Consider the following 288,358-nt stretch of genomic DNA (forward strand, 5'->3'; position numbering starts at 1 on the left):
AAAAAAAAAAAAAAACTAACACTGTTGATAAATTGTATAGTCAATTGTTTGAACACACTTGGATGGAGTTAAAACATTTCTATTTGTTCATCTGAATTAGAATTTTGTTATTAAGGCTAAACATCTAGTTAGCTGCAGCACTCTGAGGCCAATATCAGATCTTTGTTAACGACAGTAATAGCCTGACGGTACAGCAGAACCAAATCCTGCTCATCTGATTTGCCATGAGTAATCCCAATGATCCAAATTTATACCTGGTGTAATGCCTTTGAAATCTGGAGATAGACCAGGCATGAATATGGTCCATTGACTTCAGTGAAACAGCTCTGATGAATAAAGCAAGAGGGATTTGGCTCCAAATTTCTAAAGATAATTTACTGTTCAGTCATACAATAAAGGCTTGATCTTTCAATGTGATGAGTATTCTCTGGCCCTAACCCAGCAAAGCACTTATTGACTCCAGTGGGGGTACTCACATGCTTAAAGTTTGGGAGGTGCTTAAGTATCTAATTCTTCTGATCTATTATTTATATTACTATAGCACCTATAGGTTCAGTTGAATTGGGGCATTTGATTGTAACTTATGAAGCCACACCACTGAGGCAGGGGCTGTGGTTTCCTACCTGCTAACCTACCTGCTGTCAGTGGCCAGACAGACAGCAAGGTGGGCCTATTGCCTGCCATGCAAATTTTGCTAGTTTTACCATAAGTTAATTTTGTGTTGTGTGTTGTGGGAAAAAGTACTTCCTCTTGTTCGTATTAAACCTGATGCCTATTAATTTCATCAAGTGACCCCTGGTTTTTGTATTGTGGAAAAGGGTAAAACATTTCGCTATTCACTTTTTCCACATAATTGATAATATTGTAGGACTTTATCATATCCCCCCTTAATCGTTTCTTTTCTAAGATGAACAGCGCTATTTTTTTAATCTTTCCTTGTATGGAAGCCATTGCATAATCTTGATCATCTTTGTTGTCTGTCTCTGAACATTTTTCACTATATCTTTCTTGAGATGAGGTGACCAGAACTGGATACAATATTCAAGGTATGGGCGTATCTTTATATAGTGGCATTATGAGATTTTCTGTCTTATTTTCTCTCTTTTCTAATGGTTCCTAACATTCTGTTAGCCATTTTGACCACTGCTGCACATTGAGCTGAAGTTTTCACAGAACTAGCCACAGTGAGTCCAAGATCTTTCTTGAGTGGTAACAGTTAATTTAGACTTCACCATCTTGTATGTGTAATTGGGGTTATACTTTTCAGTATGCATTACTTTGCACTTATCAATATTGAATTTCATCTGCCATTTTGTTGCCCAGTCACATAGTTTTATGATATCCTTTTGTAACTCTTAGTGGTCAGCTTTGTAGTTTACTATCTTAAATAATTTTGTATCATCTGCAAACTTTGCCGCATCACATACTTAAAGAAAATCTATGCATGCATATGCAATAAAGCGCATTCCAAAAGATTTATGGTCTGAGTCAGCAAAACTGCTAAGCACGTGTTTAACTTTAAGCACATGAGTAATCCCATCTTTATTCCACAAAGCACTTATGCACTTCTTTACATCCTTTTGGAGTTGAATTAGATTTATGCCTGTGCTTAGTACTTTGCTGAGTCCAGGCCATATGGGTGAAAGATCCAAATGTAGATGATTTCCAGTCCTGTCAGGCTATTCTCTATTGGCTTGCTGTGCAACCTGGAACAAAATATTCATGAACAGTCAGAGGGAGTACTCAGCAGCAGCAGCAAGCATCCCTAGTAGGGAGGTTAGACTAATGTTATTCTGTATGATTAGAGCTAGATTTCAACCAGGTGTACATTATTCATAATATTTGGGAATGAGAATTTTTACTTGCCTTTTCCCAGCCTCAGGCTTGTGATAGCAATAGCATTTTAATTTATATTTATATTTAAAACTGAGCATGAGAGAGAGATGTATGAAAAACAAGTGTGTGTGGGGGGGGGGGGGGAGGGGAGAAATCCTGGCACAACAGTCCAAAAGAGAACACACATTACTCAGAAAAATGCCTCTAGACAATCACAGCAGCAAGCATATTTCATTTTAATTTTCTTAAGAGAATGAGCACACAGCCTGAAAATTGGAACAACCATGTTTGCTGGTTAGAAAGACGATCCAATTTGCAGTACTAGCTGTTTGATGGCCATAGATAAGTGATCAGAAATGTCTTCTCCTCAGCCTGGGGTAAAGGCCTACCGATGAATGCACAAAGTAAAATTCTGCCTCATTTATGCCCATTGCAATTACATTGAAATCAGTGGCACTAAGGAAATGACTAGTACCAGAAAGGTATATTTATGCAATTTGCCAGTGAAAAAAAAGTGTTGTTTGCAGTGTTGTTGTAGCCATGTTGGTCTCAGGATATGAGAGAGAAGGCGGGTGAAGTAATATCTTTTATTGGACCAACTTCGGTTGGGAATGGAGTAAAGCTTACACAGAGCAGTTCTTAAGGTCTGGGAAAGGTACTCAGAGTATCACAGTTAAATGCAAGATGGAACAGATTGTTTAGCATAAGTGGTTAACACATATGGTAAGAGACCATTCAAGGTGAAGTGTCCAGTTAACAATGCCTGAAGAAGAGCTCTGTGTAAGCTTGAAAGTTTGTCTCTTTCGCCAGCAGAAATTGGCCCAATACAAGATATTACTTCACCCACTGTGTCTCTCTAAAAAGAAAATGAGAACATTTTCCTGGAAACCATTTAATGTTATTGTTTAATAATCATTCATTATTTATATGCACTAACAGCTCCAGCCAAGGGAAGTTCCACGGTGCGCATAAGCAACGTGGAGATTTTCCTTGGCCTAGAGAGCTCATAATCTGGGTTTATGACAAGATGCACCGGCTGGAGGAAGTAGACAAATGTGGAGAGTAAGGATGTCAAAGAAAGTCAGGATGCTAGTAAAACTAGCAAAAATTGCCTGGCAGGCAATGGGCCCACCTTGCTGTCTGTCCGGCCACTGAGAGCAGGTAATTGTGATGACCAAAAGTATAACTGAGTTCAAACAAGAAGTAGGTAATGTCTTGGAGGATAGGTCCATGAACGGCTATTAATCAAGATGGTCAGGGATGCAAACCCCATGCTCAGGAAAACTCACTACCTCTACCTGCTAGAAGCCTGGAGGGGATGATAGAGGTAGATCGTTCCAAAATTGCCCCATTCTGTACACTGCTCTTGAAGCTCTGGTACTGGCCATGGCTGGAGACAGGAGAGTGGGCTAGATGCACTATTGGTCTGACCCTGTATGGCAGTAGTTATGTTCTTAATTATGAAAAACCCAGGTTCTTTTCCTAAAGAACTACAGGAGGCTGCAAACAATATAGCCAACAAGAGCAATCTATCTCAAAAGGCTGGGTGGTTAAAATGTTCTTAAACTTGCTCTTACATTTCTACTCTCTCTGATGTAGATTTGATGTTAAGTATAATTTTAGAGCTAATCATTAATATGGGATATTCTCATGTTCCTCATCACTCAAGATCTGTGTAAAATGTCTAGCAGATTTTCAAGTTGTACATTATCATAATGAGCCAATTCTTTATCATAATAACTAGGACAATTTGTTGAATGAAAGCATTAAAACCACATGAATGGTAGTTGCTGCAGACTGAGGAATCTGGCTTCCATGTGTTCGATTAAAGATTCAAGCACAGATCTGATATTTCTATTGCTTTGCTTTTAAATGGAAGCTATGGATGCTCAAGACCTCTGAAAATCCAGGCAACTCTGTTTACAGCAATAATCCAGGACTTGATTACATTTATAATGTTCAAACTGAGTAAAGTCCAGATCAATAATATATCTATACACACACACACACACACACACACACACACACACACACACACATTTGGTGCTCTAAAAGGGCCAGTTTCACAAAGCTGAAAAATAATTGAGCCAAATCATCTAGGAGGAAGAATTTAAATCAGAAACATATGAATATGTGGGAATTGTTTACTTTACTAGATGCCCCCAAAGCCACCATCCCACTATTAAGGAAGAAGGCCATATTGGTTAAAAACAAACTAGTTTAGAGGAGAAGTGAAGGCAGCTATAAAAAGAAGTATCTCGCAAATGGAAGAATGGGAAAGTGGATAGTAATGACTATAAATCAGAAGTTAGGAATTATAGAAATTTGATATAGGAAGCAAAGAAACACAAGGAGAAATTTATGGCCAGCTGAGTTAAGCATAATAAGAAGGGCTTTTTTTAAAAAAAGTATTTTAGGAACAAAACATTCTAACAATGGTATTGGTCCATTAATAGAGGGAAATGGCAGACTTAATAATAATGCAGAAAAGGCAGAAGTGTTTAATAAATATTTCTTTTTGTATTTGGGGGAAAAAAAGATGATGCAGTCATATCAGATGACGCCACTTTTTCCATTCCACTAGTATCTCAGGAGGATGGTAAGCCGCAGTTACTAAAGTCATTTTTAAATCAGCATGTTGAAATAACTTGCAACCAGAGTTTTAAAAGAGCTGTCTTAGGAACTCATCGGACCATGAATTTTAATGAGTCTTGGTATGCCAGGTAGCTTCCAGAGGATTGGAAGAAAGCTAATGTTGTACCAATAGTACAAAAAGTTAAAGGGGAAGACTTAGGTAATTATAGGCCTGTCATTCTGACATCAATCATGGGCAAGGTAATGGAGTGGCTGATATGGGACTCGATTAATAAAGAAATAGAGGAGGATAATATAATTAGTGCCAATCAACATGGCTTTATGGAAAATAGACCCTGTCATACTAACTTGATCTCTTTTTTTAATGAGAGTACAAGTTTTGTTTACAAAGGTATTATGCTGATGTAATATACTTAAGAGTTCTGTAAGGCATTTCATTTGATGCCACATGCCATTTTGATTAAAAAACTAGAAAGATATAAAATTAAGATGGCACCCATTACCTGGATTAAAAACTGACTAAGTGATAGGTCTCCACATGTAATTGCAAATGGGGAATCATCATTGAGTGGGTGGGGTCACATAGGGATGGGTTCTTGGCTCGGCGCTATTTAACATTTTTATCAATGAACTGGGAGAATGCATAAAATCATCACTGCTAAAGTCTGCAGATGACACAAAATCCAAGTCAGTGATATGGATTGCTTGGTAAGCTGGGTGCAAGCAAACAATATGTGACTTGGCAGCACTTGAACCCAGGTGTTTTACAGCCTAGGTGAGTGCACTAGCCAGCAGACTATAGAATCACTTATGCAGCGGCCCTCTCTCCTCCCCAAAGAATATTTAATTATTTATACAAAGTGGAACAGCTACAACAGGAAAGATTGAGCACTCTGCTCTCGAGTAGCCAATAGTCTGGCGGTGAGGGCACTCATCCGAGAGGCTCAAGTTCAAGGCTCTGGTGTGCTTGATTTGGAGCAGAGACTTGAAGTTGGGTCTCTTGTGTTTTTAAAGATTAAAAAAAAATTCCTGTTTCACATTGTGAACTTCAAAATGTCTTTAGTTTATCCCAATGTGAAACAGCAAATTTTTTGAAATCTCAAAAATTTTCAAGAGATGAACAAACTGTTTCATGAGCAGCTCAACTAGAACCCTTGCTATAAAGAATTAATTTATGTGGGAAGTGCTTAGATATAGTGTGATGGGCTCCATAGATAAAATAGATGTGATCATTCAAGTGATGAGAACTGCAGAGAACTTTCTCCACTTTTACCTTATCTTTTTGTGTATAAAGAAAGCAACATTTCCTTTCTTAATTAATGTGTACACCTTTGGGGATATTTTTAGTCTTCAGGAAGATTAAAATACAATTGGGATAAAATATCAGTTTTCTAAGTTATTATAAACTCTTGGATTCAGCTTACATTTCACATAGCACTAGAGAAACTAATGGATAGTAGCGACACTCCACAAAGCACTGCTGGGTTGCGGTGGATTGTCTCATTTCCAAGGGCTCAGTTTAACACTGAAATTATATTTCTGGTTTCTGCATTGTGTAAGACCGGTGGGTTATTTGTGGAATTAGGCCCTAAGTGTTCAATTCTTCTCCTGATGAAAATGTCTTAAGTCCCATTAATGCCAGCTACGATTAGTCCGAGTTATGTGTGCACATTAAGAGGAAGAATGTGCCCTTAAAGTATTTAATAATGTCTTCTTAAGATGTCTAAATCCACATCTAAGATAAAATATTTTATATTTCTGCTATACATTGTTTCATTTCTTTATTTGGGAAATCAAACCATTAATGACCATAACCAAACACATTTGCCTTTACCAAACCTCATTTTTGCTCATTTAATGCTGGCACTGATCCCTAAATGCATAGAGTGGAATTTGAGTTAACAAAACCATTCTTCTGATTTCCTCTTAAAAATACTTATTATTCTTCTGATTTTTTCCATATAGGGTTCTTTAATATTTTTCCATGTGGGGTTCTTAACCTCTGCTACTAATGATTGTGTTTTAGTAATTTACTACACGAAGGAGCCTGAGTTTCAATTACACTAAGGTGTACACTGCCCGTGTGGTGTAAAGGGCATTAGTATAAATTAGAATCAGGCCTATAAATCTTCCAGTGCTCCACTTCTATAAGGTATCTAAGCACAGGAATAGCCCCATTTTAGTTAATGAGCCTACACATATGCTTAAAGTTATGCAGCTACTTATGTACCTGCTGATTTCAGGCCTTAATGCATTATAAAACATTCTGGTTCCTATTCTGATTAAATTGTAATTGCTACAGCGCAGGGAGAAATTACAGGAAGTGGTTGTTGGTGGCATACACCTCTGCAGTGTAGATCAAAGTAATAAAATAATAGTTCACACTTCTGTTGTACCCCGTAGTTGAAGAACTCAAAGAGCCTTACATGCTAATTCATTTAGTTTTGCAAAACTCCGTTAAGGTACATGTTCCAGGACTGGGGAGTCACAAACAGCTCCTTTCCACACACCCACCCTTTAGGTATACGCCAAATTTACTGGGTGGGTGGAGTTACTTATCTGGCTTGGGGAGCCACCACCAGTCTCCTTCCAAGATTTGCATGTATGAATTTTTGAGTGAAAGGGGCTTTTTAGTCACATGCTTTGCTGTGAATAAATTTCAGCCTCCCAAAATTTTACCAGAAAGTTTACTTTCTGAAGGTGCAGGAATTAGACAGTCGTGTAAAACTACATGACAAGATACTTCACATTAGTTTTCACTCTTCAAAATAGAAGAAATCACCAGTGCCACCCACCTATCCTAGTGCCACTTGAGCATGATACTAATCATACTAAATTGTGGTACATGTTCAGGTAGCTTCATTATCTCTACCAAAGGAACAAGAGAGAGAAACAACTTTATTTTCACCTATGAGCTAAGCCACATCCGAGTACAGGTCTCAAGACACGACAACATACAGCGGCATCTCAAACAGGTACTTTTTATAAATCAAAATGACTATGTCATGTGTTGACACTGTGCAAGGCAGCAGATTCTTATGGTTAGAGCTGGGACAGGGACATAGAAACCACAGGTTTGTTCCCAGCCTTGACACTGATTTGTTATGTAACTTTGTCTAAGTCACAACACCTCTGTGCCTGAGTTTCCCCTTATCTATGGAAAAAGGATACATTTCAACATACCTGCCCTCTTGCTTTAATGTTTGCAAAGCGCTCTGAGATTCTTGGATGCAAAGTGCTCTATAAGGTCTAAGTATTATTACTGATCCATTACATTATTGCATCCAACCCCTTAAAATCTTTAAGTCTAATATAACTAATCTTATGACCATTTCCCACTAGCAGCTAGTTACCGTCTCTGTCTCCTCCTTTACTTGCACCATGAAATTCAGATTTTTAGCAATCCAAGTAATTTTGTAACCAGATGGAGAATGATTCCACCATCTGGTAAACTTTTGCAACAGGGGCATAGTTATGGGTGGGCCCTGGCTCACCCACTCTGTTGCTTCTGCTGCGGATGCTCTGCTTAAGCTACCCCGGAGCACCAGGCAGGTTTTGGCTGGTCGCTACCCAAACTTTCTGCTTCCAGTCATGTGTCCGCAAGCAGGAAGTTCAGGAAGCAACCAGCAGAGAATCGCTAAGGTGCCCGAAGCTCCAGTTGCCAAGGTCACTTCCCGAACTTCCTGTTTCCGATCACATGACCAGAAACAGAAGTCAATCACAGGCCCTGCCAGAAAATCACTTTTGGCTACACCCCTGATTTGCAAACTCTCCTTTCACTGCTGGTATTATGAGGTTCAGGTGGTTTTTCATTTCTCCCAAGGTCAACTATTGTATTTTTCTAATGCTCAGTCTTCCTCAATGAGTTTAAACAAAAACAGGGGAATGGTTGTGAGAGGAAAACATGGCTAAGGCAATTGTTGGTGAGATACTCTGCCTGCTTTTCTTTCCTGCTGGATCTAGACTGCCAACCTAGATCAGTAAGTAACCCAAAGTGTAACCAACCGATAACTTTACAGTGGATTATGAGAAATATATATATTGGATCAGTTCAGTTCCTAGCAGATGTCTATATGACACAAACCATAGCTGGTGACCAATGGACATCCTTGCTGACAATCTAGGCAGAGAGGTCAAGGATTGGATGGCAACTGAGACCTAAACACCCTCATCTCCAGGGGAGATCTTCTAGGGCAAAGTACCCAGGAATAGAAACTTGATCTGTTCTGCAAACAGAAAAGATCAGTTGTCAGGGCTGTCAATCCAGTACCTTATATAGATTCGAAATTCCACCTAACCCAATACATTTTTGGCCCTCATCACTGAAGTAAGTGAGCACTTTTAAAAACAAGTTTGCATGTCCAGAATTCTCTCACAAAGCTAACAGGCAAGCAGAAAAAATCACCAGATTTCCACCTGCCCCAGCTTTCCAGCAATTATATCAGCTTCCCTATATTTCTGAATCAAATTTAAAATTCTCCTTTGAGTTACTATGTGTGGGCTTGATGGTCCACCTCAACCTTGTGCTCTTTGACACACGTTAACCAGCGTTCTCAATATTTAAACTGAAGATATGCGTACCTGATCCAACAACGTCTTTGAAATGTGTTTCACAAGTATGAGAATTTGCTGCCCAGTTGTATCAGATCAGAAACCTCTTCACCCAGATCGAAAAGTGGGCTGACGACATTCACATTTTCTCAAGTCCTAGAGGAGATCGTAATGGGCTTTAAAAATTACTCCTATTTTTACAATGCTTGGAGATACTTTCTATGAAAGGGCATGTGATAAGTAATCCTCATGTGACAAAGCCCTTGTCAGAAAAGTGACAGACTGGTCACAGGCTATAATGCTTGGTAAGGTGAAAGAGTCTTTATATTCAGTGAAGGGGTTTTGTATTTTAATTCTGCTCAGAATTTTGCCCATAGTCAATTTAAAACTTAAAGGAAAAGCAAACTGACCCTTTTGTGGGAGATTGTTACCAAGATACAAATTCCAGGGATAGTGCATAAAGAAATAGTACTTACTGACTTCCAAATATATTTGAATAATCTCTCTAACACTATGCTATTTGGGTTTGTATACTGTGCTCATTACTGTAGTATTTGAGCAACTTCCTGTAGTGCATTAAGCAACGTGATTACACATCTGTCACACATTGTTTGTTCTCTCATCCTCTCATTAGAGGGAGAAGCAGGCCTAGTGGAGTGTCTTGTTTTGGTAGGGTTTTTATATATTGATTTATTAAATACAAATATTCATGCTATGTTTTTATGTTAGAAAAGGAAAGATCAAAGAATGCACTTTATGCTTGGAGTGGAAGGTGGTGAGGTTTGTGATAATCCTTAGTTCCAGGGGGAGTTCATTCCATGGTTGCAGACAACCCCCAGAGAAGGGTCTGTCTCCTGCACAGACAAGCTTCACTTTTATTGTCGAGAGTTCCACTGCACCAGAGGATTGAAGTTGTCAACCACAGTGTTCAGTGTGGAGCTTTAAATGGTCATATAGATATCCTGGGCCCAGGTCATGGAGTGCTTTGAAGAGAAGGACAGACTTTGAACTTGATTTGAAATTCTGTGGGAAGCCAGTGTAGAGAGCAGAAGACAGATGTGATGTCCTCACAGTAGATATGCTGCAATGGTTTGTAGTAGTTGGAATTTCTCAAGTGCCGAAGGATTCATGCTCCCCATATATTGCACTGCTGTAATTCATTTTGAGAGGTGATGAAGGTGTGAATAAATGAGGCCAGGTCTTCATTGACTAGGATGGAACAGAGTGTGGATATAGTAGAAAACATTACTCTCGGTTGTTGCAATGTGAGAGCTCAGTGTCATGGAGGAATCCTAGAATACTCCTAAGAGTACGAACTGAATTAAAGTCTACATCACAACTGTGGATGTGAACCTTCAATCAAAGGTGACTACACTATGGCTACAAACTCTTTACAAGGGGATAATTTACTAGTGGATAGGAATAGGCTTCAAAGAATTAGTCAACATGCTGATCAAATTATAAAGTTCAAAATGTCTAGCAACTTTGCACCAAGATTTTTGGATTAGAATGGATTATATTTTGGAAAATGTAACTGTCAGATTTCATAGGAACTCAAGAAAACTGGATCTAGCTACTATATTAAAAAAACAAGAAAAAATTAAAAAAAAATTAGACCCAGACTTAAACAGGCAAAAACAAAGGAATTCAGACCTTAAAAGACATTGTGAATTTAAAATTGAGATGTGAAGGTGGTTTCAGGTATGGCCACTGCCTCGAAGTGTGTGTGTCTGTGAAATTTTGTGGTTTTACAATCAGATTTCCCACATTTAAAAATATTTTTGTCTCTTCCATTGCTGTGGGAGAGACCCACAGAAACACCAGGTAAAACTGACTACACAGGGGAAATGGAGAAACCAACAGTGCACAAAGTGCTATCAAGTGCATTAACAATCTTAGGCCTGGTCTACACTGACAATGTAGGTTGATGTGGCTTACACTGACCACATAAAGTATGGGTCTCCACTGGCACGTCAGTCCCACCGACCTAAATTGCGGTAAAATTCGACTTAATAAAACCTCTTCCATTGGTAAAAATCTCCAATCAAGGATGCGAGAAAACACCAAGACCTAGAGTGGAGCACCCACAGGGACACTACTTGAAGAAGCATTTTGAATTCCCATTTCCTGTTTGGTCAGCATGGAGAGAGCATACCAGCACAACTGATCATGGCAACTGCACGTCCCAAACACGCCTGGATTCAACCTGAGGTCTTGGATCTCTTCGGTCTGTGGGGCGAAGAGACTGTTCTGGCTCAGCTCCAAGCAAAAAGAAATTTGGATATCTATGAGAAGATATCACACGGCATGTTGGAGAAGGGGCACAACAGGGACATGCAGCAGTGACACATTAAGCTCAGAACTGAGGCAGGCTTATCAGAAATCTAGGGAAGCTAACAGCCATTCTGACTCCTCACCCACCACATGCCGTTTTTACGAGGAGTTACATGTGATTCTTGGCATTTACCCCACCACTATGCCACCACACAGCATTGATACCTCGGGGAAATCCGAGGCCAGAATGAATGAGGATGAGTCTGAGGACGAGGAGGAGGAGGATGAAAACAGGGGGCAGGCGAGTGGGGTATCCCTTCTCCCTGAAAGCCAAGGGCTGTTTGCAACATAGAAGCAGCCCATCCAGATGCAGGAAACCCTGACTGACTGGGAGGCTGGGGAAGGCACAACTGGTGGGTATGTGCTGCAAATTGCATGTCTTTGGGTATATCCCCTGTCCAGAATCTTGTACCAGTGGGAAAAAGTGGTGTGTGTGGCGGTGGGGCTGTGCTTCCTCGTACTTGGTGTGCTTAAGCATTGGGTTTATCCCAGAAAAGATTATTTATATGAACAGGGATGGGCCAAGAATCCTTTATGCATATCTCCAAGAAGCTTTCATGCAGGTACTCTGCAATCCTTTGCAGAAGGTTTCTTGGGAGGGCAGCCTTATTTCTTCCACCGAGATAGGACACTTTCCCCACCATTCTGTTATTAATTGTTCAAGCATCATCGTGGAACACAGCATAGCAGCATAAGGGCCAGATGCTTGCAACAAATCCTCCCTTTCCATCTGCGTGACCCTCAGCAGGAGGATATCCTGCATGGTTACCTAGGGAAGATGGTGCACATTTACAGTACCCACCCAAGAAAGTTTTTTAAAGTGTGTGTTATTGCACAGCCAGGGATAGTTTCCTGGTTCAGCACACTGCAAGTCCCTAAGCAGATGTGGTTGCTATGGGCCTTGGGCATCTGCAAACAGGTTCCCATTTTTTTCTTTCAGAGATGGTTAACCTGTACCCACCCCTCACCCTTTCTACCACCTGTTAAAAGCCTGATCAATTGGGAGCCTGACATCCATGCTGCTCTAGGGAGCATGGACTTGTGTAGCATGGGCCTAGCGGATTTCCTTAACATAGATGCAGTCGCCCCTTACTTACCATGGGTGGAACGGCACTCTGACCCCTGCAATAGTCAGACAATGGTATATGGTTGTAGCCTTCCCCTGGGAATGTTCAGGGGACTTATTTTTACATTGTAACATTGCTTTTCATCCACGGGATGAGTTTAACAATGGGTACCTTGTCCTTTGCTTCCCTCACAGCGGACAACATGGCCTTCAACACACCACCATCTCATACTCCTGCAGAGTGCCTGTTGCAGATACGGCAGCGAAAAAAAACTCCAGGATGACATGTTTAATGAGCTAATGAACGTCTCCATGGCTGCTGACACAGAATTAAGAGCATGGAAGATTTCATTATTTGACAAACTGAACATGAACATGGACAACAGGAAGACAGCAAAGGAGTATGAGCTTTCAACACAAGAAGAGATGCTGCGTATAATACATGATCAGTCAGACATGTTGAGGCATCTGGTTGAGCTTCAGGAAGCTCAGGGGCAAGACAGACTCCCTCTGCAACCCTTACAAAATTCTGAGCTAGCACATTCTTTCCTAGCCCCCACCCCAAAGCAGTCTAGGTTGATCAGGGTGCTGTACATGATGCACTCCTTGCCACTTGAGGGGAGCAGAAAGAGGTGATGGCCCCTTCAAGGAGTGGGGATGTGTGATTCTTTTGTGTGTGCACAGCCAAAATGGGCTCTGTATCCTTGGCCCCACACAATGCATGTGGAATATTCCATTTTCTTCCATTTCTCCCCTCTGTGAAGGATCACCAATTAAGAAAGTACTACTTTACAATTCATTACTCTTTTTATTTGTTGATAAAAAGGGACTAAAGGGAGGGGGAAGTAGGGAGGGAACAGAATGCTGGGTGAGGGGAAAGGGGAAACTGGCTCATGTGGGATGGATAGGGGATATGAAGTGAAAGCACAGCACAGATAAGCACCGCACATTACTATTATGTCTCATTGCAAAAGCATTTTTTCAATGCTTCCCTGAGGCACAGTGCTCCGCGATTGACTCAGCATTGCAGTGGCATCTGGCTGCTCAAAATCTGTGGCCAGCCTATCTGCCTTCACAACCCAACCCAATGGGAACTTCTCCCCCTTTGTCTCACAGACATTATGGAGCACACGGCAGGCAGAGATAACTATTGGAATGTTTTTTTCACTGAAGTCTAACCTAGTGAGCAGACTTCACCAGCTCACCTTTAAATGTCCAAAAGCACATTCCACCACCATTCTGCACTTGCTGAGCCTATTATTAAAACACTCTTCTTGCTGTCCAAGTGCCCGGTGTAGGGCTTCATTAGTCAGGAGAGTAAGGGGTAGGCAGGATCACCCTGGATCACTATTGGCATTTCAACATGGCCAATATTTATTCTTTGGTCAGGGAAGAAAGTGCCTGCCTGCATCTTTTTGAACAGACCACCCCACGTTGATGTCAGTGAAGCGTCCTCTGTGATTCACAAGGGCCTGAAACACCATTGAGAAGTATCCCTTTTGATTTATGTACTCTATGGCAAGGTGGTCTGGGGCTAAGATAGGGATGTGCATACCATCTATGCCCCTCCCTTCCTTCCCAGTTTGGGAACCCCATTGCAGAAAAGTCTTCCACTATGTCCTCCACGTTTACCAAAGTCACTACCCTTCTTAGCACTGAAAATACTGCAGAATAAGTCCTGAGGTATTTGTGATGCTCATAATAATAGAGCAGAGCTGAGCAGACTCCATTCCTCTCAGGCAATGGCATGCACATGGCAGAGAGTGAAGGGTTTGAGAAAATGGCACAAAAAGAAGATTGTCTGTTTGTTTGGACTGGGACAAGTGGCGGAGCGAGTGGGAGTATGTTGCATCACGGGAGGACAATAGCCTTCCCAAAAGCCTCTGTGGCTAGTTGCACTATTGGATAGCTACCCACAGTGCACTGCTTTTGATTGTCAACCCAAGCACGGATTTGGCAGGGGAAAGTGATTTATTTAAAATAAACTTCACTCCACTCCTTTCCTTAGAGGGAAAAAATATTCTTCTTTAGTGTCTTTCAATTTATATTGATTTTAGGTGTTACTTGTGACAATAGGAGAAACCAAACCAAACCAAACCCGCAATTCACAGAGTAGATTCATTTAAGTAAATAGTGTGGCTTTCAAACTGTTTTAGTATTACAGTAATCTATGAATAGCATGACCATATGCACTGTACCATATGTACTAAGGTATCTAGGCACAATGGGAAATTTAAGGACAGCATGGCAACATTATTTTTGACATTCCTTGTTTTTGGGGGTTGATGTCAGACTCAATTACTACAATTGCTTCAGATTTTGACAGAATTTTGCACCTTTAGCATAGTACACAGTGACATGAATAACAGAGGGTATCCTTCCAGATGGAATAGCAAATTAATGTAGAGCAATACGTGGATAGCTGTAGTCAACACGCTGCTTCCCAGTGCAAAAAATCCCCTTAGGTAATTCACCTCATGTCTGTGAATTATATTCAACTCACATGAAGAGCTGCTCCAGTGATGCTTTAAGGATCAGTTACTACAGGGATCATTTGGAGACAGAAAGAGAAGACTCTGATCTATTTTTAAAATAGAGTATATTTTTAATGAGTGGGTTATATTGTGTTATACATTGTGTTATACATATATTGTTATACATTTTAGGGTTCTGGTGACACAAACTACTTGAGCTGCACTCTTCGACTGACAGCGTTACCAGAATCTCCTCAATGAAATTACAGTCCCTATCATTCACAGCTACCTGCTAGTCTGTCTACAGAAATTAAAGCTAGAAGCGGACAGATCCGTGAAGATTAAATCAGAGTATACACCACCACATTTAAATCACTGACATTTTGCATGCTATATGTGTAGTCTACAGTATGGAACAAAATGGACATGCAAAAGCAGGAGGAATAGGCTAGTGTGAATGTAGTTCAACAGCTTTTCAGATCAAAATTTCACTTTTTCTCAGAAAGCTACGTAAGTGGTATAATCCATATTTCCTCTGTCAAGATTAACAACTTACTTAAAACATTTTTTAAAACAAAGTTCAACTATTTAAGCTGCAAACCAAAAGCATCTGAAACTCAGAATATTCACTAAATCAAAAGTTGAAAAATTTTGCAAATAAAGAAAGCATCTGGATGGAGCGTTTGTAACCAGTTTCAAGAATTTCAGATCACTGGAGTTAAGGACAAATGACCAAGTTAGAACAGCTTTTTTGAAACACCATCTTACACATGTATACCAAGAAGATAAACTACTACCATATCAGAAACTAACATTACCCAGTAAAGTAAAGCAGTTATGGTGTTAAGGACACTCTTTCCTCCCTGTGGTTCACCCAAAATATTGCAGAAGAGATACGTTTTTTCCCCCCACCACTGTTGCAAACACCCTTAAATCTCTCTTTTCTGCTATACAAAATTCAGCTTTTCCTCTACACCTGTAAGATGCTTAGAGTCTGAGCCTGGGACTCGCTGCACACAGGTGGAGCTTTATAGCAGTCAGAGTCCTAGTAACATCAATGGAGTTTCATATGCAGACTCATGGGCCCATGTGTATAGTCAGTTGCAGGATCAGCCTCTAGTTAGGCCACCGGGCCTGTATCACAACTTTGCTATATTTCCTCCTGCCTCTTTTCCTGCTTCTTAAGTTCCTTCCTTTCTTACTTGCTACTCTATATACCTGGAATAACCATCATTCACATCGATTCCTCCCTCCTCCAACAGAAAAAACATACGACAAAGCCTCCCTCCATGATGCTCACTATCTGAAAGAGTGACCCTACTTTCTGTATTTGTTCTGATTTTTTATTACATCATCTGGGTGTTGTGCCTTACTCACTGCGTAGTGCAGCTCCTTTGAAATTAATGAAGTTATACTGGCGAAAGTGGAATGATGAATTCAATGGTTACTGAAGTTCTATAGCTGCAGCATCCCTGTAGAATGGACCATTCATCCCGGCTCAAACAAGAAATCCTCTCTCTCCTGTTGCACTTGTGGCAAACTTCAGCTTGCTATCTTTTGCACTGTCTTTTCCTAGTCCCCTTTCCTCCTTCCTTCCTCAGTAGTCAAATGATTTGTGGGAAGCATAAATAAAGGATTCCAAGTCTTCTATGCGTCTGGCTCCTGCTATGATAAAAGGATAGCAATCACCTACTGAAGAGCAGTCATCCAGAAGTCTCTTTTGTTCTTGGTTTATTTATTTATGTAGCTGCTCCATTAAATATGAGATGGTATGTGCATTTTAAAAGTCACTTAGGGCTTGTTGACACAGGGACATCCAAATTAACTGACGGTTTGAATTTGAAGTGGATTAATTAAACTGCATTAAATCCCTGTGTGGATGCTGTTATTCAGAATTAAAGTGGCCTTAATTCAGTTTATCTTAATTCACTTTGTACGTTCCCATCTGGACAAGCCTATGAGAAGCAACAGAGATTTAGGGAGATCTTTGTGCCTGGCACATTTTTAAGCCTTCAGTGTTTCTTAAGCAAATGGACCAAACTGATCCTGCTTGATTTTTTCCCAGTATTGTGTGTCCTTTTGGGGACACAACTTGTAAAATTTTGTATAGCTAAATTCCCTTTTGATAGCTATGCTTGTCTTACTCTTTACATCAGTGCACGGTGCTCTGACCACATCCAGATAGAGTCCCATAATGCTACTCCAAATAAATGGCTGCCGGGTCTCTGGGCAGAGCAACAGATTTTTGGTTTTTTGCCTCAACAAAAGTGTGTGTCGCACTCTGATTCCAAGGCTACGGTTTATTAAAATCAGCTGAAAAGATGCATTGCTGTGTTATCTTAGCCATTTGCTGTACATAACTTGGTAAGGATTGCCACAGTCTTATCGGCTGCAGACACATATCTAGAAACCTGAGCATATGTTGTACTGATTTTTATTTTCACTAAAGTGAAAATAGGCACTTAAGAACCTAAATTCTATTGAATTTCAATAAAACAAGCTCCTAAATCACTTATGAAAATTGGATTTAAGCCACCAAATTATTTAGGTACTTTAGAAAAGTCTGTACTTTCTATTCTTTTCCTCAAAACCTTCCCTACCTTTTAAGCATGCTTGCTTTTACATGTGCTTTTCCCTCTCACTAGGCATTTCCCAACATAGGATGCAATGCTCCTTGCTCTGAGGGTGCTGCACACCTTAGAGGTCCTGCTTTGACTCCTCAGTGTTAAAATCTTAACCAGAACCACGCTACCACAGAAATTTTAGTGTCCCGCAGAAATCAAGGGGAAGAGGTGGAAATGAGCTTTGCCAATTAATTGAGATTGAATCTTTTGCAAAGTAAGTAGGAACCCATGTCCTGTGTAATACCAGCATATGCCCTCTGATTGTAAGTGCCGCAGGATAGAGACTTTATATAGCACAATGCTATACATGAGCTGTAGCATACAACATTAATTAATTCTAAATAAGCAGTCATTAGAACAAATGTAAGAAAGTTATCAAGACTAAAAACATTTTTCTGTCAATGTTTGACTCCTCCCATACTGTCCTTTTACCTAATGCTCTCAGTATAAAAGATGAATCTGGATGACAGCAAAGAGGTTAAAATAACTCGCTCTGTAAAAATATAGTTTTTTCAACTTGCCAACAACCAAAAAAAAAGCTCTTTATGGCTTAAAAACTTGTGTTTTATAAACTGGTTGGCACAATAAACTAATGTTAGTCTTCTTGCCAAATTTTAGCCAAAGGAGAAATGGCAACCTTCTATGTGAAAGAGGTAGCAACAAAAATTAATCCATGAACATCTAAAGTAGATTCCAAAAGATGCCTTACAGATGGAGATAAGTTAATATATGGAGACCATCTTGAATGTATGCTGAAGAGCGGTCTCAAATTAGCTGTTTTATTTTGAGCTAAGTATGGACAAAGCATCAGAGAACTGATGATCCCTTGGGAGATTTTATCAGAAAAGCATTTCTGGCCTTAAACAAATTATAAGCAGGCAATTCATTTTAATGTGAAGCACTGAATATTATTAGGCTTGGAGGGAAGAAGTGGGGAGAAAAGGGGGGGGGGGATATCGTGAGTAAGATTAAGTTTTTGTGATGGTTATTTTTAGTAAAACTCATGGATATGTTGCAGGCAATAAACAAAAATTTGCAGGAGCCATGACCTGTCCAATATGTTTACTAAAAATAACGGGGAGAGAGGACTGGGGAAAGAAGGCAGAAGGAATGACAGCTGGATCCTGGGGGCGGGGGGGGGGGTGGTGGTGGAAAAGACTGATAGCCCCAGCCCCACTGCTTCGGAGGGCACAACCCCAGCTCCTGCCCCCTCCATAGCCATGCAGAGGGAGGGAGGAGGAGGCACACAGCAGCGGCTCCAGACCCAGTCAAAGCCACATAGATCGGGGCACAAAGCGCCAAACCCAGCAGAAGCCGTGGGTCTGGGATGCACAGCCTTGGCTCCGGCTGAAGCTGTGAGGTGGGGGTGGATGGCCTGGGATGAAACCATGGGCCCAGGGTGCAGACCCAGCTGAAGCTGCAAAGCAGGGACACACAGCTCCCACTCCGGCACTGGCCTCAGCTGCTGGGGGAAGGAGGGGCGCACACAGCCCCAAGCTCAACTCCTGCTGCTGAAACGAAGTCATGGAATCCAAGACTTCCCTGACCTCCATGACTAAATTGTATCCTTAATCATGAGAAATTGCTGATATTATGGTTTGATGTTTCTATCTATATGACATAATTTAACCATGGATTTAACCATAATCTGATTCACCATTCAAAGCACTCTCATTTTTCCAATATTAATTACGTCAAATGTGAACTTCACATTTTTAAACCTCTCTAAGAAATTAATTCTATAGACAAATACTTATGACACCAATGTTTCTCAGCAATCTCATTAACTTGGTTCAGAAAGGCAGTTTTCATTTATTTTAAAAATGTGTTTCAGAAACTAAAGAAGTGTGACCAAGGGACTGAAAATGGGAGATAGAAATTCTTGCTTCTATGTAGAAGATGGTAACTGGTCCAGGTCAGTAGTGTCTGAAAGTCATCATCATAACAGTTGTGGCCTACAATAAATTGGAGTGAGTTTCTGCTCTCAATTCAGCTCAGAGTGGAAACTGCCTGCCTTATAGAAGCTACTATCCCAATTGACTTCCATGTTGGCAGTCTCCACGGAAACGGTAAGGAATAAAACAGTCAGGGAGATGGAACACTGCCCAGTCACCCCTGCAGATGGATCTTTCAGGTCAACACTGAGACATATTGGTGGGTGGTGTGGGGAAATCATGCAGGGGTGCTATCTGCACTGTACATGTTTTGTGAACAGTGGTCTTTGGTTCTGACAAATCCAACATCTTCCATGAGCACTGAAAATCACAAATAAAATATATCTGGTATGACAGTTAAGCATTTAGGTTCCAATTCAACAAATCTATCTAAGGGCTTGTCTTCACTTACCTCGGAGATTCGGTGGCAGTCGACTGGAGTTACGCAAAATTTGCAAAAAACTTGCGTAACTCCCGTCAACTTCTCTGCTTCTGTTCTGCACGCCGTCTTCACTGCACTGCGCCGATGGGAACCGCATTCCCGTCAACGCAGCGCTACGCCACTTGAGAAGGTGGTCTTAATACGTCGATTTCTGGATCAACTGAGTGGGTCTTCACTGACCGCTCAGTCGATCCAGAGAAGTCGATCTGACGGTGGCGAATTTGCCACCATCAGTGAAGACATAGCCTTAGAATGTGCTTAACTTAAAGACTAGGCTTTGCTGGATGAAGGCCTTTGGCAGCAGAAAGTTTCTATACTTTAGAGAACAAAGATCCAAAAGCTAAGTGTGAGTAAAGAGCTTATTTTTTGAAAAAGTGTTTATTAATCAGCTAAATACTTACAATATTCAATAGCCAGACAACTTCAAATGATATATGTACAATCATAAAATGACTTGAAAATGTTCTGCCAGGAATCTCAAACATCAGAGATGGTGAAAACAAATTTACACTGAAGTGTGAGCCTTATATATTCAGATCTATTACTTTTCAAAAGGTTTACTTTAAAAATATATGCTATTAATACCTGCAATGATGTACAGGAACACGACTTTTTATTTATATTAAAACATTTACAATTCAACACATACTTTTTTACTTATGATTTGGCCGTACGTAATATGGTTTGTGATGTCATGTAACACAACCAGAAATAGAGGCTTTTATACAAATCTTATCTCAAAGGAGATCTGCTCTATAGTTTTTCTGATAAACTACGTATTACATAGGAAACAAACCCTTGTATATTTCTTATGGATGAGCGCTTCAGGAGTTAATTCCACTGAAATTATCTGGACACCCAGTTAGGTATTCAAGTCTTAAAAATAATTCACTTATCAGTATCTCTCATCAGGCCAGGGGCAAGAAAGCATTTGCTTTCAGAACTCTTGCTAATGTTGTTCCTTGATTGGCAAGCTGATGGTCCCATTCAATCAGGCTGACAGTTTCTCCTCTCCTTGAACGTGAACCATCAACTATGTACGTTAATGCACCTTCTACCCACACAATAATTGATAAAGCACATAACTTCTACATTTATGGCTAAATGACTGTATGGCCCAGAGTGTTTTTTAAGTAACACAACAAGTCTATTGATGTTTGGATGAAACAGCAAGTGAATATAATAGCTCATTCTACTAATCAACTCTTAGAACACTACAAAGTCATTTGTATTTAGTATCAAAGTACTAGTCAACTATGAGCACTATTTTAAGCACCATCTCCATGCTTCCTTTAAAAAAATGCTTGTTGCAAGTGTTGTGACTTTTTTCTTGATGACAAGAAGCATATTCCCCTAATGAGAATTTTTACATTAAATTAAAATTATTCTCTAGCAAATGAGTCTCAATTTGGGGCAAATACTTTAGAATGCAAGATAAAACCACACAATAAATGTTTTCCACTCTGATAGTAAATTAAGTCACTCACTGGCCTGAAAATGCTGTCTCTAAATTTAGTCATCCAATCCAATTATACAACAGAGAAAAGCAATCGGAGACAGTATAATCGGACGCTAAGTTTAGGCAAACCATGTGCAAGAACCTCTGAAAATACATACACAATTTAAAGGAGGACTATGTGATGGTCCCAAATATGTCATACTTTACCATTCTTATAATCTAATTAATATTAGTATTCATTTTAATATTGTAAAATTATTAAAACTATTATTAAAATATTTGAAAATCCTGGCTTTTATGGCCTGACTTTATGACTCTTTATCAGATGAGTAATTCTTACTTATGCAAATATCCCCACTGAGGTCAATGACACTACTTGCATGCATAAGGACTGCAGGAAGAGCTCCTTATGATCTATATATCAGCGAGAAATTAAAGCAAGGAAAAATCTATGGTTTTTTATGACGCTGAAATAGATTTGTACAGAATAAAGCGAAGGAATCCAAGTTAATAGAAGAGTCATGTTTCCACTGCTGTGTTCAATCACTTACTCTTTTGTATTAATTTCAGTAAATAAAGCATAACCACATTGATGGTTCTTCATACATTACAAAACATGTTTACATTTTACAATATCTTTAAATTTGACTCGGTAGGCCATAGCAGAGTTCAGTAACATTACCGATAATTTTCCATGGTGTAATAGCTTGGAATATTGGGATATTAACCCACTGTTAAAAGTCTCAAACATGCAGTGACCAATCCTGTGAAGTGCTGAGCACCTCGTCTACTACTTGACTCACAGGTTTGGGCCTAGGGCAAGTAATACATCCTTGCATATGTCCAATTAATTTAAATTCAGGAACTTGAGTTATAACCTTCATGCAAAAGCGGGATGCAGAAAAAGGCATTTGCTTTCCTGATTAATATTTCTCAGCACAGAACACAATACAGTAAACGTTATACAAAACCTTTTATGGTGTTTATAAATTAAAAACTTTTTTGTTTCGATAATGTTGATAAATTGTATGTTTCTTAAATTGCAGTACATAGCACTAGACAACATCTTCGGCAACCATTGTGTCAAAAATTTGATAGCAAACTTGCTGTTCCATTCCATTTCTGACATTATAGGACCTGATCAAGCATTCCAACCATGGCAAGTCATCTACAAATCAAAAACAAATTGACACGTTTTTAATATGTATTTCCAACTTTTATAAGAGAAGTGGAACTTTAACACAGCTTTTAAGTAGTAACACTAACACATAATTCGGCTAACTAGAAGGAAATCTGAAAACTGATTTTGAAGTTTCAACATTTGTGCCTAGGAAAGCTTTTGCAGCTATTAAAATGGACATTCATCGAAACTTTACCACTCAAAGAAAAGCTCTGCCATAACAAATATCATATTGACTAATACACTGCAATGAGAAAATCAACTCTTCATTACATGCTCCTGGGTGTTATTTATATATTTATACCACACAAACATTAGTTGTTTCTCAAGGCAAATGTTTAGTCAATCGCTAGTTGAATTCTAAATTTATTCTCCCGATGCCCTCTACCAAAGGATGTGGATTACCACAGAGAATATTTATTTTGGTGAGTAAGGAGTTGTTTAAAACAGCTTTTTGCAACCCTAACAATTCAAATATGGCTTTGGTATGAAGTGCTTTTCTACTCTGAAAAATGATTAAAACTGGCAATGCGGGGTCCATATTTATTGTCTGAATGGCAAATGGAACACCTCTGCTCCATTTATTAGCATAAACAGGATTTTTTCACCAATCTCCAATCGTGCAACCTGAAGCCTGGAACTTGAAAATCAAGGTCTGTTCTTGCAGGCAAATCCCAGCATTAAAATCAAAATTCTGCATGTGAAATTTAACTTCTGCTCTTTCTCAGGTGTGAATTAGAAAAGAATCCACTTCACTCTCCCATCACAGCTGTTTGGCTTTGGCCCTTAAAGAGAGGTTTTCTGATTTTGGAACTTTTAAAAGTCTTCAAGGAAAAAAATTACTTGTCCCATTTTTTTTTTAATAGTTCCACCTGACATATTTACTACTTCTTAAATACATCCCACTCAGGGCTTTATTGTTTTCATAAATCTTATTTTCCTGCTTGATCATACAGTGGAACTGCTATGCTGAATTTGTGACATCACATTTATTTCCAATACAACAGGATGTCACAAACAAGAAGATATGACTCTATTGGAGGTTCAACTAGGAAAGCCTCAGCTATGACCCACAAAAATATTCAAAACAGAACTCTGAAACAGCAGCACAGGTAAAACAGAAAATGATTAGCCAAATATACTGGCCTGATTTACCTCCTCAGATTTGCATGCTGAGGAGTCCTCCATGGGCAGATTTCTTTTTGTGGAAGGGGGCTCTGTCTATACAGCAACTAGACACCCATGGCTGGCCCTGTCAGCCAATTTGGGATCGCAGGGCTCAGGCTGTGGGGCTGTTTGATTACTGTGTTAACTTCTGGGCTAAGGCTGGCATCCAGACTTTAGGACCCTATGAGGTGTGCCACTGCTGTGTAGACATACCCTGGCATGGCTCATGCTCCTCAGAGTGTACTAGCAGCAGCATCCTGATTACTGACATTACTGAAGCCCAGCAAAGGCTGCACACTCAGCTGGGAGCAATTAAATACTTCCTGTTGGGGCATTACAAACATCTGGGGTGGTGACTGCTGGCCTAACAATACAATTAGCAGTAAATAAGAAGAACAGGAAGCAAGGGCCAGGAGCTCAGAGGGTGAGCTGTGTGAAAGCAAGAAGGTGTGCGGAAAACCCTTCTGCAATATGTCTGTGTTTTGTTCCATTTGCCAAAGAACTGTGAAATAAAAGGTAGATGTAGTGACCAGGAAACAGTCTGGACATGTTTATGACAGTGAGGTGATGGAAGCGGACAAGGCAGCACAACACACTGGGTAGCTGAGGGAGTACCCTGTGACATAGAGGGGTGGGGCTAGAATCAGGGTGAGTGGAGGGGAATGCACCTCATCTTCCATCTTTGCCTCAGCATCATGGAAATTAGCTAAAAAGTTAATACAGCCCTAAGCTTTATGAGCTACTCTAAGGTTCCTAGGACCCACATGGCCAAAGGAGAATCCCTGGTAGCACACGTCCAATGGAACTGCAAGGGAGAATGGTTCCAGGGATCAGAGTTACTTCAGGTTTACAAGACCGTCTGTGTGAATCGTCCTGACCTCCTGTGGATCCCAGGGAACTGCTGGTTTGGGGAATGGCTTTTCCATGATGCCACCTATCAAGGAACAAACTCTAGTCCCTCAGCTGGAGAATGGTGAATAATTACTGTGAAGGATTCCTTACAAAGATCTCTCTGTAAAAAGTCCCCTCTCAAAACTCATTACACAGGGGATGGGGACGGATGGACAACACAATCTGACACACTGTGTTTTGCATAAATTATCTGTTCAAGTCTATGTGAGTGAGAGTTTCTGATTTCATCTACAATGTCATTTTACTTTAAGCTTCCCTCCACTGCAGCTTCAACAGTGACAGCAATGGTGGGAGCCCCAGTGCAGACTTATTGCTGGCATATTTACCATTAAACCTGCTCACATCAGCCCGAGATAATATGATGGTAAAAATTCCAGAGACAAGCCTAGATGAGGGCACCCTCACATTGTTAGAATCAGGGATGCTGCACCATTGGTAGAGTAATGATGGTAGATTTTAAGAAAAATGCTAGTGCACACTCAATATCAATGGAGATTTCTGGGCCTTTAGAATAATAAAGAGCTATGGTATGGGTTTTAAGAAGTTGTTACTGAACATCTTTAACTATTTTGTCAGGTAGATTTTTAGCACTTCCTCCAAACTATGGATTAACAATTGCAGCTCCATCCTGTCAATGATTAGTATTAGTAAGGCTTTCAAAGCCACGGTTTCAGTCACAATCCTTCTGGAAATCTCACTGCATTCTGAGGAGGCTCAAAGCATTTAGTTCTGGATTGAATTGGAAGTGCTTAGAGACAAAACAGAAGGTAACAATTAAAACATGGGTTTTGCTGGCCTTTCCCCCTTTCATACTTCTTATTAAAGAGGAAATTAAAATAGGAAACCATTTAAATAACTTCAGTTTTCTGATGATGAATAAATGGCAAGGCTCTGACCAAGGAGAGAAAATTCAGAATCAAAATTTCAACTCATCCTGATGCATCATCATATTGCAGGGGTTTCAAAACACATTGTAACTAGAGCACAATATGTTGAAATAAGGACCATTGACTAAATTCTGCCCTTTGATGCACTCTGCCAGGGCTCCACTCAATTTCAGAGAAAGTTATGTTTTTGTGCGTGTGGAGGGCGGGAATCATGCCACTCTCTTATGCACAGAAAGAGTTGCTGAGTCTCCACTGAGAAACCCTTTTCCCCCATGGAGGCCTCACGCTGGTAGAGAAAGCCACCTGGGGGGAGGAGGCAGCAGAGTGGGACTTGTATCATCATTCACCTTCTGTTCTCACCAAAGGATTAAATTTGGAGAAGATAATGCAGCCTAGGGACATATTTTCTATTCCATGGAACACCCTCTGCACTGGGTGGGAGAAGGTCCCCAGGCACAAGGGTGCCTGGATGCTTTAGACTTGCACTGTGAGGAAGCAGGCTTCTGAGGGTCAGACCTATGGCAGTGACAAACAGCTCTTTGCAGACAGCCAAGCAGAATCTTCCACTATGGTCCGCCAGATGAAATGCTCAAGAGGAACTCTGTGATGGGCTCTTCATGGAGATTTCCTTACCCTGAGTCACTTTTCACAGAGGTTTCCTGCAGGAAAGGACGCTCCAACTGTGTGTATGGACTCAATGGAAGAATCTGGTCTAAAATGAGGGGCTCAGACTGAATTCTCTATCAGTTGTCACTACGCTATGGTGACATTTTAAGGTGTTTTGGTTAACTTACATGTGAATGCGAATTACATGTCTATCCCTGCCTGGACATGCATGTATACATATAAAACTGAATCTATAGCAGCGCGAGTGAACAGCTGCACACCCCTATTACACATGTCCTTATAGGGACTGAATTATTACTCTCCTCTTTCAAAAGGCCCTTCTTTTAAAAAGGATAAACCAAAACACATTACACTAAACAAAAGCAACTAACAATTTTCTTACAATTCTGTATTTTTGTAGTATTGAATTTTGTCTGTCCTTTCATCAAATATTTATAATAAATGAATGGTGCATTGGGTTTAACTTTACGTTTATAGTAGTAGATTACAAGAAGTGACAGCTGACCTAGTTTTTTTCCTGGAGGACAAAATATACTCATGATCATTTCCATCTTCTCCTGAAGAAGATTACTGGTTAGGATTTCGGAGGCAGGAATCTGGAAAAACTTTTCCTGAGAAAAGTGAAAAGGTTTGAGGAAAAAAAAAAAAGAAAAAGAAATCAAGTGTCATTAGTCACAGTTTTGAATTCTCCAGACATTTTAGTAGGCACTTGAATCTTATGAAGAGACTAAAATGACAAAAGGGAGCAATATATTCAGCTCAGTGTTTTCAAAATGATCTAGATAAATTTGCTTCCCTTCCCCTGACATTTCTTGGCCAATCTGGAATCTCTCTTTCTCTCTCTCTCTCCCCAGAGCCTAGCTGCCCTCTCATATAGCAAGAGAGATTTTCAACTCACACTTTTTCTTACAGGAACTGAAGTGGGAATACTTTCCCGCCAGTTTAATTTTTATACTAGAAGTCTAATGAAAAATGACCAAAAGGTGGAGGAAGGGTCAGAAAGGGATGGTTTAACATTACTCCTTCTTACCTCCCAAGTCCTTCCTGCCACCATCTCATAATTTTTACAGATTCTTCTCTCCAGCTCCTTTAACACAGACTATCAGGTTAAGAAAATGAACTGGGAGCATTACTATAGAAATCTGACTGGGAGCTAGTTTAAAGTTACACTTCAAAGCAGCCTGGCTTCTTCTCAAGCGCTGCTGGAGCACCTTAGTATAGGCAGAGGAAAGTGGCAGTTTCCCTTTGAGAAGTGTGGGTGACACTTCAAAAGCGAACTTTTCCTCCTGCAGCCCTGTTGTAGCACTCAGCAGCTCCCCCACATTAGTTTCTAAAGAACAGCTTTCAAAGAAGCGGAAAGGAGCAGCAGAAAGGAATGAGAAAAAAGTGAGGATTGCTGGGCTTTAGCTTCCTTTGCAGAGAAAGGCCTTCATATTCCTAAAGAAAAGCCTTTTACCTGTTATACAGAATACGTTAAAGAAATGGGAAGACATTTCCCCTACTATTATAGAAATCTATTCATCTTCATTCATTCCTACCTGAAATTATTAGCAGGTATGCAATAACCAAGAGGACAACCAAAATAAATGTCTATTGCATGCAAACAACCAAATAAATGAAACACAAGGGCTACGCTACACAAAATCTAGGAAATGCAGAGTTCTCACAACAAATTTAACTCTGCCATCAAGAATATATGAAATAGGATCTTCCATTAATTGATCACACCACAAAGTAATACATCTGTGCATATGAAAAATAATACTTTGTATTTACATAGCACTTCAGAATCATGTAGTTAATCCCTCATATTCCCACGGGCAGACCAATATAATTCCTATTTTAGAAAATTGGGAAAAGGAGACATGTTAAGTAATGTGTGTAAAGTCACCGAGAGTAAATGTATCATCTTATGGTAAATGTGGAGACCAAGTGTCTAGGTAAGGCAAACAGTAAGCTTTCTGGGGCAGGGACTGACATTTATTTGGAGGCTAGATGAATACAACCTAGAAGGCATTAGTGAGTCCATGACAAGCAAGAACCTCCATTACCCAAACGTCTGGATCAAAAAACTAGATTTAGAGGATGGATAGTTATGTGGCTTTGGCTGGAATCTACCCGGTAAAGAACCAGAATTGTCAGAGTAATCGTAAAATCCTGAAATAACCCAACAGAATAGCCATTCTCAATGACTCTGAATCATCACATCCAAAGCAATCAGATGGGATGATTTAACAGCATGACAGAGAGCAGCTCAGCCAGAGACTTTGTGGAAATACAGAGTGCTCTACACCACTAACCCAGTCCCTCTCTTCAGTACATTCTAAGACTTGAACATGCATTTTTCTCCCATTTTATCTTTATCTGGTATTGATTAAACAGCATTTTCACCAATGGATAGTGCTAATAATTTGCACATGCATTATAATACTTTGTTTTAAAACACTGCACATGACAAAGAGAATAAACAAATTCATATACACATGCATGCATCTCTGAGACCAGATTTAACAAGAACCGTCATCTATTTACTCACGTAATCAAAGAGGTATGCATCCAATGATCCTGTGCCATCATCAAGTGTAAACTTCATAACAAAGACATACTGGAGTGGCTCAATACCCAAAACTAGTGTGGGAAAAATATTTCGCTTTAAGTATTGAATATTCAAGACAAAATTATCACAACACAAGGTAACTGAAATAGACCTGCTTTTAATGATGTGACTTATTGTAAATTTATAATTTTAAGATATAATTAGATACCGTGGAAGGGTGGAGGCTATGGATTTATAATTAGAGCTGTGTGAATAACAGATTTTTTCAGTTCAAGAGCAAAGTGAAAAATAAACAACAAATCTTTTCAGGTTGACCTGAAGCAAAACATTTTCCTTTTTTTTTTTTATTTATTTATTTATTTTAGCAAACACTGGAAATGTTTCTTCAACCTAAAACTAGAACTTTTGTTTTGATTTCAAGTTTTTTATTTTATATATATATAAAATTGAGGGAAATTCCATAACAAAATGCATTTCTGAAATAAAAAGTTGTTTTTTTCCGCCTCTCCTCACCCCCAAATAAAAACAATTCACTAAGATCTACCTGAATTTGCTAATTGTTTTGGTTGAATCAAATCTGCATTTTTTTCAGTGAAAAATGTATTTTCACAAAAATATTCACATAGGTCTACTCGTAACATATGTTTCATGACAATGTTATACACTAATTAAAAACATTTGCTGTTACAGGTAAAATGAGAAAGAAAGATTTATGTACAGAGTACCACATTATTATGGAAATTCAGTTGTGCTCATGAGTTTAGAAAAATACAGAAAATGCTCCAAAGTACCTCTCTTCTCTTTAGTAAAAATGTTGAAAATATTTGCATACATCCTCACACTTGATTGTATGGTGGGATCTCTTACCACCTGATCTTACTTCCACTGAAATCAGTGGAGTTTTGCCTTTGGTTCAATGATAACAGGATAATATTCTAAACTAACATCCTGTAATATATATGGTGAAATATATCATCTATGGGAAAACAATTTATTCCATATGAGTTAGTTAAAATTCCTGGGCAAGTTCCAATCAAATAAAAAAGCTGGCTGACTGGTACTCTGAAATTAACTAAACTTACTGTGAAAATTTAATGGCTAGATACATTCTCCTACTGATATCAACAACTGTATTATTGTGCAAACAAAAAAGATCCAAAACTATGTATCTAATATATATAGTTATTGCAACTATTTACCAAACGTACTCTCTCCTGACTATCTTTAACTGAGAATCTGTGTGTGGTTTATATTTTAGATATTCTTTTGGAAAGCTAGTGGGGTTCTGCAGGGGTCTATCTAGGTCTGGTACTATTTAATATTTTCATTAATGACTTTGCTAATGGAGTGGAAAGTATGCTTATAAAATTTGTGGATGATATGAAATTGGAAGGGGTTGCTAGCACTTTTGAGGACAGGATTAGAATTAAAAATGACCCTGACAGATTGAAGAATTGGTCAGAAATCAACAAGATGAAATTTAGTACAGACAAGTGCAAAGTAATACATCTGGGAATAAAAAATAAAAAACGCAGATAGAAAATGGAATAACTGGCTAGAGAATAGCACTGCAGAAAAGGATCTGGGGGAGGGAGGTAAAATGAATCACAAGTTGAATATAAGCCAACGTGATGCAGTTGTGAAAAAGATGAATATCATTCTGGGGTGTATAAACAGAAATGTCATGTGTAATAAGACATGAGAGGTAATTATGCTGCTCTCTTAGGCCCTGGTAAGACTCAGCTACAGTACTGATTCCAGTTCTGGGTGCCACACTTTAAGAAAGATGTGGCCAAATTGGAGATAGTCCCAGAAGACAGCAACAAAACTGATAAAACGTTTAGAAAACCTCACATATGATATGAGGAAAGGTTAAAAAAAACTGGGCATGTAAATTTTGAGAAAAGAATACTGAGGAGGGACCTGGTAATAGTCTTCAAACATGTTAAGGGCTGTTACAAAAGAGGATGGTGATGAGAGGGTTACTCACCTTGTGCAGTAACCGAGGTTCTTCAAACTGAGTGCCCCTGTGGGTGCTCCACTCTAGGTGTTGGTGCGTCCTCGCGTCCTTGATTGGAGTTTTTTTCAGCGATGTCCATCCTGGTCGTGCATGCCGCATCCCTGTCTTGTGGCGCCACTGGCGCCCTTTTCAACATGCATGACCCAACCCCGTGTTCCTTTTCTACTGCACAGCCGTAACCCTTGACTCCGAAGTAGAGAGAAGGGTGAGTAGTGGAGCACCCACATCTCAAAGAACCTCAGTTATTGCACAAGGTGAGTAACCCTCTCTTCTTCGAGTAGTGTCACTGTGGGTGCTTCACTCCACATGACTCTTGAGCAGTGCCCTCAGCTGGTGGAGGGAACTTTGGAGTTGTTAGGTTGAATGGAGGAGAGTACTGAAAGTCCAACTGCTACATCATGTCCTGATGCCTGATTGATTGCATAATGTTTTATGAAAGTGTGGGACGAAGCCCAGGCAGCTGCTTTGCATATTTCAGTGATTGGTATGTTATGTAGGAAGGTTGTGGATGTAGAGATTGATCTGGTTTAATGTGTCCTGACCATTTGGGTGGTGTTACCCCTGACTATGTGTAGCATGTGTGGATGCAGCTGGAAATCCACTTTGATAGCCTTTGAGTGGATATGGTGCTGCCTTTGGAACGTTCTGTAATTGACATGAAAAGTTTAGAAGATATCATGAATGTTTTTGTTCTTTCTTGACAAAATGCAATGTCTCCTCTGACATCCAGCATATGGAGAGGGCCACATCCTGTGCGTTAGCATGGGGTTTCGGATAAAATGTAGGTAATGAATGTTTTGGTTAAGGTGGAATGCTGATGTTACTTTGGGGAGGAATTTCAGATGAGGTCATAGTTTCACCTTATCCTTATGAAATATTGTATACGGTGGGTGGGCCAGAAGTGCTCTGAGCTCACACGTAGTGCCGATGTGATTGCCACTAGAAATGATACCTTCATCGACATGTGCATCAAGGAACAAGTCGCTAAAGCTCAAATGGTGGCTTGATGATTGTCCTTAGTACTAAATTGAGGTCCCAAGGTATTGTGGACGGATGTATGTCTGGGTACACATTTTGTATACCAGTCATGAAATGTTTCACAATTGCATGTGCGAAGACTGCAGAATCATCTATGAGATTGTGGAAGGTGGTAATAACAGCAAGGTGTACTTTAAATGAGTTAATTGATAATCCTGCTTTTTTTTAATTCCAAGAGATAGTCCAATATAAGAGAGATTGGTGCTTCTATTGTGTTGATCTGCCTCTGTTGACACTAAGAAAAATCTATGTCATTTTTGAAGGTAAGTTTTCCTTGTGGCACGTTTTCTGCTATTCAGAAAAATATGCCTTATTGGTTGTGAACATTGTAATTCAGTTTGTCGGAACCAGTTAGGAGCCATGCTGAGAGATGTAATTTCTTCAGATGTGGATGGACGATGTGTCCTTTGTCTTGGGAGAGGAGATCATCGAATAATGGGAGAGAGATTGGTGTGTGAATTGACATTTGTGTCAGGTAAGTAAAGCACATTTGTCTGTGCCATGCTGGTGCTATCACTAACATCTTCACTTTGTCTTTGCGTATTTTGTGTATGGTTTTGGATATCATGGGGATGGGTGGGAATGCATAAATTATATCTGCCCAGGAGGACCTGATGGTTGGCAATCCTGAACTGCAGGCTTGCCGTGGAATAAATCTTTCCCCCAAACAAGTCCAGCTTCTTACTGTACTTGTTCTTGGGAGTTGAGCCTGGCTGACCTTGCATGTCTCTCTGATTAGCCGCCTCTACTACCAGGGTTCCCAGGGCGGGGTGAGTGAACAAGTACTCAAACCTCTCAGCCGTGACGTAATATTTCTTCTCAGCCACCTTTGATGTAGGGGCGACCGAGGAAGGGGTTTGCCACAAGGTCTTTACAATCTTAAGGACTCTTTCATGGACTGGGAGGGCCACTTGCGCTGGAGCAGCCGCCGCCAGCAAATTAAAGAGGCTATCTTCGGCCTCTTCTAACTCCTTCACCTCCAGCCCCAAGTTGGAGGCCACCTTCTTGAACAGGTCCTGGTGCACCCTGAAATCCTCCAGTGGTGCCAAGTGGTCCTGGGAGACTGCCTCGTCAGGTGAGGAAGAAGTGGACTGCAGAGGTGCAACCTGCGGGTGCACCCCGTCCTGGCGAAGGGCAGTACCCGCTGAGGTTCCCTCCAGGGGTCCGACTCCTCGTTCGAGGAGTGGTGCCTATGGGCCTTCTCTTGTGCCGGAGGCACGGACTGCACCCCTGACGACATAATGGATTGTGGCCCCAGCCCACCTGAGTACCCCATGGGGCCCAATAAGGCCATTGTTGCGTAGGGCTGACCGCGACACAGGCTGTGATGCTTTGTGGAGGCATCAGCCCGCCTGACGACTGTCCCCCTGGGAGACCCTTAGTCATCGTCATGGTCTGAGGCCCTGGACCGGCAGTGCCGTGTTCGTCCTTGGTCCCAGGCACACTTCCGTGCCGGGGACTGCCCTCTTGATGCCTCCGACCTGGAGGACGATGAGGACTGCCTCTGTTGGTGCGAGTGGTGCCGACAAGCGGGGGTGTGCTCCGAAGAGCTAGAGGTACCGGAGCATCGTCTCGGTACCAATGATTTCCATTGCCGCTTACCTTGCAGCCCTGCAGACACCTTCGGTGACTGAGGTCGGCACCGTCATGAACTCCTCGATGCCGAGCCAGACTCCGGCAACCGGGTTCTACACCACCAACCCTGCACTGCCAGGTCTTCCTCCGGCGACCGGGTTCCGCGCCGCCTCGGTGCGGGCGAACTCATCAATGCCAGGTCCTCCGATGGCGACCGGGTTCTGCGCTGTCTAGGTACAGGGTGAACTCCTCGGTGCCAGGGATCTGGAATGGGAGCTGTCTGAGTGCCACCTGGCAGACATCAACAAGTACCACCTCCTGGCGTGCGCTGCCCACGGTGCTTGGGAGTGATGTCGGCGCCGAGAGGGAGACTCCATGTCCCATGACGGGGCAGGTCGGCTCGACGCTACTGACCTGGAGCGACTACTGGGGGAGTGGCTCTGCTCTACCCTCGGAGACTGTCTGGTGGGAGATCTTCCTCCCCCTACTGGGGATCTCCACTGCCATTCAGGGGGACCAAAAGTGGGTTTCCCCCGTGACACCGGCCCCTTCTCCCTTGGCGGGAGGGGAGCGGAGGTGGCATAGGCAAGGTCAACAAGGCTCTTGCCACCTGAAAAGCCTCTGGTGTCAACGGCATCAGCAGGGGCATTCTCCCACTCCCAGGAGTCAGGGGAGGCTCCCTGATTGGAGATGCAGGCACCAGAGAAGTCTCGATGGGCCGGGTCCGGTGCATCTCCGTACTCGACCCTGTCTGTACCGTCGGCGCAGGGAAGCGTCCATGCTCCGCACACTGCTTCTTCCTTTTCGGTGCCAGCAATGTTGCGCGGTGCCGAGTCGAGGGTGGTGCTGACGGTGCGCTCTGTACTGAGGTCACACTCAGTACCGAGGTGAAGCGGGTCGACTCGGACACCGGGCGGAGCACTGCCACTATCAGCAGGGCTTTCAATCGGATTTCTCGATCTTTTTGAGTCCTTGGTTTGAAAGCCCTTCAGATCTTGCACTTCTCTTTCCTGTGGGCTTCCCCCAAGCACTTCAGGCAGCAGTCATGGGGGTCACTGAGTGGGAAGGCCTTCCCGCAGGAGGCACACTGCTTCAAGCCCAGCGACCAGGGCATTGCCTGGCTGCTCAAAGTCCTCACAAGGACTTGTCTTATGTCTAACAACTCTTAACAACACTTGAGAACTACTTAAGTGACTAAAACTAAGTTAGAATATCAAACAAGTCCAAACAAGGGGAACAGTACTTCCTGAGAGCAAGGCTAGTTTCAGCAACCATCTTGGGCGGAAATAAGGAACTGAGGGGGCGTAGGGCCGGCAGCGCCTCATATATCACAGCATGTGTGTGGGGCTCCAGGGGGCGCCGGAGCTGGCCCTATGGGATTTGTTAAGGGGAAAAAAGTTCCAGGTAACTGTGCAAGGAGGCGTGAACACACCTTTAGTGGAATGGAGATGAGCAAACACTCGAAGAAGAATTGTTCAGTTTTCTTAACCCCTGGTCTTCTTTTGGGTAAGAAAGTAATAGGAATAGAAGCCTGTGCCTCTGTGTTGGGAGAGGACATGCTCTACAGCACCTATTTGGAGTAAATGTTCGACCTCCTGTTGCAATAGGTGCTCATGAGATGGGGAAGAGGTTTGGATTGTAGGTATGGAGATAAAGGGGATAGTATACCCAGATCGGATAATTTCTAGTAACCACTTGTCTGTTGTTATGCTTGCCCCATGTTGGTAAAAGGGGTGTAGGCGATGTTTGAACACAATGGTGGAGTTATGGGCTCTGGCAGGTGGGGATGGTTGTACAGACAAAAGTAATTTTGGTACCTGGAGTTATACGGCTGGTACTTATTCTCCTTGTTAATGTGTGTATTCCTTGACCAAGTCCTCAAAATTTTTGTTTTGGAGGGGCAGCCTGAGATGTTGATGGCTGTTGGTTTGCCTTTCTTGGGAACGTGGTTGCTCATACCATATGTTTGGTGAGTAATTTTGGTACCTGGAGTTATACGGCTGGTACTTAAATATTCTCCTTGTTACATGTGTGTAGATTCTGAGCGTAGAGACTAGAAATCTCTCAAGCATCATCCTGTTGCCCACCCTCAAACAGTTCCTGGAACTGCTTAAAATCATCTGCAGTCATTGGAGGTGGAGGAACTATGGCCTCATCAGGTGAAGAGGATGAGTTGATGCAGGTGGAGTTATTTCTTGATCTGCACTCTCATCCCATTCCTCTATAGGACCAGTTGTTTTGGATCCTTTTAGAGTAGGTTTATTAGGTGACCTTTCCCTATATCTCTGGGAGGTTGATGGTCTAACTGTGCGATGTCGAATAAGTAGACCCATCCAGGGCCAGTGCATGCAATATGGGACTGGTGGAGCAAACCATGGAGGTCCAGACCATGGATATGATGGACATCTACAATGTAGATGGAGTTTAGTTGGGTGCCTCCTAGGTCATGGGTTTTTGTTTTTTTTTGGGGAGGGGGGGGGAGTGGGGGAGTAGCCTGTTCACCATCATACTCCTCATCATTGGAGAAGGAGATGGGAGAAATGGGCTCCTCCTGACTGAATTACATTGGGGACGTGTCAGTCCCATATAGTAGTTGATAGTGGGGATGATGTTAAGAATTCTTCCTCCTTCTCATGTTGCCTGCACTTTTCAGTATGCTTTCACGGAGCTGGTGTTGTTGGCTCCATCATTAATGTCGGTGCCAAAGTCTGCTCTGTAACATTTCTCAGTGTGTACATATCTGCTGGTGCAGTTGGCACTGTGAATGTTCTCGGCACCATCGGTGTCTCAGTCGTTATTGGTGCCATAGGCACTGCAGGCATAATCGGTGCCGATGTCCTCACTGAGGTCTGTGTCGGTGCCAATGTCGTGGCAGTTACTGCCATTTTGCTAACCGTTACTTTGGACGGTGCTATCTCAGATCGAGGTTGTTTTGTTTTATCTCTCAGCTCTTTAGTGGAGCGGTGAGAGTCCTTCATTGTTGTGGAGGTCAGTGTACTGGAGGAACCTAGAGTCTCATTGGTACCAAATCCTATGTCGTTCCCAGTGACCACCTTCTCTTGGTCTGCTCCACTGTCGGTGGAGTGGAATGCCTCTTTCTAGTCTTATCCTGTGAGGAGATGTTACCCTGCCCAGGGTTTGGTATTAGCTTCAGGCAGAGGTCCCTGTCATGCCTGGCTCTAGATTTCAAGTTCTTGCAGTGGATACATTTCTGGTGATATGCCCTTTGCCTAGGCATCTGATGCATTCCAAGTGCCATTCCGAAGCCGGCATAGTGTCCCTGCATGAGGCACACCGTTTGAAGCCAGGAGAGCCCGGCATGCTATTTCTATTAACTAAGCGGTAAGTCTACAGCACAATTTTTTTTGGACAGGAAAGGATTGAGGTAAACTAATCTAAACTACAGATAAACTGACTAACTTTATGGGGAAAAAATAGATTATTGAAGATTTGTCAAACAGGCTGTGAAGAGCTGCTGAGGGCTCAGTCTCAGACCGCGGATGATTGAAAAGACACTGAGGGGGTTGTGTCACGTGCGCTGAAAAGGGTGCCAATGGCACTGCGAGACGGGCACAGCGCATGCACAATCTGGATGGGCACTGCTGACAAAATCTTCAGTCAAGGATGCACCAACATCTGGAGTGGAGCACCCACAGGGACACTACTCAAAGAACAATTGTTCTCTAGGTCCACTGAAGATAGGACAAAAAGTAATGGGCTTATTCTGCAGAAAGGAGATTTAAGTTAGATATTAAAAAAAACCTGTCTAACTACAAGGATAGTTGAGCACTGGAACAAGCTTTCAAGGAAGGTTGCAGAATCCCAGTCACTGGAGGTTTTTAAGAACAGGTTAGACAAACACCTGTCAGGGCTGGTCTAGGTTTACTTGATCTTCACCACAGGGGGCTGGACTGGACAACCTCTCAAGGCTCCTTACAGCCCTATATATCTATGATTCTGATTCTATGCAAAAATAATCTATAATCAGATAAAACTAGAAATATATTCACATACTTTCAAAACAAATAAATAAATCAATAAAAATAAGTGCTTGCAGTATATGTTTGAATAGTTATATGAGAATAGACATCTCTACAGAAACATTGTTAGTTTCTTTCAAGAAAAAAGATGGATGCCCTGTTTATGCACCACGTATTTTGTATCTCCTGATGATTCCAGATTAGGTAACCTTCAGGAAATTTTGTTTAGTAAGAGCCTAGACTCCACGGAAATGAGTCCACAATTGTAAAACAGGGAAGACTTTGCACTTTGGGCTGGTAAGAGGACATAGATATTTGAATACAAACAACTGATGTTTTTTAACATACTTCTTGCCATATGGACCTTCATATTTTTCATATGAACTCAAACATTCTTATGGAAATATTAGTTATGTATTATATGCATTACTTTGTTGCCATGATCTAACCACTCAGTGACTAAAATGGCAGGGGAGCACATTCTGATAGCAAAGGGTTCAATCTAACCAAATCAAAAATACTTATTTGACCAGATGAAATTGTTTTTCATGCAGTAGCCAGAGACAGTTTGCTGAATTATGCTATTAGGAATAATAAATCTCTCAATGACTGTTTTTATTTAATTTGTGGAATGCTTTCATTTTAATTAATTTTGGGTGTTTTTTTTAGGAGTGGGAAGTAAATTTCTAATGAACACAATTTGATACTGAGAGTTATGTATTAACTTACATTTACTAATATATAATAAGTATGAAAAGATGTTTGTGAGACACATCCTGCTTCTGTAGTTTGTATTCTTTAATAAAATCAGTCAGATTCAGACACTGCTTGAGATTGCAAATCCTTAATTGGATGTGACCTGACAAAAATAATTAAATTTAGAAATAGTTCAAAGTGTTATTTTCTTTTAATTGTATTTCCCAGGGCTCTGTTTTCCTTCCAAGGGTTGAAGAAATTTTAAAAAATGGACAAGGGAATTAGGGGCTCAAACCCTATTGACTTGGGCAATTAACTCTTCCTAATTCCCTGGGTATTGTAGTAGGCTAGTGTTTGTATCCTCTAGAGGTAAGGTTCACAAAAGATACAAACCTTACTACCACTCACAGGGAAAGATTTCTGTTTTCTCAAATGGAAGACTTGTGTATGGGATGAATTTTATTCCTGATGCTACATATTTGTGTATAGCTCACAACAGACCACTTGAGTGTATGTAACACAGGTTCATTACATCACACTATCTTAATTGTTAGAAATGCCACCTATTGCAGAATAAACACTAAACAATACACTTGAATTCCTACACATAAAAAGTTTTTCAGTTCATCTTTAATATAATATTTTAAAAGGTAATTATATATTTAGCTCCAGCCCATAAAATGCAACTATATTGCATAGCTCCACATACACATGCATCCATACGACATATAAGATCTCAGAGAAACGATTTGTAGCTACCCTTAAGAATCAAGGCACAATCTATTTCAGGGCATAATGATGTCAACTAACCTTGTGCTATTTCAGTAGGCTCCCATGATGGTTGTTCTTCTGCCGCAAGGGAACTGAGACTCTGGATAGTCTTTTGATTCGAACACTGTTTGCACCTGACATTTAAAATAAGATGCTGATAGTTAATCGCCTTGATGTTTGTACTCTATTAGCTTTTTCCTTCTGCACCAAACAAGTTTATTCAAATAAAGTTACTCTGTGGGGATGCAAAGCACTGCCACTATGAAAAGATTCAGTTTACAAATCAGGTTTTTTAAGGCAGAGAAACTTCATACAACATCTAAAGTAGTAAACTATATTAATGCTCCTTATGTATCAACATCTACAAAGTAAGTTATTTTGGCCCACTAAATAACCTAATTGAATAAGGAAGGCTAACAACCGTGTATCAATACCAACTGAACCCATTCACACAGTAGCACTTTTTGTTGTTTAAAAATACATTCAAAGTGCCATTTTGTAATAGCAGTAATAAATCTGAAACTCTACTATGTATTAAAAACATGACAGGATTATAGGATTATTAGTATAGAAATTTGGCTTTACTTGTGCTAAAAATATTTTACTTATGAGCTATTAAAAGAACCTCTCCTTTTATTCCTGGAGTACTCATGTATCATCATCAAACTTTACAGGATGTAGGACAGCAACTAAAATATCATAATTGGATAAAAATATCTTAAATCGAGAGATGTCGGTAAAAAGTTGTTTTCATTTGCCCCCGGAAACAAAGTTACAGTAGCATTATTGTGCACTCAAAATAAGCTTATGTGTTAGTATTGCTACAGTTGCAACATAAAATTGACATTTATCTTTAGGATTAGTTTTAAAAGTAATTCTGCTCCCACTTACACTGGTGTGAAGCAGAGAACAATAAAGTCTTTTATTTTACAATTAAGTAAATTAAAGCACTATTTGGTGTAATATAGGCAAGTCGCAGGAAAATAATTCATTCCTTTTAAATATGTTATATAAAATATGTGGCATTCAGAGTTAGGACAAGAACATGAACAATAAGACCATACCCAAAAAGTCCACATAGATTAAATGTAAAACTGTTAACGATGAAATTGCAAAGGCTGAGATTTTAAATGCACAGACATCAGGGAATTCAACGATTGCCCCTACACCAACCATACCTTGGCGCATATTTTATATGACTGTACAAGGTCTTAATTTATTGTGCTTTGATAAGTACACACAAGTGAGACTTTGTGAGCTAATGAGCTCCCCATCCAAGGTTGGATGCCTTTGTGCCTACCATTATTCAAGGTTCTGGCTTCTCTTCAAGACAAACTCTGGGAGCTTTCACCACAGAAGGGAATCTCTAACCTTCTGAATAAGGGAAACTAACACGTAGAGGCCATGATTTGGTCTGCAGAGTAGACTCAACCATCTCTGCAAGGGACACATCCATACCCATACAAAGAGGGCAACAGAGGTACAAGCTGTCATCAGGACAAATGCAAAACTGTACTGGTTCTTCTCATTTGGACCTAACTAGGTTTACTACCTGAAGATCTCAAAACCTGTCCTGGGAAAGAAACCTAGGGCTCTTGTAAAATTTAAGATGGTCCCTAAAGAGATGAAAGATTGTGTAGGAACTAGTGCGATTTTTCAATGTTTACACAAAACCCAAACATTTAAAGAGTGAAAATATCTCCTGCAGGGCACATTTATAAGATTGGGCTCTTCTGAGACAGACATCGTCTAGGAACAAGAAACACTTGCAGGGCCATCCACGAAGCTGAGCTGCAACCACTGCCAAATAGTTAGTTATGGGGCATGCTGAAAGCCAATACTGGGTGGTACTTTATACTGGTGATGACCTCAGCCAACCAGGAACCTGAGGTACCAACAATGGCTTTGCCTCAACAGGGTGTGTAAGTAGGCATCTCTTGATGGCCGAGAGCTTCTTTTATTTTTTAAAGCAGAAAAAATTGGTAAGTTCAAATAACCACCTTCATTCATGCCATCAAGTGCTGAAGTGCATTGTTTAGAGTATGTGGAGGGGCATAGATTTGGCTCCCTGCCTGACCCTCCTCTTCCCCTCTCAAGAACTGACGCGCCCAGCAACCTGACCCTCCCAGTCCATGAGCCTCTACACCCACTGCCTCCTAAAAGCCTCAGCCCTTGAGGGAACCCTCCCTCTTACCATCCAAAGAATTATAGGAAACTTTAAAAACAAAATCATCTGTGGGCTGAGAATAAGATTTTTTCACCCTAATGGGTAATTTTATTTAAAAAACTAAGCTCCAGAAAACAGAAAGGTATAATGTAAGTTTATTTTCTTTTAGGTATAGTGGCGGTAGCATAAGTTTCATGTTCAGGCTCCAGATCTACATCTTCCTCTTCCATACCTTTCTAATTTTTGCATGGACAATTTTTTTTTTGAGAACAGCCTTTAGAAGGTAAAGTTACATCTGTTTGCAACTGACATTTGGATTTGAAGTTATTGAAAGAAATTAGTTTTCTGCATATCTATTAATTGCAAACCCTTCTAAACTATCAAGACAGTTTTTTCTTTTAAACTTACCCGTAATGCCATATCTTCCCTTGCAAAAGGAATGGAGATGAAAGGTCTAATAACTCAAGATCTTCTTGTGTGGCTCTCACAGGGATAATACATTTAAATCTTTTTGAAAGTTTCCTGATTTCTTTTAGTGTCCCTCCTAATAAAAGCAGAAAAAACTATTTTCTTAATTGTATTTAATAGTTAATTACTTGATTCATCTTTCTTGGCCTATTGGATATTCATTTCAGCATCTGTAATTCATCACTGTACAAAGGCCAGTGTTGTCGACTCTTTAATGTATTGCATGTATTAATAGTATAGGAACTATCGGACAAAACTGTTAAAAGTGTCTCATTACTGCATGCAAACACCTAAATATGTTAATACATCCACATATTCAATAAATGTGCAATCAAAATTATAATTTACCATAACATGTTTTAAATATATTTCATAATAACAATGGTAGCTAACAAGATAGCAGACCTTAAAATAACTTTACTCAGGTTACTCTTTGCTTTTCCTTTCACGTCATTTCCAGCAATTTTAGTGGCTGCTGTCTTGAGAACAATCAGAAGTAGAATGCAATGCTTTATAGCTCAAGAAACCAGCTTGATCCAGCTTTTAAGTGGTATAAAACATATTTTAGCTAACAATATGAGAGCAAGTGGCTGTTAAAACATCATCAAAACTGAAGTGAGGGAAAAAATGCAACACAGGAGTAAACATTAATAAACATGACGTGGTTTTAAGTACCACTATTATCCAAGACTAGAAATGAATGCTTTATACCACTGGAGAAGCTAGGATTTTCTGATTCTAGTGTCATAAGACATGCATTTGTATACCTTAGAGATACAGGGATGTCATTTCTTAAAATTAGCATAGGTCCCTCAATCACAGCAGGTCTTGTCTGCTGTGGTTGCTGGACTGAATCTAGAAACTCTCTGACCTCAGACCAGCGCAATATTGTTTCCTTGAAATTGCAAGAGCCGGTTGGATACACTTAACACTGTAATTATAGTTATGCACATAATAACCACTAGATTTTGGCTACATAATATTTGGACTAAAGTTCATGAATGAATAATGGGAAAGAAATATAGTACCACAGCAATGAGAGTCCTGCAGCACCTTAAAGACTAACAAATTTATTTGGGCATAAATTTTCAGGGGCAGAAACCCACTTCATCGGATGCAGTAGTAGTACGATATAGTACTAGTACAATATAGTAGTGAATTTTCTGAAATATGTAACATTCTGCAAAAACAACTTTTGTTTAAATTAGATATTATGCTTTTATAAGATCTTAAAACAGGAACTATGGCTTTGACTCTTGTATTTTTTTAATTATTATTGTTATTACAGTTTTTTATCATGTAGGAGTGACTAGAGAAGCCAACAAGATCAGGGCTCCATTGTGCTAGGCACTGTACAAATACATAGTATGTACCCAGAAGAGGTTATAATATAATCATAAAAGATTAATAGAACTTGGGAGGGTAACAGAGGCACAGAGACATGAAATGACTTGCCCAGGTTTGCACAGAGCCAAGAATAGAATCCAGTCCTGTACCATAGCAACAACCTCTTCACAACACAATGCTTGAAATGTTATGGTCAGACAAAGGATTTAAATCATGCTTTCAGCATAAAACTCAGTATATTCTTAACTACGGAAACATTGGGACGCCTCCATGATTTAAAGGTATTTGGAAAATAAAGTCTAATCTAAACAATGTTTTCAGTGTACTAACAAATCAACATCAACATATGTTTCAGATTAACAATAGTTTCCAATGAAATGAATCAGAGTGAATTTACTGGGTGAAAACTGAAATACATGAATACATATTAATCTAAATGCAATCAATATCTTAAATACCACCTTTTTTAAGGTTTGCCACAAATTAGTTCTATTTACATTAATTAAAAGTTGTTTAAATAAAGGCTGGCCTAGCAGTGGATCTTCTTCCTGGACTTAGCTCTATCCCGACTCTCAGGTTAACAGAGACAAAAACGTCCTGTGGAAGTAACATGGCTCAGCATCTGGTCTCTGGGGAAGGGAGGATCTCATATTGTACTAAAACAACCTGCTTATGCTTAACACCAGGAGTAATATCTAAATCTCATTGGCCAGAAGGATAGTTGCTGCTGTTTGTATGTGGAGAAGTTAAGGGAGGATATATTTAGGAACGCTCAAAAAAAATTCCTCTCAGAAATTGTAAATGAAAATGTAAAAAGCCTAAATTCTCTGAGCAGCAATCCTTTTAGATACATTCCATTATCAACATTCTGAAGGGGAAAATGAGCTCAAAAATGGTTAACTAAAGCTTCTTTTAGTAAATATATGAAGATTTACAATTGTCTCTTTCACTTCCACTCCACATACTCACTCTCTCAAACACTCAGCTGCTGGAGCTTTAATATCTTCCAATAATTTGCAGAACAAGATATACTGTTTGGTTATTTTAAGAAAAAAGAGAAGACATAGAACTGGGGATGTGGGGTTTTTACAAAGGAAGAAAATGGTATCAACAGATGGCAGAATTTACATTGGGAACACATCACAAAGCAGACTACTGTTGAAACTAGTTAGATAATAAGCTAAGTAGCAAATAGAAGGGGCTTTGTCGTTAACGCTCATGATCTGTCCATGAAAGAGGCCATCTGACGCACCCCTTGCCTTTCCAAATTGATCCACCTGGATACTGTCACTTGGTTTTAAATTCAGAATGTGAAGATATGCAATATTCTAACCAAACACCCTTATTTATATCTTTGCCTAAACTACTTTGTTTAAAGTTAGGTGTTTTTTTTTCTCTCCCCCTAAAAAGCAATCAGATAAAAAGAATACTGCTTCAGCTTTATTTATGTGACACAACACTGACATCCAGAGGCTGACAAAGTTAACAGTAGGATTGCATTATGAGAAGCCTTTTATTTATCAAGCCAGGTCTGAAGATCTTTTGTAAGACTGCAATCACATTCCAAATCAGAACTGAACCAATCTAAAAGGCCCACCTGGAGATAGTACATTCTTTTTATTTTTTAAACTGCACCACAAATAAGCTTCTTGGTTTGGATTTAGAAGATACAAATGTATCCGACTCCTGTCTGATTTACTGAACCCAAACCCACTATTTCTGCAAGTTTAGATTTTATCTGAAAACTTCAGATACACAGCCAGCCATCTCTAACCTTAAAATTTTAATTGAATTTACCATCTCTTAAAGATGATTCTAATACATGTGTGCTTTGTTTTTAAATATAACTCACTAACTTTTTGTTTTTAAATCAGAGATAGCTAAATCCTAAATATCTGGTGGTAATGTCCACTGTGCCATCTTAGGTGGTATAACTATAATTTAATTATCTTACCTTGTACCATAATCAAAGTATCTTCTGGCTCTTGAAGCAGCTCATCATGCTTTACAAAATGAACAGCTATTTTTCTTTGGCCCTGATTTTCTGTATCCCACACTGCAGAATCATACCACAACTTATTGTGAAGTTCTGGATTTAGAGATGTAGCTGCAGAGTCTCTTAAAATTAAGTCGAAATCATCACCATCTGGAACTTCTTGCCTAAAAACATTTTAGCAAGCAATAGGTATATAGTAGCAGTTTTTCTTTCAATAGTCTAGTAGTATGAAATGCAGTTCTTAAAATAAACAAGATATTGACATATTATTATAATAAAAGCATATACAGGAAAATTTATCTTTCCACACCGGTTTTTGACAAAAGATAATTTGCAACATCATGTTGTAGCAAATTAAGGGTTTGATGGTGCACAGCTCAGCTGTGGAGTGTTATGCATATAAACTCAAGGAAATCTGGTCCTTGCATTAATGAGCCCTGCTCTTGCATGCAAAGAAAGCTAATCCTGTCTATCAGCAGGGGTAAGACCTAGTATTTTTACCCAAGCCCACTGAAGTCAACAGAAAGACTGCCATTGACTTCACAGGCCCTAAGATAGCTGCACAGATATGTCTCCTTAACATTGAAATCCAGATTGCTCCATACTCTTTTACCATTCATTCTGCCAAAAAAGAAAACAAGAGCAAAAGCTATGTGAAACCACCTTCCACTTCAAGACAATACGTAGAACATAACCTTACTTTGCATCAAACATAACCACTGTTTGCACTTGTGCTACAGTGCAACAACTTTGCATTACTTGCTTTGAACTGTGGAATAGCTTGCAGGATCAAGGTCAATGTAGATGTGTAATCATGAACACAAAGATAGTGGATTGTTTATGGAATTTTAACAGCAAAATGTTCTGGCACACTTTCTGTTGAGGGAAAAAGCCTTGTTGGCTTTGAGTGGAATAGAATGGGGATAAGAAACATTGTTATGATGAAAAAAATATGTGTTTTTTTGTTTTGTTTTTTTTTTAAGGAAATCAGAAACTCAGAACATCTCTATTTAATAAAGCATTGACTGACACCAGTACCTGCTCCCAAATAAATCAAGGGCAAAACTCCAATCAGAGAATGCTTCAGAACTTGTGAGTATACTGCATGCATTAGCATTCAGTACTCAGTATTCAGTTTTTTTCTTGTATTGGCATTTGTACCCAATTTATTTAGTTATTTATACATTTTCTATATGATTTTTAAAACACATTTTCTTATTTGTTAAGAACAAAGTAGTAGTGACTGTACTTCTTTCTTTCTTTGTTTAATTCTTCTGGGCTAGTCAGCAACCAGAATTTCCATTGGAACAAATCAAATTTTGAACATTTCTCATAAAACAAAATTTTTCAAACTTTTTTGTTTCGGGTCAATCAAAAAATTTTGGTTTAAAATTTTTATTTAAAAATATTTTTTTTTAAATATAATGTAAATAAAATTAAATATAAAATTTTCAAAAGAAAAGTAATTTCAAAATGAAAAATCAAAATGTTTTGACTTTACTGAAATATTTTAATTCAATTTTTTTTAAAACCAATTTTTGTTTAAATTGACACGTTCACGTGGAACATTTTGATTTTGATGAATCTGCATTTTCTTGCAAAAAAAGTTGCATCAAATTTTTGACAGCTCTACTCAAATTAAAAACCCTCTATTTTTTAAATGATCAACATCTTTAATTATTAATTGTAAAATAAAGATATATTCTAATAAAGGACAGAGCCATTAAGCTATTAGAACTGAACTGTACCCTCCATTAAATAAAGCTAATTCCTTAAAGAAAGCCGTACTAATGCATTATATAAAAGAGGACAATTAAAGTTTTCCACTAAGTAAAATGTTCTGATGCTAATGGTATTCCACATTATAAGTATGTGAAGTACCTGCTTACAATATTGTAGTGTATTTTGAAGTAGCATCATTTTCAACCTCAATAGTCAATAGTGGGTAAAGTGACTTCTGTATATGAAACCAAACTCTGGTATTCTTTGAATATAGCTAAAAAATAGGTGCACAGAAAGACTGAAAAACAGTTATGGTGAACCTGCATGCTAGTACATCTAATCCCATGTGCATTTCTTCCCCCCCTTAGACCTTCATTTTTAAATTACTACTTCAAGTACAGAAGCAATTTACCTATAAGCTCATGAGTAGCTTGGAGACAGTGGCAGGATGGCTAATGGGAACAAAGATATGGAGGTAGAAATTGCACATCTGAGGTGGAAGTCAAACTCAAACAGCTTAATGGGGCCAAATCAGGGGGCCAAGAGAATCTCCATCCAAGAATATTAAAGAAATGGCACGTGAAATTTCAAGCCCAATAACCAGGATTTTTAATGAATCCATGAACTCCGGGGTCATGCCCTACGATTAGAGAATGGCAAATATGGGTCCTGTATTTAAGAAAGGGGAGGGGGATAAAAAGATGTGGGAAACTACAGGCATTTGACTTCAATAATTAATTTGACTTCAATAATATGGAAAGTCTTAGAACAAATTTTGAAAGACAGAGTAGTTAAGAATATTGAGGTAAACAGTAATTGGGATAAAATTCAACACGGTTTTACAAAATATAGATTGTGCCAGACCAACCTGACCTCTTTTTTTGAGAAGATAATCAATTTTTTAATCTAAGGAAATACAGTGGCTCTAATCTATCTGGATTTCAGTAAAGCATTCGATACAGTTCCACATGGGAAATTATTAGTTAAATTGGAAAAGATGGGGATTAATACGAGAATTGAAAGGTGGGTAAGCAACTGGTTAAAGGAGAGACTACAACACGTCATGCTGAGAGGTGAACTGTCAGGCTGTAAGGAGGTTACTAGTGGAGATCCTCAGGGATCAGTCTTGGAACAAATCTTGTTTAATATTTTCATTAATGACCATTGCACAAAAGGTGGGAGTATGCTAATAAAATTTGCAGATGACAAAAAGTTGGGAGGTATTGCCAATATGGAGGAGGACCAGAATATCATACAAGAAGATTTGGATGATCTTGACAACTGCTCTCTACCAATATATCAGAGGGATAAACACCAGGGAGGGAGAGAAGTTATTTAAGTTAAGGGCCAATACTGGATATAAACTGGGCATCAATAAGTTAAGTCTTAAAATTAGAAGGTTTCTAATCCCTGATGAGTCAAGACCTGGAACAGTCTTCTAAGGGGAGTAGTGGGGCCAAAAAACCTAACTAGTTTCGAAACTGAGCTTGATAAGTTTATGGAGGGGATGGTATGATAAGGTTGCCTACAATGACATATGGCCCATGAGCAAAGATCTGTAATGGCTGGAAAGAGGAGGGAGGGTTCGGAGTTACTACAGATAATGTTCTCCCAGGTGTCTGGCTGGTGGATCTTGCCTACATGGTCAAGGTCTAACTGATCGCCATATTTGGGATTAGGAAGGAATTTTCCCCCTGGTCAGATTGGCAGAGACCATGGGTTTTATTTTGCCTTCCACTGCAGCATGGGGTACAGGTCACTTGCTGGTTTGAACTAGAATAAATGGTGGATTCTCTGTAACTTGAAGATTTTAAATCAAGATCTGAGGCCTTCAGTAACTCAGCCAGAAGTATGGACCTACTACAGAAGTGGGTGAGTGAGGCTGAGGTCAGATTAAATAATCATTATGGCCCTTTCTGGCCTTAAAAGTCTATGAGCCTATGATAATAATACTTAGCTCTCATATAGCACTTTAATCAGTAGATCTCAAAGCAAATCACAATCTTATTTATCCTCATGCCAGCACTGTGAGGTAGGGACACTGTGAGGTAGGGACAGCTGCTATTATTCCCCATTTTACAGATGGAGAAGTGGAATATATGGGTCCCCCTGATATCACCATGGAATGCCCTTCTTCCAGCTCCTCTTACAGAGGAACTTCAGAGAAGTTGTTCTGCTGGTTTTGGGAGAGGCAGGAACAGGATGATACTTCCCACTCTGGCTGTAACGTCTCAAATGTGACAACAGATGTACTGATTAGATGAAGGCAGAATTTGGCCTAGTTTGTAAACCCTGGGCTGAAAGCTTCTGTATAAATAACACATGGAAAGAAAGTCTCACAAGAGGATCATTAAGCACCAAAAATACCGCACAGTAATGTATTCAGTGCTTTACATTTTCACCACACAGAGGGCTCAATCATGAAAGACACTGAGTGCTCTGGCCCCCAGTTCAGCAAAGCACGTCAGCACATGCTTAACTTTAAGTATTTGAGTGCTCTAAAGTTAAGCATGTGCTGAAGTGCTTTGCTGGGCAGGGGCAGAGAGCTCATCTGTTTTCAGGATCAGCCCTGAATGAACATTAGTTTATTAATCCTCACAACTCTCCTCTATGAGAAAGGCTTTACACTCCTTTTAAAGATGGGAAACCTAGAGAAGCTAAAACTCTTTCCAAGGCCACATGGTGAGCTCATGAGAGAGCTAGGATTAAAACCCAGAAGTAAGACTCCCAGACACACACACAATTAGACCATTAGACTACTCTGCTCTTCATGATACCCTAAAATATACCCTAATATTAAAATATTAAATTTTGTTAATTTTATTGAACACATTCAGTGCACTTTCTTGAAACAAAGATTTCCTGAATTTTTACTTAGTTTACAGTTTTGCCAGGACAAAATTGATATCTGACAATTTTCAAATGGTATTTTCACCCCCTTAAATAAAACTAACTGAAAATAAGGTCAAACTCTGGCTCTAGTTGTTCTGACAGTCTCCACCGTTCTAGAATTCTAAAAGTCAAAATACAGGTAGCCAAAAAAAAAATCTCAAAAAAGTGTAAGAGTAGGGTTAGGCAAATCCTGCTTTTATGTCCACCGCAAAATTGAGTGCCAAATTTGGGAACTGGAACAAGAATGAGAATTCTGGAGCCACTGAATAGAACTGAGTAAGCATATCCCATATGGTCAGTTTTCCCCCACCTAATTTCAGTAAGCTTCTAAACCTATGCTTGAAATGAAATGGATTTAAATTCAACTCATCTTTAGTATTAAAAAAAGATGGAAACATTTAACAGATGATCTAAGATTCCTAAAACATACTGAGCAATATGTAACTTTTATACAATAACATTAAAACACTTACAGTGAGTTGCATTTTGAACAATAAAGTTTAATGGACTGATAGAGCTTCTGGGGTTCAAAAGTTCTCAGTTTTGCTCTAATGCGATACTGTTGAGGAGCTGCGCTGTTCAAAATAGTATTCAGTGCTGTGTCAGCTAAATACTGATGATCTGTTAATACTGTAAAGCAATAAAAATGCAAACTATTAGGCAATGAAACAGTAGTTGGAACAATAAAAATGCACAATAGCGTGAGAGGATGGGACAATCACAGGGATGCGTTTAAGGAATTTTCATCTTTTCTTTTTTAATTTAGAATTTTCTTGAAAAAGATACTCTATTGGATCCTAAAGTCTGTAAAAGTGACTTTTGAGAAATTATTTTTGCAGAACTTGTGTGCAGCTGTAGCTAAAATTGATAAGGGTTCTAGCAACTCAGTTTATGGTTGCCATCCCAATTCCCATGGAACTGAATGTTAGATTTGCAAATCCTAGGCAAAATGAAATGATGGTCTTACAGCACTTAAACCAGTTTTGGCTATCAGATGTCCGTTTTTATGAAAAGAGTGGCAGGAACAGCTACCAACTGAGCTGACAGAACTCTTGAGAAATGTAGTTGTGGCTGCAATCGCAGCTTTACAAGAGCAGTATTTCAAATGGTTCATTTGGCCTTTAAGACACAAGATGCTCCCAAAGTCTGTAGTGATTTAACTTTGGGTGAAAAGCATTCTAGGTAGGGAACAACCCTACATATTTTAATCAGAATGATTTTTGAAATGACATTTCTTCCCATTTAAAAATGTACCAATACAATGAAATGAAAGCAATATGCTATTTCAGTAAAGGTGGTTAGAACAAGATATTTCCAACTGAGAGGATAAAAACACAAAGCTTGAACATACTAGCATCCAATGGACATAACTGCCCAATTTGTTGTATGGCTTTATCTACATTGAAATGCATCTTACTTAAAAAACAATATTCATAACAGAAATTAGACAATTACAATTACTTCAACAGTTTTGGAAGCTAACATCTCAACATCCATCCTTGTTATGTATAAATAGGCTTGGCAGAATTCGATTTTTATGTCCTTATAATTTTGATGGATAACATTAATGTTTATTTTTAAGCTTCCTCCCATTTTTATTGTTTTAAATGTTCATATATATGGGAAATTATGGGGGGGAGGGTCAGACAATAGGGAGGGGTCAGACAGTAATGATTCAAAAAGATATAGCTTTATAACCATTAAAAACAAAATGTGTTAGTATCACATGTTAAAATATACAAAGCAAATATACTTAAAGTTCTCAAGCACCATTTTTGTTACTTGGCTCATCTGTAAATTTTGATCAATGGAAATATTTTCCCCATCAGTTTGTGTGTATGGTGAAAACAACATTTATTGACATTTACAGATAAAATTCTAATCCTTCCAAGCCTTTTTATAAGAAGTCTACCACCTTGGTATAAAAAATATTTCCTACCTGTAACAGATAACTGCTGACATCTCTCTGAATATGACTGGTCTGTTATGAAATGACATATTTGGGAGGAAAAATAGTTGCGTTAATTAAGTATAGCGAACGCTACTAATAACTTCTTAACATTGTATGATTACTATTAATTCTGAGTTATAGGTAATTGCTGTGTTTCGGTTAATAGGAAAAAGTTAATGCCATCATTGATGAAAACTTGCTACTCTACATAAAACTACATTTATATTTGTTGATGTAATTTGCAGTTGAGAAATTTCTATTTTTCTAGTTCTGCGGCACTTTAAAGACTAACAGATTTAATATTTGGAGACATAAGCTTTTGAGAGGCTAGCTCTCTTCTTCAGATGCAGTAAAACAAAAATAGGTAACACAGAGGTATCATATAGGAATCCAAGTGCATTGAGAACAATGGGGGAGGTGGAGTCCGGTAATTAAGACCTAATGACGACCATTGAGTAGGAGGTGAGAATGGGTGGGCAAAGTAATTTACCTTCCATAGTGAGACAGCCATTCCAAGTCTCTGTTTAAACCCAGTTTGAATGTGTCAAGTTTGCAGATCATTTCTAATTCAGCAGTTTCTCTTTGAAGTCTGTTTTTGGAGTTTTTTTGGAGAAGTACAGCAACTTTCAGGTCAGAGACAGAATGCCCTGGGGAATTAAAGTGTTCTCCCACTGGTTTATGGATGTTATTATTTTTATGTCTGATTTGTGTCCATTTATCCTTGTGCGTACTGATAGTCCAGTTTGGCCAATGTACATGGCAGAGGGGCACTGCTGGCACATGATGGCATATATAACATTAGTTGATATGCAGGTGAATGAGCCCCTTATGGTGTGATTGATGTGGTTAGGACCAGTGATGATGTCATTAGAGACGATGTGTGGGCAGAGCTGACAATGGGGTTTGTTGCAGGGATAGGTCCCTGGGTAGGACTTTTTGTAGGGTGTATGGTTGCTGGTGAGTATTTGCTTCAGGTTGGGGGGCTGTCTGTAAGCCAGGATGGGTCTGCCGCCCACTGCCTGAGCGAGAGATGGATCATCTGCTAGGATAGGTTGTAGATCTTTTAATGATGTGCTGGAGAGATTTTAGCTGTGGGCTGTAGGTGATGGCCAGTGGGGTTCTGTTGTTTTCCTTGTTGGGTCTTTCCTGTAGTAGGTTACTTCTGGGTACCCGTCTGGCTCTGTCAATTTGTCCAGGTAGGTATTGTTTCTTTACTTCTCCAGGTGGGTATTGTAGTTTTAGGAATGTTTCATAGAGATCATGTAGGTGTTTGTCTCTGTCTAAGGGATCTGTCTGACTAAGGGATCAGAAATTATTAAAATCCTGGTGGATTTCCATCCCACTATCAACCTCAACCTGGACCAAACCACACAAGAAATCCATTTCCTGGACACTACAATAAAAATAAAGGATGGGCACATTAATACCACCCTATACCGAAAACCAACTGACCGCAATGCATATCTTCATGCCTCCAGCTTCCACCCTGAACACATTACATGATCCACTGTCTACAGCCAAGCCTTAAGATACAACCGGATTTGCTCTGATCCCTTAGACAATACCCACCTGGACAAATTGACAGAGCCAGACGGGTACCCAGAAGTAACCTACTACAGGAAAGACCCAACAAGGAAAACAACAGAACCCCACTGGCCATCACCTACAGCCCACAGCTAAAATCTCTCCAGCACATCATTAAAAGATCTACAATCTATCCTAGCAGATTATCCATCTCTCGCTCAGGCAGTGGGCGGCAGACCCATCCTGGCTTACAGACAGCCCCCCAACCTGAAGCAAATACTCACCAGCAACCATACACCCTACAAAAAGTCCTACCCAGGGACCTATCCCGGCAACAAACCCCATTGTCAGCTCTGCCCACACATCGTCTCTAATGACATCATCACTGGTCCTAACCACATCAATCACACCATAAGGGGCTCATTCACCTGCATATCAACTAATGTTATATATGCCATCATGTGCCAGCAGTGCCCCTCTGCCATGTATATTGGCCAAACTGGACTATCAGTACGCACAAGGATAAATGGACACAAATCAGACATAAAAATAATAACATCCATAAACCAGTGGGAGAACACTTTAATTCCCCAGGGCATTCTGTCTCTGACCTGAAAGTTGCTGTACTTCTCCAAAAAAACTCCAAAAACAGACTTCAAAGAGAAACTGCTGAATTAGAAATGATCTGCAAACTTGACACATTCAAACTGGGTTTAAACAGAGACTTGGAATGGCTGTCTCACTATGGAAGGTAAATTACTTTGCCCACCCATTCTCACCTCCTACTCAATGGTCGTCATTAGGTCTTAATTACCGGACTCCACCTCCCCCATTGTTCTCAATGCACTAGGATTCCTATATGATACCTCTGTGTTACCTATTTTTGTTTTACTGCATCTGAAGAAGAGAGCTAGCCTCTCAAAAGCTTATGTCTCCAAATATTAAATCTGTTAGTCTTTAAAGTGCCACAGAACTCTCGTTGTCTTTGCTGTATACAGACTAACACGGCTAACCCTCTGGAACTATTTTTCTAGTTGTGATGGATAATCTCTCCCTGTTTACATTGTTAGTGGTAATGGCATCCCCTAGTCGTTCAAAAATCCATCCATGGTTTTGCTCCCTGACTTAACACCTTGTATTTTATTTTATTTTTCATAGGTTTTTTGTTTGTCCATTAACTAGACCAAGTATGATCCAGTGACAGACAACTGAAATGTATTATCATATGAGTGTGTCACTTGAAGTGTTTTAAACCATGAAAGGTACTTTAGAATAGATTAATACCTACATCTGAAAATGCCTCTTACCATAGGAGGGTCCAGTCCATTCTTTAGGCAAGACCTGCTTTTCATTATCTCAGAGTCCTTTAGGTTTTGCTCAAATTGTACAAGAAAAGAGACTAACAGTAAAAGGCTTCATAAGGTGCAGGCACCTTTATATACATTTACATATATATAACAATATTATATATACAAATATGTAACAATATTTATCTTAGATTTCTGTTTACATGTGTAAACCTTCACACAGTGCATGTTAGTGCAACCCTCAACTTTTCGTTCGTTACTTATCGCATTTGAGCTACACTTTCATTTTCATCCAAAACTTGTTCTCTGTATTTGTTAACAAAGAACAGTATCACTGTAAACATCTTTGCAATTAGATTCCATACACTATAGGATATCTGGTGCCTTTTATGCACATCCATTTCTGTTAAGCTTAGGGACACTGAAACTTGCTTTTTTTCTGATCAACAGCTCTGGATATTAACTTCTCCTGCCTGGTATATTGAGTTCTAGGAATAAACTAGTCACTATTCTCATTGTTCCTGACCTCATCAAAAGTCTGTAACTTCATAACCTAAGAGCTAATAGGGAATTTGCTTTAAAACAAACCCAAGACCTTTTCTCTTGCTCTTGTAGCAATTCTGAGGTTCTATCTACATGGTGTTCACCACACAGGAATCTGACAGCAGTACGGTTCTCCTAAATAGTTACAGTTCTACAGGATTCAACTCTACACAAAAAGGAATTAATATAAGAGATAACTAATTAAAAGGTACATTAAGTAAGAATCCAATAGTAGCTGCAAACTTCTCCCCCAAATACTAACTTCTTTAAAAATAAAAAACTATATACTGAATTCCTTTTAAAAAAAAAAAAGAAGAAGTCCGTTACTAACCTTTGTTAACTGTTGTTCTTCGAGATGTGTTGCTCATGTCCATTCCACATTATGTATGTATGCACCATGTGCACCACTGCTAGAGATTTTTTCCTCAGTGGTACCCATCAGGCCGGCTGTAGCTCTCTTTGATACTGTGCACTCATGCGCCAGTATAAGGTGGGGCGCCGCCAGCCACGCATCCACTTTGTTCCTTTTGGTCAACTCTGATGGAGCGGTAGGAAAGTAGGTTGTGGAATGGACACGAGCAACACATCTTGAAGAACAAGTTACAAAAGGTTATTATATTAACTATTTTTTCTTCAAGTGCTTGCTCATGTCCATTCCATATTAGGTGACTCACAAGCAGTACCTCAGGAGGTGGGTTTGGAGTTCATGAACATCCTGACTGCAATACTGCTCTTCCAAATCTGGTTTTACCTCAAGCCTGTTGGGTGATGGTAGAAGTGGGATGCAAAGTGGATGGTATGCATTGATGACCAAGTTACAGCCCTGCAGATGTCCTGGATTTGGACCCGGGTAAGGAACGCTGCTGATGAGGCCTGGGCTTTTGTGGAGTGCGCGGTTAGAATGGCTGGTGGTGGGACATTTGCCTGCTCATTGCAAGCCTGAATATAGGTGGTTATCCAGGACAATATCTTTTGCGCTGACACTGGAAGCCCTTTCATCCTTTCTGCTACTGTTACACTGTTACAAAGAGTTGTGTGGATTTGCAAAAGGACTTAGTTATCTCAATATAGAAGGTTAGGACATGCCTAACATCCAAAGAGTGAAGCCTCCATTCTTCAGATTTTTTGTGAGGCTTTGGGAAGAAGATTAGCAGGAGAATAACCCAGTTGCTATCGAACCGTGAAACATCTTTGGCAGGAAGGCCAGGTGGAGGCACAGTTGGAAGTTGGCAGGCTAAGTGGACAGTCCTGAGTTCCCTGATGTTTATATGCAGAGCGAGTTCTTCCTGGGACTATAAGCCCTGAGTCCTGAGTCTCTTGAAGTGGGCTCCCCAACCGAGGTCTGATGCATCCAAGACTAGGGACACTGACAGCTGGGATGCAACAATGGGTATCTCCATCATTACCAACCTTGATTCCTTCCACTAGTTCAGAGAAGTGAGGACCACAGATGGAACAGTGAGTACTGAGTCCAAGTGGTGTCTGTTTGGGGAGTAAACTGTTAGCCACATCTGCAGGGGTCTGAGGTGCAGCCTTGCATGGTGAACCACGTAAGTGCAAGCGGCCATATGCCCCAGGAGTTTGAGGCAAACTTGGGCTGTCATAATTGGGTGGAACATGATCATAGTTATCAGGTCCGACATAGTCTGGAATTGGAACTGCAGAAGGAAGACTCTGGCTTGTGTCGATTCGAGGATTGCCCCAATAAATTCTATTCTCTGGACTGGAATAAGGGTAGACTTTTGCTTGTTTATCAACAGGCCCAGAGCTCAGAAGGTGGCTTGGACCATGTGGATGCTGCTCTGTACGTAAGCCTCTGACCAATCCTTGATCAGCCAGTCGTTGAGGTACAAGTGAAAACCCAGGAAGCTATGGACAGGCCAAAGAGAAGAGTGGTGAATTGGTAGTGGCACTGATTTACAATAAATCTGAGAAATCTTCTGTGGCCATGGAAGATAGAAATGTAAAAGTAAGCCTTCTTTAAATCAAGGGTGGCATACCAGTCCCTGAATTCAGGGATGGAATGATGGAGGCCAGGGAAACCACATGGAACCTCAGTTTCTTCAGATAGCTGTTCAGGTGATGCAGGTCCAGAATGGGCCGAAGGCTCTCTCTGGCCTTTGGGATTAGGAAACACCAGGAGTAAAACACCTTCCATCTCAAGTCTCGAGGAACCTCCTCCATGACCCCCATCCATGGGGGGACTACACATCTAGAGGAGGGACCTGTACCTCGAGCCTCAGGAGTAATGGAGCCCCAACGGAGTGTTGGGGATCGGGATGCCGGGGATCGGTGCCAGGCACCCTGGGTTCGTTGCCGCAACATTAAGGAACAGTGTCAGGATTACGGAGATTGGTGCTGGGATGATGGGGACTGGTGCCGCGGAGTACACGATCAGTGCCGCTCAGATCGGGGTGAGCGTCTCGATGTGGGAGACCGCAAGAGTGATCTCTGCGACCAGTGCTGTGAGGGTGGAGACCTCTTCCGCACCGTTGAATGTGGTTCTGGCAATGTCGAGTGGGTTGAGTGCTACGGGGGGCCCATCGTCAGTTCCCCCCTTGACACTGGAGCTTTCCCTCTCTCCGACGCTGGAGGCAGTCTCTGGGTTGGAGGCACCATAGGGCCATTAGGTCTCTGGCTTCCTGGAACACCTCTGGGGTTGACGGGATGGCCAATTGGAGGGGCCCCTTTACACTCGCAGGAGTCTAGGATGGCTCCCTTGAGGGTGTCTGTGCCTTAGACAGAGACTCGATTCAGGCAGCTGGCCTGACAAAGGTCCTGCACTGAGCGATACATTTTTTGGCTTCTTCAGTTCCGGGGACCGACCTCTCTCTATGCGCTGTTTCTTCTGCCCTTTCTTGAGGATGGAAAAGTGGAGCAGTGCCGTGAAGAGCTCGGTGCCAGTGGGGTGCTCTGCACCGAGGCTGCCGTGCTAAGTGTTGATTCATCACGGGATGGCTTGTAAGCCGATTCAAGTGCCGCCTCCTTAAAGGGCCTTCAGCTGTATCTCCCCATCTTTTTTCATTTGTAGCTTAAAGCCCTTACAAATCTTGCACTTGTCTTTCCTGTGCTTTTCCTTCAGACACTTCAGGCAGCTGTCATGGGGGTTGCTGAGCAGGAAGGGCTTGTTGCAGGATGCACAAGGTTTAAACCCTGGGGAATGGGGCATGCCCGGCTGTGGGGTGAGTCCTCAACTGGACTTACTAAGACTAACTCTGTACTAACTATATAGAAGAAAACTTAAATTAAACAACTGCTAAAGGTTAGCTAAACACTTGCGATGCAAGTGAGAGATGGGTTCCAGCAACCATCTGATGGAAAGAAGGAACTGAGAGGGCGAAGGGCCAGCGGTGCCTCATATACTGTGGCATAAGCACAGGGCTCCAGAGGGCACCAGAGACGACCCTATGGGTACTGTTAAGAGGAAAAAATTCTGGTAACTGTGCATGTGGGCAAGCACAAACCCTAGAATGGAATTGACATGAGCAAGCACTCAAAGAACGATTTTTATGTAGCAAGAAGGAATCAATTTCCAATTGCTCTTACATGATAGATTGTCAAAAGTGCTATCCAATTCCATTGAAGAAACGCTCTCCATGTTTTGACGCTCTGTGAGAGTCACAGAATCCATGAATCTATATGGAGAGAATAAAGATCTTAAAGATATGAATACATACATTTTTTGTGGTTTTCAATAGATCTTAAAGATATGAAAGATGTGAAACTTTCCTTCACACAGAGTCCAGGTACAATGTTTAGATATAATAGAAACTCTTGTACAGACAAAAAACAGAAAAAAAAAATACAAGGGATACAGGCAATGTTTATTGAAGGCTTAGTAGGGGGACTCTCCTCTCTGAATCACTGCTTGAACCAATATCCAATATAGTGCAAAGAGAGAGAACTGTGCTGCTGGAAGTGCAGACTTTCTGATGAAATATAAAATTAAGACCTTAATCACTTAGCTATTCTTTGTCTATGAGCCCCAATTCAATAATATTTCTTGATGTGCCATGCTTTTAACATGTTCTTAAACCTCACTGACTTCAATAAGACCTAAGCACATTCCTAAAGTGAAGTAAGTGCTTAAATACTTTGCTGAATTGGCACCTTCATTATTAAAAGATCGCATGACACTTTTTGAAGGAGTATTATGTTTACAACACCTGGTAGCCTAGCCACATCATAACTTGGACAATTATAATTTGTTTATCAAAACTCCTCTTATAATATAATTGGAAAATTTAATCCTCACATACCCATCCCCTCCAGAAGTGCTGGAGGCTTACAGGTAAAGTAAGTACTTACAAAGTAGTTACAAATATAAATAGCTTCATGTTCACTGGAACTAAAGTTCTAAAATTTTGCATTTAAAACTTCCAGACAAATCTCAAGGATTATTTACAGAACTTACGCTTTTAGTACTTTAACATCTGGGTTATTTTCTGGCAGGACCCTAATTCCTCGTCCGTAACAGGTGCCACCGTGAAGATGAAATTCTATAAAGGAAACATCAGGCTGGTTCTCAGCACTGGCTCGTTTTGAATGCAGACTGTAAATTCTCAGAAAGCTTCCAACCTAAACAAACAACATGATTTCATAAAACAAAATGAATAGAATTACCATGCTTTTCTTCCTAGAAAAAGCCTATGAACCCTGAGGATCGATCCCCTTGTTTACTTTTACTCCACCTCTTCCCAATGTTAAGCTGATGTACAATTGTTCAAATAGTTAAGGAAGACTGGATCTGGCTTCCTGCAAAGTTTATCAAGTCTGCTCTCTAAGCAGCCAAAGTTGCTGCTACAAAGCAAATAAGCCCAGGTACTTCCTCCTGGGAAAGACAGAATACATTTTTATAATGCAGTAAGGCTCTCCAGAGACAGCACTGTGTTGTAATTTTCATGTACACATGGTTCATTGGATAGCACTCAGTATTTGGCCTCCTGTCCACCACAACACTGAGCCCTGGTCTACATTTACCGGGTGATTCGGCGGCAGTCGACAGGAGTTACGCAAGCTACTCTGCATAGCTTGTGTAACTCCTGTCGACTACTTTGCTCCTCTTCTGCGTGGCGTCTTCACTGCACTGCACCGACGGGAACTGTGTTCCCATTGACGCAGTGCTTCACCACTTGAGGGGTGGTTTTACTGCGTCGACTTCTGGATCGACTGAGTGGGTCTTCACTGACCACTCAGTCGATCCAGATAGGTCAATCTGACAGTGGTGACTTTGCCGCCATCAGTGTAGACATACCCTGAGAGTAAATTAATAAAATAAAATTCATGCCTCACCATATTTTATTGTTCAAAGAATAGAAAATATACTTTGGGGCACCAAAGAACCAAGATTTTTCATAGCTCCCAACTTTTAACACTACTCTTAACTCTGCCAGACTTTCTCTCCATGGGTCAACAGTAGGTAGAGTATTCCCCTATCTTGTTCACAGAATCAGTTCTACAGTCTTGCCAAATTACAAAGATAATTTTAAGTCTATTTACGAAGATGACTTCAAAGACAAAGGCGGTCTCAAAGGATTACTGGTATTTCGCATATTTTCATAATGATTATTTTTATTGTAATAAAAATTATGGCAATTTTTTCATAAGGGGCAAATTTGGGGGTTTAACTATGCTGTTAGATTCCTTTTAACCTATTATAATGATTTCTGAATATAATTTACTGTTAACCAGATCCTTGTTGAAAAACATCAGCCAGGATTCAGTTGATAGGTTGATAGTTACCCAGCCTTTTTTCAAGTTGCAAACATTTAATAATCTGGATTTATATTTGGTCTAAGTACCTCTGAAACATGATTTATTTATGTAAATTACAGAAGACTCTAAATTCACACTGGATTAACTTCAATATTGCAGTGATCACACTTAAAAAATTCTGTTTTGCCTGACTGGTTTAAACACAGTTACAATCTCCTACACTAGCAGCAATTTCTTAAGTACACTCAAAGTACTTATTGGGCCAGATCCTCAGCTAGCGTAGACTGGAAAAACTCCTCTGAAGCCAATGGACATATGTCTTAACTAATAATTAACATATATTAACTAATGATTTGGCCCATTATTTTTATAGCCATATGTTTTACATGACAGTTGGTTCAGTCACAGAACATGAGACACCTTTTGTTACTTACAAACCTAGATAATTATTTTTAAAAATAAAAATGTATGATTACGTGCTTTGCATTTGTTCTCTTAGATGACAAATATTTAAGGTTTGAGGGAGCAAGAGGGAAGGGGCTGAAGATAATGCCTGCACCTCTAAAAATCAATGGGAGACTAGCCATTGTCCAAGCACAGAACCAGTCCCAAGGTGGAGAGGGGCTAACCAAAACAAATGTGTCTTGTAAGACAGATTTAAGAGGAGGAGAGTCTGCAAGGTGCAAAGCATCTTGGAGGGCATTCCTGGAATATGGAGAATATGACAGAAGGCAAGTTGTTTGTGAGGAGGACAACAAGGGAGCACGGAAATGTGGTGAATTGGCAGAACATCGGTGGAGGAAAGGAGATGTAGTTAGGAGCCATACTGTGCAGAACTTTGAAGAGGAGGTTAAAGAATTTGAGCTTGATGTAGATGAAGATCAGAAGTCAGTGCAAATTTTCAAGAGAGCAATACATATGCACACAGGGGGTGGAGCAGTGAATAAAGATGATGATTTTTCCAATAGCATGAATGGTAGACTTGATGGGTGCAATGTGAAGGCTGAAAGCAAAGCTATTCAAATCTTTAAAAATTACAAAACAAACCAACAAACATAGTGCTTATGTTATTTCCAAACCATCAACTGCCGCCTCAGGATACTGATAATTTAGAAACACCATCAAATAATTTTAATAAAAATCACACTCTTCAAATTCAATTGGCATAAACAGAGCAGACATGTCTTTTTGGAGCTTTTGATTATGAAAGCTATGATTGCTAACAGCCTCTGACTAGAACGTCTATGATCTTCTGAGTTTCCTGTGAGGCTAACCAGTTGTTTTTCCATCTTGGTCACTTGAGATTTGCAAGTCAGCTATCATTACTGCCAGGTATTATCAACACTTTACTAAGCAAATGGTAAAGGTCCAACTATCTTTAAATTCTGGGATCATTCCTTTTATTAATAAAGCAAGTGAAGAGGTTGCCTGCTTACTTTCAAACCTCCAGTTTTAGGAATGGTATTTGAAAAGTCAGTGGTTATTTAATTCCAGGTGCACTTGGATACCAATGACAATGAAGGTAGATTCCAATCTGGGTGGCTTTTCTTAGAGTTTAGACTGTTCTAAACAGGGTCTTAAATTATCTGCTAGATTTAAAACTGAACAGCTGATCACCGTGTTTTTGCTGGATCTCTTAGTAGTCTTTTTGTAGACTAGCCTGTTAACTAAGAGATATTGTTACCCTTCATTCCTGGAATGTGTCTTCAAATAAATCAATAATAATTGGCAAATCTGTTTCATTAATGAACTGGAAGTGTGGTGTCTTTCAAGGTTCTATACTATCCATTAGGATTAGACTTTCTACCATGTCTAAAGTCACCAACAGACTGCACTTTTGCTAGGGAGGTCCTATGGAGTGGAATCTGCTCCCTTCCTGAAAGCTGTCTCAGTCTCTTCCTCCTTTGAAAAAGAATGAACATCCCACACACCTAAAGCTTTTGATCCAGAGATGTTTAGAACAACATTATCTTTGTCACCATCTCTTCCAATCCTCTTCCTTTCTTTTTAAAGTTGGATCTCTCCATCTGATTTCATGTCTTTGTATTTTAAGAGGGTATTTTAGTAAATATAAACACTTACATAATAAAGCTAAATATGTTGTACAGCTCCCAAGTTCTTTGGCACGAGGACAAAAGCATTATTATTATTATTCCCTCTTTTCTCAGAATGTTAACAGTGGTAAGCTTGATCTTTAATTGTCTTTTATAGAACTGAAATGAGAACTGAGAAATTCATAATTGGTTCTAAAATTGGAGAAACGTGTTTAGAAAGATAAACACTTGTATTTGTTTCCCCCCATTTATCCAAGTATAGGTGTCGTTAGATGACTGCATGAGTCTGCAATTTATCCATATGGAGCAGTATGGTAGAAACAGAACACATGAATCCAGCCAGAGACAAGTGGGAAAATGTCACTGAGTTAAGAAAATTGGCAACCGTTCAGTTCCATTGTCTCCAGACTCAGTTTAAGAATGAATCTTTTTACAGGTTCATTCTTACCAAAGTAGGAATAAGTATGAGATGAACAGCTTTAACTTCACTGCAAAATCATCTAGTGGATAACGCTAAACCCCTAAAAATCTGGAGAAAATTTCCATCTCATACCTTTATATTTGGGCGAGATCACCCATTAATCTAGATTGTATTATTTTGATGGGTATCCTGGAATTAATAAAAATGTAATATATACCAGTGTATGTGCGTGTGTGTGTATATATATATATCAGCCTGCACACCAGGCCATTAGTACAGTGGGGTGAGAAGAAAAAAGAAAACAAAGGATCTTAGTGCACAGAACCTTATTCTCCCAAAGAAATCAGAATTCTACCTTAGGGAAAGGGAAGACCAGGTTCCCTTTCTCATAACTTCTTGTGTTTTCATTTCCCTTCTGTTCCTGAGCCCCAAATATACCAAAGCACTTAAACATGAAAGTAGGTCCATTGGAACCAATGGGACTACCCACATGCTTAAATTTGTGCACCTCCTTAGAACTTTTCCTGCTTCCAGCTAAATTTAATAAAATAGAGTTTAATATATACTTATTAATTACATTCCCCAATATTACTTTCCCCCCCCAATGCATACGCATTGCTGTAACTGCTAGTATAATGGTATCAAGAATGAAGGGAAACTGGTCCATACAATTATAAATGCGAAAGGAGCTAGTCCATGAGATAATCTCCTTATTAAGATGTAGTCCACGCAGTGAAAGCATTTGTAAGCCCCATGACCTACAAAATCATCAACCTCACAATTAACACAGAAACTAAAAACAGGATAAGCATAATCCAAGAGTAACTAGAATTAATCCTGCAGTGAGAACATAGGAAGCCTGAAAGAAGCCAATTAGAAACAGCTGAAAAGCTGTGAAATTAGGAAAGGTAGCAGGTCAAAGAAAAATGAACATGCTCTGAAAGAATACATCTTACTTGTATGGAATTCTCTGCATCAGCTTTAGAATGAAGTACGAGAAGCCTCAAAAGTTGGCGAGCATAAAAGATAAGAATGCTTTTGCATAGCCTTGTAGTTCTATATAGATATCAACTTAGAAAACAAAACCCTAAACTCAAGGAAAAAGATGGTTACTACCTGTACTGTAACTGTTGCATTTCAAAATGTGATGCACACGTACATTCCACTAGATGTGTGTACGCCCAGTGCACCAAAGCCACCGAAGGTGACCTAGCAGTACCCAGAGAGGTGGCAGTCAGACCCTTTAATTCCTTCCCAAGCTATTTAAGGCAGGCCCACGCCAACCCCTTTTAGTTCCTTCACATTGAAAGTCAAGAACCGAGACTCCGTTGCAAAGTGGACAAAAGGTGGATCATGGAATACATATCTGTACCCAAATTTCAAACAACAGATACAGTACAGGTAAGTACCTGTCTTTTCTTTGAGTGGTTGCAGACCTGTATTCTACTCAAGTGAGTCACAAGCAGTATCAGAAGTAGGTAGGGCTCTGAGTCTACTTAAAGAGCCTTCCTAACATTTACATCTGATATGGATGCAGTCGTAATAGCATAATGCTTGGTAAAAGTATATATGGAAGAACAAGTAGCAGCCCTGCAAATGTCCAATATCAAAACATCACTGAGAAACGTGATCAATGTTGCATGGGCCCTTACTGAATGGGCTCTTAGCCTCTGTGAAGGTGAACTGTGAGCTATTCCACAAGCCATTGTAATATAGGATGTTATCCACCTGGAAATCTTCTGTGCGGAGACAGCTTGACCCTTCATGCAATCCGCAAATGAAACAGAAAGATGAAGTGATGAACAAAATAGCTTAATTCTTTCCAAGCAAAATGCCAAACATCGTTTCACATCCAAGGAATGAAGATGCTATTCAACTGCATTTGAATGAGGTTTAGGAAAAAATGCACGTAAGCAAATTGTCTGATTAAGATGAAATTATGACACCACATTAGACAAAAACTTTAGATGAGCTCTCAAGGCCTCCTTGTCCTTGAAAACATGGGTATACGGAGGATCTCCCATTAGGGCCTGCAGCCAGGGTTGATAAAAATCAATGATTTAAAAAAAAAAATTAAAAAATCAGATTTTTTTTTAATTTAGATCGGATTTTTTTTTATTTTTTAAAAAATTATCAATAAAATACTATATTTCTCTCTTGTTTGAAAAATAAGAGTTACAATTAAATCTCATCACAAACACGCTAAACCTACACTTACAGTCTCATAGAAATGAATTAATGGCTCTAGTCTGTCCAGCCTAACTACCAGCTCTTATTCTTGAAAGTTCCGGGCTTTCAGTTTCTGTTTCAATTTCTGTTTCTCAGCGGAATAAAGTCACATGTGCAAAGAAAGACACAGACTGGATAGGATTGTTGTTGTTATTCTGTGCTTATGTGGTGGAGGAGCTGGGCCAAGCCAAGGCAGAGGAGTTAGTTAAGATGCTGTCAAAGGCAGAGACACGGACGGAGGCAGAGTAGAAAGGAACAGTTGAGTGGACTGAAAAGAAAAAGGGAAGACATCATTCAGTATACACACAGCTTCCTATATTCCCCCACACTTTTCCCACAGAAAAACTGTCATGGCTTCTGGGCATGAGAGAGACCCTATCTGGGAATATTTTGAAGAAATTCCTTCCCTAGGTAAAAAAGGAAAACGTGTCAAGGGTAAGTAGTGCAAGAAGGAGATGCAGGGCCTTTGCAAGAATGAAACATCAAAATTTCAGGGTTGGAGCGCAACCATTTAAACAGTACATGTTTACTGATGATGTTTTGAACAAAGTCAAAGTCACTCCCCTGAATTGGTAGAAATCATTAGCCAGGCACCTTGAAACAGAGTTCCTTCAGTTGCTAAGACAACTTATCACAGTAGTAGCTTCCTCTGTAGGCACAGAGAGAATATTTTCATCGTTTGGTATTATTCACTGAAAGCTAAGAAATCAACTGGGAGTTGAAAAAGCAGGAAAACTTGTATTTCTGTTTCAGTCCATGAATAAAAATGACACTGGGAGTGGGGAAGATGAGAACTAGTTGAAGAAGTTTTAAGGAAAGCGTACGTTTAGTGTTGTGATGACTTGTCTGTTAGAGTTAATAAAATTTGAAAATTAAAAAAAAAAAAAAAAAAGTTTAAGGACAGTTATCAGCCGGCAACTCATTTAAGATTTAATTTTAATAAAATATAAGTGCTATTTTGTGTGTGTGTGTGTGTGTGTGTGTGTGTGTGTGTGAGAGAGAGTGTGTGATTTAGTTCTTACCATTCCTATTGTACTGCTGCTGCATCTGCAGCTTGATGCAGGTAATGAGTATTATGTACTATTTCCTAAATTAATAAAAATCAATTTATCTAAAAAATTACACAAAGTATACTCTCCTAGATGTTGTAAAATGCTGTATTGAGTTATAAATTAATATGTTTTAGTGGTCAGATTTGCACCATTGTTTAAGAAATATGTGAAGAAGTATCAGTGGGAAACTTCATCTAAATCAATGATTTTTCTCTTGGTGATTTAAATCATGATTTAAATACCTTCTGACAAAGCTGACTGGAGTGAGCTCCCCTTTGCTTGTTCATATCACGGTGGTGGTGTCAGTGAGTATGTGACCTGCTGCACCCTTGATCTGTGCAAGAAATAGCTTGCGTGCATTGGAAATGGCCCAAAGCTGACATGAAAAGATGCTTTCTGCTCCAACCACAAACCTTGTACCTTCAATTTCCCCCAGATGTGCTCCCCAACTTAGTGTGTAAGCATCAGTATATATGGCCTTGTTTGGGAGGGAGGAGCTGGGAAGATGAGCAGAGGGAACACCCTGACACACATTACTCTGAAATTTATTATAGGAGTGGGTGGGTGAGGTTCTGTGGCCTGCATTGTGCAGGAGGCCAGACTAGATGATCATATTGGTCCCTTCTGACCTTAGAGTCTATGAGTCTATAAACTGTCTGTCACTGGAGAGAATGAAGAACTGCTAGAGGCACTTGGACCAACCCATTCAATGCCTGATAATTTGGGCAATAGTCTAACTTCAACCACTCTTGAAGAGTACAAAGGAGCAATCTTGCATGCTGGACTATGTAAGTGCATGTGGCCATCTGACTTATCTTCAGGCCCACTCGGATAGTATTAGAAGGGTAAGAATGGAGAGACAGATACAGGTGATGAATTGCCTGGAATCGCTTATTCGATAGAAATGCCCTCAAGTGCATAGAATCTAGTATGCCCCCAAAAACTTGATTTTTTGATTTGCTATTAATCTTAACTTCCCCTTGTTCAAGATCAGACTCAGATGATCAAAAACGAATAATGTGAACTGGACATACAAGAGGACTTGTTTTCTGACTTGTCCCTCACTGACCAATCATCCAGGCATGGGAAGACATGAATTCCTCTTTCTCTGCAGTATGCTGTCACTACCGTCATGCATTTGGTTAAAAAAAAAAAAAAAAAAAAAAGAGAGGTTGAGAACAGGCCAAAGAGAAGCACTGTGTACTGAAAATTTTGATCTGCAAAGACAAATCTCAGAAACCTCCTGTGGCTTGACAAAAATGCCACATGGAAATAATCATCCTGAAGATCCAGGGAAGCAAACCAGTCATGATTTAATGCAGGAGAAATAGTTCCTAGAGTGACCATATGGAATTTCATGGATTAAGGTTGTAGGAGTTGCATTTGAGCCTTGGTCTACACTTACCGGGCTATTTGGTGGCAGTCAACAGGAGTTACACAAGCTACGCAGAGTAGCTTGTGTAACTCTCATCAAATGCTGTGCTTCCCATCTGCGCAGAATCTTCACTGCACTGTGCCGATGGGAACTGTGTTCCCGTCGACACAGTGCTACGTTACTTGAGGGGTGGTTTTACTACGTCGACTTCTGGATTGACTGAGCGGGTCTTCACTGACTGCTCAGTCGATCCAGATAGGTCGATCTGACTGTGGCGACTTTGCCGATGTCAGTGTAGACATACCCTGAGGATCCTGAAATGAATTACAGGTTAAAATTCTCAAACAATACTAAAAGTATGAATCCATTTGTTAAGGGATGTATTATTTGCTCCTATACCGGACAAATGTCTATAACATAAAAGTGAATACCAAGTTAATCACTGTAGATATTACAACAGTAAGTGGATATTTACGCTCTACAAAGAATGTTAGTATCTATCCTGTCAACTCAGCTTCTTTAATGTTGAATTTCCTCTTTCTTGGCATACTTTAAATGTGCTTCCTCCTCAAAACATCAAAAGCCAAACTATATTAAAATAATATTTATTATAGCAAGACTTAAAAGACAAAGAAAACTAACAAGAAAACTCGGAGCTGAAGATAGAATCTGGAAAAGAGTCAGAATTTTAGTTATGATGCTATGGTTTTGTTTTGTTTTTTTAATTGAGGAGAAAGATTGCTAGGGTCACAGAGACATTTGAATTAAGGTTAGGTTATTAGCCTGGATTTTTAGCCTGAATTGTACATAAAAGAAAGACCCTTGCAAGTATAGGATTATTTTGGGAGTTGAATCTTTAATCTACAAGATAAGCTATTTTACAAAATTTGCCTGATAGCAAAAATACTTGAGCTGGATAAATTTTTAATACTTAAATGCTATATTCCTCCTCATATCAAATGATCCTAAGGAATAAATCTAACTATTTGATTAGCTCTGAGCTGCTGATTCTTAAAGACTAAAGGTGAGATTCTACGAAGATTGGAGGCAGTTAAACATGAATTTTGGATCTGATATTTTAAACTCAATTTGACTACAACTAGAGGAGCCAAATGAGTTATTTCTAAAGCTATATTTGCTCCAACTGGTTCTATGGAGCACAAAATGGTGTATCAAGGAATTGGATGTTTACCATCATTCTTTTTACCTAAACAAGAGAAGTGAAACTGCTGGATTAAAAGAAAGATAGGAGTTTACAAGCTAGGAACACTCAATGTCATTATAATATATTGAGGATGGATATCATGTTGTACTTCAAGCAAAGTCAATTGAACCACATATTGTACTGTATTAATGAATGATGAACCTCTCCAAGTTTTCTGATCACAAGGTATTGCTTTCCCTCATATTTATATTTTGATCACATCCAGACAACATGTCTTTCCATTCTTAGTGATACTATTAATTTGTTTCAGACATTTGGTAACTGCTCATAACTAAAGTGATCTAATTATAATCAGCAGTGTCATATATTAAAACAGTCGTACAGGTTATGAATATCAACACAGTATAACATTAGCTGATTATACACTATGTAAGAAAGTGTAATATACATAAATTCCTTTGGGAGGCAGTATTGCATGTTATTAGCATCACATTAAGTAAGAAGCATTGAGCATGCTAAGTAATATTACCTGCCAATTTAGAGAATGCTTGTAGAAAAAAAGCATATGACACTTCTTTATACGTTAGCTGGTGCTAAGGTGTAATCTAGTGGGGAAAAAAATATTGAAAAGAACACTGCAACTATCAGTCTATATAACTGACATCTTCAGTGACTAGAAACAAGAAATAGCTCTTCTTACTTGAACTAGAACAATCCCCTTAATGAACTACAACCTGGCACCTGTATGATTAGTATGTTTTAAAAAAATGTTAAAGACATCAAAAACTTTTCAGGAAACCAAGTTCTCCCCACTACCTTAAACCATACAGGGCAATGCCAATGTTTGTTAAAAAGAATGCACAATATTTTAAAGAACATTTACAGTGGCAGTCATTAAAAAGTCAATATTGGCCAACAATTGGTGCACATTGGTATCTGATGTGATCGGTTTCTAGTTACCTTTGGAGATCTCTATGGTACCAGTCAGCAAATATTAACTTTCTAATCTACTTCCAAAACTCAAAATGATCTCTGTTCAACATATATTGTTAACCAGTCTATCACACCCATATTCTACACAGCAATACGTAGTGGGTTAATTGAGCCTAGTTCTTCACTAGTGAGTGGATGGGTGTCAGGAACAAGCTGGACAATCACAGCCCTTGCACTCAGGGAACGAAAGAATTAAATACATTTAGAACTGCCAACCTCCTTTATCGCCCCTCCCAGAAAATGGGGTAGAAAAGGTCAGGACAGGGAAGGATCATGGCTCTGCCTGACTCTCCCCCTCTGTGGATGTAGCCGCTTGCTGCATGTGTTCAAAAGATGTCATGTTCTCTTATACTCCAAGAAATGTGCTTACTGGCACAATAAATCCAGGATCTTCTGCTGGAACAATGTACATTTACATCATTCCCAATGCACCAATGCTGAAGAGCTATATTCTGACCTGATGGGGAGATGAAGGCAGCAACTGTCTATAAAATAAAGCCTATTTATCAGTAGCAATTACTGTGTAGTCATAACTTTACTAATCTTTAGTTTTCTCAACAGAAAACACTATTCATAATCTGGCTGTCTGGAAAAAAAGATGTATATAATATACTCAGATTTTTAGTTATCTCTTGCATATACTGGAAGACAATATAATTGTTTTTACAAACTCTTGCAGGGAATAATCACAAAGATAAATTCTGACACCATGCTTCATGATTTGTTATAAATGGACTATAATGTACTACCCAATTTCTATACTCCAAGCTGTCTTGTTCCTTGCCAGAATACTCTCAAATATATATAATTTAAAATAAAACTAAATATTTTGTTTTCATACAGTCTTTGCTATTGACCTCTTGATAAGAGGTCTGGTAAAGCAGATTATTCTAAAATTAAAACATCATTTTAAGCGGCTGCTGTTATTCCAAATGGTACATGATGATACTGGAAAGTATAATCTACCATTTTAACAGTAATTTACACGAAAACACAATTCTAAAGGAATTTCAAAAGCTTAAAAAAAAATGTATCAACAAATAGCGTGGTATTTTATTGGTTCTATGTCCTGAAATTGAGAAAACACCTCCTAAATTACAATACCTATTCAGGGCATTCTTATGTTAATATCTGTTCAGGAAAGCACTTAGATTTGTACTGAAGTCTCACAGCCTTCAAAAAGATTTTAGGCATATGCTCAGAGTTAAGCACATGATTATGTGATTTCCTTATCTCTGCATAACAAAAAGTCTGTACTGCATTAAGTATTACATGTAATAATATCACCATAGATTATTTCAGTTATACACTCTTGCAAAAAAACCCTCATATTTATAGTAAGCCCTTTATTAAAGCCTCTCTCCCTTTTACAAAGAACATCCTAAATTTTAATTCAGTACATTCTGTATGACACATAAGCAAAATTGAGCGCACACAGACATTGAAGACATCAAAGATTTGTAAAATTTCAGCATGCAGTAACTGGAACCCACATTTTTACTGTAATCTCACCTAAATACAAATCATCTATTATAGCAAAAATTAAAGTCTGTAAATGAATACAAAGAAGGTGCAATACCTACATTTCTGATTTAGCCTTTAGTCAAGAAAATGTATGATAAAAATTCTAGTGAATTCCAGTGACAGATGAATGCTTACTTGACTAATCATACTGTGCCCTCAATATTTCAGCGGCAGGCACAGCTCCCTAATCTTTGTAAAGAATGCAGTCTCATCATCTTGGGGTAATTTTTCTGTCCTCCTAGTCTCAAATCCAAATTTGTGCAAAATGCTGTCACTTCTTCATCTACAACACATACAAAATGTACCCCTTCCTTTCTCTATCTTCACAGCCAAAATTCTTGCTCAAGCAAAAAATAACAAGGATGTGCAAAATGCAGTCTCCGTTTCCCAGGTCTCCTTCCTTTCTTCTCATCTTTGCCCTCCCCAATCCATCTAAGATGTAATACATTCTACCTCTGCTACCGGGTCTTCTCATTTTCTACTGCACTTCCCATTAGTGCATTTTGATTTATCATCTTTTCCCACCCCACCAATCCCTTCATCATCATCATAAATTCTCACCTCCAAACATCACCCACCCTCACAGTGACACTACCTTTGAACAGTCTCTATTCTCCCCTGGTCCAAACCATCTCAACTCAAATCCCTCCTAGAAATTCAGTTATTTTGGCTAGCCTTCTATTACAGTGGTTAGACTGGGATTTTGGAAACCAGAGTTCAATTCTCTGCTCCACCACAAACTTCCTGTGTAATCATAGGAAAGTCACCTAGTCTCTGTGCCTCAGTTCCTCATCTGTAAAATAGGGATAATAGCAATTTCCTACCTGAGGAAAAATACATCAAAGATTATAATATAAAATATAATACAGAATACAAAGTGTTCAGATACTATGGTATCATGGACCATATAAGTACCTAAGATAGATCTACTTTTGCCTGCAACAGAAATTTAAAAGATATATATTCATAAAATTGCAACCTAAACATCTACACAACAACCTGGACCTACAAAACATGTAACAAACCTAAGCATATAAAACACATTCTTCTTACATCTGTTCCTCCCCATCTCCTTTATCTGTACTTTGTAAGGTTCTTGGTGTAAGAACCTTGGCTTCTTGTATTTACTGGTAAAGGACTGTGCACAGCTATAAAAATGTAAAAATAAATAAATACTAATAATGGACACTATGAATAATGAAGTCTTCAGTTCTGCAATTTTATATTCTAACTTGAAATCTACCCATGATAGAGGGAAATAATGCACTCTCTCAGGCTGAAAAGAACTATTATTGCATGGGATCCGAAAAACCCTTTTATTGTTACTCGGTATTAGTATCTCAGGTTCAAAAAAATCATATTATGGCTCTTGCACCCTGGGCCAAAAGAATCATATTATGGCTCTTGCACCCTGGGCCAAACAAGGCAGCATAGCACAGGTACTACATTCTTTCTCTGAAAGATGTAGGACTAAGTTGTGTCCGGAAAGACCTTCCTAGGACTTATCCGCACGAGGAAATCTAATCATGCTATGTGACAGAGAGCAGACAAAACAGCTGACAGGAACATGAACATAACTTGCTGGTCAGCATAGACAAGAACAAGTCATGGTCAGCACTGTGTAAACTAGTTGTGACCCATCCGTGCCTAGGGTAGCCACCTGAAAACATCAAGGTCAGGGCAGGCTGCAAAAGGAGAGGAGAGCACATTCTCTCAGCGCTGGTGGGTGACACTGAAGTCAGACTTCCCAACCAGCCACAAACAATGCTTCTGATTCCCCACACTGGTTATCAAGAAGCTAACACAAAAATAGACACAGCCCCCTTTACTGCATTTCAGTCTCTGGCTCCCAATCAGCCACCAGGTCCAGTAAAGAGATAAAGAGATACTTAAAACTCTATACTCTTTACCAAAAAGGTTCTCCTGACCCCAAAGGGTCAACCACGTTACCAGATCAATATGAAGTTTGGATCTTGCCCAAAATACCACGCTGCCAGCCAATCCTTTAGTAACTAAAACTAAAGGTTTATTATAAAAGGAAAGAAACAAACTAAGAGAAATGTTAAATGATTAAGCAATCAGATACATACAAATGATTTGAAACTCCATATATCAGGTTTTCAGTAGAATTGTGGAGTTTGCAGGCTTGTATAGTCCCTCTGGCGTACATCCAGTACCTGGATAGGTCTCAGTCCTTTGATTCACAGCTTAGTTGTAGATGAGTTGATCCAGAGGTAGGTGAAGACTAAAGTCTGACTGAAGACAAAATGGATGTGGTGCAGCTTCACTTTATGTCCCTTGGCCTTTGCCATGCTGCTTGTGGAAATTTACAGAAATAAGATAGAGACCAGGGTCCCATAAGTAAGACTTGGTGATTCATCAGGTGTAGCCCCAACTTCTCTCCCAAGGCCTATTGTACCTGTGAGTTTCCTTAATGGGCCATTAAGCTAGTTTATTGCTGCTGCCATCCTGTCTGGGGAGTCGCCCAGAAACACAGCACAAGTTGAAATACAGATACATCAAGCATATGCATAACTTCCAATACAAATATGACACATACACAAACAATATCATCATCCTTAGCAAACTATAACCTTTTTAACGGTACTTGACATGGCCTCTCTCTCATGAATTATGGTAATTTTGGCATATTGATGTTAAATCACATTATAAATGGTCCCCCTAATCCAGCCAGTGTCACACCCCCCCACTTAACACGGATGCAGAAAGGGGTGTCCCTAGACATTGCTGAATGCATCATAGTAACTTTCCATTTTTGGTTTTGTATTATTACAATTTCTAACACTTTTCCAGGGTTTTACAAAATATCAGGCACACGGTACATTTTTACAATCTCTGGCATTAGCAACAAATTAATTACAAAAGTTAACTTGAGCATTAATATTTACATTAAATTAGTACAAATGTGTGCTTACAATCATTTTTGATATGGCATGTCTAATATAGATAGTTTGTCATTGGGGCAGTTTGTTTAATATCCTTTTGGATTTTTGAACACTTAACCAATCATTTTTATTTTACCACAGTATTCTTTGTAGTACAGGCTTTCAGTTTAATTACATCTTTGGGTTTTGATACTTCAGGGTTAACCTGTACCTTTTATTCACAGGATAAAGTTTTTCTCCCCCCATCCCCTCTCCCCGTTCCCTGGAGGTTTGAAACCTGGGCTCTTTGATTTAAGAGAATCCACTGGCTGGCTAGGTGTGTCTCCTTTGCTAACAGCTCTGGGTCTGGGCAAATTTTCCCACCCCAGTCAGTCAGGTAAACTACATTAACCCACACACTAGCTAGCTTAGTAGTTTTCAAATTTTCATTTACCGCCGATTTTAAGGCTGGACTCTGTCTCAAAGAGATACTCACGATTCTCGCTAGCATCTCAAACACGGTTCTGATGTTTTTCCATTATCAATCTCTGACTCCACATGGAATAATCAGATATACTTGAGTCCACTGAGACATTACCACACCTATGCAAAGCATCTAGAGGTGAGAGTTTACCTGCCACCCCCTGCATTCCTAAGAGATTACTGCACAGCTGTTCTGCTTTGTAAATTCAGTTACCCAGTTTCCCCTTTGAACCTGAGACACTATCTGTTCACTTGAGTCAGCATGGAGACAGTCATGTTCCAACATCGTCTCCCCAATATACTGACCAAGCACAGACACTTGTGGTTGCAGGGCTGTTTAAGCTTCCTAATAATTTCCACTCCATCTGGAACCTTTTCCAAGGTTTCCACACTGGATCTTTCTAAAACAAAGTCTGTGAATCCATCCACATTTGAAAAACTGAAACCAATTAGAAACTGAACCAAGTCTCTCAACATATAAACTGCTGTTTGCTGCTACAGGCAGTGATTCATCCTGAGCTAATTCAATCAATTCACTTTCACACCCTTCAGTTGCACACAACTGCTTGCAAAAGCTACTATGAGGTTTTATTCCTTCAGGAGCATTGTTAAGCAACAAACCATTTTTCACAGAAATTCTGCCCTTACTCTTTTCATCCAGGGCCTGCTCTGAAGAAACATCTTCCTGAGCCCTAACAGACTCTTTCTGGGTTTCAGTTAAGTCTGAGACAACTGGCACATTCTCAGTCAGCATAAGCTGAGAGGCACATTCTATCTGCTCCTCAGACTGTAGATTGGAGACAAACTCTCCCTCAGCAGATAAACTGCTATTCTTAACATTCAAACAGTTTAAAATTTCCTCTCCTTTGTCCCAGCCCAAATGGCTGTTCGCAGACAAGCTTTTAGAAATTGGGGTAGTTCCCTCCATGGGCAAGACATTATTCCAAACAGACACAGACTTAGGAACATTTCCTTCCTGGGTTTTAGTTGAATCCTGAGCCACCACTGGTACAACTGACAAATCCTCAATCAACATAAGCTGAGAGGTACTTTCTGCCTGTTCCACAGACAAAATACTGGAGACCAACTCTCCCCCAGCAGATAAACTGCTATTCTTACCAGACAAATACTTTGAAATTTCCTCCCCCTTGCCCCAGCCCTCATGGTTGTTCACAAACACTGGGAGAGTGGGATGGCTTCCTTAACAGGCAAAGTGCCACTTCCAACAGACAAGCACTTGGAGACAGTTTTTCCCTCAGCAGATAAACTTTTTTCTGAACTGACAAGCCGCTTTTTTCCATAATCCCAAGGCTAGAAACACTTTCTTCCTTGTCACAGTATACCTGGCTAGACACAGACAACTTCGAATCATGCACCCACCTTTCACAAATTTCCCTGTTGATTACAGGTAACACAGAAGATTTACATTCATACTCTTTTTGGGACTGGATACGACATTGATACTATTATTCATAACCACAATATTATTTCTAATTAAAATATCCACCAGGAGAAGCTCTCGAACTCCAACCACGTCACCTGTAAAATCTTCCCACTCTAAGTGTATCTTTGCTAAGGGCACCTTTGCCACATGCTCAGAAAGTGCCACCACGTTCACGCTTTGATTTGGCAAATAATCCTCCTCCCGGACTAATTCCTTTTTAACTAAGGTAATGTCTGAGGGTGAATCTCTGCATCCAGTACACACAATCCCATTGACTGTGGCAGGCTTTATGAACTCCTGATTGCCCCTCCATGCCTTAACCCTAACATAATTAGTGAGGCTACACGCATCCCTACCACTAGGGATTACTAAAGTAGTAGCATTAACACATGCAGAGTTCGGATCTGGAGACAGGATTGCAGGATTGAGGAAGTTGTGGTGACTCATCAGGTGTAGCCCAGCTTCTCTCCTAAGGCCTATTGTACCTGTGAGTTTCCTTTATGGGCCATTAAGCTAGTTTATTGCTGCTGCCATGTTGTCTGGGGAGTCGCCCAGAAACACGGCACAAGTTGAAATACAGATACATCAAACATATCAATAACTTCCAATACATACACAAACAATATCATCCTTAGCAAACTATAACCTTTCTAACGGTAGCTGACATGGCCTCTCTCTTATTAATTATGGTAAGTTTGACATATTGATGTTAAATCACATTATAACAGTGTCACACTAGTTAAACTAGGTCCAGCAGCATTTAACCACAACTAGTTGACACCACACTGACTAATGAGTGGTGGTCAGCATTGTATTAGTTAACATCCCAATAATGTGAGGGGGTGAAATTATATGGCCTGGGTCATGCTACTGGGTGAAATTCTATGGCCTGTATTACACAGGAGGTCAAATTAGATTATTATAATGATTTCTTCTAGCCTAAAAATCTATAAACACAATACAATTTCTTAGTAAAGACACAGATGCATGAGATACAAGAAGGAAGCAGGAAGAGATAAATGGAGGAAAAGTAGAGACATCTCATGAAACTATCCGATGTATTATGTTCGTACGTTAAGCCCTGGATTCAGGAGGGGAAACGTCTATTAATAAACATTACTGGTTGAAAAGGATTGCGGGTGGTGCTACAAACACCCAGGACTTCTGAGTAAAAGAAACAACTCATCTTTAAAAATCACAGAAAACGTGGACTTTTCCCCCTAACTCTCAGAAGGCACTGTTCAACACTGCTTTTGGAGTGAATATTTTAGCAAAAGATAAATCTGCATTTGGGGGAAAAAATCTGATACATAAAAAGAATTTTGTGACCAAACATAGTTAACACTTCTTACATAAACAAGAGACATCTTGTTATCTGCATTTTACTCATGAACATCTCTTTCTTTATGAATGTATTAGTATCGTAAATTGATTTTAAGTCTACTCATAACACTGCATTAATATTTACCACATAAAAATACATCTTTACGCCCCCACCAAATCACTTATAAAACTGATCAGAAAAACAAGAATATCTTAAATAGCATAACCACAGTAGTCATGCTGTAAAATGAAAACTACATTTTCTGCCTAATCTGTTTTGTTCAGAAGCAAGATGGCACTGTTGCTAAAGATCAAATGTTTAATTATGCTGTTTTTTCCCTATGTAAGTATAATCAACATTACTGACCCACTAAAACAAGGATATGTTGCAGATTGCAGCAGAGTTCACAGAATATACAATACTTTTTTTTTTAGACTGTAGAATTATCATGTAACTGGATTACAAATTGAACCCCATTTTATATCAATTCCAATAAATTTTGAACTATAGAATACATTTTCCATAATGAATTATGTTCACATGTTAATGCATGACATTACAATGTCTGAAAATAGCTGTTTAATTGGAAGGATAATTTTTATGGTGATTTTAAGGTAATGAGGCTGTTTCACACCTGCTGAAGATAGTATGCACTAAAACAGCTTGTATAGGAAAGATCATAAAGGATAAAAAGCACATTTGAAACTAAGTAATTACTTGTAGAAGTGAACAGCTACCTTTCATGAAGTGAATCCAAAACAACAAAAAAATCCGGTAAAACCAAAGTTAAAAATACCGAGTTTTATGTTACCTTCAGTGATTTTGCCAATTGCACATGGTTATCATAAGCTAGAATGTCTACAGTCAGATTTCTCAGGCGATGGATGAGAGCTTTATCTCCTTCAAGGTCACCTGCTTCCACAAGCACCTTCCAAGATGGGTAGGGACATTTTGTACCATCCCACACCTGCCATGAAAATAAATTATTTCGACAATCTTGTTTAATACTTTCAATGTGCAAAATAAAAAGATGTAAAAAGAGTTGAATACTTTAGATTAAAGTGTTACAAACATACATAAGGTAAGTAGTTAACATAGTAGCTATTTTGACTCAAAATATTTAATCAAGGTCCCAGTCCTTTCCTCATAAACTAAGAAAAACTCTTACTTGATTCAATGGGAATTTTTCATATTTAAGAAGTGTGGAATAACGCCCCAGTATACTGTTTTTAATGCTAAACATACTCTAATTGGTATTTACTACTTTTATTTTTTGGACAATTAGTTTAATCACCAGCAAAGTGAGCACTAGAATTTTTATCCAGCAGTTATGTACTATACCAAGCTGGACTAGTGTGGCTTACGAAACAGTCAATACATGAGGTTTGAATCCTCACTAGAAGCCTTCAGTACTTCAGCTCTGAGGTGTGCACACTAAGTACGCAGCACATATCTAGTTAAGGAGAATGCACTAGAGAAACATCGTGATTCAAATACAAATATGCTTTATGGCCAACATTTTCCAAATTGAGTGCCTAATATAGGCTCTCTAACTGTGTTTAGGCATTCATGTACCAGCAGCATGATGTTTAGAGGTGTTGAGGTTTTGGGAAGACATTATGTAGTAATGTAGAGTGTGGGCATAGTACCACGTTATACTTATGGGATATGATCATAAGTTACACACGAATCTTTTTCTTGAATCCATCTGATGAAAATTCTGTAAGAAGTGCAGCTTTGAGGATCAGCTGGGCAATGGTTTTAAGATCTGGTGCAGGGCTCATGCCAATCTTCAAAGCTGCTGCCCAGGACTGGATTTTGCATCTGGGGATAGAAGAGCCCAGGAAAATGTTCTGTGCCCCTGTTGACGGAGTCTATGTTTTCGCCTACAACTACAGTTGATGAGAAGGATGTTTCTTGTTACCCTGATATTTGAAGGACTGTCCCAATGGAAACTGGTCTAGAAACAGGGAAGAACAATCCCTTTTCCCAAAGAATGGTCAAGAGAATTTAGAACACTTAGCGGTTCTCCTTAAACCTCTCCAAAACTCTCAGTCTTTATGGTAAATAGGCCCAGTCTCTCAAAAGGTAAATCTAACATCATAGCCTGATATTTAAAACCAAGCAGTGGTGGTGGAGAGTGATGAGAAGTGCCACAGATCTGGCTGTGATATGTGACATAAAGACTGCTAGAGGGAATGCTTAGAGACAGGGGCTTGTACAAGGGGAGTGGGCAAGCAGGGGCATGAAGCCGCCCCCCAATAATCAGCAGAAGTTGACAGCGAGAGCTCCTCTGGCCCTTGGCAGGAGCTAACAGCTTCTCCTGCACAAGGTTTCTGGTGGGAAGAGCGAGCTCATTTGGTCCCAGAGGGATCTGACTGCTCCTCCAGCTCAGGGCTGTGGCAAGGGCACAGAAGGTTCCTCTCCAAATGCGGTGGAATTTAAATTCCTGTGCATGCCCCTGCATAGAGACAATTTGGCCCTCTTGTTAACATGCACTTGATTTTTAGGATGCTTATCAGGCAGTTGGATTGGAGTAGCAGAAAACCTCTCTCAAGTATAAAAATTGTACCTGGCCCTAAGAACCCATTCTTTGAAATTTATTGATGGGTTCTCTCCGTCATCTGCTAGATGAGCTGCATCCAGTGGTGTTTAACTGACCTTTCAAAGATTCCTCTATGTTAATAGAAGCTTTTGCTGCTACTGTTGTGGCCAAAGGAGGAAAAGCTGATACGTGCTAGGAACTCTCTAGGAGTTATTCTCTTCCAGGGCTGAAGGCATCCGGTGTGGTGGGTCATTATGGATATTTTATTGTCATTTGATATATACCATTCAAATCTGGAATTTTTATGTGGGTCCACCACGGGGATAATTGGAAACAGAGCAGTCAACAACCAGTCTAGAACTTTACAACAACAGGGACCTATGTTAAACACTAAATTATTAGCAGTTGTTAGCTTCTTAAAACTACAGTTTAATCTATACAACTGTGAAATAAAATGGCAAGGTTCTTAAACAAATAGTTTACCAAAGTAGACAATAATGATGGTAAATAAAGCAATGGTTCAGAAAGCTGCTGTTTACAGTGTAGGAAATAAACTAAGAGCAGGTGGGACCATAACAATTAAATGCTTGATCTACAAGGAGACACGCTCACAATCCCAATGGATGCTGTTTTCTAGACAGTTCTCAGTCCATGGTGCCACAGCATGTTTTCTCATAACTTAGGATCTGCAGAGGCAATTTTCAAAAGAAACAGAAGACTTTTCCTTTTCTGTCTGCTTCCTGTAGCTTAGATGGAAAGATATCTTCTGTTTGAAGGGCCCTCAAGAAAAGCACTTAGAAGTAATGCAAGTCATATGCAAAAAAGCTGGAGATAACTTATGACTCAGGTGCTCATCCTGAGAGAGCAAAGAAAAAGAGAAAGCCACCCACGCTGAAAGTGTCCTGTTAAGATAACAGGAGAATGGAATGTTCTCAATGCCCACTGAGTAAGGAGAGCTCATTCTGAAAGACCCAGAGTAGGAAAATGAACTTGCTGCCATGGATCCTAAGAAGTCTTACCTACCTCCAACCACTGACTGCATCAGAGCATAATTGGAATCAACTTTGGATCTGATATCTTACCTAATTTGGAAGATTGGTACCTATTACCTGAGATATTCAAATGTTGCCAGTGTTTTTATTCTTTAAAGAACCAGATTAATGCACAAATAATTTCCTTTACCGTTGGTCTTGAGTAGAGCTGGTCAATTGACAGAAAAAGCAGCATGGATTTTGATAACATTCCCCCCACATTTCTCAACTGGCTGTATTTGGAACAACTCCACAATCCTACACCCAGAAGATGGAGCTGACATACTCTGATCCAAAGATCTGATTTCCCCTGTCATCTCTAAGGACAATTATTTAATTTAATTTTTGATAAGTCTTTGGCTGGAGGAACCTGAAGGATCTGGGGACTCCTTTGAAGGACACCGCTTTTCAGAGCTGTTAACCACTAGATGTCAATGCAGCTCAAGCTTAATCACTGAGCAACTGTTATGTTGAAAATTACTAAATGGTAATATTAATCGCTGCTTTAAATCATAAGAACAAAGACTAAATCAGGAGCAACCTCCAAACCATATGAAATGGTAGTGGCATGGACATTATCTTTTAGCAATTCAGCACAGGACAGCAGAGGCCCTGCCAAAAATATAAGCTTTGCTTATAATAGCACGATTAGTGTTTTATAGAAAATCAAGTGGACTTTAGAAACTCTGCATAAAGGAGTGGATTAACAATGCCATAACAATGTTAATTCAGGATTGCTTGTCATTTTTGAATTTGTCTAACTGCTAAATTTTAATTAGTTTTATGCATGTAATGTCTTTATGTTACTCATACAAGAATGGCACTATCAAGGTTATTAGTACAAAAATTGATCTACCATGCTATGGTTTCATCAAAGATTTACTTCATAAATCAAGGCTTTATTCCTCCCTACACACAATTGTTCTCTTGATTATATAGAACTGACACAAATGCAAGACTCTATCAAACTTGAAATAAACAATGGAGAGCAAAGAAAGAATAATAATGTAAGAAATTATTTGCCTGTGTCCTTATTAAAGAATCTCCCAGCATGAATGTGTTTGAGGCAATGAATTATAAACATTTTACCTACAGTTCACAAGGTGCTTATATCATTTTATTAAGTCTTTTTTGACATTCATATTACATGGGCTTGTTTGAATTAAAATGTTTGTAACAGCTGTAGGGCATGTTGCAGGACCTAGTTTTAATAATGTTCCTTTTTATGCCATGTAAACAATGTTCTGAATGAGAATGTTCTACTTTAATGAAGGAATGATGTAATGAAGGAATAATGTACTATTTTCTACCTATCTAAAAATACCAAAATATAGCTTCAGATAACTGCTTCTTGGTGCTACTATATGTAAAAACAGAAATACTAATATGGAAAGCATCAGATGGTCTCATTTCTTAACAGTCAATTCATGGACGGGCTTCAGGATAAAGTCAGTCCACTGTAGCTGTTGCTAATTCAGGAAAATTATTAAATTTTCTCTTTTCATTTAGCTGATGTTAAGGATTGGTTCCCAGAAAGTGCTTTCAAGCAGTATAATATTTTGTATTTTGTTTCCTTCCTCAAGCACTGATCTCGTAAAGCATTTAGGCATAACTAATAAAAGCTAACTCAAATACCTCAAAAAGATAGCATAATCAATCCATCTATCCATATGCTAGACTATGCTACATACTGCAGTAAATTATATCCAGCATATGTTCTAATGAAACATAATACAGAGAAGTGTATGTACAAAAAGTCTGTTATTTAACTAGCAACAAGGTAAAAATTTAAAATGAATATCGTTTCAGCATTAAGAAATTCTGTAATTTCTAACTACAAATGCTTGTGAAATCAATATTTTTGAACAATTCTAGAGGAATAGGCCAGATGAATGTCTTTAAAGACACAAAAAAATTATTTCATTTGTATGGAAGTGAATTGGTTGAGGATCATAAATTTACTGAAATATCCCATAAATGTCTCAAAGACTCCTACCTAAAATTACTTAAATAAAAGATTAAGTGTGTTCATGAAAACCCTGAAACATAAAGCCTTGAAATGGGAATTTAATAGCCAATCTGCAACAACTGTTTAAATTATTTACATTATTTAAAAATCCACCTTGAGAAGAAAGGACGATCCATCCACTTCTGCTTTTCCTACAAGCTGGCAAGTGAGGTCAAAAAACAGCATTGGCTGGACACCAGACAATTTTGCTGTTGGCTCAGAGACGGAAAGATTACTAGCTGCCCAAATACGTAGTTCTTCTATAGTTTTCTGTTCTTCTTCTGTGAAAGTGTACAATTTAGTAGAGGTTCTAGGCACTATTGGTGCTCCTATGGTTCCATCAAATGTCAAGGATGCAAATCCAATACTGGTAATCCCTTGCATCTGTTGATTGTATTCCCTGATCTACAACACAAAAACAGGAAGAAAAAAACAGTGACCGCAGTGCACCAAAAATGTATACATATTTCAATATTTTATATGCATAAAAATGATTGTTGATGGTTATTGCGCCTTTTAAAATATATTATTCCTATAGAATAAGAACACACATGGAGGGAGGAACCAAATGAAGAGAACCTGAAACAAATGAATGAACCTAGAAAACCATTCAGACAAGCAATAGAAAATAAAACGTAACATCAACAATTTCTGTATTGGCAGGATCCAAAATGTGTATGCACATAAATTATAAAAACATGTAGCTCTTATATAGAGCATTTTCATCCACAGACCTCAAAGTGCTTTCCAAATGGAGGTAAGCATCTGCCCTAGTACACTTTACAGATGAGGAAACAGAGGCACAGTGCCAGGTGGAGGCCAAAAGTATAACTGGGTTCAAAAAAAGAATTAGATACATTCATGGTTCCATCAATAGCTACTAGCCAAGATGGTCAGGGGTACAACCCCATGCTCTGGGTCTCCAAAAACTTTTGACTGCCAGAAGCTGGGACTGAACAACAGGGGATGGATCACTCAAAAATTGCCTGGTTCTGTTCATTCTCTCTGAAGCACCTGGCACTGGCCACTGTCAGAAGACAGGAGAGTGGGCTAAATGGATCATTGGTCTGACCCAGTACAGCTGTTCTTATAACTTGCCATGGGTTACTACTCAGCAGGCCATTGGAAAAGCACCAGTATCATGAGTCCCAGTTCAGCTCACTGTATACTAGGCCACACTGCCAGCTAATAAAGTAGATTGTTGAACATTGCCCCTACAGTTCCTCAATAAAAAAATACACCACTTCTATGAACTACACTTCTATTCATATGACCACACAATGGATCAATTTTCCCTTTGATTTATGATGCAACTCATCTTAATGGGAGGTCATAGACTCCTAAATATTCTTCTTCTTACTGCTCTGCAATGGATCCTGATACTGTTGGAGAGACACCTGCTTGCCACATGACTGATCTAACTGTATACTTGTCACTATGCAATACATTCTGGAACGCTCAAAATTTGAATTGTTCCTGCATGCAATCGGCTCCTTATGTTCTCCAGTCTCTATGTGATGTCACAGGGACATCCTCAGGTACATGATGAGATCCATGAACTTGAAACCCTAGGTACTGGCCCACTTCATCAAGTGGGTAATTTAGCTCTATTTAATTTAAGAGCTAGTTATTGAAAGGTAGTAATTATTCAGAAAAAAATCTTTTAAATCATTTTGCCTTTTCTATATCATAGATCTTAGCCATGCTATAAAGTAATCAGTACAAAGTCCGCAGTGCCCTGTATTCGGGACAATTAAATACCCTGGCACTTTAGGGAACAGTGCAAGCGCAAAAGAAGTTGTACTACAAAGCTGTTCTAAACAGCAGTAGATTTGATCAAGAAGCTGCCAACATTTCCAGTGCATAATTTGTAATGTAAGTATATAAATAAATTTTTTAAAACTTTGTGAATTCATAAACAAAGCACTTAAAGAGAGCTTGATATCAGGAAGTCTTTTAATCCTTGCTACTGTGGCATAAGCCCTGTCTAAAATGATAAATGACTTAAGGATCATTTCCAGGATAAAAACCAACCTTATATGCACTTATATACTCTCTAGACCTCACAGACGAAGTAAGCAGCATTTCATGAGTAGCTTTTCCTAAAGATAATGTTGTAAATTTTAATCTTTTGACCTTTAGCTAAACACAAATAAACAAAAAGAATAAAGAACAAAAGATATTAATCTGGAATGTATACATTTTTCATAATTCTTTTGAAGTAAATCAATTCTGTCTCCTAACGCCCACCTCAATTCAAAAAACTGAGCTTCTATTATAAATAGCATGAACCCATGATAAATGGATAGCCTTTAGCACTGCTGCAGACGTCAGCAATATATTACTTTCTAGCACAAAACCATGCAGCATTGAGGGAAAAGGAAAGACTTCTTTCTTCAGTTTTATTCATTTATCTATGATCAAAAAGGTTTCAACTATATTATTGAATATTTTATGTGGCATTTCAAATAAATCTCTGACAAATGTTTTGCTTTTATTTCCCATGTATTTGTTCAATATTTATCAAGTACCCACTGACATAGTATCTTGATAATTTATAGACTGAAAACTCACCACTAGAACTAAGGGATATGAGTTTACGAAGCTCTTACCTTTCTATATAAGTAACAAAGGAAACTATATTGGCTCATGTGGGGTCCTTTGGGCTTTCATCTATCCCTTCAATTGAGACTATTTTTCCTGACCATAGCCTTGATTTCATGCCCCTAACTTTCTTATGGCTCAGTTTGCGTATACTGTGTTCTTATGGTCTCTCTGAGTAACCTTAGTTTATTACATTTGAAATCAGAGACAACACAGTTAAGTACAGTAATTAAGCAGTAAAGGAAATGAAACATATAAGAAAGACTGCAAGAGGCACCATGGACGACATTGACAAATGATCCTGAGGTGGAGAGATTTTTCTGTGAAACTCCTTAGGGTTGGGTAGTGAGGAAGCCATTCACAGGTCTCAAAGCTGTTCATAAGGTAAATAATGCATGTCAATATCAACAAACAGAAAAGTATATAAAGGAGAGGTTACAAAGAAATTACCTAGCTGAGAAATTACTGAAGGAACAGATGATGCAGAGGGAGGGGGAATGTTCTTGGCTTGCTCCTTGCAAACGATCATGACTAAATCAGTGGAGTTTAATCTGAAGAAAATTCATGGACAGAGTTCCATAAATTTGACTTGTTAAAGCACAGTGAGTATATCTCAAACTATGTAGAGATACACTATAAAATAGCTATGTATTTCTTAGCAATTAAACTAATTTTAAATTGAATTAAATGTAGATAAAGCTAACCTGTGACTTTAGTAAAAAGATGACAACTTTTCTACAAGAAATTCCTATAAGAAATGCTTTATATTATTCCTGGAAGCTTTCTGGGGGCAAGAAAGACGTACCTTGAATAAATAATTATCACTATAGCAAAACATGTATTAAAAACAAACAAGCAGATGGTGAGGACCTTGCTTGCAGTTAGTAAGCAACTACTTTCACTTATGGTTTAAGGGAACTTCTGGGTAAGTATTTTTAAACCTGAAGAACTGAGTGTGAAATCCTGGCCACACTGAAGTCAAAGGCAAACTCCCATTAACTTCAATAGGACAGGATTTCACCCTGAATATATTTTCATGAATAGACTTTGGCTTTTTAAATATATCTGGATTCAATTTTACTGGAGCTAACATTATCTACCTAGTTCAATGGATGGGAAAATGTGATAATAAGTAGAATATAAAACTGGGATAATAGCATCTGTGAGGTAATTTTCCATCACAACTGATTGTTAAATTACAAAGGAAAGAGCAATGTAAGAGACTATTACAAAACTATTGCTGTCATAGATCATGAAAATGCCTTACGAAGACAACATAAAACTAATCTATAACTGCTACAGTAAGAAGAAAGACTTCCTAAACTAAATCTAAAAATTGATTTGCAGCTTGATTAGGAATTGAAGACAGTCTCTTCAAACCTGGATGCACGTTCAAAGGCTTGATCATAATTTACATATTTCATAAAAGAATGTCTGGTACTTTCAAGACAAAGGATTTGTTTGTTTGTTAACTAGAACAATCTTTCACAGTGGATAGAGATTTCTCTAATAAATTCCTTCTTCAACTCAAGCCTTGTAAAGAATATACTGCATGGAGCAATAAGGGATTGGCAAAATAGTAAAATTATCATTTACTTAAGCATCTTTAAATTAGTATACATAATTTAGTTAACTTTTACTATTTTAAATTTACCAGGTGATTGAACCTTGACCAGCTCAATCGGATTCTCAAATTATTCCTGAGATAGATGATTGATGCCTGTGATAACTGCTTTTATGAAAACATTTTCTTTCCCAAAAGATGTCTTCTGGAACATTACCTTATGTTTTGTAAATGTTTTCCTGTAAATGTACTAATTCACAATTTAAACTGGTTTTGATAATATGGTATCCTGATTATAGTATCTCTCTTATATTTGGGTTTTAATATTTCCATTCCTTTGTCCTAGCAGATGCATAACAACTGAGGACATATAAGAAGGGAGGTGATAATGGAAAAGAAAAGTAATGTGTAGTACTTCAGTAAATACCTTGTGTTCCCAATGCAAATTAAATCTTTGTGCATATATTTAAATAGAACATTAACAAAAATAAATGACTAAAAGCAGCTATACACACCCTCATTCTTAGGAATGATTTGAAGAGAATATCCACCAGCTTCTAATACTGGATGGATTGTAAAGACGTAAGTTGAACAGGATGTTGTGCAAGCTTTTCCATTCAGTTCTGCCAATGCACTTATTCATCAAGTAGCCAATACACCTCTATTATGTAGAAATTAACAATCTGGATGCATAATTTTAAGTTTGTGATAGTGTGCATTTGTTTCAGAAGAGTACAAATACTAAACAGGATTTGCATCTAAGGCAAATGCAATACCCCACTATGGCACTTAGCCATAAAGGGGGCTATGTGCTATATATGGTAGAACCTCAGAGTTATGAATACCAGAGTTTTGAACTGACCAGTCAACCACACACCTCATTTGGAACCAGAAGAACACAATCAGGCAGCTGCAGAGAAAAAAATAAAAAAGCAAATACTGTACAAATAGTACTGTGTTAAATATAAATTACTAAAAAAATAAAGGGAAAGGAGCATTTTTGTTTTGCATAATGTTTCAAAGCTGTATTACATTTAACATTCAGTTTTAAACTTTTGAAAGAACAATTATAATGTTTTGTTCAGAGTTACAAACATTTCAGAGTTTGAACAACCTCCATTCCCGAAGTATTCGTAACTCTGAGGTTCTACTGTATGTGGTGGCCTCAGTCCAGGTTCTAGTGGACAAGTATCCATACCAAACACACAAAAGGTCACAAACAGTGCCATCATGATTGTTGGCATCCTTACTGACAGTCTCAGTAGAAGATCAAGGATGAAAAATGCACTGACACTAAATTGCTTTTTCAACTTTTGAGATGGTCCCACCAAAGCAGGGTTGACACATTTGGTAGGGTATCATGGAGAACTGCCATGCTGGATCAAACCTGTGGTCCACCTTGTCCAGTATTCTGTCTCAGTAAGTGGCCAGAGAAACATCAAGGAAACACTGCAGTAGGTGTATGTGAGAGAATCTGCCCCCACCATAAAGGTCTCATGCTAATCCCAAATAGCTAGAAATTGGTTTAAACCAGTGCTGCATTTTCCTTTGTTACAATTCCAAAATATCCAATGCCATATTCTTTTCTTTTTTTAAAAAATCAAAGATGAAAAAAGTACTGAGGATGAACTACCCTTTAATTCTTTTGCCTGATTGGTTCTTAACCACCACAACATTAACCTACATGTAATCTTTCAAGCACTATCACTAGCAGAAATACAACAAATTGCCCTTCTATTAGTAGGTGCTACTGTTGACTTTTCATCTTTTCTGAATATTAGCCTTAAAGTGTGGAACCAAATTTCTAAATATGCTGCCATCTTTGCTTTAGATCTAATGCTGAGACTAATTCAGAAGAAAAATCTTTTTAGCTTGTACTGGATTCTTATCTTAAAAATCAGGATGGAATTCAGGAGGAGGAGAAATACAACAGATGTGAGTAACAGATGGAAAAATGCTGTGTGTGTTTAAACAGTGTCAACATTTTAACATATTGTGGGATATCAGATAGAAACATCTGAATTATTTTACGGATATTCCTTCAGAACCAATAATATTCAGTAGACCACCAGAGAAATGTATTGCTATAAGTATACCCATCAATTAAAAAAAAAATTAAAAGCACTAGTTTCTGTGAATGGTACTTTGCAATACCGTAAACCTACAACTTTTAATAGACCTATCAGACTAATAGTGAATTGGACCAATAATCAAATATAGATATTATCGCAGTAATGACAAATGATGCTCCACTTATCATGTAAGCAGCCCTGTTGAAGTGAAAGGAACTACTTACATGAGTAGGACTTGGTCCAAATTCACTGTATTTCAAGATATCTGTGACTCTCCCTGTGAATGATAGATTTACTAAAATGCTTTAAAAAATGGATGACGTTTTCCCCCTTTACATTTCATTTCCTGTGTAGTGAAATATAAAACACCAAGACTGTTCTGTTCTCTTTTCAATGTATGTGTCAATTTTCATCTTTTTATTTATTTATAAATAAAATATAAATATATATATTATTTTGCCTATGTACCTAGATTAAATATTTTTCAGCTCTTCAAAGTGTAGAATAGCTTGCACATCACCCGTCGATTTCCTAAATTCTAATTAGCGCAGCATAGTGGGGACGCTGTGCCAATGGGAAATGCCCTCCTGTCAAAACAGCATTAATCTTTTTGTGGTGGTCGATTTACTGAGTCGATTTCCAGATCGATTTAGCGGGTCTCCGCTGCTGCTCAATCAATCCTGCAAAATCAATCCAGCGGAACTAACAGTGCCACCGTGAGTGAAGACATACCTTATGTCTAATTGAAGCCTCAGTCCTGAAATATTTTCTGTGGGGGCAGTTCCCTGTGCCTACATGAAGTCCAATTGATTTGGATTAGAAAAAAACCCTTAGCTTCAGCAAAACAAAGCAATGTCACGTTAGTAGTTAACTAACACAAAAAAAACCTATTTGTTCAGAAAGCGTGAACAGTAAATTATTTAGGTTTAAATATCTGAATGAAAGATATGTACTGGTTAAAAACGATACGCATTCAGATATAGTACAAAAATTGTCTTTTAATTACAGGGCAAATGGCAAATATAAGCTGAACTATTTACTTTTCCTATTCTTTCATTCTAGGTACATCACAGGACAGTTCCAGATGACCGGAGGACAATAATTCTGTTTTAGGGCAACCTGCGAAGTATCAAAATTTGTTTTTGTGAAAATGGAATTGTATCAAAGTATCTATTTTCAGATGAAAACCTGAGATTTTTCATCCAGGAAGAGAGAAAGAAAGAGTCCATGCGACAGAGTATCTGTCTACCCTGGTGGCTACAGCAGAAACCTGGGATATGGGAGACCCAGGTTCAGGTCCCTGATTTGTCTGATTCAGAGTGATCTTTGACGAAAAACTCTATTCTCAATCAGGCAGAGCAGAGACATCAACTTAGGTCTCCCACATCCCAGACCAGTGCCATAATCACCAAGTTACAGGGAGTCCCCTCTCCCCCCGCTCCCCTCTGGGCAAAAATGTTGAAATCGATGCATCTTAGTGACATATTTCAGTTTTGACAACATTTCTTTTAGTTCAAAGTGTTCCAACCAATTCTAGTTCCAGTACTTATACACTGGCAAAAAGAACAGTAAGAAGTTAGTAAGGCTGGCATGCATGGGAGCAATATAAAATGAAGGTATGACAAATACACCTAAATATAATGGGTGTAGCTGTAGGTTCCCACTCCATTATCCCTCTATATTCACTGCCCTGACAACATGATTAGCATGGACTTTTTCAGTATTAGAATAACAATTACAGAGATTCAATATCACAAAGGGAAATACAATGCATGGTAAACTTCATTTAACAATTCACATCAACACGTTAAAATATTTTTGTGGGCCCATATAAGATTCATGAATATTTCTGTACATGCTTTTCTTTTTCCCACTTAACAATCAATTTTAAAAGATAAGAAAATTGTGATATTACTGAACAGACAAGGTGGGTGAGGTCAGATCTTTTATTAGACCAACTTTTGTTGGTGAAGGAGACAAGCTTTCAAGCTACACAGAGCTCATCTTCAGTTCTGGGCCCAGACATGCAGAGCTCTTTGTAGCCTGAAAGCTTGTCTCTTTCACCAACAGAAGTTTGTTCAATAAAAGATGTGACCTCACCCACCTTGTCTCTCTCTAATATCTCGGGGCTCGCATGGCTTCAACATACTGAAAACAACATTCTATTGAAGAGACATTCCTAAAAGATAGACAGACACAGCACACATTTCTTTGATAGTACTTTAGAAAAGAAATAATTTAGTATATTTTAAAATTGTGAAATGATGTGACAAAATGAGACAAAGAGGGATTTCAGGTAACACCCTAACAGAAAACAGATGTAAAAGAAACAACAATCCCTAATTTTAGGCAGAGCTGGTCTCACTGACACAACCCACTGTGCTCTCCCCACAGTAGTAGAAAGCACAGGTATATCTGCAGTAACTGATGAAGTAGAAGGCACAAGTATATCTTTAGTAATTATTATTTAGTATATTTAGTAATCATTAAGTATTAGCTTAAGTCACAAAATTTAGATTACAAGAAATATTAATAGAAATATAGTTATACAAAACAATCTTTCAATCCTGTTATCAAGGTGCTTGCAATTTTTCATTTCCTGAAACACTGAGCAAATCAAGTAACTCTCTATCAAGACTAATCCCAGTATAACCTTTTTTCCACTAAATTATTAGCTCTGAACCACAGGATCTTGCCAATACCTGTTTTAATTATTATATTGGCACAGCAGCGCTACTATCGCCAAGGCTGTGTCATGACAAGAGCAACCTTCCAAAGCCTCTTAAATTGGCATGCTTAGTCAGATTCCTTTGAAATGTGGTGTGCCTTAAAAGGATGCAGAATTGGCTTAGTGACTCAATTTGGGGTCACTTAAGGCAGAGGTTGTGGAGATCTAACCACTGCAAAACACACACATTTTTAAAAAAGTTTCTAAGTTTTGTCTTTTTATTTATTTATAGTTCAGAGCTAGAGCTCAAAATATCTATGTAATGCAAGCCTCAGTCTGTTGAGTTTTACCCAAGGTGGTGCAAGGCACTCACTAAATCTTTAGGGGACCCAAACTGAGAACAGTATTTATAAATAGGTACATTTTTACAGTGCACATGTGCCAATACATAAGAATAGCTAAAAGGTTTCCACTGCTGCCATTTTATAGAGGACCATGGCTAGCTAGTTTACTTTACAGCAGCCTCTAGATTGATCTAATATTCTCCAGAATTGAGGTGACGTTCAGGATAACTAGCTCAAAGAATTCTAATAGTCTGAAGAGGCATGATTTTCATTTACACAAGCCATGCTGATTTATTCCTATCATATCTGTTCACATAGGAATTCTGTAGCTGTCTTCAATGAATTTATTCAACTAGTTTATCTGGTACTCAAATAAGACTCACTGTTCTGGAATTCCCAGGATTATCTTTACCTTTTTTAAGATAAATACCAATAGGGTGCCTATTATTATTATTACAAGTCTTTGAAATCAATTCATTTTTGGTTCATAAACTAGGGAACAGGACTAGGGAACTAGGGAAAACTTTATCACCTGTCAGAATGAACACATTTCACAAATGAATGAAGTTACTCCGCAATTCTGATGCCTTACCCCAAAAAAACATACCTTTATTCTATGAAATCGAACAATATCTCCAATTTTGTAGACTTTTGGAAGAGCATCTAGATTTCCATTAAAAAGTGTGCATGTCAACTTCACATTTGATTGGTCCACAATTGTTACAACTGAACAATAATCTGTAAAATATAAAAAAATGAATAACAGTGCTTAAGGACATTTTAATATTCATATTTGGATTAACACATAAATCAAGGGAGTAGAGCTAATATAAATAAGAAAATCTGGCCCATCATACACTATGTAAACAGTCAAGAATATCTTGGTTGCTTGACCAAAGGGCTCCCAAGTTCTATTCTTTGCTCTTCCATGGATCCACAGTATGGTTTTGGGAATGTCACATCTTCACAAGTCTCAATTTCCTCATTTGTAAAGTGGGGAAAATAGCTATCTAGCTCACAGAGTTGTGAGAATTAGTGTTTCCACTGTGCTTTGAAGAGGTAAAGAGCTGTGCAAGTGTTAAGTGTAAATTGAAACATTAATTACCACCCCAACAACAGACATAACAAAGAAGGCTGCAGGCACATATCAAGAGTTTGAGAATGTATTACCTTTACATTTGTTGTTTTGTTTAGGTTTTTTTTATTTTGGGGAGGGGGAGATAAAGGGGTTGTTAGAGACTCAGGAAATGGAGTTGTACTTCCACAACAACCCACAGGGTCAAACTTCAATGACCATATGACCTTTATTCTGCCACAGCAGAATTCTAACAGTGTATTATTCTCAAATGATTTACTGTGTTACAGACTTCCCTAAACAGAAATGTAAAGCAGTGTGCTCAACTGGACATCTTTAAGTGAGAAATCTCTTAAGGAAGTAATGGTGAAATTGTTGACTTGATTTAGGGAGGGAGGTGCCTAACCTGCTTGCATGCTTTTGAAAATACCACTAGGACAACAGTAATTTTTAAACAGGTAATAAGCAGAGGACTGGCATCACAGTCTCTCTCTATGTGGATGTATGTCTTAGCCAGGCATTTATATATGCAAAACTTGGGTTTTGAAAATGGCTTTAATAATGTACAACAAGAGCCTATAAAAAGCAGTTAATGCATTGCATACAATTATATAACAATACACAATGCTTCCATTTTTGAAGTACTGACTCCTGAAAAGGGGGAGCTGCATGCTGACTTTGACTGTGAAGGTTGCTGTCCCTAGGTACGCAGTGCCAGAATGTACAAAACTAGCACTCCTAAGAGTCAAGAACTGAAATTCTTACATTTAAAAATTGTAATTCTACATATCAGTACATAAAAGTGGGCCTGCAATGTTTGTCCATTAGTGATTTTTTTCAGTACTCATTTCATTAGTTACTTTGAAAACTTTAGTCGTCATTTATATTGGGTGTGCCATTTATAGTGGGGCTGAAAATGCATGTTGGAAAAGTACACTCAAACATTTTATGCCTTCAGACTTGGATGGCACCAAGAGTCTTTGGGCTAAATAGTGCTGCTAAGTATTGTTCAAACTAAGGCCATGTCTACACTTGAATTTGTTTACTGGCATAATTGTAACAGTATACTGTACCAGCAATGCACTCTTAGCTGTATGCTTTATACCAGCAAAACTGTTTTTACAGCTGTAACTTATTACACATCCCTTCCCCTGCCCTAGCATGAGACAAACTATGCCAGTAATAGAACAATTTTGCTGATATAATTATGTCTACACTAGGGGCGATTGCCAGTACAGCTATGTTGGTCACAAATTACACCTCATCACATCATTTACTGACATAGATATGCCAGCAGATGTCTGTAGTATAGTCATGATCAAAGCAAAAGGTAAAAATCAGCAGTTCTGAATTGCTTGAGATGCAGAAATCCAATCAAATTTTTACTCAAGTTTTTGCTTTTGCAAAAGCTCCCTCTCAAATCCAATAAAAATGTTATTTTATTGGTAAAGTGCTAACCTGAAAAATACAAAGTTCAGATTTGCAGGGCGAAAACAAATCTTTCCCCTTTTGCCTACCTCTCAATACCTTTGGTATGGTCTCCTTTCCGACACCACACTAAAGGGGAAGGGCTAAGTCTGACCTCTTAGAATTTTATTGTGTGTACTGGCAGCAACCAAATCTAGACTCCTGAGCTCCGAATCAGAAATTGTTGTAGTACTTAAAATGTGAAGACTTACATCATCCCCTGGATGTCCCCTACTTAGAGGTTAGGAAATACTGCTTAAGCCATCAGCAAGTTGTCTAGTTTTATATATATATTTTTTTTTTCAAATAAAACAAATATACCAAAATACAAGATTCATCATAATACCTAAAGTAAGTAAACAGGGTCAGGATAAAGGGAGGAGAAGTGATTTATCTATCTTCAGGGTCTGCATTAATCATAGACCTCTAAACAGTCAGCCATAATTGCTTTGAATTTTTCAGGTATTCCCCTTCTGTGGAATATCAGTAATTTGTAGGCTGAGAGGTCAGCGATATCACTAAGCCAGGCATCAATGTTTGGTGGGGACTGACTTTTCCATTTTGGTTTAAGCACATTGGAACCACTCCACCTTATTACCAGGTAATCCCCACACGTAGTAGGAATATAATCCAAAACAAAACTCCAGGGGGAGGGCTCCAATTTGGCATCCAATATTAGATCAGTCATTTGACCTACCTCATACCAAAAATTCTTGATACAAGGGCACTCCCAAACATATGAGCTAACATAGCATCAAAGGAGTTATATTTCCAACAGTGGTAAGTGGTCAGTTATAAGGTCCATTACCATTAGACCAGTGGTTCCCAACCTTTTTGGCTTGAGGGCCACAGATGATGTTGTTACAACCCTGAAGGGCCACCAGTCTCCACCAGCAGCCCCCACCCCCTCCCACTGCAGCAAGATGGAAGGAGTTCAGGGAAGAGGCTGCCTCCCTCCTCAATGATTTCCCATCCTCCTGGTTGTAGCAGGGAAACCACACGCGTCCTGTAGCTCCACCTGAGTCTCTAGGCAGTGCTTCCCTCCCTCTGGCTCCAGCAAGGATCCCAGCACCTATGGACCCAGGCGGAGTGCTTTGCTGTGCTCCCAGGGGGAGCCAGGGGGAGAGGAGCGCTGATCTCCTATCCCCTTGGCTGCAGCAAGGAGCCTGCACTGGTCTTGTAGCCCCACAACAACGTGCTCTAACTGGATCCTTAGGCAGCAGCTCCCTTCAGCAGCGGGAGGGGAGTGGCGGCCACTTTGAAAGCTCATGTGGGCCACTTTTGGCCCCCTGGCCATGGGTTGGAAACCACTGCATTAGACTATGTGGGGACCAGTATAGTAGAAAAAGTGTCTTTTGGTGAATAAGCCATAGACTCAAATCTTCAGTTGCTTTTTTTAACATTAGATAGAATTGTATTTCATTGGGTCAGAGAGTTGTGTATCCAAATCTCTATTTCAAGCAACTCTCAAATTATCAATCCTTGGCATAGTTTTTTGGGCCAGAAAATCATAAAAGGATCCCACTGGCTGAGTACATCAGGAAGATTCCTCCAAAATAATAAAAAGATATGGAGCTTCTAATGCATCCTGTCCAAAATTCATTTGCAAGTAAATGCTTTAATTGGAGATATTTCCAAGCCAAATTGTTGCTAAAGTTCAACAAATGGTTTAAATTCATCATTGTCAATTACCTGCAACACAGTTATAATTCCTTTCTCCATTGGTTCCTCCACATTGTTTTACCACCTAATTTAAAGATAGGATTGCTTCACAGGATCATCTCTATATGGAAGAATGGATGGAAGCAGAACTTTCTAGCCAAGTTTCACCAAACTTGCCTCACAGCTGTTATTGTGGGTGCTCCAGAGCCATCCAATCAATAATAATTGGATCCTATAATGCCTGAAAGGGGGAGAGGGTACACCAAAACTTGTGCAATCTGAACCCAAGGTGGGGTCTGAATGGTCACATCTAACAGTCACAAAGATGACTGGTATAACAAAAAGGAGATACGATAATTTTTCAAGTTGGGAAAACAAAATCCCTGCAGAGACAGAGGGAGCTGTAATATGTAATGACCCCTCCGGAGATACAAAATTCTGGGAAGGACATTCATTCTCAGTATATTAACTTTATCTTAAAAACTGAGAGTTACCAAATCCTGCATGTGGCTCACAGCTCTGGCTGCCATCCTGGGGTCGAGAAGGGGATGGGCTCCAGCTGTGAGCTCCACCTCTGGCTCAATTTCACCACAGGGAGCCTGTCAGCAGTGAAATTGACATTCTTGTCCGGTTTATGGCTGCTATTGTCTCCACCACTCAGAGCTCTGGGAGTTGTGGGGGGAGCTGGAAGCCTGGGCTCTCAGCACTGGGCAGCCGGGCTCCCATCTGTGAATTCCACAGGAAGCCCAGGCTCCCAGCCAGCAGTTCAGTGTAGGGGTCACAACCAGAGCTGTAAAATTGACAAGAATATCAATTTCACTGCTGGTAGGCTCCTGCTGTGAAACTTGGCCCTGCATGTGGCTCACAGCTCTGGCTGCCATCCTGGGGGCGAGAAGGGGATGGGCTCCAGCAGTGAGCCCCAAATCTGGCTTAATTTCACAGCAGGGAGCCTGTCAGCAGTGAAATTGACATTCTTGTCAGCTGTGAGCCTGCGCTACTGACAGAATGACAGCCAACAGCGATGTAAGGAACGCAGTGTCTACATGGACACTGCGTTACCTTAACTACCCCAAAATAAATGCTATGCCTCTCATGGAGGTGGAGTTATGATGTCGGTGTAGCAGGCCTCTTATTTTGGCAGAAGCATCATTCTAGTCTAGACACTGAGTTAATTAGGTCAATGTAAGCTGCCTTACATCAACTTAACTTTGTAGGCCCAAACCTTATCTTGACAGGAGTTCTTAGTTTCTCTGGGGAAGAGATAGAAGCACAGTCTATATCCAAGGTCTTAATTTCTTTCACAGGGGTATCAATTTCATGTTTTCTCCATTTCTTTTTAAAGGTGACGTAAGAGATGATATGGCCTCTGATGAAGACTTTAAAGATATCCCAACATGTGCCAGTGAAGAAGTAGTAGGGAGATTAATTTTAAAAAATAAATCAAGAAGAGCTAACAAATGATGTATCAAATAGCATAGAGGTATTTAATCTCCATATTTTAGTTAGGGGTGCATACTCTAGGGGCCTAAAAAGACACATGTAGAGAAGCATGGTCAGATATAGCAATAGTATCAGTAAATTCTATCACAGATTGTGGCATTAAATCTTGTGACACTAAGAATAGTTCAATCTTGAATATGCTGAAAGAGCTGCAGAAACAAAACAAAACAAAACCTATAGTCTCTGGCTGTAAGATTTCCCCTATCTCCACACATCTTGTAAGCCTAAATCAGCCACATATGTATGAAGTACTTGATGAATATTAGTGTTTCTATGCAGAGATGGAAAAGGACTGGGTCTAGAATTTCGTTCCAGGCTTCAGGTAGAACAACAGGTTGATGGCCCGTGTAATTTACACTCAGAAAATGTTATGAACAAAATTGATATATGATATGTTATGAACAAAATTGATATGAACAAAATCCCCCTGATTTAACCCATAAAGATGGACAAAGATGATAATAGAATTGCCAGTTTCAGCCTTGAGGGCAGTAAATCTGCCCTCGTTGTCAAATCTTGTGCTCAATATATTAGCATTCAATTTTTTCTGTATTAGTATAGAAAGACCCCACACTTTAGAATTAAACTAACTAAAAACAGAGAGACCTACCCAAACTCTGTTCAGTTTAGAAGCTTCAAGTTGTCAGATTCTCCTGGAGAATGTAAATGACAACACTCTCATTTAAGCACTGGGTATATATTTTTCTCTTTTAATAGGGTTATTAAAGCCCTTTATATTCTAGGAGACACATTTAATTATCAGAGCCATCACTGTTAATACATAATGGATAAAATATAAAGTCATTTTGTGAATAAGGGAGAAATTGCAAATTTTCCTGAGCAGCATACAGTTCTTGCATATCTAAGCAGCAAAAGTTATATCATCCAGGGGTAGGGTGTTATTTCCTGATACATATTCTACATAAGTGGGAAGGAAATTCCCAGCATAGAAGGATAATGGATGCAGAGCAGAAAGAGGAATTAAATACATGAAAAGAAAAAAGGGAAAAGAAAGTGGAGAGAGAAACATACAGTAGCCCCATATAATCAAAAAGACGAATCTGTTTAAACAGTCCAAGAAACCCACATTTGACACCCAAGAGGCTTGGTTGGATCAGGTGAACCTTGGAGATCCTCACAGCCCCTGTGGCCCCAAACATTATAACTACAGTAATTATCTATTACCAATAGAACCGTAATACCACAGACATCTCCTTTTGCAAAGGAGAAGATGGCAGATTTTTTAGGGGAATTGAATGATACTATCTTCTTGCCATTCTTAATATGAAGTGTTGCCAGGTATATTCCTGGGCAATTGTTTTGCTTGATTAAATGCTGCCCTTATTGCAACCATATCATGGGCATAATCTTGAAAAAGAGCAGTATTTTAATTTCTGGTTCTCGCTGGAACAGTTCCTTTCCCCACTCCCTCTAAATTTCTGCAATATAAGCTCCTCAGTGGTAAACTTAGGAACTTCACAATCAATGCTGTAGGCCAACGTCCTAGAACTGGCTGAAAGGGGGGAGAGGGGGTGTGCGGGCAAGGACCCAGTGTGCCTGCTCTAAATCAAAACAAAAATCTACAAGCAGATTGAACATCTTAGCAGTTTAGGGGAAAAATCAGATGGTTCACCTTTCTCCATTCACTCAGGGACACCCAATTCTGATGTTATATCATATAGATCAATTAGCTTGATTTACTAGTCTTGATATTAGTACAGTTTTTCATAAGCTGTAACTTGTTCTCTTTGAGATCATCTTCCACTTTAGAAATTCTGTGTTCTGTTTCACCCATCTGTCTAGAAAGAGCTTGTAATGTACTCTGAATCTCGGTCGTGGCGGTCTGTAGAATGGAGACTGCATATTTAATGTCAATAGTATCTGCAGCCACTTCTTGTAGTACAGCCATCAGCTGCAATCTATCAGGCTAAGGCACCATTTTGTTTTTCAGAGCGGGCAAGACAGAGCTACTCTGTTTTTTCAGCGCTTTTGGAGTCAGAGAGGAAGTCTCAGAGCTAGAAAACATCTTGGGATTTTCAATAGCTGAGCACAATATTTCTCAGGGTTAGATTGTAAGTTTTAGGGGACAACATTTGGTGATTTCCCATGGCCCGCGTCAGAGTTCAAGCAACCTACATCCAACTCAGTTGCAGTGTCCTCTGGTTTCCCAAGTTGTCTAGGTTCTTCAGAAAGTAGTGTATAAACAGAATGTACCAGGCATCAATTCATATTTTAAGAAGCTAAATTATGAAAGTAACGAATAACCCAATAATTTAAGAATTATTATGCTAATTACTACTAGAACAAACAGTAAGAACTGAACACACACCAGAAACATGAAAATGCTAAGCATCTGCCTTGTTTGAGTGCCAACTTGAATGTCCTCAGCTTCTGCAATAACTATGAGAAATGGCAGGAGAGTTTATAAACATAGCTCAGGGATTTAACTAATTACCATTACAGAGACCTTTTCAAGTCTGGCAAACAACATTCAAAGTTAGTGCTGGATATATGGTCATCACCTATTTTAGAGCAATGTTAGCTTCAGTCATACTTCAAATGGCAACCATGTCATATTAATCAAATTATTATAACAACAACAATAATCAGCATCACAAACCAGTCAGCAATCAAAGGCAAAGCTATCATTTTGTTTAATATCACAGCAGCACTACATTCTGTCGGGTAATATCAAAATATCGTATACTAATCCCAACAATTGAATAAAAGTTAGTGTAAACAATTATACAGCGAAAACATTTGCTATTAAGGCTGAGATCTGGGATTTTTTTTCCCCCCAACACAACAGTTTACTTTAGTAGTAACCAATTAATGATACACAAACCAAGGGAAAATGTGTGTATCAGTGTATCCTTGAGATATGCAGGAAGCATGAAAAAGCCAACTGATTCAGTTTTAATTCTTCTCTGTTCAGTTCCTTGGGTCACCTCTCAGAACTTGGTTTTAGAGCTAATCCTCAATAAACATTTTATAAAACAATAGAAGCACAAATAAGCAGTTATAAATGCATAGAGAAAGAAAAGAAACCATCAATTCACAAAGACAGCTTTGCCATATTAAAACTGTGAAGACACAGAAAGAAACAAAAAGGAAGTCAAGCCCCATAATTGGATGGAGATAGCACATGGGTCTCACAAGCATGAAGAGCATTAATCAGCCTTTTTAGATTTACTCTTCCTGATGAATATGTACATATGACCATTTTGGATCTTGTTAAAAAGATCTTTCTTTTACAAAACCCTATATGAATAAGGAGAGATGAGAGAAGTGCTGACAGGAGAGATCCCAGAGGCGATTTAAACAGCCAAAACTCCACATCTTCCCATTTTTAATACAAATATAAATAACTGGTACATTTCTATAAACAGGATAATTTATTTTTAAATATTCTGGCAGAGATTATACAATTCTCAATTCTAACATATCAGATGCCTTCATAACAGGATCTACATCATTATTAAAGATTCTTTTGCCTATTATTATCAGCAAGAATTAGTATACCATACCAGGTCACAGATCCATTCAGTCTAGTATTCTATCTATAAATGGGTCAGAGGAAGGACCATTAAACCTCACAGATTAGTGGTTGGCCTGAAATAGGAATATTTATATTCCTAAAATATTTATTTATTCTAACTAATGTACATGTGGATATTCTCATTTTACATTTTTGATTCCTTCTTGGACTTAATTATATCGTCATAATGAATTCTACACATTAACTTATTTAGCAATCTTGTATTCAAAATGACAGAACAATCCATAGCTATATCCTGCTTGTGAAGTTAACAGCAGGAAAGATTTGAAGTAATACATCATAAAAACATTTTATCAGATTATCTCATTTATAACTACATTTCACAGGGATATTTGTCTGGTGCTCTGAATATATAGGCCATTCTAGCCAGCTATATACATGCAGCCTGCTGATGGGAGGAGCAATTTAGCCAGTCACAATATTGCAGACTGCAGTCAAAGGGGGAAGGGGCTATGTGCCAAGGACAAAGGGGAATCTCCAACTTATTTAAATAGACATGGGCTTTTTGTGTTAAGATTTCTCAGTCACCTAAGCGATTGTGAATGGAGCATCTAAATCCTTTAGGCAGCTTTGAAAATCTCAGTTCTAATGTTCACGCAGAGCAGACAAGAGCCTCAGATTTCTAAGGTTTCAACTAAAATACCCATACACAATTAATTGCATGGAATTGCATTTACCTGCCACAGTTATCTAACCAAGATTTGAAATTATGGTGTGCAGAAGGATTTCTCTTGAACGCAATTCTCTCACTTATTTCAAACATAAGAATTGGACTACGGGATTCTCCCAATTTAGGGTAAGGACCCAAGTAGAAAAGTATGTCACCTTCTCTCCCTCCTCATTTTCTGTGCATCTAGCATAGTCATAATGAGATTATTTTTCTTACTGCTCAAAGTAACAAAATATAGTATTGTCCAAGCCACACAGTCATGATTTAGAGTTCACATTGTTCATTCTAGGCTCTTGTTTTAAGTGATTAATAACGTCCCGCTCCTAAATATGATCTTTGGAAGTGTCACTTCAATAATAATTCTAATGAAAAATTAAGCTCTTGAAGAACGCAGTCTGGGTTTCCATTAACTAAAAATCCTCTCTCAAATACAAAAATAGAAAGTCACCAATCCTTACCTTTTCAACTGAAATGTGGAAGCTGTTTTCTGCTGCTCATGAATAGCATTACATTTCTGTGACTGAGTTTGCTCATTTTCACAAGTATTAAAAAGAGCCAAACTAAATAGCATTGCTGGATTATATTTATTTATTTGCTGCTACTGTTACAGGAAACAATATAATAAATGTCACTGCACAAGCAATTTTGTTTTAAGCCAGCAAAGTCACTGTAGTATAAAGACGGCCAATTTTGACTATTTTTTCCAATGGGGATAAATTCAACCTGTAAAGATTACCAAACCAGAACTTAAAAAAAAAAAAAAAAAAAAAAAAATGAAGCTCTATAATTAAAGGATAATTTCCCTGTACCAGATATGACATATGTCTTTACCAGATTCATAACCATCATTAGGAAGAAAGGTCACCATTATAAAGTCAGTAGTTTTTACCTGACTGGTTAAAATAAAGTATGCAAAAATTTGGTTTAAAATATATGACTGAGCAACAGCACAGTTCACTAGGTTTGCCCACTGCAGTATAATATAAAGTTATTACATTTTTCAGTAATATTTAACCTAACTAGATATAAATCAAACTACAAGAGATTAAAAAAATTGAAAAATTAAACTCTGTTAGGCATTAAAGGCAATCTTGAGCAATTCAGCTAATTTGCTTGGTATGATTAAGTGCAAATTGCCTGGGAGTTTTATTGTAAAAGAAAAACTGCTAGTACTTGTAAGTTAAGTCTTTAATCAAAGAAGCTATGAATACATAAATTTATATAATCTGCTAAAAATACTTACACAGAATTCTTTCCTTTACTTGCACAATACACTTTCTTAAGAACAACAGTATTTAAATTATGTGTTGTTTAAAAAATAAATTCAAGTAATTATTGTCATCAGCGGCTAGTAGAATATTTTTAATCGAATTATTGGTATAGTTGCTCCCAAACCAGATGCATTAAGAAGTCAATAGTTACCAGGCAACCAAGAACAATTTTCAGTGAACACTGCAATTGTAGGATAGTTTCCTAGCTGTAGAATGCTGTATATTTGCATTTCTAATGAGGCTTAATTAGAATCCTGTAAACAGCAGGTAAGGAAGTTATCTTAAGGTACAATCCTCAGAGGAATGATACTGAGAAAATGTGTCTTAATAAGCAGGACATAGGGAGTTAGCTAATCACATCCAGAGTTCCAATAGCAGCGGCAACAACATCAAAGTACAAAAAATGTGTCATGGAGGAGGGGCAAAGAGGAGAGAAAAAAATATTACACAGGCAGCATCAAAGCCTTAGATTTCATTTTGGACAAAAACACTGTGTTCTACATGGAACAATACATACTTTCTATGAAAGAATAAGAAATTGCACAGTTGCAGTATTTACTGTATTTATGAAAGATCAAATTGAGATTTGATTTCCCTAATCTCAAATAAGCAAGCTCTAAGACTGCCTAGTTTTGAGGACTGCTGAACTGGACGACGTCTTAGTATAAACAGGCAGCACAACATGGACAATGTACAGTCTCTTTGCCAAATAGATTTCATATCACTTAAAGAGTTAAACTATTAGCTCAACAGCCTGAGGGTATGTTTACACGGCAGAGTGAAGTCGACTTAAAGTCAAATTTCACTGGCCGATTTTTAGAAGTCGCTGGAGCATGTACATACCACGCTCTTTGCGCCGGGCTCGTGCATCCACACTCGCCACGCTTGTGTCGACATTCAAAGCAATGCACTGTCAGTTGCTATCCCACAGTGCAACTAGCCGCTGTGGCTGTTGGGACGAGTGTCATCGTCCCATGATGCAACGCTCCTTCCCACTCCCTTCTTCCCCCAAACAAACAGGAAACCGATTTTTATGCTGTTTGTTTATGCCGCGCACTCGCCATTCCTGCAGAGACATGGAGCCAGCTCAACTCTGCACTATTATTGTGAGTGTCACAAATACGTCACGGCTCATCATTGAGTATTTTCAAAGTAGAGCAAGAAGCCGAAGCACAGGCAACTGTGATGCCACCAAGGCTGCCCTGGTACAAGACATCAAACGGAACAATTTCTGATTGCTGCAGGTCATAATACATCATCTGCAGTCCACGGAGTGCCACTTCTGGTCCCAGGAAACAAGCACAGACAGGTGGGACCACATCATTATGCAGCCATGGGATGGTGACCAGTGGCTGCAAAACTTTCAGATGCGAAAGGCCACTTTCCTTGAACTTTGCTCGGAGCTGGCCCTGTCGCTGAAGCGCGTGAATACTCGCTTGAAACAAGCTCTGACGGTGGAGAAGAGAAACGCCATTGCTCTGTGGAAGCTGGCAACCCCTGACTGTTACCACTCAGTTGGGAATCAGTTCAGAGTCAGTAAATCTACAGTGGGCGCTGCCGTGATTCAAGTGTGCAGGGCCATCAATAGACTTCTGCTATGAAGGCTAGTGACTTTGGGAAATGTGCAGGACATAGTGGATGGGTTTGCCATGATGGGGTTCCCAAACTGCGGGGAGGCCATTGATGGAACGCACATCCCTATATTAGCGCTTGTCCACCTAGCATCCGAGTACATAAACCGCAAGGGGTACTTTTTCATGCTCGTGCAGGAGTTTGTGGATCACAGGGATCGTTTCACTGACATCTATGTGGGGTGGTCTGGGAAGGTACATGACGCATGCGAATTTTGGAATTCGGGGCTGCTCTCTAACATGCAGGTGGGCACTTTCTTCCCTGACCAAAAAATTCACATCGGGGGTATGGAAATGCCAATAGTGATCCTGGGGGATCCTGCTTACCGCTTGCTCCCTTGGCTAATGAAGCCGTACACCAGGAATCTTGACAGCGACAAGGAGTGTTTTAATAACAGGTTAAGCACTTGCAGAATGGTTGTTGAATGTGCATTTGGGTGTTTAAAGGCCAGATGGAGGAGTCTGCTCACTAGGCTTGACATGAGTGAAAAGAACCTCCCATCAGTGATATCTGCGTGCTTCAAAATCTGTGTGAAGCGAAGGGGGAGAGGTTCCCCCAGAGATGGGCTGTGGAGGCAGAAAGACTGGCCGCCAATTATGAGCAGCCCGATGCCAGCAATACGCTGAGAGCTAACTGCGGAGCGCTTTGCATTAGGGAAGCACTGAAAACCAGGTTCTGCAATGAGATGCAGAACTGATTTCTGTTCCTGTGTTATTTGCCTTTGCTCAACATCCCCCACCCACCATCAATATCAGTACCCTCCCAATCTCTCCCAAACAAGATATGATTTAATAAAGAAATGTGTTGAAATGATGCAAACTGTTATTTATGAACATTCAAGTTATTGGGGGGGAGGGGAGAGGGAGAGTGTTTATTCACAGTCTCAAGGGGTAGCGTGGTTTCTTGCAGGCCAGCTGTCAGTGGGGCCGCCGCTGCTTTCTGCTCGCCTCTACCATGGTGGAGTGCATCGCATACTGCAGCCTGGCCATTCTCCTCTGAGACCTCTTGGGGGTGGAGGAGTGGTAGAGCAGCAAAGCCATAGGCGGAGGAGTGTTATGGAGGGGCTGCAGTGGGACTCTGCCCGGCCTCCGCTCCTCCTGAAGCTCCACAAGCCACCAGAGCACGTCTTCCTGGTCGCGCATGATTCGCAGCATCTCTTGCGTGGTACTGCGATCATGCTCCTGCATTTCTCTGTGACTCTCCCTGTCCATGTCCATATTCTGAGACAAGGTCAGCTGCCACGCTCTGAACTCTGTCTCTGCAGCTGCGGAGGCGTTCATGAGCTCACCAATCATGCCATCTCTTGATTTTTTCCCCCCTCTTTCTAATCTGCAATAGTCTTTCTGCAGCATTTCTAGAGGGTTGGGCCATGGCCGAGGTGTCTACAGAACAAAAAGAAATGCACAAGGTTGCCACTGTTTGAAAATGAAACCACTGCAACAATGTATAAAATACTCCCCATGCAGTGCTCAGGCCAAACCCAGACCCTCATTCCATTCCTAACATCCCAGAAGGGTCGGCTTGCTGTGCCATTACAGAGAAGGTAAGCCAGGGGCACTTTACTATGCTACAGAGAGGAATAACGATCTTTAAAAAAAGCTCATTTCAAATGCCCTGTGTTAGAGGGGTGCCTGGGCAACATGGTTTAATTTGGATGAACGTTCTGTCAGGAGGCGGCCACAGAGGATCTGAGGACAGTGCTGGGCGGTTAATAGTCTTTTCTGAAACCAAATCAAAATAATTAAAGTGACTTGGTAGGACACTACAATGGAGAATACAGAGGTACAGGGTATCTGCTGTACAGCTCGGGTATTTTAAACATGAGCCGTCTTCCCTAGGTGACCATGAGCGATATCAGTCTACTGAGGGTAAGGCACGAGGAAAGGGAATATTTGCTGTACGCAGTGGGGTACCAGCCTGGCCCTTATGCCACTATGCTGTGTTCCACCATGATGCAGGCTCCCTTGATTGCAGCATGGCACGGCAAAGTATCCTACCGGGGAGGAAGGAACAAGGCTGACCTCCCCCAAAATCTTGTGCAAAGGATAACAGATTACCTACATGAAAGTTTCCTTGAGATATTAACTGATGATTCTCACAGCATATCTCTGCACATAAATAACCTGTTCCATGGGTAACCCCCCAGTAAACTCTGCTAAATGCCTGAAATCCCCTTCCTGCCCCCCCCCAATAAAAGGACAGAACAGCTAAGAAGAAAAAAAAACCTCACCAGATGTGTCTTCTCTGGGATCATTATTGCTGTCCTGTGTGCTGCTGGACTGCTCTGGGGTCAGGAATGGGTCCTGACTGTCTGGGAGAATGGACAATCTACTCTCCAGTACCCTGCTCTCTCCAGCCTCCTCCTCGTCCACGGTGTCCTCATCATTGTCCATGGACTGTGATCTAGCGGAGGTATCGATGCTGAGGGGCGGTACCATAGTGGGGTCGCCGCTGAGAATTGCATGCAGCTCCTCGTAGAAGCGGCATGTTTTTGGTGAGGAGCCAGAACGGCTGTTAGCTTCCCTGGCTTTCTGATATGACTGCCACAACTCCTTGATCCTCACGCGGCACTGCTGTGCATCCCTGTTGTGTCCCTTCTCCAGCATGCCCTGGGATATCTTCCCATAAATGTCCAAATTCCTTTTGCTGGCTCTGAGCTGAGCCAGAACGGACTCCTCGCCCCACAGACCAATGAGATCTAAGATCTCTGGTCAACTCCATGCTGGAGCGCGTTTGGGCCTTACAGTAGCCATGAGGAGTCCAGCGACAAAGCTCTCTCCATGCTGGCTGCACAGGAAATGAAAACTCAAATTTTCCCAGGGCATGAGGGCCGTTTTCGGGTAGCGTGAGCACGTAACAGCAGAGCACAAATGTCCAGAGCGGTCACAACGGGGCACTGTGGGATACCTCCTGGAGGGCAATTAAGTCAATTTAAGTGAAGTTGTGTCTACACCGACGCAAAAATCGACCCAATAAAATCAATTTAGGTGCTATGCCACTTGCAGAGGTGGTTTTATTACGTTGACTTTTGCTGTGGTTTAAGTCGGCGGAACTGCCATACCAGTGTAGACGCAGGCTTTTGGAGATTGACGTAAGTGACATTGACAGTGCAGACCAGGCCTGAGACTAGTGCTATGCTACAATCTGATGTACTAGAACCTGGAGTCCAAGTCCAACAGTTGCTACAAAGTGTCTTCTACATCAAATATTCTGTATTATTATATGAAGGGATCTATGGCCACTTCCAGTCAGGCTTCACATCAGTGTAAGTCAGAGACTATGCAGGGTGGATGGTTACTTCTTAAGCAATGTACTGCATAGACAAATGGCCACGCTAAATGTGTGAGCATCGTTCAGCACTGATCATGATGTGCTGCTGAGTTAAGGTAGTTTTGATTCCTCACATCATGCAGATCCCAAATGAAAGTGGAATGGGCAGCTCCTGGCGAGCTCTCACCTACAGAGCACTACAAAACTCAATCATGTTCCCAACTTTTTTCAACATATATGTGAAGCCTCATGGGGAGGTCATGAAACACCACAGACTTCTATGCAAAGAGTACGGTGAAAATATCAAATGCAGATAGAGATATCCGAGTGCTTGGCTGAGATAAGCATATGAATGAAGAACAGCTGAAAACTAAATGAGGTAGAAGAGATGATGTTGGTATAAAGATGGAAACATTTGACTGGATAAAACTATAATATCAGCTTCAACCGAGGGCATCTGTCATCAGGAATTCTAAGTAATATGCAGTTTCAGGATTCCGTATTCTTCACTGCCTCTAGACAACCAAATATCAAATGTGGTGAGAAATGCCTTTTTCCAACTCCATCTACCTAGGAGGTTGAATCCCTTTCTATTTAATATGAACCTTTGCTATGACGATCACACGTCACCTCTAGGGTTGGTGACTAAAAGTATCATAGCTGAAATAAAACTGAAGAACACAAGAAGCTCCAGCTGTGCTAACAGCCCATCTACTCAGCAAAGCATGTTACACCGGCTCCCTGACCTAGTATCAATTGATATGGAAGGACCTGGTCTTGCTCTTGAAGATAATATAGCTGGCGCCAAGCCCCAATGGCAACCATCTGATTCTGTAACTTGCCATAACAGCTGCATTCATAGAGAGTGCTGGAGTTCACTGTCCAAGACCAACACTCAGAAGCAGGGCTTTCTTTGTGTCCAGCCCAGAGCTGTGGTATGCCCTTTCACTGGAATTTAGAATCATCATGATCTTTCAGAGTGGTATGTGCAGTCTCATCTCTTTGGAATTGCTTTTTCACAGTAACAGCTTGTCATCACTTACCTGAAGATAGCAAATAAGTACAATCTAGACACACTGTATTGGAATATGAAGAAAGTGTGGCAAATACAGGTTTTCGCAGCTTGCTACATGGAATTTTGTTGGTATATAGATAATCATATAGAGTGCATATACAAAATATATAGACCAGTGCTTCTACTAATTATCTCTTATGGATAGTTTTTTCCCACTGATATATTAGCTTGCATTTTTCAACTTTAATTTCATTTTTTTTTATTACTACTATGTCTATAAGCTCTCTAGTGTAGGTCCATTTGTATTGTCTGACTGGTCTTAATGGCATTTGCAACATCTCCAAATTAGCAAGGTTTTGGGACAGTGGCAAGAAAAGACACTTGATGTCCACTCTGGTCAGGGAATAATTGCTAACAACAATCATGTTTAAATATGGTTTTGTCTAATATGGCTCTGATCCGCATGTGGACTGGTCCTTGGAGTCACCTGACATGGAAACTTCATTACTATAACATGCTGTTAAATTTTTGCATTTCATCAATTCTACAAGAGAACATTTCTGGAAAAATAGTTTTCCATACTAGACCTTTAGGAGAGAAAGGAACTTATTAATATCATAAGGCAGTGGTGCCCAGCTTTATTACATAAGCGGGCCACATAAACCTAAGCACAACCTTATGTGGGCGAAAAAGATTCTATGTATTTTAATAAGATTAAAAGTTACTTGTACTGATTTATATTTTAAGTTCAGTTTGCTTCGTCTGTATTTAGACAGAAACAACCTATGTACAGTATTGTCTATTTACACACTTGTGTAAACTAAAATGATGTAAACAATGACAAAACGCTAATGAAGCAAGCCTCAGGCCTTATGAAATGGTCTGGTGGACCGTAGGTTGGGCACCTCTGTCTTAAGGGCTATCTTAATAATAATACTAATATCCAATCATCTGGATCAATGGATAATTACAGTAACTAAGATGAAGACACTGATTTTTAAGTTGATCTGTAAGTTTCTGGATCCTGACTCTAGATAATTTAAACAGTATTAATGACTTGCAGTTCCAGTAACAGTAATGGGAGCTACAAGGGAAAATCTTATGCACTGTACCGAAGATTCATTCTTCAGATTGTAGCTACTTTTAAAATACCCTTTGTATTTTGTTTATATTCTGAGGTATAGCACAGGCATGCCACTCGCATGCTTAAGAAAACCAACATCTCAATACGGAGCACAAAGGCATAACTTACTCTCCTAACACAGTAAGCCACAAAAAAACCTCTTACTTTCATGTGTATTTTATGGGTTTGTAGCATAGACAGGAATTGTTGCCAGTGCTTCAGCTTAGTACAGCTACACTGAATTCTAAGAAAAAACGACACGCAGTAATATTCTATGAAGTATCTAAATTTTAAAAAATTAATTTCATATGGAAGGATTTAACAGCTATGAAAAACAGAACTCTTTATTAAAAATTTCAACTTGCTAGAGTGAGTTTGTGCAGTTGATTAACATTTTAAATCGAGAAAATTTTGATTAATGAATTAGATTAAAGTCTGATCCAGGTTGGACAACTGCATATCTACTCCTTTCTAGCATTTCTTGCAGGAAGGCACTACACAGGATCAATAACCTCCTACTGCAAAGAGAGAAAAGGTTATTGGTATAAAGGTTCATTAGACCAACTGTTCTGATTCTAAACTGCACTACTGTAAAAAGAGAATTGTAGAAAACTACACTCTCCTTTAATACCTACATTTTTTTTCATTGTCAGGGTAATCAGTATGCAAATATCTTTATCCTAAAGCTAAGTTGCTGAAATGATAGGTTTACCAAATTCATATAACACATCCTAGAAAAAAATCTGAACGAACGTTTTGCAAAACTACAAAGAGAACACTCCAAAAATTTAAGATGAAGATGTTTAATACAGCTTAATTGTTATTTCTAATAAGGGAATCAACTTAAGAGATACTCACAAACATTAAAAAATTAACAGCAGCATCTGGCTTAACAGATGCTTTAATGCCAGTGTGTAAACTGTAGCTCACAATAACTCCTGGGATTTCCTTTCATTAACTATTTATTAAACTTAATTTTATTTATTTTTACTAAATATTAGAAGAAATATAGGGTACTTTTACAGAAAATATATCTTTATACAATAAAGAAACTAGGCACATGACAACACCGTCTTCTTAGAAATCAGTTTTTGCTATAATTATCTTTATAGTGGTTTTCTTGCAAGGCTGGAAAGTTTTTATACTATCTGCCAATTGGACTATAATAAATACTCTAGAGAAGTGGTTGCCAACCTTTTTGGCTCGAGGGCCACAGATATAATTTTTACAACCCTGAAGGGCCACCAGTCTCCGCCTGCAGGCCCCTACCTAGCGAAAGGAGTTCAGCAAGGAGGCAGCCTCCTCATTGTTCTCCCCTTCCCCTCGCTGCAGCAAGGAAACTGCATGGATCCTGTAGCTCCGTGCACTCCACCTGGGTTCCTAGGAAGTGACTCCCTTCTGCAACCAGAGGGACAGAAGATCACTGCTCCCCTCCCTCTGGTTCCAGCAGGGTCCCCAGCACCTACGGACCCAGGTGAAGCGCTTTGCCGTGCTCCCTGCTACAGCCAGTGGGAGGGGAGCGCTTATCTCCCATCCCATTGGCTGCAGCAAGGAGCCTGCACCAGTCTTTTAGCCCCACGGAAATGCGCTCTGCTTGGGTCCTTAGGCAGCAGCTCCCTTCTGCAGCCAGCAGGAGGGGAGCCACAGGCCACTTTGAAAGCCCACGCAGGTCACTTTTGGCCCCCGGACCACAGGTTGGGAACCACTGCCCTAGAATGAGGCATATACAGTATAAGAATTACTGTACTGATAAAACAAAGTAACTTATTTTTGTCAGTTTCCCCATCTAAAGAATGAGGATAATACAAACCCCTTAATTGGCGTGCATATGTGTGATCAGTGTTCGCACAGCATTCTGAGTATGTTTTGTGTTGTTTATTGCAGAGGGATGATTATAATTAAAATTGCCCAAGCATCATAGTTTGACAGGGCTCTTTTCAAATATATATAGCTCATAAAACTGTTGTGATAAAATTTTCCCTATTCTCAGCCCAAGATGAAACCTTTGTCGAGAATTCAAACAAAAACAATTTATGCCGTATTGTTGTACCCATGTTGGTACCAGGACCAAACATAAAAATCCTGATATTTGTAAATTAAAACAGACCCAGAATAAAAATACTTAAGAAAACACACTTTCAACCATCTTTATCAATCAAAGCATCTCAACCAAAATATATTTTGCAAGTCATCTAAAAATTAATAAAATAATGAATTCATAGCTAGCAATCAAGTTCTAGATTCCATGATTAACTTTCCAAGTGAACAAACAGGATGTGATCTCTCTAAATTATCCCAATTTTGTTTGCTACAGTCTAAGATTGGCACATTACTAATCAGAATTTTCTTGAAAAGAAACCCATTTGTACTTTATTCCAACTTGGATCCAATAACTTCCTTGAGCGCTTTTTGAAATATATTTAAAAATACTCAGGTGCAGACACATCAGACTAAACCTCAATCTGAATACAGAGCTCAAACATCCTAAATTAACATATTAACGTATTCCTACAGATTATAATATAATTTAGAACCATATCAAATACTCCTCTCTAACTCACATGAGTGGGTTGCTCATCTGTCCTTGTAAGCAGCTGCAGTGATGTTCCAGTTTACAAACAGTTAAAACCTCAGTTGGTTTAAAATGGCATAGTTCTAAGGAAGTTAGCACCCAACTTCCACTCAGGAACAAAGACCCAGTAGTGAGAATATCCTACAAGGTTTCTTCAGAGAAGCAGAATTACAGGTATGTAAGTCTCTTGTTTAGAAGAATGATTGTAGCTCCCTGTCCATCCCTCTCCATTTCTGGTGTCTGGATGAAACTTAATTGGCTTCTGCAGCCTTCCTGCGGGTGGACTAACTGAGACTTCTTAACGCTCTTTGAAAATCTTTGCCATAGACTTCAACATGTTGTAACATCCCCTGGAGTGCAATCAGGACTGTGGAACTACTGTGACTCCTTTAATTCTCCTGCCTGGGTTGTCTCCTACACTGGTATGCTAGTGAACAGCAAAGCCCTCGCCGCTCTGTTCACTTAGCCATCAGCGTGCAGAGACATACTCAGAAAAGTTACATACAGGCCCTCACAGCCACTCATTAACTTCATCTAGGGAGACCCCACAAAGTCCCCCAGCTTCAGCCTGGCACCCCTGAAATGTGCATCTTGCACTGCTCAAGATCTTCTTGATCAATGCAAGCTCATGAATTAGTTCACCACTCCATCAAAGGGTAGTGGCCATGCACCAACCTCTAATCTGAGCAGATCCCCCAAGCACTTTAGACAAACTCACTGATTTAGACTAAATATCAAAATAAGTTTATTAACTATAGAAAGATAGATTTAAATGATTAAGTGGTATTGGCATAGAAGATTAACTGGTTACAAAAGGAAATAAAATAGCAAAACCGCAACCTAATCCTAAACTTCACCAGGCTAATAATTCTAAAAGCAAGAGAATTTCTCTCATTCAAAACTTCACAGCAGTTCATGCTAACTGGAATGCCTTTCCAGTTAGGTCTTGTCCCTCCCAAAGTCCCAGTGGAGATCTCTGTTTTCCAGACAATCTTGCTTCCTTGTGTAAAGATAGGGGGAAGCGGCAGGCAAAGTGATGATGTCAGATTGCCTATTTAAATTCTTCTCCTCGCTTTCAAGAATACCTCCCACGCACCCGCCATTGAAATGCAGTCAGACCTTGTCTACACTCAAAAAATATAAGTAATTACTGCGATGGCTGACGTCCACACTACCCTCCTTGGTTCGGTGGAGTGCGTCCTCACCAGGAGCACTTCCACAGACCTAAAAGGGGCAGTGTGGGAAGCTGAGAAACTGAGCTCTCAGCTCCCTGCCGGGAAACCCACAGGCTGGCTCCTGGCGGGCTGTCCCTGCTCCCCTGTTGCTTGCCAGGAGTCAACCCTGGGCTTCTCCCATCCCTGTTCCCTGCCAGGGGCTTCCCCCCTCACCATTCTCAGGGGGAAGTAGCCTGGGGCTTCTCGCCCCTGTGGAGTGGGGTCCAGCTGTCCTGGCTTCTGGCACTGCCATCTTCCCACTGGGAGCCGGAAGGGCTAAGCCGTGAAATTGACAAGGCTGCCAGGCTTCCCACCTGGAGCAGGCAGAGAAGCCGCCTGTAGGTTCTCCTGTCCCAGCTGGCAGCTGGGATCCAGCTGTCCACGACTTCTCTCTTCCTGGCTCCCAGCCGGAAGTCGAGGTCCAGCCGTCCCGGAGCTTTTCGCCCCCAGATGGTTTTCCACTGGAGCCGTGAAATGGACAAAAATGACAGCTAACTACCAATGTAAAGGGTGACGCGGTGTCAATGTAGACACGTCTACATTGACACTGCGTCACCCTACCTATGTCAACATAAACCCCAGGCCTCTCGTCGAGGTGGTTTTATTATGTCGGCATAGCGGGGGAGTTACATCGGTGGGAGGTGCTTTTCAGTGTGCACACCTCCACTATTTTGCTGCCTTTTGTTGACAAAACTCTGTAGTGTAGACTAACCGTCAGTCTACTGTGTATGTGAGAGATGTATTCTCTCTCAGGTGAGCTGCAAATTCCTCGCTCAAACCTTTTGTCTATGTGAGGCTCGATATATAAGGCTCTGTGTTTGCAGTTTCTTTGTCCCCTCTGAGGGGCTAGTCTGTGGGCGTTTCCCAGACTCACAACATGTTTCAGAAACAAACATATAGCAAAATGTCATAACTTGTCATACGTACAGTTCAACAGGATAATGAGGTTCATCAAATCAAACTTTTCAAATGATACACCACAAGGCATACTTTGTACAAAGAATATCATATACTTCATACGGTATAATTATACTACAATCATATAACGGTGGTAAATATGTGAGTACAGGGCATAAAATATGTCACAGATGTATAAAATGGAGTGTTAACTAGGTTATTGAATACCACTGCACTATCCACTTGAACAGTGGGAATTTGTACTTGCTGTAAATGACAAATCACAGCTGAGAACTATTTAAAGTGCAGAGAGTTCAGTAATAAAACAGTAGAGTGAATCAATCACAATTATGCCAAGGAATGAAATTGCTCTTGATAATAGGAAAAGCACTTTACGAAACATTAGGTCAGTTTCTAACACAGTGTCGGTCCAAAAAATATGCTTCTGAACAAGGAAAGCAGTAGAGATTCCAATTTTTACCTGGCAATGTATATTCAACAACAGAGGCTGAAATCCAGCCCTCTGTTTGAGAATTAGTAGCTTCCCCCCCACAAAAGACGTGTATATTACTTGCTTTATAAGAAATCTCAAAGGAAACAAGAATGTATCAGAAACTAAAAATATGGAACATATGGAATATTTATTGTGTGTAGAGTAAAACTGCAGTTTTGATTAAAATATATATTTCCACTGCTGTTGCCACTTTTCTTTTTTAAAGACATAAGGACCAATACATATTGTATTAGAAAGCCAAGAAGAGGGGCAGAACCAATATAAAAACAGAAAATACAAGGTAGCACATTTATTAAAAGTGCAAGACATTTACAATGTCTTCAGCATTTGACATTTTCAGTCAAAGATCTAAAAGATAAAATTAAATATTTAGCATGCAGTTTTTACTTTCAAAGAAGTCACACCGTTAGAGTGTTGAAAGAAAATAATTGTTTGCTTGACCACAGTTACTCCATTTTGTTGTTTTTAGTGTTCTGCTTTATGTTGAAATTACCCTCCCGCTCCTCTTTAATATGTTTATGGTGCTTCTCCCTGCCAAGGTCAGAGAGAAAGATTAACAGAAGAAACGAGGAGTCAGTTATAATTTAGTTTTTGTTTTTTTGCAGTCTTGAGACATAGTCTAGACAATGTTGATAGATAAGTTGAAACCTTTTGCCCTTATTTTTATGTTATGCATATGTTTATAGTTAGAAGAAGTATAAAGTGTAATGTTAACAGTAATAACAATAATAATTTGAGTGTACCAATAAGCATTAAGAATTTATGCATATATAATTTCTTTGTTTGTGTTTGTATAAATATGCAAGAGAGCATGCCTTCGGGGTCTCACACTGACCACTTGTTGGGAAGTGTCCGACCTCTGCAGAAATAAAACTTGGAGACTGCCCAACTACCTGCGTGGATCTCTTTTCCTGGTGCAGGGCAAACGAACCTCATTTGGATATTTTTCCAACAGTGTCAAGCATACCTCTCATGGTTTGCTAGTTTATTTTTTTCTCAAAAGGATACTATAACCTGTTGAATTTTGCACATAAACATTTTAAACTCAGACTTGCCTAGCTCCTCTAAACAAATAAAGACACATACCAATCAATAATTCATACTAATGATCTATTCCCATCAGTAAGGGGGGAAAAAAATCCCTTTTTGAATTAGGGAGATTTCTTTTGAACTTTTGAAGGTAAAGCCTGATAATAAACCCTCAGTTTAGGAATGTCAGATAATCAGCAACAATTTCCACAGAACAGAAACCACAGAGAATAAACACCCTTCAGTATTATATTAGTGGAGTAGGAAAGGGGAGATACGTAAAAAGAATACACAAGGAAATAAATTCTCCTCAGTGTGATCATTATGAATAGGGAGAACAGGTTGCTCCAACCTGCAGAAATCCATTGAAGGAGGAAATCTCCACAAAGCTCCACCCATGGAGATTCCCCCACATTGTTTCAGTGGGGAAGTGAGGGACAGAGTTTGTCTGTCAATGGAACAGGCCACATGATTATGCATCAAACACATTGGATCCCTGGGGTTCCTCTGTCCTTGAGATACTGCATTAATCACTTAGACATTCCTGTCAAGCTTTCCCACTTTACCCTCCATTTCATCATCTGTGATGTATAAATAATTTAGCAATAAATCTTTGCTCCACAGACTTAGACACATGTGATGCTACATTAAAGACACGCCAGAAGTGGAACCAACATTGACAAGGTCCTTATAAGAATAAATACTTCCAGTTGTGGAAGAAAATTGGAAGCTGTCATAGGAGTCCTCTAAGAACCTTTTCTCTTGTCCATGCCTAACTCTTAAGCAAACCTATGAAAAGTTCTGAGTGCATTAGACTGCTGGTGATTTTTCTCTACAATTTCCTTCTCTTCTAGGAGATAAAGCTATGGTCAAAAACTCAAACTGTATGAAAAAGCCATAGACATGCCAGCAACTATATGAAGTGGATGGATTACAAATAAATGGAATCAATAAGGCAAGCTCATCTGTGGTATGAAACTGGAGCCCAGGCCTCAATAAGATGAATAAGATCTAAAGATTATTTTTCTTTTTCTCTTCCATAGGATGTTGACCAATAATATCCTTGAAAAATATCTAAGAATTTTATTAATTACCTCTAGGCAAGCACTTTTAAAAAAACATTAAATCATCAATAGACATACCAAACTATTCTAAAACAAATAATGTATTTGTCACAGAGTTAAAGAGATTTGGTGTTGTTTGGAGACCCATGAATAGATTAAATATTGTTCTTTGGCAATCTGTCTGCGTGTGTTCAACTTTATTCTAGTTACACAGCTGGGAAGAATTAAATATATTAGGATTTTAAGGTTGCCCAAAGAAATTCCATCAATCCAATGTAAGTCAGTGAATAAGACAACCTACTAGAGTCCCAAACCCTTAGTTAATACAGCTGGACAAACAACAAATCTTGCCTTCTTCTGATGCTTTGCCAAATGCCTTTTTGTTGTAAACATCTATAATTTTTCTGATTATCCCAGTGGTAAACCTAGAGTTTTATTCCTTTAATTGCAATCAAAATTTGGTAATGGACTAGCAAAATTGTAAGATTTAAGCTGCTCAGGCAATTGACAAATAATTTTCATCTCCTTGTCTCAATGCCATCCTGGATCATTCAACTGATTGGAACTATTCCTCACTATGGTTACTTCTCTCACAGAACAGATTACAATGATAAGTGTCACAGTTCAGGGTAACTGCACGGGTATTTCCCCCCATGATCCAGCAAGGGCACCCATCCAGGCTCCCAGTTCCTCAGCCATCATCTTTCTGAGGCGGAGACGCGCCTCTTTCTCCCTTCTAAACAGAGTATTTCCAGACTGTACAGCTCCTTGCCTACACTGTAATATCCCATCAAAAGACAGACTGCCTAAACAGACCTGTTTTGCCTTCTCTTCAGAGACTGCAAGCAGTGTAATTACCCCACAGTTAAGTAACCACACAGTAACCTTTCTAAGGAAGCACATTTATTCTTAAGGTAAAGGCATTACAGAGAAAACATATTAATATAATGAAAGAACTTGCATGCTAACAAGCTTACCGAGATCACCCCAACTCCAACAAGGGCTTTGGCAAGTGAACAGTCCTTCACACTCCACCCATGGGGTTTTATGTGATCATATGTTCATAACAGCTTTCGCTCAGAATAAACTCCCAAGTCTTAAGGGGCTTCAGTGGGCCAAAGACCTTCCACAGCCCCTCCCTAAGGATTGGGGCCTCCTGTGGACCAGATGTTCCATCCATTTGCTGGATCAGAAACAAGGCATCAAGTCAGTTTAAACTCAGCCTATTTAACCAAAAGTCCTTTCTTTGTCTGCTGGTCCCTAGAGAATACAGTATGAACCAGTATATGCGAGGTGGTGATACTTTTCTGGAGGTGTTACAACCTGAGTAAATTTGCCTGAACAATGCCCACTGCTCTCAGTTCCTATAGGAACTGTAGCTAGCTCTCCTCATGAAAATACACACAGTCCCTGGCCCGGAAGGATATGTAAACCAGTCATTTAGTGCAATGAACTCTAATGATATTAAACTTAATTCAATAAAGTTTGTCCAGGATATTGCAGGAAACTGCCATACCCGTCACAGTAACAAAGAGGACGTATACTGTGCTACACTCTCAAGGCTTGAAAAATTTACCAGTCACCTATAGGTGATACGAAAGGGTGGGAATGGGGTAAAGGGAATTGGATTCTTAGGTAATACCCTGATGAGAATCCCAATAGGCTCCTCTCTTCCCCAGCTGCACTGAAGCAGGGGAGAAGCTGAGGATGCAGGTGAAGATTTCCATCAGATTTGCTTCTCCTAGAGTCTGCTTAGGAGACTCTCAGTGTTGTTCTCAACAATGCCAACCCCCTGGGTTTGAAAGGCACAAGTCAGACCCTGAAAATCATGAGGTTAACTTAAAATCAAAGTATGAAGTTTTTTTTAATTTGTCTTCTGATTTCTGAATTTTAGGGTGCACTCTCCATGTTTTCTATTTTCCCCACAAGCATAAGGCCTAGAAGCTTTTTTGTGTTTGTACGTAATGAAAACTAAGCAGTGAGATTGTCAAGTAATCACTTGACTCCAGCAGCTGGAACATCAAGGAAAATACTAAATATGGCTAGACTCACAATAAAATCAGTTGGCATCACTATATCTTTTACTTTATTTGTGTCATAACAGCAGCAGCTAAAGCAAAAAAGAGTTCAGAATTTTATCTGATCAAATACATTTTGAGAAAATCTAGGTAAATTTACTTATGATATAAGTAACTAAAGGAGCTGTAACAAATTGAACTGAGACAATTCAAAAACTTTGTTTATAAATAGACTATTTTCATAACCAGAGAATTTCAGATTGGCAAGGACGGCTAATGACAGAAATTCAGCACATTGTGGATATGTGTCTGTGGATAATAATTTCAATAATTTTTTAATGGTGCACCCAGTAGCAACAAGTTAGTCTCCCTTAATGGAAAAGGGCACATAATGGAAATAAACATTAAAGCCCCAATCATGCAACTGAATCTAAATGGGCAGCCCCTTGCACCCATGTGCAGTCATACTAAACTCAAAAGAGGCTTCTCGTGTCTATCCAATTACAGTTCCGGGGCTTACTGTTTCCACTACCAGTTAAGGGAGGTGGTTGTGATATCTTCAGAAAACTTAATAGGTAATAGTCAAAAACCTCATGATTTTGTTAGCAATATTTAGATCTGAGGTGCTCTTTCTACAATTGATTCATTGTCTACTTGCCCTTTTTGTTGTCAGATAACATAAGTTACAAGAACCAAGGAAAGAGAAATAAAAGGATTTCTACCTTTCAAGAAGTTACATTTCAAACCTAATGTATTTCTAGAGGAAATTGCCTCCATAGTACGCCCCCGGCAATATCCTGAAGCAGGACTGAAAAATGTAATCTTTGCAATTCTATATCCATAGTGGGGGAAAATATGTTCTGATTAAAATTAATGGCTCAGAATGTTATAGTGAATTCAATTTTTCAATTTAAAAAAAATTGATAACATTTTAACAGATCCAGCATAGGCACCATGTAGCGTAAGAATCTGACAAGTTCGCTTCATGACAGAAAGACCACAACACATATTGTGTAGAATGGACTAGATAGTGTGAACCAATATTGACATAACTTATCATCCCCTTTACATAACTTGGGTCAATATTCTATTCTCTGATTCATGTGGTGGACCTCATTGTGAAATGCTGTACACCATGTACACCCTTATAGTGTGATTTGTGTATCAATCATGTTCACCCTTATAGTCGAACTATACTATAGTATAACTGTGTATTGTCTAATGCAAAGTATGTTATGTAACGTGTTTTTGGAATGCCCATGGTATACTGAACATTATTGTTATGGTAGCATGTTTTCTGCAATGTCACATATGTACAGATATGAAACACTGCTATGTAATATACCCAAAGTGTGTCTCACATCGTTTGAATAGATCCAGACAAACACCAAGCAAAGCCATGCATACAGGCACAATGAACTGGCCTGAGCACCTGATAAGACGACGCTCATTTGGCTCAAGTGGAGGAAATCATGCCCATTGCTGGACATGGCTGATCACCTGACTCGGGCGGGGGGGGGGGAGGGGGGGCATATTAAAGGCAGAGGCTTTTGTCTCTGGAGCTCTCTGTTGGAATTCATCTACAAAGCAACATCAAGGACACTGACAGACTGTCCATGGGAGGGTGCCAGGGGTGGGGAGGGGGGGCGGTGTCTGGCTGCAGGAGTGTTGAATTTAGTTTAGAATGCGATTTATTTTTTAGTTAATTGTGATCTAGCCTTGATTCATATTTTTCTGGGTTATAATCACTTAAAATCTTGCTGTAATCAATACACATATTTGTTTGTTTTATTTAAAGCAGTACACATGGATTGTGTGTGTGTGTGTGTGTGTGTGTGTGTGTGTGTGTGTGTGTGTGTGGAGACTTCACTTAGAGTGACAGAGCTGGTGCATATTAATTTCTTTGATAAACTGATGGACTAATGTAATGAGCTTGCAAGGTGCAGTGTACAGCACTGAACTCTGTAAGATGGCAGTTCCTGGGGTTGCACTTGGGACTGGGGGTATTTGCTGGGGGTCAATCCCATTAGCAGCTGGCCAGAAGTGCTCCTTCACTAGGTAAGGGACCCATTACTCACAGAAAGTTGGGAGTGGCTGACCCAGTAGTGGATGGTTTATTCAGTATAGCAGAGTAAATCAGGGCCCAGGAGTGAGGGACTGGGGTGACACAGCTACAAACCAGTCCAGATTGCAGGGGGGAACGTCACACTCATCTCTGATATTCTGCTCTCCCTTTACAACCAGGCCTTTCACTGACTTAAGTGGGAATTTGGTAGAAAGGGAATATCAGAGATGTGATTTACCATGCAAAAGAGAACTTTGTATTTAGTATTAGAGTTATTTTTCTCATCTAATTTTATAAAGAATATCAACCTCATTTTTTATTTAACATTTAATTACATTTCACAACAGATGCTGTGGAAAAGAGAGTAGGAAATGGTGGCTATTGGGACTTTGACGATGAGAATTCCAACAATTCCAATTTTACACTGTAGGAATGACTAATTTTCAAATAGAGAGACAAGGTGGACGAGGTAATTTATTTTACTGGACCAACTTCTGTTGGTGGAAAACACATATTTTCGAGCTTCACAGAACTCTGCTTCTGGACCAGAAAAGGTAACCAGAAAGTCACAACTTTTAAAACAGATTTCAACAAACTGGATTTTCATACATTTACCCACTTCCTCCCTAAGAGCAATTGGATAAAGAGACTAGATGAGTAGGTGACAGACACCAACATCACAGATGATCAAAAACAGGTTATGCAGAACACAGTGTCAGGACTAGGATGTCGTGATCTGACCTAGTGGTGAGAGCTAGAAGACAGAAGACAGGCAAGGGAGCAGGACTGGAACAGGGCAGGAGCAGACTGGAGGAGGACAGGAGCAAGGCTGGGAACAAGGCAGTCACACGAGCAATCACAGCTGCAAGTATAAGCATTGAACAGCCAGAAATCTGCTGCTGCTGTGATTAAATGCAAATGTGTTGGCTCCTTTCAATCAATCAGGTGGACTGGCCAATCAGGGCTGCCTGAAGGGTGTACTGGCTAGCCCGAGGCTCAGCTGAAGGAACCCGATCCCAAGGTTCGTGACAGTGGGAATGATGGATTTTCAGAAAAAACACAAAGAGGTGGAGGGAGGCATCAGACTGCATCAAATGATGTTTTCTGGCCCTAATATTATACATTTATATGACAACTTTTATCATTTAACTTTCGTAGGCCAAAAACAGCATCATAAATATAAAAGTTCTAGTATATCTTGATAATACAATATAAAAACAAGGTATACTCAATATAACATATAATATACATATCTGTGTGCGCGCACACATCTATTAAATATTTTATATATTTCCAACTCTATGTGCTGGAACAAATATCTATCCACCCCCAGTCTAAATAAATTAGATTCTGACTAAGAATTTTTCACCATTATTTTCTATGTACACCTAGGAATATATAGTGTATAATGTAATAGCCACAATAATATTTATAACACAGGACAGCTAGAGTTTGTTCACCTATATTAGTCTACGTTACTGTCAAAAAGCATCATTTTCAGAAAACATAATCAGTGTTGTTTGACTTTCTCTCATAGAATTCTCTACCAGCAAGTATTTACTTCTTGAAACACAAAATAACCAATAGAAGACTGTCATCTTAAATAAAGACCCCCAAAAGTTATAGTTTAGACACACTGCTCTACAGATACACTAAAATTGTATTATGAGTGTGTATCAAGGAATATGCTGACATGAAAGTAATGACATTCATTTTAATTTAGTTTCAAGAGAAAAAATAGTAAAACATATGCTATGATCGCCGTAACAGCAGATGGACCACTTTTAGCTCTTGATTCAGTTTCTAATGACTGCATCTATTTTTAAAGATCTGACATCTAAATTACAGTGTCTCATGATTTTTACTTTTTTGTTATACATCGTGTTTCATAATTGTAAAGATGAAATACTATTGCACTTCCTGATAAAATAATAGAACTCTTGTGTGCTATTGAGTTAACTACATGCATAGAGTTAAAACAGTACAACCCCTTAGTATGGACACAATTATAACATATAGATGCTTTATACCAGCATAGCTATTCCCATATGAGAAGAAAAATAATTTAGACTGGCATAAGACACCTTGATATTGACATAACTGTATACACTAAGGATTGGATAGGTATAAATATTTCAGTTTAAAAAAAAAATCACACCCCAACTGACATAATACGGATACTAAAATTGTGTGTACATCAAGCTTCTAACTTTAAAAGCAGTTACAACAGACCATTTACCTTCACTTTTACCAATGACATTGTTCAAAATAAATCCTTAAAACATACTGAAGCCTTTGAATAACCAGCACAGAATTTTGATTCACTCTGAATAAATGGAGCAGACACTTTGTCTATCTCTGTGTTTATGGAGAACTTACCACAGTGGGGCCCCGAACTTGAGCACAGCCTCTGGGCACAACATCACAAACAACAAGTGTTCCCATAATGAGAAATATGGATAATTTATGCTTTGAATTGCTGCTTTATGTGAGAGACAAAATAGTGTCACATATATAGTACAGCATAACTGCATTCATTGTTAAAATCTCAAAAAAGAATTATACACAACAGCAGAACAATCTATTCCCCCAAGGATAAGTGCTGGGTTTCTGTGCTTCAAATCTTCTTCCTTAATTTGTATAGATGATTACTACAAGAGATCCATTTTCTACTTGCTTCCTCCATCACTCTGTCTAAACTGAACCACATGAACTGTGCAAGAAGGAAAGTTTAAGAGCTCTATTTTGGGGAATAAAGCTCAGATGTCCTTCTGTTATTCTCCTTAGTTTTACCCTCTGTGGAATATCAGTAAACTGAAAATTGCTTTTGTGCTGTAAATGAGAAAGGCTTCAGAAAAACCTACTTGTTTTATTGTGATGGTGGTAGACCAGGTGCCAGCTCTTGCCAAGGCTTTAGGCCTCAGTCAAGGACTGACTAATTCATCACATGAAACCAGTCTGTTTCACCTGTGTGTTAGTATGGTTAAGATGGGTACTGAACTTATAACAATGTGTTTAGACTTTAGGAAATGCTTGTAAATTGCTACATGCATTAATCTCACTTATTATACCTTTATCACATGCTATAAGGTAATAGTTAAGTTTTTGCTTTATAAGTGCTTTTGCTTTGTTAATAGCCCCTTCACACCCATGAGGAGACTACAGGAAGAAGGGATTGTCCCATCAGCTTGAATTTTGGAAGGAGGAAATAAAGATAGTGAACAAAAAAAAAATTAATCTCTTTTGCTGTTTGATTCTCACAGGGTTGGAGGCTGTCTTTGGTGTGAAATCTTAAGTACAAATTGACCTAGAGTAAGTGACTGGTGTCTTGGGCCTGGAAGCAACCTGAATATTTTGTGATCTTTGGTGTATGGCAACTGACTACCACTAAGTCCAGCTTGCCTCAGTGGCAAGATCAGACTGGAATGCCAAAAGGGCACAGTCTGTGACTCCATGGAAAGACTGTAATACTACTTCAGGAATTCACATGTTACTGAATGGGTGAAATCTAATTGGGGTGTCCGCCCTGCTTTTTGATAGTCTGCCCTGAGGTAGATTCAAGGTCATGAACCAATCCAGGCAGTCTGAAATATATTAAGAAATTTAAAATTTTCTGTTTGATACAGTACATACCTGTTCCTTTGCTTATATATGGGGGCTTGAAGAATTTCACAGCACCATATAAATTGACAATTGTTCCACCTTTAAGATGATTCAGAGGAGTATATGTGTATTTTGGAGCAACAGGCTGGAAAGAGACCATAAAAAATGAGTACATAGGAAAACATTTTCCTAAAAATATCAATTCAAAATTTCTTTTAACCCTCCCATCCCAAATACAAAACAGTTACTAACCTTTCATAACTGTTCTTCAAGATGTGTTGCTCATGTCCATTTCATGTTAGATGTGCACACACCACGTGCACAGTTGCCGGAGATTTTTCCCCTAGTGGTATCTGTAGCACCGGCTTTAGTGCCCTCTGGAGCTGTGCGTGTATGTGCCAGTATAAGGGGCACTGCCGGCCCCATGCCCTCTCAGTTCCTTCTTGCCAGTGACTGACAGAGGGGTAGGAGGACGGGTCATGAAATTGACATGAGCAACACATCTCGAAGAACAACTATTAGGAAAGCTTAGTAACCATTTTTCTTCTTTGAGTGCTTGTGCATGTCCATTCCATGTTAGGTGACTCTCAAGCAGTATCCCTGGAGGTGGGCTCAGAGTTCAAGAACGTGCTGATTGCAACACTGGTTTCCTAAAACTGGCATTGTCATGGTCTTGTTGTGTGATAGCATAGTGGGATGAGAAGGTATGCATCAATGACCATGTCATGGTCCTGTGGATGTCCTGGATTGGTACCTGAGCAAGGAAAGCTGCTAAGAATACTTGGGCACTGGTGGAATGGGCTGTCAGAATGGATGGAGGCATGACAATCACCTGCTTTTAGCAAGCGTTGATACAGGCAGTTATCCAGGATGATATTTCTCTGGGATGACACCAGTAGCCTTTTCATCCTTTCTGCTATTGCTACAAAGAGCTGCGTGGACTTGCGGAAAGGCTTACTTCTCTCAATGTAAAAGGCAAGGGCTCTCTTAATGGCTAATGTATGGAGCCTCCGCTCTTCAGTGGACTTGTGAAGTTTTGGGGAAAAAACAGGCAGGAAGATGTCCTGACTGATATGAAACTGTGACACCATTTTTGGCAGGAAGGTTGGATGGGGATGCAATGGGACGGGGATGCAATTGGACCTTGTCCTTGAGGAAAACCATATAGATGGCTCTGATGTGAGGGCCCTAATCTCAAAGACTATTCTGGTTGATGTAATCAAGACCAGAAAGGTGATCTTCCAAGAGAGAAGAAGCAGGGAGCAAGGCTCATGGGTCAAAGGAAGGGCTCTGTAAGCCTAGACAGAACCAGATTCAAGTCCCATGGTGGAGTAGGCTCTCAAACTTGAGGGTAGAGCCTTTCCAGCCCTTTGAGGAACCTGACCGTCATCTCGTGAGAAAACACTGACCTGCCATTCACCGGAGGGTGAAAGGCTGAGATGGCTGCCAAGTGGACCTTTATAGATGAAAGAGCCAGGCCCTGCTCCCTTAGATGGAGCAGATAGTCCAAAATGATCTGCAGTGAAGAACGAGATGGAGAGAGATTCTTTTCAGAGGTCCAGCAAGTGAAATGTTTCCATTTTGCCAGGTAAGTTGCTCTGGTAGAAGGTTTTCTACTACCTAACAAGACCCGTCTAACTTGTTACAAACAGGCCTGCTCTTCAAGGTTCAGCCATGTTGTAACTGTATCATCAGGTGCATAGAGGTGAGGTTCGGGTGCAGTAACTTGCCGTGTCCCAATGCAGCTGGGGGAACCAGCAGGATAGCAGGCTTCTGGTGTTGACGGGACTGATAGGCTGTTGGTCATGCCTGGGGTTGGGAAGAGGTACTGCACCGGACTCAATGTTCCTGGTGGAGTCAATGGTGCTGATATAGGTCCCGGGATAGCAGAGTGGCCTGGCTCGATTCACACTCTGTCTGCTTGTTCTTCCTCTGTACCGGCAAGCACCCTGTCAGGGAGCTGCTTTTTCCTCAGCATCGGAGATGGTGAATGGTGCAGAGAAGAGGGTGATGCCGGTGCACACTTTGTATCGAGGCTGATGTGCTTGGTGCGTAATCAGAGTGGTTGGGCTCTGAGGCAGGTCAAAAGGTGGCTCCCATAAGGATAGCCTTGAGTCTTTTATCCTGCTCCTTCCTAGTGCCGGGTTTGAAGTCCCCACAAATCTGGCACTTATATCTCGCAGGTGACTCCCCAAGGCACTTCACGCAGTTGGCATGCAGGTCACTGACAGGCACGAGCTTCCCATAGGAAGCAAAGGGTTGAAACGCAGGAACTGGAGCATACCCAGACGCAGGAACAATAAGTCCCCCGACAACGGGGTCTTATGCTCTACCACTAAACTAACTATTTATACTATTATTAAGGTTAAGATTTTGTCAAGGTTATTTTTAGTAAAGGTCATGGACAGGTCACTGGCAATACACAAAAATTCACAAAAAGCCTCTGACCTGCCTGTGACTTCTACTAAAAATAATGGGGGGTGGGAGTGGGGCTGACCAAATGCCCGAAGGGGGAGGGAGACAGCCCTCGCCCCACTGTGCGAGACGGAGAGTCCAGCAATTGCAACAAGTGGCTCTGGACCCCCTGCTAAGTGCTGCAGCTCCCAGCTTCGGGTCACCTGTGGCGGCTTGGAGCTCCAGGGTCCATCCCTGCCTGCATCTGAAGGTCTGCGTGCTGAGGCTGGAAGGTGCAGGGTTCCACGTGGGGGCTGATGACTGTGGGATCTCCCTGCCACCCAAAAGCGGGTCAGGGCTCTTACGTCCCTGGTGGCATCTAGTAGCTGTGGGGGCCGATGGGACTTCAGGGGTTCCTCCCGCTGGACAATTGCAGGATGCCTGACACCAGCGGCAGCAGCTCGGAGCCAGGGATTCTGCTGCAGCTGACTGCAGCAGGGCCCTCACTGGCAGTGGCTCAGAACTGCAGGTCCCCCACAGCTGCTGAGAGCTGCCCCCTCCCTGAAGCCCTAGAAGCTGAAGAGGATAATTTCATGGAGGTCTCTAGAAGTCACGGAATCCATGACTTCCGTGAAAAAATCTAATCCTTAACTATTATATACAACAAATATAAAAACTGTATACACTAATGCTATCAAGCAAAATCGAATAATGACTGGATGACAGCCTTGCTGACGCAAGAGAGAAAGCGTTGCAGCAACAGGCATGGGCGATAAGAAGCAACTGAGAGGGCGTGGGGCTCCTTATTCCGGCACATATGTGAGTGGCTCCAGAAGGCACTAGAGCCGACACTACGGATACCACTGGGGAAAAATCTCCAGCAACCATGCATGTGGCACGCACATACCTAACATGGAATAGGCAGAACAAGCATACAAAGAAGAACATCCTTTTTTTTTTTTTTTAATGGCAAGAAAAGTGCTATCTAGTTTAGTCCCCCCCGGTGTTAGAGAAGGAGTCTACCTTATGCATTTTAAAAGCTCAAAATAAATACATCTGTTACCCACGGGCAGCAAGCAAGCATGAGTAGATATTTGATTTTCACTCTCCCTTTCTTTCTGTGATTGTGTTTCCCTTATTTTGAATTAACTAGTTTGTATTTATATTATTTGAACATAACTGTCTCTAAGCAAATGCAAACAGTATAAGCATGACAGAGCACACCTGAAAATATCTTTTTAATCAATTGATTTTAACTTTGTCCATCGTCCTGGCATTGGAGGACATTTTATGGATGCAGTAGTATCTTGATAAAACACTTTCATAATTCTTCTCTGTAGAGATATCATGCAGTATTACTGCTCTTTAGTCTCATACCTTCTCTAACAGTCATACAAAGACATTTCTCTAGCTCTTAAAATTTTTTTAACCTCTGGGGCACTGGAAGGCTAACTCAAGGGTTCTGTCTTACTGAACATCCCCCAGCATGAAGTCCCACCAATGTGCACACTAGTTCCTTTCAAAAACGAAAAAACAACAGTTCTCCCAAATTAATTGAAGATTATGGATACAGAGATTCTACAATTTAAAAAAAAATAAACAGCATGAGCGGGACACATAGATGCAAGACCCAAGTCACACGTCCTCAAAAAGTTGAACGTTGGGAGGAAAAGAGTGGGCGAATGAGAATCCTGTGGGATATTTTCAATGAATTACATAATTATCCCTTCTTTAAAAATATCTCATCCACAACATTTCTACTTTGTAGGTGTGGAGATGTTGCAAACAAAAATCAATCACTGCAACATGCAGTATTAGATGGACACCAGTGCTCAGCAAGCATCAAGTTTTGTTTGTTTTTAAATCAAAGGAAGGTAGAGATAACTTCAACTTGTGAAAAACATAAATATAGGCTCAACATTCCTTCAGAGAAATAAAAGCTTCCATTATGAAACTAAATCAAATAAGTGCTAACCCAAAAGAAACAAAAGTTCTAGGAGTTGGAAGAGCTTCAGTTCCCCTACTTCAGTTTCTGCCTTTCATTTCCTGCCCTAAACAGTTATAAAGCTGTGTCCCACCCCGGAAGTCATTTTGTGTTTCAGAGGTGAGCAAAATGATCCATATTCCTACTTCACAAGGGTGCTGATATACCTATATTTGGGCCCATTCCTGCAATGTTTGGTGCATGGGTGAACTCCTGAATCTGTCTGAAGCCCCACTAAAATAAGTCAACCTTTTCTTAAATGCAGGAGTTAGTCCTAGTGTAACACATTGCAAGATCAGGGTGTTAGTAAAACTTTTTGAGACCTTGGCAGGAAACACACTGGAAAAGTGTGAGCACTATTTACAAACTTTTAGAGTATTTAAGTGGCAAAATAGCCACTTAAAAATTATGTTCTAGTAAAGGAGACAAAACATTTCTACTCATACACATTCAGTGAACCTTTTAAATGTCATATGCAATTTAAAAAATGACTACTATATAAACTTACCATGGATGCTGTTTCTGAAGCAGTGACTGTACTTGTACTTGGTTTAGTATAAATCTGAGAAGAAACAACAGATTCATGGATTACAAATCTGAAACAGTACAGTACAATGGTAATAACAAATACAATTTCAAACTGCTTAAGCAAGTATTTTAAAAATTATTTATTCTCCAACAAAAAACAAGTCTGACTTCAGGTGATAAAAGATAAGCCAACACAATGTCATAGATTCATAGAGTTGGAAGGGACCTCAGGAGGTCATCTAGTCCATCCCCCTGCTCAAAGCAGGATTAACCTCAGATAAATAATCCCAGCAAGGGTTTTGTCAAGCCACATCTTAAAAACCTCTAAAGATGGAGATTCCACCACTTCTCTAGGTAACCCATTCCAGTGCTTCACCACCCTCCTAGTGAAAAACTTTTTCCTAATGTCCAACCTAGATCTCCCCCACTGCAATTTGAGACCATTGCTCCTTGTTCTGTCATCTGCCACCACTGAGAACAGCCTAGCTCCATCCTCCCTGGAACCCCCTTTCAGGTAGTTAAAGGCTGCTATCAAATCCCCTCTCTTTCTTCTCTTCTGCAGACTAACCAAGCCTATTTCCCTCAGCCTCTCCTCATAAGTCTTGTGCTCCAGCCCCTAATCATTTTTGTTGCCCTCCGCTGCGCTCTCTCCAACTTGTCCACATCCTTTTTGTAGTGGGGGGCCCAAAACTGGACACAGTACTCCAAATGCGGCTTCACCAATGCCGAATAGAGGGGAATAATCACTTTCCTTGAGCTGCTGGCAATGCTCCTCCTAATGCAGCCCAATATGCTATTAGCCTTCTTGGCAACCAGGGCACACTGCTGACTCATATCCAGCTTATTATCCACTGTAACCCCCAGGTCCCTTTCTGCAGAACTGCTGCCTAGCTCATCGGTTCCCAGTCTGTAGCTGCGTATGGGATTCTTCCATCCAAAGTGCAGGACTCTGCACTTGTCCTTGTTGAACCTCATCAGATTTCTTTTGGCCCAATCCTCCAGTTTGTTTAAGTCCTTCTGTATCCTATCCCTACCTTCCAGGGTATCTACCACTCCCCCCAGCTTAGTGCCATCTGCAAACTTGCTGAGGGTGCAATCTACCCCATCCTCTAGATCATTAATGAAGATGTTGAACAAAACTGGCCCCAGCACCGACCCCTGGGGCACTCCGCTTGTGACCGGCTGCCAGCTAGACATGGAGCCATTGATCACTACTCGTTGAGCCCTATGCTCTAGCCAGTTCTCTATCCATTTTATAGTCCATTCATCCAACCCATACTTCTTTAACTTGCTGATAAGAATACTGTGAGAGACTGTATCAAAAGCTTTGCTAAAGTCAAGGTATATCACACATCCACTGCTTTCCCCACATCCACAGAGCCAGTCACCTCTTCATAGAATGTCTTTTTATCTCTTTTCCTCCATAATTTATGAAACTACAAAGAGTAAGACTTTGCCTTACATAAAAACAGAAAGGCCAATGCTGGGTGCCTAGGACTGGGGTGAGCGAAGTTCAGGTGTCCGCCCTGGTGTGACCTTGGGCAAATCCCTTATCGCCTCTGCATAGCAGCCCCATGTGCCTCACTCCTAGCCCTGCCGTGGTTGTGTGAGGAGAAACAGCAATGAGTGTGATCCAGGAATGGGGTTAATGAGGGACTTTTGGGAGACAGATAACCCCAGCCCCATACCCTGAGCCTCCTGCTCCTCTATCCCAAGCCTCATCTCCTCAGTCCCCCATTTCCTCTACTATCACACTTTTCCTTATGCCAAAACCGTGTCAGAAGCAGTACTGAAACTGAGTAAGTTTCTCCATGAGTTTCTCCCCATGAGCTGACTCAGCTAAGGCTTGAAAGACCATACTCAAAGAGAAGTTACCAATGGTTCACTGTCAAGCTGGGATGGTGAATCTAGTGGGGTCCTGCAGGGGTATGTCATGGGTCCAGTACTTGTCAATATTTTCACTACTGACTTGGATAATGGAGTGGAATGTATGCTTATAAAAATGTGACTGACACCAAGCTGGGAGGCATTGCAAGCACTTTGGAGGACAGGATTGGAATTCAAAATGGCCTTGACAAATTGGAAAACTGGTCTGAATTCAATAAAACAAAATTAAATAAAGATAAATGCAAAGTACTTCATTTAGAAAGGAAAAATCAAATGCACGAATACAAAACAAGGATTAACTGGTAGTATTACTAATGAAAAGAATCTAAGGGTTATAATGGATCACAAACAGAATATGAGCAAGCAATGTGATGCCTTTGCAAAATAGTACACCGTAGCATAATATTTAGCCTAACAAAAGAGACAAAGGAGGTAACTGTCCCAACCTACTTGGCACTGGGGCTCAGCTAGAATACATTGTAGAATACATTGTACAATTCTGGTCGCCACACTTTATGAAAGATGTGGACAAATTGGGAAGAGTCCACAGGAGACCAACAAAATGATAAAAGGTTTAGGAAACCTGACCTATGATCATTTTAATTCTTAAGAAATGACAAAGTGGGAACCTAATAACAGTCTTCAAATATGTTAAGGGCTGATATAAAGAGGATAGTGACCAATTGTACTCCATGTCCACTGAAGATAGGACAAGAAGCAACGGGCTTAATCTGCAGCAAGGGAGATTTAGGTTAAGAATAGTTAATGACACGGATAGCTTGCAGTAGGTTTCCAAGAGAGGTTGTGGAATCCCCATCACTGGGGTTTTTATGAACAGGTTGGACAGACACCTGCCAGGCATAGTCTAGGTTTACTTGGTTCTGTCTCAGCACCGGGGGCTGGACTTTATGACCTTTCTTCCAACTATAGAACTTCTATAATTCTACATCCCACAATATTGAAATTGTCAACAAGCTTAAGCAATTTATGGAAACTTTAAAAGATTTGGAAAACTGGTTGACTAAAGAAAGAAAGATGCAGGTGAATTTAAAAGACACTGGTCTAAACAGGACTAGTCTTGTGAGTAAAGTTAAAGTGTTTGGAAGACTGGAACCAAAGACACAGAATTATACCAATATGATGTTTTTTTTTTAAAACTAGTAAGAGCAAACAGCTGTACGTTCTGTACCTTTTTGAATATTTAAAATGTTTCCATTCTCAGTCATTTTTAGTTTTATTTTAAATAAATTGGTGATAGTACACTATACAAAGTGAACCAGATTCTCTACCTGGAGTGTAAATCAAAGCAGGTTACAATAAAACATATCAGAGAGCTGTTAGTGCACATTAACAGGGTCCACATGGACATTTGTGTGGCAGGCTAATGCGGGATAGATATATAGACAGATAGCTTGCTGTGAACTAACTGTTCATCTAGACAAGCCCCAGTCTACCAATATATCTATCTGGCATGCAGTTGGTTTTATAAGCGTAGTAAAACTAATTAAGCACTATTTTATTTGTAAATAATTACAGCAAAATATTTGAAATTGGTAGAGCTCTGTGCGAATACAAAATTTGTATCTGCATCCAATCCACGTTCAGCAAAAGTGATCCATGGATTAAAGTGGATATCTGCAGATTTGCAAAGCTTTAGATACAAAATTTGGATCAGCAAAAATGGTCCACAAATGAGGATAGCTGTGGATATAAAGTGGATAGCCACGGATTTTTAGGGCTCTAGAAATTGGTTTGTGGCTAGTTGTGATTAAGAAATTATGTTACACAAAGTGGCTACCCATTGTTTCATGTATATTACTTTTAAGGGTATTTAAGCATCCTATTTGTATCTCATCACTGTCACCAACAACTAATGCAACACAATAGTTTGCACTATAACCCTTTTTCAGTAGTTCAGAACTCCAGTGTGGGCTTAAATAACCCATAGAGTTTTTTTGGAGGTGAAATTTCATTCAGTTTTTTTTAATTTACAAGTTAAAATATAATCAGTTAAAAAAAGTTCCAGCCAAACAGAAGTTTGAAGCTTGATACTTAGCACATAACTAGCTATAAATGAGGCTGTTAGGTATACGAGTCTGGGTGAGAAATTTTAAAATAAAAGTTATAAGTAATTGAAAAGGCATTTCTGATCCTGATCAGAGTAGTCATCAGCTGAAATGTTTTCAGAACAACATAATGCAGTCCTAGCTCATTTGATATCACAATAGGGCTTCTAAGGGGAAAAAAATGCACACATTCACTGTTTAGCCTGCTAGGTACCTGGAGCCGCTGCTGGGATAATTTGCATGAGGGATATTGGAAAACTCTCATTGAAATACAACGAAGATTATAAAAGTCTGGCTTATAAAAAGACAAAAGACAATAACAGGTCTGAAATAAAAATCACAGATCCTGCAAGGAACATTAATATCTTTTCAATAGAAAAGATACAGCCATTGCTACATAAACACATGTGCTGCTGATTTATTACCCCAGCCAAACAGCAGCAAAAGAAGATACTGAGATGTGGGAATGGTGATTAAGTCAGAAGTGTCCAAAGCCGACACTATTCAAGTCCTAATATTATTCAAGCTAATTTTTTTCTTAATAAACAAAAAATGAGCATATAGCTCTAGATTAACATACCCTTTAGTGCTGCTGAGGTAAAAAAATAAAACCAATAACAGCCTGGAAATTAATATAGTTAAGGTGAGATTTTACGCTGTGCCTCTAAAAAACATAGTGCTAAACACACAGCCAAGGGAGAGAAGAGTTTATGGTGATTTAAGTGACCTTTGCACCCTCTCAATTCTTGGCTAGTGCAGTGCCAGTGCAGCCCACATAGTAACTCAGACAGCTCTGGAGGGCTGTGTAAGTTGCAATAGCCCATCCTTGGCTGCCTATGGACAGAATTGCCAAAGCACTACATGCTGTGACCCCAGCCACAGCTCTTGATACATCCCTCCGCTGTCAGTCCCTCCCTCAACATGCCACCTACATCTGGGGCTTCAATGGGCAGTATAAACTCTCTTGCATAAAGTGTGCATCAGGAAATTCTCTCCTGGCCAGATCCAGCACTCTAAGAGTCCTATTACTCCGCCACAGCTTTATAAAAGGGCTGCAGCAGAGAGAGTTCACATCTCTGGACCCTGCCAATTCCCAGGTTCATACAGCAAGGATAAACCATTACCCACTGCACATCGTGTATATTTTGTGATATAAATTTTCATGACAGAATATACCCCTTTGAAAGAATGAGCTAGGAAACATCTGCAGCATGGCCAAATGAACACTGCTGGAGGGCCTTTAATATTGGTATTGACTTCTTTAAAATGGTATTTGTACTACCTTAAATTTGCATTAGGGTATGATTTTGATTTTGCATTTAATTTTTAATGTAAATTGACATACCATAAGTTGCCACTCAAACCTAAAAATGTTCAAGGTTTTGCACCACAATTGGCTATTTCTTAATAAACAATCTAGATGTTTGTCTGCATGGCCCCATTAGATTACTGGGGTGTGAAGTGAAGCACTCACCAAAGAGCTTTTCTGTAACTGTCCTGCATAGACACTTTTAAGGTGAACTGAAAGGTATCTAGTTTGTTTTAACATACTCCTCTTCAAACAGTACTAAGTAAACACGAACTAGATACCTTTTTAGTTCACACCAGCAGTATCCGCATAGGGGAGTTACAGCACTTTGGTGCAAGCTGTAGTTCTCACCCCGGAGTAAGCACTGGCACAGTAGACACAGCCTATGGTACTTACAGAAATATACTTTTTCTATCTATACTTTTTCTTTTCTGTTAAATAACAAATTAGTAATGACTGGGATATCTAAAGTGCAAAACTGAATCATGTACACCCACATACATAAATGGTTGATCCTGCATCTTCTGACACTTCCAGATGACAGCAGTGTTGGTCATCTTCATTTGCAGAAGGTGACTTAGCCACGTTAAATCCAGCTACTACCATGATGTCCTATTGAAAAAGACAAAATTAAACGAATAACTGACATTGTTCTTTATTTAACATGCTGTGCCCCTATGCCAACCTTCAAAAGAACAACATGTGTTTCAACAGCCCTATGAAATATCAGGTATCCCTAACCTGGTGAAATGGCATGCATGAAACCAGGACCACCACTTGCATTCAGTACAACCAAGTACTCTCTAAAATTGATCTGAAAGTTTCTGATCAATCTATGGGGGTGTTCAACGGGCAATAAATGTGAAATTATTCATTACAGCCCAAACAACAGTGTGACTTGAACTAAATGCTCTGGATTCAAACATTCCCAGACTTCAAAACCCTGTCACCTCTCATTATGGGCTCGTTTAAGGCATTACGGAGTGAAATTTTATGGCCTATATTAAGAAGCAGGTCAGACGAGATTTCACAATAGTCCCTTTTCTGACTTAAAAGTATATGAGGTCCCTTGAAAAATGTGTCCTTTCCTTGTTTCAGACATTGTTTGGAACCCCATCTCATACCTTTTGTTTGTAAAATGAAAGACCACCACCACTATCCTACTTCTGCTCATTTGAAAGAAAAATATGTCCATTACTAGAAGCAAACTCAGAAACGTCACCTGAGGGAAGGAAGGGGAACATCTTTTGTTCAAATATAATCCAAAGTTCAAACGCAGAAATATGCAAGCAGCATTTTTTTCCAAAATGAATTTCTAACTACTGGACAGAGTAAAAAGAAAAGTATTAAGTATTCTAGATATTAACCTAAAGAGTGGCACTAACAAGATACAAACATTCCATGTCCTTGAAATGTGCAAATCACACGTTCACAGGTTCTTTAACAATGTAAGTGATTTGCAAGTCACATAATTTAGACACAAAATTCCAGGCTGAATGATACAGAGATATGAACATTTTTCAAGGTTCTTCCTTCAATGTAAGATTTTAAATCAGGAGAAACAAACACACATACACTCTCTTTCTCTCTTCTCTTTTTCAAACAAGCTGTTTGCCCAACAGTAGATCCGCCATAAAACCAACAGGAAGTTATTTTATGGAGACCACTTTTGTAAAGATACTCCATTATGTTTTTTTTTTTTAAATAGCTTTTAAATGTCAATGATTTGAAAACTATGCTAAAACCATAATGGATTTTGTTTGCATTAAATGGTTCTATATGAGAATGAATGTTGTATCAGTGGCTTGCCAAAAAAGGAATAAAGAGAGAAAGTTCTTAGTCATAGGGCAAAAGGAGAAGAAAAAGATTAATACATTTCCTGGTTTGAGAAGTAAAATGAATAAGAAGTTACCATACTCTGCACACGTTAGCTATTTTACATTTACACAGTAACCTCATTCACATAAATTGAGGTGATGCATCCAAGCAAAGTAGCAGGTCAAAAATGTACGTGACACACATACACTTTGGTGAGAGCCTCAGTTGAGGCAGGACATTTAGCATCAAAATAAAAACTGAACAGTTTTAATTGGTTGACTAGTTTACCAATGGCAGATTATGCAATAGTGGAGTTTAGTGAAATGTGAGATCATACAATTGGAAATGAACCACAGCATCTTGAGTTAGAGAACAAAGATGTCATAGAATGTTTTCTACACAATCATCATGGTTCTAGGCGAGCCCCCATCATAATTTAGTAATACCTCCATTGTAGTGTCTAGACACCTTAAACAAGAATGGGACCTCATTGTGATAGGCATTATAGAAGCACAGTGAGAGAAAGTCCCTGTGTCAAAAAGTATACAGTCTAAATGGACAAGGTAGACAAAGAGAGAAAGGGAAATATCATCTCTGTTTCACAGTTGAAGAACTGAGGCTTGGCCTACACTTACCTCCGTGATTTGGCGGCAGTCGACGGGAGTTACGCAAATTACACAAAGAACTTGCGTAACTCCCGTCGACTGCTGTGCTTCTCTTCTATGCACCGTCTTCACTGCACTGCGCCGACGGGAACCGCGTTCCCATCAACGCAGTGCTATGTCACTTGCAGGGGTGGATTAATAACATTGACTTCTGGATCGACTGAGCGGGTCTTCACTGACCGCTCAGTCGATCCAGATAAGTTGATCTGATGACGGTGATTTTGCTGCCGACAGTGTAGACATAGCCTGAGTCACAGAGAAACTAAGCCGCAGATTTAGGTTCTTCCACTAAGTGTTGCAATGCTTAACTGACTTAGGAGTTTAAGCCTCAATGAAAGTCAATGGTACTTAGTCTCCTAAATCGCTTTTGAAAATGCTATAGGTGCTAGAACGGTGAGCAGAGCAATGCCTACATACCTTTACAAATCTGGGCCTAAATGATTTAACCAAGGTCGCACAAGGAATCTGTGGTGGAAAAATTGAAATTGACCTCAGATCTCCTCAGTCCCAGTATAGCAGCTTAAAACACCTTCCTCTCAATGGAAAAAACTCACCAGTGTGCGTCAGCAGCATTAATGGAACATCTACTCATCTCAGCGGAATCAGGACAAGCAATGTCTCAATCAGTTGTACAATCCCCAGAGGTAAGTGAGCACTTTGCAGAACATATCGACAGATATAGCTAATGCCATAAAGAACTTTCAACCTACATTCTAGATAAGGTAGCAAATGAGGACAAGAACAAAACATGGGGAAAACTGGGCATATGTTTATCCTGTTGTGACACCACTAGAAATCTGAGAGGTGGGTAAATTTTACAAACAGGCAAACTAATGAAGACAGAAATTGAGACTGCCTTTGGCCACAGCAAATCAGTGAGAGAGTCACAAATAGATGCTCAGTCTCTTGTTTTACCTGCTAGGATTTTTTATTTATTTTATTTCAAAATATAAAAATGTAAGGCCTCTCCCTTTACCTGCTCCAATCCCTAAAATCAGTAAATAATACCATTTCTTTTTAATTACTTAAATTATGAATGTAGATATGTAAAGTTAGGATGGCCAATTTAGCATCATGCTGCCCTTCTGATATATAGTCACAAATTTAAGAAAGTCTGATACATTTATGGAACATTAATGCAAAGCTGTGTTTAAAATGTGCGCTAGTTTACATATAACAAGGTAAACACAAAGAACTTTTAGAAGATGAATCTAGACTTAAGAACACACACATGGAAAAATCCATACTCTTTAAATGCTCATTTCATCTTATGGGAAAAAAACTTTCCATTCACATTTTGTTCTTAAAAGAAACAAGTAGAACATGGCCTCTGACGGTCACTATCAGTTCGTGGTTTCCATATGGACATTACTGTTAAGAGACGTCATAAAAGAAATTAATATTCTTACCTAAAGAGGGCATAACTACATCATCCTTGCAGTATATGAAATGAGCCGCATTAAAATTGTAAAATAATAAAACATTCATTGTAAGCAGAATGCTTCAGAAAGTGTTTTATTAGTCTTAAAAACTTCCTCAGCATTTAAAATTCAATGATTTCTTTAGTGAGGAAATGGCATTTTGAGATCTTAAAAAAAGGAAAAAAGTAGCTGAAAATATAGTTAAATAAATTAAGATCAAAGTCCCAATATTGGAAAGTTATTTAAACAGTTGGAGAATAAAAGTACATCTTGTACTATTCCGTATCTTCTGCATGTAATTATTTTTTCCTATTGTACTGAAAAACTTTAATCTTGATTAACGAATTGAGGAATCAGTAATGATCTCAGAGGTACAGTTAAAATACCATTGATTTTCCTCTGGGCTCTTCAGACTGCTATAGAAAGAAAATCTTGCCGCTGAATTGAAAATATGAAGTAATCTGCATTTCTCTGGTGAGTTTCACAAGAATCATTTAGCTAAAACTTGTTTGGAATTTTTACAAAGGTAACAGTATCAAATACATGTTATGTGCCAGATAAAAGTGCTTCTTCCAGATACCAATGGCCCCAGGACCTCTCATTACAAGGTGGCTGTTGGGTGGGTCTGTACACAGAGGACTCCACACAAAAAGGTGAGTCCTTCCTCTACCGCCCAGTTTGGTTCAACCAGGGCTGCTCACTTTTAAAGCACAAAAGGGGCAGATGGCCATGGTTCTCCAGAGGCTGGCTGATCTTTTCAAGAATTTTCTGTAAAAGTAAATACAAGTCAATAGGTTTTCAAGTTTTGTATGTTAAATTTGCATATAAAAGTGTCAAGTCCTAACAAGGTTTTGCTTTTTCTCCTACATGTTAATATACAGGAGATGCACACTGATCCGGCTGCCAAGTATTTTGCACTACATTCACACGTTTGGCAACCCTGAACACATTCCCAGGACTCAGCTGAGCTGTCATGTATCTGGCTGAGCGGAGGGAAGGCTACAGACATTTGGTGTCAATTGTACTTTTTGGATGCTATAACACCTGCTAAGGAGGCAGCCAGGTGCCTCTTTCTCACTGCTCCCTGGCTGGATCAGGAACAGGAACAAAGTGTTGGGAGGCAGCGGTTGTAGTAGTAGGTGAGGGGACCGATACTGGCCTCACGTTCCCTCCCTCCCTCCCTCCCTCCTGCAGCCAGCTGCACTAGGATTCCCACAGTGCAAAACTTCAGCTACATCATCAGCCCCCTGCACTTTAGGAGACTCAGCACTCTTTGACTCCCTCAGCAGTTCCCCAGCAACCTCTTATCTCCAGAAGCCCTAGCACTCCTACTCCAAGAAACCTTGACTTCCAAAGCCCTCATTAACCATAGAACCCACTGCCCTCCCAGAACCCCAGCAGCCTTGTACTCCCCAGAAGTTCCGCCCCCAGAAGTCCTAGCATTCACATCCTATCCCAGAGCCCTCTGCACCACAGCCATCCCCTCAGACCACACATCCAGTCACCCTTCAGACTCCCCTTCTTTCCATCTCCCTGATACCTTTGAGCTGTCACCACAGTCTGTGATGACGAGTTTTGCTCAACTTCATTGCCTATCCCTGTCACTGGTTGGGGAAGGGTGTGTTGACCATAAGATTATATTTTCATAGATTCCAAAGTGACTATGGCTGTGATCATCTAAGTCTGATCTTCTGCATAACATAAGCTGGAGAACTTGCCTGAATTAATTCCTGTTTGAACCAAAGTGTATCTTTAGAAAAACATGCAATCTTGATTTAAAAATTGCTAGTGATGAAGAACCCACACAACCCTTGGTAAATTATTCCAATTGTTAACTGCCCTCAGGGTTAAAAATGTATACCTTATTTACAGTCTGAATTTGTCCAGTTCCACCCATTGATCTTGTTATATCATTGTCTGCTAGATTAAAAAGACCATTATAAAATATTTGTTCCCCATGTGGGTACTTATATACTGATCGAATCACTCCTTTACAGTGTGTGTTAAAATAAAGAAACTGAACTCCTTGAGTGTCATCATGATGACATGTGTATATGTAAATTATGCATCAATATGCAAAATAGCTCATTACACAATTTGAATGGAATGTCACATATGGTACACAGCAAAACTTGGAAGCTATATATTTACCTGAAATCCTGTGAGGTATTTGGGAAAGCTAGTGTTAGGAAGCATTTCCCCCTCATCATGTTTTGGCACAACAGTCAAAAGAATAGATGTCTCGGAAAAAATCTAATGCGGACTTTAAAAAAACACCTCTCTCTCCTTGTCAAAGTATCCATTTTGAACACACCTATCACTTCAATTATCAAACAATCTATGGAACTTAAATCATGACAGTTGCGATTACTAGAATATTCTTAAAGGAATTAAATTACTTAAATGGTGTCTGCTAAAAGCAGGTCTGAAATTAGCAATGGCATAACATGCTCCTGCAGATCTATTCCGTACACCAAAGGGAGAAAAGATTTTCCATCATAAAATGGCATGCTGTAGCTTTTAAAAACAAAGGCGTTGACTGTGTATAAGTTAATTTATTGTATTAAAAACCCACAAAATTTTATTTCAACTGAAATCTAGCATTCTATTGGCATGGAAGACCTGGGATGATTGCAAGTGAACAGACACCTCTATTAATGAGTTAAGGTTAAAGTTTTAATTCAATGTGATTAAAAGAATTTCAGAGGGTATGTATCTACACTGCTATGGCGGCAAGGATCGATGCAGTAGCATCGATAGAGCGGGTCTGTGTAGACCCGCTCAGTCGATCGAAGAGTGCTCTCCAGTCGACTCAATTAGTCCACCTCCCCGAAATGATAAGGCTGCATCGATAGGAGGGTGTTTCCCATCAACGCAGCACTATGAAGACGTTGCAGTACGTCAATGTAAGTACGTCGACGGGAGAACACAAGCTATATTATATAGCTTGCATATCTCCCGTTAACTGTCTCCACCAATGTAGAGCAGCCCTAACAACAAAGTATGGTTTGATTATATAAGGTATTGAGCACTCTGATGTGATCCAACAAAGCATGTATGTCATTTGAACCATATGACTAGTACCCCTGCAGTCAAGGAGACTACTCATATGATTAAAAAGTTAAGCTTAAGTGCTTTGCTGGGTTAGATGCACAATACACAGCATCTTGCAGAATCAAGCTCGCAGGCCTCAATCCTGCAACTGGACTCATTACATGCTGTACTCGTTCAGGCCCTACCAGATCCAATTGCAAGACTGGGGCCTCAGGGGCCTTTGGGTCTCTTTAGATACTAGAAAGGATATCGCCAGCAGAGCTCATATTATTCAAGTATTAATCCACTATCAAAACAAAAAACACAAAACCTAATTTTCCTTTACTAATGGCATTTTACCATAGGCATCTATGCCTGTTTTAAGCAATAAAAGTAATGTGGATTTTGAAAAAAAAAAAAGACAATTTAACCAATACCTTATAGCTCAAATGTGAGTATTTTCATTCAATTTATCAAATGGTTGATATGCTTTTAATAAAAGTAGCTATCAGAATGTTAGCTGCTAGATATCAGAAATGTGAGCATTTTAAAAAAAAAGACTAGAACAAATAATTCAATATTTAGACTTGTTAAAACTGCTTAATGGAGTTGAAAATACAAAATTATTTGCTTATAGACCACCACCTGCATTCTGCTGCCAGGACAATAAACATTTACCCATTTTTTTTTTTATTCACTGCATGCTTCACATTTCAGTTTCAGAAATAAGCAGCAAAATAATAAATCTGACATTCCACTGTCAAATGTTCTGCCATGTTACTGATATTGTTACCAACAAGAACATCATTTACTCATGCACTGTAGGGTATTTTTTTATTTCTTTAGCATAAATCAAGAGTTATATCCTTCTACTCCATCAGCTCAAATCAGTATGTTGTATATGAAAAAAAAGAAATTATACAACTTTATGTAATACTTTAGAAAGAAAAGCTTTCCTAACATTTATAAAACATATAATTTGGAAAGCTTCAGTTCAGCCAATGCTGAGGTACTCTATTTTTGTCCTAACCAAGTTTCACACACACTTTGAGAGGTTAACAGAGACAGAAAGCATCAACACATGCTGTAGCCCAAACCCCATGCTCTTGCGAACTCCATCAGCTTTATGCATTACAAGATCGTTTGCCCACACAGCTGCAAAGTCAGAACAGCTCTGATATTTCTTACGTTAGTTCAAATGATCAAATTCTTCATTTTTGGTAACAAAACAAAGAGAGAGGATAAGTCTGTGAATCTACTTATAAAAATCCCATTATGTAACCAGAGAAAGTTGCAGAGGGAACATTTTATTTCTGAATTCCTCTTTTCCAAAAACTCAAGCCATAATGAGCTGTGCCCCCAAACATGCCAGAGCATATTTCACCCACTATTCCCATTCCAAAAGCGATCATGTAATCCAAATTTATCTTCCCATAAAATACACATTGCCAACTCTTCCATCTAAAGTATCAGTGCTCAGCATTAGATTCCATCCCTTTCCTACAAGTTTCATGCTGTCCTGAAACAACTATTTCATATTTGCCTATTTGCATATCAGGTTCTTTCACATTCCTAACCTCTTTTCCCATCAGCTTCCTTCTAAGTTTTGGACATTTTTGAGCAGGCCACCAAGGATCATTCCCCCACAAGTTGCTATTATTCTTAGAGTATGCTATCTAGATAGCTTCTTCAACAGCAGATTTTGGGAGAAGGTTTGAGTGGCAGAAGTTCGTCTTCTTGGAAGTGAGGAGAGGGACAAGGCTCTTGCTGACAGGTTTCCCAAATGCACTTTGCGTCTCTTTAGATACTGGAAAAAGATATCGCCAGCAGAGCGCATCTTATTCAGTCATGAGCCTCTTGACAGCCTAATCCAGGGGTGGCCAACCAGTCAGAGACAAAGAGCCACATTTACCTTTTCAGTTTCCCCTGGTCTCTTACCCTCAGCTGAAAAGCTTGTCAATTTCAAAGAGCCGCATGCAAAGAGCCGAGAGCTGCATTTGTATGACCAAAGAGCCACATGCGGCTCACAAGCCACAGGTTGGCCACCCCTGGCCTAATCTTTCACTCAAGTAATTTGAGGGATAGCTGTAAGAAGCCCAACAATCTCACTCGCTAACCTCTGTTAAAGATTATCAAGGCATCAGTACATTGAGAAGAGTTACATAAGTGTGAGGATTTTTTTTACCCCAAAAGGTGATTAGCTTAGACTCAAAGCAAGCGCAGAAACCCAGCATTGGCAATGCCACGATCTATGAGGCAGGGGGTTGGGACAACTTTCAGCAGCAAGTATGGCTGCTGTATATCCACTGGGGGGCACCTCACCATGTTCACCAGTGGATAGCTAAAAGAGGGTTAGTACTGTTAAACTCTCACCACTCAAGCACCAATCCCATATACATTCTAAGTAATTAAAGAGGAATGGGTGGGGCCATGCCCCATCTCCAGCCATGTAATTCCTCTACCAATTAAACCAAACACCCCTCGCCCCCCGTGCTAAGACAGGAAGGAGCCTTCTAGTGGTACAGAGCCTTTTGAACCCAGCATAAGTTAATATTTTCCCTCTGGCCACTGTTTGATGTAAAATGATGTTGGTCTCATTTAAAATTTTAGAGGGTGTCTACATCAGCAAAATCATTAGTGTGTTTAAAACTGACACTTTGGTGGCAGACTCAGAGAGGGAGGGGTGGAATGAACAGTTTATTTGTTATACCGGATAATGACAGGACCTTGACAATTTTAATTGCTGTAAAGTCACCGAGAACATAGGATGGATGCCTGCTAATGGGATAACACTTTATAAAGGGAAAGAATAAGTGAAAAGTACATTGTACATTTTATACGGCAGAAACGGTCCTTTTATCAGGATCATATACGATGCTGGAAACATTGCTTACTGATTAATAATCCATTTCTGAAGAGTCCCTAGCCTCTCTTTGCCAGAAGCTGGGAATGGATCACTTGATGATTACCTATTCTGTTCATTTCCTCTGAAGTACCTGGCATTGGCCACTGTCAGAAGACAAGATACTGAGCTAGATGGACCCTTGATCTGAGCCAGTATGGCTGTTCTTTTGACCTTCTCTCATCTGGGCCTGGAAAGAAAACATGCAAAGTACTAGAATGAAAACACATACTCTCACTGCTTGCTTGTCACAGTGTCCAAATGCTGTCTCACCCCTTTGCCATCTCAAAGGTTTCACAACTGCCCTGCTGTTTGTAGGCTGTCATAAAGTATCTACAAGAAGAGTATTTTCCATCTTTGGATGAGTTAGAGCTTCTCCTTCATCTGATTCTGGCAGACAAGAATCAGCCACATTTGACATCACACTCCAGAGCTCTCATCTGCTCTTTAGACATCAAAAGGCAGTCAAAAGGGAAAGACGGGAGATTAAAGGGTAAAAGATAACTGCCTAAATTCCCAGGACTAGGCCAAAAGATCCTGGGGGTGGAAGAAAAGATTCACAAAACAGATTTCCAACTGGCAGAAACAATAAGCAAGATACCTTGCTGAACAAAAACATAATACAGAGCAATTTGATGCTCCTTTACAATACCCTGGTTTTGGCACCAGTACTTTCCAGCAGAGCTGTCTCCAGTGTGGTCCATATCCCACAAGTACCTTCAACTGGTGGATTCCTATCAGGCTATAAACATTTTAGATTAACAGCTTTCTGCATTCTATTTGACCTTGTATCAATAGCACTTCCATAAGCTTCTACTGCATGCCTTTTGTTCATGGGTTTATTTGATTACAACAAATAAAAGAGCTTTCTGATTAAAGCTGACAGTTTTTAGCCAAATACTGCACTATGAATACTCTTTTTGCAACTTCAGCAGTCTCTCACAATGCTACTCGAAATGATTTAAGATCCCAAAAACCTTAACGTTTTCTACAGAAAAAAAAAGACTGCTAGAGTAAATGACAGGGATCTAATTTGGTTACTGAAGGATTTGCAAAAAAATTTATCTAAACACAAGTGAGACCAGACAGCTTAAAACAATAAAATTCCACGGGATGGTGAATTTTACGTACTGTCATGGAAATGAAATATGCATTTTTGCTGCTTAAAGGTATTGTACAACTCACACAAAATGTAAGACCCTCTCAAAGCTAAATAAATACATTAAAATAGGTCAAAATTATTAGATAATGTAGCATTCCTTGCTCCTTAAACTCTCTACACTGCTAACATATTAATGTTGCTTTACATTTATCAGGTGTGTATAGAAACACTAAAACAAAGCAACTGAAAGAGAACCTAACATATACAAGTGTCGCTAAACTGAGCTGTTTTGCTGATGCTAGATGTTGCGTCTTGTGCATCATTACTCTTGCTGCTGCTGGTGGTGTTCATGTTGTTCCCCCAGTACTGTAAACATCCCTAAACCAAAAAGCTATGCCCCCATATATATTATTCCTGTTTCAGCATTTTACTAGGTTACTGGTTACACGAGTGATTCTGGAACTCGCTTGCTGACTCAGGATTAGAGTTTTGTATAGCTGACTGGACTTGTCTTGAAATGGGAAGAAACTTGAGCATTGTACAGACTCAAAGTCACACAGTGGCCAATTAACAAATTGAATATTTTGGTATGAACATTAAATCACTGTTGGTTGCTATCAACCCATATTGTATGGCAGTATGAAATGCAGAACATGGCATTCAAAATACTGTGGCAATATTCTTATCAGTAACGCACAATTTAAGTGAAGAAAAGAAATCTTTCAGCCCTGTATTATAAAAGACAGCATGATTTTAGAGGATAGAAAGCAAAGGTCTTTTCTCAGCTCTCCTGGTGATTTACAGTAGGACTTTTGGGAAGTCTCAGCCTCTGTGCTTGTTTCTAGATCTGAAAAATTGGGTTAATATTTATGCAACTTAATGAGGCATTATGAAGAGTTAAGTAATGTTTGCATAGTGTTTTGAAGATGTGAACTGCTATCTAACATTAGTCTTGAAAATACAAACTACAATGCCCTTTAGATAAGAGGACTTAAAATAACCACTTTTATCATTATTGGGTGGGCAATCACATTATTTACATAAAGCATGTGGGATTTTCAGGTCATAGGAATACGCTGTGTATACTCAAAATACCAGATTCAACACACTATTTTAAAAACAGTGTAAATAGACACCTCTTCCCTAGCTAGAAAGGCAAGAAAGAGAGAAGAGAAATATCTAACCATTTCTGGAGGATTAATCAATGGCTCAGCCAACGATGTATAGCAGACATGGAGATCACTATTGTTGAGAGTCAATGAGAAGGGAGTCATCTGTTATCACCACTTCCTTCCTTATTAGCTAAAGCTGCCAAAGGAAAGCCATGTTTGAGAACTCTTACAACTGTGTTTGTAGAGTTTGCAACTCTTGATGGTAAGTAGTGCTAACGCATTCAGCCTTGTTGAACTGTGTGTGTTTCTCTAGTGGCCAGCTACTATTTTCTACTTCTTTTCAAAAGGGTTGATTAATGAAGCTTCATAGTACTGTAGTATGGCGATGAAATAAACACGAGCAAAAGTTGAATAGGAAGTTAGTGCCTGTGCCTTTAAGGAACCAAGACCTCAAAGGATATCTGACTCATATCAACCTTTGTCTCTCAGAACAGACTCTGCTGAGAGATGCCTATATATTATTGCAGATCAAAAAGTATTTCAGATGAGAATCCTGGAAAGGAACTGTTGCTATCAAAATATTTCCCTTTCTTTTGGATCGTTATTGCTTTCTGTATCTTACTGCGGGTAAGGGTGGGGGCTTGCGTATCAAAAATATTGTTTTTTTTATTAAACCCTGCTGACTCTCAGCTCCGTTCTTTCCAGAACTCAAATTCACCAGCTCAGATTAATACTGAACTTAAAAAAAAAAAAAAAAAAAACAAACCAAACACCCATTTTAGAAGTGTTGTACATATAATGCAGTATAAGGTCACAAGGGAGATTTGAAAACTGTGATGCTGGTCCACGCTGGCTATTTGGAGTTGGCTGTTCGTTGCTCACTCTGATCTTCTAATTCTTTCTTAGGACCTTGGTTTGCTGCTTTTATCTCTACCGGAAGGCAAAAACCACCAGTTCTTCAAATTTTCAGAGGGCTCAGCCATTGGTAATGCGGGGAATAGGCTCTGGAACAAGACCATCTGAACCTGGATTCATTTCTTGATATCACATGGCTTTGATAATCTTTGTATAAACTGCCATGTAGTTGCTTTGCAAATCTGCTGCAGAGATTTGAGGCTGTCAGTAAAAGTTACTCTGCCCCAAACAGCATGAGACTTGACATAGTCCTTGAGCTCCAAGCATGCCAGGCTACAGCAGTGAGAGATGCAATCTGACAAACATTTAGACAAGACTCTGAGTTGCATTAGAACCCACTGAAATGTCACTGGGTCGAAGGGTGAACTTTGTTCCATAAGTCTTTACCATCACGTCTAAAATGATCTTCCATGTACCCTCCTTGAGCTCAGATGCACCAAATGGCTCAAAAGGACCCTTCATCACAAGACATACTGGGTTTTCAAATACATCAAACTCAATCTCACAAAAAAGGGCTGCTGAAAAACTGGTTTACCTTGTAAAACATACCTTTACATGTTATAAAAGCAGCTGTCTATTTAGTTATTCAAGAGAAGGTTAAAAGGCAACTTGATCATGGTCTCCCAGCACTTAAGTGAGAACAAGATTTCTGACAATAGACAGCACTTTAATCTAATAGACAAAAGCATGAGACCCAAAGGCTGGAAGTCGAAGCTAGGAAGTTCAGACTAGAAATATGGCACAAGTTTTTAACAGTGGGGCAACTAACAGTGAGGGTAACTAATAGCTTACACCTAGAGAGACAGAGGACTCCCCATCACTTGAAGTCTTTAAATCAAGACTGGACATCTTTCTAAAAACATTATAGAGCTCAAACTGAATTGTGGTCTTGATTCTGAAATTTATTAGCTAAGCCTCTTTGACCAGTTACAGATGCAGTAAGACTAGATGATCATAATGGTCCCTTCTAAACCTTAATCTATTACTCTACATTTTATATATGTGACGGATCAATATTTCTGCCAAAAGAATATTCATGGATCTTTTCTTTAAGCCAGTATCATGAAGATGAAGAAAGTGGTTAAGCAATTTTTACTGGGAGCAACGAAAATTATTCAAGTAAGTATTTGAACATCTTACCACAAAACCTTTATACAATCTTTGGAAGGCTTCATCCAAGAAGCCACCTGCTCAGACATACTATGCCTCAGTAGCTTATCCTTCTCATAAGCCATTCTGATAGAAGAAGCGATCTTAGGTGTGAATGGAGCAAAATGTCCAGTATTTTTGTGATCACCTATGGCTAGACTCTCTGCCAACTGGGACAGGACATTGCTAGTTCACTACTTACTCCTAAGTTCTGTATCCACAGAATTTACCACAACCTTGTAAATATGAACAGAGTATAAAATGATGCAGCACTGTTCAAGAGGAAGACCAATTAAAAGAAACTAAAAGACTTTAACGCTGAATTTTTAAAAAGATGCATGTTAAAAAACAAAAAACCTATTAATTTGTGGATGAGGAATCATTTTTAAGATGGTTGCTGACAAGTACTGGAGCCTGAATCACCAGATGAAGCTTCAGAATATAAATACAGTTTAAAAAAAAATAAAATAAGCTTGTGTCAGCAAGCATTACTGGCAAGACAGATTATCCTAAAATGCCTTTCAAGAACCAATCAGGAAACGTTTCAGGATCCAGCAAAAGCTTCATTTACACTATAGTTTAAGTCAAAAGTTGAAATGTATTTTGTATCAGGAACAGAAAGTAAGATTTGTGAATTTCTATAGCTTCAAATAGAAGGATGCTTGATTCTTTTTATCTGAATCTTTTCAGGCATCTGGTACTGAGAAAGAATATTAATTCTTGAAAAACACTGCAAGTAGTAGTGATTATGACAGATTAGGGAGAAAAACAATGTGTGAAGTAGTAAGGTAATTTTTTTCAAAATGCTTTTCTTCGTCCCACCCCTCCCCATTTATGTAACTGAAGTTTATCTTATGGAGCACCTTTTCACAGACATCTTTTCAGGTGCTCAGTTTTTAAAAGCTCTTAATTTTAAGTTCTCAACTGTATCTTAAATGTATATCATTTACTTAATATGAATTATATCTGTCTCACGTTTGAGAAATTACTAACTGATTTTTCAAGGAGGCTGATAACAGGGATCAGGACCCAGAAGTTTTGGCAAAAGAGGATTTGCAGGTAACATGGTGAGCTCAGAGACTCTAAATGACCCGAAAGTATCTGATTACATCAGAGACAGAAAGAAGTGATTGGAGATACAAGGAGACACTAAGATGGAACTAGCATTCACTTTCTTATTTTAACAATTATTTCATAATGCATTTCTTTTTGGTCAGGTGGACAATAATAGATTTCTTACAAATAGAGCAGTCTCAATACCTTCCGCATTAGTCTTTCCCTTTAAGGGACTGATATACCCTATTTAAGAGGTAAGATAAGTTCTGTACACATTTGCTGTCCTTTCTAAACAGACATCTGTTATTAGGCATGATTGTGGAAGCAATAGGATAATTACTAAGCGTTAATTACTTTCCCTGAGACTCATAAATATACAAAAAGGAAGACAATACATTTTTTTTAAATGTGATATTAATTTAGTCAATTTAAGAATGTTTAAGGTGCTAGGACCCCAAGGATTTGAAAGCCTTCAGTGTAGCCCTGGAAACCAGCAGCTTCTGTCCCACTTCCTCATGGTCTGAAGAATGAATCTTTGAATTTTTTGTTAAAGCTGCTCTTGAGAAATACAAGTTGATTATTTTTCTACTGAGTGCCAAGTTTAAGTCATAACTTAGTTTGGAGTTTAAAAAAAAAAGAGCTGATTGGTCTTTAAAAGAGCAGAGCTAGCTCAGTACATATACATTTCACACACTCCACAAATACAAAGCAACTCAGGTTAAAGCTGCCTATTTCCAGACAGGCCCTAAAAGTTGGTGGGTTTTGTGTTAGTACAGAGAAAGGTATTAACAGAGTTGTGCAAAGAAGCTTGCAGAGCCCATTACCCAAGCCATTGTTATTTCCACACTAAACTCACACATTGTTTTTCAGAAACGGTGAATCGTTAACATGAGGTTATGTACTAGATTCTCTTTTTCTGGTCTTCCTTTTTTAATTTAAAAACTGATCCACAAATCAGTTTACTAAAATGTCATTATCATCTAAGCTATTCAATATTTAGCACATTAGTTTTAAATTGTTTTATTTTCCTTCTTTAGGCCCGTTACATCCAGTCTCACTAGGATCACTAGCTCTTGTGATAATCTGATTTAACGTGCATCACACTGGTGATATTAAACCAAACTTGTAACTCCGCCAGAGCATGAAGACAGCAACCAGCCAGTGAAGGAAGTGCTGTATGTGGTTTTATATACGAGAGCTAGGCATTAGTATTATATTGCATGTATCTTTTACTGCTAGATTCTTTACTCACACAGAGTAAGGCACACCAATTGTACTGCAGAAATAGTAAGAGTTGAAAATGCCTAAAATTGTGTAAAACACTTTTAGCTTGACAGCGTCATTTAAATCAACTCAGTGATGAATCTACCATCTACATCAAACTAAATCATAAATGTTACTTGTATTCATAACTGGGCAGGCTCTGAGTCACCAATATTCAGCCCTATTCATTTGCTAGGTAAACAGGACAGTATTGTGACAATATAAAATAACCAAGTTCTTAGTTTAATTTTTGGTTTAATAAGAAAATAACATAGTTAAAACTATGTTTTTCCTTTCTAGTTAATATTTCTGACAATGGCTCAGTATGCCTCTTAAACTCTATTTTAAATGACAGCTATACAAACTAGATAGAACTGTAAATTAAGCTAGATCTTTAGAAAAAGCCTCTAAGAATGAGGAAGAAATAAAAACGTTTTACCCCTTGATGTACAACTTTTCCACAATCCTCTGCTAATCTTCCAAAGAATAAAATATTGATGGCACTGGTCCTTGAACATGAATTCTCTGACTCTATAAGGAAACGCATAAACAATCCAGATTACCACCACCTTTTATTCCAAAATGGAGATGGAAAAAGCTCTACAAAAATGTTTTTCTATACAATTCAATATACATTTTTATTTAAATAATGAAAACTGATATGTATATATACACACACAAAATATTTTAAAAGGCACAGAAATGCAGCTATACAACCAGTACCGGCTATATGAAACAGAATACTTTTTATATCTGATCACAATTTAAAATGTGCACGTAAGAGCATCAATGTATACCAACCATAGACGTGACAAAGCTTCTATTTGGATGATTTATTATACAATGTTAAAGATCGAATACACTACCAATCATATTTGAGTCTTTGCATTAGCGAAGAATATATTATATCACTATTTAATATGGAGATAATCCATGATTTGAGAAAAATCCTTTCACCCACTTGGAAGTGCCAAGAAGTTTTCCCTAATGAGCTAGGAGACCTAGGTATGAATATCTGCTACAATTAAGTTTTCATTTTAAAACATATTTCAAGGTATGTTAAATAAATAACCTTCCACGTGTGAATAGATACAGTCATTTTCTTGAAGGTGTAAAGAACTCCAGTGTCTCTGCTGAGGCTCATAGATTTCCTGAGCTAGCAGAGTGAAATTAACAAACTTTGGGGAAGTTTCAAGCCTATTCAGACCTTCTTAGGCAGCAGTGAAACTGACAATGATTGCATCAATTTCAGGGGCTACTCCTATGAGCACCAGCACTACAGGTAAATTTAATCTACACTGCATACTTTTCAGGGGTGTGTAGTGTACATACCCATGTAGCCTCCTTAGCACAGGTACAAACAGCAGTGTAGATGGTGAGGCATGGCTTAAGCAAACAGAATAAAGACATGCTTGAAGGGTGCGGGTATATACTCAAGCACATACCCTACAAGGCTCTCTACTCACCCAAGCCCTACCTCCCTATCTAAACCGCTGCACTGTGGCATGTCACTACATAGACACTACTCACTGCTGAAAGTGATATGTAGTGTAAATGTAACCCTAGAGCAGAGCAGAGGCTCTCAAAGCGGGGGATGTGCCCTCTTCTAGATTGTGGGGGGACACCATGGGTAGAGTTTGCAGGAGGGGGTGGGGGATGTTGGGTGAGGTGCGCCAGGCTGAGAACAGGGCCAGGCAGCTGTGAGGATCCCAGTGCCTCATGTAGGCAGCCCTGGGCAGGTGCTAGGGGACCCTTTTGAGGGGAGCGGAGGCGGGGGGCGGCTGCTGATGGAGCGGGGGAACACTCTGCACAGCTGCCACAGCAGCCCCCAGTTGCTGCCGGGCACACTCCCCGCTCCCCCCGCCACTACCAGGCATGTTCCCCAAGCTCCTACCGCTGCTCCCCACACTGCTCCTGACAGTTGCTGCGCCACCCGCCTCCCAAAGAAGCAGCAGCCCCCACGCCGCTGCCAGGGACGTTTCCTGCTGCTGCTGCAGCTTCAGCTTCTGCCGCCCCTGCTCCTGCTCCCCACACTGCTGCTGCAGCTGCTGCCGCTCATGCTCCCCATTCCCTTGCCGCTCCTCCCTGTGCTGCTGCTCTGCAGGCTCCTGGACGTTGTTGCATCATTCAAGTCCAGACACCTACTACGTGGTGTCCTATCTACCTGCAAGCATCCACCACACTCACACATTTAACTACACGGTAGCAAACTACACTGCTACTGTGGTTTTGATCAAATGGATCGTTGGCTCATTTGAGCAAAAGAGAACAAAAAAGAACAAAAAAACACCTGAAGAGACAAAAAGGGATGGCAATGAAAGTGCTTCAACTTCTGATGAAGTTCCAGTAGGTGATAGTAAGATGCAGGCCACTAGAGTGAAGTGGAAAAGCATGGCCTTGACGCAGAAAGTTAAACAGAGAAAATATCAAGACGAATATATTGAGTATGGCTTCACCTACTTGCTTGCTGAAGGTGAGCAGTACCCACAGTGTGTCTTACATCCAGAGATGCTAGTGCAAGACAGCATGAAACCTGTAAAGCTAAAGCTAAACATGCTACAAATGCTGACAAGCCAGTTGAGCTTTTTCAGCAAAAAGAACAAGAACTGAAAGGTTTATGGGATGTAATGTGCAGACAAACAACAATACCTACAAAAGCACTTCGAGCATCCTACAGAGTTTCATACCGAATAGCTAAATCTAAAAAGCCACACACAATTGGAGAAATGCTAGTTCTTCCTGCTGCGGTATTACGCATGGAGATAAATTTGCAACTGCGTTTGAAGCTGTTCCTTTGTCCAATGACACTGTTGCAAGACGCATTGAAGATATTTCTATAAATATAAAGGTTCAGCTTATCGGATGTGTTAAACAGAGCCCCAAATTTGCCTTCCAAATTGACGTATCTACAGACATATCTGATTCAGCCCAGCTACTCGTGTTTGTAAGATATTGCTATGAGAGGAAACTACATGAGGATTTATTATTTTGCATCTCACTGCCAGGAAAGACAAAAAAATATTTTGCAATATTGAGAACTTAATGCGCAAAGAAAGCTTGAAGTGGGAATGTTGTGTCAATGTATGCATAGACGGAACTGATGCTATGATGGGGAAAAACACTGGATTAAAAGCAAAAGTTCTGGAAGTGGTACCACATGTTCTTTTCATGCATTGTGTCATACACACGGAAGCTCTGGCTTCTAAGAAACTTAACCATAACTTAATTGTATTCTGCAAACGGCAGTAAAAATTGTAAACTATGTGAAGTATTGACCCAAAAATTCAAGATTGCTTGCAATGTTATGCAAGGAAATAGGTTCCAAACATAAATCACTGCTCTTACATACAGAAGTGTGGTGGCTGTCACAAGGGAAATTCCTAATGCATTTGTTTGAACTGAGAGATGAGGTGTGTTTGTTTCTTCTTGGCGATGGGTCATCATATGCAGAACACTTCACTGATTCTAAGTTGCTATCAAACAGCATACTTGGTGGATATTTTTGAAAACAGGAATGTCTCACTTTATGGTCCCAACACCAACATTCTGTCATTAAGTGACAAGATCGATGGCTTTTTAAAGACACTTGACCGCTGGAGGGAACGGCTGGAAAGTGGCAACGTTGATATGTTTCCATTGTTAGATGAAGTTTTACAGGAAAACGAACTTGAATTTGAACTTGTGAAAACAGTAATTGGTGGTCATCTCACAAACTCAACACTCACTTTAAGAAATACTTTGAAGATTTTAACTCTTGATAGGTATGATTGGATTCATCAACCCTTTGCAACTACCGCAACCAGCAATCTGTCACCTGAGGCTGATGAAGCCCTTCTGGACTTGTCAAGAGACCGATCACTGAAGACAGTATTTGCTTCGACCCCACTAAGTGAGTTCTGGCTGTCAGTCGTTGCAGAGTACCCTGCATTATCAGAAGCTGCAATGAACATTTAATACCTTTTGCGTCAACCTACTTGTGCAAAACAGCCTTTTCTGCTCTGGTTTATATTAAGAACAAATACGATCTAATCTTCAAGTAGAAGGGGATCTTTGGATTGCTGTAACAGGAATACAGCCAAGAATGGAGATTCTCTGCTGCAAAAAACAAGCTCACCCCTTGCACTAATCAGGTAAGCAGCATGATATTTTAATTATTTTGTTAGAATGCTTATTGTTTTAAATTTTGTGAGAGATGTCAGCCGTTATTGATATATATGTAGGCCATGGGTTTTTTTCCTGAAAGTGGGGGGAGGTTCAGCGGAAGGGGGGTGCAACTGTTACAAAAAAGTCCATGGGGGGGGGGGTTGGGTTCCATTTAAAAAATTTGAGAACCACTGGAGTAGAGGACAAGAACCCAAAAATAACCCTGAAGACTGGAGAGAGAGAGTAACTGATTAACAACCCCTTCCCTGCCTTCATGCAACAAGCAGGAGACAGAGAGGGGTCAAAAAGCAGAGATCCTCCAATGGAGGACAGGATGGGGGTCTGGAGGAGTAAAGGGGGGAAGGATGAAGACAGAAATAGAGTATAGAGTAGAGTATTTCCTTCTGGGCCAGGAAAGGGATTTCAAAGCTTAGACGCTGAAGTGCCAGAGTCCAATAAAAGAGTTAGAGTCAATGAGCAGTACCTAGGAACACCATCTGCATTCTCCACAGGAACTGGGAAAGTTGGACTTCTCAGCAGTTGTTTTGGATCTCACTGGCAATCTTTCCCTCCCTTTGTTGCAGCTTCTAGCTGGGCAGTTTAGTCTTGACTAGTAAATGTCTCAATTTTTTAAAACGTAAGTCAATCAGTTAAAAAGATAGCTCTAAGCTATTCATCCTGGAATAGGACTCAATATGTTATACATTTTATCTTCCGTCAGCAAAATGGCCACAATAAATGCTTTGTTTCCCTGTATCAACCATGGTGATTACTAATGAATGAGACACATTTTGCTCTTCCGTTTTTCCAGTGATTAGAAACTGAAGAAATGCATCATTATGACAGTACAGAAAAGTAATATATTGCTGGAACAATCTATAACAAGAGATTACAAGGTTCCGTAGCAACAGGAAGTCTGTTGAAGCACTACAGTCACACTGTTTCAAATGACTCAGTGGCATATAAATTTAAAATACCATTTTCTGAAGGACTGTATAAAAAGATGTTTAAAGCACTGAACACAATAAAGCAAGTCTTTTCCAAGGTTTATTAATACTCATATAGCAAAATTTTAAAAGATGCATTATCAAGTTCAGCAAAAGTAAAGAATTCTATGTTTAAATGGAAATACCTTGAAGTACAATCTTGAAAAATTCTGTTCCATTTCCAAGTTTAGTTAAAGGGTAGGAGAGAATAACTGTTCCCTGAAATGGAAGGAGAGAAGAAAAATATCTGATTAATAAAAAACTCTAAAATAAAGCTATGAGCAACTCTGGGTCACTGCAATTGAAGCAACTTGTAGATGTTTCAAAGCACAAAGCCAACTTTAGGTCTGGAGTGTCAAACATGAATTAATGTTATCACGGCCTGATAAATTGATTGTGGGGGTGGTTTAGAGTAATTTTTTTGGTCCTCATAAAGAAAATATGAGAGCAAGCAAGTGAATTTTAACAAAAAGCTGTCAAGTCTAAGACAGTGTTAGATATTGAGCAATGTAGTCATCTAAACTAGAGCAGAGAAAAGAGGCAAGCAGCTAATAGGAGACCAAAACTAAAATAATCACTGCTTTTCATTACGTCTGGTATATTTTGCATCTTTTTCACATATGTTTTTAGACTTTCCACCCAGAGAAAAGGGCACAAAGAGTCACATATCCTATGAGAAGCTAGCTAAAGCAAGTAAAAGAGAAGGCAGGAAAATAGTAGCTACTTAGAATATAGGAAATAATATTTAGACAGGAAAAGCATAACAAAATAATTAACTGAGAGGTACAAACCAGGAGATAGAAATATGATGTAGGCACTAAAAATAAATTTGATTTCTGTGGAAGATTCAAGCTGGTAAACAGACACATAAGTAACTCCTAACAATTTCTCTCTGCCAGAGATGTTGCCAATAGTTACTACATAGATGCTAATGAATACTTCAGAAAAGTAGGCCATATACAAAAGGAATTAGCCAAAAAGGCAGATTTTTCTAGTTAAGGGCAAAAGAAGGGCTAATTCAGAGGTTAAAAAAAGTGGCTAAAGAGGTGATGCAATATAATCAGAAGATACAATGGACTGCAAATATTTTGAATGAAAGAATTAAGGTGTGTGTGAAATCAAAATTAGAGGCAAAAGACAAGTCAAAAGACAAAGTCAAGAGGCAAAAGATAAAAGAAAAGAAATTCATGTGGAAATAAATAATCCTCTGTATAAATGTATTTAAGAAGTGGAGAACTGATCAGAATAGTGGTATGAGACAACCTGGGGCTTTTAAAGTTGAATCAGTCAATAGTGTGAATGTTGCAAATACTTTTTGGCTATACAAGGAGACCTACTTACAATCAAACTCCATTTACAGTGAAGTCAAATGGAAGCCCAGAATTATATCATTGCATTCCAATTCTAATTATACTGGATATTAGCTTAGAATGAATGAATGAAAAAAATATGGGATTTCACTATAAAAGGTTAATTAAGAGAACATATAAGTCAACTGAGTGCATTCCTCCACACTAGGCAGGTATGGTGCCATGTCCATTTTAAAAATAGAACAATATGGAAACTGGTTTGGGGGAGGAAACAAATATGATAAAAGTTTGAAAAATGAATCTCTCTATCTGTAAGAGGACTGAGTATGTTCAGTCTGGAGAAAACACGGTTGAAGTAGAGAGGGAGAAAGACAACTGTCTATAAACATACAAAAGGAGCATTACTAAGATGACAGGTATGTTATTCTTACTAGCCAACCAGGTCAGAACGAGTAATAGTGGTCTTATATCACATCACGGGAAGCATAGGTTAAATATTAGAAGACTGTGTTAGGCTGTGGAAACAGCTGTCAAGGGAGACACAAGTTAAATGAGGATAGGCTACATAGCAATAGCCATCTATTACACACACACTAAGAAATAAACAACACTGGGCAACTGACCAGTAACCCAAATAGAAGTTCCTATATTAATCCAAATAATTTTACTTCCTGATTTTTTTCTAAAAAAAAAAGTTTAACAAATGTAACTACCCCTCATTTCCAAATTATTTCAAATAGAACAATGATTCAAAATATGTTGTATAGCTTTATTGCTGCCAAAGCAGCAATAGTGTTTCATTTAGAATAAAACAAAGAAAAGGTCACAATATAGGTTGCATTTTATCATGGTAGAATTGCCACTTTTCAGGAGAAAGATGGCACGTTTTATGGGGCAACATTAAATGTCATAAACGCACATTTTAATCACCAGCATCCGCTAAACAATGCTTTATAAAGGTACTGGAAATGTCTCAAAGTATCTGAAGAAACAGATTTTCCATTCACATTTTAACTTGAGGATTTATTTAAAATTGCAAGCAAAGGATAACCTGCATACAAGTTGTTCAAAAAATACATCAAATTTTAATAAAAACAAAATGAACAAATCTTCTGGAACTTTTGCTGTTATTCATTTGAGTTCATTCTGCTGAAACACTATGTACTGACTTAATTTCTCTGGTTTCATGCCCTTTCATTTAACATCTAGCATTATTATAACATGAAAAGAATGTTTCATCACTTGCACTGTGGACTGGCACTTAAAGACAACTATCAAGTCTGGAAAATAGTCTACGCCAACCTGACAAAACTAAATTAATGTCCTTTTCATTCAATCCAGTTGTGCTTTCACTGCAATACTGTCCTCAAGAGCTGGTTTACTGGAAGGAGGTCTGATTATCTAAGTAGGAAGCCTTGAGGGTAAGCACTTGCACTGCTTCAAACAGGTACACCTGGCTGATATAAACAACCATTCTCCTCCATGCACTTATGCAGAGTCCGGGCCCATCTTACCATGATGTATTTGTTTTGTTTTTTCCCCCATCCGTCCTTTTTTTTTTTTTTTTTTTATAAACATATGGAATCCACTCAGTACATTTCCACTGATGCAGATACATACTATTATTCTACACTCTTCAAATCACAGTTATTTAGTGACAAAATTACACCATATTCAGGTGCTGTACCTTTCTTTGGAAAAGGAGCTGTCCTAATCCAAATGTTCTACATAGCAAAAAGTATCGGGAATCCAAGCATTGCTCATTGCAATGACCAACAAGAGAAGAAATGCTGAGAATTTACATTGACCCTGCAAGAACTGTTTGTATATGGCTTTCCTTGGAGGAGTAACTGTGAATCTCCCTGCTTCCTTTCTTCCTCAACTACCACTAGATAACTTATGCTCCTGAAGTTCCTCATTCAAATGTTCCCCAAGATGTACAGAAGGTGTGCCGCGAAGTTACGTGTTTCATTAAGCAGTGTGTGTTTTCAGCTTTCTCCCAGCACTTACTCACTTTCACAGCATTGTCTGTCACGTATCCAAACCTTTGTGAAAGGAATGTCAAATTGTTTAGTGTTTGCAATACTGCTTTGGAAAAAGGTTTTATAATGCATAGTCTCCAGAATAACACATTCCAACAGAACAGCTTGGAGACTCATTTCAGCTGGTACCTAAACATAAACAGAACCATCAACTAAAGAAAATCAAATTTTTGTCTGAACATATTTTAAAACCTATGCCTAAATAAATAACATCTAAAATTATTGGGTCTACTTTTTCAACTTAGGACTTTGTTCTTGTCAGTTTCATTGATTCCTCTGTGTAGTCAGTTTCATACAGAAAAAGGGGAGAGGAATTTTTTAAAAAAAAATACAGGAAAATGTGATTGTAAAACTACAAAATACAGTTGGGAGCCTCAGGGCATCTATAGCAAGAGGATTTTCTTTTTTAACTGACTACATTCCAAGTTGCTTGTGTCCTTTTAACACCTTTGCTGAGTCAGGATAAATTCACTGAAGACAAAATGAATGTAGACATTGGCCAGAAAAATGAAAAATTGATTCAGCAAGTTTCCCTTTCAGCTCTGCAACATAGTAATCCCACTAGAGAATGATAGTAAGTATACAGTTCAACCACTGAGATGATCTCAGTCCATTTTAGGGTTGCTCGTAGCTAGCCATGCAAAAGTGGATTCTCCAGAGCACTTAGTGGTACATTAGGACTCAACACCACTTTCTCAACATTCAAAGGGACTAGTTTTCTAGTTACATTGTTTTGTGCGAACAACTCTTTCACAGTCACCTGTTTATTCCCAGAAGAGGCTGCAGCAGAATTAAGCTCTCTCAATGTGAGACAAAGGTCCTAGAAGATGATTGTATTCAGCTTCTTTTTTACAATCAGCTAAAATAATGCATTATCACCAGACACTCTAAATGTTCTGCTTTCTTACTGCAGACATAGGAAACGTTTCTGCCAAATTCTAAGTTAGAATCTGCTTTTGTCTGCCTCAACATTTTACTTTATGTGCAGTAATTCTGTACAGTCTGTCAGGTTTGCCTGCAAAGGTGGCTGTTCTTGTCAGGCTGAAAAGCCAGAGTCTATATACTTCAAAGAGCACAAAGATATCCACAAGTGAGAGGAGAGGAGAAACCCAGAACCTAGGAGAATGTGGATCACATCTGTTAATAATAACGGGGGGATTCCTGAAAGACTTTAGGGGGTTGGGGATGTCATGGCCCCTTTGTCTTGAATTCTCAAAATATTTCCTCTCATCCTCTTGGGGATAATTCAGTCCACCTTGAGAAACTGCAACAAGAAGACTTTCCTACAGATTAGCACATAGAGGATTGAAGACAATGCACAAAAATACAGAGAAAGGAGACCAGGACTTCTCTGGGCCACACACAAGATGATAGTACTTAGGTGAATTGAACTCCCTTTCTTTTAAGCTCCTGTGTTTCCCCCTTTTCCCCTATTACTCTCAGTGAACTGGTCTGAAGGTTCAGCCCCCACAGAAACAAGATTCAGGCCAGCTGTCTCCTGTCAAGATCTCACTAGCATTCCCACACCTTAAGGGAAATTGATCTCTGTATCACATCCACCTCATAAGCCTTTCTCTGCATGTGCACAGTATGCAAAACAATGTTCGGAAGTTTGAATTGCACCGTTTGTTTGGCTTTTTCTTTTAAACAGATTGTTTTTCCACAGTAGACATAATCCATGTTTAGGATATTGATAACCATCCCCCAACTGCTTGTGATGATAAAAAAGATTTAAAGTTACATTCACAGAAATCTTAAAGTAAACATTTTGATAAAAGAAGAACACAATACGGCCTCACATTTTAAGTAGTAGATCTGAAGGGGCCTGAAACTCTATTTCACTAACATTCTGTGCCTGAAGCTGAGAACACACTCCTAAATGTGAACTGTTCCTTACCCCCTACATTTCCCAGTCTGGAACAACTAACTACTTGGCAACCAACCCTTGCTATTATAAATGGAGCACATTTTATGGTAAGGGAAAAAAGAGAAAAAACAATCAAATCTTGATGAGGTGATGCTATTAGAATTGTCTTAATAAAACTGGGAGATTGCATCGCTTTGAACAAGAACTGTGAAACGCCTTTAAAAATCCCCAGACCAGAAAAGTGATTTTTATCCATAGTGCTGTCATTTAGGTTAGGTGGTTTTTGTTGGGGGATTTTTCCTTTGTTTGCTTGTTTATTTTATTTAATCAAGCCCCAAAAAGTCCTCCCAAAACTGCAATTTTCTGGAATATAAATGCTATAAATAAAATGGTGATGTGTTTTATACATATTTTTCATAGTTTCAAATAATCCTTCAATATTTAAATCTATCTACACAGTAAATACAAGGGGTGAAATCCCAGCCACACTGAAGTCAACAGTAAAACTCCTGACTTCAGTGGGGCCAGGATTTCATCCAAGGTGTGTAAACTACAACTTAAAAATACATGGCCCTTTACAACCACACACTCCCTTAGTCCAATTAGGAAATAGAGATGCAGGGGCCATATAAGGGGAGTCTACACTTGTCTTGCCCATTTAGCAACTATTTTTAAGATGACCAATACCCTCTTGCTAGTAAGTTACCTGAAAGTATTTGTTGGCATGATCACAACCCATTTGCAGGTATTTTAAATCCACTTTCTGCAGGTGGCTTGGTAGTAGAGTTTCAGGTGCACCATCTATGACTTGAACAGGCATAGCTGCTTTATTCTAAGATTAAAAATAAAAACATCAATTAGTAATATATTACTAGCTTGTACAATAAAGAAATACTTAAATCTAGTTGCAGTTTTGGTTGGAATGTGAAGCCTTTTTAATTGAGCCAGAGTTCAAGAGCTTCGTTTGGCATATTTATAATCTTCTATAGCAGATGACCTCAAATGCCTTACTGCTGCTAGCAGGATGAGAAGCATATCAAAGTAGCAATTGCCTGATGCTAGGTCTCAAGTCAAGCCTCTTTAGTTCACAAGCTTTTCAGTATTTTTTCCTTAAGAACTCATTTTATATTAAGCTTCTCTAACAAAATAATTCTCACACATAATACTTAAAACAGAATAAAGAACAAAGTGAGCATTGTGAGTGTAATCTGCCCATAAAATCCACATAAAATAGTAAGTATCAGACCCTGACCTAGGAAGCCAGAACAGGTATTTTTATGTCCTTCCCAGCAGTATATTGTCATACAATAAAGCTATAACAGTTTCTATTAGAGAAAAAAGCCATTTGAACTGTAGCATGAATTTGGCATAAAAACAACTTTTAAAAGATGTAAAGAATATTGTACACAAGTTCTCATGCAATTAAGTAGGCTTAAGAATAATACACATACTGATTTAACAAAAAACTACGCTCAACTCAAGATATCAGATGATAAAATAAGTTTTGGTTAATAGTGCTTTATTTCTTCATTACTTTGTCTTTTTAGAAGTTGTTCACTTTAAATAGAACTTGCAGCCCTATTAGTCTTGTCCTTCCACTGGTTTCAGGCAAACTAACCAAATTATAAAGTATTTTCTAACTTAGAAATCTCAATATAACAAAATGTGAGAGCATACTCAAATGTTACATGCTTCAACAAACATAGTTTCATCCAGTGAGGTATAGGATGTTAAAGAAATAAAAAGAAACTGATTTTCTGCATTTTCAAGTTAACATGAATCCTTTTTCATCTCACTATCTAAGAACTCTTAAAACAATTTTTACATTTTACTTTAAAAGAATTGTTTTCATTACTTCAGTCCATTCAAATTGATTTATTCCTAGCACTTCTTTCAACTGTTGGCTTGTTGAATCATCACAAACACTTATGATCCATTTGCAGTACTGATCAGAAGATTTTTTTGCATTTTCTAAAGTAAAAACAAGAAACAATAATGGATTAATCATGTTGAAGACTAAAAAGCAAACCAGTGCATACGGAGCCAGATGCCCTGCCATCTCAGTTTTCTAGCAATTCAAGACCTTCAGCAATTCACAACTCCACCTACTCCTTCCCTCTTCAGCATCCAAAGTTAGTTGATTCCATCCACTAGTCACACATCTCTACCCGGTCACCAATGATTCCATCCACTCCTGTTCTCATCTAAACTACAACTACACTGCAACCTGGGGTGTCATCTGCAGCTCATGCTGAGGTACTAGCTTTAATCTAGCTAGCTCGCTAAAAAGAGCAGTGAAGACATGGCAGTACAGGCTAGTATATATACTCAGCAGGAACAGGCAAGTTTGTGCAACCGTACTCTTGCACTGGGCTCTTGACACACCGATGAAGGGCTTGACAATTGTTCCTCAAACTGGTTACTGATACCTAGGACTCCTTCACTTGTTAGACTTGTAGTGCAGACCATCTAAAATTGGCAGTAAAATATGTTCTCTGAATTTTTAGTCCAGTTTTATACGTTAGGCCTACAAGGTTCAGTTAACTTCTAACTACCGATATCAAGTCCTTCCTACAGATAAGTTAAAAAGCAATACCAGTAAAACCAATTTCTGGCTTCATCTACTGTATCCAGACAACAAGGTCTGTATGAGATATCAAAGTACCAAGTCTATCAAATTAGCCCTCACTTGAGAATACTTACTCCTAATTTTAGGGTCTTTTTTTTTTTTTTAAACTGTAATGCAAACTTTGAAAAAATGCCTTCTATAACCAAGCAGCAGAAAGAGAGCTGGAATCTCAGCAAGTAGCAAGACCTCAGGAAGCCCTTGATACCACATTTTACCAGTTTACACAGTATCCTACTAATATACAGAATAAAATGATGAAAGCACTTCCTACGCCAATGGTGCAACTGCCTTCTTCATTACTTTCTTCCCAAAAATGGAGGCCTTCCAACGTACAAAAGACCTATCAGGCTCAACAAATCCTGCAGCAGAATACTTACAATATTTTACACTTTGAACCACAAAGAAGGTTAGACATACATTTATGGATCAAGTAAACAAGCAAACACTCCTAGACTGACAACTAGGAAAATTACATAGACTTATTTCATTTAGCTTGGGTAGACGAAGAAAGCAACTTTGAGAATACCAATATTCTATGACACTACAAGGATTTTACAGTTGAAACATCCTACGTTGGGGGACCCAAAAACACTAAGAGTGAGGAGAGGAAGGTGAATGGAATGCAATGTGTATTAGAGGTTTCCCCTACCAACTCAAGGAGGAAAAAGGTAGGAAGAGAATAAAATCTCCTTCTATTGGCTACTGATTCATCACATATCACCCTTATGCCATTGGATATGAGAAGATGGAACCTCCCCAAGCAATCTTCAAACTGACAGAAATCCCAACACCCTCCTCATTCTAGTGCTGAGGGCAGACGTTTTGAGCCTCCATCTAAGTAGTCTAGAAATCACCAATAAAGTCCCGATGCTCCTTAATATGCAGGATTGCCAAGTGTCAGGCATCTCATGTGACAGTCACACAGTCCTGTCATGCATTCTCACACATTTGGCTGAGCTGCAGGGAGGCAGGAAGAATGGGCCTGCAGTTCTGCCTTTTGATTACCTGTGGCAGGGGCCTGAACCAGATGGGAGCATGGATAGGAGTAGAAGTGTTTATAACCATAGAGAACACTGCCGTATAGAATCTGGAATTGAACCCAAGATTCTAGAGAGTCTCAATATTCCTCTTCTGTCTAGCAAATAGCTATGAAACCTACTGGCAAAGTGTGTGTCTCATCCCGTTCTAGTAGTATCCACAAAGAGGATAACAGCCTACTACTGATTGCTGTTACTCCATTAGCTCAAGTAATAGAGGTCAGTGTTGTAGATCTGAAAGTCCAAACCATGCTGATGACCCACATGGGGTTTAATATGGTTCCACATGATGGAATTTCTGTATTTTGCAGGATTGTTTTGTTTTAATTTAGGTCGTTACAGTAAAAAAATTACGTAAAAAAGAATATTATGTTTCCAACATTAAGAAAAGTTAGGAAATGCCAACGTTAAGGTTACTCAGGCAACCTTAATTTGGCCCGTTGTGCTTTATTATACAGCCTTTAATGATATGAATGCATACTCTGTTTTTCCCAGAGGGCTCTTGCCTCATTTCATGCACAAAATAGATGGTGCTCTAGGAATGAATCAGGGTTCAGTAGTTAGTGAGGCTGCTGTCTGTAAGTCCCCCTGCTTCATTTGTTGCAGAAGCTGGAAGCTGTGGAGTGAATGAAGCTGGGGATTGCAGAAAGAACAAGGAGGGTCTCATAGTTAAGGCAGTTGAATGCCATCCTAAAGAATTAGATTCTATACCTGCCTCTGCCAGAGAGTTCTTATGTGATTTTGAACAAGTCACTTACAAACATTTCACAGAAACATTTCATGTGTATTCCTTATTTTCTGGGTACCTGAGGTTAGGCCTTGAGCTCTAATTTGCAGAAGAGCTGATTACTCACAACTGCAACTGAAGTCAGTGAAAGCTATGCTTTGAACATACAGTGCTATAAAGTAGTAAATACTCCAAAAATCAGGTCTTGGGCATCTCAAATTGAGCATCCAGAATTAGTGGATACTTTTTACATTCAAGTATCTATGCCTCAATTCCACATCTATAAAATGGGGATTATATCACCTCACTGGGGGATTTTGAAGATTAATTAACATTTGTGAAGCACTCACATATTATGGTGAGAGAACCATAGAAAAGTCCATGAAGAAATTAATAATTCTGTTTTTTGTATAGGGTTTGGATGGTATGCAGTACATGAAGTCTGGGACCACAAACATTGAATGCAGATAAAAAGTGTCCATTCAGCGCACAGAACGATGCAAGGATCTGTGTGGGAAAATAAATAGTATGCATTCATGTAATTAAAGACTATCATAATGCATATATGAGAGGAAGGATGGTCTAGTGGTTAGGGGACTAGCCTAGGACATAGGAGACCTGGCTTCATGTCCCTGCTCCACTACAGACATCTTTTGTGACCTTCAGCACGGCATTTAGCCTCTCTGTACCTCAGTTCTCCAGCTGAGAAACTGGCCTAACCTTGAGATGCCTAGTAGTTTAGGTACTTACATCAGGCAAGAAACCTACCAAAGTAGGCACTACCCAACCTTTGCTTGAAAAGAGGAGATAATGATGCATATCACAAGAGGGTCAAATTAAGGTTCCAAGGGGAAAATACTATTCATTAGATAGAAAAGAAAAGACTGCCTAACTCTTGCTCATGTCAAGAGTCCAGCTGGGATAAAATCCTTCCCATTACACTACTTCTACATTATCCACGATTTGTACTAATAATTAGGAAAGCAGCCTTTTGTGAAAAGAAAAGTTACAAGGTAATTATGCATCTTTATTGCTGAATCTGACTAATGCTGTGAGTCAAGCTAAACAAATAAGTTTAACACTTAAGCTTTTTGAACAATAAAATAATGTTATTTTCAGAAGAGATGTGTGTTTAGAAAAAAGATGCAACATTTAACTATGCAACATTTAAAAGAGGTCACATCTCTACAAGGCTACATTAAAAAAAATCCAAAGGAACTGCTGGGCTAACTGTTATATTCAGTAACCAGGAGTAACTATTGAAAGTAGAAGCAAAAATGTGGTAGCAAATATTAAAGCTCAAAGCCTGAGCAGGAAAGCAGATAATCACATCAGATCAAACCAAATCAGGGCTAGGAGGTATGGGGGAGGGAGGGGTTGTAAATCACATCAGATCAAACCAAACAGATTTCCCACAGATCTATGCTCAAAGAGATTTCATTAAATACCTGTGAAGAAAGTAGACAGGTTCCTTGTTACAATTCAGACCCAATGAAATAGCCAAAGCCAAGTCAGCAACATTTTACTTGATAAGAAAGATTGCCAGTGAGCACTGATCTTTTCCTAAGGGATTCCATCCTACTATTTCACCAAGACATAATAATTCTAACAACTTTGGCATTTTATTTTAATCATCACTAATTTACTGCACTTTTCAAAATACACTTAAATACCATGATGTGTCATTGTACTGTAAATAATGAGAGTTGTCAAAGGGTTATTAAACATTGTCGGCTACAGTACTAGCAGAATCCCTGTTGCACACTAGTAGCTCCTACTGGAACTTGCATTTAATATTTTCTGCTTGGAAAATAATCTAAACAAGGGAAGAACAAGTCTTCTTGACTGAGGAGTTCTTAAGTTTATTTGAAGTTATGCTGCCATTTGCGGCTATCATTTAGTGACAGCTTTTTAGAGAGACAAGCTATGTCAACATAAGAACCTGTGCAAATTACACACATGCACAGACACAGTATCTTTAAAAGTTATCCTCTTAGGTATTTTAGTGCAGACAAGAAACAGATACATACAAGCTTCCTTATTACCTCAGGACCCACCCGTACATTATAACTAGGCTTGGAATGATTAGATTTTTGTCAGTAGACATTGATTTCACAATACACACAAAAATCAATGAAAAAATATTTCCATTGACAATAGTTAAAGTTTACAGATAGGTAAAGAAAAAAATGCTGCTTGGGAACTTAAGAGTTCAATTTACAGATATCTAGATTTTATATTGTGACCTGTAATGTTGACAATGTGTTTTAATAATTATAAAGCTAACTCTGAATCGCAATACTTTCTGTCATTAAATAATTATTGTCCATGATTTCACACAAAACTGTGAAAATTGAACTCAATAAAAATTAAAAAATGCTTAAAAACAAACAAATCTCAGCTGTCAAAATTATAAAAAAATTAATTCTGCCAAGCCTACTAGTAGGCAAGTAGTTAGTTGGCTACTAACTAAAGGAATGTAACAGAATAGGTGACTGATAAGCAGCTGCAACAACAACAACAAAAAGAAATCTGCTCCTACCAGGAGAAATTGTTTATTTCCACCCCCACGATAAAAAGAGAAGGAAAGGAAGATACTCGATATTTATAAATAGAGGCTCTTGGGGAGAGGCATTTTTAGGGACGCTATGGAGGGACATTTTTACCTTATTTTTACTGTAAGGTCTGACTAGCTACTGTTATGCATGATGTTGCCTTTATGCATTTTTATAGAATTAAAAAGACTGCCAAGAAGTTGGGATAAGTTGTGTGTTTTTTATACATCTAATAAAATAAAGTATCTCTGCTGCACCTCTCTTCCCCCGCTCAACTGAGGAACCATTCATGCATCCATTTCTTGTCTGCACTAATGTGCATTTTAATGATAGTCCAGTGTGTAAATGTAAGTAATTTGTGCAAGATCTTACATTGACACAGATTAGGTCTCTAAAAAGCTGTTGCTAAATGACAGCCACAAATGCAACTTCAGATAAATTGAAGACCTTCATCTACATATGTAAAGTTTGATGTCCTGGAATATAAGCAATGAAGTGAAATAGTGAACATTTTCTATTTAAGTAGGAAGAATTTTACCTGAATATTCAATTGTCAGTAGTTGAACAAGCACAGTAAAATTTCAAAGACAAATTTTAAGTCAAAGTTCATACAGGACAATGAAATAAGATCCTTTTTAAAGTTTGACCTTTGTGATCAATTCTTGAAATGTTAGCATTGCATAGTCTTGTTAAATGTAATACATAGCCAACTAACTGTACTGAGCTTCCTTTTGAAACAGTTGGTAAGCATCAGTTAAAGAATAAAAAATGTTTTTTGTACACAGACTGTGGGAAACCAGGAAGTCTTTTTCACTTCAATAAGAGCAATGGCAAAGATAAGTTGAAAAGCATTACAATGTGGAATGACAAAAGTTCACTGTTAACTGATCATAATTTACACAATTTTGATGCAAACTGTTTATATTCCAAATCTCCTAAACTAAGTTTAATGGAGAGCAATTTTGGTTAGACATCAAAATTAGGGAAATTAAAAAAAACACTATGTAGAGTAGATCATTCAATTCAGTGAAGGTCTAGTATTCAGGAACCTCTTTCTGGATTGCTTATTTTGCAAACCTATCCCTGCTGCATGAGAAAAAGGTTTTAAAAATATATCAAATTCATGACTGGTAGTGGAAGAATAAGTTGTGTGACTGATTGATTGAAGTTTGCAAAAGAAATTATAGAATTCCTGAAGAAAGGAACTCGAATACAGGACAGCTCAAGTTACTGTAACTCAATTATGTGGCTCAACTAAAATGTTAATTTGAAAGACTTTTAAACCCAAACCATTAGTAATATATAGCTGATGGGTTCATTGTAAGCATAAGATTTAGGATACTAATGGAAAAGTATTAAAAGTGAAAACAAGATGCAATAAAACCAGATTTGTTCACAAAAATTTAGTTCAGGGCAAGTGCGAAACAATTGATAATTCACCTAACCTCTAATAGCTACTTAAAGTTAAGAGGACTATTACAATGAAAACCCCAAAACATTCAGTACTGCCAATGAAAGATCTGCCTAAAAAGGTTCTATTACAGTAGAATTGCATGGCAATTATCATTAACTTGTCTTAAAATCTGAAGCCTTATGTATTTTGAATGGTTTTAGATTCAATGCATTGTCCTATATTCAAAGATTCCTTCCCCCAGACAAATTCATTTTAATGTATTGCTCATATCTGAAAATATGAAGAACTCAACATAACTATCAAGTAACTAAATTGAAAATGTCACCTTTTCATATTGTAAAGCCACACAGCTAAATAATTTTATAAAAGATTCAAAAGGCTCATCATGAACTCACTGGATCTGTTGTGGCACTGTACCAACAGACCCCATACTACATTCTTGGAACTGTTTTTTTTGTGTGTCACCTGCTCAGAAATGTATTGATAAAGCAATCCAAGAAATAGGAAATATCACAGTGATACACAATCAGGAGTACTAGAAGCAGAAAACAGTAAGTCTCCTTAAGAATCATTTCTCTCTTTTTTTTTTTTTTTTTTTTTTAAGTCTAGTTCATTTTAATTCTAAATGATGCAGAGTCATTTTTAAATGAGATCAGTTGTCCAAGGAGAGTAGAGGTCAATTGTACGTAATACTTATGTCATTTCTATTACATGTCTTGGAAGGCCTGAAACCTGATTATGAGGGGTGCATAGTTTATTATTATTACTACATCCTTTTCATGTCAATGTTAGCACATAGCACAGAAACGAGTCACTTCAATCCCTCTTTGTCATTAGCTGCTATCCCCATTTGCTCTGTGGTGTTGAGATGGATTGTTATGCCCTTCCTGCTAAAGATTCTTCTTACAGTATCTCTTGTGTACCCTCATTTCCTCACACCACTCGATTTCCACTTGACAGCTTTATGTGTTGACATCCCTAGTATGTGACCCAACTACATCCAATACTTCCTTCTAATTCTAGTGGAGATGAGCTGCTGGTTGGTTATTTCTCAGATCTTTTTGTTGGTGATAAAGTCTTACCATCCAATGCCCAGAACCTTTCAGAGGCACTTATTTTCAAGGCATCTAGCTTTCTATCTAATATTTTAATAGAATTCCAGCTCTTGCAGCCATGTTAGCACTCAGAGTACATCTGAGTTGAAAATTCTCAGTTTTGTTTATTACTGTATATCTTTATTTCCACACACTGAATTTAGTGAATACTGTGAATGCCTTTCCTATCCTTGATGTCACATCTTCTTTGAGGTCTCCACTGGCTAATACAGTGCTGCCCATGAAAGTGAATTTTTCTACTTTCTTAATGTTTTTGCCTTCTATTATGATCCAGTTTTCAAAGATGTTACTTTTGAAACAAGTGATTTTGACCCACGTGGCCTGCTGTTTTTCCTAAGGTGTCTGTCTTCGTTTGTAGCTTTTCAAGGCTATCACTCAAGAGCACAATATCAGCAGCAAAGTTTAGGTCTTCTAGGCATTTGCAATCTACCCACACTATGCCAGCATTTGATTTGCTAATAAACTCATTATCCAGTCATTGCTGACAACTGCTTCTCGACATGCACTTGCATGTCGGATAGATAACTTGTATTTTAAGCTGATGCATATGTGACTGATCTAGGTTTTTTTGCTTTGCTATCTGACGAATTCCATGCTTCTTTATATACATCTTTATGATAGAACAGTGTGCTTGCAAGAATTAGATCGGACACAAAGCAAAATGTGAGTCTAACCATTTTAGTTAATAATTCCCAATACATGCTTCCTTGTTGCACTTTACCTTCCTTGGTTATTACATCATACTTTAATGTTTAAGTCACCCATCACAAAGACAAAATCATTAGTATTCCATCAATCACACTCTGGAGGCAATTATAGAACTTATCTTTATCCTCGTCACTATGTTCCTCTGTCAGAGCTTAGCACTGTATGATAGATATCTTTAACAATCTGGTTTGGAGTCGGGCATCTATGACTTAGGCTCCCAGCTGATGTGATTTTTTCCACAGTATCTGTTATAATGAACGCTACTCCTTCTGAGTATAACCTGAATAGAGGAGATATTTCTTCTCTTGCTTGAACTGCTTATCATCTGTACCTGTCAGTGTGCTCTCATTGATGCCCAGGGCTTGAAATCCATAACTGGCCATCTCCCTCATGACCTGTGAGATGTCAAAAACATTGTTCTCATGTTTCAATAACTGACTCTGAACTGTTCTGGGTGTTTGGTTGGGTTTTTTTTTGTTTGTTTTGTTTTGTTTTTTGTTTTTTTGCTACTAGCATCAAATTTTTGGGTGTCTTGGCTTCCAGAGACTGGCTTTCACCAGGAACCTTCATGCAGAATGAGGGGTCAGTACTCCCTACTGAGCAGCCATTTGTACTTGAATGATAGCCTGGTTCCATTTCTAGAACCAATTAATATATTTTGGTTTTTTTTTAAAAACAAACAAACAAACAAACAGCTAGGTAGTTAGCTTTACACACAATTCTTGTCACTTTATCCAGGCTTGGGACTGGCAGCCTCATCAAAGTGCAGTAGGCAGGGAAAAATTTGGCAATGGATAAATGTATTTGACTTTTTTTTTTTTTTTTTTTTTTTTTTTTTTACAAGTTTCTCAGCTAATTTGCTGAAGAAAGGCCCACAGATTGGATAACAGGCATACTCCACTGGGTCCACAGGTCACAGAAATGGCTCCTGGAATACTGACAAGTTATTGCATGATTTAATACCACTGGGTGGCAGGTTTTCTTCTTTAAAGGTCATATGACCAATCTGTTAGGAGAGGTCCTGGATATCCACTATGAGGGTTATGGGTCTCAGTTACACACGGTGGCTTCAATTTCTTGTCTTCAAGTTTTTTGTTTTATGAATGGGCTGAAGTCTATGAAAGTGGAAGGGATAATTCTGTTCCTGAGGGTCTTTCATGCAACAGAGAAAAAACATTAAGAGCAGCAAATTGTAATTGAAAACCCACAAAAAATGTCAAAAACAATAAAGGGCAGGTATAGTACCTAAAAAAGGGGCTAGATTCCTAATTGAAAGCATTCTGTTAAGATTGTGTAAGACTAATATAAACTAACAGACCTAGTGAATACATTACTTGATTTCAACAAGAGTTCTGGGTGCCCAAGGAAGTCATGATCAGGTCTCTGATGTGCATCAAATATTTAACATAAAAAATGTTCTACTTTTACTCATGAGTTCTCATGTATACATAGCTAAATTCATAAAATAGCAACATACACAAACCACAGATGAAATTTGACCTCTAAGCTTTAGCCCAGTAAAAATTAACTATTGAAAAAATATTCAAAACTGAAAAGTTGACACAACCTTAACTATAATACCACTATCAACAGCTCTATACAAACTCTTGACAAAGCCCTGGCTGGGATGATTTAGTTGGGGTTGGTCCTGCTTTGAGCAGGAGGATTGACTAGATGACCTCCTGAAGTCTCTTCCAACCATAATATTCCATGATTCTACAATAGCAATTAGTCAGGGCTTGTAAAAATCCACTCATCTACAAAGGAAGGAAATTAATATACCTGACAGGATAGGTGGATGAGGAAGATTTCATTCCAGATATAAATCCAATGTGCAATTTTGGCATACGGTTTTTGTATTAAATTGTGTATCAAATATTCTAGGCATATACAATATACAGAGTTAAATAAATATAACATACCAATGAAATTAGGAGCATAAACTATCATTTTTTGCAAAACTCTAACCCGAACATATATAAAAATACATGGCCTAATTTTCACAGCTGCCAAGCAACCAAAGCTCCCAGGACCTTCTGGGTCATAGCAGCTATGAAAATCAGGACACATATCTATCCCTTACAATTGCAGGGGTAACCTTCCAAATGTGAATGGTCTTTCTACATCTACAGACATGTAGCTCTAGTGCTCTCCCTGGTGTTCATAGCTTTCCCAAATAGCAGCAAAGTGAAATTGACAAAGCCTGCCAAATTTCTCTGCTGATGATCAGAACTGTGGGCTGTAATAATATTGGCAAGGATCATATTAATTTCACTCTATTTTAGAAGTCTATGAGCAACAGTAGATGGAACTATTCATAGTAAAGGAAGCCTTAAAGAGGCTGCAAGAGAGGTAGGCGGAACATCATAGCATCCCTTCCATCCTCCCCCTGGTAAATGGGAACCCAGGAAAAGGTGTAAGTCAGGGGTGTCAAACTCATTTGCTATGGCGGGCCAGATTTGAATTAAATGTACTTCAAGTGGGCCATACATACCATAAATCGAAACACTAGACACTTTTGGAGCGCTGCCGCCCATGCACACAGCGCTCCACGCGCTGCTGCCAGAGTACACAGATCTCGTGGCAGCACGCAACGCCATGAGATCTCATGGTGTCATATTTTCTGGTGGCAGTGCACGATGCTGTGAGATCTCACAGCAGCACACGCTGCTGTCAGAGAGCATGACGCTGTGAGATCTTGCGGCAGCACGCGCTGCTGCCAAGGGCTGGACCAAAAAAGTCGGTGGGCCAGATGTTTTACACCCCTGGTGTAAGTAGAGTAGCATGCATCTCACACTCACATGCCCTCCCCTGCCTCCAGTAACAGTAACCACAAAAACAACTACCACCAGGATGCTCTCAATTGGCAGGGCCAGAGGAAAATAAATCTCATCCTTCCAGTAGGTGGAAGGTGCCAGAAGGATGGAGAAAGAGCGACTGATATTAATAATCTTAATAGCCAATGGTGGATATGAAAAATGAAAGCCCACACAGGGTCCAGGAACAACACTCTAAAGTGAAATCATCCCTCACCAATCTATTAGAATTCTTTAAGGGTTTCAATAAACATGTGGACAAAGGTGATACAGTTGAAACAGTGTACTTGAACTTTCAGAAACCCTTTGATAAGATCCCTCACCAAAGGCTCTTAAGCAAATTAAGCAGCCATAGGATAAGAGGAAAGGGCCTCTCATGGATAAATAACTGATTAAAGGAAAGGAAACAAAGAGTAGGAATAAATGGTCAGTTTTCACAATGGAGAGAGATAAATAGCAGAGTCTCCTAAGGATCTGTTTCTGTACTGATCAACATATTCATAAATGATCTGGAAAAGGTGGTGAATAGTGAGAAGGCAAATTTTGCAGATGATACAAAATTACTCAAAATCCAAAGGACTGCAAAGAATTATTGGGTGACTAGGTGACAAAATGGCAGATGAAGTTCAATGCTGATAAGTGCAGAGTAATGCACATTGAAAAAATAATCCCAACTATACATACAAAATGATGGGTTCTAAATTAGCTGTTACCACTCAAGAAAGATTTTAGAATCATGGACAGATCTTTGAAAACATCCACTCAATGTGCCGTGGCAGTCACAGCTAACAAAGCTAACCATGTTAGGAAAGGAATAGCAATTAAACAGAAAATATCATAATGGCACTAAATAAATCCATGGTACATCCACACCTTGAATACTGTGTGCAGTTCTGGTCACTCCATCTCAAAAAAAGATGTATTAGAATTGGAAAAAGATACAGAAAAAGGAAACAAAAATGATTAGGGATATGGAACAGCTTCCATATGAGAAGAGATTGAAAAGACTACGACTGCTCAGCTTGGAAAAGAGACAACTAAGAAGGATATGACAGATATCTATAAAATCACGAATGGTATGGAGAAAGTGAATAGGGAAGTGTTATTTACTTCTCCGCATAACACAAGAACTACAGATCATCCAATTAAATTAATAAGCAGCAGGTTTAAAACAAACATAAGGAAGTACTTCTACACATAACACTCAGTTAATCTGGAATTTGTTGCCAAGGGACGTTGTGCAGGGCAAAAGTATAATTGGGTTAAAAAAAAAAAGAACTAGATAAAAAGTTCATGGAAGATAAGTCCACCAATGGCTATTAACTAAAAGGGTCAGGGATGCAACCCCATGCTCCAGGCATCCCTAAACCTTTGACTGTCAGAAGATGGGATTGTACTACAGGGGATGGAACACTCAAAATGTTGTTGTGTTCATCCCCTCTGAAGCATCTGGCAGTGGCCAATGTCAGAAGACAGATACAGGGCTAGATGAACCATTGGTCTGACCCAATATGGCTGTTCTTATGGTCATAATATACTACATTTGTTTAAATAAAACATAAAGGCAACCTGTACACAATAAGTCTCTAGTTTTCCCATTTTTTATATTTCTTATTTTCTCATTTTGTTTGCTTCCTCCCTTCTTGAGAACAATAATAATGGCCATAAATGGCCAAAACATGCCAATAATTGATGGAAAATGTATTGGAAATAATATGGTTGATTTGAGAAGTCTTTTGTCCACTGTAACTTCATGCCCTTTATAATCATTCGTGCTTTCTGGGATACAAAATACCGGATTTTGCCTTAAAATGTAATGGATGTCAAAATGCTCTCAGACACTTTCTGTATAAAAAGACTTAGCACTTCAGTTTGCTATGTTTCTAGACTCACATTAAGCTAAAAATAGATTAAATCTTAATTTTGTATTTGTGCAAAGTATAATTTAGAAATAAAACTTTAGTTTTATTAGTTTTTATCATCCCTTCAGAGCACATCTAGAATCATTAAGACTTCTCATCTTCTTTAGCAAGCTATGGCTTAATGCTGCACGGACATAAACAATGCAATAACGTTGCCTGAAAGCAAGCACATGACTCAGATAGGAAAAAAGGAAATTTAACTGAGCCTGAAAGACAATTGTGTTAAGACAATCCATTACTATGCTTCCATGAGTCTTTCAATAGCATGAAAAAGCTGTATCCTGATTAGTGAAGTAATAGGTTATAATCTTTTTTAAAGGTTTCAGTAGAAAACCGTAGGTAACAAACTCAGTATAAGGAACAGTTCTTGAACAAGGACAATGTTGTACCACAGCTACCAGTATACAATAAGTTAAATCCCAAGTAAACATTTCAGCAATGCAAAGTGTCTGACTTATTAGCAATGACAAAGATCAATTTGACACCCAATTATAGTTGGGAATCATTCCACACAGTCTGACTACTAAAAAATTGCTGAATACATTTGTACTCTGGTGATTTTTAACTTTTCCGGGTTATTTAGTATTCAGGAAATTGTAGGTCTAATAGCAATGACTTCAACCAAATAAAGCGGAGGGTAGATGCTATACAAACTTCCCAAATTGCTCAAGAAGGGCAGTGATTGGAGTTGCAGATCTATACTGAGGTACTATATATTGGCAGAGCTAACTGTGCAGTAGCTTTGTGAGACAGTGGAAACCAAATGCATTTTTGCACATGACCTAAATCAGAATTTGGACAGAGTTTTCTGGAGATAAATCAATGGTAACTGTCATTCTCAAAGATGAACAGGAATTTTTTAAAATTAATAAATAAGTATTCAACTGAACAAATAGTTGAAGTCTATGTTCTGTGCCTACTAAAACAACAACATATACTCGAGGTATGAAGTGTTGTAGCCCCACAAGTCTCAGGATATTAGAGACACATGGTGGCTAAGGTAATGTATTTTATTGGACCAATAGCTGTTGGTGAGAGAGACAAGTTTTCAAGCTACACAGAGCTCTTCCTCAGGTCTGAGAAAGATATTCAGATTGTCACAGCTAAATGAAAGGTCAAATAACATAAGTAGGTAGTACATATTCTAAGGGACCTTTCCCAAACCTGAAGAGCTCTATGTAGCTCAAAAGCTTTTCTCTCTCACCAACAGAAGTTGGTCCAATAAAAGATATTACTTCATCCACCTTATCTCTCTAATGTTTAAGGGAGTTACAGAGGAGAGAATAAGTATTACAAACCAAAACCTTGATCCGACAAACCTTTATGCATTTTACACACTCAGTGGGCCCATCAAATTGGTCTTCTGGGTCTGGTTCTTTGTAATCCTGTATATAGTTATTATTCTCTTGGGCCCCAAAGATTGACACACCTGCTTCATTCTTAAGTAGGTGTTTAATTTTTGCAGAATTGGAGTCCCAAAAGAGATAACATAATTATAGACACTGAAGACAAACGTGATCACTTTTTAGAGCACACTGCAAAATGCAACAGAAAAAAACAACTGAAAGTTAGATGACTATACAGAATACAAACCCTACCCTGCACGTTTTCCAAATCTTTGTATTGGCTTTCCCCTACACACATTATCACTAACTAGTCAAACACAGAAACAGATTAAGAAAAAATAAGCAAAATAAAATTCTCCATAACTACAGCAAGCTTTTTCTTGCCACTTAAACAAATTCAAGAAAATATTTTTTGTTAATTTGTAGCTACGTCTACTTTATCTAGGTTTAAAGTTAGCCAGAACATGCTATGGGGAGGAAGGGGGAATCTTACATGTAGTGAAATTGTTTTTGTGAAGAAAATAGCTTCTGATTGCAAAGATCTAAAAATCCCAGACACCTTTAGCATGATTTCGTCCAATACCACTGCTAAATATTAACTACCAGTGTCCTAATAGAAAGTTGTTGCCATCCTTAACTGAATGACAGCCACCAGAGTTCCTCTCACTTTACTTCAGGCTAGGTCACCTCTACCAAATAGAAGAGTTTCTTAAAACTGTGCTCTGCAAATTTTGTAGCCTCTTTTCTGAAGCAATTTTTAACCCAATCAATTCAAAAAAAAGAGGAGAAAATAGAAAGACTGGTGAAGGGGTAGAAGAGCAGAGAAACCTCCTTATAGTAGCTGATTGGTGAGTAAGGAGTAAAGCAGGCCTCCTATAACCAGAAAAGAGAGAACAGGAGTCCATGAAGACCATTAAAGACCTTATCATTGAAATTAAATTAATTTATATAGAAAGCATATTGCCCATCATTGTAGCATCAGTCTAGATCAGGGGTGGGGAACGTCCGGCCCGCGGGCCGTATAAGGCCCGCGAAATCATTTGGTCCGGCCCGCGGGCTGTATAATAAGGCCCATGAAATCATTTGGTCTGGCGGCGGGGGGGAATTCAGTGGCGATGGCGGGGAATTCGGCGTGAATTCGGCGGCGGGAGGAGGAGTCGGCGGCGGCGCGGTTTCACGGTGGCGGGGAGGGGGGTAGTGCCCGCCGCCGAAACCCTGCCGCCATTTGCCCCTTTTCGGCAGCAGGGGGAATTCGGCAGCGGCGCGGTTTCACGGTGGCGGTGGGGAATTCGGCGGTGAGGGGGAAGTTGGCGGCGGAATCGGCAGCATGGCCCGCGAATTAAGTTATAAATATAAAAATGGCCCTTGGAAGGAAAAAGGTTCCCCACCCCTGCTCTAGATAGATCCCACACAGTCCAATAGTCAGGAGGCTCTAACAGACAGAGATGGGAGGGGACTTCACATTTATCAGACAACTAGACAAAAGCAGATACTAGTGGTTCCTGAAACCAGAGAGCAGAGACAGAACTTCTGAAAAAATGCTCAGCAAGATGATGTGAAGAATGAGGACAAAAGCAAAACCAAGTGCATCAGTATTTGGCTGCTGGAGGACTATAATTTCTGGCTATTTTGCAGCAAAATTTAGGACAAGCTTTCAGATTTAAATACCCACATGAAATATGCCACTTTACCAATATATAATTGATGTTTTTAAACTACAGTGTTCATGTAAAAATAAATAGAGCAAACACAAAACAGATTACAGTCCTGATCCTGCAAATAGTTACACAGATGTTTAACTTTATGCATGTAAGGAGTCCCATCAAGTTCAACTGGATCACTCGTAGGCATAAAGATAACTAGGTATTTGTTTTGCTTAAAATACTGGTGCCTATAACATTACGTTTTCAACTAATATCACTGTAGAATATCAGTGTGCAGTGCAATTGGCTCAAGGGCAGCATAAGGATCTCATTCTCTTATAACCACAAAGGCTTTGCATGCTGTTTCTGCAGAGCTCCAAGTCCATATCTAGCCATTGGGCTTAAGACATTCTTATTCTAATAGCAGCTGTACGCAGGCCTGTTCACCAATGCATGTCTTGCATTCTTCACAAAAATAATGACAATAAAGAGTCCCTTACATTTATCATTCACTGAATTTTTTAAAAGGGACACAGAAAAGGCCATATTTTTGCCCCATGTTATCATTTGACATGAAAAGGTCTGAATATATTTTTGCATTTGTTTAATGCCACTCATGCCAAAGAATTTCAAAATATTTTATAGTCATGCAGCACCTATGAAATGCTGGGGTGGGAGAATATTAACTCACTGGCAAACTTTACATCAGTGTGTGCATGAGCTAAGGACAGGGAGGAAAATCCCTGTTGTTACAAAAAGTTCCATGGACTCTTTTAGTGTCTGCTCAGAACAAACAAGATCGCGTTCTGTAAAATAATCATCTCTGAAAGACAGACAAACTGTGAAATTATGGATCTCAAAATGTAAGACTGTCTAGCAGATCTTTCCAGGATGTGAAGTGTACTGTTGCTGAGAACCTAGGATTGCAAACAGCCTGGATTTTTAAAACCTGGAGTTTGCCTCTCTAAATCAAGAATCACTCCGTTAGAAAATAACCATAACTGTACAACAAAGAGAAGCACGGTTTTTTACGCTCTTTGTCCGTGCAGATACCAACCAGTGATACCAGGGCACAGAGAGAAATACTTTAGGGCTGTGTTTGTCAGAGCCGTTACAACAGCCAGGGCCAGTGGTCAATTTCAGTGCCACTCACAATAGTGCCAGGCTCTCCTGTCTTTGCAGCGAGGCAGCCGGGAAGTTCAGGACAGGAGGAAGAATCGTGTTCACGCTGCAGGGCAGAGACCAGGGAAAGTTTGTCGGAGGTGCCCGCTGAAGAGTGGGGAAGGGAAGGCTCCATTTCCAGCAGCCAGAGCGCAACCCCCCTCCCGGGAGAGACAAGCAAGGCCTATGCACCTGGATCTGCCTGCCGCAGTCTCTCGCCAATCCACAGGGCGGGGCGCGGGCACCCCACAGGGCTGCACTAGCAACCCGCCCTCCAGCACGGAGCTGGGGTGGGGGGGCTTGAACCCCGCCCTCACAGCCCCTCACCCGCCCCATTATCCTCCACCCCACCCCGCAGCCAGGAGGCGGCAACCGCGGCTCCTCTCAGCGGACGGTCAGGTACCTGTCCCGAGACACGGGGCAGAGCGGGCGGCGCGCGACCTGCTGTCTCACAGACTCGACTACTCGACCCACCTGTCCCCACTCGCGTTGCTGATACTGCGCATGCCCCCGAGGCCCGCGCTCTAAGCATGCGCGGTAACAACCCTGTGGGAGCGGCCACCAGTAACTCCCGAAGGCTTTGAGCATGCGCAGGAATAATCGTGATAACCGTGGCAACAGCTGCCTTGTAACGCTCCCCGAGCGTCTTGAGCATGCGCGGTAAGTGGAGTGCGGTGCGTGGGCGAGCTTGAAGCTGCTGCCGCTGCCCAAAGGCAAGGCTCAGGCGGCTGCGCGCGCTCAGTGACGGGCTGCGCTGCTGTGGTGCCTCGCGCGGAAGGCGGGCGTGAAAAGGCAGGAGCAGGGTGGGCAACGCAAGGGGCGTAAGCGGGGGAGGGAGGTGACGGAGGGCGTGGGCTCGGCCCCCTTCTTCCACCCGCTGCCTCCAGTGTCAACCCAGAGCAAGGTGTGTGAAAAGGAAACCCGCTTCCTCAGCGCCCTCTGGCACACACCGCTCTCCCCCGGCGGAGCACGTGCGAGTCAGGAAACCAACCGCCCACAGCAGGGCCTAGGCCCTTTAATGGACTCCTGGGCTGCGGTGGGTACGTGGGTGACGAAGCTGGTGGTATAAGACCATGCACAGAACAGAGTCATAATTGGACTAACCCTCTGGCAGGTAGCTGTTTGCAGGCCTTCAGGGAGAGAACAGCTGGGTTATCCCAGCTTGTGCTGGACTGTATCTGTAAGGCTGACATGGCACTTCCAGTTTTGCTTTTTTCCCTGGCCCTCATCTTTCCCTTTCTTTAGGTGTCCAACTCATCATTGACTTACGCTGCTGGTGTGCCCTCTGTAAGGCAGACATGGGTACTTCATTGGGAATACCACTGGTATGGAGGGCCACACTGAGTTTGCTTAATCAGGGCAAACTGCAAAGAAAGGGGCAGGCAATCCCCAAAACCGGTGATTATAACTAATAATTAGATGCACAAAACCAGCAACAAAACAGCAGTGGCATACTGAGGGTCTCTGGCACCCAGGGGCCACGCCTACATTTGTGGGGGCCCCCCCCCCCCCCCCCCCCCCCCCCCCAGGTCTCATGTGCCCACTCCCAGATGGCCTTATAATTGAAGGGATAGCATGAGTGTCCCCTACCAGAAATTCCTCCAGAAGGACCTATGTTGTTCCAGGAAGGAGCAGTATAACAAGAAACATTGAAAAAAGTAGATATTTGGTTCATAGATGGATCCAGTTATGAGGAAGGAAAACCATATACTGGATATATTGCAGTAGGATATCCGATGAAATGGTGTTAAAAGAACAATGTTTGCCACAATCAGCTCAAGCAGCTAAAATTGTAGCATTAGAGGATACTCCAGTATGTGAAACTATGGCTACTTTCACAGATTCTGGATGGTTGTTATGAGCCATAGTGGATTAGATGCCTCAATGGCAAAAGAGGGGAATGAAATCAGCAGATGGTAAACCCATTGCACATGCTAAAAAGATATCATATTCATGGGACCTAGGCCAGAGACAAATGCAACCAATATTAATGGGTAAAGTAGAAGCCCATAGGAAAAACACCAAAGAAGCTCAGTGGAACAATAAGGCAGATGAGCAGGCTAAATGGGAAGCGAAGGAAGGGCTAGTATTGGCAGCCACAGCCACAATTCCAACCAGCCCCAGTAGCCAACATAGAAAAAGAAAGGACAGAGCGAATTGATTTAGCAGCACTGCAGAAACGGGATCCTGAGATAAAGAAATTAATATCAAAAGAGAAATATTAAGGATGGAAAATTTGGCAGAATGAGGCAGGACTAGTATTAAATATTAGATCAGAGAATAATATTCTGTATGGGTAGTTCCAATAAAAATCAGATCTGAAATTATAGCCTAAATTCATGATAATGGACATTTAGGAGTAGATAAAACTCTTAATCGACTTCAGATTACAGGATAGTGGCCAAGTATCAGAGCAGATGTAGAGCAGAACTGTTTACCTGTGCTGCTAATAATGCAGATACCAAAATAATAAAAGGACCATTAGGACACCAAAGAATAGAAGGTCCTTGGTCCAGATTACAAATTGATTATTTGCAAAAACTGCAAAAGGGAATCAGTATTGTTTAGTAATAATAGATCCTTACACTAAATGGGTAGAAGCAATATCTACAAGCAATAAAACCGCCTTAACTACTAGTAGGGTTTTAGTGGATCATGTAATAACAAGGTGGAGTATCCCTAAAGAAATAGATTCAGATCAGGCCCACACTTTATAGGAGAAATTATGAATGGATTGTTTCAAGCTTTTGGTATTAAGCACAGTTCACACATTGCTGGACATCCCCAAAGCTCAGGTCAAGTAGAAAGGACAAATAGAACACTGAAAACAGCTTTATGAAAAATGATAAATCAGCAGGATAGGTATTGGGATCAGATATTGCCTCTGATATTAATGGCTATTAGAGGAATAATAGCACCACATGGAGTAACTCCATTTAAAGCCATGACTGGGTGAAACATGAGGCTGCCAAAACAATGGTGGGTGATTGGAACACTTCCAAATGGGTTGCAACCTAAAGTGTTAACAGATCAGTGGATGCAACAGTAGTTAAAATCTATTGCTGGAATACATAAACATGTGGCAATCACACTGAAGGCAAATATCCAGCAAATGGATAAGAAACTGGGACCAATTTTACACCCACAAGAATGGTAGATAGGTGATGTTATGTACAGTTAAAGAAAAAGGTCTTCCCAATATGGATAGGACCAGTGAGAATAGTTAACAAAACTAGTCCTACAGTGTATCAATTGGATGTTCAATAGGAGAAAAGTGTCAAAATGGTTCCACTCACCACAAATAAAAAGATGGAGGGGGAAATCAAAAGAGTGACAATATCATCTCTTTTATAGAAAAGAATGCAGAAAGAAATATGGGCTGAAAGGGAGGGGTATAAATCTCCAGAAAAAGAGATTGAGGAGTTTCTTAGCGATTTGCCGTTACTAGAAACTCCTTCAAATCATATTGATGAATTCCTTGAAAACTTACTAATGCTAAAAATTCCTCCAAATTCAGCAGAACCAGCAATAGGAAAAGCCACCCAACTGAAAACCTACTAGGGCATCAAGGGGTGGAGCAATCATCTCAAGTTATACTCCTTTATGGCGAAACCAATATGGAAGACCAATAGTAGGAATAAGTATAGACAATAAGAAGATCTATCAGTTGTGTAATCTGCACATGGGATTTATATGTTTGTAGCGACCGGGAGGTGTGGCCTCCCTCAGAGATTGATGGCAAGGGAGGGGCAAACCCCCTCTGGGGTGAGGTCTGGAACCCGGAGGTCCACACCCACCTGACTGGAAGCAGGAGGGGGGGGGACAGGAAAGTGAAGTATAAAGGGTGGGCCTTCCAGACCAGTCTTTGGTGCTGGGACTTGAGCCAGATCAGTGCCATGAGGAGATGCTGCCAGGGCTGCCTCCCTGCTGGAGCCCTGAGGACCTGCCAGAATTGCCTGGGCTTGGTGACCTGGAGCAACTACTTGGCCCCTGTGAGCTGGAGGAGCTGCCAGAGCAACCTGCGAGCCAGAGGATCTACTGGGCCTCTGCAACCTGGAGGAGCTACCTGATGCCAGCGACAGCAAGGGCCTGCTGGGACTGCCTCTCGTGTACTACCTCAAGGAACTGGACTGCAACCTAGAACACAGGTACAGGAAGTGGCCTGGGGAAGTTGACCTGAGTCTGGCTGCATTAAAGCCTGAGCACCAGTCAGCATGTTGTGGCTGGAGCCTCACTGACCCAGTGCTGGAATGCCTCAATAGCCTATAGCCGTCTCATGGTGCCTGCCCTGCCCTACTTAACAGTCTGGGCTCTAGACTGTTTGCACGCCCTGTCTTGGGCTAGAGACTGTTCACTTTGCCTGGCCCTGTGTGGGGTCTGGACCACAGACTGCTTGCTTGCCCCACCTGAGGGTTGGGAGCCCAAAGCTTTGGGGATTGCCCAGCTAGGCCGAAGCAGCCCAGAAATTGCTAATTTCTGCCCTTTAGCAGAAGCCTCCCTGCAGCATGTAGCAGCTGGGAGGTGTGGCCTCCTGCAGAGATTGACAGAGAGGGAGGGCCCTCACCCCACGCCAGGGATCGTTTACAATATTGAACAACAGATATGTTAGCAGACTTTCTTTCATACATTTCTCCAGATATAGTGGAAATAAGAGTGGTTCAAGGCATAAAAAGTGAAATTTCACTAACAATTCCATTACATGTTAATATAGGAAATGTAGCGACAGAAAGGATGCACTTTGTAATGATGGAACTTGGAAAGAATGAACTTAGAATAGTAGGACTGGATATTGTTAATCTATTAAGGTGCTCAATAGATTTGGAGGAAAATATTCTGTGGACAAAACCATCAATATGCATATAGTAGTTTTGTTGTTTGTTATTAAATTAAGAGAAAGACAGAGAGTAAAAGAGATGGAGAGAGGAGAAACAGGAAAGATTGAGAGAGAGAAAAAGGAAGAATGAAGGAACAGTGAAAACATTGGAGAGTTAAATGAGGAATTAATGTTAGAACTGCTTAATGAGCCATTAGAAGAATTATTAGATGTAATAGAAAAGGAGGATTGAGGTAGTGGAAATGAAGAAGAGATAGAAGTGGAAGGAGAGGATCTGCCATTAATGGTGGGATGTTAATAATGGACCATACGGGGAGACGACCAGTGCCAGCAGGGGTGGGGAAGATCAATGTTTTCTGTTACTTGGATATAGGGTCTAATATTTCTTTTTAAATACACAAACAAATCCAGACTTATTGCAGTATGTATCAGAAGATGTATTCATGATCATGGGGGAATTGGGGGGGAAGCAGTCTTCATGGCTCTTACACACCAATTTCAATTAATATAGGGAGGATTGAATTAAGGGAGGTTAGGATGGGATTAATGGAAAGCAGGGAGAATGTTTGGGGTTATTGGGATAGATATTATTGGGAGGATGAATTTGGTATAAGTTTAGGAGGGAGGAACTGGTTTTTAGAAAAACAAAAATTTGTTTAAATGGGGGGGGAAGGAAAGTATAGTTAAATTTTAAAGAAGTCTTATTTTGTTACAGTAAAATTTGTTAAACTTTTTAGAGAAAGAGTTTCTCATTATTTTGTCTTTCAATAAAGCCAATTGATGAATGATGCAATCATATTTATATTGGATTTTCTGGGTGTCCATAGGTATGAGATACTACTATGGTGGTGCAGATTTGGAAACGGTGGAGATGACAGCAGCAATCCAGTGAACCAAGTCTAACCAGATGACTATCCAAAACAGTAATGTTAGCTCTGTATTTACATTACCACATTTAGAGCATAATAAGATAGTTGAAGTTACAATGGGGCCTGTGAGAGATGTAGGTTATTTCATACAGACTAGATTGGGTAGAACACCCATTATAGGAAGCTCTCACAGGTGTTTTATTGCATTTACACTGTTGAAACCTTGGGGAACTTTAAATTCTCATAATCTCTCCACACCAGGGTTAACAGGATGTAAATGAAATCATTAAACAAATGAAGGCTTTATATGGGGGAAAACGGCAACAACCAGACAATGGCAATGTGCTTTAAGGTATAATTTAGAAGTATTTGCAAGGTCTGACAGTCTGCTTATCGCTCCCGATAAGATTATTAATGCTCATGCTATTATAATACCCGCAAATAGTATATGGGTAACAAAAGAGAATATTACAATAATATGTAAATAGTCCTTAAATGCAAATAGATGGACTTTAGGCGATCATATTAGTTATCCCAATATAAAAGAAGGCCATACCCGTTGGGGAACTGCACCCAACCCATGGGATGAAACGGAAAGTATTCAGATTTCAGTAATACTAAATGAACAAAGATGTCAATGGAGCTGGATAAGCAAAGGAAAACATGGGCACATGTAATGGATATGGCATCCATGTACCAGGGTATATCAATTATAAATAATGAAGATGAACCCATGTAATGGTATAAAGGAGGAGGCATTTGCATATGGCATTATGCAGGACTAAGTAATTGCACCCAGGTTTTACTATTCATGAAAGCCTAGAGTGCTCTGAGTTTTGTAGTGTGCTAATGTGTATACAAATAAATAGGGAAGTGGGACTGAGGACAGCACCAGTGCATCAGAAGAACTTAGCAAATGCAGCTAGCTTCAAGCTGGCTATGTCAACAGGGCATTTTTGTACTTGCAAATGTTTGGGTCTCTTCTAAATCTTAATTCTGAACATCATGGGTTTCTAATGACTGCTTTTGATGACCCCAACCTTACTAATTTCCCCTCTCCCCCTTTATAAATCACTGATATGTCCTCACAAACCTAACTCCAGCTTATCCAAAGTTTTTGTCTGGTAATACTTTGTAGTTCATATGAACAATAGGTGAACATTAGGTCATGAAATAAATTACTCCAAAGATCATTTTAAGAAAACATCAAGCAGAAATTATATGTTCTCATGAAACTTTAAATATTCTTGAAACGTGCTATAATTTTTCAGTAACACAGTATTTCTGCAGAGAAGGGGCCTGAGAGGCAGAGTTCTATTCTTGACCTTGGCACTGATTTGCTGGGTGACTTTTAGTAAAATCTATAGATTAAACTTTTAATGGCTAAATTTAGGTGCATAAATTCATATTTCATATTTAGACATTCTCTGGCCCCATTGAAGTCAATGGCAAAACGTCAGTGGGACCAAGATTTCACCTTTGGTGTCTAATGTGGATGTCAGAGCCTAACTTTACATACTCAGACCAAGATTTTCAAAAATAAGAGTCTAAAGCTAGAGTATTAAAACCACATGTCATATTGAGGCCAAAGGGAATTGTTGAGTGCTCTACAACCATGAAAAACCATGCAGGAGCATAAACACGCATTTAGAAGACTAAGTTTGGGCTTCAATTTAAAAAAAAAAATCCTGGCCCCAGTTTTGGAAATATTGGATGAAATTTTCAAAAGTGCCTGAGGGAAGGTTACTTTCAATGGGATTTGGGTGCCTAACTCCCTCAAAAACTTTTGAAAATCCTACCCATCAGCCCCTGTTTTCATGCAAATACCTTGGTAATAAATATAAATATAAGAAACAGACTATACTCTATGACTGGAATTATTCCTGTACCATATCAAATGTTTTCTTTCCCATAAGACATTAATTATTCTTTAATAGTCCATTGAAATGTTGGTAAATTAAAATGCCATACATTAAAGTTTGTAAATAATGCTGTCCCCAGAAAGCATCATTCATTTCAATTGAGAGCTGTTGTAACAGAGTAAAAGGAACAAAATTATCTGGATCTGCAAGTATCTCATACAGCTAGAGCCAGCTCTTGTTGGCTGACTAGCTTGATTATTGATGGCAGCATTTAAATAAGGTTTTGTTCTAGAAATTTATGTACAGGGGCCAAATTCACTCAATTATGGGAAGGCAAAGATAAGTTTCACTAAATCTGAAATAATCTGTTGCTCATTTGACCCAATACTCTTCACAGCAGCCAAAAATACAAATTTATAAGAATGACTACAATTCTTACAGTGTGTTCAGTAATTTCTAGATGTTTTCCAAGAATGCAGTCCTACTAATTGCATCTCTGTAAGCATACTTTATCATTAATTAATAAGAAATCACATAGTTACTCTGTGCTTGTCACCATCAGGTTTAGTGTTTAATAATACTCCTGCTGTAATTGAGAGTAAAGCACATGGGCTTTTGTTACATCATTGCTGGAAAATCCAGACTGCAAAGCCTAATACCAATTACATTTCAAATAAAATTATTCTGTTCATTTGTTATTTGTATTACAGTTGGAACTAGATGTCTTGCCCAGGCTGAGATTTATTTATGCTAAGCACTATGCAAATATATAGTAAGAGACAATGCCTACTCTGAAAAGTTTATAATCTAAATGTAATATAAGATGCAATAATGGCTGTAATAAGCAAATGGGGGATGGCAGAAGCAGAATGGGATGATAGTAATAGAAATATATTTTGGCTTAGACTAGCTATGTGCACAGTTTGGAGGTACCAAAGAGTTTCTTTTGAGATAAATAAGTGTATCAGTAGCATTGGTCCCAGCTATCCACATGCTTATTCAGTATCAGGAAGCAGTATTCATCATGAATCTCAAGGAGGGATCTGATGTAGGATGGAGTCTTAGTGTTACATGTTAATTTGGGGAGGATGTTGCATGCATAAGAGACAGCATGGAAGAAAGAGCAAAGGCAGTTGGGGAGAAAAGAACAAGTAGGTGATGAAATCTTGTTAGATGCTATAAATAACAGGACCTATTAAAATAAGAATTTTCATTACTGGATAGAGAACTAAAACAATGAAGCTTTCTGAAATTAATAGTTAAGTATTGATAATTAGCTGGCAATCAGTTTTTTCAATTTTCTGAAATCTGTCCTACAGTGCAATATTCATAGATGCACCTAACAAAATGGATACTGGTATAATTGAGATCAGAATATCCACCAGTGACTATTTATTATTTCAATTCATTGTGCCAGACAAAAAGAACTCCGAGGTGAACATAAGCCATTCTGTTTCACCTAAATTCATAAGATTATTATTATATTGTAATCCTTGAACCTTGCTAATCACAATAATTGACAATTGTTTTCTGATATGGTTGCTGCTAAGAAAATGCGAATGGCCATACTGGGTCAGGCCAATGGTCCATCTAGCCTGGTATCCTGTCTTCCAGCAGTGGCCAATGCCAGGTGCATCAGAGGTAATGAACAACTGATCCATCCCTTCGCCCATTCCCAACTTCTGGCAAACAGCAATCTGCCCATCTGACTAATAGCCCTTCATGGACATATTCTCCATGAACTTATCTAGTTCTTTTTTGAACTCCCGTTATAGCCTTGCCTTCACAACATCCTCAGGCAAGGAGTTCCACAGGTTGACTGTGTGTTGTGTGAAGAAATACTTACTTTTGTTTGTTTTGAACCTGATGCCTATTAATTTCATTTGATGACCCCTACTTCTTGTCTGATGAGGAGGAGTAAATAACATTTCCTTTTTTACTTACTCCACACCAGTCATGATTTTATAGATCTCTATCATATCCCCCCTTAGTCATCTCTTTTCCAAGTGGAAAAGTCCCAGTCTTATTAATCTCTCTTTATATGGAAGCTTTTCCATACCCCTAATCATTTTTGTTGCCCTTTTCTATACCTTTACCAATTCCGATGTATACTTTTTTAAATGGGGCGACCAGATCTGCACACAGTATTCAAGATGTGGGCATACCATGGATTTATAAAGAGGCAATATGATATTTTCTATCTTATTATTTATCCCTTTCCTAATGATTCCTAACATTCTGTTAGCTTTTTTGACTGCTGCTGCACATTGAGTGGATGTTTTCAGAGAACTATCCACAATGACTCCAAGATTTCTTTCTTGAGTGGTAACAACTAATTTAGACCCCATCATTTTATGTATAATTGGGATTATGTTTTGCAATGTGCATTACTTGGCATTTATCAACACTGAGTTTCATTTACTAGTATGTTTCTAGAATGTTAGTTGGTTATAACACCATGGCTATAGAATGCTTTACAGTCCATTGTCAATATTTCAGGGTGGCAGTCTTATTCTTGGTGAAGCAAACTCATAAATATGGTTGTCTGGCCAGAAAAACTCAGGCTCCAATGGCTTATCATTAAAGTATAGGATGAAGGAAGAGTCAGCTGACCAGGAGAAACCTTTCCTGCTTTACAAGAGCAAAGGGAAGAGTGAGAGATTGAAATGGGGGACTTGTACTGTTAACTCTGTGGAAGGGCACTCTGTGAATCCATGTTGTGTTGTGTAATTATGGAGGAATCTGGTAGTGGCTCCATAGTTAGAGCTGCATTCTAAAATGGATTTAAAAATGGGCAAAAATTCTTAGTTTGTCTGTAAAGGGAGGTGACTAATGAGTGTGGAATTTCACACAGGTTTAGTATTTATGCCTTTTGAATACATATGTGACTTGTTCTGCTAAATAAAATTGATGCTAACAGAACACAGACCATTACAGAAGTCAACATATGGTTTTGGAACCTATCCAAAGCTTTTTGAAGTCAGTAAGAATCTTTCCATTGATTTCAATGGATTTTGGATTATTCCCCTTTAAAGAGATGTTTCAGGAGCAGAGGATAGGGAAGATTGAATCAAAAACTGAAAATTGTTTGCCAGAAGTACAAGGCGGCATCTACTTTTTTGTTTAAAATAAGACACTAAATTAATACACTCACTAATTATCCTCTCATTGCAATACTACAGTTGGCTAATTAGCTTAGCAGTATCATCCTGTTGTCCAATTTGCAAATGATTCAGTTAATCTTATCTTGCCTCCCAATAGCTCTCTGGAGAGGTAAACAATAACTAGGTATTTGTTTGCATTTGTCTTTTGGTATAACTGTTCTACATTCAGCCGTGTTCCCTAGCTCTGAGGACTGTACAGTGTTGCTCTTTGTACTTAAACCTAAGCTCTCTGACTAGTGGCAGTAGTCTGTGTTGTCTTCACTGACAAAGTAGTTTGTATGCTTATATTTGTTAGTGAAGCTACTGCAAAAATAAATCTCTTTTGGATCATTTCCCTTTGAGTTAATGTCTTACCATGACACATGTCCTGGGATTAGGAAAATGGAATGAAAAAAAAACCACTTTAGAAGCAATGAATCCTTTCTTTCACTACAAACCCAGGAATAAATGCAGCATGAGTACATACAAGCTAATTAAAATCAAAATGGTATCACTGAGGGTGTTTAATCTTTAAAATGCCTATATATAACAGTGGAACATTAGTATGACACATGCTCATGGAAGGTGAAATTTAGCAAGAGCATTCGGGTGGCAGAAGACAGCAGATAAAAATCTCAGGCATGTACCTTAAGGGTTATATCTTCAAAAAATACATTGAAAGAGCTTAGTCAAGTGCAATTTATGTGCACAAAATAACAGAACTATTTTCATAAGAGCTATATAATGGTCCCCAGTGAATTTATTTATTTTTTTAAAATTGTACTGTGATTTGCTTTTTATGGGATATTTTAACAGTTAGGAATATTTTCTATGGTCATCCTTTTAAATTATTTTACTATTGGTTTATTTCCTTTAGAAATATATTAGACATCAAATCTGGTCTGTCCTGGTTTTCCTGGACAACCTCTGGGAGGTCTCAGGGATGATTAGTCAAACTTTACCACTTAAATTAATATTTATTCAAAATGCTAATTAGCACACAGGTTAAATTGTTAATGAAAACAAAAAAAAAGACATTTAACAGTTTTACCAAAAATCACTTTCCCGCTTTATTGCTCAACTTTCATTCTCTTGGCATTTGTGATGTTACTCATTCACTGCTTCTCTAGACCTTATTGAATCTTCCAGCTTAGACAGGTCTTGAATTTCCAATATAAAAATCAAACTGAAACATATATCAAGAAACCCCAGACTTTCCATAGACAGCCTAAAGAAACAAAACAATGCACCAACCCTATTTATATCCTTTTGCAGCGCACCCTTAAGCTTGATCCTGCTGAGTCCTCAGCACCCTTATTTCCCACTGAAGTCAGTAGGAAGTGAGGATATTCAGAATCTGGCAGGATTGGGTTCTTAAGACATAATTCAGCAAAAGTACTTAAACGTGCATAATTTAAGCGCACAAGTGATCCAGTGATTTCAATGAGATGCCTCACACAGGTAAAATTAGGTGTGTGCTTAGTACAGATTTTCAAAGCTGTTTAGGCACCTAAAGATGCGGATAGGCATTTCTGGAGATGCCACTAAGTGGTGAAGCAGATTTGATTTCAATGGCAGTTATGTACCTAACCTGCTTAGGCACTTTTGAAAATCTCACTAGATGCCTATCTTTAGATGTCTAAATACCTTTGAAAATCTGGCTCTTCAAGCCCAATTCTTTTACCTTTACAGAGAAATATTCTAAATAAACAGCTTTTTTTCTTCATTAGAAATGAAATGCACACTTAGAAATAAGAGATTTGGGGCAAAATTTATTGTTGATTTATACTGTGTTAGTACTGTTTCAAAAAATGTTGACCGAATCATTTTCTGTAAGTAAATACAGTGCTGTCAAAAGCAATATCCTTTGCAAAATCATGTCAATTTTCCCAAAATTTAATTTTGGAGAAAAAACATGAAAAAAGTTCTAGTAATGTAGAATTTTGACATTTTTTTGTTTGGAAATTACTTTTTCTTTCAATTTTTTTCAGTTTAGTTCCAGAGGGGTAGCTTTGTTAGTCTGTATGCAGCAAAAACAACGAGAGTCCTCTAGCACTTTAAAGACTAACAAATTTAATTTCTGCAGGCATAAGCTTTTGTGGGCTATAACCCACTTCATCAGATGTAAGCAATAGAAATCACATAGGAGGCATATATATACATATCCAAGGGTAAGTAACAGCAATGGGGAAGGTGGATGAAAGCAAAGTCCAGTCAGAGTAGTTGAGGCCTATTCGCAATTGATTAGGAGGTGAGAATGTGTGAACAATGACAATTACTTCTTGTAATGAGATAACCATTCCAAGTCCCTATTCAGACCCAGTTTGATTGTGTCAAGTTTGCAGATGTTTTCAAGCTCAACAGTTTCTCTTTGAAGTCTGTTTTTGAAGTTTTTTTGAAGTATGGCAACTTTCAAGTCAGTGACAGAGTGTCCTGGGAGATTGAAGTGCTCTCCGACTGGTTTATGGATGTTGTTATTTTTTATGTCTGATTTGAGTCCATTTATTCTTTTGCATAGTGACAGTCCAGTTTGGCCAATGTACATGGCGGAGGGGCATTGCTGGCACATGATGGCATATATTACATTAGTAGATGTGCAGGTGAATGAGCTCCTGATGGTGTGACTGATGTGGTTAGGACCAGTGATGGTGTCACTAGAGTGGATGTGTGGGCAGAGCTGGCAATGGGATTTGTTGCGGGGATAGGCTCCTGGATTGACCTTCTTGTAGGGATTATGGTTGCTGGTGAGTATTTGCTTCAGGTTGGGGGGCTGTCTGTAAGCATGGATAGGTCTGCCTCCCTCAGCTTGAGCGAGTGAGGGGTCATCTGCTGGGATAGGTTGTAGATCCTTAATGATGTGTTGGGGAGATTTTAACTGGGGACTGTAGGTGTTCTGTTGTTTTCTTTGTTGGGTCTCTCCTGTAGTAGGTGACTTCTGGGTACCCGTCTGGCTCTGTCAATTTGTTTCTTCACCTCTCCAGGTGGGTATTGTAGTTTTAAGAATGTTTTATGGATATCCTGTAGGTGTTTGTCTCTGTCTGAGGGATCAGAGCAAATCCGGTTGTATCTTAAGGCTTGGCTGTAGACAATGGATCGTGTAATGTGTCCAGTGTGGAAGATGGAGGCACGAAGATATGTATTGCGGTCAGTTGGTTTTCGGTATAGGGTGGTATTAATGTGACCATCATTTATTTGTATTGTAGTGTCCAGGAAGTGGATTTCTTGTGTGGACTGGTCCAGGCTGAGGTTGATAGTGGGGTGGAAATTTTTGAAATCCCGGTGGAATTCTTCGAGGGACTCTTTCCCGTGGGTCCAGATGATGAAAATGTCATCAATGTAGCGTATGTAAAGGAGAGGTGCTTGGGGACGAGTTTTGAGGAAGGCCATAAAAATGTTGGCATACTGTGGGGCTATGCGAGTGCCCATAGCTGTGCCACTGACTTGAAGGTATAGATTGGCTCCAAATCTGAAGTAGTTGTGGGTGAGGACAAAGTCACAAAGTTCACCTATATAATATAACATTTTAAAAGACAAAATTTAAAAATGCATCTAAACAAAATGTTTTAATTGATCCAAAATACTTTTTTTAATTTTCCTTGGAAGAAGATTTTGACATTTTTGGGGTTTGTTCTGAGTCAAGATGAAGTCAAATTTAGAAATCTCACAATCCTTTACAGAATGAAATTGTACACATTTTGCTCTAACTTTAAACAAAAACAAACAAAAAAAAACCCTCTGGTTAGCTCAATCAGGGAAAAGTTCACCCCAAAACACAATTTTTTCCAGAAAATTATATACATAAGGTCCTGATTTATTGAAGTTCTTAAGTGGGTGCTTTGCTGAATATGAATGAATTTAACTACAGCTTAAAGTTAAGCATATACTTAATTGCTTTGCTGAATATGTGCCTAAATGTAAACTTAAATATATACAGTATGTGCAGCATGGTGAAGCACTCTTGCTGAGAGTAGTTTAATTTTTGCATTTCCTAAATAGCTTCTGTTTAAATGTACTATCATAATTTTATATTAATACGGATCTGTAGCAATTAAATGAAATAAAATTAAGTATTAAGGTAAGAAATTATGGCCAAAATTTTTAAAAAGTGGGTGCAATCAACATTATTCAACCACATTGCACAGCTTGTATATGTAGGGCCCTGCAGTCAGTTACAAACATTCTTATCTTTAAGCATGTGAGTAGTTCCGGTGAAATTAAGTAAAGCATGTGCGTAAGTGTTTGCACTTGTTATTCAAATAACAAATATCACAGGATCTTTTTCAGAGGATAAGGCAACAAGCCACCTTTATTGTGAATACAAAATTTGGTAAATAGTATCAATAATGCAAATACCAGGGAAACAGTATTAACACTGTAACAATATCAATATTGTACTTTACTTAGTGAAATAGTATCAATAATGTAAATACCGGGAAAATAGTGTCAACATTGTATCAATATCAATATTGTGCTTTACCTAGTGATTACAAATACAGAGATTCTTGCTAATAAAGTATACTTCATTGACATGTTTCAATTGGTACTTTCATTCACACTCATACACACAGACAGGCATACAAAGTCAGGGAGACAGACAAACATACATAGGGGTCTCACAGATGTTATAGTTACCAGGCTCTTGGTGCTCGTGGTAGTCACTGGCCAGATGACTGTAGCACGAGGGTGAGGAGCAAGGTTCTGCTGATGTGCATCCGTACTCCTGAATGGTGTGGCGATGTAGACCTGAACCTCCAACCTTCATCTTTCTGTCCCACTTTATAGGAAAAAGATTTCATGTAAGTCTATGGGTTTGTGCTCTGTCATGCTGCATCTGCATTTGGTGTGATCCTTAGTCACCCACATTGTTGCAAGCCTGATCGGATTTTGTCCTTTGAAGTGAGCTGACTCCAAAGTTATCAGGGTGGTCTCCTCTTCGGCCAGTTGAGTGGTAAAAGTTATCATCTTCGCTCCTTTCTTCCTCCCTCAAACATTTGAGATGAGGCTGGTGTTTTCTTCCCCCTGTTTTGACATCCCTTACTTAGACCAATTGTTTAATTACTCTCCCTGTCTACACCCACTTCAATTGCTCAGCCATTCACACTTCAATCACTCAGTGCCAACTGCTAGCTGAAGAACTCACAAACATTATTTCATTTTTGCAAGAGTTTTGTGCAATCAGGTAGGTATATTACATTTTACAGTGTGGCTTCTCATACTTAAGCACATATAAAATAGGATTTTTACAAATATTCTGAAAGTGGGTAGAATTAACAGATAAAATTGTCAGTGGAGTGGTTTTACAAACAATCTTAAAACAAATAGAATTATTTAAAATAAAGACAGACTTGAACTATTACTAAATAACCATGTCAATCTGGAATGTAGGACTTACAGAAGCTAGCTTAAACAAAAACCTGGGATCTCTTGTTCCAATGATATGCAGTAAATGGGAAAGACTGAAATGAACATTTCAAAGGGTAGAACAATAAGAGTTAGTTGAGGTTTTAATTTTTGATTAAAGTTACAGTGTATCAGGCTAAAGTGCCTCTTGGTAGGAGGCTGGGAGTGGGGGGTGCTTGTGTCTCTGTTCTTTCATGTATTTCATAAAAACAGGATTGGGCCAACACACTGTTGGGGCAATAAGCTGTAAAATATAAAAGCATGGATTTTACAAAGAAACAAGAATGCAGAATATTACCTATATGCAATGAGATTGAATTAATGTTGCTTTAGAAATTCTTAACTTGATTCTCCTTTGATTTACACTGATGTAACTTTACTGACTTCAGTGCGACCAGTGTGAGAACAGAATTAGACCCCCTAATTTTTATTCCCTCAATTTTGTGTAGTTGATTTCTTCCCTTTAATTTGCATTAATGTTAATTTTTGCACTTTATATCACTAATTTGTTTTAATAAGAAAAAAAATGAGAGAGAGAGATTTTCTTTTTTAGAAAGTAAGAAAAGAAAGGAGGGAAAAAATTGTGTTAGTGCCTCAGGATGGATTCTTTAGAAGCACCTCTCTGCTGTTAAATATCATTAGAGCCAACTGAGAGCTGCTAAATCACTTTAACGGTATGCCCTTATATGAGGCATTCCAGGCATTTACTAAGACATCTTCAATTCAGAGGGTCTTAACTCGAGGTCTTAATCAGTTAAGGGTGCCTCAAAGCTAAAGCGGTTCAGTGAGCACCAGAGTTCTTAACAATTTTAGCTTCGGGACTCTGAACAGAAATTGTTCCTTCATGCATGAGAGACCATTCCATTTTCAAACTTTCAGAATTTTAGAGATATGGTGCTATTTGCCTTTGTTTTTAATTTTTTTCATTCCTCAAGACAGTTTATCAATCTAGTCAAATTTGAAGTTTCTATTTTTAGCCATTATTGAGATGTACAAGCAGAAATATTAATCAGAACATAAAAAATGTGTATATTTTTCACATTTAGAAACAGCTGATACATTGATCAAAATTTAAAAAAAATTTCTTTTGGGCTGATATAACGTCTATAATGTCAACTCAAAAGGAATTTGTCGAAGCAACTGAAAAGGGGGAGCTTAGCATGGAAATAGTTTCTCCAGCATCTGACATAGCAAATGCTATGATAAGCTATGTTGATCTTTTCATTCAAACTCTGCCCTCAGCCAGATAGAATATCATTGTTGGACTTGTTCATAAGTAATTGTGATCATTTCTCCCTCTACTAGCTGCATCTAGATCTTGATTCTAAATAGTGCTCCTGCACAGTACTGAATGAGGTAACGCAGTCAGGTATTCGCCCCGACCAACATTGCGAGCACCTAAGGTTACTTAAAGTTCTTTTGATTGGAGTGTGATGGAGCAGAAATAAACTTGGTAAACTACGTAGATTCTTAACCACTTAATAGTTTTTATTTATCAACTCACTAATACAACTATTTGAATTAAATTTTTCTTTCACTGATTCACTTTTATATAATTACAGACAACAATTGATTACAATGATTGCAATTTAAGGCACAAAACTTATACCCAAGTCTTTCGAGAGTTTCAAGAACTCCTGCGGCAATTTGCCCTTTTGGGACAAATTGAAGGGTGCCTGCTATTGAGACTAACAGCCGAGTCTTTTGAAGATTTAAGCCTTCGTGGCGTGTCTTAAGACTCAAGGGGTGCCTGCTAGATGTTACCACAAATTGTCTTCTCTAATTCGTTTACAAATTCTTAACACACAAATGAAACTTAAGAAACAACTAATAATTACAAAGCAAGTGCAAAGAGCAGTTATTCCAACAGTTACAGCCACAATCACTCCTGGAATACAAGTAGAATTATTACTAGTTTTACATTTACATTCACTACTAACCACATGTAGAGATGAACTCAGTAGCAGCAAAGATAACAAATATTTCATGACCTGGTCTTTCTTATTTAGTGCTGATTTTCATCCAGGTGGAACCTCTATCGTATTCACACCCAGGTTATCATCTGTGGGACGAGTCCCAATGGGTTATCAGCTCAGTTACCTGACTATTCTAATGCAATGTTGAGGCGACAAGCTAGCGAGAGGCGCAACGGCTGATCAGACCCTCTTGCAAGCACAACTCTGGTGTACCCCTTGGGGAGGCTCGGTGGTCCTCACAACCATTGATTAGGAGATGAGAATGTGTGAATAGTGACAATTACTTCTTGTAATGAGATAACCATTCCAAGTCCCGATTCAGACCCAGTTTGATTGTGTCAAGTTTGCAGATGATTTCAAGCTCAGCGATTTCTCTTTGAAGTCTGTTTTTGAAGTTTTTTTGTAGAAGTATGGCAACTTGCAAGTCAGTGACAGAGTGTCCTGGGAGATTGAAGTGTTCTCCGAGGACACTCTGAGTCTGAATCGGGACTTGGAATGGTTATCTCATTACAAGAAGTAATTGTCACTGTTCACACATTCTCACCTCCTAATCAATGGTTGTGAATAGGCCTCAACTACTCTGACTGAATGGACTTTGCTTTTATCTACCTTCCCCATTGTTGTTATTTACCCTTGGATATGTATATATATAACTCCTATATGATTTCTGTTCCTTACATCTGACGAAGTGGGTTACAGCCCATGAAAGCTTATGCCTGCAGAAATTAAATTTGTTAGTCTTTAAAGTGCTACAGGACTCTCATTGTTTTTGCTGTATACAGACTAACACGGCTACCCCTCTGGAACTTTTCACTGGTGAATGTGTGACTCACCCCTTCTGTGCCAATCCACAGAGGGTATGAGTTGTTACGGTTCTGGGTTAGAGTGCTTTAGCTCAAGCTGTAGCAGTTAATGGAGATCCCCTGTTCAATTATTGGTGTATCATCCAAGATGACAGCCATCACACATGCTCTCTTGGCTTCCTAATATAACAGTTCTTGGGAAGCAGGGCAGCCTGAAGAAAGAATCCTAAAGAGCATTGTATGCTAAAGTTCTTGACTCTTTGCCGCTTTAAAATTTAAGCTGTTAATCTCTGTTTACTTTATATTCACTTCTTAACAAACTATTTAATTCACACAATTTAAACTATTGTCCTGAGCCATTTTAACATAGGCCTAAATCAGTCGGTAGCTAATGACAGGACCCTTTTCATATTTATGGGGACTGTGAAATAGATTTTGCATTTGATTTTTGTTATCTGTTTGAATATACACATTTGATTGGATATGGTTAATGTGATTATTAGGCATGATTTTACCTTATTTTAAATAATCTTACATGATTTTTCATGTTTATATCACTTTAATTCTTAGTTCTCTTTTATATATTGACAGTGTCAGTTGTGTGTGTGTGTGTGTGTGTGTGTGTGTGTGTTTTATTGCTTGTGATAAACTTTTTAATTAAAAAAAACTTACCACAAAAATATTTTAAATTATTTCCAAATCGAACATGTCCTTTAGTAATTTGATTAGTAGCTAATGGAAAGCAAGTATTGCACACACAGTGCTTTCCAATAAATCATAATTACACACACAATCAAATAAATTGACTAAGTTTAGTTGCTCAAGTAGGCATCTAATTATGCTGAAAAAAAGCAATTGGATGCCTAAATACCTGACCATCGATACAAGCCCCTGCCACTTGTCTCTGTGCCCTAATTCAAGAAAGCAATTGGGTATGTGAGAGTGCAGTCATGCTCCCAAGTTTGGGCCTGGTCTTGCAACCTTTATTAATGTAGGTAATCTTTACTCACGTGACAAGATAGGTTTACTTCAATGGGATTATAATTATTATTGATATTATTCATCTCTTTTGTTTAACAGTGCCCAAAGTGTGCTAGACATTTTACAGGCACCAAGGAAACAAGATCTTGTCTCCAAGGTGCTAAGGATGACTCACATGAGGATCAAACCCTACGGGACACGTTCCACCCTTATCTTCGTGAATATGGAGGCTCCCTTGCCATGTGAACCCATGTGGTTCTGTTGTGCAAATGTGATGGTAGGCAGGATTACAAGAGGCTGTACGGGGGGGTGCACTCTTGGCTGCTGTGGGGTTTAGCTCTGCAAGGAATAACTGATATGACACAGATCTTCTCATCCCACTTCCTGCTTTGTGGGGGCTGCAGCAGTAGTCATGGAGCAGCTCTGGAACCACTCCACGGCCTAGAAGGGAGGATTCCTGAGAAAAGAATCCTTGTTAAAGTCAGGGATCACAGAAGAAAGTCCCTCACAGTACAGAAGAACTTGCTTCCATTTGCAGTACTCCCGCCTCCTGAGAAACAAAGATGAACTTTGTCCCATCATGGGACTGAAACAGAACAGCTGTCCATCACGGGACTGCAAACTGAACAGCTTCCTCAGACAGTTCAAGTTCCACATGAAATTAGTTTCTATCACTCCTATCCCTCAAGACTGAGTCAGGGTTCTTAATTTAAGTGCTTTCTAATAGCTAACAGACTGGCTCACAGGACATCTATCATACATAACTGCGTGTTTACACAGGATTTCTCTATCGAGTTGACATCTGGCTCTAATGCTCGTTTTGGGAGTGCAGTTCTGAAATCCCTTTTTAAATTAGATGCGTAAGGCCACCTACTGGGGGTCTCAGAGCATGCCAGGCTATCACAAGTGGGAATATACAAAGATCACCTTAAAGAATCAAAAAGAGTTACTTATAAATGATGACCTTCAAAAATATTATCTCTACCTATCCACACTACCACCTCACCCACCTTTCCCTCTTCATAGGAATTCTAAGCTTGTAGGACTTCTTGAAGTGGAAGGAACTAAGGTGACTGGGGCAGGATGATCATTCTGTAACCACAGTTCTGAAAGTTCAATGCTAAGAAGATGTTTGTAATCCCACTGGGCAATGCCTTCCAGAAGGCTCCCAAAGCTTAGTAGTATTGTGATAGGGACGCTTCCTACAAATGTAACTATTCAAAGATGACATAGATGAAAAACTACAGGTACTGTTTTAAATCAACAAAGTTTCTTCACTGCCTTAGTCTTTCTCTGACTAGCATAATTTCTTAAGTTCAGGGTTGCTGTCTACATGATGTCCTGACAAAATAAAAATATGCTGTCATAAACATTACAGACCTACTTCCCTATACAGGAGAAATTAGACTCTTTTGGAGTTGCTTATTTTATAAGTACTAAAACAAATGCAGGCCTCTGATACAAGTGCACAACTTACACTGAAGTTGATGGGTGTTATATGGACCCATCTGAGAGTTTAATATATACTCTATGTTATCTGGCAGTTCAAAAATTAATGTTTATGGAAAGTTCTAAACAGTTCTTATTGTAGTGATTTTTTTTAACTATCTCAGTAGTTAATCATCTCATTTAGGCATATCTAATTGGAAAGTTGGATAAAATTGATGTGAAGGAATCAGAAAGAAAATGAAATAGACAATGATAAGACAAGAAAAAGGAGACTAGAAGAAACATCATAAAAGATATGTTTTTTTTTAAATTCTGTGTCAAGACGATTATAAATTACTGAGAGTGAAAAAATCCATAGTAGGCTTCTTAGAGTATAAGCTAGGATAATTAAAAACTTATAGAAAGGGGAGACTAACAATCAGGAGTAAGGAATATTGATTAATTAAGCAGAACTATCCCCAAAGTAGACTTTAATATTTTATAAGACTCACAAAAGCTAAAGGATGTTAATAATTGGTGGGCCTTGTGAGACATCAGCGCTCATCATGCTGGGCTATGAGGCTGACTAAGATAATGCTTTTCCTTTAAATCAATGCAAAAGTAATTATTTTCCTTTTAACTACAGTTGAAAATTATCCAAGATTTCCTCTACAATTTTAAAACACCATGTTCATATGGGTAATAAAGGTTTCTGTTAACATAAGGATGGCCACACTGGATCAGATCAATGGTTTATCTAGCCCTGTATCCTGTCTTCTGACAGTGGTCAGTGCCTGATGCTCCAGAGGGAATGAACAGAGCAGGGCAATTACTGAGGCTAAGTCTACACTGACGGCAGCAAATTCGCCACCATCAGATCGATTTCTCTGGATCGACTGAGCGGTCAGTTCCCGTTGGCGCAGTGCAGTGAAGACGGCGCGCAGAAGAGAAGCAGAGAAGTCGACGGGAGTTACGCGTATACCTTGTGATACCATTCCCTTCACAAAAGAAAGCACATAAACTTTAACAGTTTATTTCATGTTGTCTGTGCTAGTGATGGGTAACCTATGCATCAAATTGAGGAAAAACACTTTGTCTGAAGTTTCCTTGGGTTGACGGGAGCCTAGGCATTGAAGGCATGACAGCCCATCATGATAGCCCATGCTAAGTTCCTTTATAGAATTGAATCATATAAGAATGAACTGAAAGTAGCAATGTTGTTGCATATGAGCAGCAGCTAATTAAGGAATTCCATGTTTTGGTCTGAAAATTGAAAGTAGCAAGCAGTGATCCAGTAGTAAGGGAAAATGTCTGTCACACAGATAGATCATAGAATCATAGAAGATTAGGGTTGGAATGGACCTCAGGAGGTCATCTAGTCCAACCCCCTACTCAAAGCAGGACCAAACCCAACTAAATCAACCCAGCCAGGGCTTTGTCAAGTTGTACCTTAAAAAGCTCTAAGGATGGAGATTCCACCACCTGCCTAGGTAATTCATTCCAGTATTCCACAACTCTCCTAGTGAAAAGGTTTTTCCTAATGTCCAACCTAGACTTCCCCCACTGCAACTTGAGACCATTGGTCCTAGTTCTGTCATCTACTACCACTCTGAACAGCCTAGCTCCATCCTCCCTGGAACCCGCTTTCAGGTAGTTAAAAGGCTGCTATCAAATCCCCCCTCATTCTCTGTTCTGCAAACTAAACAAGCCTAGTTCCCTCAGCCTCTCCTCATAAGTCATGTGTTCCAGCCCCCTAATCATTTTTGTTGCCCTCCGCTGGACTCTTTCCAATTTGTCCACATCCTTTATGTGGTGGGGGGCCCAAAATTGGACACAATACTCCATATGTGGCCTCCCCAGTGCTGAATAGAGGGGGTAATAACTTCCCTTGATCTACTGGCAATGCTCCTTCTAATGCAGCCCAATATACCGTTAGCCTTCTTGGCAATAAGGGCACACTGTTGACTCACATCCAGTTTCTTGTCCAGTGTAATCCCCAGGTCCTTTCCTGCAGAACTGCTGCCTAGCCATCGGGTCCCAGGCTGTAGCAGTCCATGGGATTCTTCCATCCTAAGTGCAAGACTCTGCACTTGTCCTTGTTGAATCTCATCAGATATTTTTGGCTGAATCCTCCAATTTGTCTAGGTCACTATATATTCTATCCCTACCCTCCAGCATATCTACCACCTCCCCCAGCTTAGTGTCGTCTTCAAATTTGCTGAGGGTGAAATCCACCCCATCCCCCAGGTCATTAATGAAGATGTTGAACAAAACCAGCCCCAGCATGGACCCCTCAGGCACTTGTGACCGATGATCTAGCCAGCTTTCTATCCATTTTATAATCCATTCATCCAACCCATACTTCTTTGCTGGCAAGAATACTGTGGTAGACCATATCAAAAGCTTTGCTAAAATCAAGGTATATCACGTCCACCGCTTTCCACACATCCACAGAGCCTGTCACCTCTTTGTAAGCGGGGGAATGGGCCCGCTATTGTGGGGATCTTTCCTTGCTTGTACAATACCCCGGTAGAGTTGGTTAGCAAAAGGATCTGAGTCCCTGCTCCCACACCCTTTACCCAGAGGCCCCACTTGACCTCGAGAGCTCCCCTCCCACTCCTCTGTGTGGTGGGGTGCCCGTAACCCCGACAAGGCTGGGCCCAGGATTTCTGGGGCTCGACCCCCAATCTTGCCGTTGTCCCTTAGGGCAGGGGCTAGGGTGTCCCCACTCCGGGGTACTAACTCTGCACTGGGCACTTCCCTGACCCACTGATCATTGCATACAATACAAAGCAATACAATTTATTAAACAAATAGCAATCAAATTAGTTAAAAAAATAAGACAAGAGTAAAAAGGTTAAAGGGAAACATCCCAACACTGCCCCCTGGCCCGGGGCACCACAAACAGTGTCTCTCGGGTTCACAGTCTGTCACACGTTGCAGGCCCACTGTCCAAACCCTGGCTATGCTGCAGGAATGCGGAGTCAGCCCCCTGCTCTGCCAGTAGCCACACACTCCCAAAGTCCCTTTTGTTCTCCCCAGCTGCTCACCACACCCAGCTCCAGAGGGCTCCTGCCCCAGCTCGCTCTGCTCCATGAAGCTGTGCTTCACTTTCTGGGATGCCCCTCTGCTCTGCTGCTGTGGGTCGGGTCAGCTTGGCTCCATTCAGTTTTTCTGTGCTCCTCTTCCAGCTGCTGGCTGCTTTGTCCTTAGCTCCGGTCAGTTCTGCCCCTGCACGCCCCAGCAGGCAGCTCCAGCTCACACGGAGGGCTGGGCTCCCCCCACCCTCCTGGCTCTCTCATTAGGCTGCCCGCCCTGTCAATCAGGCTGACCTGAGTTGGCCTCTCTCCAATGGCCCTGGGGGCTGTCCGCTCCAGGGTCCTGTTTCCTCTGGAGATGGCCAATCAAAAAGACCCACTAAGTTTCAGTAAGGGGCTAATAGACCCCTTACATCTTCATAGAAGGCAATCAGGTTGGTTAGGTATGACTTGCCTTTGGTGAATCCATGCTGACTGTTCCTGATCACCTTCTTATCTTCCAAGTACCTCAAAATGGATTCCTTGAAGACATACTTCATGATTTTTCCAGAGGCTGAGGTGACTCTGACTAGTCTGTAGTTCCCTGGATCTTCCTTCTTCCCTTTTTTGAGGATGGGCACTGTATTTGCCTTTTCCAATTATCTGGGATCTCCCCCAATCACCATGAGTTTTCAGAGATAATGGCCAATGGCTCTGCAATCACATCAGCCGACTCCCTCAGCATCCTTGGATGCATTGCATCTGGCCCCATGCACTTGTGTATGTCCAGCCTTTCTAAATAATACTGAACCTGTTCTTTCAGCACTGAGGTCTGCTTACCTCCTCTCCATTCTGTGCTGCCCAGTGCAGTAGTCTGGCAGCTGATCTTGTTTGTGAAGACAGAAGCAAAAAAAGCATTGAGTACTTCAGCTTTTTCCACATCATCTGTCACTAGGTTGCCTCCTCCATTCTGTAAGGGGCCCACACTTTCCTTGACCTTCTTCTTGTTGCTAACATACTTGTAGAAACCCTTCTTGTTACCCTTCACGTCCTTTGCTAGCTACAACTCGAATTGTGCTTTGATCTTCCTGATTTCACTCTTGCATGCTGAAGCAGTATCTTTATACTTCTCCCTAGTCATCTGTCCAAGCTTCCACTTCTTGTAAGCTTCCTTTTTGTGTTTAAGCTCACCAAAGACTTATTTTGTTAAACCAAACTGGTCACCCACCATATTTGCTATTCTTTCTGCACATCGATGTGGTTTGTTCCTGTGCCCTCAATAAGGTTTCTTTAAAATACAGCCAGCTCTCTTGGACTCCTTTCACCCTCACATTAGCCTCCCAGGTGATCCTGCCCAGCAGCTTCCTGAGGGAGTCAGAGTCTGCTTTTCTGAAGGCCAGAGTCAATATCTTGGTGTTTTCCTTTCTTCCTTTTGCCAGGATCCTGAACTCTACCATCTCATGGTCACTGCTGCTCAGGTTACCACCCACTTCTACTTCCCCTACTAATTCTTCCCTGTTTGTGAGCAGCAGGTCAAGAGGAGCATGGCCCCATGTATGTTCCTTCAGCACTTGCACCAGGAAGTTGTCTGCAACACTTTCCAAAAACTTCTTGGATTGTCTGTTCTCTCCTGTATTGCTCTCCCAGCAGATGTCAGGGTGATTGAAGTCCCCCAGGAGAACCAGGTCCTGTGATCTGGAAACTTTCACTAGTTATCTGAAGAAAACCTCGTCTACCTCATCCTCCCGGTCTTGTGGTCTATAACAGATGCCCACAAAGATACCTCCCTTGTTGCTTTTACCTTTAAACTTAACCCAGAGACTCTGAACAGGCTTTTCTCCAGTTTCATACTGGAGCTCTGAGCAATCATATTGCCTCTTACATAAAGTGCAATTCCTCCATCTTTTCTCCCCTGCCTGTCCTTCCTGAACAGCTTATATCCATCCATGACAGTGCTTCAGTTGTGTGAGTTACCTTACCAAGTCTTGGTTATTCCAATCACATCATAGTTCCTTGACTGTGCCAGGAACATATGTAAAACTCAAATTCCTAAGACAATTCGGGAGCAGAGAGCTTCTTGCTCTATTTTTTGCACATAGTTCTTCTCAGCTGCAGCGCATGAAAGGAAAACAATTGGTTTCTCCATGCCATCAGGAAAATGTGGATAAGAATTGCACCAATTTCATATTATGAAGCATTACAAGCCAATTGCAATGGCAGTGAAACATCAAAGTGTGTATGATATTTGGCTGTCGTCACCAGTTTCTTTGCTTCCTTAAATGAAGGCTCACATTCTAGTCCATTTCCATTTTTTTTTTTTTTTGCTTGTAACTGCTCATGTGAAACCAGAATTGTTGCTAGATTAGGTGAAATTTTACCATAATACTTACGCTGTCGTAAGAATGAAAATAACTGTGACATTCTCTGACAGGGCACTTGAAGAACTGCCTTCTCTTTCTCTGGCAATTTCCTTAAGCCTGTGGCATTAATTACATGTCCAAGATATTCAACTGAAGCTGTTAAAAGCTCACATTTGTCTTGATGTACTCTCAGTCCATGGTTTTGCAAATGTTGGAAAACAGTTTTGAAAATTTGAAGATGATCCTTTTGATCCTTTTCTCTAACAAGGATGTTGTACAAATAGAATTGAACTCTGTTCAGTCTCTTCAGATCTCATCCATGGCTTTCTGGAACAGGGCAGGTGCTGATGTGATGCCAAAACATCAGACAACCTGTTGTAACAGCATTTTTGCATGTTGATCGTGAGAAATTTGTGAGATGCCAGATCTCCATTTGTACGTATGCACTGAGCAACTCCAATTTACTGAAACACTATCCTCCGCTAAAAGTAGCAAACAAATCTTCAATACAAGGTAGCGGATATTGCTCTGCACATAAAACTAGATTCAGTGTCACTTTGAAATCTCCACAAATTAGTACTGAGCCATCCTTTTTTATCATTGTTACAATGTGTGTAGCCTACTCACTGTGTGAAACTGGTAACAAGACTCCAGTGCTCACTAAATGATCCAAATCAGCTTTCACAAGAAACTTTAGAGCATAAGGCACAATTCTGGGTTTGTATCATTTTGGCTGGCTGTCAAACTTAACAGTGAGCTTCACTGACATGTTGCTTATTTGTCTAAGTTCTTTTAAAAAAACTTTGGAGTGTTTCTTGAAGATTTCGGGTGCTTTTATGATCATCTTGGTCGAATTCACCTTGAGTTTCTCAAGGAAGATCTGCCAAATAATGGTGGATTCTTTCCTTCAATCACATACAAGGGTAAAACAACTAATTGTCCATCTAATTGAACTTTCACCTGGAGTATCCTTTTTTGGAATTAGCCTGTGTCTGGTATAAGTCTTCAAAACAATGGAGGTTTCTTTCAAAGGAACTTGTGACAATGTCTGGTGATAGGTAGATGCAGGAATCGATTAAACAGCAGCTCCAGTATCAAGCTCCATTCTTGCAGGAACTCCTTCAATGAAGAGTGTGACCCTGATGCCATCTCTGACTCCAGTTTCTGATAATATGTGTACTTCTAGGTCTTGGCCAATGTGACTAGAGATCTTATGTTTTTCCACTTTATGAATTTCCCACATGGATCCTTTCTTGGGTTCAGTCTTCAAAGGTGTCTTCTTTGATGTATGATTTCTCTGTGTTGCTGGTTGTTGAACAGTGTGACAGGTCATGGTGCTGTGTCCTTTCTTCTAACACTTTCTGCAAATAACTGATGTGCCCAGCAGTCCTTCTCCAAGTGCATAGTTTGTGCACAATGGCCACACAGAAATTCCTTATGTTTCCATGGCCTTCTGTGTTGCTGATGCAGGAGATTAACTTCTCAGTTCACACTGAATTCCAGAAAATCCTTCTCTGTGGTCTCCATTACAACAGCCATTGCAACAGCCTTCTTGAATGTAAGAGCTGATATGGTCAATAATTTCTTCCGGACGTGGACTTCACACTTCCTGGGAGCCTTTTCCACAGGGGAGTCTTTTTTCTTTTTCTTTTTTTCCCCCAGTACTGTGCACTATCTGCATGTGATTGCCCTCTGCTGGCTGTGTGCTTGTACATTCCTTTCGATGTACTTGGACTCCCTCTACTGGCTACAGACCCTCAGTTCACGCTGAGGCTGTTTGCCTGCTTGCGCATGTGATCTGAAGAAGAGCTCTGTGTAGCTCAAAAGCATGTCTCTGGCACTAACAGAATCTGATCCAATAAAAGATATCACTTTACCCAGGTTGCTTTGCACATGGTCAGTTAATATGGCTGCTAGTTTTCCCTTCACTGCTTCTTTTTGAACAGTGCCACCAGTAATTGCAGTACTCTTATCTTGTGTTCTATCTTTATTTGCCTGCTTCCCCCTCTCTAGCTAGCTACTACACGCTGTCCCAGCACTAAAATACTGCACCAGTCTGCCTGTCACCTCCTGTGTCTCTAGGCGAACTTTGTTCCCTTTTTCACAGTGTTATTTGCTTATTTTTTCTTCTCCTTGATCAGGCAATATGAGCACTGGACACTAGGATATAAATTCCTCATCATTAAATATCTTTTTGGAGCCAGCAGAGAAGGAGACTGACATAAAGGTATGCTGAGTGTTCGTTTAAATCTGTTTATTGTTTTTTCTCTATAATGTTTTTACCTGAAGAATAAATGTGCTTGCTTATGTAATGCCAACCTTCACATGGGCATCAGCAACAGGGATCAAACCTGGGACTGCTGGAGCTAAATGCAGGAGCTTCTACCATATGAGCTAAAATACATATCTTTCTTAGCTAACACTGTAGCAGACACATCAATCTCTAGGGGGGCTAGCCACCACTAGAGGGTGACAGAGTGCCACTCTGAGCAAGCAAGGGGTTTCACTTAGAGCAGTATGGTAACTTGTAACTGCTGGCAACTGTTCCTAGCCCTCAATTCTTGCCATAAGGCAGACTGGCTTGCAATGGATATCACAGCATAAGTCAGGGAGCTGTGCAGCCTTAAAACCTCCCAGTCAGAAGGAAATGGGACAAAAATCCCTACTCAGAGACAGGTGATGGCTGGAGACCTGAGAACTAACTGGGCACTCCTAGAGTGACTATGGAGTGGGAAGGATACAGGTGCAGTTAGCCTGAAACTGTGACAATTTCAAAATGTTCAATAGTAGACAAAACTTTTATTAAAATAGCTAATGGCTACAGTCTAGAATTCCATAGTTACCCTGTTGAATTTTCTCTACATTGGTTGACTTAATCAAATCATGCAGTATTTCACGATTCTACTTCGAAATATTGAGGGGATCCGTTCTTCTAACTTGGTCTTTATTGTTTTAATCTCTTGAAAGAACTCTGGTGAGGTAGTTCAGCCTTTTCAAAAACTGGTTAGGCTTTTTTGAATAAGGATAATGGGCTTTAAAGAAAGACAAAATCAATTTCACTGCTTAATGGAACTGTTGAAACATATATAGCATTCCTTCAGAGAACAAGAAATGGCATTTCAAAGCTGGCCAAAGCAGCAGGACTCATTCAATTATTGGCAGCAATATAAGCCAGTGAGTTGTTGAACGTTCAGGCAGAGAGGTGTAATTGATATTCACAAAGTCACAAAGGTCCTTGAAGGATTTATGGCACAAGTAGGACCAGAAAAATGTAACTTGCAATCTTGGATGCAATTGCTTCTGTCTCAGAGCCTGGCACTCACCAGCATGCTTGGCTCTGTTGTAGCAGTTATGTGTCTGAGAGTCTAGTGTAATAAAAGGGTTCTTTTGCTCTTGTTGCATTTAACGTTATTTGAGCTAGTTTGACTTGTGCCACCATACCTGACATTTTCATTGTCAGCAGAGAAAGCTACCAAGTTTGACAAATTCAATCCATTCTCTCAAAACACATTTCAGAAAGTTGGAAATCAATTCAGCTGCTGTACCCAGCAAGTTTGTAAATTCCAAAAGCTTGACATCATGTCCTCAAGATGAAAAATAGTGCAAAGTGACAGGAGAATTTTTACTTCCTTCTGGTCTGAGGCATTTGCTACAACTGAAAGTGGTTTATTCACAAGGTCTTCCACAATCTTCCTCACTTTAAGACTGCATACATTCTGTTGTTTATCTGATAATAGGTGCAGCAAAAACAGACAGACACCAGTGTTTATTGTTGATGAATAATTCACAGGAGGCACAGCATTCTTCTCTCCAACTTCTCTTACCAGGAAACAGCTTCAAATATTCATCCCATATAACATTCTTCAGCTCGAGATCATGAGTGGCTCTCATGATATCTCACGAAAGTGGTGCTTGAAAGTAGTAGCTGTGCTTGGACATAGTGGAGAGGGGCAACTGCAGGCAGTCAGCGGTGGCTTCCTCATTCAGGCCTGCCTGCATCTTGCACAAGTTGGGGTCACAAAGGAGAAGCCCTAATTTATACCATTGGCATAATTAGGAACTCTACACCAATGACAAATGAGGTGTAGTGGATCTCTGCTCTGTCATACCCCTTCATTGTTCTAAAACGACCCCTTCTTCCACTTATATCAATGGTGAGTAGCTAGGACAGGTGGCATAGCAGATTTCTCTGCTGCTTTCTGCAGCTTTACACCAACAAAGAGTTCCTCTGCATGGAGTAATTCCCCACTGGCCTTCTCTAATCACTTACACAGCTCAGAGTGACCTTAGCAGAACAAAAAAATACTCCTGGAGCAATTCTGTGCCAAAAAATTAAAAATTGGGTGCACAATATTTTTAAATTCTGCAAAACTCGATATATTTTATTTGTCAAAATAACACAATATAATCACACCAGTTTCAATTATTTTGGTAATTTATTTCAAAATACCTGTCAGCAAGTATGTCTGTAACAATATAGACAACAAAAAAGATTCAGGAAATGTTTTTTTGACAAATAGATTCCTTACTAGACATATTAATTCAGGACTTTGAGTAATAATTCATTTAAACTACAATACAGAAACGTATTTGCCGCAGCTCTCAGAAGCAGTGCAAAGGCTTGGGCGAGTCAGGGGTAATGGAGGAGCTGAAGCAGAGGGAAGTAATAGTGAAACTGGAGGGTTATTGGGTGTGGGTGGGAGAAGTATGGAACTTTTTTTTTGGAGTGGTGGGATTATTAGAGAGTTTAGGAGCCTCCCCCATGCAGACCCTGACTGACCCCTAGCCTCTCCCATTCAGCCACGCCTCTTCCCCCTGTCCCCATGTGTCCCTGCACCTCCACTCAACCATCCCCCCCATTCCCATGTGGCCCTACACTCTCCCTGCATCCCCACTCCCATTCAGTCCCCAATTCAATGCTGTCACCCCACTAGCTCCTGTGCCCCCACCCTGATCCTTCTGAACCACAGTTTATGTGAACCCCCCCAGCAGCCCTGTGTGCCCCTCTCTGTCCATCCCACACATATCCCATGTCTCCTCACTTGGCCCCATGGGCAGGGTCCTGTGAGGAACACAGCCTCTCCTCCTCTCTATCCATGGCTGGCTGCTCCAGCCCATGAGCCAACTGCTCTCTATTCTGGAGCCACAGAAGACCCTGGTGGGCGAAAATGCAGCCTCTTTTCAGCAGACTATTTTCTGTAGGGAAAAAATGAATCTGCAGGGGATATGAATTCTGCACATGCGCAGTGGTGCAGAATTCACCCAGGAGTAAAAAATAACCTGTGTTATTTTATTGCAGCTGATATACAACTTTCTCTCCCCTCCCCACACTTTAACACTAGACTTTTCACATGGCACACATTCACCTAGATTTCACACTTGTCTGTGAACTGCTTTGGGATTCTTACTACCTTTCAATTCTGAAACTTTGTAGTGGTTAACACCCGTACCAGATGTAATATCATTGAATGGTGAACCTGTTGCATCATCAGAGTCAAGGGAGAGCTGGCATGCCTGGACTTTGGGAGAACTTGAAATGAAAAATAATAATAGATTAAAAGCACATATGTCCTGAGTGGGTCCCTCATTCTTTTGGGGCTTCCCAGTGTGAAGCTTTCAGCAGAGAATTCCACCTTTAATTTATTAAAAAACAACATTTGCAGGTCACCCTCAAACAGCTCTTGTGTAGTGATGAGTTACATGTATCCCAGAAGTGCTTTTAGTCCTCAAAGCATGCTGCAGACTGCTCAACAGGCTTCAAGCACAACACAAGTATCTTTCTGGAGACTTCTTTTTGTCCTTCTGCCCGATACAGTTGAAACCCCACAGGATCATTTTCCATGACTGAACTTTTACTAAACAGCAGGTACAGAAGCCAGGAGACTAAAAACATATGCAATAAATAATAGTAAATTCAGCACTGCCAACATCAAATGTTCAAGAAATCCTAAGCCAGGCTCCCCACAACATGTCATTGGCTTAAAAAAAATCAGGAGACTTTTAAAAACAGCAATTTTGGAGTTCTTTTATTTGTCTTCTGATGTTGTAATCTTTTATGGTTCAAGTTGTCAAGCTTTGCTCCACAACTGTGAAGGCTAGAAACTTACTTTAAAAAAAAAGATTTTCATATAATCATATGAATCCTGGAGACAGCGCTTTAAGAAAAGCACCAAATATCAGAAGACTCCCAATAAGCTTGGGCAAGCTGGCAATACTGTGAATACTACATACAGCAAAAACAAAACAAGTCTCCCTTCCCCCAACTATCAGATCCACATGAAATTAGCCTCAATGGTACTTAATACATGTAATAATTTATTTTACTCTATTTTTTAAACCTTTTGCAATAATTGCTATATAAACTGTACTGCAGGAGGAAACAACAGTACACCATAATGCTACAAAGATTTATGTATGTGCTTAATTTTACTCAGATGAATAAAGTTAAGCACATGCATGAGTCTTTGTACAATCAGAGCCCAGGTAGGTAAAAATCTTTCCATAGTTAGATGAAGTCAATGAGAATTTTGATGTAGGGAAGACTGACTAAGAACTGATCAGTGACTTCAGGATTTGGGCCATAGTAATCACAAAATAAAAAGAGGATAAGTGTCAGGTCCCTCTCTTAACAAAAGAAATTGCCAGTTTGACCTCTGTATTCCAGTGGGTTCTAATGTAAGAAAGGAGAGAATTGTCCCTTCAGAATTTTACCTCGGGTTTTAAATTTTTAATTTACAGATCTCTTGCCATAAAACTGTGATTCTCCTCAAAGGAAAAAGTCAGGATTTTATGAAAGGGAAGATGTGAGTTATTACAAACCTGGATTATCTGAATGTTATTTTATTTTAATATCCTATAATTCCTAAAGGGGAAATAATTGTCAGGGTTTCAGAGATGTATTGAGCCACTGCAAGACACAGAGTGACAACTGATCATTTTTAAAAAGCTTTATAATATAATACTTACACACTGAGATGGGAGTGGTAATATGGGTCTAAACTCCTTATAAGGCCAGAACCTTGGATCCAGCAAGCTGTGCTCAAAGCCAGTATTGTATACTCCCTATCCTAGGGAAAGCCAGGAGCCAGTTCAACCCCTGTGATAAATAAGAGAAGCCTTAGGGCTTCCCTAGCTTACACCACCTTCAGTGGCCCCTATGAGTCATTGCGCCTGCACTCAAGCTGATTGCCAGTGCTCAAGCTGCTTGAGTCATGACTTCTCATCCTCATCACACTCCTGACACACCTGTTTGCCAGGGACTGGGGTGGGAGATAAATAGGAAAAGGTGGTCTAAAACTGGCTAGCCTGTATTTATGTCAGCTGCAGATTTTTTCAGTATGGGAGTTTTCTGGTCCCTTTGTGTCACAGGAGTGGCACAAAGGGGGAGTACCAGGGCTCAAGGATCTGGCCCATATAATATGAAGTTGCTATGCCTGATTAGACCATTGGTCCATCCTGTTCAATAAACTGCTTTCAGAGAGTGGCCATGATCATTAATTTTTTAAGAAAGTTGAAACGCTCTATCTTCCACCCCAGTAATGAACCTGGCTAATTGTGTACCATTGCAGATGATGGAACATTCTTCCCTTCTCCCTGCACTGAACAGCTGATTTACTGAAGCATGAGATTTGATAACCCTTATCTTAGCTTACATAATTCATTATTATTTGTCATAAAATTAGCCAGCTCTTTTTAAAATCCAGATACAGCATTTGACTCTAAGCTGTGCTGTGGTGCTGATTTCCACAGGCTGATTACACATGATACAAGGAAGTTTTCCTTTTATTTTTTCTGAATTTAACTGTGTAGGCTGGTGTCACAGTCCTGCCGGGGGCATCACAACCCTTCCTTGGGCCCAGGCCCCGAGGAAGGCCACAGCGCCTTTGTCTAGCGGAATAAGCTCCCTGCTTATGAGTCTGTAGCCCCTGGCCCTCATGTAGGGCAGGGCTGGTAAGGAGTCCACAATCCCCAGCCTTCCAACAGGCGGGGCAGGCAAAGGAGTCTTTAGCCCCCGGCTCTAAAGCAGGGCTTGCAAGTACCAGTGTTCTATGGCCCCCAGCCCTCAAGCCAGGCGGGGATGGCAAGCAGTCTGTTGCCCCCGGCCCTCAAGTAGGCAGAGCAGGTACAGTCTACAGCTCCCGCCCTCAAGCCGGGCAGGGTTGGTGAGGCAATCAATAGCCCCTGGACCTCAAGCCGGTGGGGCAGGTACAGTGGTCTATAGCCCCCAACCTTACAGTCAGGCGGGGCTGGCAAAGCTCAGTGTCCTCTGGCCAGCAGTGTAGAGGATGCCAAGCACTCCCAGGGTGGTTAGGGAAGGGGGACGCAGGCCCACTCGACTGCACTGAGTCCCAGCCCAGGGCCCTATCAGTGGCAAAGCCTTTTGCCATGGAGTCAGCGGAGATCCAGCCATAACACACTGACTGGTTTGGCCACTCACTCAGCCACTCTCTAGTCAGCTGTCCCTGGGCTACTTCCTCCCACCCAATCCCTGGGTACCTGCATCCATTCGTCTCTCTCTGGGTCGCTGGGGTAGTCAGCGAGTGAGCATCCTGTGAGTCCCTCACTGTTGACCAGTGGCAAGTCTGGAAACTCCTTGGGGTCATCAGCAGAGGGCAGCTCCTCCAGATCACAGGGGTTCCTCTGGTCCACAAGGTTCAGTCCACTCCTGTGGGTCCCCGATGTTAGGCAGCTCCTCCAGGTCAGGGCCAGCCTCATGGGGTTTCTCCCATCCAGCAGGCTCGGGTAGTTGCTCCCAGCTACTAGGGTCCAGTGGCCCTCTCCAGTCACTCGGGCCCAGTGGCTCTCCGCAGTCACTCGGGCCCGGCAATCCGGACAGGCTTTGGAGGCTCTGGTCGGCGGTTGCTCCAAACAGCAGCAGGGCCTGGGTCAGGCCTAGACTGCAGTCTCTGGGAAGACACATCTGCCTCCGGCAGCAGCTTCCCCCTGACTGAGCTGCTGGGCCTGCCTTTTATACTTCCCTCCCTGGTCCTGGCTCCACCCCACTGCTTCCGTGTGGCTTGGCCTGCAGTGCCTGGTGCTGTCCAGTACGGATGTCGCGACCCTTCCTCAGGTCCAGGCTCCAAGGAAGGCCACAGCGCCTTGCTACAAACTGCCAATAACCTGGAGTGACACAAGCAGGAAGGGGGTATTGCATCAGAAGGAAAAACGTAATGTGAGGCCTGTGCATTTCATACTTTTATGGGAACTGGCTGGTTGCAATTTTTGAGTGGTTTTATTTTGCTTTTTATGATGGCTGGATCAATAAAGTGAAAGTAGTAATAAGGAGCCTCAATTCTTGTCATAAAGTCAGAAATCAATCTACCAAATAATAGAACAGGCCCCCATCTCTTCATTTGCTGGAATACCACTTATCCATGAGGGCTTGTTTAATTATTGCTCTGGTTTTATGGGAATTGAGTTTACAGACAGTCAGCTGCTTTTGTCTTCACGTTTAGGCTTACATGTACAGTGTCATAGTGGCACAGCTATACTGATGCAGCTGCGCTGCTGCAACACATCTGGTGAAAACACTCAAATAAACCACCTTTATGAATGGCAGAAGCTGTCCTGCTGACATAGCACTGTGAACACGAGTGCTTATGTTGGTGTAACATATGTCGCTCAGAGGGGTTTATTCATATAAGTTATGCTGACATAGGCTGTAGTGGAGACATAAGCTTAATCATCCAAGGTAAATCCTACCTCTTTATGGCTGCCTGGATACAACGGAACTGGGTTTGTTCCACTTTAGAAATGGGAGGACAGGTTTTGAGGACCTAATAGAGGGGATCAATTTCCCTTGTGAGCTGTGATGCCCTGCTCTGTTGGGGACTGCCTGCAGGGAATGGATTTGAGTGGATGAGGAAGAATGGGAGTAAATCCAGTGGATCTATGACTGTAGATCCACTGGCCATTCTACCATATGAAGTGGGAATGCACTGGTTGCTGGGACTATTGCATCCCTGGTGCTCTGTTGCTATCCCATGGCCATCTTCATGGATTCCAGTGAACTGTTCAGCCATGTCAGCTGTGTGCTGGGGTCAGGATTTATCGTGGAATGCATAAGAGTGCCCCATACTTGTAATCTCATTTTAAGATCCATTCAGTACCCTAGTTTTCTGCCTCATCATTCTTCTTGTTTTCAACAACAGGGCAAATTATTCAGTTTGTCAAATACTTCACTGTAGGAGCTCTATATATATATTTGGGGGGGGGGGGAGGAGTTTTCAAAAGCACTTGTCATTGGGCTAGCTCAGCTCCCACTAATGTCAACAATAAATTCCCATTGTCTGAGTTGGGCTAGTGGTGACTGCTATTAAAAATCCCAGCCTTAATGGCCATTATTAAATCTGTTATCTTAGATAATCAGCCTGTTGCTGCTTATTGCACATAGGAGGTAGGATGTTAGCCCAATATCAGCATCTATAGTGGCATAGACAGAGGGAGAGATGGTACAGGAAAGCCATACTTCCAGGCAATCTGCAAAAATGACACATTAGCTATTCCTATCAAGGGCATTCCGAACTGTTGGGTACACTGACTCAGTCACTAACCACTATGGTAAGGAGAACATTTCAGCTGATAAAGAACAAATAAGCAATATACATATGACAATAACACAAAATAATGAACACTATTCACACCCATCCTGTGCCCTGAATGATGCAGGGATCCTGTCAAAAATGGTATGTTATCAAGTCAATAAAGACTGTAGGATACTCAATACACACCATGGCCAAATTAAGAATAACTGATAGCCTAATAGGGTGCCATCCTTTGTATGGGCTAGCCCACAGAAGGGGATGAGGCATATATTTTGGCTGTGGGTTTCACAGATATTTGCTGATGGCAGAGGAATATTAGAACCCAGAAATCTTGGTGTTCCATTCCAGGTTCTAAAGGGACTGTACTCTAGTGGTTACAGACCCCACTCACAGTCTCTCCCTCTCATCCCTGTTGACTCTTCATCCCAGTCCCCCCATTGCTGCCCCAGCTCATCCTGCCTGTCCCAGTGCCCCCACCCCTCGGCTTTTCATCCCATTCTCAGTCTCCCCCATCCCCAGTTCCTCCTCCCAGTCCCAGTCTCCTCACCTCTCACACCCACTCAACTCTATGTAGCAGCCACAGCATCCCTTCCAGATTCTTGCCTGTGTCTCTCACCCCCTGTTCCTCATCCCAAATTCTTGGTTTCCCAGAATGAAAAATATCAGCCAAAATGGTTGAAGTCTAACAAAGTTATAGAAATGTGAGACATCTTAACTATAGGTGTTCCTACTTGAACTGCCTATAATAATATATAATTATATAATATAGATGCCTAAGTTTTTCTAAGACCTTGTTTCCAGTTGCTTATAACTTTGCCAGATTTTAACCATTTGAGCTGAAATTTTCCATCCCAGGTGTCTGCTTCAGGCTGAATTTCTTTGAAAATTTTTAGCAAAAATGGTTCAGATGTTTCTCCAAATGAGGTTAAGGAAAATTGCATTGTTATACTCATGTTAAATTCTTACAACCATTTCACTGAGAAGCTGTATCACCTCCAGGCTTTGGTGCTATGACATCTGTTTGTCTCTCATTATTGAGAATACACACCAATAACTAACAATACTACACATATAAGACAAAATGGCCCTGCCTAACAGCTATATTTATTAGGGTCAAAAACCTTTTAATAATGGCACCTTACTGGTATTACTAAAATCCCAATTAAAAGCCTGCAGTTTACATAAGCCATATTATTATTTTCATCACAAGATTGCCTTTCTGAGATTTATAAAACTCAAAAGGTTATAGAACAAGGCTTTTATGTCTACTGATTAATAGCTTCTTTTCATACTGCAATATTCTCCTGGTATGTAAAAAAGGGCCAGGGTCAAATTCTGTTCTCAATTACACTGCAGCAACCCCCTGGTCGCATTGATGTAACTCAGAGCAGCATTTGGTCCACAGGCTTCTCTATATAATGTAAATATGCAGAACAGATAAAGATGAAAGCTTTCCCCTTTATAAAATATCCCCTTCTTTTCCCTCTTGTTTCAGAAATGTCCTGATAACACAGTATGCCTGAATAATTAGTGATCTTCAATTCATATTAGAGCAGTCATTCCATGGTTCTACATTACTCACAGAAAAAAAAATGGAAATTGTGTTTTTTAATATGGGAGAGCCCTTCGGTTCACGTCCCTGCTTTTGTAATTTTAAATCCAAAATGAAGAGTTTCTTAATCAATAGTCTACATCAACTCTTTCTTGGAAAAGTTGTGTCTGGCTTGCCAACTAGCTGTCCTTCCAGCTAGTCTTGTCAATATCTTCTACAAACGCAGTTAACTGCCAAATGCCTCTAAAGAGCACAAAGTCATATGGGTTAATTTTTTTCTCACATTCAGTAACAACATGTACCCTTAGCATTCAAAATGACTAGAAGGCATGTGAATTGAACTGAAGCGCATGGGCTGTCAATAAAGTGCCATCACCATTGCACCGGCTACAGTGCACAAGGACCTTTTTTACATCTCTAAAAAAATGTGAATGTAGATAATTTATTTTCAGACAACTTACTACCATTTCTATCTTTTTCATTTAGTCCTCTTCAGTAACTACTGTATTTCAACATTTAGTTCAGAAATTGGGTGCCTTGGGGCTTGGAGTTATCATGCACTAATAAAATGAAGAGAAACAGACCTTTGAAAAATAATTGCCAGAATAGATTCTGTCAGCAGGCATTAGACTCAGATGTGGCACTGGCTTGAAAAGGTTATGTCGTTTAGAATACATTAAACATTTATTGGCTTCACCCCAGGTAAAGGTGCCGCTGTTTACATAGCTGCATATTTGTATAGTCATGCTTCTAAATGAATTTTAAAAACAACATGTTTATAGATTTATACCCTCCTTATTTATCATCCCCAAAATGTAAATAACTAAAATGCCCTCTCAGGATTAGATTGTCACAGCCCTTACTTGAACACTGAGGCAAGAACAGCCTATCTCCTTAGACCCCTGCTCAAATTGCACACCATTACTTACCTGATATGCTGGCATTCTCCCTTCCTCTGCAAGCAAGTGGGCTGGGCGTGGGGAGAACAGTCACAGGACGTGAGATGAGCCGTGGCTCTCCTCTTCTTGGTAAGAATGGGTGTTCAAAAACAGTGCTGAAAGAGGGTCCAGTGGGTAAGGTGCTAACATGGAACTTGTAAGAACCAGGTTTAGTTTTCCAGTCCATCACAGACTTGTGTGTGACCCTGGTGTGACGCTTCCCAGGGTGCCTAGGACTGAGAATCACCTTTTTACCTCTCTCCATCCAGCAAGAGAGATATTTATTTGTGTTTAACTAGGTATCAGCTCTCTGAGACCACTCGACTGATAGCCACCCCCAACAATCTCCTCTAAGCTATGCCAGCCCTTACTTTGCCTTGCAGGTTAACAATAGGTGTACCCTAGTGTAAATGTGCCTTCTCGCCTCTAGGATGCCCTCTCGCACCTGGATGCAACTTTGCAGAGGACGTCACCTTTTGCATTCACAAAGTGGCCAGCTCCTTGGCCTGCCATGGCCTTTCTCAGTCTGCATTTTCTCCTGACTCCACCTCTGGGGCATTCCATGGCTTGGCCCTTTGGTCAAGTTACATAAAGTTCTAAACCCCTTCCAGGATAGCAGGAACAAGTCAAATAAAGATTCTAACAAGTCTTCAAATTAATAGCCCTTCAGCTCCCCAGGCTTCACTACAGTTCCCTTGATGTATCCTGCCTGTTATACCCTAGTCCAGGCATTCTCTCCATCAGAGAGACCTGCCTTTCCGGAAGTCTCCCTCCAACTGACCTCCTTCAGTCTATTTATATGGCTGAACTTCGTCTCCTCTATCCAGGAGTCAATTAGTTACTCTTCCCACCTGATGCAGATCATGATTAACTGGGCCCTTTCCCTTTTGTTGCAGGTGATGGACATTAAGCCCCATTATGTACTCCTCCCCCACATGGTAGTACCCATCAGGGTACTCCCTGCAAGTTACTGTGCTGAGTCTTCCAGTCATTCCAGCTCTTCTTCTAAGTCATATACCTGGGTGAACAACACTTTTTGACATCGAGCTCATCTTAATAATGTTCTTTCCAGTATTCTTTGTCTTGCATGCATATTTTCAGGACCTCCTAAATGGCAGCTAACCTATCCCAGAGTTCCTAGATCTGTGTATTCGCCATCGGTAGTTTGGTCTCCTTCAGTTGCCTTTGGGATGGTGGGGCAGGGTCTGCAATCAGGGACGCTTCTCTCATCTCCTCACTCAGGATGTCTGTCTCCCACAAACTCATCCTCATCATTGTTTCTCTACTGTTAGTTTCCAGAGACACAGGGCTGGGCTACACTTGAGATGGTGGTAATGTAACATAACTTGTATATCTCCCGTCGATGTACTTACATTCACGTACCACAGCATTTTCATGGTGCTGTGTCGACAGGAGAAACCCTCCTGTCAATGCAGCTTTACTTCTTTTGGGGAGTTGGATTAATTCAGTCGACGGGAGAGTGCTCTCTGATCGACTGAGTGGGTCTACAGAGACCCGATCAATTGATGCTGCTGTATCGATGCCTGCCACTCGGCAGTGAAGACATACCCTCAGGGAGGTGGATTAATTCAGTGAACCAGAGAGTGCTCTCCGATCAACTGAGTGGGTCCCATTCAATCAATCAATGCCAATGCATCGATGCCTGCCACCATGGCAGTGAAGACATACCGTCAGGTCCTGTTGTCACATGGTTTTATGGTTCACAATGTAGCTACCACCCATTCCAGTTGCTACCAACAATTCTTCTCTGACACTATGTCTAGTCTTGTCCAAACCAATTCTTGTTTTTGTTTTGCTGCTCCTCTATTATTTTCTGTCATGAGGCTTTTATTTCCTCCAGATCCTCATTTTTCTTGTATAACTGTGTCTCCAAGGCTTGTAATTGACTTGTAATTGACTCCTGTTTGACTGTCTTGACCAGCTCCCCCTGATCCCTCAACTTCTCGCTCCTTGTCCTTGCTGTTGGACCCCTGGCCCAACACCCCACGTCCAGGTGAGAGTCAATTTACAGCAACTGGTAACTTTTCTTGTAATAGGACTGGGAAATTAGGCCAGTGTCTGTCCACAATTACAGGTCAGGGGAGGTCTCTCACCACACCAACCCTCAGCTTGCTCATCCAAGCTTATAGTTCTATTTCTACCTCTAATGTCAGTTAGATCCATGTATCCTGATGTACGCATGAAATGTGCACAAGCAAATGCTGATCTATTCTCACTGTTGGGGGACTACCCCCCTGCACCGATAGAGATTTTAGTGGTTATCTGGTAGGCCGGAGCACACCCCCTACCGTGGGAACATCCCAAGCCACAGACTTGGCTTAGTAGCAGTCCAAATAGCTGCACTCTATGAGTGGGCAGTCCTTTCTTATATGATCCAATCAGCCACACTGGAAACACACAATTAGGTTCTCCTGGCCCATTCCTAGGTGCCTGTTTTGGTTATCTGGTAATGACCGAGGTGCCACTACCTCCTCCAGTTTCTTCGGTACAGAATTCTCTAAGAATTTTTGTCTCTGTGTGTTCCCTTTGCCATTCAGATAAGGATTCGTTGTCTCCTTACTTCCTTCACAACAGTCCTCTAAACTAATTCTTCGTTTGGGTGGTTTGGCATTATCAGCTTCCATATAGGCCTCCGCCCTCACCAGGCCCTGATCAGTAGAAGCTGGCCAAAACCTTCAGACTAAACTTTGGGCTCAGGCAGGTTAGACCCTTAGGATTATTCTAGAACTATAAGGCCCACCACTTTGTCTAATGAGTTTGTGTCAGGCTGTAACAATCATGTTGCCAGATCTTATAAATCCTCAAATTCACGCCCTTGGAGAAAAGGCTGTATTCTAAACTAATGGTGGTATGTTTGTGGGGTCAATCCCAGTCTACCCAGAATGGCCTCTTGAACAATTTTTAGGGCCCCTCCTGCTCATTGGACAAAGCTTGGTAGGTTGCCTGAGCTTCTCCCAAGAGGAGTAGGACCACATGAGCTGCTCACAAGTATTTGGCCCACCATGTTGCAGTCACTACCCTCTTGAAAGTATGCAAAAATGCCTTCGGGTGTCACTTGGGCCCAGTTTAGCTTGGCCTGGTACTGGTCTGGCCAAATCTCTTTCGAAACTAGCTGGGTCCCTGGGTCCACTTTTCTAGGCACTGCAGGAAACGTTCTGGAAGAGCCTGTTGAGCCTCTTGCTGTTGTTGCAGCCCTTGTAATAGGCGCAACAAAAGAGCATGTGTCTGCTCCCTTGGGGAGGCCAGCATGTGGACTATGTTGTCCATCTTTCCCCCCCTCTGCCCAAAAAAGAGTCTTAATCTGTCTCTCACCTTCAGGATAGTTGATATCTCCCAACCTTCCTTGAAGAGATTCTCCAAATCTCATTCTGGTACCACAGTGTGAGCATGCATCTTCGCCTCTAGGATGCTCATCTGCATCTGGACACAGCATAGCAGAAGGGGACTTTGTCTCTTGCATCCCCCCGATAGTGTCCAGTTCCTTGGCCTGCAACAGTCTTTCTCAGTCTGCCTTTTCTTCTGACTCCCTCCAGTCAAGTTACATTAAGGTCCAAACCCCTTCTGGGGTAGCAGAAACAAGTCCAAATAAAGCTGCAAAAAAATCTTCAAATTAATAGCCCTTCAGCTCCCCCATACTTTACTATATTTCTCTTGTTATATCCTGCCTGTTCAGACACAGTCGAGAGCTTCTCTCCACCAGAGATATCTACCTCTGCTGCAGTCTCCCTTCAACTGAGCTCCCTCAGTCTACTTATACAGCTTAGCTACATCTCCTCTATCCAGGAGGCAATCAGTTACTCCTCTACAAGTGCAGAGCATGACTAATTGGGTCCTTTCCCTTGCCTTACAGGTGATGTGGAATAAACCCCATCACACCTAGTCCTCAAGCCCCTTTGAGATGTTCCCCTGTAGTGTCCAGCTCTTTCTCCACTGAGCACACACAGAATACCAGGTTAGCTGTCCCAAAAGGGGCAGAGTATACACCAATTTGTCTGATTCAAGTCATCATTACCACAGTATTTAGATATATTTGTAGTGAAAATAAGAATAAATTTATTATCAAAGCTCAGGATTGAAGAGAAAGTGAATAAAGATAATGGAAACAGTAGCATTATGTATAAAACAAAATCATGACACAGTTCCTAGAGACTAAATTTAACAGGCTAACCTTCTGTCTAAGTAAGTTTATCTCACCCAAATATCTTCTGCTGCGTTCCAACCAAGCATCCCATTGAGACTGAGATCCCATTTCCTTGAAAGGAAGAAATTGGGCAGTGTGACTACAAAGTGCAGGATAACAGGGTGCTTTCCTTGTTCCCCAGTTATAGTCCAGTAAACCTTTGACGTGTACCCCCCCAAATAAAGCTGATCTTCACTTCTTGTTAAATTGCACAGTCCTATATCTGCATTTAGCACAGACTATGAATGAGACAATTTTCAATTCACATTTCGAAAGATTGATGAATAAACATCTCTGGTCTGGCAGAAAACCGGTTTTTCACCTCTGCTAGAGATTAACACCTTGATACAAACCTTCAGAACATATTTCCCATATTATATACACAACTGCTAACATAGTGCATACATTTTACAATGATATTCATAACCAGTGTGACACTGGCTTTTCTTTGATGCCTTACATGACAATCTTTGATGAACCAGGATGTACATACCAGAATCAGTAATTGTTGTAACCTCTTTGTTTGTTTGCATGAATGGTTTTGTGTGTCACAATTGAGTAAGTCACTAAGTCTCTCTGTGCCTCAATTCCCCATCTGTAAAATGGGGCTCCCTCATAGAGATTCTGAGAGGATAAATACATCAATTACTATGAGGTGCTCATATACTACAATGATAAGGGCCATATAAGTATCTCTATAACAGTGGTTCTCAAAGTGGGGGGAAGGCCCCTCGGGGGGAGGGAGGGGGGGGTCTGTGAGATGGATCAAGGGGGGGCACGGAGCAGGGGACAGAGACAGTCCAGCTCCATGCTCCCCGGAGACAGAAGCAGCCACTGCCACCCACCTCCTGCAGCAGCAGCAGCCCCCTGCCACTGTCGGGCACACTCCCCGTGCTGCTGCTGCCCTTGCGCTGCTGCTGCAGCTGCTGCCCCTGCTCCCCATTGACTGCAATGCTGCCAGTGCTTGCTGCTTCCCGCTGCCGCTGCTCCCTGCATTGCTGCTGCTGCGCTCCCCACTTCCTGTGCTGTAGGCCCTGTTTTTTTTCAGAAAGGGGGGATTCAGGGGAAGGTGGGGACAATTGTTAGGGCCTACAGTGTGGGAAGTGCCTCCGTTTTTTTCTGAAAAGGCTCCCTCCTTTCAGAAGGGGAAAGGGGGTGCGATTCAGGGGAAGGGGGGCCCATTTGTTAGCAAAAGTCCATTGGTGGGCTCCATTTAAAAAGTTTGAGAACAACTGCTCTATAAGATATCGAGAGTAAGATGTCCCATGAAAGGGGATCAAGGAACATACCCTTGATTGTAACATTACAATCTAGCCTATAGTACAGTAAAGCATTTAATTTAAATATTTACATTTATGTTGGTATGGTAAGATCTTTATCTTTAAGATTTTTAATTAATATGTTAAGTGCAATAGATTCTGTAGAATACTATACAATTGTTTTCTTTGTGGGTTTTATCATTTTAATAAAAATAATATTAACAACCAGCAAACTTCACAGATTTTTTCCATTGGATTTCAGGAAATTATTTCTGGGACATATTCATCTGTTTTAATGTTAAAGCACAGAGTGAAGGTGCTTTGCAATTTCCCAAAGGGCCATAGTTTGTCATTTGTTTAGGTTGTAATAAAATGAATAGTTTTCTCAGTTGGTCACAAAGGATTGGAGCATACTTCATGCAGAACCAAACCCTGAAGTGTTCCTAGCCTCTGTTTGCCATAAGCTGGGAATAGGTGACAGGGATGGACCACTTGATTACCTGTTCTGTTCATTCTCTCTGAAGCACCTCGCATTGGCCACTGTCAGAAGACAGGAAACTGGGCTAGATGGATCGTTGGTCTGACCTAGTATGGCCATTCTTATGTTCCTATGTACAAATGTACATAATTTGACAGAATTATATCAGAATAGCTTCATCTCTTTAGATGCTCTGGACTAATAGCTAGATCATTGCAGCAAATCTACAGGGCATCAGATAAACATCAGAAATGATGGATTGTTTTACCTGCAGTACATAAATACTGCTGTGCTGGATGCTTCTACACTTCAAATTGCATTTTATATTATCTCAGTATGGGCACCTTTCCACTGGTGCAAAGAGAGAAAATGGTTTGGTTAAAATATGTGAGTTGTGGCCCAATACCCCACAAAATTGGATCCTCTTGATTTACTGCAGGCTTAAGTGAAGGCCATAATAGGCACACAAGCTATTCTGTCCCATTGATTGTGCAACAGATTCCTCAGATTTGGATTGAATAGGCAAGTGGATGGACACAAAGGTGTTTATCCATCCATATTTATTAATATATAGATATGTAAGTCCCAGTTCAAAGAGCGTTAAGAACATGAAGCCATCAGCTGGTGCAAACAGATGCAACTCTGTTCATGTCAGTGGAGTTGCATACATTTTAAAACAGCAGAGGATCTGGCCCATTATGTGAAATTGAGACAATCTCTGAAGGATTAGCTGGTTGGGACAGATACTACCAAGCATGTATTTTTAGTTACGCTAAATTGATTTGCTGCTATCACAATAAGAAAATATACTTAGAGCAATATCTATCTGTACAGGCATTTACACTGTGCTCATCACTATGGCATGGATGCAAAAAGCACATTAAGTGAACAAAAGGCTCTTTGATCCTAGAAGAGAAGTGTAGTCTCTTCCCACAATGCTGGCTGGCTTTGTGATCTGGAATCTGGAAGTGATTGGCTTCCACTGAACTAAGCTCCAGTATGCAGAGCAAAATTTACTGTGTGCAATTTTTCTTTGAAAGGAGAAAATATGTGAAATATGATACCCATCAGTTTTGCATTATACAGTAGAATCCGGGTCCCACCAGCCTCAGACAAACTAAATGGAAACTGCACTTATGTAGCTCAGAGCAGATGCAATTTCAAAAGATAAGAACCACTTCTGAGCAGAACTGAACTCAGAAGCATTGGAGAGACTTCAGCCTTCTGGGGTGAGTACAATAAGTATTTTAGTGGCTCTTGAGTGGATGCACAGGGCTAAGGGGATGCAAGATGTATCCCCTCCTCTTGCATAGCTGTGCAACAGCTTCCTACAAGAGCACCTCTTTCTTCATCCTGGAAAGCACAGGGATGGTTTACTCAGGCTCCAATGCAACGAGAAAGAGGGATTGGGAAGAAGTGGGGTCCTATTCCTCCCCTCTTACCAGCCTGTGGATCAGGCCCAGTGCACTGGAGCAAGGAATCTTCTCCATCTATCTTAATGGATACAACAGTTCCCACACCTGCATACATTTGAAGAAGTCCTAGGTGAGACTGTACCTGCCTGAGGCAGTCTTCCTAGCCTACACCTGGGATGATATGGATCAGCAGCACCTCTTGCCCATATTCATGCAGGGCTATGGCTTAAATGCTATGGTCTATCCCTTTCTGTTTTTGTACCTCATGAGCCAAATCCTATCCCCATGCATGTACCCAGACTATGTGAGCTTGGCATAAAGTGTGTCCATGGATTCTGGAGAGAACCAAATATTCCCTCACCATTAGACTGTGGATCACCAGCTCTGTACCTCCACCACTCTGACTAGAATCCAAGGGCTATATTAGTCCTCACATCTATTGCTCCTTTGCGTCTCTTGGGTCCAAGCCAGTGAATCTGTGTAGTCTTAGTCCCCACTGATCATGTGCCTGCCCCCAGTCTCTTCCACTCTGCCATGAAGAAAACTGACAGAACAGTGCTCCCTGATACGGAGGAGCTGTAGATCCCCTCTGCATGACAATTTCTATGCTTGCACCACATGTGCAGAAGAACGATAGTTGTTCTGTCACAATTACGGACTTCTGTGCTTATAGAAGTGGAGTAGGATTTTGATCTTGATGCGACAGTGTGATGGCACCATCTTGGCTCATGCCAAAGATTGACCCAACGGCTTCTAGAGCCAAAAGCCCGAGTCTTTATAGCTTTAGCTATAGTCTGGCTCTGCAGCTGGGGGCCGTACCAGACTCACATCCTCTGGCAATGAGGCACAGATGGGGACACACAAACATAGGGTACATCTACATGGATTCTAGAGGTGAAACTTTCCAGCCCAGGTAGACCTATTCATGCTAGTTCTGATCAAAATTGCTACATTTCTATTTTTAGCTTGCTAAAGCAGCACAAGCAGGACTGACTGGCTGCCTGACTATGGGGCTAAGGTTTCAGACAAGAAGTGTCAAGTAGCATGTCCCACTGCTCCCACTGCCATAGATACACTACTATTTTTACCGTAATCAGCGCTATTGTGGGTATGTCTACCTGAAATGGAAATTATATCTCCAGCTCCAGTGTAGACAAACCTTTTTCATTAACAAAGAGTGAAGCTAAATGCAGGTTAAGTTGAACAAGTGAAACTTTATTAAACCCTGTGGGCTGCTCTGGCCATGTGGCTGAGTTGTTTTCAGGCTAACTTCACTTTTTCCCTGGAGGACACCAGGAGAACTAGAGACATTGGCCCTCTGACTACATTTTCGTGGATCATGATACATCTTCCCTATTTCATAAAATTATAATAAAAACACTAAAAACAAATAATTGACACCTAAATCCCCAGCTTGTGTCCCTTTGGCCAGCAGTTGCTAGTGCATAGCTAAGTTGGAGTCCTGTCTTTAACACAGACTCAGCTGTTTACATAGTCATTGAGACAGTTTGGTCACCTCAACAGGTGTGGTTGCCTCTCTCTGTCTCTCTGTCACTGAGTCTAGCAAACTCTTTGTCTGTGGACTCTCCTCTATCCCTGTGGGATGGGCCTCTGGATGGTTCTCAGTCTCTCCATTCTGTAACAATCTCTGCAGGCTCTGTCTGTGTGTTATGTCTCCTGAGTCATATGTGTCTCCTGTTCCTTTGGATCATTTGTCCCTTTTGCGTAGTCACTTTTTTTGACCTGGGTGCTACTGCACCCTTCACAGTTCCTTCATTCCATTCCTTATGGTGTCTCTCTAATGGCTGGATCCTCAAAAGACTGCCTATCTCCAGGGCCAGTAGGTCCTTGGCTGACCTGTTGTACTCTAGTGCCTCCTCTGATTGTTGGTCATTTCCTCTTGGTGGTGTCCGCATCCTTTTGACTGCAACAGATCTCCCCTCATTAGTAACAAGGTTTAGGTCCTCCATTCCATCAGTGGACTGTTAGGATTACCCCATCACGTGGGTGCCAATGTGCCAAAATCCTAACAAGGGGCTGATCCAGAAGAAACAGCCTTGTGTAAGAGTCTCTTAGCTATTTGCACAGATGATTCCATGATATCATTACTCTGTGGGTACGTTGGGGAGGAGGTGTGGTAGTCAAACTCCCATTTGCATTCAAATTCCATGAATTCTTCCAAGGCAAATTGTTAGTGAATACAGTGTTCGGAATGCCATATCTCAGAAAGTGATCCTTCAGTTTGCCAATCACTGACTTGCATCTTGTATCAGGCAGGGTATGGACCACCCAAACATTTGAATAGTAGTTCACTGTAATCAAGTACTGTTCTTTCTTGAAGATCTGCTCCCACCCTGGACAGGTTTCACAGCTTTCTATCAAGGAGTGGAATTGTATATTCATTCCTAGCCAGTAAACACGCTATAGAGCCCTTCTAAAACAGCTGTCAATGCCCATATGTAAAGCATGTACTTTTTGCATGACAGCCTTATATAATGAGACAGAGACAACAGCTTTCTGTTTTCTTAATAGGATTCTGATCCAGACACTCAGCTCATCTTTAATTTGAAAATATGATTCTGCTCTGGTACCTGACTTTTGTCTTGTCCACCATGTTAGTATTGCTCTTTTGACTGCCTGTAGTTGGATGTGGTTTCCTCAGCTTCTGATTTCCATCAGTTTTGCTGTGGAAACTGGAAGATCGGATATCGAATCCGTTTACATGCTGCACTGATTCCTTTCCACCAGTTCGCTGTTGCTGGGTATATGTGCCCTGCTCAGGGTGTCAGCTAACACCAGTATTCATCCTGGACAATATCTGATCTCCACCTGGTAGCTATAGAACATAGGTTCTCAAACTGGTGGGTGGGTGGGTGGGTGGGCGGGCCCCCCCCCTCCCCCCCGGGAGGGTGTGGCATGTATTCTGGGGAGGCGTGAGAAGCATTAGGGAAAAAATACTTAACTGAACACATTTTACTCACGCCAATGAATAACTAGCAAAGCTGATTCCTCCAGGCATATTAGGTCCTCAGATGGTGCTGTGCATTTTGACGGATTTCTATTAATTTTCATAGCATTATACAAAGTCGTTGCCATCTGTACGTTAATCCATTTGCTAGGACACGGTGTGCATATTTAATTGTAAACATCGACCACATTTGCAGTTTTGCTTTTGCTCTTATTACAATGGATCATTGGCTCTATTTGAATCAATGTCTTACTGTTTTTAATATTTAGTGAGAGTTGCATGTTGATTTTCTTTTAATTGGTATATGTATTTGTGTGGCAGGAGGGGGGCATAAACTACAAGACACAAAAAGGAGTGTGTGAGAACCACTGCTCTAGAGGTACATCAACATGTGTTCCAATCTCTTTGGGGCTCTGAAGGGGAACACTCGTGACTTAGTGAGTCAGCCTTCTATTTGGGTCACACATTCAAGTCCACCCCTTTCAGGATACTCATAAAGAGTTCAATGATGGGAAGTCTTCAGTAGTTAGCAAGGGATTCAGCGCTTCCCCTTGGGGTCGGGGTCTTGGGGTTTGGACCCTTGTACCTTTAGGGTTTTCCCCTGTGACGTTCCCTTGGTGCAATCTGGACTGGTATATTGCTGCATCACTGCAATCCCCCACTTCTGGAGCCCATCTTACTCTGCTCTGCTGTGAGAACCCCCACTCCTGGGCTGTTCACGCACAACCTCCCATAGGTAAGCTGCTCCCAGCTAAGTGAGTGAATGCTTCTAGCCAGCCACTTTTTGCATTATGCAACAGAATGAGCCCAGCCAATACTCCCAGTCTCAGTTGCAACCCTAGGAACCTCCATCTCACAATATTCAGTTATACCCACTGAACAATGTAAGCTCATATAAACTCATCAGTTTAGCAAAGAAATTGATAGGCACCAGCCTTGTTAGTCTCCAACACATTTCAAACCAAACACACTGCTTTAAGTAAAACAAACAAACACATTTATTTACTACAGAAGGATTTTAAGTGATTATAACTCAAAGCATAACAAGTCAGATTTGGTCAAGAGCAACAAAAGCAAAACGCATTCTTAACACTTTCAGCAATCTTACAAACTTAGGTGATTCTCACCACAGGTTGGCTGATTTCCCATCAGCCAGGCTCTACCCTTTGGTAAGCACTTCAGCAGCTTGGTGGTGTTTGTAGATGTAGGTGGAAAAGAGAGAGAGCATGGCAAATTTACAATGTTCCTTCTCCCCTCGCAGGTTTTGCCCCCCCTCAGGGTCAGGTGACAAATAATGTCCTTCTATGGACTCATGCAGGTCCTGAATCAGTGAGCATTACCTCCTCATGATTCCAAGCTGCCCAAGGGAAGGGAGATGACTCACTTGAGAGTCCAATTGATTATCCCTTGTTGCCCAGGCCAGTCCTTTGTTCCTGGAATGCTGAGCTGTCCTATACAAGCTTTGATGAGGTGTGAACTGACCATCTGCTCCTGGAGAGTTTTGCCTGGATTTATTTCAAGCCATGAGGACACGTCTTGGGAATATTACATAGTGAAGTCTCATAACTACACACATGATGTTACAACATATTAATATAACAATAATGATTAGTAGTACATCATGAGCATTCCAAAGACATCTTATATGACATACTTTGCATCAGACAGTACACCATTACACTATAAGGGTGACCATGGGGGTGCAGGGCATCACATCCCCAAATTGGTTCCCTACAGAGGCATAGACTTCTGTCATTGTCCTCTTCTTAAGGGTTGATAGGGGAGCCCACACCCACGCATTCCATTGGGCTCTGATCCAGGGCCCAATGATAGGCAGATAAGCCCTGCACCTTTGGGTGCTATGCAGCTGCCTTCCTCGATCATTTCCTATTGTGCCTTCTCTTCTGCCAGAGCAAAGTAAATAACTGAACACAATAATAAAATTGCTGATCTTCAAAAAGTCACCAGACCGTCCTCTGTAGGCTTGGTCAGAGCAGTCTCACCAGGCCTCAGGCAGCAAGAGCAACTGTGGTGCTCCTTCCCAGGAATTCAGAGTGCAAGTCACCTCACTTCCCTGTCTGTCTGCCATTGAGCTACTCTGCTTCCCTTTTTTAATCTCCTCTTCCAGTTTATGCAGGTTTTGTAGGTGCAGTGGGGCAGGGCCATCTGGTCCAGAGCAGTCCCTTTGCCCTTCCTTCTTTAATGTGGGATTTGTATACCTCACCATAGGAGCACTAAGATGGAGGTTTGCCATGATTGTCTCTAGGGGTTTATGATCTGATTGCAATATAGTGAGTGGCCACAGGTGTACTGATGGAATTGCTCCACTCCAAATACCACTGCTAGAAGCTCTTTTTCTATTTCGGTGTACCCCTGTTCAGTCTTTGGCAGGGCTTTGCTGACATAAGTGACTGGCTTCTCCTGCAAAAGAGCTTCCCCCAATCCTTTTTCCAGTGCATTACCCTGAAGTGTCAGTGGCTTTACTGGAGACAGTACTTGAGGACAGGGCCATCCATTATCATTTGTTTCAGCATGCTGTGGGGGGACTGCCCAGTCCCACTCAATAGCTGTTTTTGTGAGCTGACATATGGGTTATGCCACTGCAGCCAGGTATGGACGGAACTTAGACAGAAAATGTATCATTCCTATGAAACACTGTACCCTTTTCACATCCACTGGAATTGACATGTCTCTGACTGCCTTGATCTTGTTGGGATTTGTTTTCAGTTGCCCTGCTGTGAGCATGTCCAATGTATATCAACTTATGCTGTCTCAGTCACATTTTTTCTGGTTTCAGTTTTATGTCTTGTCTCCGCATGACCGTAGAAAAGCTTGTAGTTTTCTTCCATGGTCTCGTCCAGCTTCTATGTCATTACTCCCTTCACCTACAGTGAGGATATCATCTGCAATTATTTTTATCCCAAACAGCCCTTCCAGCGCTTGCCTGAGTCTTCTCTGGAATACCTCTGGTACTGGGCTTATGTCTGTTGGCATGCACAGTCATCTGTCGCAACCAAATGGTGTTGCAAAGGTTGTCAGCATGCTGGACACTATATCTAGGCTTATGTGCCAAAACCTGTTCTTCACATCACAGACCATAAAGATTCTGGGTTTGGAAAGTTCTGGTAAAATGTCATCAGTTGTGGGCAGTGGATAATTACATCTTTTCAATGGCTAGTTCAGTGTCTTTGCATCTATGCAAATGCGTAATTTGCCAGATGGTTTCTATACTATGCTGCTTACCCAGGCTGTACTGACCTCTACAGGTGCTATGAAACCTCTGCTCTGAAAGCATTTGAGCTCTTGCATAGTTCATTACATAATACCACTGGAATTTTCCTTCATGGTAAGTACACAGGTCCACAGAGGGGTCTGCTTCCAGTTGCTGGTTTCCTTCAAGGCACCCATTGCCTTTAAACATATTCCCATATGCTTTTAAAATTGTCTCCATTGTCCATGGGATTCACCCTGTAGCTACTTGCACTGCTGCTGTAAAATTCTGATGCTGCACCTTGATCAGATACGGAGCTGGTATGGCTGTATTCCCCCACGAGGGGACTGTGCTGCTTATCATCCACCACAACAAAATTTAGTTATTATGAGGTCATATTTTCCTGCAGGCTGCATTATGCTCTTATTTTACATAGGTAGAGTGTGCCTGCTGTCTGTAATAGGTGTGTTCGAGTCCAATTCACCTGAAAGAGTCACATGGCAGGAGATCCTGCTACCCAGTTGAAATTGCACTTAACATTGTTGCATGTACAGAGGTTGGTATTATCCCTGTTGCTTTCCTGAACTTGATATGCTAATAGAGGAGGTCATGATGTCGTCACCACAGTCTGATATGCCATCCCACTTTTGTACAAGTCTGACTGAATCTTTCTGGGACCTTTCTCTGATCTTGTCCACACTGCTACAATGGTTCAACTTGCTGCATTCCTTGTAATGCTGTCCTAGTGTGGGACACTTCTCCTTTACCCGTTCATGCTGGGACACTTCTCCTTTACCCGTTCATGCTATCTCCCACAGAAAATGCATCTTACTATGGATATGGAACTCTGGACATCACCTCTACTTTGCTGTTTTCTCACTCCTTTTAGGGCAGTGGTTCTCAACCAGGTTACATGTACCCTTGGGGATATGCAGAGGTCTTCCAGGGGATACATCGACTCATCTAAACATTTGCCTACTTTTACAACTGGCTACATAAAAAGCACTAACGAAGTCAGTACAAACTAATTTCATACAGACAATGACTTGTTTATACTGCTCGATGTACTATACACTGAAATGTAAGTACAATATTTATATTCCAATGGATTTATTTCATAATTATATGGTAAAAATGAAAAAGTAACAATTTCGCAGTAATAGTGTGCTATGACACTTCAGTATTTTTATGTCTGATTTGTCAGCAAGTAGTTTTTAAGTGAGGTGAAACTTGGGGGTATGCAAGACAAATCAGACTCCTGAAAAGGGTACAGCAGTCTGGAAAGGTTGAGAGCCACTGTTTAGCACTTTCATCCTTTCTATTGAGGCTTCTGCTTTGTGACCCATGGCTAAGGATTTGTCTAATGGGAGATCATCTTCCTGGAGCAGCTGTTTCTGCAGGTGATGAGCCCCAAGCACCACAGACTATGCATACCCAAGTCAGGGAGTGGGACAAGTCTCCAAAACTGCAGGTATCAGGCTGCGTGTGAACGGCTCTACCGTAGGGGTCTATCCCCTCCCCTTCAGATTGGTCTCAAGTGAAAACCTGTGTTGCTCCACAGTTTTATTTTGTTTTGGGGTGCAACAGATCCTCAGAGTTCCTAGTACTGCCATGAGGCTTGAGGTATTGGTAGGGTTCAGAATGGTGCAGATCTCTCTGCCTTATTCCCCAGTAACACAAAACAATAGTTTTACTTTCCTACTGTTGTGATCTTCCTGTGTGGCCAGATCTGTGTACAGCTTGAACTTCTCCTAGTACTTGGGGTGGGTAGTCCATCTTGCTGCTCATACCTCCATGCCTACAGTTCTTTAGCTCAGTCGGAGCTATTGTGGGTATGTCTATCCCAGCCTGACATTACGCCTCCAGCTCCAGTGTAGACATACCTGTGTCATTAGCAAAGAGCAAGTTGAAGGCAGGTTAAGTTGAACAAGTGCAACTTTATTAAACCCAGTGCACTCTTCTGTCCATGTAGCTGAGTTGCTTCCATCTTAAACTCCACCCTTCCCTGTTCCCCTGCTCTCCTGTCAATAACAGCCTCTCCAGGGAACACTGGCACTCTGACTCCAGTTCCACTGATCATGATACAATAACCACACTGACCAGTGAATTACACACTTCCTCTGGGCAGAGGAAACTCATCCCAAGCATCTGAAGCACACACAGCACTTTGAGTTCCTGGAAGCAGCACCATTTTGGCTGACATACCAAGGATTAAACTGAGGATGTCTAGAGTTAAAAAGCATGAGTTGCCACAGGTTGAGCTAAAGAGACATTCTCTTAAATTAAAAGATGTAACAGATTCATACACTCTTTGGATTGGGCACAGACAGAGATGTGTAACACACACTGACCAGTGGGCAACAAGAGAATTAAAATGGAAAAGACAATTATTCATGGAGCATGTCAGAGTTTTTGCAGCATTTGTTGAGTGCTGCATCCAAGCCAGAGAACTGACCGATATTCCACACATTGGCTTTTAAAATGTTACATCATAGTTTGTAGCTGAGAAGCAGTTTGTGACATGGCTCTCACCTCCAAAAAATGTCGTATCCTTCTGCCTTTGTTTGGCAACAAATCTCTTAGTGACAGTAAAAATGATCTGACAGAGGGGCCAGCACAAGAGTTACATCATGATCTTTGTGTGACAGTTTTGGAAAACCGTGTCTGAGATCATGGAAAAAATATCTTTTGGCTTATTGCATCTTTAATCTTCCAGCACAAATGTGAATGTGTTTCTGATAAAGTTAGTCCCAGTTAAGAGGATATTTTATATAAATCCAGGTTAGAGAATATGTAAGACGTTTGTTCTGTATTTGGCAGCAAGGAAAAAGCACCGTGACTCAACATCAGACATTGCTTACAGAGAGATGAACTGATGCTTGCGAAAGATAGCTGTAGATCTTCCTAACAGCTAGGATTTAGCTGTGTGTTATCGAAGAGAATTAATCACAGAACAAGTTATTTTTCTTTAAAATGACTATCACTGGATGAGTGTTATAAATTGCGCTTCTACACATATTTCAATGGACTACAGGAAAATATTGCTCTTGAAATTAGCTTTGGCTTTAATTTCTGAAAGCAAAATATTCAGCCATTGCTTAAAATGCACTTTTAAATGGATCCACAAGCAAATCATGCAGTTACCCTTTTGGAAGCAGAAGATCTATATTGTTCCTCAGTGCATTTACACCCTTTTATGCTTGGGTTTTGTTAAAGCTGCATAGAAAAATCCATACCATGTGCTGCTCCAATAGAAACTGTATGGGAATGGAAGTAATCAACATGAATTATTCCATGCACAACTTGTTATGCTTCTGGAAAATGGGAGACACCAAATGAAAATAGACAGGGAATGAATACGAGTGAACCCAAACTATTGATTGAATAACATTAAACTAAAGAAAGTACTGCAGTTGGAGAAATGCAGCCTGCCTTTATTAGGCAGCTCTAAATGTGCCAACTGTCACATAGTGTAAGTCAAACTGTTACATGGTTATACCAGAAGGAAGGATCGTATTTTTACCTGGTGAGCTGATCCTCAAAAATTACCCCAAAGTGTTTCGTATGGACATACATCATCATAAGATATTCATATTTTCATCAATGATTTATTTTCAATTATTGTACAAATATATTTGTCATGGCCAATGCAAACAACACTCAACTCTTCACATGAATTAGAGAGCTATATCCCCAGCTGGTGTGACCTGGCATTGGAGTTGAGGATCTGGCCCCACATTTTCATACTAGTACTCAGCAGGCACTGTGCTAGCACTTACTAAAGTTATGTTGTGAAATGCGGCCCACTGCCTTCACTGGTGCCAGATTTCACCCATGAAGACCATTCCAAGATTCTTACTTTGAAATCACAGAAGAGAGAAAAAAAGAAAAAAAAAAAGATCAGTGCTATCAAAGATTACCCAGAAATGTTTATGTTTTTCAGATGCTCAAACAGCAGCTATGCTATGAAACAGATGACAGCTAAAGGAAAATTCTGAGTATTTACAGGACTCTTTGCTTCAGATTTCTTGTCCCAGATTCTCTACTGCACCTAGTATATTTTCAGCATAGGAGAGACAGAGCTGGAAGGAGAGGATGGGGATCAAAGGAGCCAGTTGTCATCCCCTGATTCTGAGGCTGGTTCTGGGCCAGTCCTGACATAGATCAAAACAGGTTTGGGATTAAAATAACCTAGGACAATTGGTAATGGCCCTCAAGGGCTGTTCACCAGTGAGCAATAGCCAAGGCACAGTAGCTCTCCAGCTATGCTATGCTGGGGAGGGAGTGCTGCAGGAGGGGATAATCTCTAGGAGATGGCTATGTAGCTCTTTGTCTTCGTGGTGCTAACAGACTAGTACCGAAAGGCTGGAATGGAGAAGGGAATCTAGCCTCTTATATCCAGTATTGCTACCAGAAACTGTTAAATTGGAATAGGATCTACTTTTATTATTATTACATGCATTTATAATACATATGTTTGTTCCTATATGGGATCATTTGCTTGGTAATATAACCTGGAGTAGTACTGGCATATCATACTAAGGTGACAGTGACATAGTACAGGATAGTATAAGCTATAGGTGGTACCTTACAAGGTCATAGGGGATTCCTTCTGCCTCTATTTTAAATGTTGCATTTGGTTGTGCAGTGGGCTTTTACCCAAACTAAAAGTAAATTGAGCTAAGGAGGGGGGAAAAACAAAAACAAAAAACAATTCATGATTTAACTTACTCCCTTGATTGCAACATAAATTTAAAAGAAAAGCAGTGAATAGCCTTAAGGACTCTTGCTATGTGTCTTGTCATTCCACTAAATAACAAGAGAAAGTCTTTTATATTTCCCAGAGGATGTAGTCCCAAAAGTGTTATATTTTTATTTGATTATAAAAAATAACTCTATTTAGATTAAGTCTTTCCCTCTCCATGATCTTCTTTTAGTTTGCAATGTCTTGGATTTGCAGTGTCAAAAGTTAATTGATTGTGCTACAGGTTATGGAGCTGAGTCATTTGCAGATGCTGATCCATCTACATGTGTAGTATCAGCATTGCAGGATTGCTTTAGAGCTCTGTAATTTTTTCCCTCTCACTAGGTCTACAGAGACTCACACTCTCACCTGATGTGTTGAGATCCAGAAGCTGTTCACTAATTGCTATGATTATGGCATTAATAATCAAACTGATGTCTTTTCAGCTACAGTATGGTTGGCAGGTCAGTTTAGCAGAATCTCTGATGTGCCTCTGTCTATGTAGGGAATATAAAAAGGTTGGGTAAAGTGTCCTGTTTATCTAACAAGCGTCAAAGTCCTTTCCTCATAATTAACCCCATTGAGCACTCCCTTATACAAAATGTGTTGGTTATATAGTTAATATTTATTAGTAATTTTTGGAACTAAAAGCAGTGCTGGTTGATTTAACTTGATTGACAGAGGATAAACTTAAAAAAATGAATCACTGATCCCTACACTCTCCTCCCTTTCTTAATATTCTGTGTTTCAAATGCAAGAACTTGACCCTTGTAACTCACAGCACACTCCTTCAGAGACATGGACATTTGCACATTGTAATGAGTTGTAAGCAATTGTGTAGATCACCCTCACAGTAAAAATAGATGTGGCTATATGTGAAGGAAGAAAAAGATGCAAACAGCAAGTTAAGGTGGTGGATATTGCTTATTGAGTGGGGTGTTTGTAATCAAGTTGTTTAAAAGGATTGTCAGGCTGAATAAGTAGAAAAAATTATAAGAAGCAAAAAAATATCACTCACACACACAGAGACATTTATTATACTAGAGAGATAAGTTGCAAATCAATTTCTTTGTTTGAAGTGAAGCCAAAAATGAATGAACATATAAAGGAACTTCAACTGAGAGCAGAGCTAACAGCAACATTGCTGGCACTAATTTAGTGCCTGGCCTGCAGCTTCCCCAACCTCCCAAGTTCTTTTATGTAGCAAATAGCAAATTTGTTCCTGCTTCAGCTTTTGTAATAATTCCAGAGGCATAGTCTGTATAGCCAGATAGGAGACACTGAAATAATGAGACAAACATATAAAAAGCATTAACAAGTAACTTTTAAAATACCCAATGAAAGGCAGAGAGTCCAATGGGAGTTCTCATTGACTTCAATTGGCTTTGGATCAGGCCCTGAAGTTACTAAAGCTCTCAAGGTTTTCATTACAAATTTTCAGGGAAATATAAAGTATGTATCTCTTGAATAAGGAAAATGTGTACATTGAGTAATTTCCATTTTGCAGAGTGGTAAGGTGTGGCTCTTGTTTTGTGGGGATGTTTTTACTCTTTAATTATGGAGATATTCCAGGTTTACCCTTGTGTAACAGAACAGAATTTGACCTCTTATCTTGATTCTTCAGCTGGTTGTCAGATTTCCCAGCTGCAGGTTGTGCAGGCTGCAAATGGAGACTGACTAACAATTTCCCTGGTGAGTTAATTAGTGGTTGGCATTTGGAAGTCTGGTTTCCTCTGTCTTTATTCATATCCCAGTGCAAAATTTTGTGGCATGTAGTATGTACATTGTTGAAACAATAGAAATGGCATAAAAATAGATGGGTAATTTCAGTTCTGTTCTCCCAGTCAATTTATTAGTATTTTATTATACTTGTACAGTATATAGAAACAATTCCAGATATAAATTAATGTAATTGGTTACCTGGTTTCTGGACCTAAAGTTTTCCAATTGGTGTTGCAAATCCACATGATAACCTGGTGTTTGTGAGTTTAGCTAAACTCTCATATTTAACCAGTTTCCTCTTAACTACATAGCTAAGAAAGCTCTGGTAAATTGTTTATTTCAGCTAGCACATAGAATAATTTGCATGGAAGAAATATACTCCTAATACCTCAGAACAGTGCTCCAACACTATAGCTATTTTACTGCCCAGAAAACTTCCAGTTGTGCCAAATGGTAGAGCCCTAGCAGGAAATGGACAGATATTCATTTGAGCATACAATTGAACTAATCAGAAACTGAGCAGAGTTCTCTGATCTGAGTCAATATGTGGACATTTGACAAAACGTGTTTAATAAACTAACAAATTATGTAGTTTTATTAAAGACTGGTCATGCCAAACAAATCCAATACCCCATCTACCATAGAATTTCACATTTATTTCATAAGGAGAGCTTAGAGGATCGATATTGTATATTGATATTTTAGTATAGCATTTAATATTGTGCCATACAGTAAATTTACAAACTTACAGCTGGATAAAAATAGTATAACATGGATTAGAAATTGTGCGGAGAAGAGAGAAGAATTGCTAATGGGAAAGACCTCCAGGTTTTACAGGGATCAGTGCTGGGAACAGCATTTTCAGTAACAAAAGGTAGAGGAAAGCAAGTATAATTTTGCAGAGGAAACTCTAATCATATTTGTAGATGACATCTGTGATATAGGGGAGGTAACGCAATACTTAGAAACAGCTCCTTCCCAGGAACAATTCCTTTTGTGTCCTTATTAACTCTTCCCAGTGCTGGGTTGCCTTTTTATAGGAACATTCAGAGTCCATATGGTACTTTCTGGCCATAAAAATCAATAATATTTGGCAGAGACAAGCAATCACAATTCTAAGGTAGTTATTTTGCATCTGGCTGCTGCTTGCTGTATCTTCCTTTCTATCAGCTGGTAAGTGTTCTTAACTAGAGCAGATTGAAAATTTTCCAACTGAACTGTTTTACATAGGAAAAAATTTGACAAAATAGAAGTGTTAAACAGTTCTTCTGGATTGTGTTGATTCTGTTTAACCTTTTGATGGAAACCAGGCAGGTGGCAGCCCTAAAAAGCTCAGACCAGTTATTTAAAAAACAAAACAAAACAAAACAATTCTGTTTCAGTTCTTCCAAAATGGCATTTTTTAAAAACTTTTGCATCTCTCACTTTTTGTTCTCATTGAGAGGTATTCCTCCTTACCCTCATATCATGGGATAGACATTTTGGTTACTGCACAGCTCTGCTTTTAACTTCCGCTCTGTTTCCCCCATAACTCCCTTTCTCATTATTAAGAGCCTTTGACTGCCAACTCGCAAAGGGCTCACTGTCCTGTTACATCAACTCCTATCAGGCCTAACAAAGTCACAAAAAACACATTACAGACAAATACTATACAGCAAAGAAAACCACCTCAGGTATCAAATGCAAGCTTACTTTATACTGGTCATCATGAGCATTGTGTGAGGTATATACAGCTGATAATTAAGAAGTTGTATGTATGTACTAAAAATATGTTTGAACCACGTAATCAGACAGGGTTGATAAACAAGTCTGTCCTAGACAAAAGGATGTTGATTTACCTGCCTGCCTAGGTCTCTGAGGTAAATCAAACATTGTAAAAGTCCAAACAAAATGGGAGCTGCATTTGCATGTAAAACAGGAAAAGCCATGTTGATAGTGGGATGAGAAATCAGCCTGGGAAGACATGGGATACTGAAGCCCCAGGGGTTTGTCTTGTCTCTGGGGTCAAAACAATGAGTTTTGGGGAAATATAAAGAGAAGCAAACTGCCCTTTGGTTATCCAGTTCACTAAGAACTATCCTTGGTGGGGAGGGGTGGCTCATGAAAAATCTGAATCCTGTTTTATAACTAAAAACTAGCAAGCTTGGTAGGAAAGGTGTTAGGTGAAAAGCTGCTTTAGATAAGATTAGCTTGCTAGAGTTCTAGTCTTGTAGAAGCATGTTATTTTTTTTTTATTTGTAAATGTTTTTCTTTTCACCATCCTTATTCAGTATCACTTAAATCTCTGTTCTTTATTAAACAACTTATTCTTGATATCATTATAAATTCATCTCAGTGCTGTAATACTAAGTGTGAATCCTGAGCTGAACCAAACGGGCTGGTATGTACACTGTCTCTCTGGAGATGGCAAACTTGGTGATTTCTGTGACCGTACAGTGATAGGAGCTGGATATCATAGGGGAATGTTCTTCAGGAGGCATGGAGTGTATCTAAGTCAACCTGCAAAGCAAAATAAAGGCTGGCAGAGCTTCTAAGGAGATTGTTAAAGTGGCTAACAGACTGGAGTGACATGGACCTGACAAAGTTTAGCACCAACAAGTCTATCTATCACTAAGGCAGGAGGTAATAAGCACCCAGAGAAAATCAGACAGACAGACACCACTAAAAATGGACGGATAGGAAACCTACTGGAAAGCATATGCAAGTTGCAAAGTTGCCATACTAAAATAATGAGACATACAGTAGGATGAGATTCATTGTAAAAAAAAGATACAAAATCTTACCCCAAGCAGAGGAAATAAAACGCACATACACAATCCGAGGGACAAATAAAAAAACAGAAAAAGTCAAAGTATCTTGATAAAATAAAGGTCATCACATAAGAAACTAAGGAAGTTAAAAGTGTCACTCTGCATAGCATTTAGAAAATTGCATGCAGATCTGGCCCCAGAGTGTGGAAAGGATATCGAAAAAATGATAGAAAATACAATGAAAATCAACAAGAATGATCCAATCCAAGGATCTGAGGAGAAGAGTAAGAGAACTACATTTTATGGTGTAGAAAAGACAAGGCTCCAGGGAGAGATATAAATACCATCAAGGTAACAATAAAAATGAATGAAGGGAATTCCTCAGTCTCAGAAGACGGTATGACAAGAAGCAATGGCCTGAAGTTAAGGAAGGAAAAGTTTAAGCTAGACATTAAGAAAGACTGTTTAGCAATTTGAGCAATTGGGAAGTGTAAGAAACTACTCCAGGGAGACATTTAAGGGATCATCAACATCGGGCATATTTGAGAAGGATTAGATAGTACATCTAATGACGTAAGATCATGCAAAATGCAGGGGGTCAGACTGGATGACCAGTTGTTTTTGTTCCAGCACCACTGTTTATGACTGTGAGGTTCTGATACTGTATGTAGTCCTACATAGTCATTTATAATGAGCACAAGAACTGGTTTTGAAAAAGAAAGTATCCTAGCCTAGCATTTAAAATCATTTGATAGTCATTTTGGGGAAAATAAGAATTTGTAGTTTTTAGGAAATGAAATGAAAATCACTGAACCTGAACTCTTTGGAGAGAGGCAGCAAATATATAAGTTTTACTTAATAAAGGAACTGTTCCCATTAAATAGGGAACCATGGCATGTCTGCTATCAAATCTCTGTTGTAGTAATCTCTTTCTGCTGTTTGATCCTATGAGAAAGTAAAGTAGGGATTCTATTTAGCAATATAGAGAATGAGCTAGAGTACTGCAAACTTATTAGAACAAACAGATTTTTGACAGCCATTCACAATCCTGGAGAGACAAGGGAAAACTGAACACATGTTCTGTAACTCCCCCTGAAACTCTCGTACTGGCCACTGTCAGAGATAGGATACTGGGCGAGATGGACTGTTGGTCTGATCCAGTATGACCGTTATTATGTTTTTGCTCTTCTGGAAAGGGGGGCTGGAAAGGCACCTTTATGGGACATCTCAGGATCCCCACTAAGGGGGTGGCAACCCTGGAGCCTGTCATAGAGGATATGCTAGGGACCTGAGGGTTCAGGGCACATTTCAGCAATCCTCAGCCTCAGGAAAGCAAGAGAATGCCAGTCACTTGAAATCACTTTTATCCTCCTGTCTTACTCTAGCTGCACAGTGTGCACCTATGGAACGCTTAGAGTGTGAAATATACCCCTAAATAGGTACCATGATATCAAAAGTTAGGATCTGAATAAAGGTTGTGAGAGAAAATCCAAAATGATCAAGAGTGAGCTGAGGTACTTACAAATAAAGGGTTAGATTTTCAACTCTATAGTCACAGCTCCAGAGTGAGGTTTCAGTGTGAATGTATGAAGATTTCTTCATCCTGGTGGAGGGTTCCCTAGGGTGTTTCATTGTACTTGCTAGCTTATACCTTTCATGTACAAATAAGGTATTACAGCAGTTACCAGTACACATATCTATAAAGAATATATTTTAATGAAGCGGAGGTCAAAGTTCAGGTTGTGCCCGTGAGTGTGATTATGAGGATCTGGATGTGTACTTTGTGACTGGTTTTATGTCGTAGGTTAAAAGAGTTTGTTGTAGAGTTTTGGGATTTGTTTGGATATTATGATGTGACTATATTAAGGGATGGGAGTTGAGGTGGGTCTGACTGTTAAAGGTAGATTGAGAGCGACTTCCTTCACTTTTAGTGATTGTGTTAATAGGAAATGCACCTGAGGAACCAGAAATGTAAGATTTTGTATGAGAATAATAAATAAAAATTATACTTTGTGTGTCTAGTTTCTTTTCAACCAAAGATCTCAAAGAGCTTTTCAAACAATAAGTAAGCCTCACAAAGCCTTGCTAAGGCAGGTAAAAGGATTGCTTCATGCAGCCACCTCTTGAGTGGAGGATAGCAGCTGTTTAAGAATACACAGAAGAATGATATGGCATTCCTGTCCTAAACTACTGAAAAATACTAGATAGCAGAGTGACTAGACTAACATGATATGAAAAGTAAATTAGATGGTATTATTAATTTTCTATCTCCAATAGAAACTGCAGGAGGAATTTAGGTAGGCAGACTATAATTATTCACACTGGAATTTGGCCCAGACATCAGACTTAACACCATGAAAAGTATTGTGGGACCCTGATTAACCACTAGAAGTCAAAATCTCAGTTTCCTATTGCATTTGAAAGACAGTACCTTCAGTGTTCCACTTCCCTTATTGCCATGGGGGCACTGGTTCTATCAGCTATAGGAAATGTCATTCACTGAGTTACCAACAATAATTTCTACTGCATCCAATTGCTTTTTGGACAACTGTTGACCATCCCTGACCCTATTTAACTTGCGACAGTTGAAAGAATCACAATCCAAACTGGTAAGGCTGCAGTATAAAAGGTCAACCTTAGGAGAAGGACTTAGGGGGTAGCTGCCAGATAATCACTCCTGGGAGCAACAAACAAGATTAGTGTCCTACAAATGAATTCTAAATGCACATGAGAAGACCAGTGCAAGATTCTGTGGACCAATGAATCAAGGCTGGCTAGGAAATGTAAGAATTTGATGCATCTCCCAGCTAGCCTCGGACAGTGTGGTGGGAAACTGGCTGTACTTTAAAACTGGTTTCCCCAAAAGGGATCATCAAAGGGAAAAGTTTACAATACCACTACGTGCTTTTCCCAGAGGCTTTATCTCCTGCTCGCTGCAGTATCTGTGAGTGTAGGGGGATTAAATTTGCCCCCTCCAGGTTGGAACCAGATTTCCCATTTGCACAAAGTCCCTCAATTTCAAAATAAAATTATTTCCAAAATGGAAGGAAAACAGAACATTTCTAAATTTCCCACAAAATGAAATGCTGAAAAAAAATTCATTTAGGGTTTGATCAAATCATTTAAGTCAGATAAAACAAACATTTCATTCTGATTTTGATCTTTTAAAAATGTTGTCATATATAAATACATACACACACGCACACACACAAACCAATGAATTTTGTTTTGAATAGTTGTTTTGAAATGAAATGAAAAATAGAAACATCCCAGTCTGAAAATGTCAAACAAGGTGTTTCCAAATTATTACAATGTGTTGTTCAATTTCTTTTTCTTTTAAATTTTGTGAAAATCAAATACGTGGCTTTTGACAAAATGATATTTTTTTGTTAAACGTCTGCCCTCTTTGTGTATAAGGATTAATCTAGCCCTTTTATGGTCAAAAAAGTTCTCTGTTGTGATTTGTTATAGTGTGTGAGAGAGACTGACCCACCCACTCTTGATATTTCAGCTGATGCCTTGCTCCTCAACTAATCACGTCAATGATCCCTGATGGGTTGACTGAAAAGAAATACTAACCATACTAACACTTCTAGCCCTAGCATTTGTGTAAACAGATTATGATATGAGCAGTTGTGAGAATTTAACTTTCTAGAAACTTTCTTGCAAATAAACCAACCAAATCACTTGTACAGTCTTTGATGGGAAATGAATAAGAAGGGTTGCAAATGTCATCAAGGTCAATGTGCAAGTTTTGTTTCAAACAAACCTTTGTGAATACCTTTACTGCATTTGTCCTTCTCTTCAGCATTCTTGTACAGAACGGGAACCCTTCTGGAAAACAGCTGCTTCTCTGTGGGCTCATTTATCAAGAGGATAATAATGCAAACCTTTCTTCTCACCTGTGCAGTGGCAATTTAAGCAAAAAAGAGTAGTCAAGGGCACTAATTGGCATGACATCCTCAGAGCCCTGACCTTAACCCAATGCAGCAAATAAGAACCTTAATAAAGTCAGAGCAAGGTAAACACGAACAGTAGCTAAGCATGGTCAACTGCTTGGCTTACAATAAACATGGAACAATATTTTATGACACTGCAGGGAAATTCTTTGATATAGAGTGATTATTTGCACCAAAGGATTTGGTGAAGAGAAAATGTGAATCTACAATTCCTTAAAATTTGATTTAATTGGACAATTACATTTATTATAATTTTAGCCTCTACCTTGCAATGGGATCTGCAAGCCACACTGGATCTGATTGCAAGATTAGGGCCAGAAGCTGTGTTTTGAGTGAGTTATTTTTAATAAAAGCTTTTTTTCCCCAATACGTTTACTCACTAGTGTAACTCAGCTGCAAAATATGCTGATGAGCATGTGACACTTGCCATGAATTTACTTTTGTTATATGTTGTAGAGCTGTGAAATGTGTCAAAAATGATTTAAACTCATTATTAATTTATCCTGAAGGAAAATCAGCTGGGAATTATCCACTGGCATGGAGTAATGGCCGTCCTGTTCTCAGTATCTCCTCATATTGTCATTCAGCAGCGGTCAGACTATATGCAGCATATACAAGTTTGCATGTCCTATTAGCTGCCTTCCCAGCAACAGCCTGGGGACTCTCACTGCTGGATAATAACTTTCCCAGCTGTGGCCAACATGTGCCCAGAGCAGAAATTACTTGCTGAGATATCAAACCAAAAATGTGTGGGAGCATTGCCTTTTCTAGGCTGTGTTGGGATTGAGGATTTCTGGTGACAATATGAACTATAAAGGAAACCAGTGTTTGAGTTGTTTGCACACATACCAGCAAGCTATGGTATAAATACAACATAGGGCTGGATTCTACTATTAGGGAGATCTGTGTGTCAGTCTCCCAATTGCCTAAAGAAATGCAATTAGTTGTTCATTATTATTATGGATATCTATAATGGGTGTGCATGGAACGTTACAGGTAGGCAGAAGCCAGGGAGTGGAAATGAAACCATCTTCTACTTTATCTGCAACATGGATCTTCCTTTGCACATGTGACAGTAGAGGTGATCTCCAGTTCTTCATTGCTGATCAATGTTCAACTAGTAGCTAGTGCTCGACCCGAGTCTGGGTTACAGCTAACCCATTCACAAATTAATGTTCCAATACTGTACAATTGTATTCATGTCCAAAGGTAGTCGTCATTTGTCGTTTCAATGTTGTGATCTGAGGAAAAAGTAGAAATTCCCTTTTGATAGCAAATATGATAGCAAGGTTATCCCTGGTTCAACCTGCTAAAGCATTAGAAATTCAAATAAAAATCATACCACCAGGAGTGCCTCAAGTCTTCATAATACTCTTGAGTTCTAATGTAGTGAGGCTTGGAAATAATGCAAGGAGGGTAGGAGTTTCCACATCACTCTCTCTTCTCAGAAAACAACAGACACCCTTCTGTGTGACTAGGGCTCAGAGGGTTTGAGTATAGATATGAGGCAAGAGTCACTCTTGCTACATATTTCTCTCCTAACCAACTGGATTTCTGAATGGAAATGAGTATGGAAGTCAATGTTGTAACAAAAGCATTAGCCCCATGTGTGAGTTCTACCCCAATTAGAAGGGGGTGAATGGAGATAAATTAAGCTGTCACAACTAGAATAGTCAGTGAGTGCAAGGCTCTTGAGAGACCCTTGCTGCCAAAAGTGAGGAAGAAGGCCTGAAAGAGCAGTGAAGGGAAGAAAACCATATATAGGAAAGGTCTGGGATTCCTGGAGCTATACTCAGCTTTCCCTGGAAATCCTTTGGCTTTGCATTGTTGACAGACCACTCTCAGGCCACAGATCCCTCCGCTTTGAAAAGAGGGGAACAGATGGTTCTATTCCCATTAGGTGAAACTCATGGGATTTTAAAGGTAGTGTTTCCCCTTTCCATGGATTTGAGTCCTGACATCATTAAGAAAAGCGAAGAGGTGTGCAAGAATACACTTGCCCAGTCTACTCCCTGGTGTCTCCATATCTGTGGAGGCTTTATACCTGAGTTATTCCACCATAAGTCTGCAATACCATTTTCTCATGACCTGTTATGGATTTTAAGACAGCATAAAGATGAGAGAAATCTGGCAGTTTTTGTGAGAGAACTGCAGATTCCTTCCTCAGTTATGCGCATTTTATGAATCCAGAATGTGTCACTCATTTTAAGAAACTGCAACCACTTTATTTTCTGGGTATAATTTGTTTGTAATTTAATTCAGGGGAGGAATGTGCCATTGTCAAAAATAGAACAAACTCTGTGAGTTGGCCCTGAGTTTCTGCTAGACTGGGAGCTCAAGATGGTACAGCAGCTGTCCAGACTGTTGATGGGGTGTAATTTTTCATATACAGTTTAGTTGTTTTATTTTCTGGACTAGATTTCCTGCGTGTGAATGATTTTCTGTCTCTTTGCCAACTTTGTGGCTTGTTACAATTACACATTTACTGACAAATTAATATTTTCTCTTGGCATCAGCCTTATGTTTATTTAGATCAGACATGCAATATTTTATTTGCAGCATTTGTGTATTTCTAATCAGTTATCTCAGTATATAGTTCCTTCTATAGAGAGGTAAGAAGAGAAGGAAAAAAGAAAATGCGGATTAAATTACGTATAATGAATAATAGGCTTGGACCTTTGTAGGAGTTCTCACTTTAAGAATCTTTTCCCCCTTTTTGGCTGATCTTTGTTAGTTTTCTTCAAACAGTTTGATTCTCTTAAGTGTGTGAAGGAAAGAACATTTTGGCAATATGATCTTTGCTATACTTCTGTAATTATCTTGTATCAGGTTTTGTGTTTTTTCCAGGCTCTAGTGGGGGTTTTTGCAGATCCCTCTGTGGGAAGTTACATCAAAGGATACTATTACTTTATCTACTTCAATACATAATTATTGGATATACTGTGAAAAAGTCCCTGGAGCTTCTCACTGTGATTAGATTGTCCTTATTATACAGTTTCAGTAATAGAGACAAAAATAAATAACTGTGGAAGAGACACACCTTATTGGCAGTAGGCGGCCCTGATTGTGCAGTTTTTGAAGCACAGAGAAACATCCAGGATACAATGGAATCACTCTTTATGTGCTGCAGTAGGCACAATTGTTTTAATTTCCCCTTCTAGCTAGTGCAGTGTGCTCAGAGCTGATTTTATACATGATTTATTCAAGTGGCTAAGGGCCTCCATTTGTCAATCTGCTGCATGAATTACCCTATGCTTTGGGACCCAGTCCTGGGTGTTGAGAGCATTAAGCACCTGCCCGACTGGGTCTTGTGGCAGGAACAGGATCCGTGCAGCTGGAGGGAAATATCACACAACTCCCCAGGTCAAGACAAATCCAAACAAACAAAAAACCCACTCCCTATCTCTAGCGCTTCAGGTTTATATTGAGCATTCTTCTTCAACCAAAAGGACACAAAAAATCTCCAAAAGTCTCCCATCATGTTCCTTAAATACAGCTTTATTCCTCCACCATAAAGCTATATAAACAAGGCAGCTCCCCTGCCTCTAGAACTCCCTATCCTGGCTCATAAATACCAAAAACCTCATCTCTCCTTCTTCTGAGAGCAACCCAGCACTAAATAGGCTCAGCTGTACCTCATTGCTGCAATTCAGGGAAACATGCCGTCTGGGAATTTGCAAATCCCCGCTGGGAGTTAACCCTAAAAATCAATGCTGTTTGACTCAACACGGTCTTCTTATATAGCCACTATGGGACAGGCAGGCCATTCCCTCATCCAGTACTGAGACAAAACTGGCTGTGGTTTTGTCTGATATAAGATGAGGGATGCAATTTTGAAGAGCGTGCTGCTTCATCCACTCTCGCATGGTCTTGCATGATCATGCTGGCAGGAGCAGAGTGGCAGTCTTCAAAATAGCATCCTCCATGTGGCGTGACCTCATGCACATAGTGGGATCTAGGTCACACTGGTGGGGGCGGGCTCACACCATTCTTGAAGTACTGGAATGTCAGGTATTCTGGGAATGTGCAAGTGGCTGTCCTAAGGAACTATTTTAGCAAACACCAGCAGGGGAAGAAGTCAGCATGAAACTTCCTTCACCAGGAGACTCCATGTTGATTTCTTCAAAACTTTATACTTTAGGGGGCAATCTTCAGAAGAATCCATTTCAAAGGTTCACTGGACTATAAAGTGAGGGGCAAAGAACCCCAAGTTATCTTTCACGTAAGAAAACAAATGAACTGAGCACTTTGGACTTTGTGGAAGATCCTAAACAAATGAGTGGTCAGCTATCTTGCTGAAAGGTAGATTGGTAAGGAAACTACCTTGAACAAAGGCTGTAGCTTGTTTTGTTAAGTATTAGCCTCTAGAAGGCATTTTTCACTTTTATTTGCTTGAAGTCCATTCTTAACTGTATCCTTTATACTTGTACTCCTGTAAAATCCTATCTCCTTTTTGTTGGTAAACTTGCTTTACTTTTAATCTAAACCAGCCCACTGCTGTGTTTGATTTAAAGTGAATGTTAAATCCAGTTAATGGGGTAAACTGTTGGGTATTGTATCTTTAAAGAAACAGACAAACCTTAATATCTTTCTGCATGGTCCAGGAGAGGGCTGGACATTGCAAAACTCATGGTTTTGGGAAAATTTGGGAGTAAGAGTATATTAGAATTACCCCTGTATAAGGTATAGAGTGATAGGGTGATAGAGACTAGAGGGGGGCTGTTGTGTTGTAGGCAGGTAGCTGGGGTCAGAATGATGAACCAGGGCTGCATAGCACCCAGACACTCGGGACACTACATGCTCATCTAATGGCTGGAAGAGTCCAGACAAGAGAACCACAGCAGCAGAGCATCTTAAGGCACTCATGGTTACAGGGAATGTGGGGACACAACCCCTTGTGGTCTGGATTGCACCCCAGAATGTGACAGCAGTGAAGGGAGGACAATTCTCCCTTCTCTGCTAAAAGCTGGCAGGAGCTTCCCCTCTCTCCCGCCTTAGGTAAGCAGTGCTCCCACACAGGTCCCCTTCTTTGGCTAGTGCAGTGAGAGCTCTCCAGCCTGCTTCCATTTACTCTAACCATTGCCCAAAGGGAATTTTAAACTACCCCCTTCTCCCACAAATACTGATCGGGGAGATGCAAACTGCCTCCCTTCCGTCTCTGTGTTACTTAGTACCTGTGCAGGGTAAATCTGGCTCCTAGAGTCCTGACACTTTAAGGAAGCTCTGTAAGGGCTAGAGAAAATCGTGCTCCCTCAGCAGCATGTTATCTAGCTCTGTTGCTTTGGAGCTACTTCCAGCACCTCAACTACAACTGCCTTGAACTTCTTCCAGCACTTCTGTGACAAATGCTTTCCCCAGTCACAGTTAAATTCAGGGTGAAAGATGATTTAGAAGTCAGCATGAGACATCAAGACAGCACAATATTTTACGTGAGGCATTTATTTGAATGATGGATGCACTTAATAAGTTGAGAATACGCTGTCCTATTGCTCTAAATACTATTATAAATAAAAATACAGTGAATGGCAATGTGATTTACGGGAAATTTGAAACAGAGTGTCTATTATTTGTATTGTGACAATGCTAAAAACCCAAATCAGAAGTGGGTCCGCAATGTGCTAGGTACTTTACAAACATACAGCAAGATGTGATCCTTGACTGTGCTCATCCCATTTGAAATATACAGGACAAATGTGGATATATATATATATACACACACACACAGTGTTTCTCAACCTTTTTGATATTATGTTAATGCTAAAGTGGGGGGAGGGGGAGAGGTTGCATGTAATTTATACTTTGAATCTGATTTTTTTAGAATTACCTTAATCCAGCCTCCTTTTTTTTGGTGCAATTTTGTCTTAAAATCAGGGCCCTAGCTTCTTCTTTCAGATGGCAAGACAGGTGATTAGCAACATTCAGATAACCAAGTCTAAATTAGTGAGCCAGTGAATAGCTTTGGAAGTGACTTGGCTTAAGTCTGAGTTGCCACAGGCAAATAATTGAAGCAGGCACTGATTTACAATGCGGTCCATAGTTTGCGACTAGTCTCCATAGTCACATTATGCATTATCTCTGATCTCAGACATATAAAAGAATGACAGCATCTGCCATGGAATGTTCTGAAATAGTTCAATGCAGACCATTTTTTCCAGGGTAGGTTGAAGCCTGGAAGTTCTTTCAGGGGGTCAGTTATTGAGTGTTTGTTTGACACATTGGCATTACCCCAGAATTCTTTCCAGAGTGCCTCAGGATTGAATGAGGATATTTTAAGCATTTAGCCCAATAACAAAGAGACTTGTGAGATTTCAGATATCTTTGGAAAATTCTGGAGGTCCTCATGAATTGGTAAGTTCAAGATGGTCATGGTCTCACAAGCGGTGTGTATATGTGTGTCCAGATTTTGGGTTGGGGTATATGTACCAGATTAGGCAACCATTGCATTGGTGTTGATTTTAATGTTCTAATTATGAGTCTCATCATGACATTGGATTGCACATACATAGATTTGGCAGGTGAGCTGCCTGCCCAGGCTGTTGCACAATATTTAGCAGTCGAGTATACTAGTGCTAGAGTTGCTGTTTGAAGTGTGTGTGTGTATTGACACTTCCTGGTGTGCCTGCAAAGTTTTGGATGATGCTAGTCCTTGCTTTTATCTTACTATATATCTTTTCCAGATGAGCCTTAAAAGTACTTTGGATATGGCTCATTTCAGACCCACTGACTGAAAAAGGTGACATTGAGTGGTTTCTTAGTAGCTTTGCTAATTAGGTGAAAGGCTATTATCAATGTTTTGGAAGCGTTGGGGTGGATCTTCCAATAATGAAAGTATTCCACCATTATCTTGAGGTGGGTGAAGAGAGTGTTGCCTCTGGTGATGAAATCTTTCCTTGTATCACAAGACTGATGTTATCAGTATAAATGAACTTGCATGAAGTTGTGTAAGTCAATAAAGTAGATGTTGAATGGTAAAAAGGAACCAGCATGGATCTTTGAGGTAACCCATCGAGGGTGCACGCTTTGCTCATCTGCACATTCTAGAGGACATGCTATCTAAGGTTGCTTATACATTGTGGCTAGAAGTTGCATAGTACTGTGGCATTTGATGACCCTGATTACTTGAGCAATAGCCCATATCTCCATACCTTGTGGTAGGAAGTGGACAAATCTATTGATGCTGTTTTGGTTTTAAAATTCTTCTGGAACCAGTCGCAATGTGATTAGTAATGGTGAGAACCTGGTCACAGCAGCTTTATCTTAGTTGAATGCCAGCCTGTTCCTTTTGCAGGATGTCCTCAAATTTGGTCAGTAAGATCCTCTCCATTACCTTGAGAGTTGAGAGATGAGTGACAATGAGTGATAACTGGTGACATCGTTTAGCGGTTTTCCACGTTTGAGGAGGGCAATGGCTATCTCCTTAGCTTTTTGGCATCTTCTGGGGCAAGATGACAACCTTCATGTGGTGCTCCTGTTTTGTGTCATTAAAAAGTTACCAGACATAGATTTGTTGATCTCCGGGTATGACTAGCAATATGAAATTTGTTAATAGTCATTGTCTGGGACAGCACTGAAGAACCATTGGACCAGCTTTATGTATAAACCAGCTTAATGTGAAAAGTCTGTCACATGTTAACCATGGCTATCTTTCAAGAGTTCTCAAGTCCTATAGTATGCCTATTATTATGCTGTTTGCTTTTGCTAAGATATTCAAACCTTCATAATCTGATAAAATCAAAACAAATTACCTTTGTAATAAGGTAAGATATCCTTTGAGGGATATCTCTTGATCTCAGATCCCAGTGGTTTTATCTGCAAGACTGTTTAAAAAATAAAGTTACAAGAAATTTTTTATAATGCAAAAAATGTTCCCACCCATGTTCCCTGCAAACAAAAGTGTCTGAAACAGTTTTAATCAGACTTCCCATAAAATTCAGAAATAGAATTTAATAATTCTCAGCATGAAAAATGAAAGCTACAGAAAGTCGAGTGAATTATAGAAATTTTGCAACCTTAACAACTGTAATTCTTACTTCTCCCACTATAAAATAGTACAAATGAAATATTTTTCAAGATGGGCCTCAGCCCAACCCCCCAAATCACAATAACTCTGAACTTCTGGAGGTGCTGGAATACCAAAATGCACCAAGGTCCAAATTTCATTGCTGTTTATAGTTCTAAAACTTATTGAACCAAAAATCAAGCTGGATCTGAACACCCCCAGCGTTAGAGTTTTTAAGAAATTCACATATTTAGCAGTGAAATCTATTACAAACACAAGGATACATTTGAGTTATTACTGTATAAGAAATTATGCAGAAAGACAGACCCATGCTTTTAGGCAATAAGTATGACAGATTCCTTTGGGGTCTTTGTGTAAATAGCTCAAAGGCTATTATACTTATATATGCACACTTATGGGTTTGCCATTCCACTAAGCTGAGTCAGTGGGGGGAAATAAGTAACTAACTACCAAACTGCATTCTATGTAAAGTGAAAGACCAACCTACAAATGGCAGTAACGAAGCATTCCGACAACTGTCATGTTTTCCTTGACGTGTTTGATCCTGCACTATGTGGGTGCACAGGGCTGTGTGTATAAGCTCAAGGAAGAACAGTACTAAACTGGACAAGGAGCAGAAGGGAAATACATTAATGACAAAACTCAAATGCAGCCACAAAGCTATACCTGCTAAGTAGTAGGAGTAAGGCCTAGGAGAAAAGCACATCAGTATGTGCTATATTTATCTCCCGAGGACCTCACTTAAGCCCATGTCTATTCATAGAGACTCACACACCACAATCATGCTGCCAATTTTTTCTTACCATATCCTATACTTGAGAGAGAGGGACTTGAAACCCACCATGCATCATGGAAGACTTCCTATAGCAAAATTTTCACATGTGACCACTGATTTTGGCTGCATCTCTTCTATGATTGCCAGCTAGAGATATCTTGGGCCTTAATTTCAAGAATTCTGAATTGAAGTGTATGGGAGTTATGGGTGCTCAGCACCTCTAAATATCAGACCTATCATGTCTCCATTTTGGGCAACCCAAAATTAGTGGCTATTTTGAACATTTGGGCTGTAATGCTTAGCTTTACTCATGCCTATTGGCAGTCTATGGTAATATTTGTTCTGGAGCATAGTATTATGGTATTTCCTCCTGCACGCTACACAAAAACTCTCAGGATCAAGCCCAAAGTGGGCATAGACTCCAATTCTGCTGTTACATACATTACTTAAGTGTGCTGAAACAAAATCAAAGACGAGTAATATGTCTAACAGTCATTTTGGAGGTGTCACTGAAAGATATTTGGTTTTTTAAAAAGCTAAACCACTAGTTTCTTCCTCAGACAAAAATTAATGGAAAATTATTAAAGTCTAAACAACAAAATCTGATGGATCATCTGGGAAAGTTTTCCTGTTTGGTTATTTATGTCATTGCAGGATGAATAGTCAATTATTCTGAAACACACTTGTCAAATAATTTGACAGAACATGCAATTAGTCAGTAATGATGAAATAGCAATAAAATAGTTAGCAATAGTGAAACAGCAATGCAAACAAGCAATGCCTTGTATTTATATTTCCTGCAGTAGGATAACAGTTTGCAAGTTTAAATATTTCATTTCCAGCTCTCAAATTTTAACTGTTAATTTCAAAACAGTTTTTAGCTATCAGTGTTTCCAGATGCTCTAAAAGCTGTGATCCTGCAATTACATCTGCTTGGATCTGATATTACTGGTGATCCACCCTCACATTGCTGTTTGTAGAAATGGGATCTGATGTTTTAATGATAACTTTAATCACTCTTGATTTGATGTTTTCTTTTTTGTGTATAGTAAAACTCTTTCTTTTAGGGGTAAATTCTAGTACCTTCACACTTTCAGGAAGTGCTATGTGGTCTTTAATGTCTGCCACCAGAAAGGAGCTGTAGAAATCTCAATTTAACTTCTCATCTGACCTCTGCCCATGTAGCATCCTGTAAATGGATGGTGTAGTAGCATCACTGGCAGAACTCGGAATGACACTTTTGGGGACAGCATAGCCTTCTTTAGTATGTAAGCAAGGTCTGAGTCACCCTCCTCTGCTCAGTCAGCTGTAAGGGGGGCATTTTATTTGCATAGGCTCTGTATTTGCATAAGTACAATTAGGTGGTCAACATGAGTGCACTGTATCTGCATAAGCACATCTAGGTGCTGAGCATGATGGGAAATGGTCAGTTTGGGTGGTACTGGGTTACTAATCACTTTAGTGTTAACTTCAGGGATAATGAAATGTTGTCCTCATAGTGTATGAACAAATGGCAGCAGAACTGTATTTATCCTGTTCTGATGAAAGATTCTCTCTCATCTAAACAGAACTAAACAAAAGAGGCTTTTGGATGCCAGAGCACTGTAAGGGTAGTAGGGAAGGGGTTGGCGGGCTTTATGTTGAGGTGGCACCAGTCCTGACCAAGGCTTACCCTCAGGCATGGATTGACTGTCACCTCCCACTGTTAAACGGTAGAATTAATTATTCCTCTTGGAGTCTTTTGTTTTGTTAAAAAGTGGGGATATTGTTCCTGTGTCAGTAGAGGGTGTTCCTGAGAGCTGAAATCACTAGAAGCTGAAACTCACTAGAGCTGAAGTCGCTAAAGGAACTGGGAAACCTTGAGACTCTGACAACTGGCAGAGGGGAGCCGGTTGAGGCCCGCCTCTGGCAGATGGTAGGAGCCAGCAGAGGAGACTGGTGAAGCTCTACAATGGAGTGGTGGAAAGCAAGAACGGAGAAGCAAAGAACATGCCCCATGTACTCTGGGTGGTGGGGGGGGGGGGGTGGATTCTACTCATTGTGTTTATGAATTCTGTTTGCACTGTCTTCCCAAACCAGTGCTGTGTTACTTTCCCTCCTTTTATTAAAAAGTTTACTTTTTGCACTCAGATTCTGTGCGTGCGAGAGGGGAAGTATTACCTTTTGGGGGCACCCAGGGGATAGTGTATGATTTCCCAGTTGACTGGGTGGGGGCTCGAGCTGGTTTGGTGTTGTATCATTGACAGGAATCCCAAGATATAGAACCCGGCCCTTGCTGCTGCTGACTCTGTCTGGCAGAAGGGTTACAAGTATATCTGCAACACTTCCCCCAAAAGCAAAATAATAATAACAATCCTGCTTAAAAAGCCATAAAATCAATGAAGTATTGGATGATTCAATTTTTGCATGCAATTTATTCTGTTTAGCTTGTGTAAATGGAGCCCAGAGTTAGGCACATTAGAAGTTTATAGGACAGACAAGAAATGAAATCACAAATTTCTTAAAATTGCTTGTTATTCTGTTCCTCATTGAACGTTGAATTCTTTTTTGAAGGTCTGGCCAAAGAGTATACCTAGCCAGGAGCTTGAACTGCCACAAAGTGAAAACAATACATAGTACTGAAACCAAACAAAGACAATCAATATAGACTCTTACTTTTCTTCATCAAGGTTGCTAAAATACGTTACCCTTTTATTTTCATTCAATAATCTTTATAATTCCTGACAAAAGGTTAGAGGTCAAGGTTATCAAATAACAAAATTACTATAACACAACAATGTCCGAAAGTCCCTGTAGAATGCAACTCTAGACATTTGTCACCCAGGATCAATTTTTCATTAAACTCTGTAAATGATTTTAAGCCTTTTCTTCCAAGTCTATGGAGGAGTACTTTTTTTTAAAATTATTATTACTTACCAGAAGATGGAGCTCTTTTAATAAACCACATTTTCTGGATGACATTTAGAGAAAATGCAGATAAATTATATTTTAAAAAAAGTGACAATTTTTAAGAATTATTTCCTATTGTTTTTGCCTAGAGCTTGACAAATATGTGTCAAATTAGGCAAAGATTTCTTCTGGCTACTCTACATCTGAAAAATAGTTTAAACATATTACCACAACCATTTCCAGGTTATATGTCAGTTTTAATCTTATGCTTTTAACTCTTTTCTCCCTCCCACATTATCCTATTGTCCCCAGTTGGGTCCTTGACTTATATGCACTTTTTGTGCCCAGTTTCATCAGTATTGAGCTGGAGTAGCTACATCAGTGGGGCTAACAGAGTTACACTACTGCCAAAATGGAATAATTTCACTGAAATCAGACTTACTGCTGTAAATGACAGCAGTATCCGGCCCACAGAGTTTACAAAGAAAAGACCAGTTCTCCCTGTGCAGCATAAGATAGTGCTTCTTTAGTGCAAACTATCAACACAACAGAATACGAACATGAGGTTTAAATTTCAGGAATAAGGTATGTAGCTTAGAAAGAATTTTAGAGAAGTTGATGTTATTTTAAAAGTTTCAGTGTGATCTCATTTTTCTACTTGAAAAATTAAGTGACCTTTCCAGAATCCTAGCAGCATATTCTGTCAATCCGTAGTATTCTGGATGAGAGAATCAAAAGACAAATGAATATAGATTATTATGTTACTATATATTATTCATCCTGATATTATTGGGGGTTGAATTAATATACTGCAGAATTCCTATATCATATGTTGCTAATAGAAACTAAGGACTCAAATTGTGGGTGATGTAAGACTATACTTTACTCTGATTGTAGTCAGTAAACTAGCTACCTATATAAAAATACATTAATGAGTGTGATTATATATATTTCTCACTAAACATGTCAATCACATTGTGAGGGTCTGAAAGTCATTTTAAGCTTGAATATTAGATTAAACAAACAACCCCCCCACCCCCCCAATTTTTACAGTTCTCATCCTGGAAAAAAACAGACAAGTTTGGTTTTTTCCATGAGGATTGATGAAAAGGGTCCTATTTGTATTTTTTCTGTATTATACTTCAGTACAAATAAAAATATAAAATTTCTACTCTGAAGATATTTACATTACACAGCATTTAATAGTCACAGCACCAGTTTAATCCTATGAGCTTTCAGCTTTGTATTATATCTTTACTGTCCATAGAGGTTTTTCAGAACTTTACTGTTCACCAAATGTGTACTCTATTAATCCACATTTCATTACACTTTATCGAAAGCTGTACAGAAGTTATAGATTTGTACATTTCTCTTGCAGTTGTCTTCTGTTACCATAAAAATACCACATGTCTTTAAAGACTTGAAGCTAATTTATTGAGAACTGGCGTAATGACACATACTGCATTGACTGTTTTGCTTTACTTTCAACTGCACTTTTATAACCATTTTCTTTACATTTCCTTGGCTTTAGGTCACATGTTTTTTCAGAATTGAAATGGGAGCACTGGACTCACTGCATATACTTACTTGATAATAAATGAGTCTAATGGACATATGCCAGATAGTTTGGCATGAATTTAGGTGTTATACTTCCATAAATGATGATGATGCATAATGTTGATGGGAAAAGTGGGTATGTTACTACTTAAGGCCTTCATTACTTATGGCTTTCATATATGTGCTGATACATCATCTTGTGAGGTCTGAAAACTACATTGCATTAATCTTGCAGTTACACAATGGTATAGTGTTGTTGAGGCTTTTTTGTCAATGGTGTTTTAAGTCTTATCGGGAAGAGATTAGGGTCAGAATTTCCACAATCTAAACCCCGAGGCAAACACCTTGCCCCCAACTCCAGACTAGAAGTATTTTGCAGTATGATTAGCAGATGGAGGGATGAGATTGTATTCTGGGAAATACAACACGAAGAGAACTTAGATAAAAATATAAAGTACTCTTTCTGGAAGGTTGCAATATAACATTACTTTATTTCTTAGAATTCAGAACACAAAGGAACCCCAAACACAGAGAGAAACAAAGCAGGTTGCTCCCTTAAAACAGAGAGGCACAACGCATCACACCTTACTCAAGGCCACCTGTCTTCAGACTGATTGCTGCTGGGCTCAGATCACACACTTCCTTACAGAGCCCCCAAGCCTGCAAACAGGGCCAGGAAACCCTTCTGAAATGTGAATTGACAGCCTTCAATTTTAACAGAGTTTTCAGTACACCACAGATTGCTAATATGAAGACTGGCAATAACAAGTTTTGTGGCATTCCTTTTTACAGTTTTCTCACTTCTCTTCAGGAATGCTGCTGTTACCGTGCATAATAATAAATGCATGGTAACCAGCAAAAGTCTCTCGTTTACCATCATTTTTGATGTTGTTATCTCACAGGAGTTCATCACCTTAAACACTAGTCAACTTCAGAAAATACCTTAAAGACAGTTTTGGGTACTACAAGTGCTGAAGCCACCACTAACAATTTTTATGGTTTTCCAATCTACACTTTCTTATTTTTAAGCATGTTTTTTCTCCCTAATTGCTGTGTTAAAGACCCACATGGATAAAACAGTAAACTCACTACTTGACAACGTAGGGGAAACAGTGAGAATGTTCTATAAATGTGCAAAATTAAAAAATGAGAAAGGGGGGGGGAATGGGAAATGTGTCTTTTTCTAAGGCCTTGTCTACCATATAAATTATACCACTTTAACTAGACAGGTATTTAAAGTGGCACAACCCCCCCCCCCCACAATCTCATGTGAGGATGCAGTTATACTAGTATTAAGGTGCTTATACTGATAAGCTATTCCTCGACTGGAAGGTGAATAAACCATACAGATGTAAGGCACTTTCATTCTGATAAAATTGTGGACACAGTTGAGATTGTACCAGTATAAATATTTCAGAAAAAAAAAATATTAGAAGCCAAATCTGCCTGGAGTTAGCTTGTAATGCTTTCATGAAAGACCAAATGTCTTCACATTAGGATCTTTTGCCTCTATAGAGTAATATCAATTTTTCCATGAGAATGTTGTTGATTAGGTCAGTTAGCCTATCAAAGAATGTGGAGGGAATAACAAATTTCCATTTTTGTAAAATTACCCTTTTGGCCATTATAAGTGCCACAGAAATCCATTTCCTAACATTACTTGAACAGGGTACATCTTCTAGAATGCCCAAAACCCAAAGGCTCAGTGTAGGGGTAACCTATATTCCAGTCCGCTTAGGTAGAGCACCACACAATTCCTTCCAAAATGTGGGTGTACTTTGACTTTCAAAGACTGTATGAGACAGGTTTGCATTGAGCTGTCACATCTTCAACATTTACTATGTGTGGCAAATCCAGCTTTATGCTCTTAGTAAATATTAATCCTTTCAGTCCTCTTTTCTTTTTGTATATTAATTTCATTCACATATTAACTATTCTCCCAAAATTTTTATGGTATTAGCAAAGAGTGTGTTTCAATTCTAAGGTTCAGAGCATTGGTTTTTAACCTGTGAGTGACCTGTATTCAGGAATTTCATATGATTGAGTGTTGGGTGACATTTAGTTATCCTTAGCACCTTCAGGTATGTTGGAATCCAGGTGTCCAGAGAAAAGACTCCCTCACACTACTGAAAGTGTCAACAGAAGTATAAAACAAAACTGGTTGATTGATAAGGAATACTGGTTATGAGAGATGTTTTTGGCAATGGACTGGGTGATCGATAAGGCATAATTGTTTGTACAGATGGGTTCTTTAGGGGATGAAACAGTAATGACCAGATTAGAATTTCCCTCAGTTTATTGACCTTATAACCTAAAGATACCAAAAAAAAGAAATTCCGTAAGTAATGAAGTAAAAAAAAAAAAAGTCAAAACAGGACACACGGTGAAATTAATTGTGGGAAAGTATTTTTCCCCCCCAAAAAAGGGGGTTCTTTGTCTCATACTCTATTAAAAAGATAGAGATTTTGGGAATGAGGTAGGGAGTGCAAACTGTCGGCATCCCACCAGTTATAGAGAAGAAAGATACAAAGGACAGCTCTTTACCTTGCCCCAAGAGTGGTAATGTATCTATTCTTTCTGTATTCTGTATAGTGCTGGCTAATCTCTGATTGATAATCTGATTAAATAATTTCATTCAAGCCTATTATTTGACAATCTGGAATCATTATTAATGAAATTCAAACATGCAACAATGCAGTTGCTCAGGAGTCCAATAACATCTATTTAGACTTTTGTTCTGAAAGAAATGCAAAAACAGAGGACTGGATGTTTGCATATATTGTGCCAGATATTATCCCACTGTCAGGAGACTAGGTCATAGGTGGTCAGGCCTAGAGGTCAGAGTTCGAATTCCAAAGCCCAGGGGTTGAGACAGAGTCAGAACCAGGATCCAAGGGTCAAGGGTCATAACTTGATTACCTGAAGTTAGGGAAGGCTGGAGCAGGGCAGGAGCAAGCAGGAGCAGGACTTGGAGTAAAGTAAGCACAGAGTGGTATAGAATCCACAGGTGTATGTGTTGAGAAGCTGCTGACACTCTGCAGGTGCTAGGTTCAAGAACAAGCCAACTCACTGTCTTAGCCAATCAGGTGGTTGTGTTGTGGCCCAGTTGTGCTCACTGACTGTCTGACCACTGGGCAGGCACAGCTGAAGGCCCTCATTTCTGACCTGTCGGGGGAAATGGAGATGTTTAGTTCCTTCTCCTGTTTTTCTGTTATAGTATAGCCAGTGGGATAAATCCAGGAGCAGGCCTTTGCATATGTTACCCACAAAGTGTTTTTAGCTAACATATTTTTTAAAATGCACTTCAAGTGGAGTGTTTATGGCCTGTCAACAATTCCCCATCTTTTTTATATTTCTGAGTTGAAGATTACTGTAGAATTGCTGTAGTGGTAACTGGTATGTGTCATGAAGATATGAGAAGGAGGCCAAAATTGTTTGTTCAATAACATCTTTTATGGTTAATATGCCCTTGGTTAGTGAGGTAGATTTGAGTGTCGAGCTGCTAGTTAATTTAAATCGTGGATTATTCCAGATTGATATGGAAGAGAGTTGGTGAGATTAGAATGGATTGGATTTTTTGAAGAAAACTCCAAGAGGAAGTAAATGTGTTTTTTTCTTAAAGTGCAAGCAGTTGTTTTAAAAATGGAAGTGCAGAGAGACAGCCAAAGGGGTTAACTAATTTTTCTTCAATCTCAAGATACATTAGGGCTTGGAAAGAGCTGATGATACAAAATCATTTCATTAAACTTCTTAATTGAAAAGCCAGGTGATATAAATACAAATCAGGTAATTTCCCACCTTCCCCCTCCTTGGCCATGATTTCTTAATATGTTTGTGGGATATCTGTGGTGTCTTTGCATAACCCTTCTGCCAGGTGGAGTTGACAGTAATCAGGGCTGGGTTCCTTTTCAACAATACAACAGAACCGGCTTCAGCCCCCACCCAGTCACTTACATGCCATCCTCTGGGCACCTCCAAAAGTCAATACTTCCCCTCTTGCAAGCCCAGAATCTGAGTGTAGAAAGAAGACCTTTTAATAAAAGGAGGGAAGTAACTCAGCATTAATTTGGGAAGACAGCGCAAGCAGGATTCATAACCATAAAACCATGAGCAAAACCCCCATCCCAGAGTACGGTGGACAGTGTGCTTTGCTTCCCCTTCTTTCTTCTCCACTCATGGTTGTTGTCCTTGGTCAGTGATGACCCAGAGTTCAGAGGTGCATGTGAGTGAATTGACCTCCCACAAGGGGGTTGGGCGGGGGAGAGGTAGAAGAAGTCACCTTGCTTGCCCTGCCGTCCGTCAATACTGCACCGCTTGTCTCTCCACTGGCCACACTGCCTGGGGCTTTGTCGGCTGCCCTTCTGGCTGTTCATTGTTCCATGGGACGCTATGCCAGCTGCCCTTTCTGCCAGCCGCTCCACTGGTCACCCTGCCAGTTGCTTCACCAGCCGCTCTGCTAGCCGCTCTGCCGGCCACTCTGCTGCACACCACTACCTTCTGCTACCACCTGTTTCTCTACTGTGACCTCTGCGTATCGCTATCTTGACATTTCATCCAGTTCTTTGATTTTCAGCTCCTAGTGATCATCAGTTCTTAGTGGGGGAACCTCAGTGCTGAAGCAGGCAGGAGCGCTGTCCCACAGTAGATGATTGCAACTCTAGTGAGCACTTAACAAAACAAAAGACTCCTAATGGAATCTTAATGAGCTCTACCTTTGAACAGTGGGAGGGGGAGGTTAAGCAGAGCCCGCACTTCCAGGAAGGAATACCTGCCCCATCCGCTAGCAACCTGCACAGGGTTCTGGCATCTGAGCCACTTGCCAGATCTGCTCAGTTGAGGATGATCCCTTCATCAGGACAGGCTAAGCACAGTTCTGCTGCCCTTTATCCATACAATAAAGGGAACAACATTTCATTACCCCTGCAATTAACACAAAGTGATTTGTAATCCAACACCAGCTGAGGACCTAAGCAGAGTGGGTGGGCTCATGCAAATACAGTCTGCTCCTGAAGCCTTTTGCTCTCCTCCCCTGCTAGCTCAGCAGAGGAATGCTCAATCAGACCTTGCTTACATTTGTATTCAATAAGAATTGTTGTGCAATTCTATTTATGATTGTGAAAGCTGAAGCAGGAAATTTGAGTGGAACTAAGCCACACATAATAGCGTCTACCTTTCCCAATAAAGATATAGGTAGAGACCACCATTTCTCTATCGCTTTTTTCAATTCTCTTGTTACCCTCGACCCAGTAACTTTTAGTCTCTGCAAGTTAGTATCAGGAAATAAACCAAAGGAAATGCAGTACCACTGCCTGCTATATGACTGGCACAGACAAGTCAAAACCAAGTGCTCTTAACTTAAAGCTTTACTTTTTTGGTCTCCAGCAATTACCTTTACCAGAAGTCTCCACTTATTAGTCTTAAGTGCATACAAATACAATAGGTGGTTAGAGTACCCCAAAATGTGATAGTTACCCCACAAGTCTGAGGCAGTCTTTGGGGTAATGTCACAGATTTCTGGATGGCCAGTTCGTCTGTCTGTGCCTGCAGATCTTTTCAATGTGTCCACGAAGCAATCCACCTGACTTAGACTTGCAACCTCCCTCTTATACTCCAAAAGTTACAGAGACATGTCAATCAAGAAAATGTTACATAGCTGACCAAACAAATCAATCACTGGACAGAAGAGTTACAGAGACATGTCACTACAAAAAAAATTGTTAAAGAAGCAGTCTTAAGCTGTTAGTCTGATAGCTAAATTTCCCCATACCGACAATTCTAAAACATATCCAGACTTTCCGTTTTTCACAGACATTCACCTCAGCATATTTACAGAGAGAGAACACAGAGTCAAGTCCACTTCATGTATTCACTTTCTGACCCCTGTCTCCTAGTTTGCCTAGTTTATGTCTACAGAGGCCTAAAAATGGCTAAAAGCAGAAAGCAAACTAATTGGTAGACACCTGGCTGGTTGCTAAAATGCCCCTGTACACTCTGAGTACAATATCCATGTTTGCAGATACCAACTTTTATAAATCAGAGCATATCTTGATACCTAAGTAGGTTATCTCTTTGCATGAATGAAAGGAGAATGATTGTATTTGAAATGCATTTGACATATAAGAAATATCCATCACTTGAGACTTCTTCTAGTTTATCTGAAATCCTGATATCTCAAAATTGTAGATAGTAGCGATGGAATGAAAGAGGATGGATTTTCGAGGGTGAGCAGAATATCATCAGCAGATAGACTAATCTTGTACTCTTTATCTTGGATGGTAATTCCTTCAATGGAGGGTGTCTGTCTGATATATGCTGCTAATGGTCCCATAGCTATATCAAATGTCTAACAGTACTACTTATATCCTTTAACATCTTTAAATATATCAGATATATGCACATAAGTTGTTTGGTTTTCCCAATCACAGTTCCTTTTCTTTGAGACTTATATTCTCCATTTTCTTTTCCTTTATGAGAGGATCATGGTGTTACCCTTAGTGAGATCTCGTCTCAATTCTGTAGTGGTTGCCAAGCATCCGATGGGGTATTGAAGTATTTCAGAGTCTGTCAGCTTCATTATGAAGATCACAGGATATTTGAGGTTGTATTTAGTATCTGATCCCCTGAGAGCTTATTTGATGCCATTAAATGCTGTTCTCTTCTTGCTTAAATTTACAGAAAAGTCTGGATAAAAAGAAAATGTAAAATCCTTATACTTGAGTTCCTTTTTGCCTAGCAGCAGACATCAGCTTAACTTTGTCATTAAATCTTGGCAATTTAAAAATGATGGGCCTGGGGTTATTATTGTCCTTTCTCTTTCTGCCCCTGCCACTCGATGAGCCTCTTTAGTCTCCAGGGGAGGCAATCCAGGATCCAATCCCAGTACCTCAAAGAGTGTGTTCCAGAAAAATCTAATCATGTGTTTTCCTTCCAGCCCTTCAGGGACTGCAAATTATTCCCGTGCAATCTGTGTTCAAGATCTTGTTTCTCTTCAAGACTGGCTATTCTTTGCCTTACAGAATCATTCTGTTTTAACCTTCTTCAGTTGTATGATGGTTTTTCATAGGTCATTATGTAAATAGGTCAAACAGACTTTGACTTCTCCCATATCTTTAGAGAACTCATGTATATCTTGAGATAAAGACTAAATTTGGTAGTTAGAAAGTCCTTCATAGCTGCAAAGTCCTGAGATTGCTAGGTTTCCTTGGCCTTATGTTTCTTTGGAGACTCAGATTGTGTCTATACTGATGGCGGCAAAGTCGCCACCATCAGATCTACCTATCTGGATCGATTGAGCGGTCAGTGAAGACCCGCTCAATTGATCCAGAAGTTGCCACTGGTAAACCACCCCCTCAAGTGGCGTAGCGCTGCGTTGAAGGGAACACAATTCCCATCGGCACGCTGCAGTGAAGACACCGCGCAGAAGGGAAGAACAGCAGTCGACGGGAGTTATGCAAACTACTCTGAGTAGCTTGTGTAACTCCCGTCGATTGCCGCCGAATCGCTAGGTCAGTGTAGACCAGGGCTCAGGCTTGGATCATTTGGCATTTCTATGTTTCCCAGCAGAATTCAAAATAACCCAAGAAAAAGAATCTCTCCCTAGTCTAATTAGTACATTTTTGACAGAAAGATACAGTTTAGATACGTGGGAGCCTTTAACTGGTGAGGATTAGTGCATGGGGGTTGAGGAGACCAGGAGTCAGGCAGCCATCTTCTCTACAGGTCATCTGACACATCCTTCTCTCCGAAGAGGGAATTATTTAACCTACATGATTTATACTTATTTATAACTTCTACTTCTCCTAATTTGGTATCCTAAACATTCTATTTTTTTTTCTTTCTTTTTCCTTCCCCAAATGAACTCACAGAAGATTTCCAGAGTCAGAACTGGTTTGGTTTTTGTGATTTGTTTGTCACCGTGACCAGAGATTATAGCTGAAAGAAAAGTGACTCATCTCATGTCTATGTGCACTGCTGCATGACTGATAGCTTGCAAGTGAAGAGAAACACAGTTGCCTTTTCCTGTGGGAAGTCAGCAGGGAAAAGGACATTTCATTCAGCCAAAGTGAGAATCTATTTTGAAAGAGGACGCTTCATTTGTACCAGGATCAGTGGGCAATACTATCACAAATTCTCTCTACAATATCCAGAAAATGTTCTTTCCCCCCAGAAGTTAAATATATTCTACACTGATCCCTGTTTTGATTACATTCTCTTTCCTAACATTGGGCCTGGAGCAAAGCCAACTGAAAGACACCTATTAACTTTAATAGGGTTGGAACTGGCCAAAGACTTTATCCCGTTAGGCTTTTGCAACAAAGTAGCTTTCTACTCCTTAGAAAAGATCTATGGTTAAGTATTGAGACTGCATTTTTGATCTACTCCTTTCAAAGAACTTCTTTTTGAATCACTCACTTCCCAATAATTCACCACTAAAAGACTTCAGACCTATTGTGAAATTTCTTTGGATGTAGTTAGTTACCTTTAAAGCAAAAAAAAACCCAACCAAACAAAAAAACTTTACTAAAAAGAAATCACTCTGCTTCATTTCAAAATAGGTCTAAACCTTAGGGTTAGCTCATCCACTTGCAGCAGTTGGAAACAAACTCCATCAAACTGGGGGGGAAAAATCAATATTCTTCATTTAAAAAAAATCCTTCATAATTCTAGACAAACAGACATTGGTTCATTCCAGATTCTATTATTAATTATTATTATTATGTTAGGCACTAGATCAATACATATAAGTACACAGTTCCTGTTTCAAACAGTTTAGGCTTGCTTCATTGCTATTTTCAAATTTAAGGCAACACTACATTTGGAAGCAATCTAGGGATGAAGGATCTAAGTAGCAGTAATGAAATCATGGGGTCTGAATATTTTTTTAAGTACATCAATAAATAAATAGTGCCACTTACCACTGGCCCTTTACCAAATCATTTGCAGTTGCTGATTTCCTTTAGACTTGGTTGCAGTGGGTGCTGAGGAGGAATTAATAGGAGAGGGTAATCATTTAAAATGTATCGCCAGCATAAGTGGATATATTGCCAGCATACTATGATCCCAGTCCAAAGCCCACTGAAGTCAATGGAAAGATTCCCTTGTAACTCAATATCCTTAATTTCTATTTGGTATTTGGTTCAGAGACCAAACAAGCATCAAATTCTGTTCTCTTTTACACCAGCGTAAATCTTATGTATTTTATTGATTCCAGCAGAGTTTTAATGTGAGACCATAATTTGGCCCACATAACGAGACTTTCTTGCCAGTTCTCTGCACTTTTTTAGTGTTTTATTTTCTGTGGCAGCCTGTATTTGCTATTGGGTGGCTGGACACCACAGAAGATTCAAACAGTCAAGGAACTGCTGCATCTTTGCAGCAAAATTCTTCATTGACCGATCAAATTAATTTTCATAAATTAAGTCTAGCCATTAGGCCCAGGAATGTTTTGGCAGGGAAAACCTCCCCAACATGGCAAATGTGCTGGTATCACAACACCAAGTACAAATCTGCAAGGCTCCGAAGCACCAGTTTGAAGGGAGTACCTTCTCTTTCAAAGTGCATGTCATTAAGGGATAACAACGTATTCAAGGGAACAAAATTGCCTTACATCATTGTGAATCCATACAGCTGCAAGCCACAGAGGTAAGTGGTGTTTGAAGTGTGTGACTGAGTGCAGAAGTTTTGGAACAAGAACATATATAATTTAGCAGTAAAAGCAGCAGCAGGAGGAGGAAGAGGAGTTCAATTTCAAAGAGAGAAGGCTGATGGTTTGAAAACAAGATAGGCAGCTCATCTCATAGTGAAATTCAAATGAAAAAGGCCTGGGTCCACAATTGATGGCTGAATCATTGATTTCATTGCAATTCATAAGATCCTTCTGTAATCTGAAAAAAAGTTTTGAAGAATTCCTCCAGCAGAGTCCACTTTTCAAAAAGATAGACATATGTATTAATTAATTAACTATAAGCTATCATCTTTAACTTTAATTTAAAAGGGCAGCCATGTAAAACAATAAATATAGCTGTTAAAAATCTCATTTCATCAAGGGGATGAAGTGCTTTCCTATGCATTCAGCCTTAGTAAATGGGCTTGGTTCCACAGAGGTGGAGTGGGACAGAATAATTGCCTCCCCGGACTACATATCTGTGTCTTGGCTGCTGTTGATGTCTCGGGTTTACAGTATCTTTTGAGGTCCATGTATCTCTTATTTGGGGGAGAAGGAGGAATGCCTATTGATCCTCATCGTCACAAATACTCTCCCTCCCTCCCTCCAAGCACACCTCTGCAGTGATGCAGAAAGACCCGTACAGTGCACTTCAGATGTAAGGACTAGAGAATCCTGTTCTTCCTTACATAACAGAACTATGTAGGCCTGTCTGTGTCTTGTGGCATCTACAGCCACAAAGGCAGGGGTCCCTATGAGAACATAAGAACATAAGGTCGGCCATACTGGGTGAGACAAATGGTCCTTCTAGCCCAGTATCCTGTTTTCTGACATTGGCCAATGCCAGGTATTTCAGGTATTGTCTCTGGCAAACAACAACCCCTGCCTATCCTGGATAATAGACATTGATTGACTTATTCTCCATGAACTTATCTAGTTCTTTTTTGAACCCCTTAATACTCTTGGCCTTCACAAGATCCTCTGGCAAAGAGTTCCCCAGGTTGGCTGTGTGTTGTGTGAAGAAATACTTCCTTTTGTTCATTTTAAACCTGTTGTCTATTAATTTCATTTGGTGACCCCTACTTCTTGTGTTATGAGAAGGAATAAATAACACTTCCTTTTTCACTTACTCCACACCAGTCATGATCTTATAGACCTCTATCATATCCCCTCTTAGTTGTTTCTTTTTCAAGCTGAAAAGTCCCAGTCTTATTAATCTCCCCTCATATGAAAGCTTTTCCATGCCCCTAATCATTTTAGTTGCCCTTTTCTAATTCCATGTATCTTTTTTGAGATGTGGTGACCAGATCTGCACGCAGTATTCAAGATGTGGCTGTACCATGGATTTATAAAGAAGCAATATGATATTTTATGTCTTATTATCTATCCCTTTCCTAATGATTACCAACATTCTGTTAGCTTTTTTGACTGTTGCTGCACATTGAGTGCACGTTTTCAGAGAACTATCCACAATGACTCCAAGCTCTCTTTCTTGAGTGATAACAGCTAATTTAGACCCCGTCATTTTATATATATAGTTGGGATTATGTTTTCCAATGTGTTTTACTTTGCATTTATCAACACTGAATTTCATCTGCCATTTTGTTGCCTAATCACCCAGTTTGGTGAGATTCCTTTGTAACTCTTTGCAGGCTGCTTTGGACTTAACTATCTTCAGTAGTTTTATATCATCTGCAAATTTTGCCAGCTCAATGTTTACCCTTTTTCCAGCTGATTTATGAATATGTTGAACAGTACTGGTCCCAGTTCAGACTCCTAGGGACACCACGATTTACCTCTCTCCATTCTGAAAATTGTCCATTTATTTCTACCCTTTGTTTCCTATCTTTTAACCAGTTACTGATCCAGGAGAGGACCTTTCCTTTTATATCAGGACCGCTGCTTTGCTTAAGAGCCTTTGGTGAGGGACCTTTTCAAGGGCTTTTCTGAAAATCTAAGTACAGTATATCCACTGGATCACCCTTGTCCACATGTTTATTGACCCCCTCGAAGAATTCTAATAGATTGGTGAGGCAAGATTGCTCTTTACAAAAACCATGTTGACTGTCCTCCAACAATCGTGTTCTCTGTGTGACTGATAATTCTGTTCTTTACTATAGTTTCAACCAATTTGCCTGATACTGAAGTTAGGCTTACTGGCCTATAATTGCAGGGATTGCCTCTGGAGCCTTTTTTAAAAATTGGCATCATATTAGCTATCTTCCAGTCATCTGGTACAGAAACTGATTTGAATAATAGGTTACATACCATATTTAGTAGTTCTGCAATTTCACATTTGAGTTCCTTCAGAACTGTTGGGTGAGTATCATGTGGTCATGGTGACTTATTACTGTTTAATTTATTAATTTGTTCCAAAACCTCCTCTAAACACATCTGAATCTGGGACAGTTCCTCAGATTTGTCACTTAAAAAGAATGTCTCAGGTTTGGAAGTCTCCTTCATTTCCTCAGCTGTGAAAACTGATGCAAAGAATTCATTTAGTTTCTCCACAATAGCCTTATCTTCCTTGAGTGCTCTTTTAGCATCTCGATCATCTTGTGGCCCCACTGGTTCTTTAGCAGACTTCTTGTTTCTGATGAATTTAAAAATGTTTTGCTGCTACTTTTTGAGTCCGTGGCTAGTTGTTCTTCAAATTCTTTTTTGGCTTTCCTAATTATATTTTTACATTTCACTTGTCAGAGTTTATGCTCCTTTCTATTTTCCTCAAAAGGATTTAACTTCCACTTTTTAAAGGATGTTTTTTTGCCTCTAACTGTTTCTTTTACTTTGTTGTTTAGCCCTGGTTGCAATTTTTAGAACCTCTTACTTAGGTTTTTAAATTGGGGTATATATTTAAATTGAACTTCTATTATGGTGTCTTTCAAAAGTTTCCAGCAGCTTGCAGGGTTTTCACTTTTGGCACTGTACCTTTTAATTTCTGTGTAACTAACTTCCTCATTTTTGTGTAGTTCCCCTTTCTGAAATTAAATGCTACTGTGGTGGGCTGCTTTGGTGTCTCCTCCTCCCCCCCTCTCCCTCCCATAAGGATGTTAAATTTTACTGTGTTATGGTCACTATTACCAAGTGGTTCAGCTGTATTCACCTCTTGGACCAGATCCTGTGCTTCAGTTAGGACTAAATCAAGAATCAACCCATCTCTTTTGGGTTCCAGGATTAGCTGCTACAGGAAGCAGTCATTTAAGGTGCCAAGGAACTTTATCTCTGCATCCTGTACTGAGGTGACATGTACCCAGTCATTATGGAAATATTTGAACTCCCCCATTATTATTAAGTTTTTTATTTTTATAGCATCTCTAATTTCCTTGGGCATTTCACAGTCACTATCATCAACCTTGTCAGGTGGTCAGTAGTATATCCCTACTGCTATATTCTTATTATTCAAGCATGGAGTTACTATCCATAGCAATTTTATGGCACAGTTTGGTTCATGTAAGATTTTTATTTAGTTTGACTCTATGCCACTTCCCCAGCAGTATGACCTATTCTGTACTTCCAATACATTTTGTACCCTGGTATTACCGTGTCCCATTGATTATCCTCATTCCACCAAGTTTCTGTGAAGTCTATTATATCAATATCCTCATTTAATACAATGCACTCAAGTTCACCCATCTTAGTATTTAGACTTCTAGCATTTGTATATAAGCACTTAAAAATTGTTACTTTTTTGCTGTCTGATATTATAGGATGTAATTGAATGGGACTCTTTTTCATTTGATTGTTTCTCATCAGATCCTACCAATATTTTATCCTCTTCCATCCTCTCCTCCTTAGTAGGATATAGAGAATCTCCATTAATAGATCCTCCCCTAAGGTATGTCTCTGTCTGAATCACATGCTCCTCTGCACCTGTCGGCTTTTCCCCAACCCTTAGTTTAAAAACTGCTCTATGACCTTTTTAATTTTATGTGCCAGCAATCTGGTTCCATTTTGGTTTAGGTGGAGCCCATCCTTACTGTACAGGCTCTCCCTTTCCCAAAAGGTTCTCCACTCCCTAATAAATCTAACCCCCCACTCCTTACACCATCATTGCATCCACACATTGAGACCATGCAGTTGGGCCGGTCTAATTGGCTCTGTGCATGGAACTGGAAGCATTTCAGAAAATGCTACCATGGAGGTCCTGGACTTCAATCTCTTACCTAGCCACCTCCAGGACCTTTCTCCTATCCTTTCCTATGTCTTTGGTATCTACATATATCACAATCGCCAGTTCCTCCCTAGCACTACACATAAGTCTGTCTAGATGTCTCAAGAAATCTGCAGCCTTCACATCAGGCAGGCAAGTCACCATGAGGTTATCCCGGTCATCACAAACACAGCTATCTATGGTTCTAATGATGAAGTCTCCCTTTACTATCACCTGTTTTTTCCTAATAACTGGAGTTCCTTCCCCTGAGATGTATCGTTAGTGCAAGAGGATACCATGACATCATCTGGAAGGAGGGTCCAACTATGGGATCATTTCCCTCCTCTCCAGTTTGATGTTCTCCTTCCCTGAGACTTTCATACTCCTCAATAGTACAGAGGCTGACATTCTGGGGATGGGACCATTTTACTGTGTCCCGAAAAGTCTCATCTATGTATCTCTCTGTTTCCCGTACCTCCTCCTGGTCTTCAAAGCCCATATGCAGTCTCTGAGGGTCAGGAGCTCCTTGCAACCAATGCACACATACGCCACCCACCCATAGGGCAGGTAATCATACATGTTTCATTCAGGGCAATACACTGGATAGCCTCCACTCTGTTGCTGGACTTCTGCCTTCATTCTCTTTTTACTCCTGCAGCACTTTCTTTTATTATTGTTTGTTTACATACAAAGTATACATGTTTAATACATTCTGAAGGAGAACATTGGAAAAAAAAGCTCCACTTTTATTGATCTACAAATATCTGAGTTCAGGGTTGTATGTCTCTCCCTCTTATACTTGAACTGATATAATGAGAAATAATAGTAATACATAGCTCTTATTTCATACTTTTATTGCTGTTGTGTAATGAACGCACCTGCTTGTCCTATGAGTTTCACCCTTCCATAAGAAAGACAGAACCCTGAATTCATCCATCTCCCATTAAACAATCTGATTCTACAACAGATTCACCATCATGGTGTCTCTAGCTATATGGAGCCATGTTAGTTTCCACTGAGTTCCATCCACATGGATCAGATCACTGGATCAGAGCTTTAAGGTGTTTCAGTTCACTTAAACTAATCTCAATCCCTCTTTGGACAATTCTTTTAGCTTTGGAGACGGTTATCTGATCACCCAGCCACACAAGAGATGATTTCTGAGAGAAAGGCTAGCCTTGATAGGGATTTCATATCCTCCTCATCATATTCTCTCACATTATCTTGAGATTTGAGATAATGAAGCCCTGTTTCCACACTATCTCCTTATCTAAAGTTTTTCATGAAAAGGTGCCAATCAATTGAGGATGTTGATAACTTCAGTGCTATTGTGGAGTTATTATTAATCACTATTATTGTAATAATAAGTAGCACTGAGACAGAGATTTACATTTTCAACCTTTGTATAAATAGTTAATTAAATGTAAAACTTTACACTGACAGAATCCCGGTAGCCTTACTGAATGTAATAATAATAAATTACTTAGCATCTACAGAGCTTTTGTTTTAAACATCTGTGTATTCCCATTATCATTACTATTTACACTCTGTTACACTACAAAACACATGTAACTAATATAACTACACTGCTGTGTCATTACAGTGTGGTTAATATATGTAATTTTGTGGTAAATATGGGTTTTGAAAAGTATAGCTAATGTACAGTGATTAAAAGTCAACATTTACCAATAGTTGCCACTTTGTAATATGTCAATGAATGCAGGAAATTAGTTTACTGAGAAAAGAAAAGAGGGTTACTCACCATGTGCAGTAACTGACATTCTTTGAGATGTGTCCCCCTGTGGGTACTCCACTCCAGGTGTTGTCATGTCCTCGCCTCCTTGATCATAGATTTTATCAGCAGTGTCCATCTGGGTGGCGCAAGTGCTGTCCTCATCTTGCGGCGCCATTGGCACCCTTTTCGGCACACACGCAACCTGAAACTCTCTGTTCCTTTTCTACCAAAGAGCTGCAATGCTCGATTCCAAAGTAGAAGGGTGGAGGGTGGGTAGTGGAGCACCCACAGGGACACATATCTTGAAGAACGTCAGTTACTGCACAAGGTGAGTAGCCATCTTTTCTTCTTCGAGCAGTGCCCTCAGCTAGTGGAGGGAACTTCGGAGAGGTTAGGTTGAATGGAGGAGAGAACTGAAAGTCCTACTGCTGTATCATGTCCAGATGCCTGATTGATTGCGTAATGATTTATGAAAGTGTGGATCGAAGCCCAGGTAGCTGCTTTGCATATTTCTGTGATTGGTACATTATGCAAGAAGGCTGCATGTAGACATTAATCTAGTCGAATGTGTCCTGACCATTTGGAGTGGTGTTACCTCTGACTGTGTGTAGGATACGCGGATACAGCTGGAAACCCACTTTGATAGCCTTTGGGTGGATATGGCATCGCCTTTGGAGTCTTCTGCGATGGACACAAAAAGTTTGGGACATTTCCTAAAGGGTTTTGTTCTTTCTAGGTAAAATGTGATGGCTTGTCTGACACCCAGTATATGGAGGGCTGCATCCTGTGTATTAGCATGCGGTTTCGGATAAAACAAAGGTAAATTAATACTTTGGTTAAGGTGGAATGCTGATGACATTTTGGGGAGAAATTTAGGATGTCGTATCGTTACTTTATCTTTATGAAATATTGTGTACAGTGGGTGAGCCATAAGTGCTGCAAGCTCACATGCATCGTGCTGAAGTAATTGCTACTATAAATGATACCTTCATTGACATGTGTAAAAACGAGCAAGTTGCTAAGGGCTCAAATGGTGGCTTGATAATGGTCATAGAATCATAGAATATTACAGTGGAAGGGATCTCAGGAGGTCATCTAGTCCAACCCCTTGCTCAAAGCAGGACTAACCTCAGCTAAATCATCCCAGCCAGGGCTTTGTCAATCCACAGTTTAAAACCTCTAAAGATGGAGATTCCACCACCTCCCTGGATAACCCGTTCCAGTGCTTCACCACCCTCCTAGTGAAAAACTTTTTCCTAATATCCAACCTAGACCTCCCCCACTGCAACTTGAGACCATTGCTCCTTGTTCTGTCATCTACTACCACTGAGAACAGCCTAGCTCCATCCTCCCTTGAACCCCCTTTCAGGTAGTTAAAAGGCTGCTATCAAATCCCCCCTCATTCTTTTCTTTTGCAGATTAAACAAGCCTAGTTCCCTGAGCCTCTCCTCATAAATCTTGTTCTCCAGCCCCCTAATCATTTCTGTTGCCCTCTGCTGGACTCTCTCCAACTTGTCCACATCCTTTTTGAGTGGGGGGCCCAAAACTGGACACAATACTCCAAATGTGGACTCAACAATGCCGAATAGAGGGGAATAATCACTTCCCTTGAGCTGCTGGCAGTGCTCCTACTAATGCAGCCCAATATGCTATTAGCCTTCTTGGCAACCAGGGCATACTGCCGACTCCTATCCAGCTTCTTATTTACTGTAATCCCCAGGTCCTTTGTTGCCTAGCTCGTCGGTCTTGAGTCTATACCAGCGCGTAGGGTTCTTCCGTCCTAAGTGGAGGATTCTGCACTTGTTCTTGAAACTCATCAGATTTCTTTTGGCCCAATCTTCCAATTTGTCTAGGTCCTTCTGTATCCTATCCCTACCATCCAGGGTATCTACCACTCCCCCTAACTTAGTGTCATCTGCAAACTTGCTGAGAGTGCAATCTATCCCATCCTCCAGATCATTAATGGTCCTTAGGACTAAATTGAGGTCCCAGGGTACTGTGGGTGGATGTATATCAGGATACACATTTTGTATACCAGTCATGAAACGTTTCACTATTGGGTGTGCAAAGATTGTGGTATCCTGTATGAGCTCATGGAAGGTAGTAATAGCAGCTAGGTGTACTTTAAGTGAGCTCCAGTAGGATGGGGATAGGCACTACTGATGAGTTGATTTGTCTCTGTTGACACCATAAGGAGAATCTGTGCCACTTCTGGAGGTAAGTTTTTCTAGTGGCAGGTTTTCTGCTATTCAGTAAAATATGCCTCACTGATTCTGAGCATTGTAGTTCAGTTTGTTGGAATGAGCTAGGAGCCATGCTGTTAGATGCAACTTCTTCAGATGCAGATGGGCGGTGCGTCCCTTGTCCTGGGAGAGGAGATTCTCAAATAGTGGGAGAGAGATTGACATGTGAATCGACATTTGTGTCAGGTAAGTAAAGCAAGTTTATCTGGGCCATGCCGGTGATATCATTATCACCTTCGCTTTCTCTTTGTGTATTTTGGTATGGTTTGCGAAATCATGGGAATGGGTGGGAATGAATAAAGGAGATGTATTCCAATTGTTGAAGAATGCATCTCCTGTTGATCCTCTGCACAGACCTGCTCTGAAGCAGAAGTAACGGCACTTGTGATTCATTGTTGTTGCAAATAGATTGATTGTGAGGTAACCCCATTGTTGAAATATGTTTTCCAAGATTTTGTTGTGCAATTCCCACTCGTGATTGTTGCTGAATTGTCTGCTCAGATTGTCTGTGGTGATGTTCTGGATACCAGGTAAGTATGCCGCTGATATGTGGATATTGTGGCCTATGCACCAGTTCCATAAATTTATGGTTTCTGAACATAGGGAGTTGGATTTTGCCCCTCCTTTCTGATTGATATAGAACATACATACTATGTTGTCCATCATGATTTTTACGGTTTTCCCTGCAATGAGAAGTAGGAAATGTTGACAGGCATTGAGGAGGGCACGTAACTCCAGCAGGTTTATATGCAATTTTCTTTTCTGTATTGACCATTTTCCTTGAACGATGTATTCTTGTAGATGTACTCCCCATCTGATTAGTGATGTGTCCATAATGATCAAGATGGAGGGTGTTTCACTTACGAATGGAATCCCTGATAGAAGGTTGCTGGGCTGTGTCCACCATTTTAACAATTGCTTGATCTTTTTTGGTATTACCACATTTTTGTATATTGACTATGTGGTGTGTAAACTAACGTGAGCCACATTTGGAGGGCTCGCATGTGCAATCGTGCATGTTGTACTACAAATGTGGTGGCTGCTAAGTGCCCCAGTATTTATAGGCATGTATGTATGTTCAAGGTCGGGCTGTTTTCTATTATAGATTCCAGGTTCATGATGGTGTTGAATCTGGTTTTTGGGAGAAATGCCCTGGCAGCGAGAGAATCCAGGTGTACGCCTATAAACTCTAGTTGTTGTATAGGCTGTAGGATAGATTTTTGTAGTTGTTCATCAGCCCTAACATATGAAATATTGTCCTTGTCATGTAGATTGCTTGAATTGCCCCCATGTATGTACATGCCCTTATTAGGCAATCATCCAGATAGGGGAATATAGTAATCTCTAGACTGTGAAGGCTCCGTTAAAACCTGCGCAGAAATTGATAATTTTAAAAGTTTACATTTTAACGAGAGTTTTTTATGAATTACTTTTAATTGAGCCGCCACTTTATATGCTAAATGAATTAGATGTTTTAGTTAGGAACACTCTTAAAAAGATTTTACATCTTCCCCAGTGTACAACTGATGGGCTATTCTATGCTAGAACTAGAGATGGGGGTTTAGCAGTTACAAAATTTAGTACCCAAATTCCAAACATGTTAATTCGTAAATGGAGGAGACATATTGTCTCCAAAGATGATTGGATAGATTTCTCGTTTTTATATGCTGGGGAAAATTTAGTGGAGAAAATTTTAATATATAGTGCTAAAACGGCTAATCCTAAAACATGGAGAGATGAAGAGTTTTTAAAATGGAGTAATTTAAGATGTCAGGGAATTGGTATTAAATATTTTAAAAATGATGGTATTAGTAATTCGTTTTTAAAATATCCTTGCTTGGCCAAGTCCTCCTCTCTGATTGCGGCATTGCAAACGAGAGCGAATGTTTTTCCCACCAGGGAAGCTCTAGCAAGAGGACGGAAGATGGAGGAAGGGTTATGTAGATGGTGTGGTAAGGTCAAAGAGACAATTCCTCATATCTCTGGTCAGTGCATAAAAATGAAAGAAGCAAGAATTAAAAGACATAATAGGATAGTTAAAGCACTAATTGATAAAGTAGGAAACAAAGGATGTAAAATTTGGATTGAACCTTACCTTCATAATAAAGAAGGGAAGTTGAGAAAACCCGACCTCATTATTGAAAAGGAAGGAGTGGTAGCCGTTGTGGATGTCACAGTTAGATGGGAAGACAACGCTGACAGTGTGGAGGCAGCCCACATTGAGAAGGAGGCATACTACTCTGAGTTGGAGGAGGAGGTGCTGCAGCTCACTGGTGGGAAGATCATCCACTTCTTTGGATTTGTGGTTGGGGCGAGAGGTAAATGGAGTGAAAGAAATGATGAAATTTTTAAAATTTTAGGTATTGATAAATTTAAAAGTTTTAAAGAAAGTGTGTGCAGACTTGCTATGTATGCTACGACGGATATGTTGGCTCTTTTTAGCGATAAACAGTGAACCCGAACATTCATTTCGTGTATCCTGTGGATTTTAGATATATTTTAGATATAGATATATTTATTCTCCATATTTTAAATTTTATCAATGGGCTTTAGTTTTCATACTATTGACCTGTTGACTATGTTTAACTGTCCTTTCATGTAATTTAATTTAATTTTAAAATTAATTGAATAATAAATATTACTTATAGGTTAGATCTTGATTTTAGATTATCTTAGCTACTGAATACTAAATTGGACGGCGGACTGGCCGCATAGTAACCAGGAAAGGGCAGGTATTTACGCCTGTACAAATAATGGGCAGCTATGACTGCACGTATCTTGGAGAAGACCCTTGGAGCAGTACAAAGGCCTAAGGGTAACACTGCATATTGATAGTGGCTGTTGCCTAGCGTGAATCTTAGGAATCTTCTGTGAGCTGGGTGAATGGTAATGTGGAAGTATGCATCCTGAAGGTTGAGGTCTGCAAACCAATCCCCCTTTTCCAGCACCAGTAATATGGTAGCCAGAGTGACCATCCTGAATTTCTGTATGAACTTGTTCAGATTTCTTAAGTTCAAAATGGGTCTCCAACCTTCAGTTTTCTTTTGGGTGAGGAAATAATGGGAATAGAAGCCTCTGCCTCTGTGTTGGTAGTGGACATACTCTATGGCACCTATTTGGAGTAAATGTTCTATCTCCTGTTACAGAAGATGCTCCTGAGATGGGTCCCTGAAGATGGACAGGGAAGGTGTTTGGTTGTAGGCATGGAAGTAAAAGGGATAGTATACCCTGAGCAGATAATTTCTAGTACCCATTTGTCCATTGTTATGCTCATCCAGAGATGGTAAAAGGGGCGTAGGCCTTGTTTGAACAAGATGGTGGATGTTATGGGTTCTGGCTGTGTCAAATAGGGTGGTTGTGCAGACCCTCGACCAAATTCTCAAAATTGTTGTTTAGGAGGGGCAGACTGAGATGTCAATGGCTATTGGTTTGTCTGCCAGTGGCGCTGGGACCTTTATCTGGAGCATGGTTGCTCAAGCCATCTGTTGTGCTGGTAATGTTGATACCTAGAGTTATATGGTTGCTACCTGAAGGTTCTCCTTCTTGTTGCAGGTGTGTAGATTCTGAGCATGCGGAGCATGGCCCTAGAATCCTTCATGGTATGCATAACATCATTGGTCTTATCTGCGAAGAGCTTCGCTTTATCAAAGGGAAGATCCTCAGTCATTGCCTGGAGTTGTTTAGGAAGGACTGCAGAGTGGAGCCATGACGCCCTGTGCATGATGCCTGCAGTTGCCACTGTTTTAGCTGCTGTGTCTGCAACATCGAGGGAAGCCTGCAACGCGGTTTTTGTCACCAATTGTCCTTCTTTTATGATGGAATGAATCTGTTGTTTTCTGTCCTCAGGGCTGTAATCAATAAATTCAGATATCTACACGTAATTGTCATGATCATAATTTGACAACAACATGGCGTAATTTGCTATCCTCAGTTGTAGTGTAGCCGAGGTGTAGACCTTTCTGCCAAGCAAATCTAGTCTTTTGTCCTCATTATGATGTGGTGTTGATCTGTTATGTTGTTGTTTGTTCCTCTGGTTAGCAGCTTCTATGACCAGTGAGTTAGGAGCTGGGTGAGTGAAGAGGAACTCGATATCTTTAGGGGACATAATACTTTTTATCAGCCCTTTTTGCAAGTGGGAGGGCTAGTGGCAGGTGTTTGCCAGATGTGATTGTCAGGCTTCATCAGGACATCATCCATTGGAAGGGCGATTTTAGAAGAAGCTGAGGTTTACAGTATTCCCAGTAATTTATGTTGCGAGGCTGCAACCTCCTGGAGTGGAATCTCCAAGCTGTCAGCTACTTTCTTAAACAACTCCTGAAACTGCTTAAAATCATTTGCAGTTGTGCGAGGTGGAGGAACTACGGCCTCACCCGGTGAAGAAGATGAGTTGTGAGCCGATGGAGTTATCTCTTGCTCTTGCTCCTGTTCTTGTGTAGGACCGGTTGTTTCGGGTCCTTTGGAGGAGGCTGATATGGTGACCTTTCCCTGTATCTCTGGGAGGTTGATGGTCTACTGTGTGGTGTGGAATAAGCAGACCAGGTGTCCCATCCGGCCAATGCATGCTGTTTGGGACTGGTGGAGCGAACCATGGGTTCCAGGCCATGGGTATGATGGATGTAAGAATGTGGACGGTGTTTAGTTGGGTGTCTCCTAGGTGATGGCTGTGAGCGGAAAAGGTAGCCTGTTCACCTTCATTGTCCTCATCAATGGAGAAGGAGATGGGGGAAATGGGATCCTCCTGACTGAATTGTACTGGGGAGGTGTCGGTCCTGTACAGTGGTGATAATGGGGAGGATGTTAAGAATTCCTCCTCCTTCTTATGGCACCTGCGCTTTTTGGTATGCTTTCGTGGGGCCAGCATTGTCGGCTCTGTCATTAGTATTGGTGCCGCAGTGTGCTCTGTGGCAATTCTCAGTGCAGATGTTTGTGTCTGCGCCGTCGGCACTGTTGATGTTGTTGGCGCCATTGGTGTCTCGGAGGTTGTCAGTGCCAAAGGCACCATGGGCACAATTGGTGCCAATGTCGTGGACTTGATATGTGTCGGTGCCGTACTGCTCGTCAGCACCGAGGTCTGTGTCAGTGCCGATGTTGTGATGGTTACCGCCATTTTGCAGACCGTTACTTTCGACGGTGCCATATCAGATTGGAGTTGTTTTGTTTTATATCTCAGCTCGTTAGTGGAGCAGTGAGAGTCCTTCCTTGTTGTGGAAGTCAGTGTACCGGAGGAACCTAAAGCCTCTTTGGCACCACCTCCTTTGTTCTTTCCCGGTGATCTCCTCCCCTTACTCTGCTCCATAGCCTTTTTCGAGACTTGTCCGGTGAGCTGTTACCCTGTCCAGGGTCTGAGGCAGGTTTCAGAGACCTCTCCATAAGTATTAGCTTCAGGTGGAGATCCCTGCCACACCTGGCTCTAGCTTTTAGGTTCTTGCAGTGGACGCATTTTTAGGCAATATGCCCATCTGAAGCTGGCATAGCGTCCCTGCATGAGGCACACCATTTGAAGCCAGGAGAGCCCGGCATAATATTCCTATTAACCATTAACTAGGGGGTAGGTCTGAGGGGAAAAAGCTTACCTGTAGTTTAGAGAAGTTTTCCTCAATCTTTCCCTTAAAAAAAAACAAAAACAAAAAATCTAACTCACTCTAAGGAGGAAAAATAACCTATTAACGATTTTTTGAAGCGGGCTACGAAGAGCTGTTGAGAGCTTCGTCTCAGACCATGGACGGAGGAGAAGGAACTGAAGGGGTCAGGTTGCTCACACACTGAAAAGGGCACCAATGGTTCTGTGAGACAGTGACAGCACGTGCGCGACCCGGGCGGGCACTGCTGACAAAATTTCCGATTAAGGACGCGAGGACATGCCAACACCTGGAGTGGAGCACCCACAGGGACTCTACTTGCAGAAGAACTCTATCTCGGTAAGAAAATGACGTTTTCAATGTGACAGATTTTCATTAAAAAATTGATAAATGCATTCATTTTAATCCTGCAAAATGCAGACAATGTTGACATTTTTCACAGCACTGCTTCCCCATTTTTCGATTTGTTCCACCTCAAACACATTTGCAAAGTGAACAAGAAGTTAACAGTGAGGTTTTCAAAAGCACTCAGCACTGGCCTACCTACTTCCATTGAAATCAACGGTAAAACTTCCATCAGTCCATATGCCAGAACTGAGTGCTTTAGAAAATACCACCCTAATATTATGAATAGGACATTCTGCGTCAGTACTGGCGACTAACGGTTCTATTTATCTTCTTTCAGAGAAGAAGGCTTTTACTGTTCTGGAGCTTTAATGTCTCATTGCCTGTCTATGTTTGCCTTTTTATCTACTAACCAGTTTTTCATGTTCTTCATAAATCTTATTAAACTATTCTTCCATATTTGGCTCAACAACACGGCACCAACTGGAAAGCTCCACCAGAGGGGTTACTAGTTTATGTCATTCAGTTGTTGAGACGAAAGGGAGGAAGCAGGCTATTTGGTTACCCAACAAAAAAGATGATTGCCAAAAAAATTAATCATTGGTAGGACTTATTAGAGTGTGGGACGGAAGACAAGTCATAAAGACACAGGAAAGGAAAGCATAAAAATTCATCCGTTCATGAAATTTCCCACCTATCCTGTACACTTGTGACATACTGGGGTGTGATCCAGTGAGGGGCTGTCACCCCTCCCTTTAACATTGGGTGCCTTACAATACGTTGCTGGCAGTCGCTCCCACCTGGGCTACTCACAATCAACCTTCCAGTATGCAAGTCACATCCTGAGTGTCTGTGTGTAACTGCAGCCTGCCAGCTACAGGCTCTCACCAGCAGTGGTTATACTTCAGGATGATCCCAACATGCTTCCAGGCCCAGATTTTTCCTCAGAAATGTATATCTTGTACTGCCCAGCCCTGTTCTGGGCAGTCAAAGTATATTAAGTCTATTATTCCACCAGCTTACCACTTTAAATGGAGTTACCCAGACACTTTAATTTAAACACACTGGATTAGATAAAACAATAAAACACATTTATTAACTACAGAGAGAGAGTGAGTACAAGCAATGAAGCATAAAAATCAGAAATGGTTACAAGAAAATAAAGATGAAACACTTTCTAGTGCCTAGCTTAACAAACTATATTAGATTTAAAGCAAAGTTTTTCACCACATGTTTCCAACAGCATTACTAACCAAACTTTCAGGTCAGAACCTCTCCCAGAGAGTCCAATGTCTGTTTTCTTTGTTTTCTCAGATGCAGAAAATGAGATGGGCAGGGAAAGAGAGAGGGGTTCTTTGGGGTGTTTCCCCCTCCTTTTTATCATTTCAGCCCCTCTTTGAAAAGCATTTTCAGCTGAGAACCAAGAGAGAGGTATATGGTGGAGGAAGAAGACCCCATACTGTTTTTTTTTTTTACTAAGATGAAGATCTTTTTCTCTGCCCTCCTCTCTTGCCAAAGAATGGTCACTTGATAAGTGATGGCTCACCAACTTTGTTGACACCTGTCCAGAGCATCAATATGCCCTTTGTCTTTGAGAAACCGGTTTAGCCACTCCCCAAACTTCTTTGGGAAATATACATCAGTCATAATTTAGATTATGTTCATAACTTTACACATAATGTTGCTACATGCATTTTATCACGATATTACTGATCAGCAAGTTATGAGTCCAGGCATGCCTTGTACAAAGACTATTACAGCAGTATGTAGGGTGTGAATATAGGGGTGCATTCCATCACAACACTGTGCAATGCAGTTATTGAAATTCTCCTTCAGTGCCTGTTTAAAAAGTGGAGATGTAGGAGTGGTGGGATATCGTCTCTTTCTTACATGCAAACTTAACTATATTTTCATTTTGTAATGTAACACCACAATCTATTCCAATGTGGCACATTACTACTGAACTTGAAAAGGGGACTGCAGTTAGTGATTCTATAGCAATAGAAGTAACTATGTTTTTGAGTACAGAACACTACAACATTCAGAAGAAAGAAGTTGATTTTGCATCCATAATGCATGCATATATTATAAATGATAAATTATTATATATTATATATATATATTATATTATAAATTATATTATAAATTAATAATATATATTCTAAATTAGCTCTTTTTGGAGTTTGAAGTTTTGAAAGGTAATTATTTGAGCAATTGTCTTTTTGTGGATTACACTTCATGATTTGCTATTATTGAATCCATTGCATATAATAATTATTGGATCCATTGCACATAATTGTGTCAAAAAAGTAGTAGGATACATTTTTCCTCAGAAGAGCACCTGTTACTATGCCAAACCACAACAAAATCCATAGGCTTTCAAACTGTTCCAAAACAAATTTAATTAAACATTTTGGGCTAGATCCTCAGCTGGTGCATATTGCTTTAGTGACTTCAATGTTTGCACCAGCTGAGGCTCTGGTCTTTTATTTCTTGCTCTTTTATTACCCATTCAGTCAGATTTCTATCTGCTCTCTCAGGCTCAAAAGAGCAGTGTTTTCTTTTGTTCAGCTAAGCCTGGAGTCGAAGTAACATTCCAGTAGGGAAAGACTTATACTTATGGGGAAGGATTTTCAAAAGCACTCAGCATTGACCTAACTGCTGCCAGTGAAGTCCACAAGAGTTTTATCATTGACTTCAAAGGGAGTAGAATTAGGCCAAAAATGAGCACTTCTGAAAACCCCACCCACAAAGCACTTCTTTTTATAGTATCCTTACTGTCAAGTCTCTCAAAGCATCTGTTTTGGGATTTACATAGTATTGTTTCTCAGACCACATACTTTCCTCTGAAATTTTAAGGATGTGAGAAATCTAGCGGTGAATTATGCTCCTAATAGCTATATATATATATATATGGGAAAGTTCCTTGGATGTTTACACAAAATGCTTCTTAGATTACATGTTTTTAACTGAAAATGAGACTAAATCTCTAAAATACTCTAAGAACATGGAATTTATTGTTTTAAAGAATGTGTTTCATTGATTCAAGGTGTTTTATAAGTCTATTGCATTGACCCTGTTACATTTTGTTCTAAAAACATATGGAGATTTCTCTGTTGTGTTTGTTTCCCTGTGTTGGACATTGGCTAGAATAATCCACGGAGAAGGAGAAAAGAAAGTTGTCATCTAAGACATTTATCTGTTTGGTACATATTACTTGTAAGTTTCATTCCATTTTATATAATGTTACATTATTTTGGTTCAACACCTTTTATATTCTCCCCCAACCCCAGCTCATACATATGCAAGTGGTATCCAGGCATTTTTCCATCTGCTCAGCAAGCTAATATATAACATTTACTCCATCTTCTGGATTTCATAATCACAAAGGCACATACTTCCTAAGCCTGAATCTTAAAGTCAATGGGAGGCTTGCAGGATCAGAGCCTTATTTAGTAAAGACAAATGAGTCCATAGACATTTCTTTAACCTTAAGATCAGGGGGTCCCAAAGCTTAAAGATTTCTGATGACCTCTAGCCTCAATGTTAAGAAGGGATTATTGAAAGCACCATTTTTTCTTTGTCTCACTCTTTCATTCC

The 288,358-nt window shown here is 39.9% G+C and overlaps 1 protein-coding gene across 1 annotated transcript; it reads right to left on the reverse strand.

Annotated features, from left to right (window-relative positions):
* Window positions 1-21,849: 21,849 nt before the first annotated feature.
* POT1 (protection of telomeres 1) lies at window positions 21,850-181,861 on the reverse strand. The gene is made up of 20 exons (XM_067564316.1): window positions 181,791-181,861; window positions 163,021-163,146; window positions 157,242-157,314; window positions 152,406-152,497; window positions 136,032-136,142; window positions 130,249-130,302; window positions 125,393-125,507; window positions 92,750-92,880; window positions 83,005-83,295; window positions 78,118-78,273; window positions 59,057-59,220; window positions 58,189-58,277; window positions 51,257-51,298; window positions 49,791-49,947; window positions 44,662-44,867; window positions 41,301-41,436; window positions 38,765-38,859; window positions 28,625-28,716; window positions 26,594-26,699; window positions 21,850-22,483 (listed from the first exon to the last, which is right to left on the reverse strand). Exons 2-20 carry the CDS (start codon window positions 163,132-163,134, stop codon window positions 22,371-22,373), a joined length of 2,337 nt encoding a protein of 778 aa, XP_067420417.1. The 5' UTR covers window positions 163,135-163,146; window positions 181,791-181,861; the 3' UTR covers window positions 21,850-22,370.
* Between the last annotated feature and the right edge of the window lie 106,497 nt (window positions 181,862-288,358).

This window comes from Emydura macquarii, unplaced genomic scaffold (genome assembly GCF_026122565.2).
Source record: "Emydura macquarii macquarii isolate MOO-44397 ecotype Brisbane River unplaced genomic scaffold, CSIRO-AGI_Emac_v2 contig_2636, whole genome shotgun sequence".
NCBI lineage: Eukaryota > Metazoa > Chordata > Testudines > Chelidae > Emydura > Emydura macquarii.

Coding starts and splice junctions, on each gene's coding strand:
- POT1 (XM_067564316.1), bottom strand. CDS start 163,134: ATGCCTGTTCAAGTCATAGATGGTGCACCTGAAACTCTACTACCAAGC. Junction 152,498..157,241: donor TTTCAAGATTGTACTTCAAG/GTATTTCCATTT, acceptor GTTTCCTTATAG/AGTCAGAGAATTCATGTTCA. Junction 59,221..78,117: donor AATTGGCAAAATCACTGAAG/GTAACATAAAAC, acceptor TTGTTTGTTTAG/GTTGGAAGCTTTCTGAGAAT.